Genomic DNA, 256,888 nt, shown 5'->3' with positions numbered 1-256,888 from the left:
AGATTACAATGTCTTACGAGGTAAGCTTAGCATACACACACATAGACACACACACACACAAAATGTCAGATCCCAGCAAAATAATGCATTTTTCAATCACACAAACGATGCACTTATGACTTTTAGAAGTTTTGACATCTAGAATTACATTTTAGGTTTTTGGCTGGTAAAACTTTATCTAATGGTTATTCTTATCGTATCTATAAGAAACTTTTCAAACATTTTTAACTTTATTTTGCATCATAATTAAAAAAATATTTTTTTTTAGTTCCACCCTGGTATGGAGAACAAGAAGCTTCTCTGAAAATTATAGATATAGACTATTAGACAATCAGACTTCATACACCCTTCCAACTTTTAACGTTTTGAGTTTGTTAAAGTGAGCATCCAAGACCATTTCCTTGCTAAGTGCCAACAGAAGGACAAACAGACAGACAGACACAAACACATAAGAATTAACTTCGCTGTAGAATATGTAGACTTATTTCTAAAAGAGAACCAACCCTTAAAATTAAAATCAAGATTTTTGAATTAACAATTTAGATGATCCTTAAATTTCTATCCTTTTTAAGAAATAGCATCAGAAATCTTTCAGTTATGTTTCCCATTATTTCTAAATTATGGGATCATTTAAAATAAATTGAAAGTTAAATATCTAATCATAAAATATGATAAAGATATTTTGAAACAGGTATTGTGGCGCTTAGGATGGAGGAATATTCTGAACAAAAAATTATTTCAAAAATTGTACAGACAGAAAAATTTACTGAAAAGACAACGGATGATCAATTCTTATTAAGTTCAAACCCTTCTGTTAATTATTGGTAGAAAAGATTGGACAGTCTTATCGAGATTAGATAAAATTCCCTAAAGTTTTATGGCCAAAAATGAGATCCTTAAATTTTTTAAGGATCTGCAAAATGGTAATCATTGCTGAAATATTTTTTATCTACTTTTTTTCTATTTTATTTCACAATGCGTCTGTCACTGCATGTTTCAGAAAGTTTTTAGCTTTGCCTGCACAACATATCATAAATTTAAACTTGAATCACAAAATGTCGAAAATATAATTGTACAATGTCTGGGGGCTGAAGGGTAGGGTTACAAAATATCTAAAACATGATTGTAGGATGTCTGGGTGCTGCAGGGTGGGGTTACAATATATCTAAAATATTAATTGTAGGATGTCTGGGTGCTGAAGGGTGGGGTTACAATATATCTAAAATAAGATTGTACAATGTCTAGCGGCTGCAAGGTGGGGTTACAAAATATATAAAATATGATTACATAATGTCAGGCGGCTGAAGGGTAGAGTTACAAATAGCTTAAATATGATTGTATTATGTCTTTGAGTTGCAGGGTCGGGTTACAAAATATCTATAAAAAAAGATTGTACAATGTCTGGCGGCTGCTGGGCAGGGTTAAAAAATATCTAAAATAAGATTTACAATGTCTGGAGGTTCCAGGGTAAGGTTAAAAAATATCTAATATAATATTGGAGAATATCTGGAGGCTGCAGGATAGGGTTACAAAATATCTAAAATATAATATAAAATGTTTTATTGCCTGAAAAAACGAGTGTTAAAATATCTTAAATAAATTCGTGTAATGAGAGCCTTACGAATTTAAAATTTCTGCTACTTATGGGTATTACCTATTTATTAAGATTTTTCTCATGTGTATGACTTTTTTCATTCTTACGTTTTACTCGTTTGACTTTTTATTACCCTTTTATCTTTGCAATTTTTGACTTTGAATCACCATGCATATTGGCTTATAGTGAACAGAAATATAGAATATAGATACTTTATCCAATAGGTTTTAAAAGAAATATATTCAATGATTAAATCCATGATATTAGAAACACTCGAGTCATCGTACTTTAAACAAGATTTGAATGGGTTAATATAATAATTTACAAGATGTTTCAAATGTTTACCAATTATTCTAATATCATCCTTAAAAAAACAATAAGCATAAATAAGAAAGTTTATTTTGTATTTTAACAGTTGTTAAGGATAAAGCCTGAAAATTAAAGCTGGAAAAAAATTCTTTAAAAAGGGACGATCTGTGAAAAACAGGTTTAGACATTTTTCTATTATACCAATTTCACTACGGCATACACGCGGCCGATACGCGGCTGCCGAGCCCAAATAAAAGTAAAATAATAAAATTTTAAAATAAAACTAAAGATACTGCTAAGTCACGTGCCTGACTTGGAACTGCTTATTTCTGATAAATGCAGCCTTTACATCTATCATTTAGGTATTACAACAGAAGGCTGCGAGCCATGCAAATAATATATTCTATTTAAAATTATACAAGTTGGTCACAGACTCAAAGTCACAAAAACGTTGAATTTTGTTGAAAAGTCTGGCTTTTGATAAATTTAGGTTTAGACTTGTTTGTTCTCTTTTTGTTGGTGGATTTATATTCATTTGTTTCAACATTTTCTTATTATTAATCTTTTATGTCATTACCATTTCTTATAAAAAAAATTATTTAAACCATTTTTTTTCTAAAATCATAGGATGCACGTCTATTTTTTAAACGCCATATTTATGGAGTACAGTGAAGTTTTTTAAGTAAAAATCTTTAGAGGTGAATCTTTGCTTTATTTAAGGTGTGTCAGTCTATCTGTTCGTCAATGAATGGTAGAAAACTTGCAATATGATTTCTGTAACAGTTTTGCAATTTTGAAATTATAGCAACTCAATATTCATTTCAACTTGGTGTCTTCATTAGTTATTTTACACAAACTATTTATTAAATAGAATTTAGAAAGTAGTATTCTAAAATTTTTTTTAACTGTAATTGAAAATCTATTTAATTTTTTTTCTTGAGTTGTTGTACTCCACTTCTATGGATGTTATTATACTTGCTGAATATATATCATCTTAAATTAAGTATTTTGCGTAGGTAACATCCAAGGGGGTTATAATACAGTTCTCACAGCCCCTATTTGTTACTTCTAGGAAGTGTTGACATCCCCCTTAATCCATCCCCTCACGCATTAATTTAGAAATATTTAAATATTGTATTACATGTGTTAAATACAACGTTGTAAAACATTTTCATTCATTAATGTGATAGAAATTTAAATTAAAGGCACTCAACCAAGTAATATTTCAAACAGAATTTAAATTAAATTAGAAAAAAATTTAGAAAATGTATTTAATTCATAGTTTGTAGAATAGTTCTCATTTTTGTTCAATAAGAGTAAAACAAATTCTTGAACCATAATTTGTTATATTGTATATCCGTTCATATCTAGCTAACAACTAAACCGATTTCACTAAAACATTATTCGTACATGCCTAATGATGATTTTAGATCATAAGTAAAATGATAAATATTTGTTTATGTATGCTTATAAACTAAAACTTTTAGTGAATATTCCCCAATTATAAAAAGAATATATAATATATAAATCAGATTTCTATAAAAAAAAACCGTTTTGTTTTGGTGAGATAGCTAGACTCCCAAAATTTTTTAGAAGATTTTCCTGACCTTAATCATTTTTAATTTCGGTTTTTTATTCAAGTCGTTCTCAAATTTCTTGTGAATATTCTCCATAGACAGACTAATAAACTTCTGATCTATGCCTTACTTTTTGTGTATGTCTAATTGACTGTGTTTCATAATGATATAGTTAAATTTTCTTTTACATCTGTGCCTCGCTTCTTGAATAGAAGTTAGCACGCCCACATAATGGGTTTTCTTTCGAAGCGGGTATTCCCCCCTAGCGTCTAAAAATACAAATTTATTATTCTATAGAATTTTTAGCATTTCTAGTGGGCACATAATTTTTTTTTTACCAAACCATTTGTTATATTCTCTCTGTTTATTTGTAGGTGTAGTTAATTGGTTAGTAATTTATGTATGTCCAATACAAATCAATACCCTATATCCCTAATAACTACTGCTCTATACAAAGATGGGGAAATGTAATCTTATAAAATATCCATGAATAAAAGGACTACCATTCTTTTAAAGGCGCATTTTTTAAAAATAGAAGTATAGAATTGGACAGACAAAGCACATTGATAACAGTATATCTTTAGTTGGAATCAAAAAGTGAAATTTTAATTTGTCATTCTTAAAATATAAAGTCCCAAGCATAATGCATACTTCTTGTCCACAAAAAAAGATCTATGATAATAATGATTCGAATGCACGTTCTTCTTCGTAGAGATCTCAATGGATTTTATCAATATTGAACCATGTCTTTAAGGATGCACATACATCATAAAGTATTTGCTGTTTACTCAACTGTGCGTCAGCATCACGGATTAAAGGATTGGGATCTCTTTTTAAACACAAATGTCCTAGAATTTATCAAAAATGCTAAACAACGTCACAAAAAAATATGTTATAATTTTTAAATTTCGATGTCAAACATGATTTTTTTTATCAAGAACGTCTTGAAGTTTTTGACGTTCTATCGTCTTCTATTAAAAAATCAAATCGTCTAAAAAGCCTTCAGCCCGGAGCCAGTATTTTTACACCTATGCTGTAGGTACTATTCTTATATTGTATAATAGGTCAACAAGACCTTATAATGAAAATTGTACTTTTCTAGCAGCTATAGTACACATTAATTCCAAAATGTTCGTATGTATGTCTGAAATGTCTAGTGAAGATTTCTATGACTATTATGATTGGTCAAAATGCAATAGAGTGGTTATGCTGCTATTATAGATACAGGGTGGGGCAAATAAGACCGGACAAATTCTAACTTCTAAACAAATGAACATAAATTCGTCAATTTTAAAGATTTTATTGAATTTTAAAAACTGTCAAGCAAAATGGGTATATGACTATTAGATTATTCAATAAAATCGCTGCTAGCCTTAATCACCGCCTCTACCCGCCTCCTCAACTGCCGGCATGTCCAGGTCAAAATGTACCTGTCTAAGCTGGCGTAGTTCTCCTTGGGGGAGGTCTTTGTGGTATGGGCACGCCTATTAGTGCATGCTTCAAAGTAGCCCCAGGCCCAAAAGTCCATTGAATTAAGATCGGGCTGCTAGGAGGCCACATTTCCTTAGGAACGTGAGTAACCGCAGGATCCAAATTCGCCCAACTTTCAAGCTACCCTTATACACGGAGGCTCTTATTTAGACCATAGTTGAGCTAGAACGACGTTCTTTACCTTTTTAGAAATGGCATGAAGTTTCAGCTAGGGTTGTCAGCGCAACCCATTGTGCTAAAAGGTCATTACCTAAGCTTTTTATAGTGTGGTCAAACGTCCTGATTGGTCAAGTAGTTTTGGCGCTATGGCCGTTTAAAGTTTGTCCAGTCTTATTTGCCCCACCCTGTATATATGAATGTAAAGATTTCAATAACCAATGCATGGGACTTAAAAAATCTACCTATGCAGGGGAATTGCGAGAGGAGGGGGTCAACACACCCCTAAAGATTGAAATCATGAAGGACCTACCTTACCATTTTTCACTGGAAAATTTCTGTGCCCGCCAATATCACTATGTATGTCCCTCCGCAATTTCATTTTTTTTTAGTTATAAATTTGTACTTAGGAGTATAAAAACATAAAAAATATTAACCAAAATTTTTACAGCGTCGTTTTTCTTTACAAAAATAACATACAATTGCTAGAACTAATGTTGAAGGTTCCATAATATTGTTTACATTACACTGTGTTGTGTATAGGTAAACAAATACCTTAAAAGAAAATAGGAAAAAAAACAATATTTATTGGGACAAAGCTTTATTATTATTAATGTTTGCATGAAAAGTAGTATTGTAAGATGTCTATCTATACATATTATAAACCCTTTATACTATACAAGAGGTAACGCCCCTAGAGGCCTCTAGGGGGGATGTAAAATGTTTTCTTTTCAATTAGCTGTTTTTTTTGCGATTTCTCTTGGTGGTAAATTCCCCCGAAATAGCTATAAACCTTCCCATGACCTTTCAGAAGCTACATAGTGGTTAGCGTGATCCGTTGGTACAGACAGATATACTATACATCCTGTTACTTTATTGAAAGGATGTGATAAAAATTATATTTTTTCACAAAATACCCCTTGTTTCTTAAAAATATTAATTATAGATAAACTAGCAACTGCGCTCTAGTGACTATATATTTGAAAGGGCTATGAGAAAATAGCCGATTTCCGTCACAAGACTTCAATCTTAAAATAAAATAGCCTAAAACCTTCCAGGAACCTATTCTAAGGTTCCATAAACGGAGAACTTAGTAGGTTTGGGAATCCGGAGTTTTTAAATCTGAACCATCAGACAAAAAAAGCTTTACTATAAATTACTTTTTTATATAAAAGTATATATAACAACTGCCAAAATATTTTTTTGATTTTATTGCTGCACTATAGTGCCAATTGAATACTGTTCTTAAGATTTTAATACAAAGTAATCTTATTCCTTTCAAGCAAAAGTGAAAAGGATTACCAGAATAAGTGAAAACTCTTTTCCTAAGGCTAATTCATATTCCTTCTTATGAAAAATCTGACATTTTATGAGATCATATACATGCTAAAAACATTCATATATTTCACAAGAATTATAAGCTTTTTGTTTTTGTATAACTAATACTTAAGTTTAACCAAATGCTCTATTAAGGCAATTCTTCAGTTTGCTCAGAAAAAAAAAATGGATAAAAATATAATTGAACTATTTTTATTGTGTTTTAAAGAACACAGTAAAAGTGTCGGACTGATTATGACGTAACAAAAAAAAATTAGCCAATAAGAGGCCATTATTGACCAATAGTAAAATTTATAGTAGCCTCTCATTGGCTATTTTTTTTGTTACGTCACAATCAGTCCGACACTTTTACTGTGTTCTGTTTTAAAATATTCAAATTTTCAGAAAGAAGACATCCTCAGATTTTGATTTATTTAAAGCATTTCAATTCATGTAAAAGTATACTTGTGACAAGCAATTTAGTTATGTTTGGTACATAGTATGTGATAATATCTGTCAACTATCTAGCCATGTTGACAAAGTGGGCATAATAAAAGTTTATGATGGTAAATCCTTTCTGTGATGGTTTACACCATGGGACACCCAGATTCATAGTTGCCATGTTCTACATCTACTATATTATTTAATGTCTCTTAGACTAATTGAGTTTTCCTTTACAGTTCTAGCTAAGTGCACCCATCTTTTCATTGCCACTAAGCTATTATTTGCTTAAGACAAATTCGTTATCATTTATTAACTCTATCAAGTATTGAGGGTTTCGCATAGGTAATATGTATAAATAATATGCAATTTTTGCTTTATTAAAGAATTGAACATCTAAAATAAACAGACTACACAAAAAAATGAAATTCATATTCTTTATGGCAGCTGCAAAACTAGCTTGGGCTTCAATGATAAATTAAAAGATAATTTTTGTTAAGTTTTACATTCTTTTAACCTACATGAAAAAATATTTTTTGTGCAATTAACCAAAATTTTTGACTTTGGAAACCCTGATATAATGTTATGACGACATGTCCCACTGATATTAGACCATAAAGAATGGGAGTCTAAATGTTTTCTTATGCTAAATGCATTTTATAGTAACTTTCACAAACAGTGTGGACATAAATCACTTTTAGCATTTCAGTCTTGGTATAGCAAAAAAGATTGATGTAAAATTTTAGTTATAAAAAAAACATTGTTTGAATGTAAGTTTTTATATTGTGGTGGTTGAAGAGTATCAACTTTTTATAGTTAAATTCAATAAAAAATTCCATGCTGACACATATTTAAGGTTGTGCTCTTGTTACCATTTTATTATGAAACTAGCGGCTTCGCCCTTAGCCTCTAGGGGTTTTGCCCCAATAGGTGATAAAAAAAAAATAAGGTGAAATTCGTAAAAGGATTAAGAAAATCTCATGCAAAAAAAATAAAGGACCAAGGAAATCTTCTGCAATAAAAAAAAAGGGGGGGGGGATTTTTTGGTTTTTTGGGGGATTGGGGGTGTCCCACCCCCCAAGAAAATAGCTTAAAACCATCACAGGACCAGTGTGTATAATCCCTGAAAAGTAGAGCCCAATCGGTTCAGCGGTTACTGAGATCTTAAGCTTCAGACGGACAGACAGACGGACGTACAGACATCGTTCTACTTTGTATTATAGATAATTAAATCTGAAAGACATTTGAAAATATAGAGGGCATACATATATATGTAACATAAATCTTATGTGGTAATGTGGTTAATTGAGTGGAAATAAAATTGTTACATAATTCTTCTAAATAATTATATACTAGTGCAGAGGTGAATTCTTAAAAAACTTTTCGTCTCTCTGCCTCACTAAATCTAGTGAGGCTCGCTAAAAATTTAGAGGGGATAATTTTGTCTCACTATTTTTTTGAGGCAGTGAGCCAAAAAAGTTTTTTAAGAATTCACCTCGGGTTTCTTTAAATGTTTAAGAATTTAATACATGGAGAGGATGTTAGGGGCAATAATGTATAAATTTTTTGTACCTGATTGAGATTCTTTTAATCAGAATTATATTCCACATTGATCAAGAGACAGAGTAGACATTTAAAAAGGTTCTGATATTGAATTTTAGACAACCTTTATTAAAAATTAACTGTTAATGGAAAACGTAGGTATAGTATACAATTGGAATGTCATTTTATAAAAAAATGTAAAAATCAATCCATTATAAACATAGGAATGTTTCTTTGCAATTAATGTGTCTGTCTGTCTGTCATTCTGTCCGTAATGCTGCTCTCTATTCAGTTCTCTACTCCCATAAATACACAGTAGAGTTATTTGATCTCATTGTTATACTACAAGTTGACTAGCAATCTTGTTGGAGCTACTCACTTTTGATTCTATTTGCTTCATGAGTACTAAGTAAGGTTCTAATTTCCCTTCTTACAACCTCCTTAGGGCATCTCAAGGAAGGTTACGTGATCATAATCTGGAAAACTTCTTTCTTTCTCCTTTCATTCTGGTGTTATATGTACATTACCTTTTCTTTCAAACCCTGAAGTTTATTTTGAGAAAGAAATATTACTGCACCAGTACATCATTTTTATAAAGAAAAGACACTCTCACTACTTTCACCGCCCTTTTCAAACTTTTCTACATATTATGTTTGTCTGTCCATAAGCCTCCTCATCTACTTTTATATTAGTATGTTGAGTTGTCCTAACAATGTTTAGATTCCTCTAACAATTAGGCGAAATATTATATAAATATATTTATAAAGTATTTCTTTTAACTTTCCCAAAAATGAATATCTCACTAGATTAGTGTTAACGAGATATTAACGACAAACAACTTTTTTTATATAATAGGATTACAACATGTCTTTGAACGAATCCTTATTTTAATTTCAGCTTTGCTCTAAAGAGATTTTTTTTTCTTGAATGTAGAGATTTCTTACAAACATTCACACATTATCTTAGACACGAATGGAAAACTTTAAATGATAGAGTGGCTTATGACTATTGAAATAAAGTAAAGTAAAGAACAGCCAATGAAAAAATACAGCCCACAAAGTTTACTGTGTGTACTGTGCAGTATGCGCAACTCATTACCATCAAGTTAGGACTTTTCAGACAAAGGTTCTGCAATCAAAGGGTTTGTTGTCTATCAGATGTTACTTAACCCAATATCCTTGGGTGGTAAAGTATCGCATCAAATTACAAACGGATGATGCTCTGGACTCTATGATAACTTAAGAATCGAAGGAGAATCTCACCCTTACGATGTAAGGTAATGGTACTGCGTACATGGTTTAAAGCATTTGGTATGCGCCTTGCTATTACTCTAGTATTAATTAGTTGACTCAATAAATCAATTGTTATACCTTAAATTTATTTTGGGCTGTATTTCTTTGCCTTGTTTTACCATACCTTGTTTATCTAATGTTTTGAAATTGAAATTTTGAGTGAGAAGATGTTTTGTTTAATGTTTATGTTGTTGATGGACGGTGAAAGGAAAAGAGATGACAAAAAATAGAGATTCTTAGAATGCCCTCACTTGTCTGAAAACAGACCTCTTGTTTGTATATTCTTAGGAAGTCCTAACAATGCCTTATAATTGTTTTGCACTTGCTTAAGGCTAAAGTAATAGTTGTAATTTGGCACAACTGATCTAGCAGCAGTAGATACAACTTTTAAGGCCTTTACACTTTCCCCCTCTATAAACATTCTATAGTTACTAAATCTATTAGTAAAGCAAGCAAAGAATTATAAATGTCCTCTATAAATTGACATGTTTAGATAAAATTCTACAATTGAACAAATAAACTTTACAATTTTAAAAGCCTTAGATATCATAAACTTTATTTCAAATAATATCTTAAACAATAATGTTAGAAAGTAATAATTTTCGAGAAACTTTTTTAGGTATGAATCAGGTATAAGGTATAACCAACAAGCAAAAAAAAATCTAAAATAATATTTGGAGGGCAAATGGAGAGGTCGTCAATTTTACGATGTGTTGCCCCCCCCCCCCCCCCCAACGACAGCTGAAAAACACTTATATGTTTCGTGATTTTTTTCCGAATTAATTTCGTTATTGGTAAAGCTGGGTATGAATAGCAATGTATGTATGTACTTTAGACGCAAAGAAAACAGGGATGAACACATCCAAAACAGCGAAGCTCTAAAATCAAATGGTAAATCAAGAGAACATTAAACCTTGTAGAGTGTCAGAACTTAATAAGCAGAATATCGATTAAAGAGTTTTGGACAATTCTAACATGTATAGAGTAACCATAGAGCTTTCCGTTACTAACGGACGGATTGATAGGAAAGCTTCGCTTTAAAAAAAATCTTCGATGACTCAACTATAGCCTCATTTCCAATTTTATTTTTTTTTAATCCACAAAATATGTAAAATATTTTGTGTTTATTGGCCTTCTATAATTTTATATCAATTTTTTGTTGAAAATCTAATATAAAAAAAAATTATTTTTGTTGAGCGTCTGCCCATAGCTGATCTTAAGAAAAGTTTTCGATATTATTTGATTACTTATACAACTATTCTAGGTTTTGGTGTGTATAATTATATTTTAGATATTGATTAGTGAACCATTGATATGGAGATACCTTGTTTTTTTTGTCTTTTGTATATTTGTAGCAAAGTTACTAAATACCTATTCATGATTCCTATCATTAAATTTTAGAATTACCAAATCCTTCTAGAAATAATAAAGTAGTTTAAAGTAGGTGATCTTTTAACAGTTGTTTGATCGTTCCACAAGTCTAGTTATGCTTCATGGAATTTTTAAGACTGTATAGACTCTAACCCCACTGAAAAGATTCTTTAGTTATGGCTATTATAACAAAGGGAAACAAAGATTTGTAGAACACAGAATGTTTGTGTTTAAATGAGAATAATCATTGAATAAGAAATGAAATGCAGATTAAATTTGAAACTAGCACCATCATTACTTTAATGAGAATAATGTTGAGAGTCATATAGATAAAGTTGATGCTCTATGGCCTCTCTGATTAAATTAAATGTATACAATAATCTTGAAGTCACCATTTCAAGTTTCAAAAGCAAAGCTTATTGACATACATTCTGCGTCTGTCATATTGCTCTTCTTATATAAACACATTTCCTCTCTAAAACTATCCAATGAAATATCTAAAATAAATAAGATTTATAATTTTTAGCAGCGTGGCTAATCCATATTTAGCTCATTTCTTAGGTTTTTCAGTAAAAATAACTAAGCAAACTTAGCATTTGAATATTCTGTCATTCTTTTTTTTGAGTTATGTTAGGCAGCTTCCATGTTAATTTGTCATGTTTTTGTTATTACTTTGTTATAATATTACGAAAGTCTTGAAAACATTTTACTTTTTTCCCCTAGATTCTTTTCTTATTGAATATGGCACCGTGTAATACTTTACCCGAAAACTATTCGCCAATACAAAATTGCAAGATTACTGCTGCTTTCTGTCTTTTTAGTAGTTTATGCTATGAATATAGTTTTTCATAGGATAGGAACCATCTCTGTTTCCCTGTTTCAAGTTGTTTATAGCAGGTATTGGCATTGAAATGTGTCTGCTTAATAAAATATTCACCAGGTATGGCCCGAGGGAATTCTTATCTTAAAGAATTATTTAACCAGAAAAACGAGTTGAGCTTAAATTTGACCAGAAACTATTGAGAGAACAAGGATGACGACTTTTTTGAAGGCAAAGCTCAACGAAACAGATAAAGAGAAAAATAAACAAAATTAATCTTTTAATTTTAAAGCCTCAATCAGAATATTCTTTACGTGTATTAAGAAAAATTTGCTTTAATTTGTTGATAAATATGTTATTGCATTTTAATCATGGTTACAGAGATTCCACAATCATGTTCTAAACATCTCAAATGAAAAAGGTGATTCAACTTTTAAAGTAGCTCACTAATCAATAAGTTTAAAATGGAAAACAGTCTTTTTCAATTGTTATTTTTTACGTTTTTTGTTTGTTGATTTTAAGTAGGCTAGATTTAAGTAAAGTGTTTAATTAAATTGGTAATATGATATTCTGCTTATTTTCAGAGAAAATATATATCTTTGAAAGTAAGGATTAAAATTAAGTGAAATTTTTATTTAAATTTATTTAGGACACCTAACTTTAGATTTAGTTTAGATTTTGGGGCTTTATCAACAATAGAATTAAATCCATTAAATCAATTTTTTATTAGCTCTGTATCTGTTTACATTTATTCAAATATAAAATGTTTTTGTTCATAAAAATTAGAAAAATAGAAATAGATAAATTGTGATAAAGCTTATAAAAACACGTATATTGTATACCCTACTGAACACTTGTATGAAGGCCACGTAATATTAATCAAAATTTTATCGAATGAAACAATCAGATTTTTATCTAATAACTGTTATAAATTTATATATTCCTTATTGTGTTTTAAATAATTTGATTTAAAAAACTTTAATTTATTTCTATTTTATATATTCTAAAAATGGCTTTGTCTCTAGTCTCTGGTCAAAAGATGAAGAAAAGGTGTATCCCCCTAAAATTGATATTTTTACAAGTTTTGGAGATGAAATAGCTTAAAGCCTATATTAGACCAACACTAAAATACAATGAAAGTTTGCTCTGATTAATGCAGCAGTTTGCAAGATCATACTGAACATATATTTATATCTATAAACATATATGAAGCAGCCAACAAAAATATGATTTTAAAATAAAACAGCGATATATGTAGTTAGATAAGCAACCGAAGGTTTTGGAGAGGATTAATTTATCAACCAATCTTTCCTCAAACTCTTAGGTGTAAAATTCTAAAAAAATAAAATAAAAAAAAAATTGAATAGTTCACCCATAAAATGCACATATAAACAGCATACATAATATATATTTATAACCCTTCTCTCTTAGTATAATATGAAATGTTTATTTCAAATTTTGTAGGAGGTATAATTTTGTGAAATTTACATGTTTATTTATGAGACTAAATACACAGGAATAGGCTATACACACAAGCACACACACTCAGAATATGTAGGCTTGTCAAGAAAAATTTAATTGTTACAATAATAAAGTTATAAAATAGAGAGGGCAAGAGTTAAATAGCTGATTTAAGACCCCATAATGCAACATTTTGATTTTTAGGCTTCAAACTTTTAAAAAGCCGAGTTTTTACTCTTTTTTTATGTTTGAAAACAATGCTAAAAAAGACAAAATTTTCTGCAATAGCTTGGGTCCTGGAAGAAAAAGGAAGTTAGTTGTAAGGTGTATACATCTATAATTATAAATTTATTGTTACAGGTTGAAATGTAACAACTTTTAAAACCAAAATGGATAAACTTATAAAAGTATGATTGTATATATGATTAATTATATCTTGGAAATGCTACTGGGAGGCAATCAAATGCCATCATTAAATCTAAAACAAATCAAATCTGACTTGACACTGTTTTTTAGTAAAATTATAACAAAATTATTTTGTTTTGTCTAGTGATGATTTAAAAAGGTGTTAGTTTTTAGTCCTAAAGCTAAAATTAATTTATTCTTTTTGATAAACTATCATTTCATCTTTTTTAAGATAACCCTTTGAGAGGACATTAACCCTAGCTAAAGATGTGTATGTATAATATATATATAATACCTGGCACATAAATATGGATAAACACCCAGGCATATAGCACAACTAAATTTTATATCCTTCAAATATGAAAGGAAAAATAAATTCTTTCTTTTACCTGTATCTCTCTTTCCTTCTGGACAAGGAAAATCCTGTATAGAATATTTAGGTAACATAATAATCAAAATGTCTCATAGATTGACTGCATTGCTATGTCCACAATTCTGAAACACTTTTTTTAAATACTATTGTTAGAAGCTGAGATCCTCAAATTTAAACCATTTTAAGCGAATATTTTCTGAATAAATCAAACACGCGTTTCCAGTTTATAAAACACCTTTTTATTCATACATCCTATTATATAAAGTAATACGCATTTTTTGTCTGTCCCGAAGGATCTCGCTAACCGCTAAACCGATATTGTTCTCCTTTACAGTGATGCTTCTTATAGGTCCTGGGAAGGTTTTAAACTATTTTTGGGAAGGGTGTCAACACCCCCCTTCCCCCCAAAATATAATTTTTACTCTTTTGAAACTCAAATTTAAATGGGATGAGGTCGACTTTTCCCCCTCCAACCTTAAGTGCACCTAGAGGCTTCTAGGGGGGGGGGGGTGTAGCCGCTAGTCTATAATACAAAGTAGAACGATGTCTGTCTGTCCGTCTGTCCGTCTGACCGTCTGTCCGTCTGTCTGTCTGTCCCTTAAGATCTCGGTAACCACTGAACCGATCGGATTCTACTCTTCAGGGTATCTACCTATTGGTCCTGTGGTGGTTTTAAGCTATTTTCTCGGGGGGTGGGACACCCCCAACCCCCCCAAAAACCAAAAAATCGCCCCCCATTTTTTTATTTTTATTTTTTTTTTTTTTTGAAGGAGATTTCCATGGTCCTTTACGATTTTCGCAATAATTTTTTTTATCACCTCTTGGGGCAAAGCCCCTAGAGGCTAGGGGCGAAGCCGCTAGTATAGTATACTGTATGACATTCTAAAGTTCCTTTTCTTGCTCACCTTGTTATACAGCCAACTAACGTCTGTCGATATTCCTGTCTGTACATGGTTATGATGCTAAAACTAATGCCACGCGTCTGATATAGCAGCAGAGAAAGTGTAATTTTAAACAATTTTAGTATGATACAGGGTGGTACAGACTCGAACCCGAAACCTCATCTACAGTAAGCCGATAGGTCGCAGGTTTATCATTAGATAAACTTATTATTATTGAAGTATTACTTTTGATTTACTTAAATATTCTTGTTGTTTTATAAAAAGTTTTTGTTACAAAATTTAACTATTCATATTTAAAACAAGGATGACAACATCCATAAAAGCGAAGCTCTGAAACGGTAGGACAAACGAACATTAACACTTGTTGAGTGTCGGAACTGAATAATCAGAATATAAATGTTTAACAGTCGAAACAAAATTGTAAGTAAATTTGTTGAAAAAATACTTATATACAGGTTAATGTTTAAGGACATACTTCATGTTTAGTACTTGCTTATAAGGATGCTTGTCCTAGAAATCAGTATTCAAAAAATCATGTCAATCGGATTGTTATATCACATAAAATTTGTTGTTAGAAAGTAAAAAAATCAGTATGTTTAAAATAGAAGTACGTAATTTCTGGTAGAGATTATAGAATTGCTACGGTTTCCAAAAGGTACCTAATTACTACAGGAATCACCATGCAAAGTATGAAATCGATAAAACAATTCTAACATGCCTAAATTAACCAAAAAAGCTTTCCGATCCAGACGGACGTAAAGACCGACCCTACTTATATAAAAGCTTCGCTTTAAAAAAAAGAATACCATGCAATTAATTTAAAATGCCATGAAGAGATGTTTAAGTTTTTAAAAGTTTAGAATAGAACACCATTAACATAATTGCTCCATAATCTTTCTCTTATTTACATTTTAAACTTTTACATTTCTATAGGAATTAGATAATTTATGTTAAACTCAAGATATTATTCCATTTCGTTGTATTGACAAAATTCAGATTTTTCAGGCTAGATAAATTGAATTGTTGACAAAAAGACATGGATGACAATATCCATAGGAAGCAAAGTTAAGTTTTTTTTAATAACAAAGACTGCCAAACTTTCAAAATTGAAATTTGAATCATTTATCTTTGATAACAGATGAAAAAATAGTTTACACCTTTCTCAATGAGAGAGTCATTAATGAAATTATAATATAGATATATATTAGATGCTTATGTGACATCCAACCCTTTCATTGCTCGACCTTTGTAGTGAAGTCCTTACAGTACATGGTAATGAGTTACATTTGTTTATAGGCCAAGGCATTTCTTCTGCTCTCAATATTAGTGCATGTTACGTGGCAGACAGTAGGTACTAGAAGGTATTAATTCTTATGTCTCTAGAATGACGCAGTGTGGTTCAGACTCGAACCCTACATCTCTCCGACAGCATACAGTCACGCTGTCATTTACAGTAATGCGGCAGGTGCACAGTAGCTTTGCTACTGAAACAAAGTTTGAAAAGAATGATATTATTTGTCATTGGACTCTTGTGAAGCTGACCTATCCTATACAAAACTTTTTCTTGCATGTTGATACAGATAGGCGTTTGACGGAATTTAATTCAAATTTTTCAGAAAAAAGAGCGCAAAATATAATATATGTAATTTTATATATATATAAATTGATTGAATGTGTGAACATTAAAAGTAAAATTGTTGTTTGTATGTTATTCCGTTTTCATCAATGATTTTTTGGTCATACGAATCTTCAAAATTTTAAAATTTATAAACACTACTTTAAAATCAATTGAATATTTTAAAACGTGGTATGACAAGAGAAGAATTCCGATATTATTTCTTCAGATTATATTCTTCCTTTGTATTTTCAGGGACAAGATATTCTTGAATCCAAAATATCCATCTCTTGCTCCCTGTCATGCATTCCTGAAGAGATAGTATGTCCTGAATCCAATATATCCATTGCCTACATCCTGATCCATTGCCTACATCCCTGAAGAGATACTTTGTCCTAAATCTAATATATACATCCCTTGATTCCTGGCGTGCATTCCTAATTAGATACTATGTCATGAATCCTTCCATCCATGACATGCATTCCTGAAGAAATACTGTGTCCTGAATCCAATAATCATCCCTTGATCCATGGCGTGCATCCCTGAAGAAATACTACGCCCTGAATCCAATATATTTATCCCTTGATCTTTGGCGTGCATCCCTGAAGAAATACTATGTCTTGAATCCAAAATATCCATCCCTTGATCCCTGGCGTGAATCAATGATCAGTGATACTTTGTACTAAATCCAACATACCCATCCCTTGATCCATGGTTTGCATCCCTGAAGAGATACTTTGTCTTGAATCCAATATCTATCTTTTCATTCTAAATATATTATTATCTGCTTCTTGGGAAGAAAAATCTGTCTTTGTGTTGAAATAGAAAACAATGACGTATTTGTCCAAAACATGCAAAGATAGGGAACAAAACTTTAGGTAACCAATAAAAGCATTATAAAAACTAGAGCGTGTGGAAAGTAGTGAAGGGGAGAGGGGGTTCAACACCCCTCGAAATTTTGAAATTGGTAACGGATACCTCCCCCTTTATTTCATCCCCTCAAAGTTTTCACGCCTCCGGCAAAAGCCTATGCACGCCATTGCACTAGAGTATATATTTGGAAGCTATTAACAGAAGCACATATAGAAAATATTTTAATCACCGTTTAAGTCTTACATTTATTGTATTAGGTTTACCGACTCAACCAATTCAAATTGCAAGACTTTTTCGAAAGCAACATTGATTCAGAGTTAACTTTATCTAATTAAATTACAAGTTTTACATTATAGCTAGATTATAGAAATTCTGAGCTTTTAAAAGTAAGCCACTGCCAAGTAAAAATGTTTGTGGGCATGGTAAGTAAATACAAACTTATAAAATAATCTTTTTATGCCTCAATCACTTTTGGCCAAGAAACTAACTTTTGAATATTTATGCGAACATAAAAATCATTTTATTGACTTTATTTAAATATAGGTAGAACATATACATAAATTGCAAAAATAAAGTCACAAAGATATGCTATTTGTACGGACTGGCAATCGAACTTAAAGAGGTATAGAAATACTTCGCTTTCGATAAGCAGTTTAATTTTAAGTTTGCATATAAATGAAGCTTAAATATGCATGTAAATATTACTTTTCCCCTACCTCCTCAAGCATAATAATAATCCCAAGAAAATGTAGATTGCCCAATTTGAGGCAGTAGTTCTCATTTTTATAATCCCTTAATAGGTACATGTACAACATAAAAGGATCAAAATATAACTAAGTTTAAGCTTGTAATATAAGTATGGAATGTGGGATGTTACAAGATACATGTATTATTAATCCAAGAAAATTTAAACGTAATGCATTTGAAGTCAAATTTTGTTAATACACAAAGAAGATATATAAATATTCAAACTTGCTTTTTCTTGGCATTGCAGAAACCCAATAATTAAGCATTGTCCATTCGTCAAGGCATTGTTTTAACAATGTTTGTTTACTGTATTATAATTTACTTTTCTTTATTGTCTTAAACGGAAATATTGTTTTTTAATACTGCATTATGTATAATCAAAATTGTCCTCGCAATTACATTATATTTTGTTTGAAATGATAAAAATATAAAAGTTGTGTCGAGTCCCCCAATTAAATTTGTTTGATGAGAAATGTGAAGATTCAACAGTTTTATCTAAAGCTCTACATCATGGGTAAAATGAAAAGTAATTGGTTTTTAAAAATATATATATCGAGCATATTACACTTTTCATAGGGTTTATTGGAGGCCGTGGATATTTTTTGGTATGCCACTTGGCGTAAAACTTGTTTTCTACTATAACTATAGGGAGAGGTTAAGATGGAGTGGAAAGAGGGAGGTGGGTTGTGGGAAAAATTTCACTTAGAATTGTTTGTCAGAAATACTATCCCTAGCCAGCTACAAAAAAAAAACTCTATAATTAAAATGGAAGACAATATTCATGAAAGCAAAGCTTATTATATCATTATAAGAAAATTAAGTATATAGAAAAGAATATATTTTGATATCCCCCCCAGAAATTTTTTTTTTTTTTGAAATCTAATAGATTTTGCCCCCATATCAATTTTTCCTTCTCAATTTTTTGTGGTATTACACCCTGTCCCACTATGGCTTCGTTTTTTGTCATTTTGTCAACTTTCAAGGGTTGTAAAAACTAAAGAACTAAGACCATTTTTTCCATTCTTTTATCTGTGAATTTATAGAACAAACAGAAGCGCATCTCAAATACAAAATATTTGCCTTTCTAATGGATATTTCTCTCTTGGTCAACAAAACACAAATACAGTTTTTCCTTTGTAGAATTTTAAATCTATTTATTTATAACGAGGAGAATCACTTTTCTATAAAAAATCTTCTAAAGAGGATTATTTGGTTGACAAGTAGCGCAGTATTGACAGAATGGTATGTTTAGATGGAATAAAAATTGTATATCTTTACTACTTTTAGAAAAGAGGTTGGAACCAGCTTTAAAGTAGATTACTTTTTTCTCTAAAAAAAATACTTAAACTTTAAGAGGTTTAATACTTAATAGAAATCGTATATGATAATTATATGGATATACATTATACAACTAGTTTCACTGCTTACTTTAAACTGAAAAGAGTATATCGTTGAAGTATTCGTAGGTATTATTTATAAATCAATTAAACAAATAGTAATAAGCATGTAAAATAGTTTTTTTTTTGTAATATCGACTATAATAATCGATTAATGGGGCAAATTGATTTTAAGAATCCACTTTAGGATGTGTCAACATCCATAAAATCGAAGCTCTGAAGCAGTAGGACAAACGATTATTAGCACTTGTTGATACGAGAGTCAGAACTTAATAAACAGAATATAAATGTAAATGTCATTAATAAAAAAGAGCTATTCATTGAAATTAATGACGGACTAATTACAGAAAAGTTTCGCTTTTAAATTATCAATGATAATAAAAAAGCTCTAAATAATATAATCAAGCACGGTGTACTCTTAAAGAAAATTATAGAGTTAGTTCGCTTGCAACATTGATAATACAAATAAAATCTTAATTAAAACCAATTGCAATTCTTGTTTACTTAAAGCAATCAATAAAAAAAAGAAGGAAAATATTATAGTAAAGTAAACAAATTCTATAAAAAAAAATGTTTTGTTCAAAAAACAAATAATTCTTTATGGTATTTACAAGCAAATTCATTTAAGTTTGTTTTGTTTTCTTGTTTGTAAAGTTAATAAACACTAAACAGTTAAACTAAATTATCTAAAAGATTAAAATTTTCCTGGAGGGGAAATTTAATCTACTTATGAAACATTGAATATTGAGAAATAACTATATTTGGAATCTATACTTATATCCGCATATATCCTCCAGATCATATTGGAAATCTATTCTTCCATATCCAATATTTTCTTTATATCTTATTTAAAAGACAAAATCCATAGGCTTTGATAGTTTATATTAGGTTATGGTCAATTTAGATATTAGATAGCCTACATCAAATAAAAAGTGTGGTAAAGGAAATGTTTCAATAAAAACATTTCAGGGTAAAAATTTGTATTTCATCTTTTCAAAACAAAATTCGGGAATAGTCCCTTTCGTGACAGATCGCACCTTAAGCGGCGATTTGTCGTATTTTTAAAATGGCTTTTTATAGGTTATTTTAGGTTAGTTTAGGTTATATTGGGTTAGGTGATTGCCCCACAGGGTTAAGTGATTGGCCCCGCAGGGTTAGAGCCCCCCGCAGTGGCTAGAAATAGGAGAAAACCTAATGTGAAAAATACGAAGAATCGCCCCTTAAGGTGCGATGTCATGAAAGGGACTATACCCCAAAATTCAAATCAATGAATAAATCTTCAATCTTATCCCCACTTCCCTACCTCTGGAGGCTTCGCCCCTTGATGCTATGAAATAAAAAAGGCCCAACCCCCAAAAGCCTAAACAGCTAAGATTTACGAAAGTGTGACATGCAGACACAAACATTTTGGAGACCAGAGCTGGATCTTTAAATCATTTTAGTGGTGAGCCAGATCGGGGTGAGCCAACTTTCCACCAATAAGAGCATAGCATTTTATATAATGCCGCGCTGTGATTGGCTGAAATTCGGCGCACCCCTATCTGGCTCACCACTAAAATGATTTAAAGATCCAGCTCAGTATATTAAAACTAGGTTCATATACATGTAGCAAAAGAAAATTTTTAAACGTAGGAAAAGTAAAAAAAATGCGCCTATTTCAGAAGACGTAATAACAACTTGCTGTTTTAAATAGACTATAACCCTTTCTCATAAAGTCTCACATACCCAATAATTTTGTATTTACTATTTAGTATTTGTAATAGTTATTGGAAAGTTGTCCCACCTTGTCATACCATTGTATTGTAATATTCTCTCTCAGCATGAAACATTGGAATAAAATAACAATTTTTCAATGGGAAAATACTTTTTTATGGTCATTTCTTGTCAAATATGGAAGCTTTCTGCTGACATACTATTTTGATAAAAATAAAACAGTTATTGACTGACATAATAACGATGCACCATTTTGGAGCTAATCAAAAAGTTCCTTGTAATCTAGTATATACCAACACTATATCCTGTTATACAAAGTAGTAAGTTTTTTTTTGTCTGAAGCTGAAGATTTTAATTACTACTGAACTGAATGTGTTCTCCTGTTCGGATGATTTTTACGTAGGTCCAATGATGGTTTTTTCCTAATTTGTTTTTAGATTTAAGAAAGAAATGGGAAAACAGTAAAAGTGTCTGACTATGCCGTCAGAAAAAATTAACAACTAACCAATGAGAAGCCAGTATTCACAATGTTAAAATATATAGCGGCCTCTCATTGGTTAATTGTTAATTTTTTCTGACGTCATAGTCAGACACTTTTACTGTTTTCAAGAAATGGTTTTATGCCCCTTTCTTACCCCTATGAATGCAGGGAACTATAGATGCTATGGGAACAGCCACTAAGAGAGTACTATGCTGTGCCTTGGGCTAATATTATCATTTATTTCAGACGGTCGAGTTAAAGGAAAGGTGCCTTGACCCATAGCTGCCTCTGTCGGACAAGCCTTACATTTCTTTTATTACATGTCGGTTTAGTATGTTTGTTCATTAGAAAAATACATTAAACAAATAAAGACTGTTCTTAACAAATCTTAAAGAGCGAAGCTACCTATAAAGAAACTGTTTATTAGTCGAATTTTGCTGTTTTATCGCCAGCTTCGATCGTCTCGTTCTCGTTAACTCTTAACTTATTTATGTATATCTATACATCATTATATAAATGAAGCAAGATATCTGTCTACCTATGGTGTCTTAATTGATTGGTAGACGTTATATTAGTCCCAGTCAGTCCATATAAATAATCATAGTTCCAGGGTGATGGAGTCTAATATTTATAGTATACATTTTGCGTGTTAATAAAGAAGCTTGATAATGTAATGCATATAGCTAAAATAATAGGTATATACATATGAGCGAAGAAGGTAAGAGTCATGCAGATATTAAAATTCATGTATTTAACCTGTGGTGTGCGGTAGGGCGGTTTAGAAAGGTATCTCATCCCCCCCCCTTTCTCTTAAATTTTGTATTAGGAAGTCTTACCTTTTCAAATGGTTTCTCTCATAGCTGGTGAATTACTGAAAACTTTATTAAACACAACACAAAAATTTGTGCACAAAATTATAATAATTAAAAGCGAAGCTTTTCTATAATTATGGTCGGTCCGTCCGTCCGTCCGTCCGTCCGAGATAGATAGCTTTTATTCGTTAATTTAGGCATGTTAGAATTGTCCTATCGATTTCAAACTTTGCATGGTGATTCCTGTAGTAGTTAGGTACGATTTAGAAAGCATAGCAACTCTATAATCATTACCAGAATGTCCGTACGTCCATTTTAAAGATGTTGATTTTTCTACTTTTTAAAAAACAAATTTTTATGTGATCTAATTATAGAGACAACAAAGAACAATATTTAAGCGAAGCAACTCTATAATCAAGTCCTAAAAATTTAAGTATGTCCATAAACATTATCCTGTATCAAGCAGTTTTTCAACAAATTTACTTACAATTTTGCTTCGACTCTTATACTTTCATATTGAACTGATTATTCAGTTCAGACACTATACAAGTGTCAATGTTCTTTTGTCCTACCGTTTCAGTGCTTCGCTTTTATGGATGTTGTCATCCTTGTAATTTTAAGGAATATAAAAGCATTTAAACTCAATAGAACATGTTTTTTTTTCATTCAACTTTTAAGAAAAATCCAGGGTTCTCTAGAAATAAGACGATAAATTTATGTTAGTCACTGTGATCATATAAATATAATTATTGATTAAAGAGTTTAGACACTGCTAGTTTGAACCAACTAAATAAGATTTTTTACGTTAAAAAGCATACAAATGAGAGAACTTTAAGCACCTTTATAATTTACAGTCCAATTTTCCCTCCTTTAATGACTGTTTCTCTTTATCCTTTTCATTATCCTAGTAAACACGGTTCGGTGCAACCCCTAAAATGCTTTAGGACCGAAATTTCAATAATTTTTAATAGCTTTAAATTTAAGTTTAGAAAACAGGTTGATATGATAATTACAAGGGATCTTTTCATCAATTTAATGTTGCTCAAGAAAAAGATTTACAGCCACTGCTCATGTAGATATTTTTTTGTAGTTTGAAATACAATCAAATATAATTTATTTTTGTATTTTTTAACCTGAGTCCATGACTATGCCTATATTATAGGTTAGCAATGGAAACCGCATTGCAGATATGGATAAAAGCTGAACAAGTCGTTATACAATCGTAAATTATCCAGAGATTATCGTTTTCACCATGCAGACCCACAACTTTTTACCTCCGCATTTACATATATAATTGTATATTGTTGTGAAATTGGAAAATTTTCACTGTTTCTTTTATTGTTCATCTATTATTTACAAAACTACAGCAATAAATAACAAACAGAGGTTTTACTCCCTTTATTATATGCAGAGTACTATACTGGGATATGACAATGGATGATAAATTTGTGAACACCCTTAATTAATTCTAAGTTATATAGCTTACATAACGACTATATTACCTGGCAGTCGAATATAAACGATCAATGAGTATCAGGGGGAGAGGGGACATTTTTATGAATAAATCAAAATGGTATCCACGTTTTTTAATAACACTATCTCATTTATTGGCTTGAAACCTTGGGTGGGTACTTTAATTATCTTTTTCTATTTTATTCAAGCTATCAGTGTCCAATATTAACTAAGTATCTGAAGTAGGGACAATTTTGTCCATCATCATTGGAGATGTGCATCAATTTATCGTCCGTTATCTTATAAGCATATCTTATGTGTGTCAGCAGCTGATTTATCAAGAAACGATGTCTATTATTATTATGAATTATTGATTTAGTTGTCGATATTATTAAATAAAAGTTTTCCTGACTGACATACTAACGATATGTTGTAAATTTGCTTGATATTTACAATTTACATCGACATATCTCTTTAAAGAAACAGAATATATCCATTTATAAATATACATTTCCTGTGCTATTTAAATCCCGAAAATATATATCTGGTATGGTTTCGAAACCGGTTAGTAATTGCTGGATTAGAACCAGTCCTCAGCTTTACTGATATATCATGTATAACATTGTGTTACAGATAATTTTCCACGAATATTAAAATGAATATCATAAAATTAATACCAGTTTGTTTAGCCCGGGCCTTCGGCCTCTCGAGGCTAACGAAAATGTCCATAATACGATGCGATAAATTACTAGTCTACCCTTTCAAACATCTAACTAATCCCCAAATAAGATTAAAACACCTTTGATATTTATAACAGCGCGAGTGCTCTATACCCAGGGTCTTTTGTGCGCCCGTAAGTCCGATGAGGTTAGAAAAATTTATTGTTAATTGACACATATTATGGAAATCTAAAACCAAAGATTGCCTAATCTTCATGAGTTATCTAACTAAAATGATTTACAACATCTTTTAGACATGATTTTAACTTTAAAAATATCATGAATGAAAAATATTTCAAAACGACAATAATTAGCAAAAGTTTCTTTTACAATTGTGTAACACAATATTACATTTTATCAAAGCTTGTTAATGTTACGTTACTTCTTGTTCTTGTTTTATTCTGATTATATTGATTTTAACATATATTATTGAATTTTCTACAGGTGAAATATTTAAATATAAAATTCTTTGAATGTAAGGGCGTGTAGAAGAGCTTAATCCTTGTATATTAGTAACAGGATGTCTATCTGTGTATTAAGATATATAAGTTTTCCGGAATTTTAATGTTAGGTGGAGATTTGAAATCTGCATCAAATTTTAAGGATTTTTTATAAAATTCGTTTTTTGTATAATTCTTTATCAAAAAGCGGAAATGCATTTAAGTTAATTAATTTTGACCAATAGGATAGGTGGATTTTAAACTACCTGCGCTCTAATAGGTTGAATGATGTACGCCATCCAATCAGAGCGCAGATTTTTTAAATCCACCAATCACAGATGCCAAAATTAATTAACTTAAATTGCATTTCCGCTTTTAGATAAAGAATTATAGAAAAAACGAATTTTTTTAAAAAATCCTCAAAATTTGATGCAGATTTCAAATCTCCCCCTAACTTTAAAATTCCGGAAAACTTATATATCTTACTGTGCATAGCGAAACATCTCACCAACCACTGAACCTATATGGATCTCCTTTACAATGAACTTCTTCTAGGTTCATAGAAGATTTATTTTAAGGAAGGTTACTTACAGAATTCAAATTTCATACTTTATTATAGCTTTAGATTTGGATTTAGAAACAGAGAAAAAAAAACACCCTTCTTGCAAATCACTATGCACGCCCCTATTTGAATGCAATATTTGCTATAAGGTAAAGAAATTATTATATTTAGTTTTGATTCTTTACTTATTGTTATAACTTGCATCAGTTTACAATCTTCAATTAAAATCAAAACAATCAATGAATATAATATATTTAAAAGTTGTATTAAGGTTATTTCAGTGACATTGTGTTTGCTATATTTGTTAATTCTATATTATTATAAATTTTTATTAAAATTAAAACAAAAGAAGAATTTAAATATCTAAAGTCAACAACTGCCCTTATTAATGGCATCATGGCTACAGCTGCAAACAATTCAAAACGGCAGCTTAGATGCTTAGTGGATTGATAAAAACTGTAGATAGATTCTGGATTGTTCAAAATTAGATGGATATTAAGGTTGTGGCAGCGGATTTTTGAAAAATTGCTATATCTATGTAGTTGTAAACCAAATTATTAAATCAATGAGTAGATTCTTTTGTCCTGCGTTTTAAGATAAAAAACCTCACAGTGCCTAGGCTTAACAAATCAGTATTCAGATCCCAATATAACCTAACCTAACCTGACCTAAAGAAATGAACAAACAGGCGGTAGGGAAAACTATCCCCCATTATATTAAGATTTATTTAAAATTTTACATTTTTAAAATCAATACTGGGTATTATCCTTCTAGAAATTTTTTTTTCAATTTTGAAAATTTGAGTATCCCCCCCCCCCCCCCCCCCCGACAGCGAACTATGAACTCTGGCCCCTAGCCTGCCTAGCCGCAGCGCTCGGCCCCCTTGCCTGCCTAGCCGCAGCGCTCGGCTCCCTAGCCTAAAACCTAACCTAACCTAAAATAGTTGTTCGTCGTTGTCGGGGGGGGGGGGGGGGGGGGGATACTCAAATTTTCAAAATTGAAAAAGAAATTTCTAAGAGGATAACGCCCAATACTGAATTAAAATCTAAAATAGCAGATGTTATCCTAAAATCAATTTAAACCAAAAACCAATAAGTTTATCGTAGTCTCTCTCTTAAGATATGTCTTTCTTGCGATTTGGAGCTTTTGGGTCAAGAACATCTTTAGTATCTTTAGTATCTGAACATTTGCAGAGGAATATTTATATATTATTATATTCTTTTTAAAAGCTAGTCATCTATCTCAGCTCAAGGATCTTTTTATCAAACTAACATCTTTGTACTGGACAAATATATATTTCAAAATCTAAAGTTTTCAATCTTAATCATACCATAAACTTTTTTTTGACATTTTAAACATATTTACACCCGCTTTATATATCTATTGTTTTAATCTTTCTATATGAAGAATAAGAAATATTTTAAACAAAATACACGTCAATATATTTCAATAAAAACACCTGTAAAATTTTATATCTCAAATTTAGTTGAAATTTGCACTTTATAATAGACAGATTTATTACAATCATATTATAGATTTATAATACTTGTGATATTAAATAGATCTATTGTCTAACCTACAAATCTAAAAGTATTAAAATAGCCTCCTACCCTTTTAAAATTCAAATTAAGTTATTTTCTAGTATTTTGTGTTGTTATCTATCAACCACTGGAACGTACATGATTTTACTATGGAGTGCGTAATTTTTTATACACCCCTTAAGATTTTTTAAACCTCCCTTTAACCAAAATCCAGGATGGTGTGATAATAGTTATTTCTCGTATCGTATTATAAACGGCTTTCCGCGGATATAGAATGTACAATTATAATGTAACTAGTTTTAATCTTATGATTGTACATTTCTATATTCGTAGAAAACTGGATATAATACGATGCTAGACATAGTTTTTTCGTATTCATGAGAACCGGTTCCTATCCACCGGATTCAAATGAATACGAGAAAAACGTTTAAATGGGCGTTTAATATGAACCTTAAAAAATCTGTATCAATAAATATGTTAAATCAGTCAAGAGAAGTAAGAATTCATTTATTTAGACCTAGACTTATAAAGGCCTATCCAAATAAAATTCAGAGCCGCTGTGGTAAGCCGAAGCGTTTCAGCTCACCGGTTGCGAGTTCGAATCCAACGAGCCCTAGCCTTGAAGTATTCTACCAAAACAAACTAGCAGGATTTAGTCATACAGAAATTATATATTTAACTGAATAATATTTACAATGGATGTTTACTATATATATACAACAGATTATAACAATAGGTTAGGTTTGAAGGGGGTGTGGGACACAAGGGCTTAGCCCACGGCGGTAGACAGTCTGTGGGGGTAGCTGTGGTAAAAGGGGAGGCAGCGCCTCCCGGTTGTATAATTGCGTGAGGGGCGCGTGATAGCTGCGTGTCCGTGCCCCTCCCCATATTTAGACAGGCCAGTTTGACCGCTGGACAGCGGGGTCACCGGCGGTCATGAGGTAAATGGTGATATAATGGGATTAGTGCAGAAGGCTTGTTATGATAAGTCACTGCGTAGCAATTCTGTAAACTGCCCGTCCGTCTGTTGCCGTATTACCACAACCTCCCCTTCAAGGGCTGCGGGGCTCCCGAGCCACCAGGCCTTGAACCTGGGGATACGGCAACCTCTGTCTGCGTAAGACAACATCTTCCTGGGGCACAGCTCGGTGGAGGACAGCTCTGGCTATACAGGCTCCGCGGGACACTCGCTGCTCTGTCTGGCTGTGGTTGGATATCAGCATTGTTAACTCCCGGTTAGCTTCCAGCCATGGGTTGGCGACGGCCAGGCCCCGTCGTTGGAAGTTTTGCCTTGTTTGCAGGACTAGTTCTGTCTCGGTGGGTAGCTGGACACGGAGGCCTAGGCTAACTCTGGAGGCTCCCAAGGGGGGAATAACGATGGAGGCAGGCGCGTAAAATTCCATGGGGGTGCCTGCCTGGTCCAGGTTACTTGGCCTCCTAGCTCCCACTCGGATGGGGACGGCTGTCATCAGCAGGGGGCACATCGCTTCAGCTTCATCCTCTGGGGCCGCCTCTTCCATCTCAGTGGCCGCCTCTCCTTCTGCAGGCTCGCTGCTGGCTGGCGGGTTCTCCATGTCAGTATCAGGGTTCCAGATGGCATCCCTAGGTGGCTCTGGAGCTGGCGGCGGCGGCGGTGGTTCGTTGGGTTGGTGCTGCAGGTTCTCTTCTACAGGGTCGCGATCCTGGCCGCTAGGCTGTGGGGCGGCGGCTGCTGGCTGGTACACTGGGAACTGTCCTGGGTCACTAGCTGGCGTCGCCGCAGCTCCGGCGGGCAGCTCGGTGGCGTCCTCGTCGCCGTCCAGGTCGCCTTGGATGTCTGTTGGAATCTGATGGGCAGTTACATCTCCAGTGTACTTGCGCAGTCGGCCTACATGCGCGGTGATCTCCGAGATCTTGGCTTTTGGAGAGGCAGGTTTGATGACATAATGGACGTCTGTGGCTTGTCGCACTATCTTCCAAGGGCCAGTCCATCTCTTGGTAATCTTGGCTGCCTTCCCTGGCACCAGGCGGGGGGCCAGATACCAGACAAGGTCTCCAACTTCGTACTTGGCCGTGCCTTCGTAGGCGGCTGCGCTCCTCCGGATGGCTCCCTCCTCTCGCTGCTGGATTGCGTCGTACACGGCATGGTAGCGTTGCAGGAGAGCTTGGACGTTGGCTGGGACCGAGGCATACTCAGTGTCTGGCAGCCGGAGCACCATGTCCACCGGAAGCTTGGCCTCTCTCCCAAAGTAGGCCAGGAACGGGGTCACGCCCGTGGATCTGCAGGCCTTGGTATTGTAGGCGAAGGCAATGGCAGGCAAGTGTGGCTCCCAGTTGTTGTCGTCTCTGTCTAGGAACAGCCGCATGCCTGTGTTGAGCGTCCGATGGAACCTCTCCACCCGGTTGGACTGCGGGTTGTAGGGCGGTGGATGTGTCAGGCCAATCTCGAGCTTGGAGGCCAGTTCCTTGAATACCTGGCCGGTAAACTCCATCCCATTGTCGGAGTGGATCTTCAGGGGACATCCGAACGTGGCCAGGTGGCGGTGCAGAAGGGCTTCAGCCACCGTGAGAGTGTGCTTGTTGGGGATGGCGTAGAGGCTGACAAACCGGCTGAACCCATCCTGACAGGTGAGGATGTAGCGGTTCCCGGCTGGGGTCTCTGGCAGAGGCCCCACCAGGTCAATAAACAGGACTTGCTGTGGATACCCCTGGCGGGAGGGCACGTGTATCCCTAACTTCAACCTTTCCTTGGGCAAGTCTGAACCATCAGGCGGACGTCACGGGACAGGTTGGGCCACCAGAAATGCATGGCGACGCGGGCAATAGTAGCGTCCATTTAAAGTGCCCGGCCATGGGGGTCCCATGGGCCAGAAAGAACGCGTCCTACTGGAGGGCCGAAGGCAGCAGGTATCTTGTTCTCTCTCCTGTCAGGGTCTGGTCAGTGGTGGTGAGGCAGCCATGCTCGTCGAGTCCCAGGGCTGCGAAGCGGCTGGCGTACTGCTGCTCGTCTCGATCCTTGCCGCGCAGCTCAGCCTTCGTTGGAGCTTTGCCATCGGCCACCCACTGGCGGACACGGAGCAAGAGGGGGTCCTGTGTCTGTGCCTCTAACACTCTAGCCGGGTCCAGCCGTGCGGCAGAGGGCCGGCCAGCTGCGGGCTCCCCTAGCTGGCAAAGGGTGTGAATGTACTCAGCTTGCTCTGCTAATTCTTCGGCGGTGGCTGTCGGCATATTATCGTCCTCCCGGCGGCTGAGGGCGTCGGCATTGGTGTTCTGGGTGCCAGGACGGTGGCAGACAGTGAAATCTAGGGCCGCTAGCTCCTCCTGCCAGCGAGCCACCATCCCTGTGGATGTGTTCAGCGACTTCATCTGTAGCAAGGCTGAGGAATCAGTGTTGATCTGGAAGCTACGGTAGGACAAGATGCCGTGGAATTTCCGAATTCCATACATGATGGCGGCCATCTCTCCCTTCCAGGACGGGTAGCGAGTCTCGGGGTCGGTTGTCTTGCGCCCCACGGCGGCAATCAGCCTCTCCTTGCCGTCCTGGCATTGGCTGAGGATGGCAGAGATGGCGCGGCTGCTGAAGTCTGTGGTGAGCTGGAACACAGCCGGCAAGTCAAACCTGGGCGGCGCTCGGATGGGGGCTTGGCGAAACTTGTCCTTGAGCTGTAGCAGCTGGGCTTCCATCTCAGCCGTCCAGGTCAGTGTCTTGGCCGTTTTCTGCCAATTCATCTCGTAGGTGAGGTCGGCATACTCTGGGATGAACAGGCGGTAGTATCCAAAGAACCCCAGGAGCGCCAGCAAGTCCTTGGGGGTGATGGGGGCCGGCCAGTCAAGGATGCGGTCAATATAATCCTCTTGCATGGCTATCCCCTCGCGGCTGAGGGTGTGGCCCAGATAGTCCACCTTGGCTCGAAACAGCTTGGTCTTGGCTGGCTTGAGGCGGATTCCTCCCCTGCGGTGGGCTTCCAAGACTTCCCGGAGCCTAGCCAGGTGGGCCCAGGTATCCTGGTGAAAGGTCAGGACGTCATCGAGATATGACTGAAGGTTGGCCGTGCCTAATGGGTTCAGGACTCCTGCAATAAATCTGGAGTAGACAGACGGTGCCGTAGCGAGGCCAAAGGGCATCCTTTTCCATTGGTACAAGCCCCTAGGGGTGGTGAAGGCGGTGCAGGGCCGGCTGTCCTCGGACACTCGGATGGTGTAGTACGCAGCCACCGCGTCTAAGGCACTGTAGACGCGGTGTCCTCCCGCTCGTTCTACCAGCTGCTGGATCCTGGGCAAGGGGTAGCTGTCCAGCTCAAGGCACTTGTTGAGGGCTCTGTAGTCGACTGCCCAGCGGGTGCTCCCGTCCTTCTTCTTGATGGGCACCAGGGGGCTGCTCCAGGCGGAGTCTGAAGGCTCTATGACTCCCTCTTGCAGCCAGGTGTCCAGTTGCTTCTCCAGCTCAGCCTCCTGCCGCGGGTTCAGATCCCTAAATCTCTGGCGGATCGGCTGGGTCCTGGGTTTGAGGTGCAGCTGTAACTCTACTACGTCAGTGCAGCCGGGGGTAGAGTTTGAGAAGACGTCCCTGTACTCTGATAACATGGTCCAGACCTCCTTCTTGAGCAGGGGGTCCTTGCGCAGAAATTCGTTCTCCTCCATCTCAAGGGCTGCCCACAGCTCCTGCATATCTGGGGGCTCAACAGGCTCTTGGAACGAATGAATACGAGGGGGAGGCTTGTCAGAAACCTCCAAAATGTCAGGCTTGACCAGCTCCCCAGCCACAGGGGAGGCCGGCGTCCAGCAGGAGAGGCATCTCCCCTTATTTACCACCAGCACTCGAAACACGCTGGCGGAGCCAGGCCTGTGGGCATACAGGCCTTCTGGGATGACAAGATCCTCCCCAAACCTCTGTTCTGGGGCAGATAGTTGGATGGCATCCTTAGTACGGTGCCCCACTAGTTCAACAGGGACAGCCATGACACCGCGGCCAGGCAAGACCACCCTCTTGGCCGTACGGAGGTGGGGTGGTTGGCCATCAGTTGGGGTGACAGCGCTTAGCCTGTACGTGGCTGGCACGGGGTCAGCTTCGGCTCCGGGGTCCACCGGCCGCGATTTGACGGGCTCGGCGTCAGGAGGGGCTGAGGTGTTGGAGCCAGGCGTGGCTCCGAGGGCGTCCGGCCACGATTTGACGGGCTCGGCGCTGGGAGAGGCCGGGGCGCTGGGACCAGCCTGGGCTCCGTGGGCGTTCGGCCGCGACTTGACGGGCTCGGCGCTAGGAGAGGCTGAGGCATCGGAGCCATGCGTGGCTCCGGAGGCGGCCGGCCACGACTTGACGGGCACGGCGCCGGGAGAGTCTGATTCCTGGGGGTTGAGCGTGGCTCCGGGTGCATCAGACCGCGACTTGACAGGCCTGGACTCGGACTTGGCCGGTTGGCTTGCTGGGGGCCCCAGGTAGAGGGGGCCAGGTGGACACAGCTGGCCGTTGATGAAGGTGTCGGCGGAGAAGATCGGCTCTGGAGGGCTGGAAATCTCGGGAAACGTCGTTGGCAGGTTCTCCAGAGGCACCTTGGGCACTGGGGGCAACCCCATAGCTAGCAGGTTGGTCCCCCTATGGGCGTTTAGCGCAGCATCCACCCAGTGCGTGCCTTTCTCAACTACACGCGGCTGCTCTGGCAGTGGGCCTGGCAGGGGCCCCTCGTAACTCAACTCTCTCTCGGCTGTCTCCCGGTCGATGGGGACGCCACGGAGTGGGATAAACTCCCCACGCACCCACAAGCAGGGGGGTTGCATGTCGAAACAGAGCCTAGTTCCGAACTCCTTGAGGAAATACCCTCCTAGGTTCAGAGGGTGTGAGAGATTCCATACCACAGTCATGTGGTACAGATGGAGTATAAGAGTGTGTAAAACTGCCATATATAATTCATATAATTTTCAAATTACCTGGAGGGGCTGCCCTTCCTCATTAGCAGTCAGGATTTGGGTGTTGTCTGGAACCAACATGCGCTGCACGCCCATTGCGTGCATGAGGTGTTCAGAAATGACGGCAGACCCTGGTACACGGTTGCCAGAATCTACCATGGCATCAACCTGTACGTGCTGGGCAGGGTCAGGAGTAGGAAACCTCACCCTGATGTGGCAGGGGAAGTGGAGTTCCTGCCCTTGAGACAGGGGGGCCTCCCGCTCGGCTGGGGTCGGCAGAAACTTCGGCGGTGGCCGAACCGCAGCTATGGTAGTATCGCTTACCATGGTGTGTGTGTGTGTAGACCGCTGGTGGTGGCTTAGACTGTAGCTTCGAATCACTAGAGCTTATCAATTATCACTGGGTCAACAATTTTATATTTCTTTTTATCACTTGGTTGACATTTATACACACTTATGTGTAGTTATCACTAGGAGCTCTAGGTGTGATTCTGGAAGCACCGGCAGCAGGGGAATGTCCGTCCTGCAAGGGTCAGATGGATGGCGGCGGCAGGGAATGTCCCGTCCTGCAGCGCTGCTGGTTCAAATCCCGAAAGATGGCGGCAGGGAATGGCCCTTCCTGCAGCGCCTCGGGTTCGAATCCTGGGAGGCAGAGGCAGGGAATGTCCCGTCCTGCCGTGCCTTTGGCTCAAATTCTGCTATCCGTCGCAGTGGTAGGCCTTACTTGTGTGCTGAAGCTTCGCAGCCACACATTGCCTTCTCAGGGAGACCAGCACTTAGCTGTCCGTCTCGTAGGTTTGGCCTGGGTGTCCTGGGGCTTGTCCCAGCTACACTTGCCAATTTAGACTCAGTTTTGTAGCCGTCTGAGCTAAATTATCCGATTACCGTGGCTGCGCACCTAGCGCTACTCCTACACGGTACGGAAAAAACGCCGTAAACTGGCGCTTTTAGCAGGCTAAATCTGCTTGCCGTAGGCCAGAGGCCTACATAATGCGTTCAAATGATGGAAAATCGACCTAAAAAGGCCGTCTCACGGGTCAGTTGGCTTCTCAGTTGGCAGCTGACTGTCCCCTTACTTGCAAAAGGGTCCAATCAGAGGTAGAATAGGCTAATTTCTGTAGGGCTCGATTGAAACACGCTGACACCAAGATGTGGTAAGCCCAAGCGTTTCAGCTCACCGGTTGCGAGTTCGAATCCAACGAGCCCTAGCCTTGAAGTATTCTACCAAAACAAACTAGCAGGATTTAGTCATACAGAAATTATATATTTAACTGAATAATATTTACAATGGATGTTTACTATATATATACAACAGATTATAACAATAGGTTAGGTTTGAAGGGGGTGTGGGACACAAGGGCTTAGCCCACGGCGGTAGACAGTCTGTGGGGGTAGCTGTGGTAAAAGGGGAGGCAGTGCCTCCCGGTTGTATAATTGCGTGAGGGGCGCGTGATAGCTACGTGTCCGTGCCCCTCCCCATATTTAGACAGGCCAGTTTGACCGCTGGACAGTGGGGTCACCGGCGGTCATGAGGTAAATGGTGATATAATGGGATTAGTGCAGAAGGCTTGTTATGATAAGTCACTGCGTAGCAATTCTGTAAACTGCCCGTCCGTCTGTTGCCGTATTACCACACCGCAATACGCAAAACTTGTACACTATAAAACACATATATTATAATTTATCGTCATTAGCGGCTACGCCCATTAAGGCAGCTAGGGGAACTAAAGGAGGGGGTGTGTTGGGCAGGAAGTTTAGTTTTAGTTTTAGAAAGAAATTTTTAAAGAATTTTTATCCAGGAGCGATTTCTCTTTGAAGGCTGGTGGTAAACCTTCTCAAAGTAGTTAAAAACTCTCCCAAGACCTTAGAGAAGATTCAATTTAAAGGAGAACCATATAGGTTCCGGGGTTAGCGAGATCTTTTAGTAAACACAGTCAGACACACTTACATACATCCTGTTACGCTTATACAATGATTTGTGAAGGATAATAACCGGTAATTGGTTAGTTTTAATTAATAAAAAATATCAATGAGCCAAATCCTATTAAAATTAGAGTTTCCTAAGTCTTAAATTTTTTTAAGTAATATATGTGTTCTAATATGGAATCAATTTTTAACAGTGTTACTTTTCTTCAGAGAAAGAATAATGGTAAAATATGCGCAAATACAAAATTTACTGATTTTTGTTTCTATAGTTGGCTGTTCTGCAGATTTATACAGTCATGTCTACAGGTAAAAACATACAATAAACTTTTCAGATTATAGTACTGATACTGATACTTAAAACAGTATATTTGTATACAAAGTCTCTTAAAGCAGTGCAAGAACTCAGGGATGGGACAACTAAGGGTAAATTTAAACTCATCTCTGCTGTTAACTTTTGGGGAAAGGGAGGGATGTAAATTGATAAAACCATCATCACCCTCCCTGATTTCTTAGAAATTACAGTGTTAGACTTCAAGTAAATTATTTCTTTATTTGCGGATTTTAAATGCGAAGCTTTTCTATAATTAGGGTCGGTCCGTTTGTCCGTAACATATAGCTCTTGTCATTAATTTAGGCATGTTAGAATTGTCCTTTCGATTTTAAACTTTGCATGGTGGTTACTGTAGTAGTTAAGTAAGATCTAGAAAGCGTAGCAACTCTATAGCAAAGTACAATGTTATAAGCGAAGCATATCTCTAATTAAGTCCTAAAAATGTATGTATGTCCTTAAACAGTATTCTGTATTTATGCAGTTATGCAACAAATTTACTTGCAATTTTGTTAAGACTTGTAAATTTATATTCTGCTTATTCAGTTCTGACACTCTACAAGTGTAAATGTTCCAACGTTTTATGGATGTTGTCATCCTTGTTTTATTTAGTTTGCAAGATCTGTTTTTAAAAGAAGAGGGCATAGCAGCTGTTTTGAAGAAGGCTATAACAATAAATAACAATAAAGAAATTGATGACTATCTAAAAAGGTAAAAACTGAAAATCATTAAAGTTTTATAAAACCAAGGGCAGTGATTCAACAAATCAATTCTATTAAAATATTTCTGAAAAATTGGATATTTTGGAGGATAATATTGGCATAAAACTTGTTACTTAATCTATTTTAGATTCAAAAGCAGAGAAAATGAAGTACCGATAGGGCATGATAAAGTTGATCAAAGGGTAAGAGCATCGCTTGATTTTTAATTTTATTTTGACAGAAATGAAAGCTGTGAATCTTAAACATATCAATAGTATCACAATGTCTGTCTACCTGTCTGAAGCTTAAGATCCAGTAACCGCTCAACCAAATAGGTCATGCTTCTTAGGCAATATACATACATGTCCTGTATTTTTCCACTAAAAAATCAAAATTAAGAGGAGGTAGCAACAAATCACCTTCTTAGGCAACGCCTCCAGAGGTTATGGGAGAAGCCAATAGTACATTTATTATTGATAGTATTAAACCAGTGATGTCCTGTACTAAAAACGTGTACTAAATTCTAAAATTTTCGGAATAAGGTTTTCAAAGACGATATTTATTTTCTATCCCTGTAATTATTCCCTATATTAGCAGAAGTTTAAGAGTTTCAATACAGAAGTGGACATTTATCAAAAGTAGCCAATCTTTACAAAAATACTAATGTATTTTTAGAATGAACATATAGAGGCAACGCTAGAGAAACTAGTTGGTAATCCTGTTCATGTTTATACACTCATGTACAGGTAAGCAACACTACAGGAACTAGTTGATAATCCTGTTCATGTTTATACAGAAACACTCATGTACAGGTAAGCAACGCTAGAGAAACTAGTTGGTAATCCTGTTCATGTTTATACACTCATGTACTGGTAAGCAACACTATAGGAACTAGTTGGTAATCCTGTTCATGTTTATACACTCATGTACAGGTAAGCAACACTATAGGAACTAGTTGGAAATCCTGTTCATGTTTATACACTCATGTACAGGTAAACAACAGAAACTAGTTGGTAATCCTGTTCATGTTTGTACACTCATGTACTGGTAAGCAACACTATAGGAACTAGTTGGTAATCCTGTTCATGTTTATACACTCATGTACAGATAAGCAACACTATAGGAACTAGTTGGTATAATCCTGTTCAGGTTTACACACTCATGTACAGGTAAGCAACACTATAGGAACTAGTTGGTAATCCTGTTCATGTTTATACACTCATGTACAGGTAAACAACAGAAACTAGTTGGTAATCCTGTTCATGTCACTAATTTAAAATATGGCTGAAAATGTGAAAATAAATATTTGTAAGCTATATCCACATTCCTATTGGTAAAATGTAATCTACTTGATTGCTAAAAGCGATAGATATCTTAAATTACTTTACAAGGTATACAATTTTGTCTAGGAATCCATTTTACTTAGCATTTTATAGATATAAAAGGAAGGGGTAACTTATAGGCTAGCCTAGGACATTTTACAGGATTTGGCACCATAGACGTCCAAGCTTTTTTATTTGGGGGGGGGGTAAAATATTTTTTAAGGGGGGGTAAAATGGCGCATGCAGCGCGCCGCAATTTTTTTTTACCTCCCCCCAAAATTTTTACCCTGGGGGTAAAATTTGCTTGGGGGGGTTAATTACCCTCCGTGAAATCTGTTGGCAGGGGTAAATTTTGTTTACCCCCCCCCCTCAAAATTTTTTCTTGTTAGGGATTTTTTATTTTGGGGGGGAATTTTCCCCCCTCTAAAATTGTTTGGGGGGGTAAATACCCCCTCCTAAATAGTTGGGGGTGCCTACGGCACCCCCAAGGTAGGGATAAATTTTAAATGGGAGGGGTAAAATGAAAAATATTTTGGGGGTGCCTATGGCACCTTCAAATTCGTTTGGGGGGGTATTCACCCCATAACCCCCCCCCCTTTGGACGTCTATGTTTGGCACAATAAATCCTGTTGTTCGTCAGACTGTTTATATATAACGATTTTCTATGCTGGCTGCTCTATGAGCTAGAATCCTGCAATTTCTTGTTTATTAACCACACAATGTTTGACTGTCATTAAAAAGTTATTTTTCATGAAATTTTATTTGTCTAAGTATCTATGTATAATGTATATACATTATATTCTATTGTGTATTTTAAAACATTTTTTTTCTTTTTTTTTTCAGATATTACAAGCTACTTCCCACGATAAGAGCGAAGATAGATCCGAAATTGGATGAATTCATAGACGATATAATTAATGGAGAGGCATAACATTTAATTATAAGATTTTCTTTGTTACATTTTCAAGCGAAGCTATACAATTATATAAATTAGTAAGGTTTTTTGTCTGAAGCACCTAGATGCTATGGGAGCAACGGTTTGTACATAAAGATCTACACATCTATCTGAACTATATGACTTTAAACATTTATTCCATCTCTCTCCATTCTCTATTTAACTCACCCTTACCCTCTCTTTCTCTCTAATCCTCAGTTTATCTCTAATTAATCATTTATACGGCTTTGCAACTAAAGGGCTTAATTGCCTTTGTTCATCAAAAGTTGTCGTTTTTTATCATCTGTAATAATTTTTTCATAAAATGTTGTTTAAAAGGCCCCTTCACTCGGAGATTTTGACGGAGCAGCTATGGCACTCGCAAGGCATTTAAATAAAATGTTATAAAAGGCGAAGATTTTCTAGAATAGGTTGTTCCCTTGATCGATTGCTCTATTCGCAACTTTAGACTTGTCATAATTGTCCTAATTTGAGGAAATAGTTATAATCTTTAAAGCAATGGTAAATCCTTCTTCATTATCATTATTCGGTGCCTATTTTGTTATAGAATTTATTATGAAATAATCTGATTTGTAAATTATGATTCTAAGGACGATTGAGCATGACGTTATAACATCATAAAATTGAGTTTCAAAAAGTAACGTGCAAGTATATTTCACGTCTATTAGAAAAATAGTAATTTATTTTTTGTAGTTTTAAAAATCCTCAAGAATAGATTCTGATAAAATCTAAATTCTGATTCACATGAACAAGTATTTCTTTAAATTTCAAAAATTTAAATCTGCAAAAAAACAATGACGATAGTTTCAAGTTTAGCTTAATTAACAATTTTAATTTTTAATAAGTAACGTTTAGAGAGGGGTTGTCCACAACCCCCTAAAACAAGATATTAATAAGTATTGCTTTTCCTTTTTTCAACCCCTCAATATTTCATTTCCATAGGTTTATCTGTGCAAGCAACAAATTTGGAAACCAACAAATTTTTTAAACAATCATTAATCAAATTATTTTAATTTAAACAAATCATATAAAATGCATAAATAGTTGTCAAAATATTAAAGCTGATTGAGAAAGAAATAAGAGGGTAAAATAATTAAATTTGATTGTTTATTAAAATTTTAAAGATTGGAATTTTGATATTAATACAAACTATTTGAATGACATAATTGAAGAATTCAGTTTACCTACAGAATTCCAGTTATTGACTTAGCAAAAGGTCTGTATTAATTTTGTTGTAAGGAATAAGAAAATATTGATGTATAAAAGAAGAGGATACATTTTTGATGCTGTGAGTATTGGTGCAAAAAATATGACGTAACAAAAAAAATTAGCCAATGAGAGGCCGTTATTGACCAATGGTAAAATTTATAGTGGCCTCTCATTGGCTAATTTTTTTTGTTACGTCATATTTTTTGCACCAATACATATAGCATCTACATTTAAAAAAAAAATCTATGTCCCATTTCTTTTATTCAACACCCCAGTATACAATTCTACATACATTTATACTTTCATGTTGGGCAGACCTTAAATTGTCCAAGGGAGTCAGGGTACATAGGGCTGATTATTACAATAGTTACCAAAGTTCTATAACATCATATTCTTATTCTTTGGCTCAAAAACTTTGGAACTGTTATTGAATTTTGTTTAGTAGATTCATTTAGTTGAGTGTCAAAACTTTTCAACCACTAATTGTGATCTAGAGAATGGGTATTTTTTTGTATATCATCATTTTGGATGTTCATAAATTTATCTGGAATTTTCTAAATCTTATTTGCTCTCAATTTTTGAACCATTTTCGCACCTCATTCTAAAAAGAAACTTTCTATTTAACATATCTAGTTTGATGCGGTTATCTTTCTTTTTCAAGGAATTATAAATGGAGTTCAAACAGAAGCAAGGTTGACAGCAGATGAACTTTTTGAAATAGCTGAACAGCGTGTATCAGGTAGAAACATTCTCCGCGCCAAAAAATGTTTTATAGGAACTACCAGCGGCTACTCCCCCAGCATCTAGGGGATCTGCATTTTCAATAGCAAGAAAAGGGTAAAATATCTCAACACTTATATCTTAAAGTAAAATAGCCTAAAATCAGCATAGGATCTATGTGAAGCTTTCCTTGAAAGGAGAACTTAATCAGGTCAGTAGGTATTGAAATCTTAAGATTCAGACCAAAAAATTTTACTATTTTATATTACACGATATTGTTTCCATTGCCCATGTTATTTCAAAAGATACTCTATAATTCGAAAAGTCAGTCTGTCCGTCCGTCTGTAGGCAAGTTTTGAGAGAGACTAATTTTAAGACAATAAAAGTGAAGCCTTTTAATGCAAGAGTGCGTTTGTTTCTTAAAGGGAAATATGATTTACTAGGCTGCTATTAAAGATACATAGCTAAGATTTTTTAAAAGCAACCTTACATAAACCACTTTGTTTGTCATTCTCAGTCTGTGGTGAAGATGATATAATTTCATTAGCTGCAGTATGAAATTCCATTCTGAAAATTCGTCTTTAAACTGTTTTTAACCTATTTTTAAAACGTATATAAAAAATTAAAAATATACTATGACATCAGTAAAATCAAACTGCAGAGCCTAAATTTGAATTAAGTCCCCAATAAACTTTTTTGGGGGGATTTAAATATTAATTTTTACTGTTGCCGTGGTCATTTTGACCAAAGCAAAAGGTCTTTTTTTTTATTTGGGTAAAATTCGTAGCTTTTAGAGTGTTTTGCTTCATAAATATTGTATTCTGGTATGGAGTAAAATTAGGCCTTATGATTTTACTATAAAAATTCACTAAAAAGTTAAATCTTTACAATATACCAATGAATTAACATTAACATGTTTGTGTTCGTTCACCTATTTTAAACACATAAAAATTGGCTGTAAAGGGTTAAATTTGATGACAAGATGACATGATGTCAACAAATGTTTATGCAATACAACAAAATTATTTTTGACACATATACAAATATGATATAAAATAAGATTATTCAAACTTATTTTTTAAAAATATTTTTAAAAAGTATGTATCTTTTACGTGTATAGTTTTCATTCTTTTCATTTTAATTAAATAAAAATTATTTAACTACATTGTAAATAAGTCACTTTGTGAAAACACTCTTTTGGAAATTATAAATAATTGAAATGAAACAAGAAATCTTATTGGTTTAACTTTAGCATTATGTGTTTTATTGTATTATGTTAAATTTTTTTCTGAAATTGATTATTTTAGAAAAAAAATTATTTCCATCGAACAGAGTAGAGTTTTTTTTATTATTTTATTGATATAAACTGAATCATATAAAATTGTTCTGTAAGAAACAATTTAACCACAAACTAAAAGTTGCTTTTGCTCCCGTCAAAATGATCACAGCAACATATAAAATTAATTTTTAAATCCCCCCCAAAAAGTTTATTGGGGACTTAATTCAAATTTGGGCTCTGCAGTCTGATTCTACTGGTGTCATAGTATATTTTTGATATATGATTAAAAAATAGGTTAAAAACAGTTTAATATTTTGTTGCCCTTTCATTTTTCTGACTTTTATTTATATTTAATAGATATTGATTCTTGTGTTAAGCTACTTTGAGGTTTTGTCTTCCTTGTTTTTATAGGTAGAGTTGTATCAAAACATGGTCATCCTAAAGATTATGCTATTGCATTTGAGTTTGCTGAAGCTGCTCTAGAAATATCCACAGATGGAATTCAGAAAGCTAAACTCCTTGTTTTCATGAATCAACTAAGGGTAAGATAATCCATTGCAATATACTTTGAAAAGTAAAATAATGAAGTTTTAAAGGAGCAAATGAAAGGTTGCAGCAAAAAGGGACGTAAAAAGTAAAAATATAAGGAAAGGAAAGATTTAAAAAGATAACATTTTGAATATTTACATTTTTTTCATTAAAAACATGTATATTCATTTATTCAACAGAGAAATTACCGCGCTACATATTTATACATTGACATGGTTAGTGGTTACATAGTTACAGAGAGTGAGAGAAAAATAGCATTGTAAAATACTATTGTTTGTTAATAAGAGATTATAGTCCAAGATAGTCAAACTAAAATTCCTATAATTCTTTCACTATGCCACAATTTTTTTGTATTTATAAGCAAATCTCTCAGATAATTATTTATCTGTTAATGAACATGTCAAAACTTTTATGTAGATTTTGAAAGGTTTCAGTCGAACAGTCTAAATGTTATTTTTTAGAATGAGCATGATCAATATTGGTTGGGCTACAGTGCTGGACCATTTGTTCTACCAAATGAAGCTTTTTTCATTGATAAAATTAGTAAGAAAAAAATTTTTGTATATTAGAATGCATTCTTTATGATTTAGCTTCCCTTTTATTATAAGCGCAGCTTTAATACAGATAGGGTAAGTCTACAATACAGAATTAAAATTGGTTGAAAAAACTACTCTAACTATTTTATTTATCAACAGGTTTTGAAAATAAATAAAACGAAATGACTTTAATTGAAAAAGCTAAAAGTTATTGTTTTTTTCTAGGAAATATTACAGAAGAGCCATTTCTTGGACGGAGGTTGCGTGAAGTTCAGGCTCAATATATCCCTCCAGATTCACTGTCGGATGTTCATGGAGCAACACATAATGTACACGTCTTCCAGGTAAACTTTATAAATGATTATTCTTGGATAGAAGCTTTACATTTTTAGTAATTTATGAGTTTAGACATTTTATCATAGTAGATTATACTTTATATAAATTTGAATTTGGATTTAAAGAAGCTGATTACTTAATTTTATTGATAAATTTGTTTAGATTTTCAAAATATATAATTTAACATTTGGAATCGTTCTTTCTGTGTTAATTTTTAGAATAGTTTAATGTTTTTTTTCTGAAAAGAATTTGTATAGGTCAACGAAGATTTTAATAACTGACTGAATGGCCCAAAGCAATGCTTGTATCGTAGCTGCACAATATTTACATTCGTTGTCATAATTTCAGGCATTGTGTAGAGGAGAACGAATAAGATACCGCGTGCAGGATGCCGCGCAAATTTGTTTTAACGCCATATTTAAATCAGCCGCCTTACCTATTCTAAAAGTAGAGATGCTCTCCATTGAACCTCCTCTATATGTGTTCCATGAGGTTCTGAGTAAGACTGAAATCAAGTAAGAATATTTTTGGTGGGAATTACTAAAGGGTGTTTAAAAAAAAACCAATCGCTTCACTTTTTTCAATATAAACCTTATAGTTTTGGTCCAAAACTAATAACAAATAACACAATTCATGCCCAAGCAATGACAACGAGAAAACAATATTGAATTTTGAATCAACTCACCCTTCCAGAGCACTAGAGCTCGAAACCTAGCCCTTGCAGAGAAATTTGCCCTACGCCGAAACTGCATATTTTATTACAAAATTGTTTTTTTTTAAACCAATCGTTCACAATTTGAACCACCATCAGTACTTGAAATCTTGTAGATAGACCCCATATTGTTTGGAGTTTTTGAAAGGGCATGTAAAGACCTTTCTTTAGACACATTAACAAGGTTTCTAACACAATCTTAGCCAATTTGGCATCAAAAAGAAAGACCTGGCAATCATCAAGAACTAGAAATAGACAGAGCTGTCATGCCTCAATGTTGGATGGGTCTGTATTTTTTATGCCAAATTGACATAGATTGAGTTATAAATCTGTTTAAGGTGTCTAAAGAAAGATTTTTACATGCCCCATCAAAAACGCTAAACATTATGGGGTCTATCTCCAAGATTTGAAGTACTTATGGTGGTTCAAATTGTGAGCGATTGGTTTTTTTTTAAACACCCTTTATAAGTTCCTTTATAAAAAGCTGAAGCAGCTTATTATGCCTATTAAAAAATGACGTCATACAATATAAATAACCAATTATAGGCAGTGTAAATATAAATTGACCAATGGTAGGCCAGTATTACGTCATTTTTAATGCATTATAAGCTGCTTCAAAAAGCTGAATATATCATCTATAATACAAAGTAGAACGATGTCTGTCCGTCTGAAGCTTAAGATCTCAGTAACCGCTGAACCGATTGGGCTCTTCTTTTCAGGGATTATACCTACTGGTCCTGTGATGGTTTTAAGCTATTTTCTTGGGGGGTGGGACACCCCCAACCCCCCCAAAAACAAAAAAATCCCCCCCTCCATTTTTTTTTATTGCAGAAGATTTCCTTGGTCCTTTTTTTGCAGGAGATTTCCTTGGTCCTTTTACGAATTTCACTTTAATTTTTTTTTATCACCTCTTGGGGAAAAAGCCCCTAGAGGATAGGGGCGAAGCCGCTAGTATTTCATATAGAGTTATTTTTGCACTGACAGACAAAAAGACGTTGTTTGGTATTAAACCTTAAAATTGAATTAGAGAATTCCCTCTCTCATAACAGATTAGTAATTAACATATCCCACATAAAGTTCCTTCACGACGGGATCACGGACAGAAATTGTGAATATCAGAAAAGTTTGGTTACCGAAGAATTAAACATAACAATTGACATGTGGTTTTCCTTTGTTTAGAAGTTTCAAAGAGTATGTTGCGACTCGATTAGAGACTGCATCAGTACAGGCTATAGAGGTACTCGGAATCTAAATATTGTTAAATTTTATCATTACATTCAATAAGTGCAGCAATAGCAATCTAAAACTATTAAATTAAAATTGAGCAGTTATATTTTGTTCAGTAGTATTAAATTTGCAGGTAATGCTCATAAATCACTATATATCAGATGTCTCATTGAATCTAATAATGAGATCCATTAATGAACAAAATTTAATATTTCTTTACATTTATGTTTTTTTTTATCAAAAAATGTATTCTTTCGATCATGTAATTAAAGTTTAAATGCTTTACTAAAGTCAAAGTTACATTTTGTTTGAAAACGTAATGTTCAATTCAAATTTACTATTTTGTGTCTGCTATGATGATATTCTTGTTTAACAGTAATAGGACGGTTGTCTGTGTGTCTATCTTTAGCTTAAGATCTCGCTAACTTCAGGATCGATATGGTTATTCTTTACAGTGAAGCTTCTTAAATCCTAGGGAAGGTTTTCCACCCTCCCAATAAAAATCACCCCTGGATAATAATTCCCCCAAATTAGGCTAAAGGACAACAAGGGCGTAACTGTTATGTATATTAAGTTATTAGAATTAGTAAGGAAAATATTTTAATAGGTATTTAAAATCATTGTTTGATGTAAATTTAGTTGATATTTTTCTTTATGAATTTAGTCTGGAAAAACAGGCAGGCAGATATCAGTTGACAGAGTTCAGGAACATACATACACTGAATTAATCATTTTTTTATTCGATATTTATTTATAGATTTAGCACTGTAATAGTTTTTAGAGCTGACATTCGCGCATAAGCCTAAAATTTAAACCCGCTTAAGTGCATGGTTTTTTTTGAAAAGATGGATTGCCTGTTTAGTAACAGGTTTAGACATTCAGCTAAATTTTGAAGTTAAAATTTGACGTTTTCACTGATTCTTAAATGAGGCTGACGTGCGGCTGCTGGGCCCTGGTTTTTACTTTCTTACTTGAGTTGTTGCAGTTGAATCACTTCATGGATTAGTGCCTAGCACCTAAAGAACCACATATTTTTCAATGATATTTGATAATTGTGAAGTAATATGAAGTTATTTGTTTATCAAGAAAATAATGCGTGTAACATAAAAGAACATATTATTTATTACTAGTGAAAAATAGCTTGTGCTGATTTATTGCAATGATAATGAACAAAAATGCAAATTTTTAAGTTATCTAGACATTTCTTTAATTATATAACTTATGTGTGTATAATAGGCAACAGGTTGGCTATGGGAACACGAGTATGATTTTCTTTACAATTTATCAAAGAAAATTGAAACATTTACTAATCTGAAGGATTGTTAAGAAATAACATTTTTTTGTAACACAAAACATTGGATGTTTGACTTTCTATTTGTACCTAAAGATCTCATTTACCTGGACAGATTTCAAGATCAGCTTTTTATATATTTGTGGAAGGCAGAAATTAGGTCAACCTTTTTAATAGAAATTAAATGAATGAAGGGTGGGGGGGGGGGGAAGGCAACATATAAAAATTATTAAAATTAGGTACATTTTTAAAAATTCTTTAAATATGTGTAAATTTAATATCTTATGTACATTTTGCCCCTGGGCTGTTGTAATTTTTGTTGTTGGGGGGGTGGGGGAGTAAACAAACTTTCGCGCTTTTAAATTAAAAAGCTTGGACGTCTTTGGGGGAATAGGGGGTCTTGGCACCCTTCACTCTTGGTGTAGCCAAACACTAAAAGAATAAAGGTTACATTTTAATTTACTTGTGACACGAGCGAGCAGTAAACAAACCATCACTTTGTTTTTTATCGAAAACAGAAATTTTAAATTTTAATAAGGATTTTCTAAACACTGATTAGTTGGCCCGTCCTGATAACAGCAGAATAGAAGCCTATGTTGAATCTGAAGCTTGGCAGGAAAACTTTATCTTAAAACTATTTTTTTAACATTCAAGCCCTGGCTTATACAATATGTATCAATTTCCATAGAAACTTGATTGCAAAGGGATAGTTGTTTCATGTTTGTCATTTGTAAGTTACAGGGATTGTGTTAATTTTTACCATAATTCAGGATTTATTAAAATTCAAAGCATATTCATTAAATAAGAAAAAAGTTTAGGTAGGTGTATATGGACCTGGAGGTCATTACCTGCCTCATTATGATGTCCTGCAAGGTCCTGGTGTGGAGTACAATGACAATGGACTTTATACAGGGATATTGAGCATTTTAACATATAAAGTTTAATTTAAGAGACTTATGATTTGCAAATTACCTTACCCAAAATCTAAAACCCCGAAGCAAAACACAATAATATTTTTTTTCTTCAAAATTTAGTGGTATAAAGTATTCGCCTGGTGTAACCCCCCCTCCCCCTCACACTTTTTCTCATAGACTGAAAAGATGTATCCTTCCCTTGGTTGCAAGGCTCTGGTTTTTTTGCTTTATTAGAAGAATTGTCACACTAATGCTCATGTTATTTTTACAGGAAACAGAATAGCAACAGCAATGTTCTATCTGTCTGAGCTAAATGGTGGAGGTACAGCTTTTCCAAAACTCGGAGTAGCTGCGAAGCCCAGAGCTGGCTCGTTGGTCTTCTGGTATAATCTGAAGCATACAGGTTGATATTTGTCTCACAATTCCTTCTTCCTATATACTAAACCTAGAGGAAGGGTAAGAGACACGACAACGTGTCCGACAAAATTGGCCGTGTGACTTCATAAAAGGGAGAGATGAGAGGAGAAGTGGAAAAAGAAACCCCTTAAACAGAGATGGATCTATTGACGTCACACGGCTCATTTTGTCGGAAACTTTGTGGAGTCTCGAGGGGTAAACCTGGCCCCCCTAAAAAAACACTCCCATAAGTTAGAGTGAAGCCAATAGTAATTATTAATTGAAGTAAAATGTCGTTTTGTCCCTTAATATCCTTATATAAAAGTAATCGGATGTCTAACTGTGTTTTTAGCATCTCGCTAACCACTGAACTTTTTAAAAATAAAGCTTCTTGTAGTTCTAGGGAAGGTTGGGGGATGGTACCTCCACCTTCACGAAGTAAATCGCCCTTAGAGAACCCCTCCCGCCCTCCCCCATCACCATTTATTTACTTTCAATAACAAAAATCAAAAGTAAAGGTTCGAATCCATTCACCCCCTCCCCCTTTCTAATCTATAACTGCCCATAGAGGCCCTTATTTGCACAGTCGCTATAAAAAAATTCGGCTTACTGTGAAGAGCAATTTTTATGGAGTTTGTTGGAAAAAGATATATTTTACATAAAAATTGAAAAAATTAAATTATCACAATAAAAAAAATCAATTTAGGTGAGCAAGATATATTATCCCTTCATGGAGCATGTCCTACAGCCCTGGGTGTAAAATGGGTGGCTAATAAATGGATCCTCTCAGCTGCTCAAACTTTTCAAAGAAAATGTCCAACCTCTTTGTGAATATAAAAATTAATGGAGCTGTAAAAGTCAAATTCTTGTGATATTTTTTGTGTTATTATCATTATTATTTATTAGAATTTATTTTTTTTGCTATTGTTTTTATTCATTAACAACTTACTAAATTTTCATTGTGTAAGTACATCATGATGTTTAGAATGTGTATCTAATTTTTTGTATATATTACACTATCAAAAATACATATTATTCAAATTTTTTATTCAAACACTTTAAGGTTCACACCCACACCCTCCTGCCCATAAAATTACAACCTCCTCGATTTTGGTTTAAGGTGGGTGTCAAAACTCTAGGGAGGTGTCAAACTTATCGAAAAATCCTCTGCACATCAAGGATTTCCAAAGAAATTTTCTTTTAAAAGAATCTAATAGTTATTTTCTTTGGATCGAATTTAAGACAGTTTTCTGTGGATATCAAAATACCATAGAGAAAAAAATAAAAGAGAGGAATCAAAGCAACTAGAAGACGAAAATAGGCAGTGGGTCTAGAGGCCTACTCAGCGCTGTTGCCGCGCTAAAATTTATTACTATTCCACTACTTTTCAAATGGGAGGATTAAAAATTATTAAAAAAAAATGTTTTTTTACTTTTTACTATTTCCATATTTAGGGCAAGAATATTAGATTAGATATTTTCGTTTTAATGTTTTAATTAAAAATTACATAGAATTTTATTTTTATTTAAAAAAATTTGTTCATGAAAGATGAATCCTTCTATTTCTAAAAAGGGGGAAATTTTTTTCATAATGAACATTCAGCTGATTCTGACCGCCCACGGCTGTTTGCTAAATATCGCTTTTCTTTTTATTCACATTATTATTCATGATTGACTTACAAAAAGCCCTGGGCGGCTTTTGATTTTCGTCTGCTTCTAAATTTAGGGATGGGGAAGTAGTATTTTACCATGAAAAGGGGGTGAGTATTCATCCTCTTATCCTTTTTCCTTATGCAAAATACAAAGTACTAAATAGTTTTTTTTTACCCAAATGACTAAGTCATATTTAATTTTAAATGGAAATTTTTCAAATAGTGCGCTCTAATCTTTTATAAGTAAACAAGAATGACAACATCCATAAAAGCGAATCTCTGAAACGGTAGACAAACGAACATTAACACCTGTAGAGTGCCAGAACTGAAAAGTAGAATACAAATAAAAGTCGAAACAAAATTGTAAGTTTATTTTTAAAAACTTCCTAAATTAAGGATATGTTTACATATTTATATTTACATTTTTAGGACTTGATTTAAGCTACACTTCGTTTATAACATTGTACTTTGTTGTCCTAGAAATCAGTATTCCAAAGTATTATCAATCGGATAATCATATCACATAAAATTTTGTTGTTACAAAAGTTAAAATAACATGTTTGACAAACGGACATTCTGGTATCGATTATAAAGTTGCTAAGCTTTCTGAATCGTACAGGAATCACAATGCAAAGTAGGAAATCGATAAGATAATATCTTATTTCGTTAATTTAGGCATGTTAGAATAAATCTAAAAAAAGCTATCCGTTCCGTTCACCTTTTTTAATAGAAAAGCTTAGCTTAAAAAAAAATATATAATCATTCTTTTCAAAAATGTGTACAACTATAACAGTAGGAGGGTTATTGTCATTATAAATTCGGCGGAAATAATAAGGCAAAGTTCAACTTTTGATTTGATCTTTATAATTTCATTTTATGGTATAACATCAAGCTACAATCTTTTCAACCTTATATAGTCAGCTTAAAAAATTTATTAAAATAAAATTACTTTGGAATTCTTGTTAAACAAAACACTAAAACCACGCTATTATATTCACAACGAAAATTCAATATTAGAGTCAGCTTCAATGCATTGAAAGCATTAAACGAAAAAACTCAGAGTTTAATACTTAAAATATTGATTATTAAAAAAGTAAATATTTATAACATCGAAAATCTTGATTATTTATATAGATTAAATTAAAATCTATGAAACAAAATTTGTTTTGACATATAAGAAACTTATTATGTTTACAAATTGAGTAGGAAAATATTTTAAGGATAAAGCGCGTTACATAGAAACTTTTGCGAGGCATTGCGCAACTTACGGAAAAGGTGTTTGTTAAATTGTCGTAGCTATGTTTTGGCCTGTTTATGTTTGTTATTTACGCTTTTAATTTATTATTTGATTTATTTAGCTTATTGTGATTATTATTGTTAATTTAAGATATTTTTAAAGTTGTATGACTCTAAAACTAAGAGATTAAGTGATATTTTGTGATAAAATAACAGAAAACTTAAGTAATTCATAACAAACTTTTAAGATATAAAAATGCGAATATTAATAATATTTTTACTAATATGTTGTTCCTTATGTAGGAAGTCTAATGATCAGGACAAACCTGATTGGGCAAAGAAAGATATTAGAGATTATAGGTACGTATATTAAAAAATTAAATTGTATCGGTTTGTTTGTTATAAATACCCAATCGTTTGAATTCATTTTATTTTAAATTATGTGTACCTATTGATTTTTTAAAGATACCTAAGTTTACCTAACCATTAATTTTATAAGATAAGCGAATAGGTTTATCATATTTCCCCTTTCTCTATAATGTTTATTTGTAATATTTGTTTAATTGCAATACAGCTGAATTTTAATAAACACGTACGTACCATCAAATGTCAATTTGTGTAGCTTTTAATAATATAGGAAATGAGGTATTAAAAGTAGGTAATGAGGAGTACGTCGATTATTTGTACTTGTGATGAAACCATTTTTTTCTTATAGTCGCTTAAAAGGGATTCGATAGCTAATTCAAATATAAATCTTTAGTTCTTATTAAAAAATTAATGTTTTGTACGTTTGTGTTATTTTCCATCCTTTTAGAATAGATCGAGAAACGTTTGGTTTATTTGAATGACAATTATTTCCATTTAGTGATGCTGATTTAGAAAGGTTATTAGAGCAATGGGATGAAGATGATGAACCTATACCTGCGGATGAACTGCCAGACGGTCATCCTAAGAAGCCAGCGCCAAGCCTTGACCTCACTAAAATTGACCTCTCTAGGTATGTAAATTTTTTATATTCATAGTATCGTGCAATTAGACGCTACCTTTATTTGAAAGCATGAGCTCGGTTTTTATTTTCTACCTGATTATTTATCATAATTTTGTTTAAATCATTATTCCTAAAATAAAAAAATATTACAGAAGTGTATATTCTGAAATTTTGACCCTGCTAAAGTGGAGAGAGGGGGATATAAAAATATGTGGTTGGGGGAAAAAATGTGAAAATTAAAAGAACGGAAAACATTTTTTTTCCATTTGTAACCCCTCCTTGGTGAAAAAAAAAAAGAATATGTGGAGGGGGGACAATATGAATAAAATAAAGAGTCCTGAAATTTTTTTTCCTTTTTTCCCTTTCTTTGCTGGAAAAGATATATTTTTTTTGGAGCAGGGGAAAAAAGAATCTGGTGCAGAATATACACCCCTAGAATATTACGTATATAACTTTCTATTTAGTCCCGATGAGTTAATGAAAGCAAGCAAACGTGGGAAAACGGTGATGATGTTTGTGCGTATGTACGGAGTGTCGGGTAAGGAGGAGGCTGACCAGCTGAGCAGTGTCTGGCAGGTTGGACTACAGAATAATCATATTCAGGTATAACAAAACAAATATTTGTTTTTGAATATTTGATTTGTTTTCAACTGTAAAACACTGCAGGCATATAGTTTAATCACGTTTGGTGCTATGGTTTATGAAACAATAAGCAAAATAAAATTAAAGATATTTATTTAAAGCTTTTTGCATGTTTCTCATTTCATTTTCAATGAAAATATTAATCCTAATATTTTAGGCTGAACGCTTTGCAATCGAAGAAGATCGAGTCCTATTTATGTTCCGAGAGGGAAGTCAGGCTTGGGAAGCTAAAGATTATGTTGTTGAACAGGAACAATGTGAAGATGTCATGTTGGAACAACAAACTTATTTAGGCAATTATATGGTTTCATACTTGAAATCGTAAATTTTTTAGCTAAAAGGTATGAAAACCATCTCGTAATTAATTCGCAAAGGGCACCAAGACTTCGTATTTCGTTATGAAACTTTCCAAGGATCCGGATCCACACAACTCCGTCACAAGCCCTATCTACACCTTTCTTTGCCGCTCCCAGACGTTTTCAATCGGTTCCAGCCGGTAGCCGCTTGTACTAGAAATTTAAAAAAATGGTTCTGGGTATAATTTCACATGAATTAAATAAAAAATATGTTTAAAAAGTTGATTCATACGTAATTAGTTATATATGCCCAAAAAATAGCCAAAAAAACAGCTAAATCGTTATATCACTTTTCAATTTTTTGTTCGATTTTTGGAAAATAGACCTACCAATGTCAAGTTTCATAACGAAATTCGGATTCTAAGTGCCATTTGCGCATTGATTACGAGATGGTTGCATTAAACGAAAACCTCTCATTAATCTTAATGACCATGTAATATACATTATACACAGGAAAATACTGTCAACAATGTTCTAAAGAGGATAAAGAAAAGGAGGCAAAAAAGAACAAAGAAAAGGATAAGAAGAAGAAAAAAGACAAAAAAGGCGATAAAGCTAAAAAGAAACCCAAAACTGAGCTTTGAAAACAACCCCAGTCGAGAAACAAGCGATGCCAATTAGTTTCAATGGAACTAGGACTTAAACAAAATTTTACCCTGATCTGTGATTTAGTGATTTCTTGTTATTATTGTTATTCATGGTTTGTCTTCCATATTATTGCACTCACACACACACACACACATTCAGATAAATATAAACCTAGTAGGTACTAATTTAATTCCAATGGCCATTATATTATCAAGGTCAGTAACTTAGTTTTGGTTTTTAATTCTAAATATTAAGTATTAACGGTTGTGAAATTTCGGCCTGTGTTGTTTTTTTCTTTATTAATATTTATACAAGCTATTTTATTTACAAAAACTACTTAAATCTAACACTAAGAAGCTTGATTTCTGTCCGTCTGAAGCTTAAGATCTCGGCAACCACTGAACCGATTGGATTCTACTCTCCTGGGAATATACCTACTGATCCTCCACTTTTTAATTATGTTTTAAAATTTTTTTTTTTTTAATTACCTCTTGGGGCAAAGCCCCTAGAGGCTAGGGCCGAAGCCGATAGTATTAATATTAAGCATTTAGAAGAAAGATTTAAGCAGCGATCTCGAGAGTACATACTACATATAGCCATGCATTTAACCTTGAAAAATATATAGATTTTATATTGATTTAGGAGACTTTCGAATTATTAGATCGCTTCATAAATCCATTTTCTTTTTGTATGATCAAATGTAAAGTTTTAAACACGAAATATTTATTATACATCCATGCACTTTTATATTATTGAAAGTTATTATGTGATCTCTTTTTATAAATCTCTTATTTCAGTACAATGTTGCAGTAATGTCTTTTTTATCAAGAAAGTTATTGAGTCTTCCACATATTAGGTAATACATAGAAAGCGTCACTAATGAATTAAACTTAATAGGGATCTCTAGGTTATGACAATGAGTGATATACTGGTTTACACCTCTATTTGTAGATTCAAAATTACTGCTTTGTAATTAAAAAGTATTTTTATTTAAGTTTGAACCAACCAATCAATATAAAATAAAAGTACCCAAAATAGTTAAGCCAAAGAACGAGAAAGTATGTTTATTATAATTGAACCAATCCCTGATATTAAAGATGATTTTATGTCATAAAGTCATTAAGCATCCTTCAAAGTTTCTTATTTTTATAGAATAGAAAACTGTAGAGCAATGGGTTGGGCCGCGGTTTGTCAGATGACTGTGACCAATAAAGTGAAGGTATCCAGTTGTTTTTTTAGTGTATAAACAGATATTTTTTATCAGGTACCTACCTGATAATGAAAATACTTTTTAAGAAAGTCTTATTATTGAGTTACCTTTAAAAAAATTTAAACTCTTAAAAATATTTTTTTTTCAGGAAAATTATGAACAAGCCAAAAAGTTGATAGAATCTGCTGCAGGAAAGGGAGCTGAAATGGTTTTCTTACCAGAGGCTTTTGATTTTATTGGCACAAACAGCCAGGAAACTAGACAACTGGCGGAGGATTTACAGGGAAATACAATCACGTAGGTATCATTTTAATATGTTACATAAAATAAAGCCACAATTTGATAAAGAGTTTGAAACTTTACTTATAGAAATGAAATGCATTTTCAAAGACATGACATGGCGTTTTCCGCATGAGATTTATTTTCGCTGGAATAAAACCTTAGCCATACTGAAATATATTTCTTAGTGTATCATATTGAAGACAAACAAACAGTTATTTCCTTTTCTGTTGTTCCCGGCCTATGGCCTCTTAGTGCCGACAAAACAAGAATCAATCCTAGAATTTTTCATTATCCTCTCCGCGGAATTTAATATTTTTTACATAACTTAAGTATTTTATATTTTAATTCATAACCACGATAATAGTTTATAAGTTCAAATTTATTTACACTTCATATATTTTAGAAACTTCCGTGAATTAGCTGTGAAAAATAAAGTTTGGCTTTCTCTAGGTGGCTTTCATTTAAAGGTGAATCTAATTTTATCAATATCAAATAGATTTTTACAAAAAAAAAAAAACAGGGGTGTATATTCTGCACAAGATTAATTTTAATCCCCTGTAGCAAAGTTTTTGAATTGTTTTCCAATCCTAGTTTTTTTCCAGTATGGTAGGCTAAAAATATCCCTCCTCCCACGTATTCTTTTGTTTTTTTCACCAAAGAGCGGAGAAAAATGGAAAAAATGTTTTTAGTTCCCTTACTTTTTATATTTATTTTCCCTCCATACTTTTTTTTATCCCCCCCCCCCCCTTTAGCAGGGTCAATTTTGCAGAATATACACCCCTGATAAAAATGTTTTATAGGTATAAGGTATGTAAATTTTTACTAAAAACCTTCCCTTACTTATATTTTGTTTAGAGTAACGAATCTGATGAAAAGTTGTCCAACTGTCACGTGATCATATCTAGTTCTGGTGATCTTGTGAGCACATATAATAAAGCTCATCTCTTTGATGTTGAAATACCTGGCAAGTTTAGATTAAAGGTAAATGGTCTATGTAGTTTAGGACAGTGATAGATCGATTAACGATTTTGTTTAGGACCAGTTACAGAATGAATTTTGTTAATTCAGAAGTGAATAGTGAATACAGTAGAACTTTTAAAATATATGCTAAAAACCTTTTAATACTTAGAAATTTTGTCGAAATCTGATAAATCTTTTTTTTACACGGATATAGTCCTCCCCTCCCCCCGTTCATCATTGTAATATAAATATTGTATACACTTGGAATCTATAAAATAATATTGTCTTTTAAAGGAAAGTGATTATGTTAATCGTGGAGAAAAGATATGCGACCCTATTGACACGCCTATTGGTAAACTTGGTCTTAGTATCTGCTATGATTTAAGGTAGGTACACCTAGAGACCTAAGGCTGTTTATATATGGGTTGTGTTCGCCACAACGTCAATTTCAGAGGGACTTTTCAGTATTTTGTATTTTTTTAAGGCATACCTACCATGTTTTGCAGATATTTTATAACCAGCATTTTTTCTGAACATTTACTAATTCAATTTCAAAGCTTTAGAAAGTTCAATTTAGTGGAATTTTTTTTCACTATTTTTGTTAGTATTTTGCTGCTCCTAGTTTTTGCTAAGTTAGGGATGTCAAAATTAATTAAGATAGAGTAGCTACCTACTTGATAACTTTATGCCACGGCCATGGATCACTTTTATGGTTTTTGGCATTCTAAAGTAATATAGAGAAGATAAATATTCGAATTTATAACAAAAGAATCATTAACAACTTTTTTTGACCGTATTTTATTTTTTATTATAGGTTTCCTGAATTAAGTCTGAGCCTGCGTAAGCGAGGAGCTCAGATTTTAACATTTCCCTCAGCATTTACAGTCCCAACTGGTATGGCTCATTGGAAACCTTTATTACAGGTCGCATTTAAAAATATTTTTTTTTTATAATTTTTATCATGTTTTTATTCGATGAATATTAAAGAAAATTTTGCCCTTAAAAAGGTTTCAATTGTTTTACCTTTTAGGCGCGTGCCATAGAAAGTCAATGTTATGTGATAGCCGCTGCCCAGACGGGCAAGCACAATGATAAGCGGTCAAGCTACGGTCACGCCATGATTGTTGACCCTTGGGGAGCTGTGGTCACGGAGTGCAGGCAATCTGGAACCAATATTTTACAATTATTAATTAACATATATTACACAATAAAGGTTTTTCTTTGAACCCTTTTCACAACTATGGTATTAAGTCAACATTAAATGCATTTTGATAATTTTTGTAAACAATACCACTATATTGTAAGATCTCAATTCATTCTTTTGTTAATAATGAAACTACTGAAAAAGTAAATAATTGTAAATGTATTAGAGAAGGGATAAATTTTGCACTTGCTGAAATAGATTTGGATTATCTTAACAAGATAAGGTAAGTTCAAAATTTTTGTTTTCCGAGCTATTCATTAGCTGGAGTATTTCCGTAAGTCCACCTGTCTCTTGTTATAAGTTACGGATGCTGACAGTTTGTTGTTTGTGGACGGATTTTAAGAATATGAAAATTAATAAGGAAAATACTAATACAGAAAAAGTGTGTGTGTGTGTGTGGGGGGGGGGGGGGGGTAATGCAACCTTCTCGTAATCAATGAGTAAATGGTACTAAGAATTCGAATTTCCATCTGAAATTTTGCATGAGTAATCCTTGGTAAGTCTATTTCCCTAAATCGAACAAAAAGTTGGAATAGAAACGGCTAACGGCTGGCGGCTCAGCCGTTTTGCCATTTTTTTGGCTATCTTTAGAGCAAATTAGTCACGAAACCTATCTCCACATAATACTCTTTTCCGCTCCAAAACGTTATCAAACGGTACTACCCGGTAGCTGTTGGACGTTGGTACTAGAAATTTTAAATATGGTTATTGCTATCATTTAACAATAATTAAACCAAAAATTAAAAAGTTGATTCCTACGTAATAAATGTTGAAATTACCCTGAAAATAGGCAATAAACGGCTAAACGCTTGAGCCGCTAGCCGTTACTTTTCCAACTTTTTGTTCGATTTACGGAAAATAAACCTACCAAGGATTACTCATGCAAAATTTCAGATCGAAATTCGAATTCTTAGTGCCATTTACTCTTTTATTACGAGATAGTTGCATTACCCCCCCCCCCTTTATATTTTTAAAAATTGCAATTTCTAGCAAGAATGTGCTTTGAAACCTCGTAAGCAGTAACACACGACAAACCAACCCTCACCCCTCGATCTTCTTATTTTCAATTTATTTCAAAATCAGGGGGTGGGGGTTTCTGTGCTCGACTAGGCACTTGGAGAGAAACATACAATTTTTTGCTGTGCTAGTTTTTTTGGACATTTGTTATATCAGGAGAGAAATGCCTGTAATGGAACAGAGAAGAGAAGATCTTTATGGAAATATTCAATCAGTAAATACAGAACAAATAGGTATTCATTATTTATACAAATAGGTATTGTATTTGTGATTTATACATCTTTTCTTATGGGGAAACATGATTGCTATTAATTTTATCAATACTAGCAGCTGATACGCCTCTTGAAGCCTTTATAAACAAATAAGGAGAGGTTTGGGGGAGATATAATTTTTAAAATATTTTTTTTCAATTTACTTTCGCCTAATATACATTTACTGTCGCCTAATATACATTTACTCTCGCCTAATATACATTTACTCTCGCCTAATATACATTTACTCTCGCCTAATATGAATAATAATTCTTCATTTCTTTGTAGAACCCATCCCTGCCGACGACTGGATTTTTAAGTTTGGTCCCGCCACTGTGTACGGTCACTCTGTCGTACATAGAACAAATTCATCCTTACTGTTTGTAAACAAGAAACCAGTTGTTCCTGGACATTCTCTTGTTGCTCCTTTAAGGTAAAAATATTAGTTATAGAAATTAAACCAGTCTTCAGTTTTTGTTCTTTAATAAGGAGACAAAATTAAAATAATTCGACTTTTTGGATCTGTGCTGTTGCTTCTGTTATAATGTAATATGTAATCCAAAGACTGGACATACAATACCTATGTTTGTATATCGTCTATACGCGAAATAAGAAGGCCATTAACTAACAACTAATAGCAAAACAGTGAACAAACTTGCAAAAAATAAAGTCCTGTGAAAATAGTTCTCAAGTTATGTTTCTTGTTCAGAGGTGTAATAAGGTTAACAGATTTAAGTACCGAGGAAACATCTGATTTATTCAACTTGGTCAAACAAACTGAAAAAATGCTGATGAAAAACTATAATACAAATAGTTGCACTATATCAATTCAAGGTAGTAACGTTAACATTATTATGTTTTTATATTATTTTCTATTTTTTGAAAGATGTTGTGAAGGCTTTCAATAAGAATTAATACACATAGCTGTGTTACTAAAATTAATCATATGAACTAATGATTATTTCTGAAATTAAACTAATATGATAAAATAAAACATTTATTTCTAGATGGTCCGCTTGCTGGTCAGTCTATCCCGCATTTACATGTTCATTTACTCCCTAGGTAAAAATTCGTTTAATTAAATATTAAGTTTGTTATTGATAAGACGATTTTAACAAACCTAATTTAACGCTCAGAGCTATCCGTTACGGATGTAAAGATAGAACGACCTTAATTAGAGAAAATTCTTTTAATGATTTAATTTTAGTATATTTTTTGTGATTTCTCTAAATATTTTTAACCCATTACCCACTCCCCTTCTTTTAAAGCATGTTTAAATCAACGTCCTTTTAGAGATAGAATACTAAAATTAGTAAATTAAAGAATATATCTAAATTTTATGGGCATTTATCTATTTATAGGAAAGAAAATGATTTTAATAGAAACGACGATATTTATAGGTAAACTTTTCAATTATTCATTTAATATAATATATATTTGTATTCTTGCTACTTGTTCCTAGTTACTTTGATTTATAATAATAGTTTAATGTGCTGATTAGATAATAATTTGACACTAGTTTTTAAGTAGTTAAATGTAATATACATTATTACAATACACAGTATATAAAATATCTTCAAAGAAGGTGCAATGTTTTTATGTGTGCCTTATTTATTTAGATTGTTTACAATAGTAACAATAGGAAATTGTTTAAATCAATTTATTATCATTTGATTTTGAAAAACCAAGCTAAGATTAATCAAAGAATTGGCCTTATTTCTAGTTTCTGTAGCGAAGCTACTCTCAAAACTCGTTAAACATTCCCTTTAATACAATTTTGTAGCCTAGATTCCTTCGCAACAATTCCACATACTCGTATTTGTTTTTAGTGAATTAGAGAAGCATGACAAAGTTGAAACAGGATGGAGAGATGAACAGACAATGGCACAAGAGGCCAAAGAATTCAGAAAATCTTGGAAACAAACTTTTGGATAAATTTTGTTAGAATGATGTGACTTAAGCAAAAATAGTACCTACTTACTTAGTAGAAATAGATTGATCGAAAATATTTGAGAGTCGAAATTATCTAAAAAGGATTGGGTTCATAGTTGTTTTTTCATAGTTACATACTGCATTAGTCTGCCTAGTAGGTAGGTAAACATACTGTAATCAACTGTGAAAAACTATTCTTAAACCCAAATCTAATATAATACGATAACTGTGATGAAAAATGCTGACATAAATTAATACGAAATACTAAAATTGACTTTAACACATGTGTATATGATATCCTAATTTTTTTTCAGAACTAGACAAAATGTCGAGTTACGGTAATTCGTATACACCAGCCTTGTCTACCGGAACTGGCTATGGTTATACTACAGGTAATACATACTTGCGGAGTAGCTACGCTAGTAGAAACTTTTGGTAAGTAATCTCTAAAGAAAATAGATAGCTGATTCTATTCAAGGAAAAATTCCAAATTATATCTAGGTGTATCATTAAAATATTCTTAGGCTAATTTAGCTTTATGAACCACTGTATTTAGATACTTTATCCCAAAATTCGAATGCTAGCATTTGTGCCTCTTTTTTTTTAATTTATAAAATCTTCTCCTAAAATAGAACAGCTTTCCACTATGAAGCTAATGATTCCAATCTTCCTAGCTGATAAAAATCTTTATGTTCAACACGCGACACAGATATTCTAGCTCTTCTATATCAGAGTAATTTTTAGTCTAATAAATTATCATTGTAGGTGGAACAGCCAAGAAACCAAGGACAGGCGGGTCATCTAGCTCCCAACAGCAGAGCTATGGCAGTGGGGCTCCATCTTATGCCACTAGTTATGACAGCAGGTCGGCAGTTTCTTCAATTCAATGCAATTCTTACCCTTACGTTATGTAAAAACACTTTAAATAAATATACGTAAATCTGGCACAAAACTATACTACCAAGGATATTTTAAATATAAAATTCACTTGTTTGTTTTATTTTCAAAGATCAAAAATACTTTTTTAGTGGAGCTACAGGGTCGTATGACGCATCAGGAGCCAGCACTGGCTACGGGTATGGCACTGGATATGAAAATTATGGCAGCTACGGAACTGATTATAGTAGCACTGATTACAGCAGCTACTATGATAATTCAGCCTACTATTCTACCCAGACTGCCCAGTCATCCTTGTCGAAGACAAAGCCGCCACTGCCCAAGGGACCCCCTCCAGTAACTCAAACACTTGGGGATGATCTTTGGGGTAAGCTTTATTATTTTTAAAAATATCAAATTGATATGTGATAGAATGAAGATAAGATTAATTTGTATCTGCCTCGTTATAAATGTTTTATTTCTTAGGTTTGGGGCAAACGCAGTCCCAAAACAGCGGATTTAGAGGACGCCGTGGTGGCGGTGGTCGTGGCCGCGGAGGTAATAGATCCAATGATCCTGCTATCGGCCCCAAGCGTCCATCCGTTCCAAAACCCAAAGCCCCTCAAATGACAAATGAACAAAAGCAGAGGATTGAGAACCATAACCTCAAACAATTGGTGTGCCCCAAGGCGCCCAACAAGATTCTCAGCGAAATGATGGGCGGAAAGGTGGCGTTTAATTATGCAGATAACCCTCCCCTACCTCCTGGCGCACAGGTTTTTGATGAAATGCACACACTAAATGTGACTATTGATGGGGAGACTTCCTCTGGAACTGGTCCCAGCCATGATATTGCTAAGAATATTTGCTCTGAGCATGCTATCATGGGTGTTGTTACTAGAAGGTAATATTTAGAATTAAAAAAAAACAAAAAAACACAGAAGTAAATCAAACTATAAATTATATTTTCTACCAAAATTTTGATAGGGCTATTTTCTATGTAGCATTAAACAAAACCCAGCAAACTAAATCGAAAAGAAAATTTCTTGGTAGTTAAGATTGACCTTTAATAACAACTGATATCAAAAAATATTTTTAAAATAATAATCTATATATAGGTAGTTGTTTGGCTGATTTTATATAAAATATTATCTTAAGGTATGATGCTATTAATGAAATGGTAAACAAGGGTTTGAAATCCAAGGACGAGCTTCTACTGGAGGACGAGACTCCATTTGAGTTGGCCAGCATGGCAGTATTCAAGATGTTGAACGAGTGGGAGGCCAAGGGATTCGAGCTGCCCTATGATCTTGAGGATATTTTGTATACTTCTCATTTGTATCTGCCTGTCAAGGAGAGGTTGGGATGGATTCGTGGCAGCAATCTGGGCTTCACTACTCCCTTGGAGGTAAACACTTTTTTCTGTGCTTAATAGTTGATAAAAAATCGGCCCATCGGGTACAACAAAACTGGAAATAATCTTTTTAATTTTACTATTGGAAAGCTGTCTATAATACGATGCGATAAATAACTATTACAACATAGCCGTTTTTTGCGGTACAAGAGCTGATAATATATATATAACATAAGCTCATAACTAAAGAAAACACAGATCGCAGTATATATCATATTTTTTATAAACAACAATTTATATTCAGGCACCTCCAGGTGTTCCCAAGAGAGTGCGTGGTAAGCGTACCAAGAATGGTGTTCTTCAAGGCCCTAGCGAGGAGGCTCTCGGGTCTAAGAACCCTGTGGCCTTCCTCAATGAAATCCGCGGCCAGGTTGAGTACCTGGAGCTGGGACACAAGGGCTTGGGCCCAAATATTATTTACAGCATTGGAGTCAACATTGATGGAGTGCCCTACAGCGGAGAGGGGCCCTCCAAGAAGGATGCTAAGAAGTCGTGCGCGGCTGATGTGCTCTTTAGGCTCTATGGAATTAATGTTCCCATGTGTTAAAAGAAAATCAGGATCTTGGACAAAGTAGCTTTGGACAAAGTAGCTTTGGACAAAGTAGCTTCGGACAAAGTAGCTTCAGGACAAAGTAGCTTCCGGACAAAGTAGCTTCCGGACATTTACTTAAGAAAAGTAGCTTCTAATAGTAATAAAGGTTATGGCCGCAGCGCTCGGCACCCTGGCCTGCCTAGCCGCGGGCGCTCGGCCCCCTTGCCTATAACCTAACCTAACCTATGTATGAATGTTTAATGTACATTAACTTCTAATTTTATTGAAAGCAAACAAAACTTTAACAATTTTAACAAAAAGTGGATCGTGGATTTTACTAAAAATGGTTCGGCGATTTTTTTTTTATAATTTTTAATTTGTTTTAACATTTTTTTAAATTTTTACAATTTCTGTCCGCCTTTCTGTCTGTCTGTCTGTCATTTTGTCTGTCTATTTGTCTGTCTTTATGTCTGTCTTTATGCCTTTTTCTATGTCTCTCTTTCTGTGTAGACATTTCTGAAGTAAAACGTCCTAAAATTTTTCAAAAGTTATTAAATAGCAAAATCTTCCAAATTTAAGGATAAAATCCACCACTGATGTCAAAAAAGTTGAACAATAAAATCCAATATGGCGATAAAACACACAGGGACGAAATTCAAAATCGAAATTTCTTTCTTGAATAACTTTGTCTACAGGGTGAAATTTAAAAATCCGTCCGACAGTTGTCCCAAAGTCTGTGTTGGCTACCCAACGGCATGGTTTCGAACCCGATATTACCTTGCATTAAAAATATCGACCCTTACCTCACACTTAATAAATGTGATATCACTTGAAAAGTTTTTAGGGGGTTTTACTTAAAAGATGTCGCATTAGGAGGTTTGTCGTTTAGGAGGTTTTTTCTATTTTTCTAAGGAAGCTACTTTTCTTAAGTAAATGTCCGGAAGCTACTTTGTCCGGAAGCTACTTTGTCCTGAAGCTACTTTGTCCGAAGCTACTTTGTCCGAAGCTACTTTGTCCAAGATCCGAAAATCATAAACCAAACCAATATACTAGGGTTTACTTTACATATAACGTATTCAAACATTTGCATTGAAATAAAAACCTCGTTTAAATAATTCAGGATTTAAATAAATAATTCAACTCACCTTACGCAAAGGTAAGTGGTTACAATTGAATTTTCATAGGAATATGAATGCCTATAATTAACTTTTTCCATAAAATCTGTAGCTTTTTTTGTATAAATGTACATGTCGAAATGATAGAAAAATGTCTTTGCCAGATTTTAAAGTAAATATTGATTTGCTTACCTACTGAATGAATGAGAAAAAAATGTTGCATTTCTTAAAAACAATTTTTCTTTTCCTATAAGTAATAACAGCAAAAATAAGTGGTTTTTAACCATATTTTCACAAAACCTATCCGTGTTTATCCTAAAGTTTTGTTAATTTTGTATTTTGGAATGTTTGTTCTATAAAACTTAGTTCTTGTCTTACTGTTCAAGGCATACCTACAATTTATTTTCTTTGTTATTTACATTGTATTTTTTTGTTGTTAGAAGTGGTCTGACTGTGAATGCTTCAAAATGAAATATTGAAAATTTTCTTAGTAATTAGGAACAATGATTTTTAAAAATAAATTCAGTAATTCAGGGCAGCTAACGTAAAGATTTAAATGCCTTGTTAAACCATTGATTTACTTTTAAGAATCTTTCTTCCAGTAACAAAGGATTTTATTCTATTCAAGTATAAAACAGAATAAAATCCAAATCTTTGTCGTTAATGTAATTGTTTGCCTTATTTGATTTTAGGCAAAACCAATATTTTGCCAGCGGAATATACTACCCTTCCATCTCAAACGAAAATATGTAGCATAGCTAGAGGATGGCAAGAAGTTCGTAATGCGTGAAGCCTGCACCGTTCGGTTTACTATAACTTAATACTCTAACCGTTATATTAAAGACGTTATATAGCACACTTACGGACAAATCTGACGTAAAATTTGAAATTTGTCAGTTTGAGGGTGGGATATAGTGTGGACCACTGGCTGAATACGGGATTTTGCCTGCAATATTTATTCATTTTTTTTCTCAAAATTAATTCCCGGACAGACCTTGTAAATATTCTCCACACTTTGTTGTCACCATTTTTCATTTCAGATATGTAGAAAATAACTTTTTATACAAATTGTGACTTATTAACAAAATGTCGTGACCTGCACTTAATAGTACTTAACAAGAAAAATTACACCAAGGCAGCATTTTATCATAAAAAGACGTTGGCGTTATGTCAAATACGAGCGGTGGACTACCGGGTAGCCCAGGAATGGTGGGTTACGCCTCGCCGCACGCCATACGGAATTCTCCGTTGCACAGTAGCCTACGCAGAAATTCGCCCCAGCTAGCACATGTCAGGTAAAATTATTTTTCCAGTATCGCTTCGAAACCGGTTTATATCCGCTGGATAAGAACTGGTTTTTTTAAGCCATACTGAAAAATCATGTATCGTATCATATTATATCCAATCATAATCTTAAAATTTTACATATTTAAATCCGCGAACACCTATTCTTATTATTCCTTTCTAAAGTTTTGTTTCTCATTGTGATATAGGTATTCGGCATATGGACAATGGTCACATTTTTATGCTTCTTATTTTAGATTTTAAAACTATCAGAGTTAAATGAAACGCACTTCTACTTGAAATTAGTGGTCTCGTGAAATTTTTTTTCTTGACACTAAGGGGGGGGGGGGGTTTAATGCAACCATCTCGTAATCAGTGAGCAAATGGCACTTAGAATTCGAATTTCCATCTATAATTTTGCATGAGTAATCCTTGGTAGGTCTATTTTCCCCAAATCGAACAAAAAGTTGGAAAAGTAACGGCTAACGGCTGGCGGCTCATCTGTTTTGCCATTTGTTTGATATCTATATTGCAAATTAGTCACGAAACCTCTCTCAACATAATACTCTTTTCTACTCCAAAACGCTATCAAACGGTTCTAGACGGTAGCTGTTGGTACTAGAAGTTTAAAATTGGTTATTGCTATCATTTAACATGAATTAAATCAAAAATATGTTTTAAAAAGTTGATTTCTACGTAATTGATGATGGATTTACCCTGAAAATAGGCAAAAAACGGCTGAACGGCTGAGCCGCTAGCCGTTACTTTTCCAACTTTTTGTTCGATTTAGGGAAAATAGACCTACCAAGGATTACTCCTGCAAAAGTTCAGATCGAAATTCGAATTCTAAGTGTCATTTGCTCACTGATTACGAGATGGTTGCATTAAAAAAACCCCCCTTAAACTAATTTTAAACTAGGATTGGCAATCCGTCTAATTTTTGGACCGGATTCCGATTCGGATTCTTACACGAATCCGTCCAAAAATAAATTAAGAGATTAAATTATACCGGGTATTGGAAAAAATCTAAAGCTGCGTTTTTTTATATTTCTGATCTCTCCACTTGGTGGTGTAGGTGGAGAGAGATGGGGGGGGGGGGGGGGGGTGTTGATCTTTGCCTTCAAAGAGGGGGGTTGAAAGAAAAAACTCAAGACGCTAATTTTAGCCTAACAATTAAGAATCCGAATCCGCTATAAAAAAAAAGGATTCCGGATTCGGATTCCAAAATTGGGCGGATTCCGTATTCGGATTGCCAACCCTATTTTAAACAGAATAACATTTAAATTATCCCTAGACGTAACTTCGTGGAAATATCCATTGGACCTTTTTGATCATTTATTTTAATTTAGAAACTCTCCTGTACCTGCGACCTCCTCCCCATACCACACTCCATCCCACCATCCTCCCCACTCACCAGTCCCCCATCATCAATACCCTCCCCATTCCCCAGCCTCCCATTCCATAACCTATTCGCCCAGCTTTCAACACACACACATGTCGTCTATGCACCATCCGCCTAACTCGCCTGGCCAGTTGTCGCATTCCTCGTTCCGAATACCAGCGGCGGGTCATCAAGGCTCACCTCCCCAGCCGCCACAAACTCTCGCCCTGGCGCACACAGCTAGTCCCAGTGTTTCCCTGCGCCAAAGGGCGTTGCAACAGACACAACCGCCGGCGTCGCCGCAGTTGAATGGCGCCTCAACATCGGGTGATTCACCGTTACGGAGGCTACAAGGCGGAGGCGCGGCGGCTAGACTGCAGGATTCACCGCGGTTAAAAGACAATTCGTCGCACAGTTCACCTTCTCTGAAAAGTGCTAATGGACAGGGTTCATCGTAAGTCTTATTTTGTTTGAATTTTGTAAAAAATAAATAGCAAGAGAGTTAATTTAGGACTATTTGATTTTTTCTTATTCTGATTTTAATATTTACAACAAAAGTATGTTCCTAATTATCTTGTTATTATATAAGTTATGACAAATTTCAATCATTCAATATTTTTATATAACTTTCATGCCTAATCAAAATATTAACAGGAAGAATAAAATTTTCAGGAACAGTAGTAACAAAATCAAATGTGTATTTATCGGTGACGGGGCTGTGGGTAAAACGTCGCTTATAATATCGTACACAACGAATGGGTACCCCAACGAGTACATCCCGACAGCCATGGACACCTACCACGCTGTTGTGCACGTGGATGATCAACCATTGACTTTGGAACTCTGTGATACACCTGGACAGGTAGTTATTTAATTTTCAATATTGACGCCACTCTATACACAGTCACGTAAACGTTGAAAATGAAGAAACAGAAGAGTGAGAAAATGGGTTTTTGGAAAAGAGATAGAAAATGATTTAGATAAAATTAAGAGTTAGTCACAATAAGCCGACTTTATTCTTACGTATTCTTTTTCCCTCTCTTTTGGTCGTAGAAGGACAGACGCAACGTGTAGTAAGTTGTAGAGACGCTACGCTACTAAAATTTATATTATTATTATGTTTAGGACGATTTTGATACACTACGACCACTGGTGTATCCGCAGGCGGATGTTTTCTTGCTTTGCTTCAGTGTTGTTCTTCCATCCTCTTTTCATAATGTCAGGTAGGATACCTTTTGCTTTAAGGATTGATAGTAATTTAATATTTTTTTGATAGGTTTATATTTATACAGGGGTGTATATTCTGCAGAAGATTTTTTTGTCCCCGGCTACAAAATTTTTTATTTCTACACCCCCCCCCCCCCCCTAGTTTTTTCTCACCAATTAGGGGGGGAAATGGAAAAATATTTAAAGAACTCTATATTTTTTTTATTTTATTCCTCCTACCACACATTGTTTTAGTTTTTTTCACCAAGGAGGGGGGGGGGGGGGGAATGGAAAAAATGTTTTCAGTTTTCTTAATTTTTACATTTTATTTCCCTCCAACCACTTATTTTTTATTCCCCCCCCCCCCTGAGCAGGGGATACCATGTAGAATATACACCCCTGTATTTATATGAGAGCAGGCATTTAATTTTGTATGTGAAAACTGAAAACTATTACGTTTCACTTTTCGTTTATTTCAGTATGCTGTATTGGGCACAATTTAACAAAGCCTTGGCATACAAAAGAAAAGAAAATTGAGCATATTTTTCTTAATTTAAATTTTCCCAGAATATAATTTTCGCAATTATTCAGAGAAAAATGGATTCCAGAGCTGCGGTCCCACTGCGGCAAGGTTCCAGTTGTCCTGGTAGGTACACAGTCTGACCTCAGGGAGGATGGAAAGACCATACTTCAACTCAGACAAAATAAGGAACAGCCAATACAAGAACACGAAGCAAAAAAGCTTGCTCAGTCTTTAGGTAATGGCTTTGTTTTATCACGTTTACAATACAGATTTGCCTAATTTTATTAATTCTTCCATGAATATTGGCTTATATATTTATGTCTTTTTTTAGGTTGTGAACTTTACATTGAGTGCAGCTCTTTGACACAAAAGAATCTAAAAGAAGTTTTTGATAATGCTATAGTTTCTGGTCTTACTCAGAGGAGAAACAGGGAGAGAAAAATGAACAAAAAGAAGAAAAAGTTGTGTATTTTATTATAGATTTTAGGTGCACACTTCCAAACAGTAATTCAATAGTTGATGTTAACCTTTTAAAGAGGGGGGACGGATGTGCCACTTTTTGAAACCAAAAATAAAACGCGCATATTCTCATCCCATAAAAGAGTTACAGCTCTAAAATTCGGCACAGCAGTTGCTTTTGTGGAGAACAATATGGAACTGTGAAGAACCGGCGGCGGAACCTCCACTCCCGCCGAAAGCCGCCGTTCCCCGCCAAAATTTTTATGCCTTTTTTTCGCCAAATTAGATATTTCTCAATCATCTGAGATAAACTTTTTTTCCCATAAAAATTTCTCTTATATTTTCACGTGACACTTGTGATATTTTAAACATGTTTTTATGAAAAAAAGTTTATCTCAAATGGTTAAAAATTGTATGGCGAGAAAAGGTAAAAAAAAATTCGGCGGTTTTTGGCGGGAGCGGCGGTTCCACCGCCGTTTCTTCACAGTTCCATATTGTTCTCCACAAAAGCAACTGCTGTGCCGAATTTTAGAGCTGTAACTCTTTTATGGGCTGAGATCATGCGCGCTTTTCTTTTGGTTTCAAAAAGTGGCACATCCGCCTCCCCCCTTTAAATTTTCTTGAAATTAAATTTATAATCTTTGATTTAAAAACTTTTATTAACAGTCAGTGATTTGTATATTAAACATCAAAAATACATGGGTTTTTATCATAAAAGCAAATTTAGTAATTTTATTTATTTTAAGTTCTTCAAATAGGCTTAGATTTAATTTATATCGATCATGAAAATAAGATACCCTGCCATTAAATGAGAGAGAGATAAAAACTCTCTTCAAATTTTGATGTTTCTGAACCCTCCCATTATTTATAAATGGTGTGATGAAATGGTTTTCAAGTTGTAATCTATCTACTTCCTTATCAGTCTCATAATACAATTATCTTGTATTATAAAGATTGGAAAATTGCCTCAACAAATTTTGACTATGTAAATTAAGATTAAAATTATGCTAAAAGTGAAATATACTGTTAAAATTAAATTTCCTAATACTCTAAAAAACAATATTTCTTGAAACTAAAGGAGAATTATATAAAATAAAATTTGTATGTACATATGTAACTGAATATTTTATTCCTATACTTCTTTAAAAATTTGCATACTGTATAAATGTTATTAATGTTCTGTTATAAATTGCTATCAACTTTTACTTTTTAAAATGCATATTTTTGTAGGTATCTTTATATTTAAATTTTTATTGGAAAATGTATCGCCAAAACTTTCATATTTTAAGTATTTTTTTTTATTAATATTAATCAATTTAAATGTTTTAGATTTGAATTTATCGCTTTGTAGGTTAATTAAGCCTTGCTTATTGTGATTGAATAGTTCAGCGGTAGTTTAGTTTTTCTTTGGAATCTTAATTTTATTTTTTTTTAATTGTAAAGACTTATTATAATTGATTTTATTTTTGTATTACATTTTATTTTGTACCTAGATTTTAGAATTTATTTATTTTGAACATATCTATCATTTTTGAGTATAGACTTTTTTTTTAACAGTTCTAGTTTATTTTGTTAGTATTATATGGTAATTTAAAAGGCCTACAATTATTTACCCATATTTTAATCATATCAATACATTTAAGGGCAACATTATTAAAAAATAAAACATTCCATTTTTATAAACTTTCATCTATTTTACAAAAACTTAACAATGACCAGTTTTTAAAACATAAATGAATTCTTAATAAAACATAAAAGTACTTAAAATAATACCTAACCATTAAAGAAACCTAATAGGCAAGTACAAATATATTGAAATAGAAGGCCATATAATCTTTATAAATATTATTATCTTTTTATTCATAGACAATAGAAGAATTATATTTTTGTATAGCTTACCAAAGATATATTTGGCATTTTTATATTAATCATATCAAATAATTCTAATTGTTGCTAGTTAATAACTGGAAAATATTTTCTTATATTCATGTAATTATTACTTAACACCTTTCTATAATAAATCACCCAGTGTTTTTAAAATCTTAAAATTCGACCAAATGTAAGCTCATGGGCCCAATATCAGAGGTGAATTCTTAAATAAACTTTTGCCTCAATAAAATCAGTTTGCCTCACTAAAATTTTAGTGAAGCAAAATTATCCCCTCTAAATTTTTGACGAGCCTCACTGATTTTAGTGAGGCAAAAGTTTTTTAAGAATTCACCTCAGTTTAGCTCCTTCATAGAATTTTTTTTTATAAATTAATGACTATCGTGGAGTTCATAGGCTATGCGTTAAGGTCACTGTTTATTGTGCTCAAAAAAAAAACTATCAATTTACTAGGTATCACCTATAAGTATTTTTTATCTTTTCACAGAGACATAAATTGTGAAAAATTTTGTGTAAGCTATCTTTTAACTTTTATTAAGAAGGAGCAGTTAGGATTTTAAAATGATTTTATGAATTACAGCCTATCTGCATGTTGGTCGTTTTTTTGAAGATTTTAAAAAATGTGTCATTTGTTAAAGAGAAGTGTGATTAATATTACTTGTTATGAAAAGTTGCGTTACTAAAATGAAAATTTCAGATGTAAATGAAAATAAATTATTGAATGAAACTGAAGTATGGCCTTGTCATTGATTGCTGGATATTCTTCGGACAATTCAGATTCCTCAGATTCAGGAATGTATATTTGGATATATAACATTTCTTTATACCACCTTCTACGATTACTTGGACTGATAAGCATTATTTTCTGATGGTTCAAACTTAAGGTTTTATGATTTCAACGAGGAACTCTTTATTTCTAGTTTGGCCAGCTCAAGGTTTAATATGTTATTGTTTAAGCACATTAATTGGCCACCAATTGTTTCACGTAAGCTCTTCTTTACGGACTCTATGTTTTGGGTGTCCACAATTAAGTTATCATGACGTTGAAGATCTGAACTCCGTTTTTACAAAATTTATACCTATTCTGTTAATTTTCATCATTTAAAACTGCTTACCTACTGTAGCTCCTGATAAAGCCCCCTTCAAAAAAAAAAAAAAAAATATCATTAAAATTCTCACAAAAAATTGGCTATTGTTCACTGTCTAGGTATTGATTTGCATTAATTTTAAGTGTTTAAAAGAGAAAAACTGCGGAAAATAAAGTTTGTTGAAAAGTAAGGCGAAATATTTAGAAGAAAAGCATTCTTTACTTATCCCTTTATAAAATGTTAATATACATATTTAAAACAGATGATGGAATAAGCGTCGTTATCCATAAAAATCCGCAACACGCCACCTCACTAAAAAAACAAACCTCCAACAGTGCCAAGAATGATCCTAAATCCAGGAAGCGGCCAGCAAGCCTGGCAAATGGAGGACCACTTGCTGCACAGGCACGTACAAAGTTTAAGATGATGAAAACTGAATCAGTGTTGGATAATGTGCACAGGCCGGAGATGGAAGAGAAGGTGGAAAGTATTCCCCTGCCATCAACTGTTCTCACTATGTTTGATAAAACTAAGGAGCAAGAGGTAGGCCTACAAAATTCAATTTATCTTGGAGCGAATTCAATTCCCTTATAAAAAGAGAGGGTATCTGCCCATAATAACAGAGTTAAATGTATATGAGACACACCATAGAAAGCTAGATATTTCTATAAAGCTTCTTTTTAAGTGTATTCTGAAGATAATTGAAATCAACTAAAAAGCTCATATTTTTCATCTTTTGTCATAAAGTGCCAATATTTTTTACTTTTCAATACAAAAATCAACCCTGAGATATGGTAAAATATAAGATTTCTTTTTTTGCTTCCTTACTTATGAGTTATAGGCAATTTAACACCCAATACATTGTAGGTACCTAGTCAATCTTTTAAATATTTTAATTTTACAAATATCTTCTAAGAAAGATTTTCCAAAAAATAAACAGTTTTTTTTAAATTCAACATCTTATTTTGATCTTTAGGAGTTGGACCAAGCCCAGCATCAGGGAAGAATTAGATCTTTCCCACACGAAAAGAATAACTGGGCATCCTTCATCTACGTGGACGTGTCTGACCTTGACCTGGACGAGATCAGGAACTTCCTGTTGACGGAGCTGGAAGTGGAGCCAACTGAGGATGCCCATGTTTCCCTTAGCAGGACAGTTAGTCTCAGGTAACATTTATTCTTTTTCATAATTTCCCAGGGGTGTATGTATATTCTGCGCAAGATTCATATTTTCCCCTGCTGCAAAAAGAATTTTGTTGGGTACCTTTTCAATGCACTGACATATATCCTTAGTGAAATACTCGAACTGCGCAAAACTACTTATGTAAGCCAATAGTTCAAAAATGTATTTGATAAGTGGTCATTATTATACCTTTTCGTTGTAAATGGACGTACTGAAAGCAACCACAACTCCTATATGTTAATGAGCCAAGAAAATAAGCGTAAAGTTGGGGAAGCTAGAAATAAATTTGAAAGCACATAAAAGAACATTACATCAAATATTAAAAAATGTATAATCTGATCAATTGTTTCAGGCACCATTGGATAGATCCTGTAATCCAAGGTATTACAAATGGTGTAAAAGACATCGACAGATTCACAATTAAACTTGATAAACTTCAGGTAATTTTAAGTTAAACAAGATGAATTTGACCATTAGAAATGATTAGCAATAACCTTTTTTTCAAATGATAGTTAAGATTTGGGCTATACTCAAAAAACGCCTATCTCAGAAAACGCCTATCTCAAAAAACGCCTATCTCAAAAAACGCCCATCTCAAAAAACGCCTATCTCAAAAAACGCCTTTTTCATAAAATGCCTACTACATTTTTAAAAAAATAAAGCCTAATTCATAATTAGTTTTGAATTTATTCAAAAGTACATAATTTTTAATCTGATAAAAATAAAGAGGAATATAGGGATAAGACATTAAAATAACCTGACCCAATTTTTCCCCCAAAATATTTTATCTATGGAAAGTAAAATTTAACAAAATGTTAAAATTCTTTATAACTTAAAATAATTATTCTAAACTATTTTTTTTTTGAGGAACAGCTATATAATTCTAATAATTTTAAAGCATATTATACACAATAAATATTTTTTATATTGTTTGTGTATGTTAATAAGGGGGGGGGGAAGTTTTGCCACTTTCGCTTACTCCGTGATTATTGGGCTAGGTATTAAAGTTAGACTATAGGTTATTTGGGATAAAAGTTTACTTTTGGGTAGTAGCTCACGTATTTTTAATCATTTTTTGGATAACCCCACCCCCTAGCCCCCCGGGGCTCAAAAACCCCCTAAAAATGAACCTAACCTTAATTTTCTCAGGAACAATTTGACCAATTGAGATGCTTTTTTAAACTTAAGCTTTTATGCTTATAAACTAACTTCTAGTTTAGAAGTCACCCCCCTGCCGCCAACCCCTAGCCCTCCGGGGCTCCAAAAAACCCTAAAAAAGAACCTAACCTTAATTTTCTCAGGAACCATTTGACCAATAGAGATGATTTTTAAAACTTAAGCTTTTATGCTTTAACTTCTAGTTTAGAAGTCACCCCCCTGCCGCCAACCCCTAGCCCTCCGGGGCTCCAAAAAACCCTAAAAATGAACCTAACCTTAATTTTCTCAGGAACCATTTGACCAATAGAGATGATTTTTTAAACTTAAGCTTTTATGCTTATAAACTAACTTCCAGTTTAGAAGTCACCCCCCTGCCGCCAACCCCTAGCCCTCCGGGGCTCCAAAAAACCCTAAAAATGAACCTAACCTTAATTTTCTCAGGAACCATTTGACCAATAGAGATGATTTTTAAAACTTAAGCTTTTATGCTTATAAACTAACTTCTAGTTTAGAAGTCACCCCCCTGCCGCCAACCCCTAGCCCTCCGGGGCTCCAAAAAACCCTAAAAATGAACCTAACCTTAATTTTCTCAGGAACCATTTGACCAATAGACATGATTTTTTAAACTTAAGCTTTTATGCTTATAAACTAACTTCTAGTTAAGAAGTCACCCCCCCTGCCACCAACCCTTCGTCCTCCGGGGCTCCAAAAAACCTAAATATGAACCTAACCTTAATTTTCTCAGGAACCATTTGACCAATAGAGATGATTTTTAAAACTTAAGCTTTTATGCTTATAAACTAACTTCTAGTTTAGAAGTCATCCCTTGCCGCCAACCCCTAGCCCTCCAGGGCTCCAAAAAAAAACCTAAGAATGAACCTAACCTTAATTTTCTCAGGAACCACTTGACTAATAGAGATGATTTCTTAAACTTAAGCTTTTATGGTTATAAACTAACTTTAAGGTTAGAAGACGCCCCCTGCCACCAACCTCTAGCCCCCCGGGGCTCAAAAAAACCTAAAATTGAACCTAACCTTAATTAAAATTTCTTATTTGAAGAGTTAGAGGTACATTTATTAAACCAAATATGCTTATTTTTGGATGTTATTGACATATTTGCTGAAAAAATTAGAATCGGCTTCCAGGTTCAGGTGCTGCAGGCCTCCAGGTCCACTCTGGAGACAGGTAAAATTAAAATTTCTTATTTGAAGAGTTAGAGGTACACTTATTAAACCAAATATGCATCTTTTTGGATGTTATTGACATATCTGCTGAAAAAATTAGAATCGGCCTCCAGGTTCAGGTGCTGCAGGCCTCCAGGTCCCCTCTGGAGACAGGTACGTAAAAATTAAAATTTCTTATTTGAAGAGTTAGAGGTACACTTATTTAACCAAATATTCTTCTTTTTGGATGTTATTGACATATCTGCTGAAAAAATTAAAATCGGCCTCCAGGTTCGGGTCCTACAGGCTTACAGGTGGACACTGGATAGGTAAAAATAAATTTTCTTAGTTGGAGAGTTAGAGGTTAACTTATAAAACAAACTATGCATTGTTTTTGATGTTAATAACATACTTGAAGATAAAATTTAAATCGGCCTCCAAGTTCAGGTGCTGCAGGCCTCCAGTTCAACTCTAGACATGAAAAAATTTAGATTCTTAATTTAAGAGTTAGAGGTCAATTCACAAGAAAATAAGCATCTTGTTGGATAATATTACAATATTTAAATAAAAAATAAAATCGGCCTCCAGGTACTGCAGGCTTCCAGATGGCTTTTTGGGGGTATTTTCAGATATTTTCGCTGTTTTTTTCTCAGTTTTTAATAACATGTTAGGTATCATATTCATTGATACTTTTTGATATGGACACTTTTACCTGCGTCTTGGTGACCGCTGGTTGCAGCTGGCCAGGTGAATATCTGAACTTGGAGCCAAAAGATCCATATTCTGTTTTATAAGTTGCCCTCTAACTCTTCAAATAAGAAATTTTAATTTTTACTTGTCTCAGGAGTGGACCTGGAGACCTGCAGCACCCGATTTAAATTTTATCTTCAAGTACTAGCAGATATGTCAATAACACCAAAAGAAGCATGTTTGGTTAAATAAGTGTACCTCTAACTCTTCAAATAAGAAATTTTAATTTTCACCTGTCGAGAATGGACCTGGAGGCCTGCAGCACCTGAACCTGAAGCCAATTCTAAATTTTTCATCAGATATGTCAATAAAATCCAAAAAGTAGCATATTTGTTTTAATAAGTGTACCTCTAACTCTTCAAATATGAAATTTTAATTTTTACCTGTCTCCAGAGTGGACCTGGAGGCCTGCAGCATCTGAACCTGGAGGCCGATTCTCATTTTTTCAGCAGATATGTAAATAACATCCAAAAAGATGCATATTTGTTTTAATAAGTGTACCTCTAACTCTTCAAATAAGAAATTTTAATTTTACCTGTCTCCAGAGTGGACCTGGAGGCCTGCAGCACCTGAACCTGGAGGCCGATTCTAATTTTTTCAGCAAATATGTCAATAACATCCAAAAATAAGCATATTTGGTTTAATAAATGTAGCTCTAACTCTTCAAATAAGAAATTTTAATTAAGGTTAGGTTCATTTTTAGGTTTTTTTGAGCCCCGGGGAGCTAGAGGTTGGCGGCGACATCTAACTTAAAGTTAGTTTATAACCATAAAAGCTTAAGTTTAAGAAATAATCTCTATTAGTCAAGTGGTTCCTGAGAAAATTAAGGTTAGGTTCATTTTTAGGGTTTTTTGGAGCCCCGGAGGGCTAGGGGTTGGCGGCAGGGGAATGACTTCTAAACTAGAAGTTAGTTTATAAGCATAAAAGCTTAAGTTTTAAAAATCATCTCTATTGGTCAAATGGTTCCTGAGAAAATTAAGGTTAGGTTCATTTTTAGGGTTTTTTGGAGCCCCGGAGGGCTAGGAGTTGGCGGCAGGGGGGTGACTTCTAAACTAGAAGTTAGTTTTTAAGCATAAAAGCTTAAGTTTAAAAAATCATCTCTATTGGTCAATGGTTCCTGAGAAAATTAAGGTTAGGTTCATTTTTAGGTTTTTTTGGAGCCCCGGAGGGCTAGGGGTTGGCGGCAGGGGGGTGACTTCTAAACTGGAAGTTAGTTTATAAGCATAAAAGCTTAAGTTTTAAAAATCATCTCAATTGGTCAAATTGTTCCTGAGAAAATTAAGGTTAGGTTCATTTTTAGGGGGTTTTTGAGCCCCGGGGGGCTAGGGGGTGGGGTTATCCAAAAAATGATTAAAAATACGTGAGCTACTACCCAAAAGTAAACTTTTATCCCAAATAACCTATAGTCTAACTTTAATACCTAGCCCAATAATCACGGAGTAAGCGAAAGTGGCAAAACTTCCCCCCCCCTTATATAACATGAATATAAAATTTCTTTTAAGCATAATAAAAACTAGAACAAAATTTTGTGTTTTCTAAACTATTTATACCTTCCTTACATCCTACCCAAATTTCACAAACCTATTTTGTACTTCACCCAACCCAAATTCCACAACATCTTTATGAATATCTCTTAACAGGTTTAGTCATATTTACAACATTTTAACCTGATATTCTGTTAATTCAAGATATTAGGTCAAATAATAAAGAAAATTATTTTAATGGAGCTCATAGTTGTTCATCTTATTGTAATAACTGAAAAGTAATCTGGGTTGTTTGCAGTAGATATCTATAATACAAAGTAGAATGATGTCTGTCTGTCCGTTCATCTGTCCGTCCGTCCATCTGAGGCGTAAGATCTTGGTAACCACTGAACCGATTGGATTCTACTCTTCAGGGTATATACCTATTGGTCCTGTGGTGGTTTTCTTGGGGGATGAGACACCCCAACCCCCCAAAAAATTAAAATTTCCCTTCCCCCCCCCAAAAAAAAAATTTCATATTTTTTTTTAATTTTAATGTTTTTATGTTTTATATAGTTTTATATATTTTTAGAAATTTTCATAAATTTTGAAATTTTTTTTATACTTTTATAGGGTAAGGCGGGGAAGTTTCGGTAAGGGGCTATTTTCGGTAATTTCGACCTACCTTCATTAAATGACCTTTTTCTCCATGTTCCTTTCAAATGACAGAATAAAACATAAAGGCAAATTAATTTTATTTTTTGAAGCAAATTTTTGTGAGGAAAAAATCAAAATTTCTGGTCCTTTGAAAAAAAATATTTTTGACATAGGAGGAATAGTCTGATCCTTATGAATTTTTGTGTGGTTAATCCCAATAACCTATACTAATTATGATTTTTTACGCTTGTTTGGTCGTTTGGCCTTTTTTCATCGATTTTTTTAAGGTTAAAATGTAGTCTAGATTTTTTGCAAAGATGACACTTTTGCTTCAAATTCTATTATTGAGGTCAATTTTTAATCAATTTTCATGTTTTTTGGTCTAAATCTATAGTTTAATGTGAGCTTTTTTAGGGTCAGGCCTAAAAAGTAATAAAATACGTTTTTTCTTATATTAATTTTAAGTTTTTAAAAAAAAAATTTCGAAAAAAAAAAATCGGAAATTTGCGTCTTTCTAAAAAATTTATTTTTAACATAGAAGGAATAGTCCGATCATTATGAATATTTTTGTGGATAATCCCTATAACCTATATTAATTATGATTATTTATGTTCGACTGGCCGTTTGGCCTTTTTTTATCGATTTTTTTTAGGTTGAAAAAAATTATTGAAAATTCCCCTGCGGGTGGGAAATTTTCGGTAACTTTTTTGCGGTCAATTTCGGCAAACTTCTAAAAGTCCTAGGATAACGTCCTTTTAGGACCTGATAGTCCTTTCCATAAGCTTTCTACCGGTCTTGGTTTCATTTGAAAATATTAATATTTACCTCATTTTTTTTCAATTATTTTTCTTCTTTTAAACTTTGTTTTATCAAATTCAAAAAGATTGTGAAACTTTCCTTCTCCTGTAGGGGTGAAGCCCCAAAAAGGCTAATGACAAAGAAATTTTAAAAAACAATAAAAAAAAGAAAACAATTTGAAGGTTTTAAATAATATAAATCACTATAAATAAATATAAAAAGTTATAGGTAATGAGTTATAAAATAAAGAAAATATTTTTTTTTTTAAATGTAAACAAAATTTTCAAAATTCTACCCTGAAACTTCAGAAAAAAAGCCCCTAGAGGCTAGGGGCAAAGCCACTAGTATGAAATAAAGAAACTTAAAACATGAATTCACTAGGTGAAAATTTTTGGTATTCAATTGTGATCAATTTTTAAAAAGCAAACCTTCAGGTAGTATATTATTGCTCAAAATGATTTAAAGAATAAAAAGTGCCTAAGGAATGTACAAGAGTGACATTATACTTCAGAGATAGATATTTCAATAAGAAGATTTATAATGTACATATTGTGCAATATTCACAATACCTTCTTAAACTTACATGTTTCACTAAAAGATAATTTTTTGAGATAGGCGTTTTCTGAGATGGGCGTTTTTTGAGATAGGCGTTTTCTGAGATGGGCGTTTTTTGAGATAGGCGTTTTCTGAGATGGGCGTTTTTTGAGATAGGCGTTTTCTGAGATAGGCGTTTTTTGAGATGACCCAAGATTTGTTGTATCGACTGTATTTCACATTAAAAGTCATATACGACTGAATGGTGAAAAGAAAAAAAAGGTTGCTTATTGTTTAACTCAAACAACCTCTTTTTTCAAAATTTCCACTCCTTCCTTCTTTAAAACATTTATAATGAAATGGACTAGGTTTTTACAGAATGTACGCACTTAAAAATATTCTGCACCTTAAGTTCAAAGTATAAAGGTACACTTCGTGATATGGATTGAAGTATCTGCCAAAAAACTTTCAATTTTTTCCTGAGCTGCATGTCAGGTGCTTCTAATACCATGCATAAAAAGTTAACCCTTCGAGTCTCCCAATTATAGGTATAAATAGAACCTAAATTACAAAATTACTATTTTATAATTTTTCAGGTTTATTGCAACGATGAGAGGACTCGAACCTTTGTAGGTCTCCAAGCAACCACTGGTATAAGACCACTGACAAAATTGACACAGGTATCAAGACATTTATATTTTAGAATTTTTGTTTAATAAAAGGATGGAAGCATCTTATAAGTAGCAAAGGCAAAACACAAAAAAAAATTGCCTGACGGAGAACGAAAGTTGCAGAGAAGAAATTCGATGTTGGGAGAATCTTCACGAGAAATTTCATATGTCTATTGTTAATTTTTATTCTTTAGTTATAACAATGATTTCAACGTTGTCACGAAACGTTTCTACAATTTTATATGATCGTCCTTATTATTTGTTTAAGGTGGTAAACACAGTGTTTCAAGAATTCTCGCTGCCAAAATTCTACAACCCTCCGAAATTCCACGTTTCTCTGGCTTGGTGCCTGGGGGACAGAACCAAGGAGTTAAATGCTATACTGCCAGCTTTAGGTTTATATTTCAATATTTACAACAGAGAATAACGCACCTGTGCGTTATATGTTTGAAACATGGAAAAATAGGAAATAAACTCAATTTTAAGCAATGTTTCTAAATATCTATTGGTGGATTATGAAAGTTTCAATTAATATTAATTTTACGTCCCGGACTACTTTAATTTTTGTATAAAAAAAGAACTAGGGAGGGACTTTTCCTTATTTAAAAACAGGGGTGTATATTCTGCACAAGATTTATTTTTTTTCCCCTGCTACAAATTTTTTTTATTTTTTCTCCCCCCTAGTTTTTTCTCACCAAGTAGGGGGGAAAATGGAAAAATATCTATGAACTCTATATTTTATCCCTCCTACCACACATTTTTTTAGTTTTTTTTTACCAAGGAGGGGGGGTAAATGGAAAAAATGTTTTCAGTTTTCTTAATTTTTACATTTTTTTTCCCTCCAACCACTTAATTTTTATTCCCCCCCCCCCCCCTGAGCATGGGATCCCATGTAGAATATACACCCCTAAAAAATTAATGAAATAAAAAAATTGTACAGAAATGAAGATGTTGGATTTAATCGACGATGTGGATGACTTCGGTAAAGTGTTCATCAAAATGGCTCATTGCAAATCTGGCAACAGATTCTTCGATTTCAAACTCAAATAAAGTGTTCAGCGTTTTTAGCGCCTCCAAAATATTTGCATTCAGAAAAGAAACCATTACTACAGTCGTTTGTTTAAAGAAAAAAATCCTTGAAAATTTATTGAATTCAAAAATGAATATTATAATCTACTCATGTTTAAAGTAGGTATGTTAATGTTATCAAGATATATTTTGTATTTTGAAACAAATCCCTTTTTTTAAATGCGTGTGTGCATTTTATTTTGTTAAATCATTTTCTAAAAATATTAAATACGGGTTAAAAGATCTTTTAAATTTTACATTTTTAATGAAAATTAATTGCCATGAATTGTTAACCGGTCATTTAAAGGAATTAACCTGTGCATTACAAATAAATATTAATCATTACACTGTAAATTACAAAATTTTGTTATAACTTCTAATGTTTTATATCATTATACGCTTCGAATACCTAATGAAAATTTTTTGTTTCTCAGTCATTATTTTTTTTCAATAAAAAATGAAAAATACATAAATTGTTGTTTAGTTGAATGTTTTGCAAGCAGGGATATTAGATATTAAGGGAACCTAGTAATAGTGTCGGACTGATTATGACGTAAAAAAATTAGCCAATGAGAGGCCATTATTGACCAATGGTAAAATATATAGAGGCCTCTCATTGGCTAATTTTTTTACGTCATATTCAGTCCGACACTTTTATTAGGTTCATATTAAGGATTTTGATTTTTATGTAAGTATTATTGAATTCTAAACAAGGATGACAACATCCATAAAAGCGAATCTCTGAAATAAAAGGAAAAACGAACGTAGAGTGTCAGATCTGAATAAACAGAATATGTATGCATGGTATGTCTATACAACATTGTAAGTAAATTTGTTGCAAAACTGATAAAATACATGTTACTGTTAAAGGACTGACGTTTTTAGGACTTGATTATAGAGATGCTTCGCTTATAACATTATACCTTGTTGTAATAGGAATCAGTATTAAAAAAATCAGATAAATAGGATAATCTTAACATTAAAAAATTTGTCAAAAAATTAAAAAATTTGCTTGTTTTAAATGGACGTACGGACTTCCTGGTAACGATTATAGAGTTTCTGCGCTTTTAAGGCGTACCTAACTGTTATAGGAATCAGCATGCTATGTTTGAAATTCATAGGACAATTCTAACTTGTTTAAATTAACGAAATGATTTAACTGTAACGGACGGACGGAGGGACCAACACTAATTATAGAAAAGCTTCGCGTTTAAAAATGAGAAAAGACGGGATAGAAAACAAATTAATACACATTACTATCATACAAGACTATCATATGATATCTCCGAATAATAGTTCAGTTTGGAGTGTTAGTATTCATGAAAAGTATAATAACACACGTACACGTTACTTAATTGGATAATCGATTTTGTTATGTTTTACAGCACACACACTCGCTGAATTGTTACACTAAATTTATTTTAATAGCGAGGCTTTTCCACTACTAATTCTGTAAGCAGATAAATAATGTCATTTCAACTCAGTACAAGTTTCCTGCTCTTAAATTATTCCTTTTATGCATGCATTATTGGTTTCGCCCCTAGCCTCTAAAAAAGTTTCACTCACAAATTTCCAAAAATTAAGATTTAGGAGGACAGATAGATTTCGTTGAACTTAATCCAAATTTGTATTAAAGATAGTGTACATACAGGGTGCGTCACATAAATCGGGACATTTTTTTTAAACGGCCATAGCGCGAAAACTACTTGACCAATCAGGACGTTTGACCCCACTATAGAAAGCTTAGGTAATGACCTTTTAGCACAAAAAAATCTTTGGACGAAGATGGACGTGTACACCGAGCTGGACGCGTATATATTCAACAAGGCAGATTCCAAATGCGCCGGTGGTTAGGTGCGCAAAATCACAAAACGTAGGGTCCGACAGGGAAGGAGTTGGAATCTTGACCCCAAATTTTGTGGGTGTCTTAGGCTCATTGAGACACACATTTTGAATCCATTTTAGCTCAATCCTAGCCGAAATGAGGTCGATTTTTCAAGATTTTGAGCCTTAAGAAATCACAAACAGTAGGGCCCGACAGGGAAGGAGTTGGAAATTTGACCCAAAATTTTTTGTGTGTCTTAAGCTTATCGAGACACGCATTTTGAGTACTTAAAGTCTACTGTAGCTAAATCCTAGCCCAAATGAGAGCAAAAACATGGATTTTGTCAATTTGGCGGGTACTCATGATCCTAAGGAAATGTGGCCTCCCAGTAGCCCGATCTTAATTCAATGGACTTTTGGGCCTAGGGCTACTTTGAAGCATGCACCAATAGACGTGCCCATACCAAAAAGACCTCCCTCATTGCCACTATCAAGGAGAACTACGCCAGCTTGGACAGGTACATTTTAACCTGGACCTGCCGGCGGTTGAGGAGGCGGGTAGAGACGGTGATTGAGGCTGGCGGCGATTTTATTGAATAATCTACTAGTCATATACCTATTTTGCTTCCCAGTTTTTAAAATTCAATAAAATCTTTAAAATTGACGGTTTTATGTTCATTTCTTTAAAAATTACAAAATGTCCCGATTTATGTGACGCACCCTGTATATTACACCGACTCAGAATTACCACTTTTTTTTTTTTTAAATTCAATGGGCGCGCTATTTCAACCCATTTCTTTTATGATATAAAGACTAATGATACCAAAAATAGTGTTCTGGTAGCTTTTTTTCAGCAATATGTCAAATTCGATTTTCATAAAAAAGGGGAAGGTTCCCCCCTGGGGGTGAATTTTTTTTTTCTTTCAAACCATGGCTTTATACACCTTCCTGAATTCGTCTTGAAGAGTACATTAAGGATCAAAAAACGATTTTAAAATATTTTGATCATAGCAAGAGCTATTCTCAAAAAACTAACAATTTTGGCCATTTTAGCAAAATCAGGTGATTTTGACGGTTATTTGAGGATAACTTTTTCTGGGATTAATATTTTTAAAAAACGTTTGTTGATTCTTAATGTACTCTTCAAGACGAATTCAGGAAGGTGTATAAAGCCATGGTTTGAAAGAAAAAAAAATTTCACCCCTAGGGGGGAACCTTCCCCTTTTTTATGAAATTCGAATTTGACATATTGCTGAAAAAATAGTCTGAGAACACTTTTAAAGGTATCAATAGTCTTATATTTATGAATAGAATGGGTTAAAATAGCGCGCCAAAAAATTTTGCATCTTGAGTCGGCCTACGTATATAATACGTGGCCCAGTGGGTCTAATGTGAGAGATTCTCGCATAACCCATTTAAATTGTTTCTTTAAGCAGCTGGCTAACATAACGATACCCTCCCCTGACCATGGATGAATGTATTGACCCATACGTACCATTGGACTTTATTTTTACTGGCTAAATTTTTTGTGGACCATAAAAAAATTTGGTGCATTTTCAGGTCTTGTAATCTAATCTTTGAAGTCCTCATTTCTACCGCTCGTTTTAATACCTTATAAATTAAGCAACCAACACAAAAAGAAAAAAAATATTCCAAATTATGAGCATATTTGAAGAGTACCATTAATAACAGCAAGTCCTGCTGCCCTTGAAGTGATGGAAAATCAATATCTTACATTTTATGTAAAGGCTTTTTTCGTAATTAAATGTGAAAGCAATGTTAAGGAAAGCTTCTCAACAAGTCGATGTCTGTCCGTCAACTAGTTTATGTTGTGTTCTTCCAACAAAAGAAATCACGTTAGAGTTTAGAATGCATTGTTTTAGTTTGTCCTAAATTTAACCCTTAAATAGCTGTATATCTGCCTTAGTAAAATCGTCCTTCTAGTAAAAAAGTTTAATGTTTGAAATCTATACAATATTGTTAAATTTTCTCGCTACCATGGGAAATGTCAAACATGAAAGCATCATATACCAACCTTACAGCAATTTATAATTGATGAAAAAACAAGTCATTTTTCCAGAATTTTCTCTTAATCTATTCATCCCTTACCAATCTTCCCCCACAATCAGAAAAATAAAATCAGGGTGCAGGGATACATCATATGACTACTTAAATAATATTCTTCATCCAATTCCAAGGTTAAAAATTGTAATATACCACGCAAACATTGCATAAAAGAAAGGGGTGTGGATTAATATATATAGCAGTCTTTTTTTTTCTATCCCTGGTGGGTAACACATTCCAATCTTTACAGGGAGGGTGCAATGTATTGATTTATGCACAAGAGGGGAACTTAAGCTCAGTTCTGTAAACCTATTTGTCACACCTTCGACAGCTTAATCACAGGTGGCGTAGGTGTGACGATCACACGTGTCGTTCTTTAGTCAACTCACACCATACGCAATCACACCTTCAAGTCACACCTATGACGTCAATCACCCCTATTTTGGATTCACACGTTTTCGTGTGAGAAGATTTTCATCACACTATGCTGTCGCAGCTGAAAACAGCTTAATCACAGGTCCAGCATGGAAATTTTCAATAAAAATGCGGCATTGCGCATAAGAAGGGCTTTCCTCTCATATCTAGCAGACAATTACAAAAAAAATAAACAGAAGAAACGTAAATAAACAAACAGACGAGACGAAGCGAAGCGAAGCGAACATATACACAAAGGACGAATATTTGATTTATCATTTTTTTCTATGTTTATTTAAATGTTTAACCTAATTATGATTTTATGAATAATTTCAGATAATTTGCAGTAAGAAGGTGAATAATGAAGAAGACAACATTGTGGATTATAAATGGAGATTTACAAACTCTAATTATCAAGTGAAAAAAAGCTAAAATCGAGATTAGATACATCCTAAAAATATATAGTGGATAATGCTTTACAAATTATAATTGCAAATGATGGTGAAAGCTATTGCAGTAAAACCTGCCAAAAATAGAACATTTTTTATTACAACCCATAACAGTTTTATCAAAGAAAAAATCGGTTTCGGATATATTAAAGAACTTTTAATATTTTATATGAAGTCATATTTGGTTCCTTTAAGTATTTATAATATCTTATGTATGTATAAAAAATATAAAAAAAATAATCTGCCAAAATATCTGCATTTCTTTTATTTTATGTATTATATTTGTATCAAACTGCATCATACCTACAGACGGCATAGCAAGACGTGCAATGCAGGGATCTCAAGGGATAAGACAATAGTTAATAAATTTATGTATATCCCCTATGATTATGCATAAAATTACCCCTTATGTATATTGAAATTAGTGGTTGAAACGTTTGAACACTCAATTTAATAAAAAAAAACTATTAAAAATTTAACAAGAGTCCCATTAGTGTAAAGCCAACGAATAAGAAAACATTATTATAAAACTTTGGGGACTGGTATAATAAACAGACCATTGTCCCCATCTCTCTCAGCATACAATGTCGTTACAATTGAAGGGAAAATTAACAGGCAAATCTTACAACTTATTTGCATGGTTTTAGGCCATACCATATAAATGCTTTGTGTGCAGCCGCTCAGGGATCTAAATGGATAAGAAAATGGTAATTAAATTTATGTAAATCCCCATTCATGATACACAAAATTACCCCTTCTGTAGATTAAAATTATTGGGTGAAACGTTTAGACACACATCTTCATAATTCAACCAATTAAAATCAATTGAAGTCCCCAAAGTTGTTAAGCAGACGAATAGAAAACGTTATAAATACTTTGTGTGCAGACGCTCAGGGATCTAAACAGATAAGGCAATGGCCAAAAAATTGATGTAAATCCCGATGGATAATGCACAAAATTACCCATTCTGTAGATCTAATTAGTGGTTGAAACGTTTGGACACACAACTTTATGATACAACCAATTAAAGTCCCCAAAGTTGTTGAGCCAACGAATAAGAAAACGTTATAAATGCTTTGTGTGCGGCTGCTGAGGGATCTAAAGGGATAAGGCAATGGCCAATAAATTGATGTAAATCCACATTGATGATACACAAAATTACCACTTCTGTAGATTACAATTAGTGGTTGAAACGTTAGGACACACAACTTTATAATACAACCAATTAAAATCAAAAAGTCCCCAAATTTGTTTAGCCAACGAATAAAAAAACGTTATTGTAAGACCTTGGGGACTAGTGTGATTAACAGCCCATAGTCCCCTCTCTCCCTGGCGGCCGCTAGTACTTTATATCTGGAGAAAAAAACGTAATATGACAGATGTCCAACCTTAACAGACGAAATTTAAAATAAAAATTGGTCCTGTAGCTTTTTTATTCTTCTTATCATTTACAGGCAACTAACCAATTGATTGCAGCAGTAGATAAACCTATTGATATCTTATAACGCGGTTTAGGTAAAGAATCAAATCCGTCAACACGCTTTAGCACAATAGTACCTTGAATTCTTTAAATTTATTAATTTTATGTTTGTCAGTCCGTACGGTTATCTTTCTAATAATGAATTTAGGCATGTACTTTCATACACTATAGGTAATTGGTACAGAAACTAAGCTTCTAAAAACAAGAATTGATGTTGAAATATTATTAAGATTTACCAATAATAAAAGTAATGAAAAATTCAGACTTAATTTTATTAATTTAAGCACAACAATTAAAACATTTATGAAAATAATATAGAATGTAAGTGAACAAATATGGTATTATTTTTGTTTCTAAGTGTAGCCACTACTTTTAAGGTTGTCAAGGTGGCTTATTATCAGAATAATTCTTGGAAATCTCGTTAACTGGGGATGGGAATTAACAATCCTGTCCTCCTCCTCTGACATCCAAAGTCCTTAACAAAAAGATTAACTTTAAAATTAAAATATTGTCAAGTAGATCAGGTGTTTACATAGGTACTTAAAATACATAATACCTATTGAAAAAAAAGAGATTGTAACAATTTAAATAACATTATTATCGTATTATATAAGGAAATTTTTTTATTAAGATTGTGATATCCATGGAAGGTTTTGGGCCAGTTATAATAAATTATTTTTATAATGGCATAAGTACATTATAATTTTCCTAATTTACAATGAAGGGCGAAAGCCCTACATTCTGAGGTCAGAGTAACACTGGAAGGTTAAATTAAGAACTGAAATATTTTACTTAATATTTAAATAAAAAAATGACATCTAAAAATGAAAGTATAGGGTTTAGATTTTAGAAAAATGTGATAAAATACCTGAATAAATATATTGCAATTTGTATGATTTGATGTTTGCTTCCCAACCATATAAACATTAGCTTTCATAGTTCTGTCCCCAAATTCCACGAGAGAAACAATCTGTCAACAAATGAACTTCATTCAGTCTGAAATAAAAATATTGTTTAAACCTCCAAATTATACCTAAAATTTATTTTTCACAAATAATATTAAAAATAAAAACAGTAGGTATTTAATTATAATTAAACATTAGAGTTAATCTGTTAATTAAAAAACAATCAACAACCCGCTTTACAATTTTAAAACTTAAGAAAATGACGAGCTTCAAATGCGTGTTGTTTCCGTGCTAGTCAGCTAACGATTGAAAATTTTTTTGTTTTTGGAAGACGACATTCGTAAATAAAAAATTTTACGCGGATTTATAAAATGAATTCTATGGCTTATTGTAAGTTTGACTTCTAAAGTTGAGCAGAAGTTGATACAAAAGTGTTGTTGTTACCGGTGTACACATTGTTGTTGACAGCTAAAATCTTGTCACCCGTATGTTGTTGTTTCACACCTAGCAGTCACACCACACGTATGTTTATAGAACGGCTACGTGTGAGCAATTTCCATCACACCTACGAAATCGAAATCAGGGGTGAGATAGGGGTGACTAAATTCATGCGTGATCACAGCTTACTCACACGGTGTTTTAAGAACCGACCTTTAGTTTAGGCCTTCCTTTCATTTTTACACAAGACAACTCATCATTTGCTATACACACACACACACACTTGTCCTGTATATTTGTTTGTTTATTTTTGTGTGTTTGTCTGCTATTAGCCGGTGTGTTATACAAAAATTTGGACCAATGGCAAGCCTCCGTTTGTCTGCTAGTGGCATGGAATTTTAAAAATTGTCATACATTTAAAGTCCGTCGTTTTGAAAATTTAAAATAAAACCATAAAGTGTAATTTGTTTCAGTTAAAAAATTTTTTTCTTGCAGAAAAAAAGATTTTTAAAAATTAGTTCACAAGAGAGATAATTTTATAAAATCTTTAAAAAACTGTGCGTTGTTAATATTTGGACCAATGAGAATTGAGTGGTAGTCTGCTATCTGTTGTGTGTGCTGGACCAATAGGAATCCTCCGTGTGTAATGACTTGGACCAATGAGAATGCTACACTTGCCTGCCTTTCCCGTATTATAGATTAGGGTTCCGCAAGTATTACAACAAATAGAGCTGGTTAACATTCTTTAATATATCTTTGACTGCGGAAGTTATAATCAGTTTAAATTATATTTCAAGTATATAAGCAGTTATTTCAAGCTATATTAATTTTATATTAATAAACTTTAGTTAGAAACGTATAATTTTACTTAAATTTTATATCTTAGCCGGTAAATCTGATAAGTGAAACTTTACAGTTAACCTGTATTTTAGAAAGTTTTGTTAATTCCACAAAGTTTTCTATTAATTTTTAGTTTCTTAGCTACTATTTAATTCAGCCACGTTTAGAAAATAATTATTTTTTATCATTTGATGAGATTTTAATTCTTTTCTCTAGGTATAAAGTCTTCTTTTACTGATCTTGTTCTTATAACTACTTGATAACTGTTCTATAGCTCACTTTTTCTCTTTAGAATATCTTTAAATTCGTTTGTGCTTTACTACTCAAGGTTTGTATCTTAAAGATAATTGCTGAATAATCTAATTTTTATAAATTTCTAATTGCATTTCAGACTTGCTTGGACTAAACAAAATGAAGGTGGTGTTACTGCTCGCCTTGTTGGGCGCCGCTGCGGCGGAAATTTTCTTTGAGGAAACTTTCAGCGATGGTGATGCCTGGGAATCAAGGTATACATATTGTAATAATAATGTGCCAGAGATAGATAAGCATCTTAATTTTTAAGAGTACTTTAGCAGTATATAGTGTTGACTTAAGCAATAATTGGCAATATAAAAATAAAAACTAATAAATTTATATGATTTCAATTTTTTAATAATTTTAGATGGGTGCAGTCCGAGCACAAGGACGACCTTGGTCAGTTCATCGTGAGCTCTGGCAAGTTCTACGGAGACAAGGAGAAGGACAAGGGTCTCCAGACCTCTCAGGACGCCAAGTTCTATGCCATCTCTGCCAAGCACACCCCTGTCTCCAACAAGGACAAGCCTCTGGTCATCCAGTTCTCTGTGAAGCACGAGCAGAACATCGACTGCGGAGGTGGATATGTCAAGCTCTTCGATTGTGGTATGGACCAGAAGGACATGCATGGAGAGTCTCCCTACAATATTATGTTTGGTCCTGATATCTGTGGACCTGGAACTAAGAAGGTTCATGTGATCTTCAGCCACAAGGGAAAGAATCATTTGGTCAAGAAGGTAAGATCCATTCTAATTTTGTTATATGTCAAATAAAAACTTTTTAATATTCTTTTTTTTGATTTTGTAAAAATAATAGTGTCGCTTGAAAATGTTACAAGTGACTTACAAATCTTTAGACCTTTAAATAGAAACCTTATTTTTAGGACATCAGATGCAAGGATGACGTATTCTCCCACTTGTACACCCTGGTTGTTCAACCCGACGGCACATACGAGGTTCTGATTGACAATGAGAAGGTCGAATCCGGCAGCCTCGAGGATGACTGGGACTTCCTTCCACCTAAGAAGATCAAGGATCCTGAGGCCAAGAAGCCCGAGGATTGGGATGATAGGTGAAGATTTTTGTTAATGTTTTAGAAAGCAATATATCTAGTTTAATAAAGTGTAGTTTTTTTTAACTAACATTACTGTATTTTAAGCATTTTTAAAGTTTTTGTTTGTATAGTCCTAGTAAAATTGTAAAATTATTTTTTTAAATTTGAAGAAAAACCTTGACAAGCGTAATTTTACTTAGACATCAAGAAATGATATACAAATACAGGTTTAATTGAAACTTTCTTTAAATTTTGTATATAATTTCAGAGCCAAGATTGACGATCCTGAGGATTCCAAGCCCGAGGACTGGGACAAAGCTGAGCATATCCCCGACCCTGACGCCACCAAGCCCGAGGATTGGGACGATGACATGGACGGAGAGTGGGAGCCTCCCATGATTGACAACCCTGAGTACAAGGGCGAGTGGAAGCCCCGTCAGATCGACAACCCTGCCTACAAGGGCGCCTGGGTCCATCCCGAGATTGACAACCCTGAGTACAACGCTGATGAGGCTAAGGATCTTGGTAAATATGATGAATTCTGCAAGGTTGGTCTTGACTTGTGGCAGGTGAAATCCGGAACTATCTTCGATAACTTTATCATTACTGATGACGTTGCTGAGGCCAAGAAGCACGCCGAGGACCACTGGGGCGCCACCAAGGATGCTGAGAAGGCCATGAAGGATGCTCAGGATGAGGAGGAGAGGAAGAAGGCCGAGGAGGAGGCTAAGAGCGCCTCTGCCAACGAGGTTGATGAGGATGACGAAGACGCCGATGATCTTGATGACGAGGAGGTTGACATTCCAGACGAGACTGGAGACAATGAGATTGATCACGATGAGTTGTAAACTGCAGTATTTTGATAACAGCTGATCAGTCATCTGTCAGACAATGACAACTTTTTGATCTCGAGCTGCTCAGTTTTATTTCAAATGTTTGCTTTAAAAAATATCCAAACATCATTCCATTATAAAATACATTTGAAATATAACTAGGCGTGAGACCTAGGAAATTAAAGGTGCAACTATAAAAAGGGATTTCCTTAGGATATCCTTGATATTGACAATAATAATTGTGATAACATTATCACAATCTCAAAAAAGCCAGGACTCACATGAATTTCATCCAGTGATTTTTAACACAAATAAACAACGGCAGATAAATTTTTATTACTTTTTCAAAATAGCAGGAACTAGTTTTATGCTGCGTTGTTTTGCAATTTAATATTCATTTTTGTTTTTCATTTCTGAATCCGAATGAGTTGCAAGAAAAATAACTAATTCTGTATTTAATATCATACAACAACAATAATATATTAAACGGCATTTCCAGTACAATTATACAATATTCATAATGGTTAAGTTTACAAAGCATTCTTTTTACAGTTTCAAATAAACAAAAATGACACTTATAATAATGAATTTTGTAACTATAAACCTTATGAAAATGGTAAAATCTGTGATTCCTCTCTCTGAATGTAGCATTATGTATTTAGTTCCCCTATCCAGAGTGGTTTCCAAGCTGATTATTATTTTGTACTGCAATGTAATACAAAATATTATCCGCTCATCTATGCACTGAACTTTTTTATTGGGGTCAAAATATTTATTTGTTTTTTTAACTGGGGGATTTTAACTAAAGTCCTGATAAAGCTTTTTAATTATTATCAAAACTTTTAAGGGACTTTCTTAATAATCTGCACTCATTCTCACTTTTTAAATTTATATTTGTGATTCTTATTGGTTAATTATTATTATTATTACTATTACATTAGTGCTGTGTAATTTTATTCTGCCTTGTCAAAGAAGTGGAATAAATTCTTGTTATGTAAATATGATGTTTCTTTTTTACTTTGTTAGGATAGAATTATGGAGTTTAAGGATTGAGATTAAATCGACGCGACGCTACTCTTCCGTACGTATTCCATATCTTCAAAAAAAAAAAACTGAAGATGCAACATCGCAGTTTAACGGAAGAACATTACTTTCTGTTTCAATAATTATGTCTCAATTATACAGTTTCCTAACTGCTGTAGTTCTTTGTTTTAAAGGAAAGCTTTACATTCATATTTTAGTTTTTAGCGGCGGCGGTTTAATTAGCGTTTAAATTCTTCGGTTTACACGTTGGACCTTAAACAATCTACAAAAAGTATGTCACAGTTTCTTCAATTTTGCATATCTTCATATTTTTTCGGTTAAAAGCATACGAAATTAATTCCTCGTATTCATTCGAATCCGGTGGATAGGAACCGGTTCTCATCCATACGAAAAAACTATGTCAAACATCATATTATATCCAGCTTTCTAAGAATTTAAAAATGTACAATCATAAGATTAAAACCAGTTTTTTAGCCCGTGCCTTCGGCACCTCGGGGCTAAAAAAAAATTCTTTTAATCTTAAAATTGTACATTCTATATCCGCGGAAAGCCGTTTATAATACGATGAAAGAAATAACTATTCTAGTTTTTCTATTGGTTATGTTAGTTTGTGGTGCAACTCGGGACAAAAATAGTTTTATTTCGAAATCGTGAAGACTTCCATTTTCTTGGAACAAATTTTGTTCAATATTATATTTTGAGGTGTAAGGTTTCGTGAATAATTTTGACTTTCTGTAAACTTTAAATCGAGACATGTCGGAATTGTCCTATCGGTTTCAAATTTTAGATTATGATTCCTGTAACATTTAGGTAGATTTAGAAAGCGTATCAACTCTGTAATTAATACATGCAAGTCCGTACGTCTATTTAAATTATTTTTGAAATTTTTATACCAATTTTTTCGTGATCTTATGATCCTTTCATCTGATTTTGTAACAATATTTCATTGGACAACACGGTGCAATAGTTTAAGCAAAGCATCTCTACATTCATTTCTTCAAAATTATTTTGCACTATAGTGTTTATGTTCGTTAGTTCTACCTTCTGATGTCAGAGCTAGTGCACGTTGGCATCCTTTTTTTTCATATCAAAAGTCTTAGTAGAAGTCTTGGTTATAAGTTTTTTTACCAAGATTAAACTAAATAATTTTTGATCAAGATTTATTTAATTTCTACAATATATTCAGATTTACAATTTGAATTAAGATATGATAGTTGATATTTCCTAAATTTGCTAAACTTTTATGTTTTAAATCTAGAGAATCTTTGAGGCACTTTTTAAATATTTTAAATGCTACATTATACAAAACATTATTGGTTAGGCAGTAGGCTATAAAAGTTTTCCGGAATTTTAATAAATATAATAGATTTGAAATCTGAATAAAATTTTAAGGATTTTTTTTATAAAATTCGTTTTTTATATAATTCATTATTTAAAAGCGCAAATCCAATTTTAGTTAATAAATTTTGACCAATAGGATAGGTGGATTGGAAACTACCTGCGCTCTAATTGGTTGAATGATGTACGTCACTTAAGCTTCTCCAATCAGAGCGCAGATAGTTTTCAATCCACCAATCACAGATGTCAAAATTATTTAACTTAATTTGTATTTGCGCTTATAGATAAAGAATTATACAAAAAACGAATTTTATAAAAATTCCTTAAAATCTTATGCAGATTTCAAATCTATTATATTTATTAAAATTCCGGAAAACTTTTATAGCCTATTAGGCAGTGTATTAAGCTACTCTTCAAATCATTAAGGATTTTCAATAAAAGAAAGTTTGCTCAGAACGAAAATCTCGTACTTTTAAGAAAACATAACATTTGTTGTAGAATAGGAATTTAATCTAAAATCATCCGTTTTGGATTTGAATTATGTAAAAACGACTTAAAGTTCGGTTTTTGTCACTACTGTTCAGAATTTCATATTTGCTATAGATAAAACCGAAAGATAGGTCAACAATTTTTTTATTTTGTGTTGCAAGCTAACAACTTCATTTTATCTTCATATTACCTTTCTGGCAAGCACAACATAAGTTTACAAATAATATTACAATTAATAAGAAATCTGACATAAGAAATAATAAATGTATTAATATAGTATAACATAGGCAGGAAGTGAGCTGAATGCATCCGTCCATAGTGCAGCAAACATAATCTTCAATTCTAAAAAAGTAAAATCTTTATAGTAATTTACTTCCTTTGTAACACAGCTACTCTATAATTCATCTGTACTGCACGTTTGTACGCTTTTGGAGTAAATTTGATATTCTTGGCTGCTATTTAAGAGAGACTGCTGAGTTATTCTTGTGAAAAGACCCTTTACCAAAGAGAATAAACAATTTGCAAAAGATAATTATTTTAGGTTTTAGATAGATTTTGTGATTTTGTGCATTGAATGAACATATATTCTTTTTTTACTATCTGCTCAATAATTCACTTTGTTCGGTTGTCCCTTCATGATGTTTTTGTGCTTTGCTACTTTTTGAAATTGTTGTCATCCTTGTTAATATTTTATTTACTAGGTATATTTGACAGAATATTTATTTGCAAGCTTAGAGCAAAAAAAGTATAAATTCACACGATTTGTAAAAATATTCGAAGTTTTTACAAACTTAAATGTTAATAAAAATGACCTCGAATCTAACTCTATTTTTGAGATATGTACCATATTCTTCTACTGGCTCTCTGAAAAAATCTTAAATTAACAACTTGACTTTACCATAACATTTAGTCTTTAAAAGGAATATGTCAAGTTTATATTAAATTTTATTCTTAGGAGCCATAGATAATGTTTTTATATGTTGAAATCTATTAAGTTATGAATTCTTAACCCTATTTGGAATGTATTATTGCTTGTCGTTCTTTTTATCTACTATCGAAGTTGTCTTTCTTATTTTCATGTATGGCAATCCAAATCCGTTTCGGATTAATCCGCCAAATTTTGAACTAAAACTCACAATCTGAAATCCATTAAAATCTGAATATTTAGCTCCGATGAATCCGCCAATATTATAATAATCCGGTCCAATTTTGTGATATATAAGTGCCTCAGATTGCAATTCCTTCTTATTTTTTCCTTTAATAAAGGCAAATAATGGAAATATTATTACTTGGATCTTACACCAGATTTTTATGTTCACTAAAAAAGTGAAATACATAACGGGCTAAACTAACGATTAACCCCTTTACCTCAACCCCTCCTAATGGATGAACGAACTGAACAATAAAATAGTTGTTAAAAACCTAAATTGACGACAATTATCTAACTTTTATAATATCCACGTATATTCTACATCCATTAGCATAATTTACTGAGGTTGACGATATAGTTTAGTACATTTAAAGTAATTATTAAAATTATTTACACCTGTACTATTATTAATCCATCAAAAATTTATTTAAGTAACTATGTCAGCCGTTAAATTACGCCTTAATATATTATTTTCTTTGCATAAAAAAGAAGAATTATAATATCATTCCATTGGCATCTTTGTTATTTTTTTTGGAAAATCAAGGCACTTTCATTGCCAAAGTCAGCGGATTTCATTGTTTGAATTAAGGAATTTTTCCATGATAAATGGAGACTTTAAAAAATATATCTCAAAATGGTGAGGTTTTGTGGTTTTATAAAATTATGAATGTAGATTTGTTTGCACACTGTGAAATATCTAAATGTTATTAGAATATTTTTATTGTTTAAAAAATATGATTCTACTTTGAATTTTTGTTATTCTTTGGGGATTCGAACCCAAAACTATTCTATAATACTACAATTTGTAGGTCTGAACCTCAAGCAACCGCAATTTAGATCTAGTTATTTATGTAAAGAAACATTACAATTTACTTTTAACCTTAGTCGTGCAACTTTTACTAACCAAAATACACATATGTGAAAATTTAAATGAAGGGATGCAAAAACTACTTACTTGTCAGCGACAAAACCATTTCTTGTTGGAAGATTTTTAACAGTTATTCCTCTCCATGGAATTGTACCAGCGCAATACTAAATTAAAACTACAGTTAATATTTTAATGTGTGGAAAAAAAACATTTAAAAAATCAGTGATTTTACAATGGGCAATGAAATGCGATAATTGATCTATCTCTTTAATGTGTTAAATACTGCTTTTAATAGATGTTAAATATTTAAGGAAATTTAACATACAATGTTTCCAACCACTCAAGAAATTACAAATTTGCTGCATATACCAATAACGAAATTAATTCGAAAAAAATGACAAAACATATACTTGGTTTTCAGCTGTCTTTGGGGGGCAACATATATAGTAAAATTGACAACCTCTCCGTTTGCCCCCCAAATAATATCTAAGAATTATTTCATTTGTTGGTTTCAAGTAAAAAAAAACACGAAACCTATCAGATTAATTATGAGAGTTATAATATATACAATAGTTTAAAAATAATAACAATACCTGTTGATGTGGAATTAAATCTCCAATTCTAACTTTAAGCAATGTGTGCTGGCATGCTGTGTAAGATCTCTTGTACTCCTATACAAAACATAAATAAATGCTTATGTAGTTAGATAAGTTATTTTCTCGTATTCATTCGAATCCGGTGGATAGGAACCGGTTCTCATCCATACGAAATAACTATGTCTAGCATCGTATTATATCCAGTTTTCTACGAATATAGAAATGTACAATCACAAGATTAAAACTAGTTTTTTTAGCCGGTGCCTTCGGCACCACGGGGCTAAAAAAAATAGTTTTAATCTTATAATTGTACATTCTATATCCCCGGAAAGCCGTTTATAATACGATACGAGAAATAACTATTAATAACCTTATGTTTGATTAAAGACGACTAAAAGTTATGCTTGAAATATTAGATATATCATAAAATATCCTCAACCTAATATATTTTTAGGAAAGATAAATATTTTAAATATACTTTTAAAGTCCTTCTCGTCATTATTAGGTTCTTCTTGGTCTACCTTTAGTCTAGAGTGCCATAGAATCGAATCTTGTTCTAGTACAAAAAGCTGACCATAAACAATTTAGAAAAAAGCTCTTATTTGACAAGTAAAAAACGTACCTGAACTAACTCGAAGAGAGATGTAAATGTGATTGGTTTGTCCATAAGATTACTCTTTCTTGACAAACCAATGGCACCAAATTTTCCCTTATACAGGATTCCAAGAACTACATGGTAGTAGTACTTCCTGAAAAATATCAATATTGTAAATTGAACCATATAAAATTCTAAAAATGTATGTTTATCTGTCTGTCTGGATAAAGTTTTAGGACTTCTTAACAGGGCTGGTTTGAATATTCTTACCTAAATATAGTTTCCTTGAAATAAATTGAAAAATAGAAAAGGACTTATTTTTATGTTTTATGTAAAAATATTGGCAGATTTTCAAAACAAATAAGTTTTACTAAAGGTTTTATAATTATTTTACATAATTGGTTATTAAGTTGTTACCTGCCGGGTTTAAAGGTTTTATCATGAATTTCGGACTTGAAATTTATTGTAAATCGTCCAACACCTAAAAAAAATCAATAATTTGAATATGAATTTGCTATTTATATGTAAATAGATTGGTTAAAATACAATAGAATAATAATTTTAGATACAATTTTTAAAAGCGAAGATTTTCTATAAATAAGGTCGGTCAGTTCGTATACAACTTTAGCTCTTTCCGTTAATTTAGATATGTTAAAATTGTCCTATCGATTTAAAACGTTGAAGGTTGATTCCTATAACAGTTAGATACAATTAAGAAAGAGTAGCAACTCTATAATCTGTACCAGAAAGTCTGTACGTCCATTTTATACATTCTAATGTTTACATTTTTGACAATTTTTTTATGTGATATAGTTATCCTATTCATCTTATTTTTGAAATACTGATCCTAGGACAACATAGCAATGTGTTATAAGCGAAGCTTCTCTATAATCAAGTATTAAAATGTAAGTGTGTTTTTAAATAGTATCCTGTATTTAAGCAGTTTTGTAACACATTTACTTAAAATTTTATTTAAACTTATATATTTATATTATCTTTATTCAGTTAAGTACTCTTCAAGTTTTAATGTTAGTTTGTCCTACCATTTGAGAGCTTCGCTTTTATGGATGTTATCATCCTTGTTTCTTTTTGTGAAATATAAATATACGTTTTTGTACCTGGAATATTGTTGGTAAGATAGATGCCTAGGATAGTTGCCTCCATGCACTTGATAGGCAGGCACTCACGGATCATGTCCTTGGCTGTGTTGTTGTGGGTTATCAGGGTACCCTGGGTCCGTATCTTGAAATTTTCAGGACCTAAAAAATTATTATGAATCATAAAAATGTGACCAATTTTGAAGTTAAAAACGCCCAGTTTATTCATAGAAAAGATACTCTGAAGTAAAAAAGATAAGAAACATCGTGTTAATGCCCTATATATTCTGAAGCCATAAAATGTATGCTTAAACAAAGTGAAAATGCAATATCTTGTTATCCAATCATTTAAAGTAGTAAGGTTTTTTAGGTGGTCTGTTAAGATATTGATAACCATACAACAAATTGAGTTATCCATTTAGGGTCTTGAGATGATTTTAGGCTATTTTTAAAAATCTAAAGCATTAGATAATTTTATGCTCATGTTTTCCCTACCTTCCCATAAAATTAGATGAATCGATAAAAATGTATACTAACCATCATGATTATAAGAAAGTTCACTCATGTACTCTTGTACTTCAGTTATGTACTCCAGGATTTGTTTACTGTCTGGGCAGGTTATTCGTGGCAAGCTGGGAGGAGTTATGCTGGGCCGACGCCGCCTTTGTCTTGGCCTCCGGCTGCCTCGCTTGGCCTTTGACCTCCTAGACATATATTTGATCAAATTTTTAATTGCTTAAAATGTTTTTCAATACTTAATTTCCAATCTATATAAAGTTAATGCAAACATCAGACAATACCAATTGTGGTGAACTATCTGTCGTTTAAACTATACTTAGATATAGCGTACCTGATTGCGCCTCTGGAGAAATGTAGAGAAGGACGACCTCCACTCGATGCAGAAGACCCAAGACTGGAATTACCACTGTCAGGACTGAAACCATGTAAAATTAGGACCATTGGCATGACAGCTCAATTATTACAATAACAAAACTATTGAAAATTTTATAGACTCAAGTCAGATATAAATGTACCAACCTCGAGTTATCTGATGAGGTAGATGGTGAGCTAGAGGCACTTGAGGACAGAGAAGTTGAAGATGGAGAGGGTGATCCTGGTAATAAGATCACTTATATTTATTTAATGTATTTATACATTTACAGATTAAACATATTTATAATTTGAAGTAAACTTTTGAATTGTTCGAGATTCCAAAAAAAATTGAAACTTTAATGCATACATTATTTTGAGAAAGATTTAAAAGTACAAATATAAGTTGTCCACTGTACAGTAATTTTAAATAAATGTTGATCATTCCTGTTAAGTAACTTGAGCTTGAAGAGCTTGATCGTCTTCCATTGAATTCAGATTCGGAGCCTTCTAAAAATAATATCTTTGTAATCATTGATAGACATCTTTAAATACTTATAACAATAAATTTCAACCGGTGTTAGTATTAGCTGCCATCTGCAGCCGATAGCTATTGGATACTATACTGCCGCTGATGGCCATTAAATTGATAGACTGGCGAGTCCTGCTTTCTGGGTAAAAAAATAATTTACCTTTTGTACTATCATCAGTTTGTCTGCCATCAGACCCCTCAAAATATTTGACAACAGTTGCACTATCCGTTCTTTTCTTACGTCTCTTCTTCAGCACTTTCTTTTTAGTTTTCTTGTCAGCTTTAGTATCATCTTTACAATCATTCTTTACACTATCCTGTTCTTCTTTCTTCTGGCTTTCTTCAAGTTGTGGGAAGTAGATGACAGTTTCAGTTTTGTTGTCAATTTCAACACAATCTTCATTCTCATCCTCAGAGTTCACGTTGGCAGCAATTGCTGGAAGCTTGGCTCTTCCTGCTTTGGCTTCCTTCATTCTTGTTTTACTGCTGCCAGGACGAGATTTGCTGGCGGATTTGGGCTTTTTTGGCACTTCTCGAGTATTTATTACTTTCTCTTCAACCTGTTCGTTCAAGATATTTATGAATTTAACTTTTGTTTCATGAATTGTTCCATAGTTTCGGATTTTTAAATTATTATGACTTGTTTAAGGAAAAGTTTACATTTTTATTAGAATATTTACTACTGTATTTGAAAACTTTACATATTTGTATAAAAAATGAAATATACATAAGATATCTTTCCTGGTTGGCTTTAAATATAGAGTAGGTATTCTTGTAGTGAAATGATGAGGATGTCGTTGTTTGATAATGTGAAGTAGGATTCAGAAGGTCCCCTTTCTTCATAAAGGAAACTATTTTTGATTTGATAGATGCTGCAACCTTTAGTAGTAGATTGTGTGGGTTCAGTATGATTTCAACTAAATTTATGGAAAGCTAATGTCTTTACTCCTATTTTAAGGACCCCCCCCCCTCTTTTTTAATATTTTTTTGTCGCGGTTTTTCTCAAAGTAGTCATTTCCCTTGGAAGAGTTAACCTCCTTTACACATATCAGTTAGAGAATAAAACAACGTGTTTCTTTAAAACTTTAAAACTAGATCATCATAGTTTGCAAGCCAACATGGACGCCATCGCCGCAATGGACCGCCTGGTCACAGTCCAGCAGGACATCCTTGAGGAGCTGCTCAACCAGGAACCCGACGGCGCCTACGGCGACTCCAGCGACTACGACTCATAGATGGCTATGCCCTCTGTACAAGAGCTTAACCAGTCTGCGATAGTCATTTTAATAAATTTCGATATCAAAATTTGAATAAATAAATAAATTTTCGGCCAAAATTCAAAAAAAAACTTTGTTATTTTTATTAGATAGATAGAGGTTGCGTGATTCGTTAGCTGCTGGATAAAATAATATAAAAGAAATAAAATATGGTTGAAATATGGGTAAAGAACCGATAAAAAATCGAAAAAAAACCGATATAAAAACGATAAAAATGGATAAAAAACAAACTATGCCAAGCTACTCTATACTTGGGTATGTGTGTCGGTTCCTACGGAACCTATTAACCTAATACTTAAAAAAAACCCGGCACACAACCTACCCTTGTATGTGCAGATATGGGAGTTCTGCTGGCGCTAATCACTTTGGTGGATGGCATTCTCACACCGTCGATTTTTAGCCTCTCCGGCTCCTAAATAAAATATGAACAATGTTTATCATACAAAATTATTGTTTTATTTAAAAATGAGGCTTGAAAATATTTGTCATTATACCTCATAAAGCTTAGGAGTTGGTCTTGATTTTCTCATACTCAACGTCATTTTAATTTCTAGAAAATATTTTAGTAAAATACTAATCCCAAAAAGACCTATCATCAGGATCAAATAGACTGAAAAATTCGATGTAATATCATGTTGACTTTTTTTTAGCGACAATTAGTTTTTTACCAAGCTTTGTCTTGATTCTTTGATTTGTCTAAATACATTTATACATATATTTATTTTCCAACAAATAATAAACTTTTATAAAATTAGAAAAATAATTAAACAAAATTGTATTAGAAATATTTGTAAAAAGAATATTTCAAAATAAGCTCTAAGAAATCGCTATAACATTTTAGATAATTTCAAATGAACAATTGGTCAAAATAAGTTTAATACAAAGTGACAAATATTCATATATTCATTCCTTGTGTTCAATTTTAAACTGACATGACAATTCTATAAGACCTTTTTATAACTTCAAAAATAACCAATTGTTACTAAGAAAAGTTTTTAAAATACATTAAAATAATTAAAGAAGGGTTGCTTGATTGTTTTTAACCATTTTCCCCTATGCTTTTTACATTAGCAAATAAAATCTTATAAAGAAAGAAAAAAACATGTTGATTCTATTCAGCTCTACATTTAAATCATTCCCTTTCTTGTAAAACTTATATCAATCAGAAAAATTATATGTATTCTCAAAAAAGAAGAAAATTAGGTTTTTGTAGCATTCACACCAAATTAACGTTATTATGTTGACAAGAAACAAATTTAAACTTTCAATATTAATTGCCATTCCATTAAGAAAGTTAATTGTCATTATTATGCCTTAAATATTCAGATCTGCCGATTGTCTTTTAGAATGTGTATCCATATCATTGTCATAAATGTGAATGCTTATAAATACTAGAGTTATAATTTAGTAAGGGGAGGGATACTATAGCTGTTATTATTATTATGCTATACTAGGTCAAGGTGGACAAACCTATCATATTAATGGCCAGAACCGCACTTTTTTAACAGCAAAAAAGGCTTAAGCTTAAGAAGTTAGGTTTTTTTTGTATGTTTGTTGACCGATTAAGTTCTCCATTGAAGGGAAACTTCAAAACTGACTCTTGGGAGGTTTCAGGTTAATCTTATTACAAATTTATAGCCTGGGATGATTTCAACGATTCAAAAAAAGTTTGGGTTGGTTTAGCAATTTATTTGCCTACCCCTTCAAACACAATGTCCCTAGCCATAATAAGTATGTGTATAAAGCAAAATGGATTATTTAATTAAAGGTATTTATAGTATTTCAGATTTGCTAAGTTTTACTTCGTTCTTATAACAGAAAATAATGCCATAGAGTGGAATATAATTGTTGATTCTTCACCCCTCATCGTACAACAAAAATATTTTCTCCAATTTGACATTTCATCAATTACGTCTGACTTAAATAATTAATGAGAGTCTTTAAAACATGTTCCATCAAGGACTAATGACGAAAATTTTAAAGAATATTACCTTACGTATTTGAAAATTTAGTTTGACTGCCTGATATCACATATTGGTTAATTTAATCCTTTTTGGTTTCTGACTTAACAAAGGCTAATGAAAAACATTGAATTTTAAATATTTAAGAGTGCAAAAATACAATAATAGAATAATTTTATTTATGAAATAATTTGTTATATTTTTATAGTGTACTTTTTTTTCGAAAAGTTTTTGCAATGAAATCTTTTCCCGTATTTTTTTTATTTTGCACTTTGATTCACTTAGAAATGATACAAAATTATTTGATTGTTTGTACCTTTCAACTTTTACACTTTATTATCTTTTTTAAAATTAATAATCTGCAACTTTGATGGTATATAGTAAAAAGAAATTTAATTAAAATGAAACTTTAAAGCTTTATTAATTGATTAACAAAAAGTGTTCAACTTAAGCACGTCTTTTCAATCGCAAATTTTAACACGGTATCGCAGTTCGTCTCCAAAATTTTAAAATTAAGATTAAGGGGCGAAAAAAAATTATTCTAATTGAACAAATGGTAATGAATATCCACAGTTGCTTAGATATTAAGTGGCTAACAATTACTGCGGCTGCTACTCCCTAAATTATAGTAAGAAATTCAAAAAGATTACGAAATTAGCATGAGTTTAAAACTGGTAACAAGAATTTTTTGTGAGGCACATGATAAATTGCTAAATTTTTATATCCTTTAAACTTTGCATTTTTATACATAGTTTTTACTTTGTCTTTAATTACTAGTGCCTTCACCACAAGAACGGAGGATAATCCTTAACTTTTATTATAACATTTAGGATAATAGGGGGCAAAGTGTTTTCATACGGCCATATCTCTGAGAGGTGGGGGGGAGGTTGTCCTCAAAAACCTCAATCTGTATATGATCAATCCAAGCTTTCCGGAAAACTGTAGTTCTGTGTGTACACCGGTTTCTGAGATCTTATTTGACACAATGACACACACAAACACACATATCAAGCTACTTTATGGTTATTTTAAAATACAAACCGAAAAAAAAACTAAAACAGTTTTTATAGATATCATCCTACCTTCAAGTTTAAATAATTTTTAAATAAAAAGTATAATTTAAGGATATTTTTATAAGTAATTCCTATTATAAAATATTAGACCATGTGATAAAAAGAAAAACATAAATAATTAATCATATGAATTTTACATTTTGTACACTTTAAACACTTAAATTAATTTGCTTTTTGTCTGATTAGATATAGAAATTAGGAACAAGTTTTGGGATTGTGGAATTGTTTAAATCTAACATGGAGGGCAACATCTAAGAGTAAAAATATAACAAAAAATTCATAAACAACAAAGATTGACAAGTATTTTATACTCTTATTGACAAAAGAAAAAGTAGCACATTTACTGACTATCTTTTCAAATTATACATAGAAAAAACTTAAACAAGAAATTCTAAATGTTTTAATAAAAAAATCATATCAAATAAGAATTGTAGTTTTTCAGAATAAACATATTTTCACTTATTTGATAAAAAAAATAGTGAAACAACAGACTCGAATTACAAACAAAAACTAAATCAACAATAAGACCGTTGATTTTATATACCAAGGGTAAATTTGATGCATAAACACTCTTGTTGCACCCTCCCTTAACCTCCCAGAATCCACAATACACCCTCTGTTCAACCTCCGTTAAACCGTTGTTGGTCAACCCTCGTGTATCTTCCCATAACCTAAGTACTGGTACATGGAATATTATCAAGTCTAAAGTAATTATGTCACTTTAACATCACAGCTTGGTTTATACGATAAATGTCAGTTATTTATTGTGATATTTTAGCATGAAAAATCCTCGAAACTTCAAAGTGTACCCTCCTAGCTCCGATGGTTTTTATTATCTGCAAAGGTATTCTCCCAGCTCAGAGCACAAGGTGTTAAATCAATGCTACAAATGCATAGGAAGCGCTGGAAAGTGTCATGTGTGACGTCATAAAAATACATCTTAAAAGGAGGGATAAGACGAGAAGTGGAAAAGGAAAACCCTAAAAAAGAGATGGATAATAGACTTTTTTATGACGTCACACATGACACTGCAATTAAGAGTAATTTATTTTTGACAAATACAACCATAACTATAGGATAACGCGCTAGGACAAAGACATAAAGCAAAACTTGGATTCCTAAAATTGAATTGGTAAATAATTCGTTATACTAAAGACATTAGAAACTGCTCTGGTTTTATTAAGATGAATGCCCTGGCCACTCATATTATTTACTTTGCTGATTGAAAGCATTTTACTTCCTCTTTGTCTTTCTTAATAAAACATTTCTTTTCTATCAATAGAATGTATAGGAATGTCTTTTTGTCAGTCTGTCAAAATTAAAACAAATTTGCATCTGCTGAACCTAATAGGTTTTGATTTTTAAAAAACTTATCATTGTCCAATAGTGATTTTGTGCTACTTGTAGGGGTGTAGGACACTTTCTTCGCATATTTCAACCACTCACCGATTAACAACAATTTTCTTTTATATTATATACATATAACAAGGTTCAAAAAACGCATTTAGCTTTCTAGATATTATATTTGTTACAGAGTATAGACACCATACCTGTGAGCTACACAAGGGAAAATCCTAGTTGTAAGAAATACATCATACACTATATTTACCCCCTCTACCTACTCTCCAGCCATTTACCCTTAATTCGTGGAAGCTACTTTAATAAGAAATACATTGATGTTCATATAAACTTACTAATTCATTCTTTACCAGCGGCTTCGCTCCTAGAGGACTCTAGAGAGCCATTTGGGAGAAACGAACATCCACTTTAAATCTATAAAATAAAGAAGCAAAATTACTACATATCTAAAAATCTATTAACTTTGAATACTGCTGTGGCTATAATTTTTATGAATCAATTTTTTAAAAGTTTTCTTTTTTATAATTAATATGTTATATTTGAATTATTCGAACATTCAAATTAGGTTCTTTACGCCTATTAAAGTCATTTACACTCAAAGATTTTTTAGCAGTATTTTAGTTAGAATGTATGATACAACAAATACTTTATAGTAAAGTTACATTGGTGTAGGTACAATACAAATTTTTGCAATGAATACAATAAAAAGTATAAATAAAATTGTAAAGTACAAAAGTGTAAGAAAGTATTATACAAAGTTGTCTGTTATGCATTATACTTTAGTTTTCAATCTTCATTCTTTGTTCTTTAATTGTACTTGCACAGAATTGTACTCACTTTCATTTGATAACTTACAAATTAAATGGATTTGATATGCTTTTAAAAGGGCAATAAGGTATTGGAATAGTTATTTAGTGACGTGCAGAAGAGGGGGGCGGATGTCAACCACCCTGACATTAAAATTACACTCTTTTTGTGGTCTATATTACACCCCTATCGATTTTGGTTAAAGGACCCCCCTTTAAAAATCGTAGGGGAGGTGTCAAAATTTTTTTGGTGCGGTTCGCGCACCATCCCCTTAATACCTTCTGCACGCAACTGGTTGGTTTAGTTGAATTCAGACTAACTTTTATAATTCCTGTTATTATAATTTTACTTGCTAATAGCATGAAATTTAGAACATAAAACTCCTTTAAGATGTTTAAAACTAAATCTTAATAAAATATTGATGAAAAATTTTAAAGCTAATTTTGCTCACATATTTTGTTTCCATCCGTTTGTGTTTTATGATTTTAGTAAAATAACATAGGTCATAGTAATAAACACACAAAATACACATTCCCAAGATTTTGTGTTTACCTACGAGGAAATAGCATAAATAAATGGAAAAGTAAATAACCTAAAATACGAGTTTTTATATGTTTCAGTGTCCTCAGCCTCACTGAGCCTAAGTCATCCTCAGCCACAACTACCCTAAGCCACCCCCACCCGCAGCCCTCCTTAGCTACAACCAATTTTATTCAGAAACTATTGTACATACCTAAGTTTTAGAGAGCTGTGCTATTAAATTTCTATTCTATCCTTATACTAAAGTAACAGGATGTTTGTCTGTTTGTGTGTCTGTGTGTACCGAAGGATCTCGCTAACCGCTGAACCGATCTAGTTCTCCTTATCAGGGTAGCTTCTCATAGGTCCCGGGAAGGTTTATAACTATTTACTTAGGGGGTGGGACACCCCATACCCCCCCAAAAATAAAAAATACCCCCCCCCAAAAAAATTTATTTTTACTTTTTCTTTTAAAATCTAAAATAAGAAATTGTGTTATCAAATTCGACTCCCCCCTCCTCAAGTGCCCCTAGAGGTCTCTAGGGGCGTAGCCGCTAGTCTATTCTATAAAGTAGGACTAGTATATGTAGATGTGTATGTGTGAATTGTTCTGTTATATCTCAAAAGATCTCGAAAACAGCTAAAAAAATCATCTCTTTATCTACTGAGAAAAAAGTATGTTGTTTGATAATAGAAAAAAACTCCCTTAATGAATTAAGACATGGGGAATTTTTCTGACATGAAAGCAAATTCAACAAAAAAATTAATCTAAAAAAAGTATTACTTCAAAAATATCAGAATACAATAAAATTTTTCTTACATTAGTAAAAAATATTTGAAATTAATTTGTTTTTAAAAATTAAAAAAAGCTTTAAGCAAACTCTAATCCTAATTCTTACTCGCGTGTAAAAGCAACAGAAAATCTAAATAAATAAAGAAAGAAAGAACATAAAAATAAATCTGAAAAGTATGACAACGCTAATTAATATTCAAGCAGAAAAGAAAACAAGTAAGAATACATGGATAAATGGAAAGAGGATTTTTTTAAATAATGACAAGAATTTCGTGGAACACACAAAAAATATCTTTCACTTGCCAATGCTAAAGAATAAATCTGACAAGCGGCTGCACCCTTTCTATCTAGGTGCTCTTTTTAAAAGGAGGAGGAGGACATAAGAATATTCTAAAAATAATCCAACGACTTAAATTTAGAAATAAAATAAAGAAACATCACAAGACTCCAATAAGCATTCCCTGAAAAGTACAACCTATAAGGACCATTAATTTCGGATATCTTTAGCTTCAGAAGTATAAAATTACTATATACAGCATGACCCTCGAAAAAGTATTTTTAAGCATCTGCAGCCCTTATTTCTCAATGAATTATTAAAAAATGCATATGTCCTTGTTCTCCATAGTATTCCACGTAAGTAGATATAAAAATATTTTTTTTACCTCCATTAACACCGGAGATTTTTAGAGCTAAAGTTTTGAAAAAGTGACTGAGAAAAAGAATTTTTTTTTGTTTCTCTTATTTTTTGGATGGTTATATTATGTTTTTCTGGCAACTGAATAATGAGACACAAAGAAAAACAAGTTAACTAAATATTTCTTTTTTATTCCACAAAAAAATATAAATTTTTAATGGCAAAAAATACTACTGAATGAATTGATTATTTGCAAATTTTAGGTTATTTATTAACCCTTATTTATAGAAAAGGATTAATTATGACAGTTGCTCCGCCTACTTTTCTGACATCTCAATTATTTGATAGGGGGTAAATTAAGCTTTTTAGACTAAAAAATCATTATGTTTATTTTTATTTTCTTTATAACTTTTTTGTTATTAAAGTTAGGATTGTGAAACAAAAACAATTTTCCTGCTATATTCATAGAGATTTATTTGGTTTTTTAATCTTAAACAATTTTGCCTAATAAGTAAGTTTTTCAAAATATCATTAAACTAAAAAGACTCAAAAAATATGTGTAAAAAAATGCTTTTTACTCAAAAACTAAATTTTTTATTTCATTTTTGTATAAAGTTTCTGCTAGTAACAAAAATAAAAGGATTTCTAGCTTAATTTTGCTAAAAAAGTCGTTTCATGTTAAAAGTTACTTTTTCCTCAGTCACTTTTTCAAAACTTTAGCACTAAAAATCTCCGGTGTTAATGGAGGTAAAAAAAATATTTTTATATCTACTTACGTGGAAATCTATAGAGAACAAGGACATATGCATTTTTTAATAATTCATTGAGAAATAAGAGCTGCAGATGCTTAAAAATACTTTTTCGAGGGTCATGCTGTATAAATAGACTAGCGGCTTCGCCTCTAGGAGCTTTGTCCTACGTGGTAAAAAAAATTAAGTACCTCTGGTGCTGCAACCACTACAATAAAAAAATTGATTGGGGGGGGATCTTTTTATTTTTTGGGGGGTTGGGGGTGTCCCACGCCCCAAGAAAATAGACTAAAACCACCACAGGTTTAGTAGGTATATTCCCTGAAGAGTAGAATCAAATCAGTTCAGTAGTTACCGAGATCTTATGGGACAGACAGACAGACGGACGGACAAATAGACAGACAAAGGGACAGACAGACGGACGGACAGACATCATTATACTTTGTATTATAGATAGGATTGATTCAGTAAGTTTAATAAAATACTAAAAAAAAATTTTTCATAACTTTTGTGACAATAACGTTTTTTCATCAATTGAACTCTGAAAACAGCAAGAAAGCTAAGATAGAAAAATGTAAACATCCACTCACAACCAATTCGAACCTGATAAATCGAGAAATTTAGGAATTTCTTTTCAGAGAAGGAAAATTTTTAGCATGTTTAAATCAAGTATTTAAAACAAAATGAAATATCAATAATTTTACCATTCCCATTATAAATTTCACACACAACCAAAAACAATAATTAATTTTTTAAAAATTTTACATTAAAAACTGTATGCCCTTTTTTTAGATGGGACTATCTATATATTGAGAAAATAGCCTAAAATCATGGCAGAAAGACGGGCAGATACTGTTCCTCTTTGTTACTATTCTGAAATCAAAATCCGAAGGAAAAACAAAAAAGGAAAGACTGTAAGATGTTATTGACCAACTACTTCTAAAGCTAGATGGCTTTTGTGAAGACTCTTATGGCTGTCTAGCATTTACTCTATAACTTACTTTGTCCGTTTGTGTGTCAATGCTACTCAAAAATTAGATTTATGTGGGGAGGGGGGGGGGGGATTACGGATTTCTTTGATTAATGTACATCTGATATATAACCTCTAGATATTTTGCTAAATGTTAGGTTTATATCTGTGCTTTGCTTCTAATTTATGTTGTCATTCTTGTTCTCAATATTTTTGTCATCCCTGAAAATTATTATGTACAATACATTATGATTTCTTTTGATACCTTATCAGTATATACTTTTTAACTAAGGTTTAAATCCAGAAGGCCACGAAGATGTTAATATAAATAACTTCATATAGGAGCGTAGCTACTCTATAACTAACTATATTCATCTGTCCGTCTGTCTGTAAATTTCTCGGCTTTTATTGAAGATATCAAGTTAAAAATTTTGTCGCACACACTGGTAAATTCCTGAACAGTACAAGTGTCAGTTTATAAAATTACTGTACAAACCTCACAAATAACTGTGGATTATCTCTCATCTATTACCCAATAAATCTTATCATCAAAGGCTTGAATGATATACAGACACACCGATGCACAAATAAAACAAGATAGATACATTCGAGAAAGCGAATTTTAAAATATTCCAGATTTTAAGAAAACAAAGATATTTTCATTAGTTTTCATTCATAGGTGGGGGGGGGGGGGGGGGATTGAAATCCCAAATACGCATCTGTTTAAAAAAACAGAACACTTTTTATCAACTATAAGTCAAAACAATATATATATTGTTTTAAGACAAAAGGGATTATAATTGTATTTTATTATAAAAATCCTTATATCATAAAAAAAGTATTGTGATGTAAAAATTAAGTTTTGAACAGGCAACGTATGGACAGACATACCTAATTTATACAAAGGATTGGCTATCAGTTAACAAATGTTTAGAGTTAAAAGGGGCCAAGGCCAGTGCAGTATACAATTCTTAGACAACTTTTAATTAATTGTATTTACTTCTAAATCATAATTATAGATAATGGATTGAGGAGGGAAATTAGCCGGCATAAAAATTATATCAAAATCGTAATTTTTAAAAAAGAAGCGTGCAGGGGAGTGGGGTAGGATAAACCCCTGGGTATCTACCCCTACACCTCCCTTGACAAGGGTCTACACCCCCAAAATAACAAAGCCAAGGTGGGAGTTAGGGTAAATAAGTCATAACCTGTTTACATTTAAGGCGGATGTTTACAAAAAAAAATTGCACGCTTTGTCAAATTACCAAATCGGGAACTCCTTTTCCAATTTTACAGTAGATTGATGATAGACACCCCCTGATACTATTAATACATAACTTTTCCCTCTCAATTTTAAATTAAGTGGGGTGTCAAAATTTTACATTTAATGTTCTTTATTCATTGTAAAGCTATATGGAGTTGCCTTCTTTGTTGCACGTCCAAGATCTGGCTCCAGGGAAAATTATGTCCACTTCGACTCCGGCTCCATTACAAATATGTCAATTTAATATCAATTCTTTTTTTTGGCGCAGCCTTATATCCATCTCTTGTTTAAAAAAACGACTCGGGCTATACAATTGTCACTGATATGGACACAATTGAGTGTCTTAACCATAACACTTTGGTTAAGTGTGACTTCCGAATTTGCGGGAAGTTCTAGAGATCTTAGTCTTTCAAGGCAAAACCCCCAATACCAGGACCATCAAGTTCAACAGCAGGTTTGAGTATAGATTTATTGACACAAACTATTTCAAAGTCCTGAAATTACAAGATCAATTAATAAACAGAATAAAATATTACTCGTTAACTTAAAACTTTGAGCACTAAAAAAATCTTTTTTTTCTTATGGTTAAAGAATCTTTGGGTACTTTGGCTTTAAAGGAAAATTATTTGGTTTATAGACCATTGTTAAATGCATAAATATAAGCACATAAAAATTACTAAAACATAATATTTGAATCATAATAAAGTTTCTTGTGTAGCTGGCTAAAGCCTTAAAACTTAATAAATCGGTCCTATATGCCATACAATTATATCTGAAAACGAAGAAAAAACTACCTGAAGTTCTTATGGTTTAAGCACCTGGCATACTAGGGTTATTCGTGCACTCTGAGACCAATGTTAGGCCCGACTCAATTCTCTGAATGTCTTTATCCACACACATGTAAATCAGAAGTGCGTGGCGTTACCAAAACATAAACAATCTTACAATGCCGCAACTCTTTAGGAAAATTAAGCAAAGACGACATTTTTTCTGGACTGGAATTGTGGAATAAGGAAATTAATTTCGATCTTGATAAACACAAAGCTTCCTCGAAAAGAGGTTAAGACATTGAGTTTGTTTTATATAAAACTTGTATTACATTAATTTACTTGTTTATGTAAATTTTCCATTGCAATCGTTTTAAAGTTACTTTTAATTAGTTACTTAGCTCTAAAAGACGTGAACGAATATTAAATGCAGCCGGCAGCCGAGAATTGTTATTGTTCCCGTGGCTTGTTTAAGGACGAAAGAAATTCTCTAAGTATATGTATTACATGACCATTGTCTACGTTTTATTGAAAGACGTTTTTTCCTCAAAGTGCTTAGTGAGCACTGAACCCCACTCCCCTTATGGTTAAAATATAAAAAGGGGGTTGAGGTATTTTTTTATGCCTAACCACTGCAGAGGACCTCATCCATGCGGTGATTTAACCTTGCAGGGTTATGTAACCTAGTCTAAATTATACCAGCCACTCCTTATTTAGAATTTATGTTAAAATAAAAAGGAGAGTTTACGTGCTCGATTAAAAACTTTGAGTGAAACCGCTAAATAAAAATTTGATCGTTGGCTGCAGCTTGTTTTTAGTAGCGAAGCTACTCTATAATTCACAATGTCCGTCCGTCTGTCCGTCCGTCTGTCCGTCCGTCTGTCCGTCCGTCTGTCCGTCCGTAATTAATGAATTGGGGGAAACGTGATTTTCTCGGTTCCTATAAAAGATAGAGAGCTGAAATTTTTTGACAACATTCCCATCATTAAGGAGCACAATTAACTATAAAACATCAATGGCGGTCGGACTGCTTTTTAGCAGGTTTTAGGCTATTTTTTATATTTTCCAAATTTTCCCCTTATCTTTGGTGTTTATGGTCCGATTTTCAAAATTTTTTCAGTTAAAGATATCAAAATTAAATTTCCCGTCATTTGAAGAAAACAACAATGACGGTCAGACTGCCTTTTCGCAGGTTTTTGGCTATTTTTATATTTTTCACATTTTTCCCTATATCTTTGGTGTTTATGGTCCGATTTTCGAAATTTTTTCAGTTAAAGATATCAAAATTAAATTTCCTGTCATTTGAAGAAAACAACAATGACTGTCAGACTGCCTTTTTGCAGATTTTGGCTATTTTTGTATTTATCACATTTTTACCCACATCTTTGGTGTTTATAGTCCAATTTTCAAAAAAATTTCAGTTAAAGATATTAACATTAAATTTCTGGTGTTTTAAGAAAAGAAACAATGGCGGCCAAACTGCCTTTTAGCAGGTTTTTGGCTATTTTTATATGTTTGACATATTTCCCCATATCTTTGGTATTTTTGGTCCAATTTTAAAACTTTTTTGCATTAACAGTTTCAAATTTTTTCCCCCCCATTGTTATGTGCATCTAGTATGTAATTTACTTTAACCGTCTTCATCATACAAAATAAAACAAGGTTTCGTGTTTATTTTCTCCAATAAATCTATTCTTGATTTTAATAAATACACTTTAAATCTACTTCTACGTATTCCCATCCACAATTTTTTGTGCTTCGCTACTTATGGATGTTGTCATCCTTGTTTATTTGTGGATCTATTAATAATGGATATTTATACATAGGTGTTGTATCCTGGTTGTTTTGTATAGCTACAACTCTATTCTATGGATTTAATAATATAGTGGATATTTATACATAGGTGTTGTATCCTGGTTGTTTTGTATAGCTACAACTCTATACTATGGATTTAATAATAGTGGATATTTATACATAGGTGTTGTATCCTGGTTGTTTTGTATAGCTACAACTCTATACTATGGATTTAATAATAGTGGATATTTATACATAGGTGTTGTATCCTGGTTGTTTTGTATAGCTACAACTCTATTCTATGGATTTAATAATAATGGATATTTATACATAGGTGTTGTATCCTGGTTGTTTTGTATTGCTACAACTCTATTCTATGGATTTAATAATTATGGATATTTATACATAGGTGTTATATCCTGGTTGTTTTGTATAGCTACAACTCTATTCTATGGATTTAATAATGATGGATATTTGGAAAACAAGAGCTATCCCCTGTATGATATGGGTAAGATTTAATTTTTATTGGTGTTTTCACTCAAAGCCACTGCGGGGGGGCCTTCCAAACTTTACTTAACCTAACCTAACCTCTTAAAATGTTGTATCAATAAAAGATATTTGATTGCATTCAGCCCTGAGGAAGTCCTTGCCTAATGACAAAGATCAATATTTTACCCATCTTTCCAGTACGGCTTCTAAACCGATTAATATCCACTGGATTAAAACCAGTTCACAGCCATACTGAAAAATCATGTGTAGCATCGTATTGCATACAATTTTCCACTTATATTAACATATAAATCATAAAAATCGATATCAGTTTTAATCTTATAAATTTTCATTTTAATATCTGTGGAAAGCTGTCTATAAAACGATGCGATGAAAAAAAACTATTAATTTTTAGTTGTCTCTGTGATGCTGTGCTTTTTCTTCTTGGCATCTGCATCTGCTTGGGCACATGGTCTTAGGTGAGAATCATTTTTAAAAGCGAAGCTTTTCTATAATAAGGGTTGGTCCGTCCGTCCGTCCGTCCGAGATAGTTAGCTTTTATTCGTTAATTTAAGCATGTTAGAATTGTCCTATTGATTTCAAACTTTGCATGGTGATTCCTGTAGTAGTTAGGTACGATTTACAAAGCGTAGCAACTCTATAATCGTTACAGGAATATCCGTATGTCCATTTTAAACATGTTGATTATTTTACTTTTTAATAACAATTTTTTATGTGATAAAATCATCCGATAGATCTGATTTTTTGAATACTGATTCCTATTACACTAAGGTACAATATTATGAGCGAAGCATCTCTATAATCAAGTATTAAAAATGTCAGTATGTCCTTAAACAGAATTTTTTATTTAAGAAGTTTTGCAACAAATTTACGTATAATCTTGTCAAACCTTATATTTTCATATTTTGTATATTCATTTCTGACACTCAACAAAAGTTAATGTTCATCAGTCATATCGTTTCAGAGCTTCGCTTTTATGGATGTTGTCATCCTTGTTTTTATTCTAAAAATGATACGATTGCCAAAACTAGGACGGCTACTTATTTCTTTTTCCGGCTAGTTCGGTAGATTGATAAAAATTGTTCGGATATGCTGTTGATTCAAGATTGTATCAAAAGGGCGATCGACTACATTTGCCGAGCCCTTAAGATTTGGCTCGACCTCTCTTTCTTTTTTTTGAACTTTAGCATTTTGAAACTTTACACTTTTTACTACGGATTAAAAGATTTATCTTTTTAACTGACGACACATGACATGTGCGATAAAAAAGATTTTAAAACATAATAAGAATTGCAAATGTAACAATTAGCTCTTATTTTTTAAAATTTTTATTTTGTTTTAGTTTTGCTCTGTTTTCTAGTATGGCTTCAAAACCGATTAATATTCGCTGGATCAGCACTGGTTCTCGGCTATACTGAAAAATGATGTATAGCATTGTATTGCAGACACTTTTGTATACCTTTTTTGATAGCCCTGTTCTTCAGTCTCTTTATTCAATATCCGTGGAAAGTGTCTTTAAAACCAGGGAGTAAGGGAGGGGACAATGGATCGAATATTCAATTTTTAGGATTCTCAGACTTTAGGTACTGGCTTAAAGGGAATGTGCAAGAATTTAGCAGTTTATGACTGACTTTGGGTACTAGCGCACAAAATGGCGCTAATTCGTTTGTCGATAGTTTTATATATTGCAGACAAGTATCAATAAACTTAATTTGTTATGATGTGGCTGGTTTTAACATTTTTTTTTCTCTCCAGAAAATATCATTTCATAGATAAAAACTTTATTGTGATATTTGTTTAATAAACAATCTAAGAATCCAACTAAATTTTGGATTATGGGGCTATGGGTTGAATGGGTTTCAGGGAGATTTTTCTAGTTATTAATTACAGAATGGTTACGTCAGTCTGATGTGCTGGTAATATAATTTTCAAATGAATACTTTTTTCTTGGAACTTTCTTCTTATTTTATAGTTTTCTACTCTTAAATTGAATTAATTGCCCCCTCCCTTACTCCCTGCTTTAATGCGATGCTATTAATAAATATTATAAGCTTTTATTTTTACCCTCTTAAATTTCGCCAGAAATGAATGTCCCGTCAACAGAATGACATACCAACAGAGTAGATTTGCATTATTGGTTGGTTTAATTATGTGCTTCAATATTAAACATTTTAATGAAATAATTCATAAATGTTTATATTATTTTTGTGTAATGATGTTTTTTTTTCATACTAAGGCAATGTATAAATATTTACGTATTAACAAAAAGCATTGTCAAAATTAATGGAATTTTGTCATGGCACGCTTGGTTTTTTATTAAATGAATAAGTTAGGGTACAATGTTTGGCACTTTCGATATAAGTATATGATAATAAAAAACCCATAGAATGCGATAATAACTTCAGAAAAATCGAAGAAAATAGTTTTAATACTTAATTAACGTTTTTAAGTTTTTCTTCAAAAAGTTTAGATAAGATGCCTTTAAAAGTCGTCTATGATTTTGTCAGGGATAAAAATGTAACTTTAAAATAAGAATTACAACATATTTTTTCAATTAGTACAAAGTAAAATTTTGAACATTTTATTGATCAGTATATTTTTTAAAATGTGAAGTAGAAACCTGAATATTTTATCATGAAAATAGTGTTATGATTTGATTGTCTGCTAGATTACAAGAAAAAAGATACTGACAGTACTTGTTGGTTCTTTAAAAATAATTAGGTAGATTACTTTCAGAACCCCTCTTTTTGCAACGTTATTTCAATAGAACAGAGCCGTAGTCTTAGTGTACTCAATATCTAGACAGCCAACCATTGTTTTAGAATTGTTCAATTTTTTTAACTTCTGATAAAAACAGAATTAATGGTATTTCTGTAAATATTATACCTCCAAGAAATGGCTATACTTCCCAATCATATGTTGTGTGATATTTAAGAGGAATTATTTTGATATAATGTCATTAAAATATTCGTTAAAAAAAGTGCTATTCTAGCTTATACATTACATTTTAATGTGTATGATAATTCAAATAAAAGATAATGAAGATTTATATTATATTTAATTGTTATAATTATAAAGAAAAACCTGGAAACAGTAAAAAACTGACTTTATTTTATTGACGTAGGGAAAATTTTGTCAAATATTTGAATAAAAAAACACTATAAAACAAAATAAATTATTTTTAATATAGTCACAAAAAGGCTTAATGAGTTTAGGAAATATTTCATTTACTATTCATGTCATTTAAACTCTATTACACAGAATACATTGTAAAAAGATGTTCTCGTTTTAATTTTAAGTAATTTGAAATGCATTTTAATACCTTTTAATGATTTATTTTTTGAAACATCTTTTTATAAAATGTTATTGATTTTTGAAGTTATATGTTAAAATGTTTTTAAATTTTGTTAACATTTTGTTTTAAATGTAGAAAATTGGTAATTCTAAACATTCAAAAAATGATTTTATTAAATTTTCATCACTTAAATTGCATGTTTGATGAAATTTTCAACTGATAATTCAAGAAAAATCGTTTAAGTTTTATTATATTTTACTTTAAAATGTTAAAAAAATATAATTATTGTCAAAAATGTGGAAGTTATACTTTCCTCAAAAAAAAGACCTAAAACATGCAAATTAACACGTGTAATGAGATTTTTTTTCTTTCAGGTTTAATTTTAAGTAATTATTGATATTTTTTGTAAAAAGGATTTTATATAAAAAGTTTTAAAACTCGAGTTATGTAGTGGTTCTAAAAAAGGTTGCGAATTTATGCAATTTTCTTGCAAAAAAAATTTTCTAGGATTTTAAAAATAGCAAAGGGTGTTATTAGACGTACTTACAGATACAATTGCAAAGTCGTTTTGGCCAAACACTAAAATAAAGTTTTGACATCTGAGGGTCCAACCGTGATGGGCCTGGTGCGAATGCGGATATTGGGAAAATAAAAAAAATATTTAAATTAAAATTTGTTGAAATTATATGTTGTGTTTCACAGTTTAGGCGTCGGCTGCAGTTGGGGATTGATAATATACTGGCGGCTAAAAGCAGTTTCTGAGTTGGATGCAGCTGCTTTTTTCAAGAAATAATGTGGTTGTCTTGCTGATGTTTGGCCACACATTTTCCACAGCCAAATTTTTTTCCTCATATTTTGTGGAAAAAATGTAATCTTTTCTTTCCGTTTACCCTTGAATAAAAGGATATTTAGGAGGGCCTCAAAACACATATTATTATTTCATGTGAGACTCCTCACTCATGACGTAAGGAAACCCACTGGGCACACATTTATTTTAAGTAGCGAATCTTCTCCAAAATTAGCTTTTAAATTTCATTTAAGTCAGGGGTAGTTTTATCGCAAGGTCATGTCAATAAAGAATCTGTCGTAATTCCCCCCCCCCCCCCACTTCCTAAAATATGTTATGTACCAATAGTGAACTTGCCTGTAAATCGGTTTAGCTGTTTTTGCAATCTTACCTAACTAAACATCCATACACTCATACATTCATACAAAATTTCTATTACTTTAGTAATATCCTTATATTAGGTAACATGATGTCTGTCTTACATTTAGATTTGTAGAGTAGGTTTTCTTTTTACACTTACCGAAGGCTCTTTGAATATTTTTGTATTGTAGTTGTAGTATAAAAGGTCACATGATTAACATATCATTCAAATTATCTATTTATCTTTAAATTTGGATAGATAACGATTTCTGATGATAAAAGAAATAAGATTGGGAAGGGAAGGAGGGGAAAGGAAAATAGAAAAAGAAAGGAAACTGGGGGATAGATAAAGTTTCATAAATAGAAAGGAAAATATTATTTTAGGAATAAGAATGATTGATTTGTGAAAGGAGAGAAAAAACAAGCAAAAATTTATTCAATAATTTATAATTTTTATGAAATTTAAGAGTTACTAAAAAATGAAAATCAAATTGTAAAAAAAATTTATACGATTTTGATTTGAAGATTATAGAAATCCTTTTTAACACCACGTGATAATATGTCTGCCCTTTACCTTGATTAACAACACCAGTCAAATGCCTTCTTTAAGTCAACAAAAAAATCTTTTTGTTAAATAAAAACTCCTACTCTTAAAATTTTGAAGAAAAGATTTATTTTTCACCGATAAATTGTTTTATTGAGTAGCTCTTAACATCAAAAAGGGAGCAAGAAAAGAGATAGAGAATAGAAAAAAAGACAGATAGAAAAGAGATGAAGACAAAAATAGAGAGATAGAAAGAGAGAGTATAGGAAAGGTCAAAATATACGAATTCTGTGACCCCCCCTTTCCCCTCCCATCACAATATCTCTTCTTTCAATCAAACTTTTCCTCCCCTTCTGTCTTTTATGATAAACTAGTATTCTAATCTAAAGGAGTAAAGAGAGTGAAAGAAAGAGAGTGACAGAGAGAGACATTATAGAGAAAAAAATCACCTCTCTGTAAGTTCAACTCCTTCTCTAAAGTTAGCCACCCAAGGGAGGTTGCGAGAAACAATATTGAAAAGCACAAACTTACACACTAAGTTTGCAGTCACTCAGCCAGGCAGTGCTATGTGAGTGCCTGACTGTCTGTTTCTGTCTGTGTCTTGGATTCAAGGCACATGGACCAAACTTATGCGGTCTAGTAAAGCAATATATATATATTAATGAAACAAGAATTTCTGATAACATCTTTTTTTTCGTTTTTGTGTTTAGTGAGCCAGACTATTAAGTATTGCTAGTGAGAAACACCGGTTAGAAATATCAACATCTTTTCATTACATTATACATACAACTATTATACTTATAGTGTGTGTGTATGTATTAACTTTTATACTTAAGTATAAGCTTATAATACAGTTAATAGAGTGAATATGTGTGCAAAAAAATCACAATGCTTGCAAATTTTCTTCACTTCTTACAGTTTTTCTCAGGTATGACAACTTCATTTTTAGATATTATGTGTAAAGAATGCTTATATGATGTAATTTTAATTCTTGACATGTCAAAGTGGCTTTCGTTTGAATAAATGTGGATCCATTTTGTACAGTTTACCGGTAAACTTGACTTTCCACAGCCACAGATCTGTCAAAAAAAAAGATGTTTTTTTGTGTGCAAATATCTTGAAGGTCAATTAAATTTTAAATTAATTTTGAAGCATGTTTTATAAAATGTTTATCATATAATTGTTTTATCTAATTATAGTTGATTACGCAACTTTCTGTATTTCATAAATTTGGCTTTCTAAGCATTTTTACACAATGATTGAAAAGGACGACATAATTCCATTGCTGCGAAACTAAGACGAAATTTTGCTTTTGAGTTATGATTTACACTGCGGTTAGGCTTCATTAGTAGCTTATGTAAGCCGCGCTGCTGACGTTGGGGCTTTTTCATAAGTCCTATTATATATATTAGTCCTAGTAAGTAGCTTATTATGTATCTAGGGTAGGGTTGGGGCTATTTAGTGGCAGAGGTGGGACAGGGAAGATAACCCCCCCCCCCCTGACATAAAAGAGAAAAAAATTACTTTTCACCATTATTTCCAGGGAGTAAGGGAAGGGACAATGGATCGAATATTTAATTTTTAGGAGTCTTAGACTTTGGGTACTGGCTTAAAGGGAATTTAGCAGGTTCTGACTGATTTTGGGTACTAGCGCATCATGCCGCTAACTGGCTGAGTTAGTTTTTAATATAGCAGACAGAAAAATTTGTTATGAGATGGCTGGTTTTTCATTTTATAGATAAAAACTTTAATGTGATATTTGTGTAATTAACAATCTAGGAACCCTTATCAAATTTAATTCTTGCATTTAGTGGCATTTTAAAATATAGGAATATGGGGTGAACGAGTTCCAAAACGATTTTTCTAGTAATTAATTACAGAATGGTTACGCCAGTCTGATATACTGGTACTCTAATTTTCAAATGAATGCTTTTTTCTTATAACTTTTTTCTAATTTTATAGTTTTCTAGATTTGATTAACACACCCTTTACAATTTTCTTTAAATATTCTGGATAAATTTGGATTTCATTGCCTTTCAGCGAAAACTCTTAAATTGAATTAATTGCCCATTGCCCCCTCCCTTACTCCCTGATTATTTCTTTTATTAATAGCAATTTAGTTTTTGAGAAAACATTAATACTTTTTTATCCACAAAATTTCGAGATGCTACACTCATTTAACATGAACTATGTAAAAGTACAACATTCTTTATATCAATCATTTTAATTCATTTGTTATCTCTCTATTTGAAAAATCCAACTTACTTGTGCAGTATATTATTAGTCTTTACACAATTATGACTAATATTTGGACTGTTCAAAAATTTGTTACGTCAGGTGAATTTTGCTTTAGAAAGTTTGTGATACTTTTAGAATTAAGAAAAGCTTGTGTTATCTGTAAATAATGCAAAGAATAGTGTAGTATATTTCACGGCTCGGCAGCCTCGTTTAATCCTCAGTGAAATCGTTACACAATAACCTTAAAATTTAGGTGGATGTCTAAACCTGTTCCCGAACAGACAATCCTTTTTGGAATTTTTTTTTTGCACAAAAGCGGGTTAAAATTTTATGCTTATGTGCGGCTGAGGCGCGATGGGAAGTTCTGGTTATTCTATCAAAATTTAGCCAATAATACTGTACATTATGTTTAAAATAACCTATACTGATCAAATATTTGTCAAGTGCGATAAGAAAATCTCAGAAAGTTTTCTTTTGTGGTTTCACTATAAAACTAGGTTTTTTTTTAAATTAACATTTTGACTTTAACCCAAATCTCTAGTGGTTTACCTTTAAAGAAGAAAAAGGTTGGTTAGGTACTTTTTAAGAGGGTTTTAAACTTTTTAAAAGCGAAGCTTTTCTACAATTAGGGTCGGTCCGTCCGTCCGTACCGGATAGCTTTTTTCGTTAATTTAGGTATGTTAGAATTGTCCTATCGATTTCAAACTTTTCATGGTGATTCCTGTAGTAGTTAGGTACGATTTAGAAAGCGTAGCAACTCTATAATCGTTATCAGAATGTCCGTACGTCCATTTTAAACATGTCGATTTTTTTACTTTTTTAACAACAAATTTTCATGTAATCTAATCATCCGATTGATCTGATTTTTGGTAATTTATTCCTGGGACAACAAAGTATAATGTTATAAGCGAAGCAACTCTATAATCAAGTCCTTAAAATGTAAGTATGTCCATAAACATTATCCTGTATCAAGCAGTTTTTCAATAAATTTACTTACAATTTTGGTTCGACTCTTTATATTTATATTTTGATTATTCAGTTCTGACACTATACAAGTGTTAATGTCCGTTTGTCCTACTGTTTCAGTGCTTCACTTTTATGGATGTTGTCATCCTTGTTTATTGTATAAAATACATAAAAAGTATCCATTATACAATCCACACAACAGCGTAATTTGAACAAAAAGCAAAAGTATTATTTGTAAAATGTTTGTTTAACTTTAAAGTTATTACACATTGAATGAATATCTAAGTAAGTAATTTATTTGAAAAAAATCACGTAATTTTGAACTTAACATGCAAATTTTAATGTGATATAATTTGGCTTAATTTAAGTAAATCCCCTTTGTTTAAATAACAAGGATGACAACATCCATAAAAGCGAAGCACTGAAACGGTATGACAAACGGACTTTAACTTGTACATATAGTGTCTGAACTGAATAATCAGAATATAAAAGTATAAGAGTCGAAGCAAAATTGTAAGTAAATTTGTTGAAAAACTGCTTGATACAGGATAATGTTTATGGACATACTTACATTTTTAGGACTTGATTATAGAGTTGCTTCGCTTATAATATTGTTCTTTGTTGTCCCAGGAATCAATATATCAAAAATCAGATCATACGGATAATTAGATCACATAAAAATTTGTTGTTAAAAAAGTAAAAAAATCAATATGTTTAAAATGGACGTACGGACATTCTGGTAATGATTATAGAGTTGCTACGCTTTCTAAATCGTACCTAACTACTACAGGAATCATCATGCAAATTTTGAAATCGATAGGACAATTTTAACATGCCTAAATTAACGAATAAAAGCCATCTATCTCGGACGTACGGACGGACCGATCCTAATTATAGAAAAGCCTCGCTTTTAAAAAGTAACAAGACCACTTTCTAAAACCTTAGCTGCTATGCCAAAAAGACCTACTAAGACTACCTTGAAATTTGTATACTTTTAGGGGCGCAGCTACTCTTTAGTTGCTCTTCATTAATTTGTTCGACAGTGTAAAAGCAATTATTTTCTAAAAAATCATCTTCTAAATAATGAGAGAGTTAAGAGCTTTCACAATTTTTAACAAATTTTGGAGCTTGAACATTTAAAAATATTTTATATGTAAATGAAAATAAAACCTATTGAAAAATCACTGTGATTAAATAAAAGAATATATGAGATTTAATACTGGCTTGGACATGATTACTAAATTAATAAGACAGACATAATTACTAAGACAGAATCCTACAGGATTTCTTTATAGTATAGGAGTTAGTTTTTCTTAAGCTATACAATATACATAGATATAAAGAACTTTGGGGTATAGTCCCTTTAGTGACGTTAAGTCGTATTTTCAGAGTAGCTTTTCACCTATTTCTAGCCCCTGCAGGGGGCCAATTATTCATAGTGTTTGATATCACTATTTTAAAATCCATGTTTATCATACATATGTAAAAAACATGGCTATACACCAAAAGAGTCTTCCTGTTCAAAGAAGCTTTACATTTGTCATGGGCATAGCAGGTTCTTTCAATTCCTACCCAAGTAAAATAATCTTCCTTCGGGGATCCTAAAGATTTCCGTAGGGCTAGGCACCAGCCTTACGTAAATATGTAATTAGATACATTATCAATTTATAGCACTTTTCTGTGTTTTCCAAGAAAGCTTTGAATGAGTCCTAGGCAAGTTTTGGTGGTTTAGTAGATTTTAGCTTACATAAGATACATAAAACTATTTTATAAGTAGTTTTTTTTTATGAAGTCTGTTACTAAGTTTGCTATTTGCGCATTTAAAAAACATGGTGAAATTATATTTATCTAAAGCGTGGATATTTTCTAAACAGATTATGAAAAGAAGAAATTAAATGATAGATTAATATTTGATGTATTGGCAAATTGGTGGGGTTGGGGGGGGGGGGGGGTGGTTGTGTGTGTGTAATGTTGAGGTTTCCCCGATAAAAAAAAATTTAGATTTTTTTCAGTGATTCCCCCCCCGCACCTTCAAAAAGCCTAAAACCTGCGCAGGACTTATATCAAACATCCCTTAAAATTGTGGCTCTCAATTATTTGTAATTTTAGATATAAAATTTCTTCTCAAGTCCGAAGATATCCAAAAAAGATATAGATTAAGTAAATTTAATTTGTATTTCTTTGTTTAGGTTCCTGGTTGCTGCAGTGGGCACTGACAGTTGTTGTGTGACCATCAAGGTGGTAACATCTACAAGCCATCACTAAATTAGATAGTCGCCTTGTGGCCTTTGAGGTGAAAACATCTTAGGTGTCGAGGTGTGGCCATTTAGGTGAAAATATTGAACATTCAGAACTACAAAACATTGGCCGTGCCCCTTCTTCAAGCTGCATAGAACGCTGAATTTTTGTCAAGAAGGCAACAGTTTTTCTCCATCACAATGCCAACCCTAATGTGTACATCCCACAGACAATGCAGAGTTCATGAGCAGACAATTGCCGCGGCAGCTGCCAATGCTGCCGCTAGAAGTGCTACTGATGCAACAGACAAATTGGAAACAAGTGTAAGTTTGTCAGTAAATAGACGACAAGTTGGCAAGGAGGGATATGAAAGCTGTTGTATTCCTGTCAAAGAAGAAATCCTAGATTTTGTTGTCATAGGTTAGTAAATTTGTTTATCACATACCAATCAGTCCCATTTCAGAACAAAACCTTTAACTTTTAATTTATTTCTGTATTTTAGACTAAAATAAAGATTAAGTCTAGACCAAAATCTTATCTTTTTAATACAATCCTTATACTAAAGTAACAGGATGTCTGTGTGTTTGTACCGAAGGATCTCGCTAACCGCTGAACCGATCGGGTTCTCCTTAACAGGGTAGCTTCTCATAAGTCCCGGGAAGGTTTATAACTATTTTGGGGGAGGGTACCACCACCCTCTCAAGAGAAATGACAAAAAATCGAAATTTTTAAAAACTTATGGGAGACTTCAACGTCAAATAAAGAGGTATCGTACATAAAAAATTAACTTTAACAAACAAAAACATTTAAAGTGCCACTAGAGGCCTCTAGGGGCGTAGCCGCTAGTTATTGATAAAATAATAAAATTTGTTAAATTATCATTTGGAAAATTTCCCTATTAATAATTTCCTTACCAACAAAATTATAATAAATAATTCATATTTTTGTCATGCAAACACATTAAGGAAATGGATTATATTATCCAAAAGAAGTGATAAATTAACACAAAAGTTATATAGTATTTATTGTCCAAAAAATTAATACATTAGGAAAACATCGAGATTATGACACTTTGAAAAAATTAAAAAAAAAATATCACAATAGAGGGACCGTCGCACGGACGGACAAAAAACAGCCTCCTTTATTTAATAAAATCACAATTAGTACTTTATATTGAATCTTACAGTAAGACAGACGAATAGGTTGACGGACATTTCAAATCATAGAGAAGCTTCGCTACTTAGAAAGAAAGTTGAAATAGTACGTATTTTTTTGTAAATATTAAACACCAAGGAAATGACGTAAATGTTGTGGAAACATAAAGAAAGTATTAGGAATAAATTACTCTTTAAGTAATTTGTCAAACATCCAGCTACAAAAATGAATTTAATCGACTTTGTTTGATGTATATAAAACATATTTTGTTCTTCATATTCTATCTTATTATGTAAAGTGGTAAGATTATTTTGTTTAAAGCTCAAGATTTTCTCCTTCTAATGTAATGTCCTGGGATGGTTTTAGGCTATTTATTTTAGATTTCATATTTTTTTAAAAAAAAATCTTTGAACCTTTCAATACTAGGGGCCTAGATTTATTTATTTAGTACTCTTATATTAAATTTTTAAAGTAAATTAAATTGATTTCTCTCATGAATCAAGTTGGCTAGAATTTTACTTTTTTTAAGGAAATGGCCCCAGTGGTATCTGCCTGTCGTACATGTTGTCTGGTAACTGGCCCTATTATACCTGGAACAGTGATGAGGAGATGCTCCACGCCAGGCTCATGGAGGAACCCGATGCATCACTGGTACAACAAGATCTGGAGTTTCTCTCTGATGTAAGTTTTAGTTTTCAATCCATTATCCATGACTTGACACCTGCTACTGTGGCGTAAAATTAGGCTGTATGGCTGCAACTGTAGGGCTACCGCTTAAACTGCCTCATGGCAGCTAGGCTGCTTGGCTGCAACTGTAGGGCCACCTAAACTGCCTCATGCATTTTCATAAGGCGTATGTTTTTATGTAAATTAATCTTGCAAAAGATATTTCAATCAGGGCATGGAAGGAAGATCTAACAACCCTGTCTCCATTCTGTTGGACACCCTCCAGCGGCCCAAGGCTGACCTTGGCCTGGACCTGGAATCCAACCTTACCTGGAGGCTGAACGAGGACAAGGCTTTGAAGCATGTTGTCCTTGGTCAGGGGGGACCTGGCGGGGTTTGGCAGGTAAACAATTTATGGATTATGTTGATACAGCAGAGAAAGAATATCAAATAGAGTAGTATACGAATCAGAAATATTTATCTTTTTTAAATTTTAATAATGTTCTTGTTAATTATGTTAACATGTACATGTTGAACAATAAGAATCAAAATAGATTAATATTTTGTAGACGCTTGACGGAAACCTAAAAACGGTAAGCCTTGGTGCGTGGATGCAGCTGCCGAGCCTCAGCATGCCAGAGTGGGAACAACACAGCACTGACCTCGCTGAAAAGTAAGTTATTATTACAACTTCTAATATTTCGACATTTTTAGAGATTAAATCCCTGTAATATAAAAAGCTTTACAAATCAGTTTATATTTAAATAGATTGTCTGATGTGCATATCTAAGGATCCTTTTTGCAAAATAAATTATTTTGCCAACATTTTCATTAACACAATTTTTAATCACAAACATGAAAACTCTTTTTAGATAATCTTTAGGCAGAAAAACAAAATAATTATGATTGATTATTGGACTAGAGGAGAGATTTTGTCCTCTCTATTTTCAATTAAAAAGATTATGGACATGTTTGTTCTTGTAAATAGATTAATTGATGTAAAAAGGTCATGTAAACAAAATTGTATTTTTTTATTAATTTGATTATTTTCTTAAATAGCCTTTTTTTTAATGTGTTAGGGCTTTTTGTAAAATAAAATGTAATGATAAATTTGCCATTAAACCTGTATTTCCTTTGTGTGTCTAGTGTTGATCAGGCTATCTACGGCTATGACTCTACCCTGATCAGGTTAAACACATTATACAAAGTACAATATCAATACTATTCACTTAATGGGCTGATCTCACATGTAGAGTTAACAACCTTGTTTAAGGACTAGGATTGGTTTTTCATCTGTAGAAATATGGTTTTTTAATAATAAGGGGAATTAACCTACATTGTAAGAAAGACAGAAACATATCTTTCTAACAAATGTTACTATTTAATAAAATTTAAAGGTTGTTATTTTACATTACAATATTGATTTTTTTTATATGCTTGTTTTTATTATTATTGCTTCTTATTTTGCATGCAGTCATAGCGCCATCATCAACTATTCATGCACATTTTTGTATGCAAATTTTTCATATTCATTTCAGCATAGATTTTTATTCAATCTTATAAATTCATTTTTATACCCAGGTGCTTTTTAGATGATCCCTAAAGATTCTGATTTATTTAATCTCCTATCCCATAAAATCATTTAAAATAATCTTTTTTTTTTCTTTCCACAAACTCGATAATTTTTTTTATACCAAAGCCACTATTCAAACAGTTTTAAAACAAATTAATGCCTATGCAAAAAATGTTAAAAACTCGTTGTTACATGATAAAATTAATATTTTTCTTGGTCACTTATAAATCAAACTGTTTTGCACTGTTGTGTTTTAAGCATTTTATTTTTTAATGATTGTAACAAGAAAATAAATAGAAAAAAGGAGGAAGAAAATTTTGTTTCCTCCCTTTTTGTCACAACCATTAAAACAATTTATTTCTAAATAACACAATTGTGATAGGATAATCACTGACAGTCTGACAGACATACCAGTTATCACTACAAATTATAATGTAGCTTCGCTACTAAAAGGAATGATTGTATAAGAAAGTGCATGATACAATATTGAATATCAAACATGAAATGGGATTATAATAGTAGACATTTATACAATTAATTATTAATACTTAGTATTTTTAAAATGTGAAAGTACTTTTGGTACATTCTTTAATTATGAATTAATTTTAATCATAAAAAGTTCAAAAATTACTTAAATTTAAATATAAAATAAGGCTTAGGTACTTTTTATTACACTTAAAATTTCAATTAAAAATAATTAAATTTTTTAGGAGAACTCGAGTTTCAAGTGTGGCTGAATATTACACTGATTATGTTAAAATCAAAGGCCTGGAGAAAAATTTCAGGTAAAAAATTGATACTAAAACTATAATACTTATAACTAGGTTCAGCGCTCTTTGAAATTGTAATTTTAGCTTGGACCAAGCAGCCTCTACCAAGTCCACTTTTCTTTCCAATTAAAATGAGCATGTGGATATATTGAGTTTATACTATATTAAAAAAATAGATATAGGAAGATTAAAGATTGTTTTATGACATAATGCGAATAAAATGCACTTAGAAACCAAACTTGTTTATGCGAAATAATTTATGATTAGCGTACAAAATGTTCTTATTCACATAATTATCTTATAAAAAGTTGCATGTACTATAGGATTTATATTTAATCTAAACTATTATATAATACACATCATACAAATTTTAAGAGCTATAATGGAAAGTATAAATGAGATAGTTGTCAAAACAACACTTCATAAACAACTTATTTTATGATTTAATCAATTAAAAGCGCTGGACGATTGCTATTTTGGATTTTGTATAAAATTACTACAAATACAAAACTTTTTTTAGAAACTACACTGTGGTGACAAAAGTTCGGCGGTTAAACCCCTCAGAGATGTGCAAATTAACCCTTAAAAACTGTGATAAAAACAAAACTTCTCCTGGTGATATTATGGGTAACTCAAACACAACTAAAGACAATGATTATTCTACAACGAATAATGATCTTGCTGGTTCTATAAATGAAGAAACAGCTGAAAGCAGAGTGAATATTATTGCTAAAGCATCAAAACTTTCTGATATTCCTGAAGATATTTATAATGATGAAAGAATTTCAGGTAAATTAGTTAGTTAATTATTTACTCTCGGTAAATCCCCAATATAATTTATTAATAATTCAATTTATTAGAATATAAACACTTGAAAAGATTTTAAAAGAATTTGGACAGGTGGATAAAATGTCTAAAATTTAATTGATTTGTTAAAACGAAGAGCTTTATACAGTGTAGCGTTAGGACCTTTCTAAGATCTCACCCCAAGTTTGCGTAGATTAAGATTTATGTAAACTTATAAATCAAATTGATTTCTAGGTGACTCAAGAACTATGACTGATTACAAAGTAAACGATGAATTGGAGTCATCTTACGAGGATGATGTAAACAAGATATCAAGGCGTGACAGTGGTGATAAAGAAGAGGAAGAGGGTAATAAAATTATAATCTGTTGTGAATGCGATGATTGCACATCTTTAGAACCAGGAAAATACTTAATTCTTTTATGATAGTAAGAGAGAATAATCAACTATTTAAGAATCTTCTTCCAAAACAAAAAATAATAAAATAGACTTATGTCAATAGGAAATATGTACATTTTTCCCTAACTCAAATGTACCTTGAAACATTGACCATAGTTTTTCTGTGATTTATATGAAGTAGTAAGCTTTTTTTGCCTGTAACGCAGGATATCGCTCAACCGATATGTTTTTTCTTTACAGTGAAGCTTCTTACAAGTCTTTCAAATAGAAAAATTGGGTTTATTCCCTTTCGTAACATCGCACCTTATGGGGCGATTCTTCGTATTTTTCACAGTAGTTTTTCTCCTATCTGTAGCCCCTGCGGAGGAGGGGGGGGGGGGCTCTAACCCTGCGGGGCCAATTACCTAACCCTGTGGGGCAATCACCTAACCCAATATAACCTAACCTAACCTAAAGTAACCTATAAAAAGCCATTTTAAAATACGACGAATCGCGCCTTATGGGGCGATGTTACGAAAGGGACTATTCCCGAAAAATTCAATCACAAAAAAAAAATTTTTAGTTTTTCTTTTTAAAACTTATACTGAAAATAGGTATGGGGTCGTCTTCCTCTCCTCCAACCTTGATTGCCTCTAAAGGCTTTTAAGTGTGTAGCCGCTAGGGACTACATTAATCACCACCCCAATGATAATATAGAAAAGTCTAAGCTTGTTAGCACTAAACTTATCTAAGTATTGACTCCTAGGAGCCTGTCCACTGGATAATACCTGGGAACACGAGGAGCTCTTCACCATGGAGGATGATGATCTGTCCAGTGTCTGCAGCTCTCTTACACAACACTCTTTCAGTCCTGTTAGAGAAACTAGGTAACTTTGAATTTTTACTTCGAAACGCATTTCCAATATGATTCTTATTCAAATTGATAATGATAACGTTCAGTAGCGCAGTATAAAAAGATAGTGGAGAAAACAACAAACATAGTAAATTATAGTAAAACAAAGGAAATGGGATTAGATAAGCTGAAGTAATAATTGAAAAGGAAGTTGTATTAAAATATATTCTAATGTTGGATTTAAAGGGATTGAAGAAACTAAATCAAAGTTAACCTCTTATAACTCTGTATATGAAAAATGCTGTAACATATTAAGATAATTATTTTTGAAACTAATAAGTATATTTGTAGAGAGTCAGGCACAGGATGTCAACGGTCAGCTTCCTGCTCCAGCTGTGCTTGCATGGTTCAAGACTCTGGCTATGACACATCAACTACGAGCAGAGAACAGAATATTGTCCCCGCTGGCTACGCCTCTATGAATATACCCATACCTGTAAGTTATATATTTTAATGGATTTTTTTCTTATGGAGTGAAAAAAGATTTTTAAAAAACTGGACCAATTTAAGATCTGGAATTTTTATAATTAGAGAATTATAAAAAGAAATAACAAAATGTTTAAATTAAAAATTTTCATTAATTTTGTTTTAGACGAATGAAGAGATGGTTTGTCCCTCCTGGGACCCAATCATCAACCCCTACCTTTTCAGCTTTCCAACAGAGAGCTCCATGGCTGCCAGCGCCAGCCTTGGTGGCCGCTCATTCCAGCGCAGGTCCTCTCTGCAGGCATCTGGCAGGTCATACGCACACAGATCCTCTTATCAGCAACCTGCCAATTCATATTCTGATAATTTAAGGTAGATTTATAGGTTTTAAGCTGGCGTTTTTGGTATAGCTACTTTTACTCGTTTACACGGCTAAAATAATGAAACTGCAAGATTATCAAAATAAAAATAAATATTAAATTATCTCTCTGTTTGTGTGTCTGTACCAAAGAAACTTGCTAACCGCTGGACCGATATGGTTCTCATATTCAATGTAGCTTCTCAATCTTCTTCTAGGTCCTGGATAGGTTTATAACTATTTGGGGGGAGGGCATCACCACCCTCTTAACAGAAATAGCCCGTAGAAAAAATAACCCCGTGCCCACAAAATTTCTTATGTATATTTTTCGTTTTAAAAACTAAATTGCATATTAGGGGGAGGGGTCTTTAGGTGTGTATTTATAAAATGAAGAATAACTGACCATATTTTTTGTAATTTTACAAATATCTCTTGATTTGAAGATGTGAGAGTGTATCTCCGTTGCCCACCCTGTTTGAAGTGACCGGGTACGAGATGTCCCCTTGTGATAAAACTCAGACTACGCCCTTTAAGTACCTGACTCAAAATGTCGTCCTCGCCACAGGTAACGGATTTAAGTCTTTTAAGGACTGGGCTCCATTAAATGGGCCTTAGTTCTTAACTAATATATATAAACTAAAAGAAAACTAAAAAGTTTATTAATTATTACGGGGCCGGGCACTTATTTTGGCATTTCATAACATATCCATAAAAAATTAACAGGATGTGTGAATGTATCAAAATATCTTGCTAATCGCCGAACCGAAATGGTGCTTCTATACAGTAAAGCTTCTTATAGGTATAGGGAAGGTTTACAACTATTCTGGGAGATAAATTGCCTCTGGATCCCCCACCCCTCCCTTCATTTGTAATAGTACTTTGAAGATGTGAAACATGTTCAGAATGGATTGCACACCGAAAAATTTTACATCCAAAATTTATTTTAATAATTTTTTTGTTTAGGATTAAATAAGCCCAATAAGCTTGAAGTTCAAGGTGAAGATCTAAACTTCGTCTTTCATAAATTAAGGTAAGGAAAAAATAATAACACAATCACTGATTATTTTCAAAATATCTTTTGTAGTATTTGCTGATTTCTTACACCTTTAATGCCACTTTACAAATTTTCTTCATTTGCTCTTATTTTTGCAAATATTTTGTCTACTTTTGAGTTAAACAGGGAGTTATATCCTACCACTGCATTGCAAAATTTCCTTTCTTTTCTAAGTAATTCTGCATCGAAACTTATAAATGCGCTTTCCTTATTTTCATTTATGTGTAAATGTTGAGCAGGTAAAAAATATTTGAAGGAGGATAAAACAAATATTTTTAAAGATTTTACTTAAATATTATGCACTGCTGATTTATATACAATAGGGCGGGTTCATATCGGAATTAGACAAAGAGGAGATATGCAACAGATAAAATTAACCTTTAAAACATTTCTGACTGAAAAAGAATTTTTAAAAATTGAGTTTTAGAACGCGACCACTAAAAAATATATTTGATTACTTATTAATATGCAAAGACGACATTCAAAATTTTTTTTGAATCAGAACTATGGCTTCATGGTGCTCCCTGGAAAGGCCTTGAGGAGCTGAATCAGGAACTTTTGTCCGTTTCAAAATATCTCGTTCCTAGCCTTAGAAATCACTAAAAAACAACATTTTTTAAAGGTTTATTGAGAATTGTCCAATTTGTAGAGGTTTTCTTAGATTTTCGCAGGCTAGGAACGAGATTTTTTGAAACGGTCAAAAGTTCCTGATTCTACTCCTCAATGCCTTTCCTGGGAGCACCATGAAGCCATAGTTCTGATTCAATAAATTTTTTACTCCCATTTACAAATAGCTATACAATTGAATGTCTGGTCGTCAGCGGTTTTAAGACTTAGGATAAATTTTAAATCATCCAGAGGTGTATTATACTCATACAAATCATTTGCAGATCCCCGCTTTGGCCTCAGAAAAAATGTCCAAAATCGACCCACCCTAATATACAAGGATATAAAAAATGACAACACGATCAAATAGCATGGTTTTCAACACTTGTTTTTCAAGTTTTAATGAGACATTAGAAAGAGAAAGTCTATAGTTTCTTTTATTTATCAATCTGATTAATACCTTTTCTATAAGGCTACACAAAAAAAATATTTTTATTTTCCAAGAAAGATAAAGGGGCCTGCTATAGTAGAGATCTCGCAATAAAGGAATAAGGACATATTTTAGAAAGCCAATAATTAAACAACAACAAAATAATTCCTCCTTCAAACAGGCAATTAAAGTATTTTTGGTATACAATTACCATTTGATGGTATTTTTAAATCCCTTGAAAAAAAACCGCACAATTATTTTATTTTCTAATAAAAAAAAATGATTTTCCATCAAAAAATGATAAAAGATGGCATTAAATCGACTTTTGGTAGATACTAAATAAATTCCAACCATGATACATTATTTATTTATTCAATACTAAATTTAATTCTTATTTTTCTACAAAATTGCATGCTGTGAAGTTTCTATTTATTTTGTATCCAAGCACATTGTATATGTATAACTACCAATAACTATTGCATTTTTAAATCCAGATTTTGTAAACCACGCAACAATCAGATCCTTACAATTTTTTTTAACAGTGAAGTTTTCTGAACATGGAAAGTATGTTTGTCAATTTTCAAAATTAATTTTAAAAAAGTATCTTTTAGGGGCGTTTCTCTTGGGAGATTGGAGATACCCTCCCTCATATAGTTATAAACGTTCAATTGACCGATAAAAAGCTTTACTGTGGAGGAGAATCAGCGGTTAGCGGGATACTTCGCTGTAAACAAACGTACTGTTGATTTTTTGCTTCCTCGAAATGATAGCCAAATAATGGACTAAAAAATGTTATGATGTTCATTACATTTGCCAAGACTGATGTTAAATAATGTTCAGCGCGTATATTAAGGATTTGAAAATGTGCACGCGCGATTTTCTCTCTTATCAACAGACTTAGTAATATTATTAAATAGTGTTTTCCATATTCCAACAAATTTTATATCTTTAAAAATAGCTGATTAATGTTAATATGTTGTTAGTAGCACATCTACTATGTAACTCACGTTTTCTTACTTAGCTGTCAGTCCCTAAAGCTAGAGGGTTGAAGTAATACTCAGTATATAAGAAACAATATGAGATTATCTTGACAACAAATAATATTCGTTCAATCGCTTGGACACTGATATTACGATCTAATATAGATAAAATTAGGGATTGAAAGGGATAAGACAATGGCCGATAAATTGATGTACATACCCAATGATTTACACACAATTACCTTCTGTAGATTAATATTAGTGATTGAAACTGTTTGAACACTCAACTTAATGAAAGAACCAATAAAATTTTTACTGAAGTCCCCAAAGTTGTTAGGCTAACGAATAAGAAAACGTTATTATAAAACTTTGGGAACTAGTGTAATAAACAGCCCATTGTCCCCTCTCTCTCTCTGAGATAAAATGTACCAAAGGCAGGGACACACAGGTATATGCAGAATAGTTATTTCTCGTATCGTATTATACACGGCTTTCCGCGGATATAGAATGTACAATTATAAGATTAAAACTAGTTTTTTTTAGCCCCGAGGTGCCGAAGAAAACTGGATATAATACGATGCTAAACATAGTTTTTTCGTATGGATGAGAACCGGTTCCTATCCACCGGATTCGAATGAATACGAGAAAGATAATTTATCTTATTACATCCTTTCAAAGAGACTGTAAAGCTAAAAAAGGATATAAATAAAAAATTTAAAGTCTAAATTTAACTTTCTTTAACCTCTCCCCGTATCCAACAAAAACATTTGTCTGTTTCAAAGTCTAACTTTTTTTAACCCAATAAACAGCTTGAACTAGTTTCGATTGAATAACAAAAGCTTTTTTTAGGCATTACAAATTTGTAATATTTCCTCCTACGTTATTTCAGCTATTATATATAAAATCATGATCAATCTATATACAAAAAAAGTAATTAATTTATTTCAATACTAAAACTTATTTGATTTTTTTGTTAATGCCGCTTTACTTTAAACATTGAGTTAAATATGTAATACATTGAGAACATAATCGGTTCTGTGGTTATTGAGATCTTGACGGACGTACAAAAACCTTAACAATTTGTGTAATGCTAGAAGCTTAGTCCTAGCATTCATGGATTAAAACCCAGCTTCTACCAATAGCGAAATTAATACGGAAATAAATCACGAAACCTATACGTGTTTTTCAGCTGTCGTTGGCACAGTGGTCCTCAAGGCAAAAGAAGTTTGACAAAACCTACCATAAAAACGGACTATATGGCCATCAAATATACACATTGGAGGGCCAGGAACTGATTTTCTTAAAATCATAGCTGTTCCTTCTTGGGGTTTATTCCATTTTAAAGTTAACAGACCAAATTCCCTAAAAAATCAAGGTTGTTTGTCGCGATTTTGTTGCTTTGGATTCAAACCTTTATAACTTTGGCTGTATGAAAGACTCATGAAAGCTAAACCTACCATTGGAAAGCCTATTGAATGACAATTTCAGACATAGCTTTAAATTTTTTGTAGCTTTCTTACTTTTTGCTCTACAAGGAAAATTGTAACCAAAGGGAGAAAATTTATTGATAAATCTATTCTCAGAAAGGCTTTCACTAGGGTATTTTGATATAAATTTTTCAGGATTTTTCTTATGTTCAGTGATTCTTTTGATGACAAATGCAAAAATACACTTTCATACATTTACATTGGTATATTTGCATTTTTTCTACCTTGAGCCAAAATTTTTTTATAAAAATTATAAGTTGGTGTATATTTTTTTGTCCAAAATTGCACATAAATTTCAGGAATAAATATTAAGAACCATCAATTGCTACATTTTACATGTGTAGTTTTAAATTTCCTATATTTATGGTTGTGTAGGAGCCTCAAAAATGCTAAACCTACCATTGTAAAGCTTGTTGAACACTATCCAAATAAATCTACGACTTAAAAAAAAAATTGACTTAAAAGGCTTGCACAGGATTTATGTTAGGTGTAATAAATTTCACCAAAAATGTTTTCTTTCCTACAAAATTTGGAGTAGAAGGGAGGTTACAAAGCAGTAATAGTTATCACATGTCCTGTTTCAACACCAATCTATGGAGGGGGTGTGCCCCCCCCCCACAAAAAAAATGGTGCAGTGCTTAGGTGCCCCCCCCTTTCCCCCCCTAAAAAGGGAGGAGGGTAACATTTTGATAGTTGAAAATAATGCAAAATTTAAAAATTTAAAAAAATATTTTTTTCAAAACTCAACAAGATATAATATACCCCCCCTCTGGACCCCCTCCCCTATCCCATATCTATGAGGAATAATTCACAGTTGGGGGAGAGGGGGGGGGGGTGTAAAAAGTGCATGAAGAGTCATCATCATTGCCTCTTAGTTCTCGGCAGAACTTAGGCCATGCACAATGGTTCTCCAATCTTCCTTTGTTTGGGCACGTTTTGAGGCAATGCTGAAAGATGGAATTTTTAAATCTTTTAGTTCACTTAAAGGGACTGTAAACGTAAATTTTTCTCATCTTAATATCAAATCTTAACATTATCTCATTCATAATATCTCACAGATAGAGCAAAATGTGCTTTTGTTTGGTTAAGAAACGGCTTTTTCCGACGATTATTATAAGGTACAGGGAAAGGAAGAAATTTTACGTATTATATAAAATGTGCATTAAATTCTTTTTTTTCTCCCATTATAGCTAAAATTAAACTTTTTCACATAGTTCTTGATTTTTCCTAACGGTTAAGCTAACTTTTAACATAATCCTTGCTTTAAACCAATGTATAGTTACTTAGAAATTGATAAAATAAGCAATATTTTTTATTGAAAACCAAATACAATAACAAAGCTAGAATCTGGTTTTTTTTAGTATCCAATTAACTTTAGATGGCCCATCTCTCGTCCACCTTTAATTACAAAATTTGTAAATAATAAAGATGCAATATTTCTTTATAAACAGTCTGATAAAAGTGTAAACTAATTCTCCAAAGTGGGTTGTTTATAGTCCAACACAATAAAAAAGGATATTATCACTTCAAATAATCTCTGAGATTCAACCCTCTGTAAACAGTAAGGTATTTTTTTGTCAATAATACGAACTTAAAATAAATCTTTATTACTTAATTTCTACGTTATTACAACATGAATTACCAATTTTATGTCATAAAATAAATGCTTAACAGTAAGTAAATAGTTTAAAATATATGTGTTAAATATCCCTACAAACATTTTAATAAAGAAAAAAGTTCAGATTTTCCCTGTTTTTCCAGTTTTCCCTCCCAAAATACCAAAAAATCAAGGCTTAAATCCTTGATATTTTTGTTAATACGACGTTTTTAGTTGATCAGTTTATTAAAAGGTGCTTAGAAAATGTTAAGATTTGATAATATGATGAGAAATTTTTACCTTTACACTCCCTTTAAGTGTTCCCTCCTCCAGGTTGTTTTTGGTCTACCTGGTTTCCTCTTTCCTATTTGGGGGTTCCAAGTCAAGGCCTGGATTTATCATCATGCCCTTTCCTTAGTGTGTGCCCCAACCATCACCATTTCCTCTGTTTTATTGTCAGTTTAATGTCTGACATGTCACTGCGCTCTAGAAGCTCAGCATTAGTGATCTTATTTGGCCAAAAGATCTAGTGGATTCTCCTGAGACGTTTATTGATATATGTCTGTAGCTTGGAGACCACTGCTGTGTTTAGGAACCAAGTTTCAGCCCCATACAGCAAAACAGAGAGAACATCTTAACTTGGTCTTTATGGAGATGTTGTTGGAATTCCAAATTTTGTTCAGGCTGGCAAAGGCTGTCCTAGATTTGTTAATTCTAGCTTTAACATCTGTTAAAGTGCCTCCAGCTTCATCAATTTTACTTCCAAGATACTCAAAACAATCTACATCCTCAAGAATTTGGTCTCCAATAGTAATTGGTTCTTGGGAATTTGCATTTAATTTGATTTTGGTTTTAGGAACATAAATTTCTAGTCCAATTTTCTTGGAAGTTTCAGCTATCATGTTAGTCCTTCTTTGCATTTGACTTCTATTGCTTGTTAACAAAGCAATATCATCAGCAAAGTCCAAAACTCCTAAATATTTTGGATTGCCAAATAGCTCCCAGCAAATGCCATCATTACTTTCACAGTTCTTCATGATCCAGTCAATGGCAAGGAGGAAAAGGAAGGGAGAAAGAAGGCATCCTTGTCTGACGCCTGTTACAATCTCAAAAAAGGTTGATAGTTTACCTTTATACATTACATTTCCACCTCCTTTATGAAAGATAACTTTAATGATATTGATTATCTTTTCTGGAATGCCATAGTGTCGGCAGATTTTCCAGAGAGATCTTCTGTCTAAAGAATCAAATGCTTTTTTGTAGTCAATGAAGTTTACAAAGAGCTCAGAGTTCCATTCCTTGGATTGCTCTATGATGATTCTGAGAGAGGTTACCTGATCAATATTGGAACGGTTTAGTCTAAATCCAGCCTGATTAGGTCTTAGCTTTTCATTAACCTTTTTCTTTATTCTATTAAGAAGAATCTTACTAAGGATACGGCTAGGTACTGAAAGAAGCATTATCCCTCTGTAGTTTCCACATTGGGTCAAGTGTCCTATTTTGGCTAATAATGAGATATGTCCATTCTTACAGTCCTCTGGGCATAACTCATCATTCCATATCTTTGTGATCAAAGGTAGGAATGCCTCAGCTGATGTATCTAGGTCTGCTTTTATGACCTCAGCTGGTATGTTATCAGGTCCAGTGGCCTTGTTATTTTTCAAATTTTTAATGGCCTCTTTGATTTCCAATAGATTTAGCACTTGACAGTCAATGTCAAGTGCATCTGAGGGTGGAATCTCAGTTTCTTCCTCTGGAACTGGAAGATTTAGCAGTTCAGTGAAGTGCTCTGCCCATCTATTTGTAATATCTTCATCAGTTTTAAGGAGTGAACCATCCTTGTCCCTGATGTGTGATCCTGATTTGTGTACTTTACCTGCAATGCTCTTAGTAATCTCATAGACATCTTTCATTCTATTTTGATTAACAGCATTTTCTGCTCACATAGCAAGGTTTTCCAAGTGTTCTTTTTTGTCAATTCTGACACTTCTTTGGATTTTTCCTGCTGAGCATCTTATACAGGTCTTTATCTTCTGGAAATTTCTAGAAAGTGTCTTTTGTCTTACATCTCTTCTTTGATCCATGAGATCAATGGATCTTTTAGTGATCCACGGCTTTTGGTTAGCCTTTTTGAAACCTAATTATTCTTGGCTAGTATCATTATAAACTTTTTTGATACTTTGCCCAATATCTTCAACTCCATCTTCCTCTTGAAGAGTATACAACTCAAATCTGTTCTTTTGAGTGAGCTTAAACTCTTGTAGCTTTTCAGAGTTTTGAAGGGTTGTTAAATTATATTTCTTCCTGGGGTTAGGGTTTAAGTCCTGCTTTTTAAATCTAAGCCGAACTTCAGAAGATAGAAAATAATAGTCTGAATGGTCCTCTTTCAACCCTGACATCAAGGAGAGAACCTTTTATACATCTAGATATACATATGTGGTCTATCTGGTTAAAGGTTCTTTGATCTGGTGATCTCCAGGTGGCAGTATGAATCTTTTTGTGTTTAAAGATGGTTCCACCAATGACAAGTCTATCACCATTGTCATTTTCCTTGCCATTACTTAAGCCTAGGCCATATCTGCCCATGACTTCTTCTAAATTCTCATTATTACTCCCCACTTGAGCATTGAAATCTCCTAGGAGCATGGTCAGATCCTTTTCTTTATGACAATTCTTAAATACAGAGTCAAGCTGGTCATAAAATTCGTTTTTGACCTCTGTATCTGCTTGTTCTGTAAGAGCATATGCTACTAAAATTCTCAGATTGATGTTTATATCTGAGGATTTGAAGTAAGGCTCCATGATTCTTTGACCATGGGGTTGGTAACTGATCATGGCCTGCTCTGCTTGCTTGGTCAGCATAAGAGCCACCCCTTGCTTATGTCCTAGATTTTCATTCATATGGCCTGAGTAAAGTATTTTCAAGCCAGAATGATGTTTAAACTCTCCATTATTTGTCCACCTTGATTCGGTAGCCAGGATATCAACCCTGGCTTTAAGCATTTCTCAGCAAATGTTTTCTTTCTGGCCTGACTGAAACATTGTCCAAACATTCCAGGTGCAAATTTTTGCTGGTCTGTGGGAATTCAGAATCATCTGCCTGACTAGTCCTTTAGCGGTTTCCCAGCCAAACATCATATTGTTGTTTCCAACCTCTACTTCGTTCCCGAGCCCAAAGTTAAATTGGTCTTTACTTTATGCAGATTGAACGTGAGCAGGTTTTTTTCTATGGAAGGATTGTTAGTCCCACCCAAACCCCCTGAACTGGGGGAAGTTACCAGAATTTAGAAGGGGAAGAGTTAAAAAAGATGAAAAAAATTCCCAGAGATGTCTAAGGAGGTGGGGGGAGGGGTTGAAATCACCCCCCCCTATTTTTTAAAAAAAGATATATAGCAGATAATACCCCCCACCCCATAAAAGTGTTACCCCTGGGGTAAATATATTTTAGGAAAATAAAATAAATTTCAGCACTTTTCATGCACTTTTTACACCCCCCCCCCCACTCTCCCCCAACTGTGAATTATTCTCCATAGATATGGGGTAGGGGAGGGTGGCCGGGGGGGGGGGAATGTTATATCTTGTTGATTTTTGAAAAAAATTATTTTTTAAAATTTTGCATTATTTTCAACTATCAAAATGTTACCCCCCGCCCTTTGTAGGGGGGGAAAGGGGGGGGGCCCCTAAGCCCTGTACCATTTTTTTTTGTGGGGGGGGGGGGCACATCCCCTCCATAGATTGGTGTTGAAACAGGACATGTGATAACTATTACTGCTTTGTAACCTCCCTTCTAATCCAAATTTTGTAGGAAAGAAAACATTTTTGGTGAAATTTATTACACCTAACATAAATCCTGTGCAAGCCTTTTAAGTCAATTTTTTTTTTTAAGTCGTAGATTTATTTGGATAGAGTGTTCAACATGCTTTACAATGGTAGGTTTAGCATTTTTGAGGCTCCTACACAACCATAAATATAGGAAATTTAAAACTACACATGTAAAATGTAGCAATTGATGGTTCTTAATATTTATTCCTGAAATTTATGTACAATTTTAGACAAAAAAATATAAACCAACTTATAATTTTTATAAAAAATTTTTGGCTCAAGGTAGAAAAAATGCAAATATACCAATGTAAATGTATGAAAGTGTATTTTTTGCATTTGTCATCAAAAGAATCACTGAACATAAGAAAAATCCTGAAAAATTTACATCAAAATACCCTAGTGAAAGCCTTTCTGAGAATAGATTTATCATTAAATTTTCTCCCTTTGGTTACAATTTTCCTTGTAGAGCAAAAAGTAAGAAAGCTACAAAAAATTTAAAGCTATGTCTGAAATTGTCATTCAATAGGCTTTCCAATGGTAGGTTTAGCTTTCATGAGTCTTTCATACAGCCAAAGTTATAAAGGTTTGAATCCAAAGCAACAAAATTGCGACAAACAACCTTGATCTTTTAGGGAATTTGGTCTGTTAACTTTTAAATGGAATAAACCCCAAGAAGGAACAGCTATGATTTTAAGAAAATCAGTTCCTGGCCCTCCAATGTGTATATTTGATGGCCATATAGTCCGTTTTTATGGTAGGTTTTGTCAAACTTCTTTTGCCTTGAGGACCACTGTGTTGGGGGGCAACACATCGTAAAATTGACGACCTCTCCATTTGCCCCCCAAATATTATTTTAGATTTATTTTCCTTGTTGGTTATACCTTATTCCTGATTAAAACCGACCGCAAAACTGCAACTAACCAATCTAAACCATCTCTGGAGCTATAAGAAGCTGCTCTCATATAAAAAATTAGTTCAATTGTAATTATAAGATCTACTATGTATAATATGTAGTATGTTAGAATTGTAACCTATATGATTTTTCAGTGATTTGGAAGCAGCAGTTGGAAACGGTGGAATCACCCCCAACTCAGATCCCATAATGATCATCGGAGCGGGTCTAACAGCCGCCGACGCGATCATCTCCGCTCAGGTATGACCACTTACCAGAATTGGAACAGATATAAGACAAAACAATTTAATTAAAATTCAATTTATTTTAATCATTTTTACCCAAATTATGATTTGATTTATCCTTATATAAAAGTAAAAGGACTTATGTCCATCTGTCTGTAGCCGCTAGTATCCTCATATAAAAGAAATATCATCTTTGTCTGTTTGTTTGTACCAAAGGATTTCGCCAACCGATGAACCTATATGGTTCTCCTTCTCATAGGGAAGGTTTATGACTTTTTTGGCGAGGCTACCACCATTATTGTAATTTTATTTTAAAACTAAAATTGAAAACTGGGTGTTGTCGGCTCCCCCCCCCCCCAAAAAAAAAATATTTTTAATACTTTTTCGTTTTAAATATAAAAAAATGGGTTGTCGAATTCAACCTACATCCCACCCTCCCCCCATCAAGTCCCTTAAATGGCTCTTGGGGCGTAGCCGCTAGGTGTAGACTAAATTCATTTTACCAAATTGTAAATGTAATTCAAATTCAAATTTTGGACAAACAATAGGCATCCTAAAATAGGGAAAACTAGTCTGAAATGATAAAAATGATTATTTGTATAAACTCAAACATAAATAAATATTTGAAAAGTGAATGACATCAAAATGAAGAATTAAAGTATAAAGATAACAAATCTAGAATTTTCTAGATTCTTCAAAAATGTTTCAAGTTTTTTTTAATATATGTAAAGTAAATGTGCTGTTTCAAATTAACAAATTTATGTTCAACAGTACACGCAACATTTGTTCTTTGAAACTTAGTACCATTCGTTTTAAAGCTCTCAAGTTAAAACTTTTTGAAATTAAAAAAAAAAATGAGAAAAAGTTAGAAAAACAAAAAGACTTTTTCCTTTTTTAATAAGTGGTAAGGTGGTCTTTTAGCAATTTTTTTGTACAATTTATATATTATATATGGACAAGGTGCATGTTCATCTAAAGAAAGACTATTATACCCCAACCTTTTTTGGCCAGTCGAATATTTCAGTTTCTTTTTCAATGTGCCTCATTATAGTTATTTTAAGACAACATATTGACACAAAATAAATTTTGTTATGGTTAATAATTTTTGAATGGCGAAAAACTAGCCTTAAGTTGTGGTTAAAGAGGTTTGTAATTGACCATCACTTTTCCCTTTATCTACTCTTCTAATAAAAATAGTTATTCTTGTGTTATTTAGGCCTACAACATCCCAGTAGTTCATGTATTTCGAAGATCTGTCAAGGACCCGCAGCTTATTCTGAACAAGTTACCCATGAATCTTTATCCAGAATATGAAAATGTAAGTTTAGTAATTTTTTCTTTCTTTAAGGATACAGCAGTGCCAGATAATTTTCATTGGTAGTTATAAAATAAATAAAGCACATGCACATACACAAACTCGAAGTTTTTAATTATAATATATCATTGCAGGTTCGGAACATGATGGCTGGCGGTCAAATAGGGTCAACACGTCAAGTTCGGGGCGGAGAACATGTTGAACTGGAGCACCCCAAGTATAGAGCATTTACAGAGACCAGTGTGAAGATAATTTCCAAGGATAGAGAAGTTACGCTCACTGGTCCTGCTGACGAACAAACTATTAAGGTATAATAATTTTGATAATTGTAAATTACAAGAATAGTTTTTTATCGCATCGTATTATAGACAACTTTCCGCGAATATTAGACCAGTCTTGTTAGCTCCAAAAAATGATTTTTGATTTTAAAACTCGTGGAAAATTGTCTGTAATACAATGTTATACATGAGTTTTCAGTATAGCTAAGAACCGATTCTAATCCCCCGGATATTTATCGGTTTCGAAGCCGTACTGGAAAAATAGATCACACTGTCACATCATTTTGAAAATCAGTTAAAAATAAGTATGGTGTATCCTATGTGAATTAAATCTGACTGTAAAAATATTGTTACATTCAATTGAGATTTTGAAATATTAGTATGCAATTAAATCAAAACAGTTGTAATCTGTATTTTTTCCAGGTCTCCTGTGTTCTCGTCCTGATCGGAGCCTCTCTGCAGCTAGACTTTCTGGAGCCCGAGGCACAAAACCTGGGCAGGATCCCCACGGAGCCCGTGAATAAGAGCAACCCGGTGGATATTGATGTGTTTACTCACCAGTCTGTCAATGTGCCGGGACTCTTTGCTCTTGGTCCCCTTGTTGGAGATAATTTTGTCAGGTAATATTTGTTTAGCTTTAAGATACAATTTTTCCTTTAATAATATTTGTTTAACCCTATTTCTTCCACAAAAAAAAGAAAACATCAAATTGAAATAATAGTGTAATAGTCCCTTTATTACATACAGTCGTTAGAATTAGCCAAAATAATTTGGTTCAATATGAGTTTTTTTTTCAGCTTGAAATGATGTTGTTTATTTTCAATGAGTATGTTCTGCTAGAATTGTAACAAATTTATTGGCATTTTTTGCTCTGGTCCCGAGAGTCTTTAATATCAGCGAAATTTAGCAAAAATACAGTAGTTCTAGTACACAAAGTCCTAAGCTGTCAAGAAAATAATAAGTACAACTTTATTCACTACTAAAAATATTTGATAATTTATAATTTTAGGTTTCTGCAAGGGGGAGCTCTAGCCATCACATCCTTTGCACACAAACAAAAATTACAACAAACTCAAAATAAACAAATCATGTAATAATTCTCAAATAGTTTTATAATTACTTAATTTTATTGTTATTAATTTTATAAATATTATAGCCTTATATTGCCTCTTAAACAAGATACAGATAAATTTATAAAAACATAAAATCTAATCTGCCTATCAATGTAATACAAGTTTCGTCTTTTAAACTATTTTTAAAATAAATACTTAAGATTTTTAAATTGCGAAGAATTGATAAGAAAATTGTTTATTATTATCAAAGTTTCAGTGTGAAAATATTGTATATTTATTTACTGAAGGATATTTTAGTATCTTTTTAAGAACGAAGAATATTTTTAACTGCCTAATATTTTCTAAAACGGCTCAAAATAAGATTAATTTCAGCTAGCTACAAACTTGGGGAAAGTATCATGTCTAGAATGGTGTTATAAAAACTGCCTGGGTTAACAAAAATAAAAGTAATTTTCTAACTTTTTAAAAGTTCCGACAAATAACTCTATAATCTAGTAACCCGTATCAACTATCTAAAACACCACATTAAAAAAATTTAGATTTCCCTTATCTTGCTAATCAAAGATTATATATCACAACTATGAAATTAACGAACTTAAAAAAACGATTTAAAAAGACAAATAAAATCACAAAGCATAAAAAACACATTATTTTTATATATTTACAGAATCAAATATATGTATTGAAATATTTTTGTTACACAGTTGCATTTAATATCTAATACTAATATCTATATTGGAAGTAGATTTTATTTAAAATAAAATTTTAGAACTATTATTGTGTTTATCTATAATACAAAGTAGCTTGATGTCTGTCTGTCCGTCTGTCTGTCCGTCCCTTAAAATCTCTGTAATCACTGAACCGATCGGATTCTACTTTTCAGGGAATATACCTACTGGTCCTGTGGTGGTTTTAGGCTATTTTCTTGTGCATAAATTGCAAAACCTGACTTCCCATAACTATATAGGGCGAAGCCCCTAGAGGCTAGGGGCGAATTCGCTAGTGAATTTACAAAGCGTTTGAAATATTAAAGAAATGTTTAAGTCTTTACAAAGGACTTTAAATTAGTCTGGTCCCCAACATTTGATTTGAAAACTTTGGGGACTAACATAATCTGAATTGAGTGGTACAAACTGAAAGTGCTTAAACTTTCCACTCATAATTTTTGTAAAAAAGGATAATTTGGTTTCTCATAATTGGGAGTGTATGTTTCAATTAAATGTCCATTGGCTTATAGTCATTGAAGATCTCATTCTCAAAGTCTTTAAAAAGTATAATTTTCTCTCACAAATACAGCAATACTGTCCAATCAAAATATCATTCTCATTAAGTGGCTTCGCAACTTAATTAATAAACGAGGAAAATAAATAAAATAGAAAAATGTCCATACATAATTTCCATTTACTGACATTTTAATAATTTAAATAATAAATTTTGCAATTTCATTGGCAAATGATGAAATTTAACCCTGTAATCTCTAAAACAAATCTGTACTACGTTTCTGCTATCAAATGTAGAATAATTACAAAGCAAAAAATTTTTATAGATCATTTTATAATTATTTCCTTTCATCTAAAAAATAGCAAAATAAACCTTGTTCAGTTCAGTCTATTATATAAAATGTTGCATCTTTAGTTATATTTTGGATGAAAATACTGGAACGATTTAAGTTTGAATAATATAAAAGCTCCCTATTCTCGTGTTGTATGAAACATGCATCAATATATTCATATACATATATTCATATTTATTTAAGGGACTAAATAATTTTGCTTAAAACATAAAAAATTTCAAGCATCAGCTTATACCTATAACGAAATTAATTCAAACAAAAATCACGAAACCTATACGTGGTTTTCAGCTGTTGTTGGGGGGGGGGGGGGCAACATATCGTAAAATTAACGACCTCTCCGAGTCTCCATTTGCCCCCCAAATATTATTTAAGATTTATTTTACTAGTTGGTTGAACCTTATACCTGACTAAGCATATACTAAAAGAAAAAAAACCTGTAAAGTTCTCTTTATTCTAAAAGTTATTTTTACCAAATTTAATGGTTGTAATCCAACGAATAACATAATTTACCAAGCTTTTACAAATTCTTTATGGAGGTAATTTCCCATTAAGGGATGGGGGTGAGGTAAAATCTATTCATTTTAAAAGAAATTAGTTATTTTTTGGAAACACAACCTTTACAACCCCCTCCCCCTCAACTTGAAGACCATTTACCAGAGCAATGATTATAAGGGAATCTTTGCTTTACAAATCCTACAAAAATTAAGAGTGGCTAACCAAAATATTATAGAACACATTTTTGTATGCTAATAAATGTATTAACAAGTGTTTTTGGTATGAGTCAAGGCCTACAGGGTTCAAGTTCAGTTCCACCACAACATCAGACAAGGTGCAATTCAAATTTAGTACATTTTTTGTGTTATTTTTATGAAGTTATTCAGTTTGCTGTTTATGGATCCATTTCAAAGATATTTGAACAGTTTAACATTATAATAGAACGTTACAGAGGTTTTTTTTTATCCTATATAAAGATAAAAATTCAAGACTTCAAAACTCATTACGATTTATTTTCTTTATTGAGTTAATTAAGGTTAAGAAAAGCCATAAAGATAGATAGATATATAGATCAATTCTTATAAAAATGAAAACTAAGTGATATACAAATTTTAAGTGAATCAAGAAAAGGTTAGACACAGAAAGGTTTTAAAATCCTGTTTCAATCTATTCGGGAATTACATATAAACCTATTAGAGAAAACTACATCTTGGCAATAAATATAGTTTTTAATCGAATCAATTGATACGGACTCAAACAAGAATTTTTCTTTAATTTACTTTGTCGGTTGTGTTATGATCAGAGAATGGAGAAAAATATGAAGATAAAAAATTCTGAATTATTAAAAAAATTAAAATGGTGCGTTAACACCTTTCTAGTGTTTTTTTTCTTCATATTTTTTTTTTTATAAAATTACAGGAATTTATTGATTTACATAATAATTTCAGTCAAATTCTTGCTTTTTTTCTTCAGAAATCAATTTTTTTGTGAATAATGATTTATGATGTCAGAAAGAGAGAAACAGATTCAAGGTAAAATTAATTAATTCTTATGCTGATGATTTTTTTATACAAGTGTATGTGAAGTTCATATGGCGGTTTCCATCAAAGTGGCTACATGATCAAAGAAATCCCCCCCCCCCCTATTTTTGAATGAATTTAAATGTTGGGGGAATGGATTCAAGTGTTAGTTTTGACATTATTCTGGTTATGTTAGGTTGAATTTGGTACAGGGTACCCTTGAGGGGTTATGGTCCCCTGCAGGAGTTAGGTACAGAAAATTACTAAAATTATTTTTTTCTTCAAAACAAGAGTTGGGGTAGGGGGTTTCTGTGCTTGCTGGAACTTTTAGAGTAAGCACCGGTCAGATTGCATTGAATCAAAGGATGAAAACCCTTGTTAAAATCATTATATGAAGTGTTATTTATTCATCTCATTTAAATTTACATGTAGATAAATAGAGTTATTTAATAAATAAAATTGTTAAAATAAAACAAAGACTAGATTCCAAGTAAGAATGAAAAAATAAGCATCTAAGTAGAAAATTATAAATGGTCTAAATAAACCTTTCTTAGGTGGGTGTTCTAGCCTACCAGGTTCAGCTTCAAGTTCCCAGACATCTTCTCCGTCTACAAACAGAGGAGGACGACCTTCAGGCGAGCATTCATTTCATTTAGATTATTTCATTCTTCCCATGAATTCAAATAATTGGAATGGAAGTACACTAAGCAAAAAAGACTTTTGGAATTTAGCAAAAAAAAACGAGGTGGAGATAAGAATTTTCAATTATCAACTAAATTTTTTTTATTGTCTTTGTTAAATTTTCGGAGATGGTAGGTGACATTTAGCCTAGAAAAAAAAACATTTTATCAATAAATGCAAAACTAACGGATATATTTTTTTTACTTGATATCATGAAACGTATCAATTAATTAATTAACACTTGTGTTAATTTTACTTATTAGATACCCCGCAAATTGGAAGAGCTTTTCGTCCCAGACTTAGTATCAAAGCACCTATAGGTAAATACTAAATATATTTTCATATTAAAACTTTTTAATAACGTTCTATTGATGCTCTATTGTTAATTATTTTTTATATCATTAAACAAGAGCATCTAAAAGTCTGCTTTAAGTAATTTAGCCATCCTAAACATTGAACACTTAGAATATTACTTTACTTCTTTTGTCTCAATCTTTGTTTATCATCAGATTTTAAGATAATATTAAGAATCTAATCTTTATTTACATAGTGTTTAGGTTTTATGGTTTCATCTCTTTAAACACCGTTACTCTGTATAATACTCATCTGTTCTTTTAATCTTAAATGCTTCATTTTGTTGTAATATTTATTAGCATCTTTTTTCTTGTTAATAAAAACCTTGTCTGTATACTATATTCGTAGAGGAGCTAAGCTTTAGCACTACTTTGAATAATAAGCGTGCAGAAAGAGGGTGAGGAGTAATTTCAACATCACCTCAAAATTCAAATTAGGAAGGATTGCCTCCCCCTTTTCTCACCCCCTCATAGCTTTACAACACCCCACTGTTGAATCTCTATATACGCCACATCTTTAAATATTAGTTTTACATAAAATAAAAAGAGAACAACATTTATTTGTTTTATTGATTTATACATCTATTATAAAGGCTTCCCATAAATATACAACTTACATTATACAGATTAAATAAGTACACAGATTTAGATAAAAATCAATTCAACATTGTTAGAAATTAAATATAAAATCAATAATGAAAATATTGGCAGTAGCGGGGCTAGCTTAATATATAACTTATTTAAATCAAGTAGGCAAAGAACCAATTCTATTGAGAAAAAAAGTTTATTTTCATTTTTAGAATAAACCAACTTTAAATCCTATTACTGGCTTTTTGAAGCGGGGTATTTGAATGCTACCCCAATTGAATTAGAAAAAGCATGAACAAATTAAGAGACATTAAATAAGTTCAACAGAATGATTAACACACATGCAGTTTCTTTCAAAATTTTTATTATTAAATAACTTATTTATAGACATTTGTGTAAAATTTATGTATAAAAATACCGATTGTGCTGACGGTGGACATTCCTCTTCCCAAATAGCTAAAATATTTACTTTTCCGGGACCTATAAGAAGCTTCACAGCTTTATAATCCATTGTGATCCTTCGTTATGGATAGCCAGATAATCTTTGTGTGTTATGGAGAGGGGGGTATTCAGCAAATAAAGGATTAAGAACAAGCAAAAATAATGAAAAAATCCTAAAAATATATTGGTTAATAAATCAAAATCAACAAAGATAATAAATGTGAAATGGATTAAATTCACAATACTTTTAACAACAGCTGAAATGTTTTTAATAAGCTGACTATTAAGCCCTGAACTAGAAAAAATAGTTTAATGTTGATATGATCTAGATATGTCTGTTTTATTGATTACTTAATAAACCCTGGTTTATATAGAACTTATATTATACCAATCTAAATTATTTTTTCTCTCCTCCAGCATTATCATCAAAAAAATGTTCTGTGGCTACTATATATAACTTATTGTGTCCGTATGTCAAATATCGAGGAAATGGATTTTAAATACCCGCCATAATAGTTAAAGCTTTAAAAATTTTTGAGATAATTTCATAAAAGCTACATTTCTCAGCATCTAACTATTAGATAAATAACTTTTTTAAAAACTTTTATCTTGTCTTGTCTTGTCTTAAGCTCTCTTGTTTATTTATTTTTTTGCATTACGAAATATGTTTTCTTCATCTTTGCTACTTGTGGTTTCTGTCATCCTTAAAATTTCTCAAAGAAAACATTTAAAAATGAAGTTTAAGGACTACTCTATCGAGATAGTTTTATTGAATATTTTTTTACATTTTATTGAACATAATATGTTACTTTCTATTTTAGACAGATCAGATTGGAGTAGAGTATCAATAGGTAAATTTAAAGAAATTTAAGTCAATATTAAAAATAAACAATATATTGACAACATGTCGATATAAGCTGCAAGATCTTTTCCTAGTAGTGAAAAAATAGTTCTATAAAAATACAGTTAGGTTACAACTTTGTGCTTATAAACATTGATATTTAAAAAAAAACATAACATCTCTATATATTTAGTCTGTGTCCATCCGTTTGAAACCTTGAATATAGTGTCCTGTAGCTTAGCTTTCATATTTTTTTCTAACTGATTTTGAACTATTAATAATTTTTAATTGAAGGAAGAAGCAAGAGACCAGTTTCGTATAGGTAATTTTATTATAACCCCCCAACCCCCAATTTGTAATTACCTACCCCTCTTGAAAATTTTACCTCCTCCAAATAAAAAGCTTGGACGTCCTTGATTCCAACTCCCTAGCTGTCTGTTAAAAAAAACTTTATTTTCTTGGCTGCTATGAGTAAAAGATGTCTATAAAATTAGCTTAAAGTTTTTTAAAACAAAAAATCCGTCTTTTAGTATTAGATTTTATGAATACTCCCATGACAAATTAAAATTCAACATTTTAATCACGTGTCCATCCATTGTTTAAATGCTTCGCTACTATCAAATTTCGACATCTTCGCTCCTATAATAGTTATTTCTCGTATCGTATTATAAACGGCATTCCGCGGATATAGAATGTACAATTATAAGATTAAAACTAGTTTTTTTAGCCTCGAGGTGCCGGAGGCACCGGCTAAAAAAACTGGTTTTAATCTTATGAATGTACATTCTATATTCGTAGAAAACTGGATATAATACGATGCTAGATATAGTTTTTTCGTAGGGATGAGAACCGGTTCCTATCCACCGGATTCGAATGAATACGAGAAAATAAATTACATATTTGTGTCTGTTTGATTTAGGCAAAGCATTTGATACGCACATACATATATTTATTATTATTTCATTTTCTAGAGAATCAAGTAGTAGCCGAGCATCACGTAGTCCTAGTTCAGGTCTATCCAGACCCAAATCTTCGTCTGCTCTGTCTAGCAATTCTAGTATTCCAGAAAATTTACAGCTAGGTATATAAATTTTGCTGTGCAAGCACTTTAAAATTGACATATTACTTTAGTAATATCTAGTAAATACAGTATATGACGTCACACGTGACACTAATATCTACATTCTTTCAAAATTTTTGGAATCTCATTTCTGTTCATTACCCTGTTAAATTTGAAATAGTTATCACAACATGATTAATCAGTCACAATGTCATAAAAATATCAGGCTCCGAATATCGTTATGTCGATAATGTACCAGTCACTTATACAACGATAGATACATATATTCTAGATCCTGTAAACAGGGGACTCGAACCCTCACCTACTCCAAGTTCCTATTCCCGTGGATCCTCTTCCCGGGCTTCCCCGTTATCATCTTCTCCTTCTCCCTCTGGTGCTGCTGGTGCTCCTAGAGGAATGAGATTACTTTCTTAATGATTTCACATATTCAAGTTAATAGACCATTTTCTAAGTAATTTATAAGTAATTTTAATTAAAAGGAAAATTTTAGTTTTGATTTACTATTTATCATTAATATCAAAACTAATATCATCGTTATGTTTGATCCCTAAATCTTTAAAACTTTGAAATTTATACAATAGGTATTTAATCAGACTGTCATTTCATACCTTTTGTCAATTTTACTTGTTGCAAGTTACCATTATTTGTCTTTTAAAGAGGTAATATATCTGAGTTTAAATTATTATATTACTATTAAAAAGAGAACTTCCTTTAGGTTTTATTTTTGATAAGTGGCGTTCAACCCTTTTTAATGAAATAGCCAAAGGAAAAATATTACCAAACTTTTGTTTTAGTTAATTCTTTTGGACGAATTGTACTTGCATAAAAGAATTATGATGTAAAAATATTACACAGCCTTAAAAAAACTACCCCCCCCCCCACCTCTATAAAGAAAGATACTTCATACTATAGTATTAGTTAGTAATCTCTAATGCTAAATTAGGACACCCGTTAAATCCAGGACCACAATTGCCTGCACCCGCATTTACTCCCTTATCTCCTCTATCTTCCGGTGGGTGCACACCTTTATCACCACGCCCAAGAGGACGGGCTACACCTCCCGGGGGCTCACCAGGAAACATTTTATTGATTAATAACTTAAATACAATCTACAATACAAAGTATAAAGAAATTTATTTGTCCCTTAATATCTCGCTAACCGCTCGAACGATTTAAATGTGCTTTTCAGGCGAAACACCCCCTCCCCTGCAGAAAAATGGCAACTATTTTGAAAAAATATGAATCACTTTTCCTGCCAATTAATAATTATACTTTGCACAAATATTTCAACAGTGCAGTGTGTGTATTAGTGAACAAGATATGTAGAACAAATTCTGCGCATTGAAAAAAATAAATTGTTTAAACTAGGACAGCCATATCCAGGTTGGAAACGTGCACAGGCCCCAGATATTTGTATGCAACGACCACAAACTCCAAACCAAATGCAATCCATCAGACAGCAAACTATGATTAGGGGCGCGGTCAACAATAATAATAGGGTGAGTTTATTTGTTTTTCTCTGAACTGGTTGTTGCTAACAAAATATAAACAACTAGCTGCTACGCCCCTAGAGGTATCTGATGAGGGAAAGGTGGGAGATGAGTCGACCCATTTACTTTCCCCAACCTCCCAAAATAGTTATAAGACTTTTCTATTCATGTGAAGATTTTCACTGTAAAGGAGAACCATATAGATTCTGCGGTTTGCGTGATTCTTCGCTACATACATTAACAGATAGGTAATTTTTATTACTGATTTTAAAAGACAGAAAACAACCTTATATTATGCATATAAAATTCATATTTTGTTGCTATTTTATATTATGTATCTACATATAAGTTGCTATTAGCAACAGCTATCTACCAAGTATTTTGATTTTTTTATCTCTGAAAATGTACTTTGAGTGTCTACATCGTGTCTAAGAGAAATTAAATATGTTAGAATTGTATAAAAATAAGTAATGTGATCTAAGTAAGTAAGGACACTAATGTCCATTAGTAGCACAGCTGTAAACAATAAATGTGTAAAATTAAATTAAACGTGTTAGCAATACTAAACAAGAAATCATTGCAGAAATGTTTTTAGGCTTAAGTAAATCCTTAACTCAAAGATATATGTATGTAAGGCTACCTAAAAGTTAATTTATGTTGGGTTTTATTTGTCATTGACGTATAGACAAACGTATAGTTTAATTTGTATAGAGATAATTAATGAGAAAAAAATTAAGTACCTGGTGAGAAGCCCCCACTCCACCACTAATTTTAAATAATAGAAAGAAAAAAAATAGTTAGGGGAAATTTTTTTCATTTTTACGGGGGTTGGGGGGAACCCAGTAAAAGTGTCGGACTGATTATGACGTAAAAAAATAATAAGCCAATGAGAGGCCACTATAAATTTTACCATTGGTCAATAAAAGCCTCTCATTGGCTAATTTTGTTTTTACGTCATAATCAGTCCGACACTATTACTGGGTTCGAGTTGGGGGGTGTCCCACCCCCCCAAAAAAAATAGCTTAAAAACCACCCCAGGACAACCGGTATATACCCTGAAGAATAGTATCCGATCGGTTCAGTGGTTAACGAGATCTTAAGGGACAGACGGACGGACAGACAGACATCGTTCTACTTTGTATTATAGATAAATATGAATATATAATTGTATGATAGCTGCGCATAGATATTATTACATTATACACACAAGATTACCCTAACATAATTGTTCTGATATGTTATTCTAAGTGATTCTCTCATATCTACACATACACACACTCACACAAACACACACAGAATATATTGGAGGCTTTATAAAGTTTGTGTTGTGTAGAAAGCAACCTGTGGATTGTAGAAAGGAAAGGTACCACTTCAACAACTCTCACTCACAGGAACAAACAAATTGGTCAACATTTTGTGGAGTTTTTAATACATTAATATCTATATACATACATACATCATTTATAGATTTAAATAATGTCATTTAGTCATGCTTATTTAAAAGCAACAGTGGGTGTCTGTCTGTAGCTTAAGATCTCGGTACGCGCTGAACCGATATGGTTCTCCTTTGAAGTGAAAGATCTTCTTGGTCTTAGAAAGGTTTATAAATTTTTAGATGCATGGTAACTCCACTCATCTGAGAGATGACGACCCTTGAAAAAAAACCAACCCTAACTCTAGGGGAGTAACCGCTTCATAATAAGAAGGTGAATTAATAAATTTATCTTTAGTTATCATTTATAAACGGATTTTTCAATTTAAAAAAAGAGAAAAATACAAAATTAATTTGTGTCTCTGTCCTTTCTTGCCTGGCTTTAACCTTCTCTCTTTTCTTTCTCTCCCTTTCTCCTTTTTTTCTATTCCTTCCTTCCTCTCTCTTTCTTTTTTTGTTGAAGTTTATAATTTGAGGTTACAAGCCTTCCCTTTCCTTCCATTATTCCCCGTCTCCATTATTTCTCCTCCCCCCGCATCCCCTTGCATTCATTCTCTCCTGGTCGGAGGTTATTTCCTTCCCCTTTCCTATTTGACAGAGATTGTTCCCCTTGTATTTCCCCCCCCCCTCTATTGTATTCCCAATGAGTTTGGAATTGGAATGGAAGTGTTGTAGTAATAATTGCAGAAACAGATCAGTTTTTCACAAATCTTACTAAGTGAAACTTATTCTATTGTGGATTTTTCATAAAAATGACTTCTATATGCTATTAATAACAGCAACAACATTTAGTTAAAATTTATAACTGTCCTAGTTTTATCTAGGGTTTTGTAGTTAGAAAATAAATACATAGAAAAATCAGGTAAAAATAGTTTTATTTGAAGAAAAATAAAGTAAAACAACTGTGTGTGCATGTATGTTTAGAATGTTTAAATAATATGTTAGTTTATAATACTCTGCTATATGTATGTATATAAAGTTCATAATACAAATGCTACGTTTATATTTACAGCTTTGGACTTGATTCCATCACTTGTACATAGCCAATGGATTATTTAATTATATGTATTTGATACATATTTGTTATATTTGTATGACAGGTAGCTAGACTTTAGTAGCATATTACAAATATAATCAATAAATATACTTATAGATAAGCCTAATATTAATTATAACATATATTTTATAATAATCAACTAGGCACTTCAGAACATCTGTTTTAAATCTTATTAAATCAGATCTAAAGTTTATTACTGATCTACTTATAGGAATTAGTGTTGAATCAAAAAAAAGAAAAAATGTAATTTGTCTTCATATAAATAAATTTAACAAAAACCCCTAATAATTATATAATTGTTTTAATTAATTTAAGTATATAGAACTTGAAATGAAAATTATATATCGTAACTTAAACCTTATTTAATATGGTTTAGAATTACTTCAACAATTACACCATTCATTTAATCTCAGCTTTATAAACAGATTTAGAGTGACGTAAATATCTTTATACCACATTATTTGTATATTCATTAAGTTGCAACGATTGTAAAATTATAGAAAGCATATTTATTTATCGCCTCGTAATATAGACAGGTTTTCGCGGATATAAATAAATTTACCATGCTAAGCTAACCTAGGAAAGACCTTGTAATCATCATTAGAGTTTTAATGTATTAGAACAACTATTATAAATATTTAGAAATCAACAGAAAGATATTTATCTTTTTATAGGGAAATTCAAGGAGGTATTAATAAGGAAAGCAAACTTTTAAAAATATCAAGACAAAATATAATATTTGTCAAATGGCAAACATGATTCTAAGCAATATGTGTTTTAAAGTTTCTGAATTCTACCAATAGAAAAGAGTTTAGGTAACTCCCTATAGATAAAGGAACATAAAATTTTAGTTGATACCAAAATTAATTAATGCAAATTACCGAAATACAGAATTCTGTTTAAAAACATACTTACATTTTTATGACTTGATTATAGAGATGCTTATAAAGATAAAAGTGTACCTTGTTGTCCTATAAAAAAATCTGATGAATTAGATTCTTATATCATAAAAAATGTATGTAAAAAAGTAAAAAACAGATTGTTTTAAATCGATATACGGATTTTCTGAGAACAGTTAGAGAATTGCTACGCTTTCTAACTGGTAACAAACTGTTACATGAATCATCATATTACGTTTGAAATCAATAGGACAAATCAACAGGCCTAAATTCAAACGACAAGAGCTTCGCTTTCAAAAATAAAATTACGGGGAGAAGGTTGGGCTTGGTGTTTGTGATAAAAGGGGTAGTTTCACAAAATGCATTTGAACTTAATTTAGTGAACCGCATATTTTTTCCTGGTTAATTGGTTAAACTACATTTATATGGCATATATTTGAAAGAATTTAAATTTTCTTCCACGTTGTTTTTAAAATATCAAGACTGCGTGGTAGAAAATTGAAATTCTTTCAAATATATGCCATATAAATATAGTTTAACCCATTAACTAGCAAAAAATATGCGGTTCACTAAATTAACTTAAATTTCGTGAAACTACCCCTTTAAAATATATTAATTTCTGTGAAGGGTAAGTTGAATAAATAAATTAGAAAGGGTTTTATAAACAACTATACATTTTTGCAGACCCCTACAGTATATTTTAGATGCCAGTTACTCTAATACTGACAACTAGACACAATATAAAATATGTGTAACATATAAATTCTAATAAACTGTCAAATATCTAGGTTAATCACTGAACACTCTCATTTATCCAGGGATGAAGGAAAGGGCCAATAAAAAATGGATAATTTTTACCTTCTCATTTCAAATGTCCATAGAGGGGCAATATTAGGTTATTGCTTTTAAGTTTTACAGTACCATTATTTTAACTTTTTTTTTTAAATTGGAAAGACTAACTTTTAATAACCTAACTATCTCATTATCCAAGCACTTACAATTACAGATGATTAGTTAATTTAGTTAATAAATGTATATTGTAAATATATTGAAAAGGGTAATTTCCGAAGAGATGGAGAACATTGAACTGATAATAATACTGGCTTTTAAAGTTTTATTAACATTTTCTCTCATTCGTTGACTTAATACTTTAGGGATTTTTATTGAATCTTGTATTTAATCTATCTATAGAAGAATTTTTTTTCCTTCAATGTGCCTACGCTTCGTTTTTAAAATTGTAATAAACACAAATATTTAATAGTTGATAATAAGCCTATTTTCCTCAAACTCTACTCGGATGTCCTTAATTGTTTTAAACCTAATTATTTTATTTGTAGAACCATATGTAGAGCTTTTGAATAGTTCTCAATTACATTTACTTCTATTTCAGAAATTTTTCTATACTTTTAATAAAGAAAATTCAATGCAGAAATACTGTAAGACAGACAGTCAGACTGGATTTCTTGTAGAATAGCTTTTTTACAACCAACTTAATTTATATTGGTAAACCTCTAAAGCCAAAGTAAATCTTCTTTAATTCCTAAGTCGTGATTAATTAAGAGGAAAGCAAAATTGTAAATACAAAACTTTTATTTTCAAATATTCTCTGATATAATATTGTAAACATGGCAACATGTTTTTTTATTCACTTATAAACATACAAATACTATGGTTTATTATTTGTTTTAAAACGCAATTTAACAAGGATGACAACATCCAAAAAAGCGAAGCCCTAAAACGGTAGGACAAACATACATTAACACTTGTATAGTGTCAGAACTGAATAATCATAATATAAATGTATAAGAGTCAAAGCAAAATTGTAAGTAAATTTGTTGAAAAACTGCTTGATTCAGGATAATGTTTATGGACATACTTACATTTTTAGGACTTGATTATAGAGTTGCATCGCTTATTACATTATACTTTGTTGTCCCAGTAATCAATATACCAAAAATCAGATCAATCGGATGATTAAATCAAATAAAAATTTGTTGCTAAAAAAAGTAAAAAAATCAACATGTTTAAAATGGACGTACGGACATTTTGGTGATGATTATATAGTTGCTACGCTTTCTAAATCGTACCTAACTATTGAAGGAATCACCATGCAAAATTTGAAATCGATAGGACAATTTTAACATGCCTAAATTAACGATAAAAGCTATCCGTTACGGACGGACGTACGGACGTACGGACGGACCGACCCTAATTATAGAAAAGCTTCGCTTTTAAAAATAAGATAGGTATTCTATATGTAATTATTTTTGATTTATGTATACAAGCGTCTAGGAGCTTTGCCCAAGAAGGGGGATTAAGGACGGTTACAACCCCACAATGTTAAAAAAAAAATGGTATAATAGATATATTTTCAGTATTTTTCGATATAGCATAGAACCTGCCCTTGAATAATACTACACTTTCTTTAAAATTGTGGACAATCGGTTTAGCCATTTCGATACTTTACTGGTAATTCAAACAAAAAGAAATCCTTATAGGTTTGCGATTATGTTTAATACCAAAGGTGTTTTTTTTTGTTTTTATATAAATAATTTCGAGTTAAACATGAAACAAACTATGAATTTATGTATTTTTAAATGTTTATAATAGATACATTACGAATAAAGGAAAATAAAGAAAATTTTTATCTTTTTAATGTTTGGTACCCTATTTTGCTAAAAATGAAATATTTTTTCAACTATTACTGCTAATTCTAATTGCCAAAGATCGCTCATTAAAAATCAGTAAAGATGAATGTTTATCAAGATGGACCATTTTAAACTGTTTCTCTCAATCATTGTTTGTTGTAAAATCTGCTCTAACAATTTTAAATAATATGGGTCAAAATTCCGATTTTCTAAATGATTTTCTTGAGTTTGTATTAAAACAAAAAAATAATATCTCATAATACCAAAGGTATGACAATTTTTTGAATAGGGCAAAGGAATATAAACTATGTGGTGTGAAATTTTTCCACCTGTTTTAAAAAAGTCTTTTTGTCAAACACATTTTCTCCTCTTTATATACCTTCGTTGTACATTTAGAAAGACGAACAGACTAACACTATACACTTTTAGAGAAGCTTTGCTACAAATAAATTAGATAATTACACTCTGTAACAGAAATAATTGTTTATTTTCATGTCAAAATATGATTTGTAATTACTTTTTAGTTCATCACAGGAAGTAGAAAAAGTGATTAAATAAATTATTGCAAAAATGGCTGAATCAAACTACAATATTAATTTGTATGTTTTTAAATCATTAAAATTCTATATATAGGTATCTATAATACTAAGTTATTTTATTAAAGATTAAAGTATTAAGATTTTGTGTTAATGGGTTAATCTATCTAATTTTTAGATTTAAGTCTTTGGATGGTTTTAGGCTATTTTTCTGCATTTCCTAATCTGTTCCAAAACAAGGCTCCTACATGATGGGGGTGCAGTAAAGTAAAACTTCCGTTCTTAATTCCACATGCCCGTAATCATGGCTTTAAATATAGAAATATGATGGTATGTTAGAATAGTCCTTTTAATTTCAAACCTTGCATAAAGATGAACTAGATGTTGTTGTTTAATTTATTTTATCCAATACATATGCTATATTTATTTTTAACTGCACTTACTAAATTTTTAATTAAATTATAATTACAATTTTATAAATACTGAAAGCGCACACTCAAAGGACAAGAGAAACAAGTTTTATTGAATTCAAACGGGGCCATAAATAAATCGCATCGTATTATAGACAGCTTTTCGCAGATATTAAAATGAAAGATTGTAAGATTAAAAACATTAGATGTAAGTCCCGGGCTAACAAAACGATTTTAATATCTGTGGAAAAGTATATGTAATATGATGCTATGCATGATTTTTCAGTATGGCTTAGAACTGGTTCTAATCCTGCATATGTTAATCTATTTTGAAACCATACTGGAAAAGTGTTTACAATCGCCATAGCAAATTAAAAAGCTTTTGATATCAATTTTTTGCTGCTGTAAAAAATACTGTATAAAACACCTTTTCTACCTTAAATTTATACCTTTCTTTTTTTGGGTGGCAAAATTTCTTTCATAATTATGTACCTGACTAATAATTGTTCCCTAGTTTATTACTGGTTAACTACCGAAAAATGATAATAGAGTAGCCGTACTCTCTAAAAAAAGAATTACAACATAAATGTGTTGAAAATTACATTACATTAAGGAACAAATGGGGTAACGTGAAACTTACATTTTCATTTTTAAATTCGCACATTTTACTTTGCATATTAAGATAAGATAGAAATGTAAAATTTGATTTAAATCATTCTTTACCTTCTTTACTTTTTGTATATCATCTCTAGTGTAAATTTTAGAAGGAAAGTTGAAATTTTCATTAGAAAATTAGTTTAAAATGATTCTCAAAGTTTTGATGAGTTTAAAGACTTTCTTTATAATTAAGTTACATAGATATGATTATAAAGAAAATATGCATGATATCAAACAAAAACAAAGTTAATTCAATTATAAAATAAAACTTTTTACTTTATAATTTTATGAATTTGAAAAAAACGCAAAAAACTTCTTAAACTTAGAGTCAACTTTAAGAAGCCTTTAAAGAGATCTCACACTGTCAATAGCTCTGCGGGGTTCTCTTAATCCCTACCTAACCTAACCTATTTGAACCTTTTAACTTTACTAAAATTTTGACTGTTAGCCACAAATAAAGTGTGATGATAATTTTCAGTTAGAAATTGGTTTGATTAGATTCACTCCTGTTGGACATAGCTATCCTTGGCATTGGTAACATAAAGAATATAATTTGATATGTTTATGATTGAATGCTGTAAAAAGTGCAAGATTTCTGAGGAAGGTTCAGTGTTCTTTTAGTAGAGTCGTGAAACAGTAAATTTCAAGCCTGAATTAGCATACTTCTTTAATGTGACTATAATTTTACAGACTGACTCGAGAACCATCCAAGTAGTTTGGTTGTGTGCTATCATGGCAACAATGGAACACAGTAAAAGTGTCGGACTAATTATGACGTAAGAAAAAAAATTAGCCAATGAGAGGCCACTATAAATTTTATCATTGGTCAATAATGGCCTCTCATTGGCAAATTTTTTTTCTTACGTCTTAATCAGTCCGACACTTTTACTGTGTTCCAACAATGTTTTTTAAAGTCAAACTAGTTGAGAATAAAATATTCTAAATAAAATATCTAATTTAAAAAATATAAATTATTTTCAATACTTTATAGCAGGAATTTTTAAAAAATCCAGTTCATCTTGCACCATATCCAATATTACACCCACTTATATCATTTAAATATTATTTGATCGACTAAATTTGACTTTTAGAGTATAAAAAAGTTCACAATTCTGCTATTCTGTGGTATGATTATTTAGTCTAAATAAAAAAAAAAGGTGGAAATGAAGGTCCATCAAAATGGTAGGGTCAGAGCTGAGTATATAATATCATCTTCATTCATTCAAACATTGCAGTATCACAGGGATTAAGGAATATTCATTCAAACATTGTAGTATCACAGGGAATAAGGAATATTTATTCAAACATTGCAGTATCACAGGGAATAAGGAATATTTATTCAAACATTGCAGTATCACAGGGATTAAGGAATATTCATTCAAACATTGCAGTATCACAGGGATTAAGGAATATTCATTCAAATATTGCAGTATCACAGGGATTAAGGAATATTCATTCAAATATTGCAGTATCACAGGGATTAAGGAATATTCATTCAAACATTGCAGTATCACAGGGATTAAGGAATATTCATTCAAACAATGCAATATCACAGGGAATAAAGAATATTCATTCAAATATTGCAGTATCACAGGGATTAAGGAATATTCATTCAAACATTGCAGTATCACAGGGATTAAGGAATATTCATTCAAACATTGTAGTATCACAGGGATTAAGGAATATTCTTTCAAACATTGCAGTATCACAGGGATTAAGGAATATTCATTCAAACATTGCAGTATCACAGGGATTGAGGAAATAATACAGCCACCAAAATATAAACTTTTGTAGATACACATATTAAAGATTTTGTTTGATCAGAAGTAAGCTTTAGGATTAAGCTTTATAAAAAAGTAATATGAAAGAGATTTTTAGATTTTCTAAGAATGTATTATACGTTACAATATGTTATTAGCAGGGGGTGCTATTCAGCCAATTAATTCTATTTGAAATTACCAAAAATTAAATTTCTTGTTGGCGTAGAGTTGGAGTAAAACATGTTTTTTTGCTTTAACTGAAGGGAAGAGGGTTAGAAGGGGAGGAAATAATGAAGGGGGTTGTGTGGAATTTTTTATTTAGAATTGTTTGTCAGTGTCAAATTTCATTTTCCTGATTATTAGCAGTAAAATATTTCAACAAATTATATTTTTAATGGGTTTGGCTTTAATAAGACCTTTGTGACTTTTGCTTTTACAGTTGAAGACCCTTGATGCTAGGAAGCCGGTAGTGTATAAAAATGTATTTGTTACCTTTTATAATTTTCAATTATTCTGTTGTTTTAAGAGGTCAGTTTAAAACTGTATTATAAGTTCAAAGTTGATATTAAATTTGATGACCAGTTACCAGTTCCTTTACCCAAAAATAAAACTTTTTCCCGCACCGGTGTTGTTGACAAGTAGAAATATATGAATATTGTGTTGCAAATAACACTCTTTACTCTCAAATAAAAATTGAGATAAAAATATCAAATTTACTAAAAATAGGATACTATCCAAAAAACTCATGCTTTCAGTAAAACTTACCTGGTAACCAATTTAAACATTATATTTTTTTCCGCACTAATTTTAATGTTTTAATTTAGATGATTAAGTCAGAAAAGAAATATATGAGAATAATTAAATGTAAAAATCAATTTGAAAATAAATGCTTTTGAAAATTTATTGCTTTTCATTTATGAGACACACCCCTCTTTTAATGTCAAAGTCATTTTCTTAAATATTAATTCTAGATTGTTTTCTTTTTTTTCTTACTCGATTAGACTTTCAAATATGTCTTTTGAATTCATTAAATTTATTACAGCATATTAGTTTAACACAATCCAATGTTGAACGATTCAGTCAATAAAGATAGAATCCCAAATGTAAAACTATTTGAAAACCTATATTATTGGAGTTTTCCTTTTATTGATTTTCATTTCGAGTGTTTCCTTTCAAACTATTTCTATTACTATTATGTCAACATATAATGTATAATAGAGCTTTTCAAAATTGTTTATTGATTTTTTAAAAATTACACGAACAAGATAACAATTTTCCATTCAGAGCAAGCACAATTTATACAACTTGTTGTAAAACCAAGTAGTTGCTAGATATGTTAGAAAATAAAGCAAATAAGACCTAGATTAAAAGATATTATACAGATGCTTCGCATTTTATTGTTATTTTCGGCTACGCCCCTAGAGGCCTCTAGGGGCCCGTAAAATGTTTTCTTTTCAATGTATGTTAAGATCAGCTGTTTGCCAAAAAATATCCCCTAGGCGGTACTTTATTTTATTACTAGCGGCTACGCCCCTAGAGGCATCTAGGGGCACTTGAGAAGAGAGTCGAATATAATAATTAAATTTCTTATTTTAAATTTAAAAAGAAAAAGTAAAAAAAATTATTGGGGGTGGCGAATTTTTTTTTTTTTTTTTGGGGGGGGGGTGCCGGTGCCCCTCCCCTCATTTTTAATTTTAGTTTAAAAAATTCGAATTTTTTTTTGGGGGGGGGGATTTTTCATTTTTGTCCCACCCCCCAAGAAAATAGTTATAAACCTTCCCGGGACCTATGAGAAGCTACCCTGTTAAGGAGAACCCGATCGGTTCAGCGGTTAGCGAGATCCTTCGGTACACACACACAGACAGACACACAGAAAGATACACAGACAGACACACAGACAAACATCCTGTTACTTTAGTATAAGGATAGGGATATTAAACAACATTTTTTTGTGTGTATTAGTAATTGATAGCTAGATATAGAAATGGTTTGCATCTAAAAATATCGTCAGTATTGACATTTAAGAAGAATGTGTCTAAGAATTTATAAAGACATAATATCAATATATAAATATATTTCCACCTAAAATGAAATGTTTATCCTAATCTATAAAGTAGTAAAGTTTTGAAATCTGAATCTTAAGATTTCATTTACTTTTGAACCGTTCGAGTTCTCCATTTTTAAGGAAGCTTTACTTAGATCACTAGATTGTTTTACGCTATTTTATTTTTAAATTTAGCTCTTGTGTGGTTTTATGCTATTTTCTGTTATTTATGTTTTACAGTCATAGAGTTGGTACGCCTTTAAGAAGTTACATGAGAAGCAACATTGGTGTATTAGTAATCAATATCTAATTAAACATAAAAGGATGTGCAGTAACGTTAAAAGCTGGTTTTCTAACTCGTTTTTTCCCCGCATTTACAGTAAAATATAACCTGAACAACCCCGTTTTTTCCCTGATTCAGTGTAAATTTGTGCACACTTGAACCAAATGTTAGTTAGTATTTATGTATTCATGAATATGTAAGAAATAAGCCTACATATGTATATTTAAATTTATTGGTTTAGACATGATATTGACCATAAGACAAGTAGCTTTATTATCCGGCCAAAGGATGTCCAAACTTTTCATTTTTTGGGGGGGGGGGGAGGGGGGTAGATAAACTCCCCTTTACCTCCCCCATCTTAATCTTTAGATTTAAGTATTAGTTGATAAATTTATACACTGATAGTTTAATACAACCAATAAGGATTTGTGAAAGGTACCCATAGTTTTAAAGCTAACAAATGAGATTTGTGCATCTATTAACTTTGGACACTTATCCACTATCCTTTTATACTGTGCAAAAAAATGACCATAAAATACACATTTGAGTTATAGAGTAGTAACGCTTGTAAGAACTACGCATATTTACTTGATTCACAATCAAATATGCAAATTAAATTTACATACTCCTCAGCTTTCTGATTCCTCTCTTGCAAATGATGAAAAAATAAAATCTTCAAATTTTAAAGAAATGCACTTTTTAAGTATTTTCATTTGATATACAAAATTTGATCCGAATTGTATTTTGTATCTTTAAAAGCTAATGTTACATGTCAGGTCTTTGTGATAGAAGCTAGAATAATTGTTTGTTGTGAAATTTTCGTCAAATTATGTTGCAATGCACATTATAGTTGTATAAATGGTAGGTTAGTTATGTATACGAAAATGTGTGTTTACAGTTGATTTTAAAATACCTAATACTCTTTTATTCAAAATATGTCACAAAGATAATTTGTCATCCTATTATTTAAATTAGTAAGAGTTCTTTTTGTCTAAAGCTTAAGATCTCAATAACTACTAAAGTGACTGGGTTTTTTATTTTATGTAAACTTAACATAGGTCCTGTGATGGTTTTCGACTATTTCATTTAAGTCCTGGGGTGGTATGAAGCTATTATGTCCTCGCCCTCTGCCCCGTACAAAGCTGACCCCAAGACGCTAGAGGCATAGGCTGGGATGTCCAAAAGGTGATTATCCCCCCAAATGAACTTAGAGATGCCCCAATTTTTTTTATTTTTCCGGATAAAAAAAGGGATATAAAGATTAACCCCCAAATAAAGCCGTTAGTCCAGTTACACAGAATACAAGATTTTCTTAATTATGGAACAATATAAATGAATAGAGGAAAATGATAAAAGAAAGAATGTATAAGTGGCCTGCACTTAATCAAAGAATATCTAATCATCCATAAAAACAAGAGGAGAGAGTAATTTCTTCATTTAATATTATATGTTGATAATATGTTAGCCATTGCCATTTTATTTTATTCTACAGTAAAGTCAAGATTATTAATGTATTTACAACACTATTATTGTTTATTGTCAGGCAGTAATTAATGCCCTATCCTATAATTTGAAATATTATTTTTTAGTTTCATGCAAATAATTAACCTAATTATCTTAACGAAGCTCCACATACCGTTTACTTCCCTTAAACAAATTCCCCCATACATATTTTCCCTAGAGACTAAGGACCTAGCCAATGGTTTATGATATAAAGTATTTAGGGTTTTGTCTTAAAAGTAAAATGCTTGTGCTGTGCTACTTAGAAGCTTTTTATGTGTCTACGGGTAGTTTTATGCTATGTCACTAAAATCCTGAAGCATTTTGTCTACACAAACCATTGAAATAAATATTTGAATGTTGACTGTTTGTTTAGATGGCTGTGGCTGGACAGACCTGGCAGAAAGATGCTGCCGACCAAAATTTTGATTATATGTTCAAACTTCTCATCATTGGAAACAGCTCAGTCGGAAAAACTTCATTTCTTTTTAGGTGAATATTATTTGGAATTTGATTCTTTTAGTCAGTTTTAACCAAGGAGGTATTTTTTAAATTTCGAAAGGACAGCAAAAAAGTTTATTATTACCTCTCTTAAAGTTTAAGCATTTAATTTATTAATGTTGACAATATTAAACTTTTATTTGACAGGTCGAAAAGTTCGAGGAATAAAAGTTTAATCGAATAACACTCTTAACCAGTGGCGTGCAAAGTTTTTTTTCATGGTAGTGTAAACTTTGATAGGCTGAAAAAAGAGGAAATCTTAGTTTTAAGAGACGTTGACATCCTCTTCGCCTTCCTTTTACTAACGCATGTAATCTTCGTTTCATTTAAACCACCAAAACTCGATCATTGAATATATTTCGAAGAAAAAAATGATCGTTTTAAAAAGTAAACCAATTCTTTAAAACATACCAATAGACTATAAAAGTTTTAAAGATTTTTAATCAATATAATAGATTTGAAATCTGCATAAAATTTTAAGGATTTTTTATAAAATTAGTTTTTTATATAATTCTTTATTTAAAGGCGCAAATACAAATTAAGTTAAATAATTTTGAGATCTGTGATTGGTGGATTGAAAACTATCTGCGCTCTGATAGGAGAAGCTTAAGTGACGTACATCATTCAACCAATTAGAGCGTAGGTAGTTTCCAATCCAGCTATCCTATTGGTCAAAATTTATTAACTTAAATCGTATTTGCGCCTTTAAATAAAGAATTATATAAAAAACGAATTTTATAAAAAATCCTTAAAATTTTATGCAGATTTCAAATCTATTATATTGATTAAAAATCTTTAAAACTTTTATAGTCTACATACCAAGGCATAATGTGATTTAGAGGAATATTATGTGGAAAAACTTCAGTGACCAAAATTTTAGTTTGTTTTTCAACAGCCTTGCTTTGTATTTTTTTCTTATTCGATGAAAACTTTCTTATTTTCAAGTTTGTTTTGTTTTTCTTCTTTCCCTAATATATGATAGCATATCTACTGTATAACTAGGTTATGTTTATTTGTCCATACGTCTGTCCTTCATCGTAATTTATGTTAAATGTTGTGTGATTTTACTGGAGTGCTAAATGAAATATCTAGTCAAGAAATGCACATGTCTTATAATCTCAAATTATGTTGGTTTGTTTTTATTTTTACCATATCATGCAAATAATTGTCCTTGTTTTTATATACAACGTACATAATATTTTTCTAGTTGACTTTTATATTAAAAATTCACCAAAATTTCAGATATGCGGACGACAGTTTTACGTCAGCATTCGTGGCTACAGTGGGGATAGATTTTAAAGTTAAAACTGTGTTCAGACAAGATAAACGAGTCAAACTTCAAATATGGGTAAGAATTTAACTTATGAATATACCTATGCAAAACAATGTTTTTAGCAAAGCTCTTTCGTAATAAAACCAGTTGCAGTATTCAGCCGCCCATTTAAAAACTGCCAAACCTAACATTTTTTTTCTTTTTTAAAACCCTGTTCCTGCAATAAATGTATGAGCATTGATGTATAACCCAATATTATCTGCTCTTTTGTAGCGACTCGGCTGCGTTTATATTTCCGCCGCTATTGGCTGATATTCTGAAAGACCCAATTGAATGTCGGCACAGAGTCCCCATTCCGTGGGTAGAGTTTCATATAGATCATTCATGAATAAAGTAATTAAAAAAATATATTCATTTCATTATAAAACTTGGATTAAGTCAAGCTGAGTGTGCCAATAGCCTGTTTTGGCACACGCTACTTGACTTGGGGGAATATTGGCATACTCTACTTGACTAGGGGGAATATTGGCACACTCTGCTTTACTTGGCGTAATATTGGCATACTCTGCTTTACTTGTCAAGATATGCTTTTTCTAAAATTTTGAAATAATTTATGTAAATATACTAGCGGCTCCACCCCTCGCCCCCTCCCTCAATGTCTCTAGAGGCATTTGAGGGAAGAAGAGAGCTGAAAATATCCTTTACTTACATTTAAGTTTTAAAAAGAAAAACTATTGTAACAAAATCATGGTATTTTAAAGGACCAATAAGAAGCTTTAATGAAAGAAGAACCATAACAGTCCATTGATTAGTGAGATCTTTTATTTTGAAATTTTAATGGTTTTAGGCTAATTTTCGTAACTTTACTACTACTTGGAATAGAGAGCTCCTAGATGCTAGGGACGCAACTGCTAGTTTATATATTTTACGTACATAAAGAGTAAATTTGTAGGTTAAATTATCATAACATAGATCGGAATATATGTTAAATTCATCTTTTTTTTTTGTCATGCTGCTTTGTTTGCTAAACTATTGGCATACTATGCTTTACTTGATGAAATATTGGCATACTATGTTTTACTTAGGGGAATATTGGCATACTCTACTTGACTAGGGGGAATATTGGCACGCACTGTTTTACTTGTTGCCATTGGCACACTCAGCTTGACTTGATCCTAAAACTTTAATTTGAAAAGTACATGAAAAGGAATTGAATTTTTGAGAATTGTTATTTCAACCTAAATGAGTGGGTTGTAGAGTGTTAAACTAATTATATTTTTATGAAGGCTAAATTTAGACGATTATAATAGTTATTTCTCGCATCGTATTATAAACGGCTTTCCGCGGATATAGAATGTACAATTATAAGATTAAAACCAGTCTTTTTAGCCCCGAGGTGCCGAAGGCTGGATATAATATGATGCTAGACATAGTGTTTTCGTATGGATGAGAACCGGTTCCTATCCACCGGATTTGAATGAATACGAGAAAAATATTTCAAGTCGTTGTGGTTAATCTGAAGGGTTATTCAACTTATCAGTAAAGGGATAGATATGTCAAATGAAGATTATGAATATGAATATTATCAAACCTGTAATTATAGGACACAGCTGGTCAAGAGAGATACCGAACTATAACCACAGCGTATTACAGAGGAGCTATGGGTTTCATCCTTATGTATGACGTCACAAACGAAGAATCTTTTAGTAGTGTTCATGATTGGTAAGTTTTTAATGATAGAGCAGTCATTTTTAGATAAAACCTGACTTGCTATTACTTCATAAAAATAAAAATGTATGTATATATTAGCATTTTAAAAAATCTTTCAACATTTAAGTTAATACAATTTACAGAAATTTAAGTTATTCTTAAAGGTAAATATATTTTCTGGGAAAGGTTTAACTTTTAGAGTAATTGTTAAGTATTCTAGGAATATATGTATTTACATTACCTAAATGTATTTTTAAACCAGGGTTAAGTTGAAATAAATTTGATCCTTAAAATAAGCAGTTTTAAAATTTCAAGATGATTTAAATCAATTATATAACAAAATATATATTTTAAAATTTATGTCCTTAAAAGTTAAAGACTAGGTATGAATTAAATTTCGTAGGTATACATTTGTCAACTTGGATTCGTTACCTTTCCTCCTTACTTTTGAAATGATTTGAAAATTATTAATTTTTCTATGCCTAATCCTGTGGTGCCCTAACACTGCGGGAATACCCAATATAACCTACCTAACCTGACCTTAAAAACAAACAAACGAAAAACCATTCCGCTGTATTCTAAATTTTATCAAAACAAGAGGGGGGGGGGGGATTATCATTGGTCAACAGGGTACCAAGGATAGCGCCTTGGATTCTAATATTGAAATTATGAAAAAATTGATTAAATGCCTTAAATCAATTAAAATTTTTGTAATTTAGTCAAAGTCAGGGACAAGGGAATAATATTCTGACAAACAATTTTAAAGGAAAATTTCCCCACAACCCCCTTCCTCTTTTTCTCCCCTTATTACCCACCCCAATTCAGTTACATGATAACACAAAATATACCCCCACCATACTTTAAAAGGTTTCGTTATTTCTTGTAAAATTGATTGCTAGCTACCCCTGAGTCAAAGTAAAGTATTGAAAAATCCTTTAAAAATTCTCTTATTCCATGTTGACGTGAAAATGAATAGTAAATAAAGCCAGTAAGGATATGGTAATCTAAAATTTATGGTAAAACACAAATTTGTATTTACTTTAACTTTTTGTTTTACACTTTTGTACAATATTTATTAAATTAAATAACAAAAATAATAAAAAGGAACCTTTATAAGTTATAAAATTTTTTAGTCAAAGGTTTTATTTAAGAAGTTATTATTCTAAAACAAATATTTTCATAAACGCGCGATTACTTCCCCCCCCCCCAAAAAAAAAAAAAAAAAACAACACAACTTTTCTAAAAGAATGACTTACTGTAAAATTGTACTATTGAGGAAAAATGACGAGTTAGCTTCCCAAACTTTATAACACTTAATCCTATATGTGTAATATATGGTTGATAAAATAAATTTGAGTCTGATAGCTACCTCTGGAAATTTGATTCAACAAGTTTACCAGGAAATCCAGTGATAATTGATCTTTATTTAAAACTTAAATTGTAAAAATGTAGGTATGATAATAAAGCTAAACATAAAACTAAAAGAGACAAAAGAAAAAATTCAATCTAAACTACGCATCACTCTTTTTTAATGTTGATTTGGTACTGTAAATGTAAGTTACATTTTTAACCCTTTTGATTCTCTAAGATTAATCTCATAAATTCTTATCTTGAAACAATTTTTGTTTAAAGCAAAATTGAGAAATTTGGTTTGGCTTAACAGTACAGGCTAGTCGTGGCAGAATTATCGTAATTTATTATTTTCTTAATTCCTGAGATTTATCCGATCATTTAATCAGATTTTATCACCAATAAAAGGTATCAACATATATTTGACTAGGTTCACGGAGATAAAAATAGATTTTACATTGGAATTTCATTGGAAATTCATTGGTTTATATTGGATAATTAAATGAAGTCTACTATTTAACAAATATTATGATAGTTATCCAAAATTTATAGAAGGATAAAAGAAAAAAAGAAAGGGAAAAAGAGTGACTAAGAAAAAGAAATAAACAAATATTAGAAATAACAAAAAGGGGAAAAAAATGAAAAATAAATTTTAATTTTTATGATTGAGTTTTCATGAGCAGATAGATAAACAAATTTGAATTTAGTTTAACAAAGTAATAATATTGAGTAATAATTCTGTCTTATAGGTGTACCCAGATCAAGACATACAGCTGGGACAACGCGCAGGTTATCCTGGTGGGCAACAAGTGTGACATGGAGGACGAGAGGGTCATCAGCTACGAGAGAGGCAAGCACCTGGCCGACAGTATAGGACTTGAGTTCTTCGAAACTAGTGCCAAGGAAAATATTAATGTTAGAGTAAGTATCATAATATTCTTTGTTGTAAAATAATTTATTCGCAGGTTCTCATTTAGTTGCTGGGTCTATCTCGTTCCCGCTGCATGATATTGAATTAATTTAAGTAAGCAATCTAAATTTTGCTCTAAATTATTAATATGATGATAAAACTTATTGTGAATGCTTACTTAGGTTAGGTTAAGTTTGATTATGCGAACAATATATATTAAATGTTAAACTAGAGGCCAAAAAGTTTTTATTTAGGTGCATTTTCAATCATCATGTAATAGTGTCCTATGACCATTATAATTCAAGTATATTCACTTATATTTTCTTGCTAAAAAAAACATTTTTTCTCTGGACTAAATCAGAATATACATGAATGCAAATAGTTGTTTAGATATTATGGAAAGCATATCTTATTCCATATATTATACAAAAAAGCATAAACAATTGGATCAGTTCTGACATTATAAAATAACGGTTAGTTCGCTCTCTATAAAATTTAGGAATTCTATATTCTTATAAGGGAGAGAGCGGACATTGAGCTGTTTAATACACTAGCCCCCAAAGTTTTATAATAACGTTTTATTATTCGTTGGCTAAAAAACGTTGAGGACTTTTATTGAGATTAGATTTGTTGGTTAATTAATGGCCCAAAATTTCAATCACTAATTGCAATCTACTTAATGGGTAAATGTATCATCATTGGGGAAGTACATCAATATCTTAGTTATTATCTAATCCAATTGATCCATGACTTTTCAGGTTTTAATGTTCTTTAAAAAAAGGTTAAGAAATGGATAGACAATATCTTGATGAAAAATAATATTAAATCTTCCCTGATTCTCAAGCAATATATTCTGACGTGCTTCGCCTTTTATGTATTTTATTGTTCTTGTTTATGAAACAAACATTGGTGTACAAATAAAAAGGGCTATGAAATAAAAGTGTCTGGGTTTAGAACAAATTCTTGGTTTGATGTCCTCTTATGAATATACAATTTAATATTATATTTTGTTTTCATACATGCTCTCTGTGTACAAACAAATATTTAAATTGAGTTTCGACCGAAGATACATGGATAGAAAAATTTTCTCTGAATTTGCCAAAAAAAATCAGATCAAACCTTTCATATAATAAGGGTCAGTCACTCCTTTACGGATAAGTCTGATTGTTAATTTAGATATATCAAAATAATCCAACGATTAAAAACTTTACATGATGATTCCTGAAACAGTTAGAAGGCTTAGAAACTCTATAATCAATACCAAAAAGTGTATATGTCCAGTTATTATGATATTTAAATTATTACAGAATTTTTTTGCGTATAGTTTTGCTTTAAAGTGAAGCTTATTTAGGTCTGTTAATAACTATATTAGAGAAGAGTACATCCACCCTTAAAATAAAATAACCCCTAGAAAAAAATCCCACCCCCTCCAATTTTTGTATATTTTACTTAAAACTTTTTGTATGAATTAATCAATTGTATATATAATATGCCACTATCAAACGCCTTGCTAAAGTCTAACTGTCTATAATTTTCAGGCTGTATTCGAGCGATTGGTTGACATGATCTGCGACAAAATGTCTGAAAGTTTGGACGCTGACCCCGGCCTAGGAAATAGGGGCACCCGTCTTACCGACACAGCACAACCTTCAAACCTGAATTGCAACTGCTAACACGTGTATACTGTGCGAATGTATACAAACAAACATAGTTTTATACAAACTTTTAGGTAGCATTATTGAATGTAATGTACCTTTAAATGTACAAGACATTCACTGTGACAGTGCAAACAATCATAAAAACTTATTATTTCATTTATTTATATAAATGTCTTACTATAGCGCAAAGGGTTGAAATCATTTAAGCACAATTGTTTTTCTTCTTGACAAAAGGGTTAAATATAAAATAAATTCTTTTTAATAACTTTCTAAGATTTCTAAAGGATATAAAATGATGTATTTTTAGCAAAACGTCAATTTTGTGAAAGTGCGCACAACACACCGCCATTGTTCAGATTCCCATCACATTCCTGTCTATTGTTAACAATAATACCAAATTTATTTTCACTTTTCAACATAAATTATTTTACAACGTTTTTCCTTTTTTTATTATGAAGTTGAAAATATTTTGCCGTTCTTTAAAAGGTAATATAATAGGTAAGCATACAAAGGACAAGTTTTACTCTCTTTACAGATCAAATTATTAAGTAATATTTGATAGTCAATGATATGCTTTGGTTTTATCTTAATTGGAAATTGTATTACATGCAAATTTTGTATTTATTTAAAAAAAAATAAAAAGAAGGAATATTAAATTGGTATTGACTTTTTAAGAACTAGACAAAATATTTTCAACCTTTATTTTTAATATTTTGTGATAGAGATATGTTTAACTTTTAAATTTACGTCATTTTTAAGGTAAGGTTTGTATTATGATATATTTTGTATCTTCAAAGAAAGATTAAAGGAAAATGATATTTTCCTGTGTACATTTTTGAATTTATTTTTCATCATTTTCTAAAAATATCCAACTTTCTTTGTTAACTATATAGAAAAGAAAAACATTAATGAATGAAGGTTTTTTTCTATAAAAAAATCAATTCAATCTTTTGTCTTTAGTAAATTCCGTATGTAGGATAATCTTTGATTAGAAATTCAGAAAGCCACTTTTACAATTTTAGTTTGGGATTTTTCAAAACTATTTGATTAAAAATGTGAAATATTAATGTGATCAAAATCGATTTTGTAAATGTTATTTTTTCGATTTGTTGTTATTGTTTAGCCTTAAATAGCTGACTTTTAATAAAGTCCTAAATGTATGTTTGTAATTTTTTAAACATCATAAGGATAATTTACTGGATTTTTAAAATTATTTTCTTTCTGATTAATAGGCGAAAAAACAATTTGCCTTTCAGTGAGATTGAAATTATTTTTGTTTGTTTCAGCCTTCACTATATTTTTAGAAATTTATTTGATTTAAAAGTTTATTTGCAAAAACTTGCAATGGTGAATTCTAGTTGTGAATGTCGTAATTATTAAATGTTAAATTATTCTCTCCATGTTATTAGTTTTAACTTGAAAAATATTAGAATGTTTAGCACAAGTGTTTTTATAATGATTACAAGTAACTCATTAAATTTAGGATTATATTTTTTCCATGATTAATAAACTATACTAAAGAATAATACAATTAAATTCAGTTTAAAATGTCAAGCTAGATGGGTCATATAGTTACGCGTTTAGTTCTTTGATGATATAAAAAAAAAACGGTTGTCCAGTTGTACCTAAAGTCTATAATTTTTTTCTAGAAAAAATAAAGATTCTTTCTTTTAAAATTAAAAGCTCAAATATCCTAAATGCCATTTTTTTTTATGTCTTAATTAAATCTTTTCCCCTATTAAATACTAAAAGAGTTGCTTTAAAAAAATGTCCAAAATATTAGAACTTTGTTTATTATGTGTGTAAAACAATGTATAAATTATTATTATCATGTGTTGATGTTATTTTGGTAAATGTTGCAATCTTGTATTTTGCTTTTATACATAAATATTTTATTGAATGTTATTATTACATATCGAGAATTAATAATAAATGTTAATAATTCTGAACTTGGATCGTTGTCTATTATATCCTATTATATAAAGTAGCAAGGTTTTTGCCTGAAGCTTAAGATTTCAGCAACTATAGTACTGAGTGAGTACTTCCTTTTTGGAGAGCTTTACATTGTTCCCGAGATGTTTTTAGATTTAAGCCTTAGAAGATTTTAAGCAATTTTTTGGTCCATCTTTTCATTTAAGTGCAAAGTCCCTAAATGCTGTGCTCCCACTATTAAATTCTAGTTTATTTATGCGTCTTACATTCATCATTGCGTCCAATATAAGCGAGCTCTTTGAATATTTTATATATCGTCAAGATAGTTATTGAACGATATTTTAGCCAGCATCTGAATTAATTAAATATATATAAATTTTAGCTGATTTGGAGGGTGGGGGCAGCTGAAATCACGGTATAATTTTTTTCGAATTAAACCTGTATCTAAACCCCGTTTTATTATCCTCTTAAACAATTGATTACTTAAGGCTACTTCCACTTAAGTGCTATAAAGAAAATAATTTTGAGGTAAAACTTACGCCAAATTAATTGCAATGTCGGACAGATAATTGCGTTTAGATTGTTAGACTGTTGTCAAAAAAGCAAATGAAATTTATCAAAATTTCAAACCTAATTTTTTCTTTCATTTTATGACAATAACTTTTTATCCGGGCTCGACCACAAGATTTACACAAGCATCAATGTAAGCGGCTTAATGAAACAAGCAAATCTAGGCCTCAGCCTATGCAACCCTGGCTGCAGATAAGCTTTATCGCCCAGAAAGAATGAGCCACACAAAGCAGCAGGCACCAGAAGTATTTTTCTATGACAGATCCACCCACAACCGAAACCATTCTCATCCGCTCTATGCTGTAGTTGCAGAGTTTGAATTCAACCGAGACCAGGCTTCTAGACAATTACCCATCATTTTTTACAATTGATTTTCACCTCCCTAATTAATATCTATAAAAAAACTTTTAGCAATTGAAGCTTTAAGTTAAAAAGAAGTTAATATAAAAACTTGACATTATTGCTTTTCATTTTATTAAAAAACTTTTCCCTTCATACATTTATTATATATATTTTCGGTTGAAAATATTCGAATATGATCTATTTTTTTAATAGCAAAGCTAAAATATACACTTTGTCTGTCTTACCGTCCGTAAGTCGGTAATAAGATAAGGAAAATGAGATTTATATAGCTGCTATAAAAGCTAGATTTATGATATTCATTGTACTCATTCTCATCGTTATAGAGCAAATATAAGTAGACTGCATCCATGGCTGTCCGAATGCTTTTAGAATTAATTTCTCGCAGTTCTTTTTGTGTTAATAGCTAAAAGTCAAGTGCCTTTATATTTTATTTTTCATATATTTTTTTTTTCTTTGCTACTATTTAAGATAGATTGCTGATTTTTGTGAAAATCATCCAGTATACAACTTACCTAGTCAGTAGGTAAGTTTTTTAAGGTTTCGTGATATTCATTATTTTTATTTTTTTTATAACTGTGCCCTTTTTTCCTCTTTTTTTTGATCATCGAACATTTGGTTGATAGTTTATTTTGTCTGTTTATCAATCCAAGCTTATTTGTTCTTCGCTTTTAGCTTATGGATGTTGCAATCCTCGTTTTTCTTTATAAAGATGTGGTCGTTAATTCGTTGATTGTTTTAAATTGTAGCTGAATACGGCTGATGCTAAGAGACATAAACATACACTTGGTACTTATACTAATAAAATATTTACAATAAATAATTAGGTACACCTGCTATACTACATAGGATTAGCTATGTAAAAATTATTGAGTATTTCTAATATCTTAGAACAAGGACAAAAAATAAGGCAAAGCAAAGATTGCAAATTTTTATTTAGAATTATTTATCATATTTCAGTTTGAGGTCGACGAATTTTGTTTATTATGCAAAGAACAAGATAAATAAAAGCTTTACTTACACCCTTTTAAAAAATAGGTTTAAACACGTATTCCCTTTTAAAAGCAGTAATTTTTTTTATTATCAATAAAAATCTATGATTCACATCTAATACACAATTTTATAATACACAAAATAAATAAAAAAATAATTATTGTTTCTTAAGATTTTCTTGTAGCATCTTATTGTACTCCCATTGTAGCTTCATAACCTAAAAAAGAAATTTCATGGAAAAAAAATTATGTTAATTTATGTTAATTTTGTTCATAGTAGAGCAGAATTATCAATATAATAATAACAATAAATGGTAATAAGGTAAGAAACATTTGTCAATTTTCTAAAAAATGCCTTATTAAGTACAAAAATCCCCTCCCCTATTTTTGAAATAAATTGAAAATAATGGGGATTAGTTATTTGTTTGTTGGTTTAATACCAAGATCAGGTTATGGTGGGTACAAGGCAAAGTCGTCCATTTTTCTTTTATTTTGGAGGGGGAAAAAATTTTTAATGGGGGGGTAATTTGGTTTAGGGGGGGGGGGAAATGTCGCGCGAAGCGCGAGGCAAATTTCCCCCCCCCAAAAAATTTTTACCCCAGGGCTAAAATTTGCTTGGGAGGGGGGGGGGTAATTAACCCCCCCTGAAATCTGTTGGCAGGGGTAATTTTTTTACCCCCCCAAAATTTACCCCCGAGGAAATGTTTTTTTTTTTAGGGGGGGGGGGAATATAATAATGTAAAAAGGTACCTACCTAATTATGAAATATTTAGTAGTGAAAATGGTCGCGAAGCGCGGCAAAATTTTTTTTGTTAGGGATAATTTATTTTGGGGGGGAGGGTAATTTCTCCCGCATAGCATAGGCAGTGCAAAAGAACAATACCCTTTTTATTTTCAATTTATCTAAAAATTGAGGGAGGGGGGGGGGGGTGTTAGTGATCGACTGGCATTTTGTGGGAAAACTGAGTCTTTTATATATTAGATAAATTTAATGTTAAATACGATTTTTTTGATCAAACTTCACCTCTTTATTTCTTTATTAATTGGCTATCTGCACTCTAAAATATAGCTTACCCTTGTTTTGATTCCTTCATAGTTAGATTCAGCTTTCTTGTTTTGGATAAATTCGTTCACCGCAAAATTATTCTGTTCTTGAACCTAAATAAACTTCAAATTTGATATATAATAAAATATATTTTCTTTTACAAAACTGAGAGTAGCTAATTACAAAGAAAATATAGGCTTGGCTGAAGCTGCAGAATGTTTACGATGGTTTTTGGCATGGGTACGTTTTTAGCCCCTGCCCTCGGCATCTCGGGGCTAAAAAAACCGGTTGTAATCATATAATTGTACAGTTATATCCGCGGAAAGCTGTTTATAATACGATGTGTGAATAACTATTATCTGATGTAATAGAATCTTTATTTATATAAAGCCTTTTCTTATTAATACTGCAGCTTAACAAATCCTATTTATTACGTCATTAATATAAACTAAAATCATTCTTTATTATTTTTATTTGTCTTTCTCATTGGGGAAATATGGTATCGTGATTATCAACAATTTCTATTGAAAACTATGTTCATCAGCAAATCATTTATCAATTGGTTAGGTAGGAATTATATATCGAGTTATTTTTCCACATAGTACAACATTTTTTTAAAACCGAAGCTTTTCTATAATTAGGGTCGGTCCGTCCGTACGTCCGTCCGTAACGGATAGCTTTTTTCGTTAATTTAGACATGTTAGAATTGTCCTATCGATTTCAAATTTTGCATGGTGATTCCTTTAGTAGTTAGGTACGATTTAGAAAGCGTAGCAACTCTATAATCATTACCAAAACGTCCGTACGTCCCTTTTAAACATGTTGATTTTTTTACTTTTTTAAATAGTTTTTTTTCGTTAATTTAGGCATGTTAGAATTGTCCTATCGATTTCAAATTTTGCATGGTGATTCCTTTAGTAGTTAGGTACGATTTACAAAGCGTAGCAACTCTATAATCATTACCAAAATGTCCGTACGTCCATTTTAAACATGTTGATTTTTTTACTTTTTTAAATAGTTTTTTTCGTTAATTTAGGAATGTTAGAATTGTCCTATCGATTTCAAATTTTGCATGGTGATTCCTGTAATAGTTAGGTACGAGTTAGAAAGCGTAGCAACTCTATAATCATTACCAGAATGTCTGTACGTCCATTTTAAACATGTTGATTTTTTTTACATTTTTAACAACAAATTTGTATGTGACCTAATTATTTGATTGGTCTGATTTTTGGTATACTGATTCCTGGGACAACAAAGTACAATATTATAAGCGAAGCAACTCTATAATCAAGTCCTAAAAATGTAAGTATGTCCATAATCATTATCCTGTATCAAGCAGTTTTTCAACAAATCTACTTACAATTTTGCTTTGACTCTTATACATTCGCATTCTGATTATTCAGTTCTGACATTACACAAGTGTTTATGTCTGTTTGTCCTACCGTTTCAGAGCTTCTCTTTATGGATGTTGTCATCCTTGTTTTATAGCAGTTTTCAATTCAAATATAATTATGTATTTATCATATCGTAAGTCAGCCTTCCAGTTTTATAAAAACTAATTTTATTTTTCTTTACAAATTAATATGGCTTATTACATATTCTTTCCAAAGAAATATAGCTTAGTAAATATTCTGTCCAAAAAGTTGTAATGAATACAGATCTGAGATTAAGGAAAAATTAATATACTATTTTATTTTCAGTAAGGTTTCCAATCCGATACCTATTCTGCTGTATCAAAACCAGTTATTAGTTTTACTGAAAAAAATTATCATATTCTATTTTAGACATTTTTCTATGAAAAAGAAAATACAAATTATAAATCAAACTAGGTATGCACAGTGATTCCCCAGGGGATTTGAATCCTTAGAAAGGGGTGGAAGGCAGGCCTTCAAAATTTCAATATTAAGGGAGTGTTGAAACCAGCCTACAATTCATGATATCAAACCCTGTTTTTAAAAATCCTAGGCTAACAAAAAAGGAATATGTATTATATACTACATGTTACATGTTTCATTAAATTCACTCCATTACAAGTCCATTAATTTCTGATAAAGGTGGATAAAAATATACCTAAATGAGTAAGCATGGCATTCATTTAATGGAAACTACGCAGACAGGAAAATTATATAAAGGATGTATTTATTTATATTTATTTTTATCCTCACACAGCAATTAGTTGTAGACTTGTATATTATGAACATGACTTTTGTACATAAAATAACATAATTATTTTATACAATTTTCTCTTTCTAGATGTTTAGGTTTTGAGATGCTTTTTGAGAATATTTGAAATTCTATTTTTACAAACTTCCTTTGCTATTTTTTAAATTTGAAACGTATAAATCGATATATTATAACTTGGATGTTGTACCCTATATTCATGTACTCTGATAAAGTAATGCTCGCAGCTGGATAAATAACGATTCAAATCATCCAACTTTTTTACCCCATCCCCTTCTCTCCTACCAATAATTGAGGTCTATATTAGCAACAAGAAAATTAAATTGATCATACCTGGATTTTTCTCTCCAAATTTGTCAGCTGGATATAGGTTTCGTTGTCTTTCAAAGCTTTCTATAAATAAAATAAAGCATTAGTCCATGGAATCATAGTTTTTTTTTAATAAAAGTCTTTTTTTAATTTTTGTATACTATTAATTCCTTTTCTTTGTACGTCACAACTGTTAAGTATTAAGCAAAAATAATTGAGATTTAAAGACGTGATTTTAAAGAATTCAATAATTCTAATTGTATTAATTTGCAGAAACTATCTAAAATAGGTAGGAATACCAAGAAGTTGTATAAACGTGTACAAAGCCAGGATCTAAGGGACAAGTAACATATTTTGTTATACACTTTAAAAAAAGCTTGTGAATGTTTAGCTAATTATATCTCACAAGAGGAATATTGAGCACTGATAGCGATTGATAAAGTTAGTTTTCCCCCCGCCAATACCTAGTACCCAATACAACCCAGCATAACCCAACCAAAGTGAAAACATAACACATTATTTACTTGAAAGAATTAAATTATAAATAGTAAAAAATGACGCTATTACTTATGTCCCTGGAGTTAAGAAAGAAATATTGAAAAGTTTTTGACAGAAGAAAAACTTGTACATAACTTTTTTGTAGCTATAGGACTGCATGAATATCAGAGATACAGAGATATGTTAATGGTTAATAGTTTTGTAGTTATAGGGCTGCATGGATATCAGAGATACAGGGATATGTTAATAGTTAATAGTTTTGTAGCTTTAGGACTGCATGGATATCAGAGATACAGGGATATGTTAATGGTTAATAGTTTTTTAGCTATAGGACTGCATGGATATCAGAGATACAGGGATATGTTAATGGTTAATAGTTTTGTAGCTATAGGACTACATGGATATCAGAGATACAGGGATATGTTAATGGTTAATAGTTTTGTAGCTATAGGACTGCATGGATATCAGAGATACAGGGATATGTTAATGGTTAATAGTTTTGTAGCTATAGGACTGCATGGATATCAGAGATACAGGGATATGTTAATAGTTAATAGTTTTGTAGCTATAGGACTGCATGGATATCAGAGATACAGGGATATGTTAATGGTTAATAGTTTTATAGATATAGGACTGCATGGATATCAGAGATACAGGGATCAGGGATAAGGGATAGGAAACCTGGCCATTAATTAGGTCCCAGTCTAGATTCTAAAGGGATATTGCAACTTTACCAATTTCTAATTAAATGTTGTCACTGGCGGACGCTCGAAAGTAGCTATCGCTCTAAACCAATAAGGATTGGCCTGTTTTGTATCAACCAATAACCAATTGGCAGATGAAACGCGGCAATGAAAAAAATTATCTTGTCTGCTTCTAAATAAAAATAAGAATTAATAAGAAAAGGTGTTTGATCACATCAACTTAATTATCAAATCTGCCCAGAGTTTTACATTAAAAAATACCATATATAAAAAAACAAAAATAGAGTGATTATATTTTGGAAAGTAGGTAGCTGCGAATTATTCATTTGGTAGTTTATAAATGAAATGTTGTATTTTAAATTTTAAAACTTTATACGGAATAAACACCTCAGTACTATTACATGTTAAAAAGTACAAAAATATTATTATGGAAAAGAAAAATTGATAGAATGTTACCCAAGTGCTAATTTACTTGTACTAAATTTATTTATTTATTTAGAATTTTAATAAGCAATGATAAAATAATATTTTCAAATAAAATTTTTACTCTTTAATAAAAATACAAACAAAATCTGTCCAAGGCAAACCCAATCATAGGCGTCCAAGGGGGGGGGTAATGGGCCATTTGGCACCCCCAAAGGATTTTGGGGGTGCCGTAGGCACCCCCAAAATTTTGTGAACAATACCCCCCCCCAAAAAAAATTACCCCTACCTTGGGGGGGGTATTTACCCCCCCAAACCATTTTGGGGGGGGTAATTACCCCCCCAAAATAAATGTTCTTTAAAAAAATTTTTTTGGGGGGGGTATTTACCCCCCCTAAATTGAATGTTCTTTAAAAAAAATTTTACTGATAGTTTATTTTAGGATAGGTTATATTGGTTTAGGTGATTGCCCCACATGGTTAAGCAATTGGCCCCCCGCAGGGGCTAGAAATAGGAGAGAAGCTTGTGTGAAAAAAACGAAGAAACGCCCCTTAAAGAGCGTTGCCACAAAAGGGACTATACCCCAATATAGTCCAACCAGTTAAAACAGTTCTTAACCATGATAACAAAAAATTTAATAGTTTGATCATGTTTTATTTGCTTGGGCCTTTATAAGGGCTAAAACCATCCCGGGGATCTATGATGTAATTGTAAAGCACTGAAGATTCCATAAAATAGATACCTAACTAAATTAAATATTTCATTAAATAATGAAAAAGAATTTCTATAGGCGATTTCTTTTGGGAGGATGTCAGGGTGTCTCAAAACTAGTTATAAAACTTACCAGGACCTATAAGACGCTTCACTTTAAAGTATAATCATATTGGTTCATTGGTTAGTGAGTTAATTATTGTATTTTTATGTTCTAAAGAATGAGATACTACTATATATTTGAATAGTAGTGGCGCCCTTAGCATCTAAGAACTCGTGTTTTCTAAAGGGTAAAAAGGGAGGAGAAAAATAGCCTAAAACCACTCAAAGGATTGACCTATAATAGTGTGGAACCATCATGTGATCTATGTGAAGCTTTCCTAAAAAGGAGAACTCAGTATTAAAAGTAATGAAATCTGAAGCTATAGTCAAATAAACCTTACTTACTACTTTATGTTATACTAGTGGCTTCGCCCCTAGCCTCTAGGGGCTTTATTTCTGAAGGTTCAGGGGAGAATTTTAAAAATTTAGTTTGCATATTTTTAGATATTTTTTGTATTTTATAACATTTTATTACTCTTTATATCATTTTATTACTCTTTATATCATTTTATAACTCTTTATAACATTTTATAACTCTTTATAACTTTTTATATTGATTTATATTATTTAAAACCTTTGAAATTTTTCTTTTTTTATTGTTTTTTAAAATTTCTTTGCCATTAGTCTATTTGGGGCTTCGCCCCCACAGGAGAAGGAAGTTTTCACAATCTTTTTGAATTTGATAAAACAAAGTTTAAAAGAAGAAAAGAAATTTAAAAAAAATAATTGAAAATTTAAAGAAAATATAAAAAAGTATAAAAAAGTATAAAAAAGTATAAAAAAATATAAAAATTAATAAAAATATATAAAAATATATAAAAACATAAAAAACATTAAAATTAGAAAAAAATATGAAAATTTTTTTTAGGGGGGGAAATTTTCATTTTTGGGGGGGTTGGGGGTGTCCCACCCCCCAAGAAAATAGCTTAAAACCACCACAGGACCAATAGGTATATACCCTGAAGAGTAGAATCCAATCGGTTCAGTGGTTACCGAGATCTTAAGCTTCAGACGGACGGACAGACAGACGGACGGACGGACGGACGGACGGACAGACATCAAGCTACTTTGTATTATAGAAGATAGTACTTATTAACTTAATAGATTAGGTAGGTGCTTTTTTTACATAATTAAATTACCCCCCCCCAAAAATTTTACCCCCGGGGTAAATTAGTTTGGGGGGGGTAATTACCCCCCCCAACAGATTTGGGGGGAGTATTTACCCCCCCCAACAGACTTTAGGGGGGGTAATTACCCCCCCCAATCAAATTTTACCCCCGGGATAAAAATTTGGGGGGGGGGGGGTAAAAAAAATTTTCGGCGCGCTTCGCGCGCAATTTTACCCCCCCAAACACGAATTACCCCCCCCCCCCTAAAATTTTTTACCCCCCCCCCAAAAAAAAGCTTGGACGCCCCTGAACCCAATGATAGCTTTTGGAAAAATAAAGTAGAGTAAAAGATAAAAAAATTTTGGGAGACAAAAAAACATCATAACGTGATTTTTAAAAAAGCCATTAATATATTGGTTTATAAAAAGTTCTAATTTTACATTTGACTAGCTACCTGAATTTTATTCTATTCTTTATCTACACACACACACGCAGCTATTTCATTAGCGTTAATAACGAACTAATGCACCTTCCAATAACTGGTTTTTTAGGCCTAGGCTTGAAATAGGCCTGAAATAATATTTTCCTACGTTTCCCATCCCTTATCCCTGACAGGGATATGTTAATGGTTTATAGTTTTGTAGCTATAGGACTGCATGGCATAGATACAGAAATAGGTAAATATTTTTATATTCTTAAATATCTTATGAAATAAGAACATATGAATATTCTTACTATTCATACGTACGGTTGAAGTTTTCTCATCCAAAATATTTACAAACTTTTCCTAACCTTATAGGCTTTACTAATAAAGAAAAGCTATATAGATTCAGCGGTTAGCCAAATCTTTTAGTGCAGACAAACAGACGCACATCCTGTTTCTTTTTTAAAGCAATAGAAAAATATATAGCGTGTAAAAATGGTTCAATCGTCAAATGTGCAACATAAACTAATTACAGTCTTGATAAAATTGAATTTGAAAAGAACATAACTTCAAAATATTATCATAAATATTGCCAAACCAACCTTTATAGTATCGTGTTTAGCTTGCATATCTTGAAGAAGATCAATAACCCCAGATTTTCTACCGAGTAGCTCTTCTCTCTCTGCCTCCAAATTACGACGCTTCTGCTCTGCTTCTTCTCGTAGCCTAAAATTTATGGTGTTTATAGCTACGCACATATGCAAGATTTATTCCGTGTCATCAAATTCAAACAGATTTTAATGGCAAAACTACTTTTTCAGGCTAGAATTTGGCTAGAAAAAAGGTTGTAATTCAATTAAACCAATGGATTACATAAACAACATATAAACATAAAAGACATTGCTCAAGAAATTTCGACTTCATAAACACACAATAATCCTTAAAAAATATCATTCAAGTGAATTCTGGTTCTCCTTTACAATGTAACTTCTTATGTAAAGTATGAGATAGTTTATTACAATTTTGGGAAAAGATGCCACTACCCCCCCAAGAGAAATCCCCCCTCCCCACCACCAAAAGTACCTTAAGAGGCCTCTAGAGAGGCTATGTCGCTAATATAAATAAAAGTAATATTGAATTTTTAGGCAAAGAAATTATCTATTCAACGAATTATCTTGACGTCAATTGCTCTATTTTAAAGTACGTAAACTATTATAACATCGTATTTTGCTGACGATGCCCTTTGTGTTAATAAGTAATTGTAAACGATTTACTTAAATTGAATACTAGCGGCAGCACCCCTAGAGGCATCTGACGGCAAATGTTTTCTATGCCAGTAAAGGCCTCAAGTGGCACTTTATATTTTTTTGTGTTTTTCTTTTCTATGGGCGATTTCTCTTTGGGTGGCGGTTGTGGTACCTACACCCAAAATGGTTATGAATCTTCCCAAGACATATGATAACCTATATTTTAAAGAACCATTTCCGTACAGACACACACAGATCCTGTTACTTTTATAAAAGGATTAATTTAATCTTACTCTATAGAGGCCTGTTAGTAAAATCCTTATTACCTTCTAAAACCAACACAGACCTATAGTTTTTTCTAAAATTTTAAACTGCTTTGTATAGTTTTATGAGATCTTATGCACACATCCATTCATCCAGATACTTTAGAAAAAAAGATTTAACCTGTCAATATCACTGAATATTTTCATATCCTCATTCATCTTTCCCATCTTCTCTTTGAGTGTAACCATCTCGGTCTTTATCTTCTCCTCAAGAGCTTCAATCTTTTCTGAATTTAGAATGAGAAAATATAAGAGAAGTCCAGTAAGTCGTGCAGTGGCGCCGCCTAGCGAGTCTTTCTCTTCCAGTTGCGATTTATCTTGGAAAGTTGGTGGTACCCTTCCCCCAAATAGTTGTACACATTCCCTCCCAGGACCTATGAGAAGCTAAAATGTAAAGGAGAACCAAATCGGTTCAGCGGTTAGCGAGAACCTTCGGTACAGACACAGATCCTGTTACTTATACCAAGGAAACATGGGTTAAATATTATCAAATTTAAAAACACTCCTATTTAGAAGAGTAAGTGCTCTAATTTCAAGAAGCGAAACTGTCTGTTTGCATTTTTTCCTTTCTTTCTGGAACACTGGGACATTAGACTGTGATTTACGCTGGTGCCAAAAATAAAACATTTTATCTTATTCGTCGACTTTAGGTATTTTTCATTGTATACAAACTTTTTAAAAAGATATTGTAATCTACAAAAAGTGTATTTTTGTTTTTAAGTCATTGGGATGTACATCAATTTATCGTTTACCCCCTTAAGATCCTTTAGATTCTCATTTTAATAGCGTCGCTATACTATGAAATAAATCGTCCTTGTTTTATAAATAAAGTTACACTTTCAAGTATGAAGTTTTTGTAAAGTACAAATTATATAAAAGCAAAAAGAAAAACTTATAATTGAATAAAACAAATAATAAGCTGAAAGAACAATTAGAGCAAAGTAGACGTACAAAAACAAGAATGATAACTTTCATAATAGGAACAAACTTATAATGCTCAATATATATATTAAACCCAGGGATCTAAGGGGATTAGACAATATCCGTTGATGTACATCTTCAATATTAATACACAAAATTAACCCTTTACAATTAGTTGTTGAAACGTATGGACAATCAATTTAAGAAACTAACCAATCAAAATTAATTAAAAGTCCCCAAAGTTGTTGAGCCAACGAATAAGAAATAGTTATTTCTCGTATCGTATTATAAACGGCTTTCCGCGGATATAGAATGTACAATTATAAGATTAAAACTAGTTTTTTGAGCCTCGTGGTGCCGAAGGCACCGGCTAAAAAAACTAGTTTTAATCTTATGATTGTACATTTCTATATTCGTAGAAAACTGGATATAATACGATGCTAGACATAGTTTTTTCGTATTCATGAGAACCGGTTCCTATCCACCGGATTCAAATGAATACGAGAAACGTTATTACAAAACTTTGGAGACTTGTGTAATAAACAGCCTATTGTCTCCTCTCACTCTGATCAAAACCAGTAATATTTACCTAAATTAAGATTCAATTGTTGATGCTCCCTCTGCAAACCCTCCAGAGTATTCTTAGACTTTTCTATTTCTCCCTCTTTAAAGGCGAGGTCCTCCTTGAGGCTGGCATATGCGTTGGTGGATGGCAGGTTTCCAGAGTGCTGCAGGTTCCTAAAAATAGCAGAACAAATTTTAGTTTAATTTCATAGATTCAAAAATTTTGATCATGTAGTAATTAGTAGTGGGTTTCACAGTATTTTCACAGTAGCTTTTTATAGATTATTTTATGTTAGGTTAGGTAAATATTTCATGATTAACCCGATGGGTTAGAGCCTCTGCAGTGGCTAGAAAGGAGAAAAGCTACTGTAAAAATACGACAAAACCATTTCCTTGATTATATTTACTATGGCTTGTCGGTTTGTTTGCCTTACTGCTATTTATGCAGTTATTGTGCGTCTGTATTGACCTTCAAGACAACAAATCCTGATTTTTTCATGCTTCAAAATGTTTTAAATGCAGGGATCTCAAAGGGATGAGACGATATATAAAGAATTAATTGATGTATAACTCCAATAATAAATACCCTTACAGTATAATTATTACTTGAAATTTTTTGACACTATTAGGTAAAACAAAGCAAGAATTTATAAAACTACCCAAATTTTTAAAGCTAAAAATGCGATGGGAGATCGAGTTTATTAAATTTGATTACCCAATTTACCTAATTTGTAAGCCCGGGTCTTCGACCCTCTGGGCAGACATAACTGGTTTCAATCTGGCTTCGGAAAGCTGTCTATAACACGATGCGATAAAAAACTGTTAAAGTTATCAATTATCTGTGAAGGATCTGTTCTTTTGATATTCCTTTTGATAATTCAGTCTTTTAGATTTTGATAAAAAGTTTCGAGCAAAAATATTCTATTATATAAAGTAAATAAATTATGCTTTGCAAGGATCTGATTCATGAAAAATTAGTACAAGATAAGTTTCTAAATATAGAAAATAAATGATCCAATATTTTTCTATATTTTCTGAGGATATGATAAAGTGTATCTTCTATGTAATAAACTAGCATTAGTGGCCCTAGCATTTAGGGGTTCTGAAGGGGTAGGAAATTAAATTTTTAAAAAGCTTAAAACTATCATGGGACCTACTTGAAGATTTCATAAAATTGAGAATTTAATCGGATCAGTAGTTATCGAAATCTTAAGCTATAGCCAAAATAGATTAAATAAGGATTTTTTTTATTAAATTTTTTTTGGGGGGGGGGATTTTCTTGGGTTGGTTGTGGTACTCTCCTCCTAAATAGTTATAAACCTTTCCAGGACCTTTTAGCATGTCAGTTCAGCGGTTAGCAAGAACCTTCGGCAAAACAGACAAACAGACAGATTCGCACCTATCCTGTTACTTTTATTATCACAGTATTTATAGATAATCTTGCAAAAACCTACCTCGACATACTCTCTAAAGAGTTTGCAATATTATTTTCAAGCTCTTGAAGTCTGCTTATTTCAAGGTCCCTGATTTTGAACACAACATTAATTCAACTTAGAAATTAAACATCATCTAATTATTAGACAGTTTTATAATTAATATTTTATTTTAAAAATATTTTCACTAACGCTTTTCTGAAAAAAGAAGATTGTGATGGAAAAGAAAAATGTGTTTGATAGTTTGTCAATGTCATGTAATAAAAAACATCAATATTCATCAAAAAAATTTCCATCAAAGAGTTCAAGAATTTACGCAATTCTTTTAATTCATTTTTATATTAAAATACACCAAAAATAGAAAATGGTTGTCGGTATAAATTGATCTGAAAAATGTGATTTGTTTGTTACTTTACTTTACTTTACTCGGTTGTTTTGGTCTTTTTATTCGTTTTGTTTTTTATTGTTTGTTTCAGTTTGTGTGTCTTTTACCTAATTGATACCTCTTAGAACGGTTGATAACAACTTAGGGCCAGATCTTTATTAGTAGGTCCCAAGGTACTAAACACCTAATTATTACAGCCATTTAACCCTTTTATTGCACAATCTTTAACTAGAAGTACCAACTGTGCATGGTAACGAGTTACGCCTGATTGGGCCCAAGGCATTACCAATCTTACTATTAATGTCGCGCATATGACACAGTTGATAACGTCTTTAATTATGACAAAGTTTGTCTTACACTACGTTCTATTAAATTCTTTCTTTTTTCTTTTTGTTGTTGTTGAATGAAATACTATCTTTTTCCAAATTAAATTACATTTGAGTTACTTTACCTTACATTCATTTTCCTCCTTTAATTTAATTTGTATTACTCTGTTCATTTTGGTTATAATAAATCTTTTAAAAATTCATATTACTTGAATATAATCGTCCTTGTTTAAATTTAAATAATGATGTGTTCCTAGTTTCTTGGAACGCTGCTAGAAATTGGTCCATCTGTTCCTCTCTCTTCTTTAACTCCCGGTACTTTTGGTTCTTCTCAGACTAAAATAATTTATACAGATTAATAATTTACAAATATATGTGAAGGAAATGTTTTCATTCTTAAAAACAATACTAACGAATATGCCCCTAAACTCCTCTATGAATCTTTGAATTTTTAATTTTAAAAAGAAATAAGGAATATTTTATTTCTTGGGATGATTTTTCTTTGGAGGGTGGTGTTACCCTTTCTCTAAATTTTCATAAACTTTCCAGGATTTATGGGAAGCTTCACTCTAAAGTAGAACCATATCGGTTCAGCTATTGGCGATATCCTTCGGTACACAGACAGATACACATCCTGTTACTTTTTAAAACGATATAGAGAGTGCAGCTGCTCTTCAACCTCAACTATCTGTCTATCTATCTATGTATGCACCTGATTATCCTCCATATCTTGTTCTAGTTGGTCTCTCTCATCCTGTAGAGAGCGCAGCTGCTCTTCAACATCAACTATCTGTCTATCTATCTATGTATGCACCTGATTATCCTCCATATCTTGTTCTAGTTGGTCTCTCTCATCCTGTAGAGAGCGTAGCTGCTCTTCAACCTCAACTATCTGTCTATCTATCTATGTATGCACCTGATTATCCTCCATATCTTGTTCTAGCTGGTCTCTCTCATCCTGTAGAGAGCGCAGCTGCTCTTCAACCTCCACTATCTGTCTCTCCATCATACTGATCTCGGTATTATCATGCTTCACCTTAAATAATAATTGTATTAACGACTTTGTTTGATATTTAAGATGTTTGAATTATTAACCACAGAGTTTTTATGATGCTTCATCTACTAGTGCTGAAAATTGTATATTAATTGTAGCAAAGCATTTTACCCATCTCTGACCAATTACAATTGTCAGGAATATCAGGGGATAGGATAAATAAAATTAAATTACAAAAAATCCGCAAGTATAATAAAAAAAATATTAATTCTATAGACTACAATTATTGAATTAAAAGTTTTGTCACTCCATTAGTTTAATCATCAAGATTTGATAAAACTATTAATGAGACAACTTTAATTAAACTTTGGGTACTGAAATAATGTTTTTACATTACAATATGACGTGACTAGGCAATTACTGAGAAGCATACTATTATACCTACCTATTTTGGAATAGCATCGCTACTGCAAAGAAAACAAGATGTTTTTTTAGTTAAGGAACATTAATTAATTTTCTTCACGTAGCATTTGGATCTATTTATCACTTTACTTGAAGAGTACATGGTTAATAGGGTAGGTCTATGGAATATAAATTGATATCTAGTAGCCAAAAATTTGATAAGGAGGATTATGATCATATCTAGAAAAGCATATTTGTGTAACCTTAAAAAAAGCAACATATTCCAACGAATGAAAGAGAGAGTGGTAGCAAATGTTACCTAGAGCCTAGAGTGTTTGTTTGACGTATGTATATAAGTGTGGTTCTCTCCTAATCTATGAAAAATATCGATCTATCTAAGAATGACGGACAAACGAACATACCCTGCTTTGTCACTCTAAAAGACCTATATGTGAAAAAAACAGAAAAAAATAAGTTCTATATCAAAGTTTAAACCTTTAACCCTTACAGATCGGGGGGGGGGGGGTCATATTGACCCCCCCCCTCTATTTTTTCAATGTCATTTTTTTTGTAGGTAAGATAGAGAGTTGTGACTTCATGACTTTTTAAGTTTAGTAATTACACGTCGGCAAGAGTTGATTTTATTAGGATATCTGGTCTGTGTCGGTCGTGGTGTCCGGTCAAAGTCGGTTGGGTAGCACCAAAATTAAAAAAAATTCCAAATAAATCTTAATTTCTACATTATGACTTTGTATATACGGTAGAAAACTAAAATTTTTTTGGTGAATATCAATGACCTTATGAGAAAAGTGGTGTTATGACCGTTTGACCGCACCCTGACCGACATTATGACCGATTTTTGTCCGGCTTTTACTACAGACATATATCATGAATATCGTGGCTTCTATTACAGCTAGAGACCTATAAATTTTTTTGGTAAATCCTTGAGCAATAATAAACAGATAAAAATATTAATTGGCGCCGCCAACCGCCGTTTTACCGCCGTAACCGCCGAAAATGGCGGTTTCCGTTATTTTCCGTTTTTTGGCGATGATCAGAAAAAGTAATTTTTTTGTTATGAAAAATAAAAGTTCGTCCTAAAATTTGGTCATCCTAGCTGCAAAATTGGCCGCTCTACAGCTGTTTTAAAATTTAGCGGCTGGCCGCTAAAAAGCGGCTAAGGAGCGGCCTTACCGCTATGACTAGAAAAAGTAATTTTCTCTAAAAATACACATGAACCACCAGAAAAAAATTTACGTCTTTATCTGTAACAGAAGCCGAGATAGAGGGGGGGGTCAATATGACCCCCCCCCCCTATCTATTAAGGTGGGAATAGGGGCCCGATCTGTAAGGGTTAATCTTGATATAATTTTTTCTCCCATTTACATATTCCAATTTGTGATCTCTAGTTTAAACTAAATTCTAGGTAAACCGATATTTTTATATAAATTAATCACCCGCGTCAAAATTTAATCTTTTTTTTTATTAATTTGATAGTTTTCTTATTGATTAAATCTATAAATATCATTACTTTCATTTCATATAAAAATTTCCATAATCAGAGTTTAATTAAGAAATATAAATTACATACAAAAAACTCAGAGTTATTGATTAGGAGAAATTTTCAAAAATTAATTGGACATTAAAAATCAAAGGGTAAAAAGTAGGGTTGGGCCGGATATCCGGTGTGGCCGGATATCCGGCCGGATACCGGATATTGAAACTATCCGGCCGAATATCCGGCCACACCGGATATACGGATACCGGATATTGAAACTATCCGGCAGGATATCCGGCCACACCGGATATCCGGATACCGGATATTGAAACTATCCGGCCGGATATCCGGCCACACCGGATATCCGGCCCAACCCTAGTAAAAAGCCTAGGTTAGAAAAAAATTGCATAAACAAGATATCTAAAGCAAATATACAGATGACAATCAAATTAAATGTCCGATTTTGTACAGTATATACTTTGTAAATACGTTTTTTTCTTCTTCGATTTTACATCATTTTAAATCAGTTTTGTTTTCTACAGTGCAGTGTACAAAATAAATAGGTTTTATACCGAAAATTAATTCAACTTCTAGAAGCAGTATTTTGGTGGATATTTGCTCTTACTATTTTTACTTTCGTATATTCTCGGATTACTGGATATTTGTCATCGTCATATTACTATTTAGATGCAAAAGGTTAAGTTTTTTGCTTGCTTCATGACTATGCACATATGCACAAAAAGTGATGTTGTAAGTCTAACCTGCTGAAGCAAATGTTCTCGTTCTTGTTGTGGAGTACCACGCTGTCTTTCCTCAGCCTGCAATTCATCCCTCTTGGCTGTTGCCTCAGCCAGCTGTTCATAGATACGGACAGCCTCTCTCTTCATGGCAGATACAGACAGCTCATCCTCTAGAAAAAACAAGGGTGAGAACTTTCATGAGTAGCTATGCACAAAAGATCTTCGGTTGATAAACAGACAAAGTAATTCATAATTAATTAAATGTTCAGTGGTCATAAAATAGAGGCAAAAATGACATAAAAAGATATCAAGAGTGATAGAAAATCACAGAACCTTCATAATAATATTTTTTTCTTGCATTACCGAAGGAAGAAATGACAGGCAAAGTAAGTTGTATACTGGATGATTTTTAAAACGGGGTATGTTCACAAACAAATCAGCGTTCTATTTTAAATTGCAGCAATGAAGATAAACATGTGTGAAAAATAAAAACTAAGTTACTTCAACACAAAAACTCCTTAAAACAACGAGAATTCTAATTTCGATGCCTTTAGCCTCAAACATTTTGACCGAAAACTAAAAGGACTTTTTGGAAAATAAAATTTTCTTGAAGAAATCTTTACCTAAAGCTGCTCTACGGCTATTGAGTTGGTCAATTTCTTGATTTATATGCTCAGCTGCCTCACTGTATCTTTGATTTGCTTCCTGTTTTTTTTATCAAAATTTTAATAAAGACATTTAATTTTTTTGTTTAATTGTTACAAACGACTTTGTTAGATTGTTGGTTAGATTGTAGGTAAATTATACCACTATCGCACTAAATTTTTCTCAATTCCAGAACAAAAATAAATTTTGAAGGATTTTATGTAGTTAGTAAATTGTTTACCCATCGATTCTTTAGTTTTCGAAATCGTACTGGACATATAGACGATAGACATATACATAAATATTGATTTTACAGTAAAGGATTCTTAGTTAAACTAAAACCTAATATAGTAGAACCTTTTAAAAAGTATAAGTTTGTCTTATTAATTATAAAATTCCTTAAGTTGTAGGTATTGTTGTCTAAACTCTGGTTGCATAGCTGAGACAAGATTCTCTGTCATATTTCTTTCCTAAACAAGAATAATAAGAATAATTAGAATTTAGCAATTCTATTTTGAAAGAGTTTGGTTATTTTCGGACAACTGTTAGCAAAATGGGACAAAATTTTAGGCACAGATAATAAATATAGTAGACCTCGATAACCAAACTTAGCTCACTTATTTTATTAATCTTGTTTAACAGTATATGAGGTAAGAAATTTGGTTTTACACAATATAATTTACCCAAGAAATTCGACTATTTATAGCTGACTCTCATGCGCACAAATTGAAAAAAAAACTAGCAAAATCGACATTTGAATAATTTGGAATGAATAACACACAAATATTTAAAATTTGTATTTTCGTCGGACAGAAATATTTGCAAATTAGCAAACTTGCAAAAAAACATAAATTTTGATTAATTTGATGGTTAAATTTTTCTAAATTAAAAACAAATATTTTTGAATTCTAGTATTTTGATAAATATGTAACTTTACAGTGTCTCAAAATCTGCCATGTAACCTCATAAAAATGAGGGATTTTCCAATTTTTTTAGGGGTTTCCTTCCCACTTCTTCTCTCGCCTCCCTCTTTTTTATGACGTCACATGGCTGATTTTTGAATACTTTGTTACGATAAATATGTTCAATTATAAAAATTTTAAAATTTATTATGTGTAAATTTTAGAATTTATTCTGTGAGCTCTACTAGGGCTACCTAGATTTTAACCTCTTAAGAAAATCGTGTAGGAGGAAGTGACTTCTTATTTGAAAAAAAAAACAGCATAAGTTAAGAGCAAGTTAACAAAGAGATAGATTTATTAAATAGTTTTCAACCTACATGTAAAATTAGTGACTTGTTTTAATATTATTTTCCATTTTTAGATTAAGGCCATTAACGTTTTTGTATAATCTATTGGGTTTAGGTTTTTTAGGTTTGATGGTGTGGCTTATCCTAAGTATCCTATGTATGAAGACTAAGAGGTATACCTTTATAAAAAGAGAAGTATACTGAAAATGTAATTTCATTAAATAATAAATAGTAATACAATTTTCCAAAAAAAAGTATTAATAGCTTTTGTAAAAAGCCAAAACACTACGGGGCCTCAATCCTATTTAAGTGATATAGACATTTTCATACCTGATCAAGTTCTAATTCAAGTTGATGAATTTGTGCTTCTCTTTCTCTCTTCTCTGCCCATAGCTGCTCTACTTCCTAAATGATTGTATATTTTTATTTTTATTTTCGTGGAAAATTGTCTGTATTAGGATGCTATACATGATTTTTCAGTATGGAACCAATTCTAAACCAACGGATAACAATCGGTTTCGAAGCCATACTGGAATAATAAGGATTACATTATAATTATTTCTATAAAAAAGATATTTTAATATGAATATCTTCTTTTCCTTATCAGACAGAGAAAAAGTTGTGTACAAGTTGTCTTAAATTATAACCTTAGCAATTTATTTAAAGAACAATTTTATAAAGAAAAGGGACGTTAACTTCCAAAGACAGCATAAATGTTAGGCTATATCAATTTGATAAAAAGAATAACAAAATTGTTTATTTTAGTTTTATCATAACTTTTCAAGTAAGTTATTCAAAGGGGACAAGATATTGGACGGTGGATACCAAATGATGATTAACATTTTACCCCTTTTGTACCTTTTTATGAAAAGTTTAGAGTACTCTTGGTACCACAGTTTGATTAGGAGTCCAAATTACCGTTATATCATAAAACTATTTGAAGTTCAAATTTAGGCAGATTTTGGTAAAATTTTTTATATTACCTGAGATGTTTGTTCATTCTGAAGTTTCAATTCAGCACATTCAGCTTGGACTTCCACTCTGTCTGTATCCGTGTTTAGCTTGTCCACCAACATATTATAATCAGCTAGTACACCCTAGTACAAATATATATATTAATATCTCTGTATCTGTACTGAGTATGTCCTCCAACATATTATAATCAGCTAGTACACCCTAGTGCAAATATATATATTAATATGTCTGTATCTGTACTTAGTATGTCCACCAACATATTATAATCAGCTAGTACACCCTAGTACAAATATATATATTAATATGTCTGTATCTGTACTTAGTATGTCCACTAACATATTATAATCAGCTAGTACACCTTAGTACAAATATATATATATTAAGATGTCTGTATCTGTACTTAGTGTGTCCACCAACATATTATAATCAGTTAGTACACCCTAGTACAAATATATATATTAATATGTCTGTATCTGTACTTAGTATGTCCACTAACATATTATAATCAGCTAGTACACCTTAGTACAAATATATATATATTAAGATGTCTGTATCTGTACTTAGTGTGTCCACCAACATATTATAATCAGTTAGTACACCCTAGTACAAATATATATACTATTATGTCTGTATCTGTACTTAGTATGTCTTATCAACTTTTTAATATCTAGTCACGGTAAAATAAAGATAGCTTACTTGACTTTCGGTTAATTCTTGTGCTAGCTGCTTTACCCTAAAATTTATATCTTAATTAGGCTCAAAGATAGTTGAACTATACAAATCTTGTTTGTTTGTAACCCATGTTTGGTTTATTAAGCAATATTGTTAATTAATCTTTGATAGAATAATAAAAAGATTTAATGATAAAATTTAGTGATGTTTTAGATTTATTTCTGCAACAACATTAAACAATTTTCGTACAAATATTGTCCATGAAAAAATTATAAAAAAAGTTTATTTTTAAAATATAAAATAATAACCTGTTATCATAAGCAAGATAAGTTGACTGTTCTTCTTTTTGAGACTCTACCTCTCTTTCCAGCTTTCCTGAAAAGGATAAAAAAAACATGCCAAATACTGTTATTCATGTATTGTGTATATTTTGTGCATAAACTTGGTTTACGTCACAGACATACAAACTGGAAAAAGAGAGGGAAAAAATCACATTAAACTAAATTGATATTCATATTGAAATGTAAGAAAATTGGTTGAATAGAATCATATGTTCCATTTGTAATGAAAGAGAAAATTCTAGTGTACCCTATGAACCCCTTAGAATAGGCCTAAAAAATTTATTACCCCCCCCCCCCCTCCCGTCCCATCCATTTAAGAAACACTACATACAAGTTGTTTTCCAGACAATCCACTAATCATACACTAAATAAGTCAAAAGAATGATTTTAAAATACCTAGTTCTATCTCTATACATAGAACTAGTTTTATAGACTTAACTATGCATTTAGAAAGATTATAAATTTTCTATTTCTCTATATATTTATATAACTAGTTTTATAAATATTTTTAAAACCCAATTAAAGCCTTTGTATATCAATACAACAAGTGTCATAAGCTACAAGCCTACACTACACATGTATAAAGATTTTAAATTACCTTTCCTTCTATATTTTAATACTTTCATTAGCTATACTGTTGTGAATGTCTGTAGAAAGATCATAAATTTTCGGTCAGCTTAATTTGAGTTGCCGAATGTGTACACAGTTTCCTTGGTGTTTCCTCATCCTATCTCAATATTTACTAATAGCTAAAAAAGCTTAAAACTTTCAAAAAAAAATCTAAATTTGAAAAATCAAAAGTTTGAATGTATACTCTATAAATAGTTTATACATTCAAATTTGGATTTTTTTTGGACATTTGAAGTTTTTTAGCAAGTAGTAAATATTGAGATAGGATCAGGAAACACTGAGGAAACTGTGTACGCATTCGGCAACTCATTTTCAACTGACCAAATTTTCTTTATCTATAAATAGATCTAAATAGTATCATTAAGATTTCTAAAACCTAATTAAAATCTCTCTTTAATCACATAACTAGTATCATAAGCTACACTACACACATATATAAAGATTATAAATTACCTATTTCCGTGGTAAGTTCCGACATCTTTGTTCGTAGAAGCCCCAGGAAATAAGATTTATCCTAACATAAAAACATAATATTTCAATGTGTTTTATGATTCAAATTAAATTTTGTTTCCCAAATTAAACTAATTAAATGAATCTTTTAAGGTTACCAAAAAACAATTCAGATTTGATCCTTTTTTTAAGTTTAAGTTTTATTTAAATTTCAAGGGTATATAAAAAAAATAATATATTTTTCTTAATTATTTTCTTAATAATTTTCTAATTGTTACCAGGGAAAATTTTTGGATTGTAAGCCATTATCACAGGTCTTTTTCCTGCAGGGCCTTAATCTTGCGGGGCTGCCCTCTACCTAATATAACGTTACCTAACCTAATCTAACAGAAAAGAAAAGAAACTTACAGGGAAACCAACAAAAAATATGCTTACACTTTTTTCGACGTCCGTAAATTTTATCAATCTAAATTATATACAAACTGCAGGGTATACATCTGATTTACCTGAAATTGTCTTTGAGGACCTCTACCACCTCCAGTTTTCAGTCCTGCCAATCCTTGCTGGGTAATGGGTCTAAAAATGAAGTAATTACTTAATCATTTGAAAAGCTTTCTAACAAATATGTGATCTTTGTAGAATAAAAAATTCTGAAAAAAAACGTAATTAAAAAAGAGATTAAGCTTAAGACGAATTTTAATAATATTTACAAAAATAAACTCGTTTAATACCACTACATATTCTTTTTTGCTGAATTTCATTTCTATAAAATTTATTTATTGCAAATGAAAGAAAAATTGTACAAAGAAAATTAAATTTGGAAACAGATTATCTGAAATTTAGATTGATAGAAAAGAAAACATTTTCAATTATACTGAAAGAATTTTCCGTAAAATGAATTAAACTATTAATTGTTTTTGCATTAAACATATTTTTCGTTTTCAAAAGTTTTATATATTTTAATAGGAAGACTTTTCTATAAATAGGGTAGGTATATTTTTAAATCTATAAAGATAAGCTCCGATGATTGATTTAGGAAAATTGGTGGCGTCCTATCAATAGGCAGGCATCTCTATCATTTGAAATGAAATTCATCAAAATAAAAAGTGCTGTCACTCTATATTTGTTTATTTATTGAAATTCGCTTTTGTAGGTGTTGTTATTCTTGTTCTATTTAAAGTGAATATTCCAAATACAAAAAATAAGCAAAATATTAAATGAAAAAGAAATCCTTCATCTTCAAATTTTCATATGTCAGAGATTTTTTATATCGCTAGATTCATTAGCTAGATTAAATTGTTTTCCATTAATGTGGTCATTTAGATTTAGGTTCTTCTACAAAGCACTTAAAATCACTAAACCTCGATAATTAAAATATGAATGAACCGGCATAGAAAGATTTAGCTTAAATTAAAGTTTACCTGTCCGCTACACTAACAGCCGTCTGTAGGCCAACCCCCGACCTGCTGGCGGGTCTGTTTCTCATGGCAGTCTCGGTAAGCCTGGATGCTGTACCGGGAACCAGCCGGTTGGTCAAAGAGCTGCCAGGACGGCCCATGGCACTACCAGTTCTACTCGTCATTGGTCGGCCTACCAAAAAATCAAATAAACCAAATGTTCAAAATATAATTATATTCTTTTTATGACTTATCAAACATTTGCGGCTTTTGATTTCTAAAATAAATGAAGAGCATTTAAAAATATTAGTCTAATTATATACTGTTTACCTAGTCTTGTTTTTAAAAGTACAGATTATTAATATATATGACATTTATAGAAAATAATCGAAATTTGTATTTCTAGAGTGTTAAAGGAGTGTTGAGAGGTGTGGAAGGTTTCGATCTCCTCCTGCACACCACTGAACCTTGTATAAAGAGAGAAACTACCTATACAAAAACTTGTATAAATAATATATTATGAAAAAGTTGTTGATAAACTCTGATTTATTTATCCTTTTTTTATTTGTGTGGATATTGTGTCCTAAATACAGGGATAGATCAATGGAATATAAAATATATATCAAAGTTCCCATTTGAATACACAAACGTGACAATTTGTATTTCGCTGCAAAATTAACCATCAGAGTTGTTTAACTTTGGTCATATACGGTTTAATTAAGTTTGGACTCACCACAAGGGTTAGGCTTAAAGTAAATCTTTTGAAGAAAAGTTGGTAAGGGCCCGGGGGATGGGTTTTTGAGTGGTCAACACCTAATTTAAGGAAACACTAAAAGTAAGAAGAATAACATATGAAAAAGATGGGCTTAAGTATTAATTTAGATATAAAAACAAGCAAATATGTAAGTAAGTACTAAGATAGTAAGGGGTACGTACAGGGACGTCTAAGCTTTTTTATTTGGGGGGGAGATTATTTGAAGGGGTTGCTGTTATTTCTTCTATTGGGAGGGGGGGGCGGGGGAAACAGAAGTGCATTGTTTTCTTTAATTTTGTGGGGGGGGGGGGGGCGGGTACCTAATGTAGGGGTAATTTTTATATGAGGGGTCTCTGGGTGTGTATGTATGTATGTTTGTCACATAAGACCTTGTAAACGGCATGACTACACAAAAGTCAGAAAGGTTGTAATGTTTATGAGCAAAATTGATGCTGCTTGGAGGGAGGATTTGGTTCCTCCCTGTATTATCACTGGTTCTTATTCCTGTATCCTTGGAATTAAATACAATTCTGCTGACGTAAATGAAGAGTTTTTCACAAAACTTTTAGCAAAGGTGAAAATAATAAATTCGTGGAAATAAAAATTACAAAATAATCTTTCTAACAAAATATAATTTCAACTCGTTAGCTGATTTTAAAAGTATTTTTGTATTTGTTTTTATTAAAACTAAGTTCATATTTTAATAAAATAAAGATAATTATATTTTCGTATGTGGTGCATTAACCCTGCGGTGCTATCCAATATAGCTACCGTACCTAACCTTGGTAACAAGGCACATTGATGAAATCGAAGGTTATTTTTTACATTTCACAAAAAATGCTCTTGACGAAGAGACTTTCATGATCCTAATATTTTACCTTGAAAAGAAGTAACAGGTCTATCTCTAACAACTGCTGAACCTTGTCGACTGAATGGCCTCTGAAATTGTTTTTTATTACTTGATTAATGATTAGGTCTTACACAACAAGCTGAGTAACTTAACCAAAATCAAAATTTTCAACATTTGTCAGTACAATGTATGGTTATTTGAATATTGTAAAGTTTTTATGTTATGGATGGTTATATAATTCAAGTAAATCCGTTGAAATGGTAATAAGTCTTACAATTAGGTTCAAGTTATAGGTGGAAGTGGGGAATATTTAAAGAAAGAAAAATTTGTCCATATTCAGGTAATAATGAGTAAACTTCTTTTAAAAAAAACAGGTCGAACATCTCTATCAAATAATAAATTATCCATCTGATTTCAGGATTTTAAAAGCAAAGTAACAATATCATTTGTAATTAGTTACCAAACAACGTTACAGTATATGTAATTTTATATATAAAACATTGAAGCTTTAAGAATATAAGATTCAAATAATAGGCCTGTAACAATATAAGAGAATTCTCATAAATCGTCGAGTAGATGTTGAATGTTAGTTTGTATAATATGACCCAAAAATACATAATCATAGATTATTATTTTGATATGATTTCTTTTTCATAATATAAAAAAAAATCACATAACTATGAAAGAAAAATGTGATAAAATATTAATCTATGATTGTCAGCTAATGTATAGGCAATAGAAAGGCAGAAGAGGTTTATTTTTAAGGTGAATTAAACTGAAATAAGTTTAAATCATTGGAAAGTTATTATAAAGGGACTTCTACTTTACATTTAAGTAATAAAATCCTAAAAAAAAATTTAAGTAATACATACACTGTAAAAAATATATTTGATATTTAAAAATAGTTTGAAAATTAATTATCTTTTTAATTTATATCCTGGACAAAAAATCTTAAAAATTGCAATTCTTATTTTTTTTTATTTCAGACGTTTTAGTCTATAAAAAAACTGTAATAAAAAGTGTAAATATCAAACAAATAATTGACAGTGTATTAAAAGATGTTTGTTTAAAATGCAGCTATCCATGCAATTTATATCATGCCACAATATTTATGTTAATATATATATCTACATATTCTCAGAGCAGGGATAAATATTCTGAATAAAAAGTGGTAGAAGAGAGATTCTAAACACAAAGTTGAGAGGAATTGTCAAGCCTCAACAGCTGCATCTACAGATGCACGGCTGCAGCTCAGAAAAAAATCACTGATGAGGACGGTAGAGTCCTAAGAATTTAAAATGAAAAAAATCGGAAAGAAATTATTTTCAACTTCTTACTACAGAGGTTTAAATCAATATTTCTACAATCTGTAATAAATCTTTGGTTTCTCTGTTGTAAAACTTTTTAACCAGAATATTTCTCCAATGCTCTGCAATGTCCCTAACAATGAACCCATTGTTGAGTCTACACGAAACTTACCATACAACCATCAAACATGGAACCTTATTTATCTTAGAATGAAGATTTTATTTACAAGTTTCTTGTCAAAATACACAAATAACAGTGATAAAAAAAATTTGCTTTTTGGGAAAAAGTTATAGAATTTTTTTATTCTTTAGATAATGTTTAACAAGTGCGATTTTCGTTCTTATTCAATGAAAAATTTTTTTTTCTGCATTTGATGATTCTACGGTAAAATATATCTATGTATATGAAACAATATAAATTGCATTATAAATATGCAAATTCTATACAGTCTAAAAGATCAAAATTTGACCTCCACCACATCTGATGCAGCATAATATTATTCTTCATTATTTATAGAACAAAAATTAAACGGCTGAGAAATGATTTTATTTGCAAGTTCAAAATATTTTTTCTATTTTTAACTAAAGCAACCTGAAATACTTGAGATAATATTAATTATATTAAAATTGTTATTTAATAATTATTGTTTGAACAATTCTATGTAAATATCCAATTTACTAAATTTAAGTGCCTTATTTTATAATTAACTTATCATATTTTTTTGGTGAATATGATAGAGTTGTTCAAACAATTAAAAACCTTTATACAGTACCTCTGCAGAGACGCTGGTCCTTGAAGTTCCAGGCCGATATCCTGTTTTCGGCCGATTACTAACCAATCCTGCCTGCTCACTGCCACCATTGCCTTCATCAAACATCCACTGCGGAATTGCCGCCGTTGTTGGCCTGCTGGTGTAGCTCGTCACCGGCCTATTTTGTACATCATCCGCCGACGCTGGAATAAATCCTCGGTTGGATGAATCCGGCCGTGCACCTGACATTGTTGTTGATGGCCGGGAAGGCGGTGGCGGCATTGCTACTTGTCCTCGCTGCGGCGGATTTTCACCGCCATTGGTTGCTGGAGCCGCAAAACTGGCACGGCGAGAGCCAGCGCTCGTAAACGGCCGCAAGTCTGTTTCATCAAATTCTGCCATACTTTAGTTTGCCATGCTCTATAGATTTTAAAAGCTTTTAAATATCCTCAAACAAAATATTAAACTTAAAAAGCATAACTTTCTGACAGGAAAAATGTTTTAAAACTAAGGAAGGGAATTTTATTGTGAATTGATAGAAGGGATTTTTTTTTATATGTTTACAAATATTTTAAAAAGTAAACGTTTAAAGGTGGGGAAAAATAGAACATACATTGATAAAACAGTTAGTTATAATTTATTTAAAACAAAATAATACCCCAACTAAAATGCCTTAATTTCAGTATTAAAATTTAAACAACTGAATAAAAACCCTTGTATATGCATATAAAATGACTATTGACCTTGTATCATGTAAAAAAAAAATCAACAAGTTCGAGCATCTCCAAAAGTGATAAGGCTTTTTGAACAAGTTTGTAATTCTTGCACTTGTATAACTCCCCTCTAGCTTTTTTTGTGTTTGTTTTATGAAAACCTTTTAAACGAAGATACAAACTGAAAACGTACTCAGGTCTATAGCGTAGTTTTGCTATTAAAAAACATGTGCAAATCTAATTCAAGTTTAACTCAATTTACTCTTGGACACAAAAAGTTTAATTTCAGGGCTCTGAAAATGCTGAGATAAAGAAAATGTTTAAAATTTTGGGCTAACACAGGAAGTATTTGTAAAAATATTTATTTAATTTAAATTGATAAATTATCATTTCTTTTTATTTTGAAACCAACTTATTCCTAACACTTTAATTCAAACCTCTTTATCAGGAAATAAAAATGCAAGTCAAATTTATTTGTTAGTTAGTTAGTTAGATAGATATATTTTTATATATTTATATTTAAAGTGGTTATATTGCTTTAAATTTTTTAAAATAATAAATCCATTCCAAAATTTAGCTTCACGAAGAAGGCCTCTTTGTTTTAATTTGCATTATATTGAACCAAAATAGTTTTTTAAAAAAACTTTTAATACTAGGAAATGTTAAATATAAAAAAGATAACAAGGATGACAAAACACCATCAGCGGGACATAAAAAAAATTATGCAATGGACAAAAAGCCAAATTGAGTTAAAGAGCAGTATTCAGTTGTTATAACAAAGAAAGAAAGAGAGAGTAGGTAAAAACTTAAAGCAAACCACGAAACCATTAAAAATGATATATATGTTTTAAAGCATGACCGACCGAAAGACGGACAAAACAGTTTTTAGACTAGATGCTCACTTGTTATAGGAAAAGTCACTGAAAATATCTGCTATATATTTTCAATTGCAGCGGAGGAAATAACATTTTCCCATACCATTACGGACATACATAAGTGAATTATAGAGTAGCTACTAAAAAAGAGACAGACAAACTTGTATAAAGAAGAATAAGAACTAAAGGACTGTATTACATTTTGTATAATTTTCTTTTTTGAATTTAAAATTACAAGGGTTGAAACAAATTATGTCTATATTTTAAGGTCTACATACAATTTACAGTTGGATTAAGTTGTTAGGAATAAATTAGTTAAATAAAAGGCCGACACATTTAGTTTGACAGATAAATTAACATGTTTCCTATGAATTTATAGTAGTAACGATTAATAAATATTCTTATACTTTGCTAAATTACCAAAATAACAGATTGATGTCAAAAGAATTGATTTTTCCCCTTAATATGATTTAAGAAATGGAAAAATATTGACATAAAATACAAAAATCCTTTCATAAATATTTTTTCATCAGTAAAAAAATAAACCCTGTGTTAGGTGTTGAAAAATGACCTGTTTTTCATGACCTTTATTGAAACAAAATAAAAATGGATGGTGCTACAATATAAAGTGGATCTTTGTGAAGAACATTGAATCATCAGGCCTAGCTATTGTGTTTTCATAGTGTCTGATTCCTATAATATGTCGAAAACGAACACAGTAATAGTGTCTGACTGATTATGACGTAACAAAAAAAAATTAGCCAATGAGAGGCCGTTATTGACCAATGGTAAAATTTATAATGGCCTCTCATTGGCTAATTTTTTTTGTTACGTCATAATCAGTCAGACACTATTACTGTGTTCGTCGAAAACTCTAAATAATTTACAATGCCTGTCCGTCAGCTAATTAGTTGGTCTTTCAGTCAGTCCGGGAGATTTTGTCGGCTGCTATTAATGATAGACAGCTAAAATAGTATGCGAATTTAGTCTATATATACATTATTTTGTCCACCTGTCTATTGGTAATGCTTCAAAAGACATAAACCGCGTTTCTCGAATGTTTTGTGGTTGTAATTTTAAGATTTTTCATATGCTTTCTCTTTTTTATAACAATTGAACATCTGCTATATAACTGACTTTGTCTGTTTTTCTATTCCAATTATGCTTCGCTAATTATGGAAGTTGATATCCTTGGTGGCTAATATTTGGGGCATAATTAAACACTTCATTTCCCAGTTAAAAGAAAATCATCTTTAATTTACATTTTTTGTACCACCTTGAATTATAAAAGTTTGAGAATATGCGCACATGCATTTTAATTCGCGTTGCAAAACCATTATAGTCTTTTAAAGTAGGTACCAATTTTCAGGGATTTATGAGATATAACATAAATAGTAAAAATGCACAAAAATAAGACTTTGATTAGTATTACGATATATTATCAAAAATGATAGTTTAAAGATATATTTTTTTTCGTAAAATGTCAAGTCCCTTATTTCCCTGAACAATTTTTAAAAATTTATCTAATTTACAAGCATTTAGAGCAATTTTAGGGGGTTTAATAAAAGCATGTCAGCGTTACTACAATAATATAAAGTATTTCTATTTAATTCCTAAATTAGCTAATTCTAATAGTTAATATTTTTTCATTTTTTTGGTCGAACTTTAAGCTAAGCAAGCGAAATTTAATTAATTTATCATAATAATCATTTTACAAAACGATAGGCTTACGAATACGATACTTATAAAAAACATTGCTCCTTTTAAAACTATACATAATATATTCTTATACTTTTGTGTACTCGAGGATTTATTTTAAAAGGTTTTTAATGTGTGGAGTCTATAAAAAGAGCAATGTTGTTTTTATTTACACTAAACTTCTCCACTATTTACGATTTTACGACAGATTTAAGTAAGAATAACGTGGTAAATCTTTAAATACAAGAACAAAAATATAATTATTGTCAACGAAAAACATATCTTATCTTTAAAATTGCCTTGGGCTGATAAAATAAAAATTTAAGCTTTATTTTATTTCGTTAGGTAAACATCATTTGATAAAATAAAGACACTTATTGACCAATTATTATCGAATTCATTAATGTGCTTGTATTTTAAGAATTTGCCTGAAATATTATAAATTATATAAATAGTATAATTACTTACCTTTCCAAATTATCTAAATGGAAAATAAAACCACTCTAGAACCTTGATATAGCTACTGTGGAATGCTTCATATTTAAAAGAGAAAGCAGGTCAATTCTTTGTATTTTTGGATGGTATGTTGCTTTCCTTTGTTTTTACCATTAATAATAATCATAATGATTATTTAAAAATATCATGAAAGAAGAGTCTTCTTATTATATAAGTTATTTTAGGTTTGTCATTAAGACCTCACTAACCACTTCTGGAAGCTTCATATAGGTCCAAGAATAACTTTGATTTTTTTTCTAGCATAGCTTAACCGATTTCTATCCGCTGGATTATAATCGGTTCTCAGTCATACTAAAAAATTATCTATAGCATTGTATTACAGACAGATTTACACAAATAATAAGATAGAAAAAAACTTGTTTTAATTTTATGATTTTTTATTTTATAACCGCGGAAATCTGTCTATAATACAATGCATTATATGACAATCTACACTTGTCGGTTAATTTGAATAATCTACACAAAATGTGAGGAATGTTTAGGCTGAGAAAAATATAAAAAAAATCTTTTTTTTTGGCCTTATCTTATACCATATCAATACAACTATTTTTTAAAAATAGTCAACAACAAATATGAAATATATCGATATAAATGCCATATTAAATGATACAATCATAAAAGCGTTTAAATATGCTTTTAAAAGAAATGGTCTGGTTCAGACAAAATTTGTTATCCTGACACTTATTTGGTTAGAACCACTTGAGAATTAACTCAGATAGCCAATTATGACAAATATAGTGAGTACCCCCAGACTGGATGGTCACACGTTGACTTCAATCATATGTACACCCGAACTTGGTGCTCAATGCTTTAAATTTTGTTGTGTAGTAAGGTCGAAAATGGCTATTCAAATACATTGAGTTGTAAATTACTCTAACTAACCCTACACTTTAGTATAAAATCTTATTCGTTGACTTAAAAGATCTGATAATCTAGACTGACTTGTAATTGGTCTTTACAAAGTAACATAGTCCACACTTTTCAACCAATAATACTAAACACATAACATACATAAGGAATAGTTTTCTAGGAAGGTTTTGGGTAAATCACCCTATAACTTTCATGAAAAGGATGGACTTATCAGTGCATAAAGGCAAACTTTAAAAACAAAAAGATTTTTAATCCGTAAAGATAAATAATAGTAAATATTAGGAATGTTCTTTCTTAGTCACAACTCACAATTGGCAAGACTTTTTAATAGTCATTAATTGAACCACTTTAAGTACTTTGATATTTTGTATTTACAAGGGAATTGGGATGCTTCTATTTACACTTTAGAAAAGGCTTTTAATAACAGAATATTTTGTGTTGTTAATAAATTAGTAATATAGGAGGGATTTTTAGATGTCGTCTTTAAGAGACTACAATTTTATTGTTTCCAGAAAAATACCCAATTTTTAAATTCACAACGTGACAACACACTTGAAAGATATTTAAGATAACTTTTTCGGTTCTCATTACATGTTAAGATAATTATTTAATCTTGGTAAGTCATTTCATGAAATAAAAATACACAGTTTCAAAGATTTTTACATTTTATTATAAAATCTAAAATATTATTAAATTAAACAGTTCTGTAAGAGGGGTTTCAGAAAAAATATGAATTCTAAGTAAAAATTGACAGTCATGCACAGAAAACAATTTGCCTCTGGCTTTAAATACCGATGTTATAGTGTAATTTCATAAAAATAGCATACCCACATATATGTACAAAATTATATACAGTCAATTTTGGAAATTTTTAAAAAATATCTCACTATTTGGCAAGGTTTAAAGTTTTAGTGCAACCTATAGGTATTTATAACCTATAGATTGTAATAAATTTCAAACTTTGGTTTTATTCCATTTATATTAATTTTGGAGGGACAGGCCAACAGTTTTAAGTCATTTGTCAAATAAGTGTTGAAATTTTAAATCATCATGTATAACTTAAACAAGAATGGAAAACATTCGGAAGTAAATAAAAAAAAAATATTCATCTGATTTTTTAATAATGCTTTTTAGGTATACAGTATTATAAGCTATGCATATCTATAAACAAATCCTAAAATTGAAAGTATGTCCTTTTACTGTATCTTACATTTACGCAATTTTGCAACAAATTTAAGTATAATTTCGTTTAGACTAAAAAATTAATGTTTTTGTCAATTAAATTATGACACTCTACAAGAGTTATTGTTCGTTTGTCCTTCCTTCTGATTTTATAGCTTCGCTTTTATGGATGTTGTCATTCTTGTATATATGTACATAATTTTCAAACTGTTACTGATTTATATGGCAAAAGAAAGAAAGAACGAAAAGAAACGAAAACGGACAAAATAAAATGGAGAACTCAATAGGTTCAGTAGTTATCGAAATCGTAAGCTACAGACAAAAAAAAACTTACTATTTATATGTATAAACACAGTTTATTTCTTTAACTTTTTATTGATGGAATACATATGTTTCTCTATAAAAATAGATCATCAGTTCCAATTAAGATGTATAAAATAAGAGTTAAAAAAATATGTGTCCCTGCATTTTGAATCCTTTTAAAAGACTAAATAAGAAAGAAGTGTTAGAAAATTATACCCCCTGCGGTGTTTTTTTACTGCTTATATCCTCTTGGGGTTGGGGGGGAATTAGCATATAAAAAGAATCTTTAAAGGGAAAAATAGGTCATATTTTATCATTTGCAGTTTTACAAATTAATACATATTATATAAAAAAAATACTGCTCTGAATATGTTTCACGTCATATATTATAGGATACAAAGCAAACATTTAGTAGATTATGTAAAACATGGTTGGTTACTTGTCTGACAAAGCCTCCAGCCAATTGAAAACATTTTGTCTGGACAGTCTCGGATGCCGACTTTTAATTCACATTCATCAGTTGGTTAACAGAATGACAAAGCTGCAAATCAATTTGATAGCAAAGCTTCTCTGTGCATGTATGTAGCCCTTTTTATCTGAAGTTAGGATTCAGATGCACATATGGATTATAAGTTAGAATCCTTTGGCCAAACTTAGATTAATACGCTTCGTGCACAGTTCAGCGTATTCTATGTTACATTTGGAGCTGACCTGTATTTCTTGAATCTAAGCTACTCTAGTTTATGCTCTTGAGGGATGGCCTGTTTGATAGAGTCCTATAACTTCATATTTACTATTTTGACTGTATTTTTATACATTCTTGATATTTTTACACCTTTCATTATTCGACACAAAATTTTATCTAATTGTCTAAATTAAGTACTTAATAAATATTAGACTTACTAATTATAGGCAAATATATTTTGTGATTGCTAGAGACTGGCCATTTGCTTAGTTGAAGTCACACTAAATTTTGCATATCTATGCCCCTAAGTAAACCACATGATTTTATTACTGCCACAAATTTTACTCTAGTTACTCAAGGAATAAAGGGTCAGGGTATCTGAATTGAAATTATATGGCTGAATTGAAATTTTTGCTGCGGCTGAGATTAGCTGATACTTTCTCCAATTGCCCCAAATCTTTTATCGAATCCGCTCGCGGCTATGTTTACTTGGGCCGCTAGTGTTTTGTATAAGCTGCTTAAATGAGTATTACAGTTGCTTCATTTGGTAAAAGACGCTTAGTGAAGGTGGTTGTTACTGGTGGTGCCCGAGGATGAGTGAGGCTTTGGTTGGCTGAGACTGAATAAGCTGAGAGGCTGAAAGTAAAGCTGATTCGGTGACTTAAAAAGCCGCTCGGCTGTCGGGGAGGCTTCTGTAAAACTTGATTATTCTTTAAACCGCAAATATCAGATGATATGATTACTGATTAGATAAAATATTTGCATTGAGAATTTTTATTTCTACATTTTACCACTTGAAGCTCTTAAAGGTTTTTAGAGATTTTTCCTTAGAGATATTCTTAACATTCAATTTATTTTTAGTTATGAATAAGATAATACTTGTACAAAATGATCCAAACACAAAATACTGTAAAATTGTTTATATATAAAAACAGTTTAACAACAAGAAATCTTTTTTAAAAAGATATATACTAGAGTTGGGCCGGAAATCCGGCCATTTTTAATATCCGGCCGGATACCGGATATTGAAACTATCCGGCCGGATATCCGGCAACATAATATTTATATATTTTACAACATAAATCTCTGTTTTTTTTAATCTTCAATGGCTTCAATTTTCTTGTTATTGAAGCTAGAAGAACAATTTTTTCTGAATATGTTTATGGTTATGTAAATTTTATATTAGAAATCTCAAAACATAAATTTTGGCGGTGGCAGCAGTACTTGGCAGCTGCCAGCCGCAAACCGACGGTTGGCAGGTAAACGGCAACAGATTTTATGAAATTGTAATATGTCATGAAGATATATAAAAAAAGCCTAAGTTTAAAATTTGAAATCTTCAAGTAAAAATTTGCGGTCACAGGAACCGTTTAAAGATATCTGGAGACCTGGAGGTTCAGGACTTGCAGGATTATACCTGGAACCTGAAATCGACTTGAACACCTATATTACATATGTGGATGTACGACTATAGGATATTTTAGTATTAGATAACATGAAATGCTTTGTTTAAGTAAAAAAATATTTTTACTTTTTACCTAAATGACCTTACCAGATTTGCTGGTATCCTGTGCCCGCCAGGAAGGAGGTATTAAAAAAATTTCAACTCTCAGTTATGTGTCATACCCATATTTCGAAAGTCACTCAGTTATAGCCCTCTACCTTTTATACACAGAAAATGGGATAGAAAAAAATCAGAGGGGGGGGGGGGAGGCATTCAACGCCACCTCCCCGCCAATCCTCCAACCGTTAGAAATTGATATTACAGATTGAGAGTAGTAATAGTTAATTAGATTTATTTACTAAGCTTTTTTTGTCTGTAGCAAAGGATCTTGCTAACTGCTGAACTGATATGGTTCTCCTTTAGAGTGAAGCTTCTTATAAGTCCCAGGGTGGTTTTAGGCTGTTTAATTTTTATAAAAAAAGTCGTTGTAAGGTTTTAAGTTATTTTTCTGCACTTTCATGTCCCTTCTAATATATATCCCTAGATACTAGGGACGCAGACGCTAGTATAATATAAAACACCAGTTTATGAAAAATTTTTTTTGGCGGGAATAGTCCCTTTCGTGGCAACGCCCCTTAAGGAGCAATTATTCGTATTTTCACAGCGTATCTCCTATTTCTAGCCCCTCGTGGGGGACTCTAACCTTGCGGGGCCAATTGCCTTATCCTGCGGGGAAATCACCTTACCAAATATAACCTAACCTAACCTAAAATAACCTATTAAAAGCAATTTAAAAAATAAAACGAATCGCCCCTTAAGGTGCGTTGCCACGAAAGGGACTATATTTATTTTTGATACTTTAATATGTAGTAATTTGGCCGGTTATCCGGCCGGATATCCGGTAATTTGGCCGGATATCCGGTTGGATACCGGATATCCGGTATCCGGCCAAAAAATATCCGGCCCAACCCTAATATATACTAGTTAGACAAATAAATTATACACTAGTACATGGGTTATTTTTAGTAGCGAAGCTACTCTATAATTCACAATGTCCGTCCGTCCGTCCGTCTGTCCGTCCGTCTGTCCGTCCGTCTGTCCGTCCGTAATTAATGAATTGGGGGAATATCAGCTCCTATAAAAGATAGAGAGCTGAAATTTTTTGACAACATTCCCATCATTAAGGAGCACAATTAACTATAAAACATCAATGGCGGTCGGACTGCTTTTTAGCAGGTTTTAGGCTATTTTTTATATTTTCCAAATTTTCCCCATATCTTTGGTGTTTCTGGTCCGATTTTCAAAATTTTTTCAGTTAAAGATATCAAAATTAAATTTCCCGTCATTTGAAGAAACAACAATGACGGTCAGACTGCCTTTTTGCAGGTTTTTGGCTATTTTTATATTTTTTACATTTTTCCCCATATCTTTGGTGTTTATGGTCCGATTTTTGAAATTTTTTAAGTTTTAGATATCAAAACTAAATTTCCTGTCGTTTGAAGAAAACAACAATGACAGTCAGACTGCCTTTATGCAGGTTTTTGGCTATTTTTATATTTTTTACATTTTTCCCCATATCTTTGGTGTTTATGGCCCGATTTTCAAAATTTTTTCAGTTAAAGATATCAAAATTAAATTTCCTGTAGTTTGAAGAAAACAACAATGACAGTCAGACTGCCTTTTTGCAGGTTTTTGGCTACTTTTATATTTTTCACATTTTTACACATATCTTTGGTGTTTATGGTCAAATTTTCAAAACATTTTCAGTTAAAGATATTAAAATTAAATTTCTGGCGTTTTAAGAAAAGAAACAATGGCGGCCAAACTGCCTTTTAGCAGGTTTTGGGCTATTTTTAAATGTTTGACATATTTCCCCATATCTTTGGTATTTTTGGTCTTATTTTAAAACTTTTTGCATTAACAGTTTCAAAATATGTTTTCCCATTGTTATGTGCATCTAGTATGTAATTTACTTTAACCGTCTTCATCATACAAAATAAAACAAGGTTTTGTTTTTATTTTCTCCAATAAATCTATTCTTGATTTAAATAAATACACTTTAAATCTACTTCTACGTATTACCATCCACAATTTTTTGTGCTTCGCTACTTATGGATGTTGTCATCCTTGTTTAAGAGTATAAATTGAATATTTGTGGCAGGGGATAAATAAAAATAATTTTTAATTTTACTTTTTCACTTTAGTTTGTAAAGATTTTAGGATTAATACGTATTTTTTTACTTCTGGACTCCGTTTTAAAATATATGACTGCTGTCTTTATTCTTTTAGAATACTAACCCCTGTCTTTAATCAGAATATGAAAAGAAATATATTTAAGATATAAATAATGAGTTTCTATTGTAGAGCTGTATCTCTCATTTATCTTTTCTTTACAATTTATAATGCGCAAACTTTAATCATTAGAAATCACAAGTTCAATGCTTTTTGTATTCTAGATTCAAAATTAAGATATAAAGTACATCTCTAAACCATAGTATTTAGATATATGTTCGTTCGTCTAGAATACAAGTTTTGTATATTAATCTTTTCAGCAAAGCTTACTGGTGGTAATGTTTTGATTAGGTTTAAATAATCCCATATAAAAAAAACCTTCGGCGGTTTCTTATAAATGCCTAGTCGAGCACAGTAACCAACTACTTATAAATTTTTAACTAATTGGAAATAGGAGGGAAAGTGGGTAGTATTTTGTGTTTGAGGTTATATTAGGTATAGGGTATCCCCGCATGGTTAGGGCACCACAAGAAAGTATATGTACAGTGGTATAACATCAAACTTCCTTTGATTGATAAGTTACCTACTCTTCACGAAGAAAAATAATGAATAACTTTTAATCAATTTTATTTGTTAAATTTAAAATAGATAATTTAAACCTATATACTTCTATTAAAGTAAAAGGATGTCTTACAATCCTAATTTAGAATACACATTGTAAACATTTGAAAATGTTTGACCAGTGTACTCTATATATTTAAGAATTGTTATTTAATATCTAATTAGTTGGTTGTGAGGCGGGCAACAGGCTGGCTGGAGCCTACAGATCCTCCCATACATCCAGGGATATAGGCATATGTAATTGAATATTTTTTATCTTAATATTTTTTTGATTATTCTATAACAATTTTTGGAAAGAAAAAAACATGTGATAATCGTTATTGATGCATTGTATTAAAGACAGCTTTTCGAGGATATTAAAATGAAACACTTTAACATTATTACCAGTTTTGTTGTGTCAGGAGGACTAGGCCTACAAAACTAGTATTTATTTTAGGATTTGTATTTATCATTCGTTGAAAATTGTCTATTATATATGTTACATTACAGTATAACCAAAAACCGGTCATAATCCAGCGGATACTAATCGGTTTCAGAGTCATACTAGAAATGATATTACATTATACAATTTTGAATTTAACACTAGATTTATGACGTTACCGCATATAGGCAAGGATGCTGTCCATAAAACTCTAACGTCAGCTCCAACAACCCAGGATAACTAAGGTGAGCCAAATTTCTCCTTTTCTGTAAAAAATAGCTTTGCCTGGAAGTGTGCATGGTAATGAGCTGTGCCTGTTTTGGGTCAACGCATTTCCCCTTTTCTAACTAATAATGTAGCGCACCTGACATAGAAGCAGTAGAAAATATTTCTAACGTATTCAGTTATGAATAAAGGAGATTCGAACATGTCTCCTCCCCGACGACGATTGGATGCGCTACATGTTTAGCCACGATCGCGAGTTTAACACTAGATTTACCCATCAATATTACCCTGATGATAAGATCCCATATGAATAAAGATGAATAAAGTGATAAGGATAAAAAAGAAAAGTGTCCACCCATCTGATATGGAGATATAAGGATGTTTATATCAAAATGTAGAATATGAAATATAAGAAAGCATGCCTGTAATTGTTTATTTTATTTATTAAAAGCTTAGAGGAAAAAAACTGAAATGTCAGCCACAACTAACCGCGCGGATTCGAAAACTGGAAGACGAATCAGTCACCCCCAGCCAAAGACATAAAATATTAATTAAGTAACCATGCCACACTAAGTCTCACTAACCAAAGCCCCCTCAACAAGAGACAGCCTAAGTCACGCTTAGCCGTAGCTGCAACAGCCACAGTCTCGCTGCTGAAGAGGGGAAGGGGGGGGCGGATGGAGGATACACGTCACTTACGCATGCCCCTGGTTTAAAAATACCTAATACATTTTCGCTAATTTTAATTATATTTTCAACAGTTTTGAATGAAAATCAGATATGAATTCTAATGCCAACAAAAAAGTGTTGCACTTTTTAACCACTCAATTTTTAAGTTTTAGTGTAAATCAAATAAAGATAATGGGGTAAATTTACTCTGTTACTAAACTTAAAATGTAAAGCATGTAAACAAAGAGTCCAAAGTTAAAGTTCGCTACATAACATAAACCATTTTACACCAACAGATGTATTTCAATGAATAACGTTAAAGCTTAAAAATTTAAAAGTTGACCATTAATTTTTTGAGGCAGTAAAAAAGTTTCAATTAACCTTTTAAATACTTTTTGTGGAATTTAATTGATAATAAATGCAAAGACCTTTTAATTATTTTCATGCTTTCATGTCACTTAGCAGAATTTTATCAGCAAAACCTTTATAAAATTTGGTTATCTTTATACATAAGTCCATACCGTATAGCTTTTTAAAAACAAAATTAGCGTAATAAATAAAGAAATGACTTAAAAGATCCACATGACTGTTTTTTTAAATGCCAGAAATAAAGTACAAGAAGTTTAAAATTCATTTTGATAGTTTTGAAAACAAGAATTATGCCACTTCAATTTTCTTTCTCTATTCCTGGATGTCATACTTGTTTTAGTTGCATCTCATTATCTCAAACACATTTTATCAACCCACAAAGATATCACAAAAAATATTAGAAAGGATTTGTATTCACAAAACAAATAACAAATTTTAAACATTAAGTTACATGCATAAAGATGTAAAAAAACCCGCAAAGTACAAAATCATCTCCAATACGGTAAGAAAGTGCTGTATTGATTATGAAACCTATCCTTAATTTATTGTTGTCCTAATCCAACGGGATAAACCAAGCGAGGATATAAGAAAAATAAACATAACCTAACATAGGTGAAATAATAGGTAACACTAAAGTTTTACTAACCTAAAATTAACCAAAAAAGCTAGACATTTAAAAAGAAATTTTTTACAACTTTTTTCATTATAATATGTATTCATTTTCTTAAATAATAGGAATGATAGATAAAATCACATAAAATAATTAATTAAAATGCATTAGCTGAAATCCATATGATAAGAAATACATTAATATATTTTTTATCTAAAAAAGTAAAACAAAAAACAAGTACCTCCAACTGCGGTACCATGGCCAATCAGGTCCTAAATATAACCTGACATTAAGCAATAAGAAAAACAAAAACTACACCTCTCTTATTTTCAATTTTTTTTCTCAATATAAGTGGGTGGGATTAGTGCTGGACTATTAACATTCGGGAAAACCGCCAAAGGATTTCTTGCAACAAGTCCAAAAACATAATAAATTTGACATCAAATTTGGCAAACTAACAACATATACATGCTATGAATTGTAGAGAAGTTGCGCTACTAACAATTTTTGAAATTATTAAATTTTTATCTTGTTCTATTGATAATCTTATGATCCTCCTTAATGAATTTGACGCCAGAAGCCCCATCAAAAATTTTATTTTTAAGAATAACAAAAAGGCGATAAGTAAATTATCTTATACTAAAGTAACAGGATTTTTGTTTGTCTGTGTGTCTGTACCGAAGGATCTCGCTAACCGCTGAACCGATCGGGTTCTCCTTAACAGGGTAGATTCTCATAGGTCCTGGGAAGGTTTATAACTATTTTGGGGGAGGGTACCACCACCCTCAAGAGAAATCACAATAAAATCGAAAAAAGTTAAAATATTCCTGCTGCATAGTGTCGCTAGCGTATGAATGTCTCTACGTAGCGTAGTGGCGCTGCGTAGAGACATGAATTTAACAGCTGATTGACCATAGACAAATTATTTCTCAAATTAGATATTTAAAATCAAATTTAGAGGCCTCTAGGGGCGTAGCCGCTAATGATTAATATAATTTATTATGAATAATAATATATCCTTGTATCCCTGGTATAAATATAATGGTTAATATAAGTTAATATGAATAATAATCTATCCTTGTATCTCTGGTATGATTATAATGATTAATATAAGTTACTATAAATAATAATCTATCCTTGTATCCCTGGTATGAGTATAATGATTAATATAAGATATTATGAATAATAATCTATCCTTGTATCCCTGGTATGATTATAATGATTAATATAAGTTATTATGAATAACAATCTATCCTTGTATTCCTGGTATGATTATAATGATTAATATAAGTTATTAAGAATGATAATCTATCCTTGTATTCCTGGTATTATTATAATGATTAATATAAGTAACTATAAATAATAATCTATCCTTGTATCCCTTGTATGATTATAATGATTGATATAAGTTACCATCAATAATAATCCATCCGCCCTTCTTATCACATCAACTTAGTTTTATTGGTATTAATTCAACTCAGCAAAAATTAGTTTTCAGGAATTAGCTAGGTATTATAGTTCTTTGTATAAAACATATTTTGAAAGCTAGAATATGCAATAGGTTTATTCCATCCATCCAACAGTCAAACCTTTATATGTTATATATAAAAAGATAAACATAAGAATTTAATATGATAACATGTCAGCCATTACCACTTTTCAAAATTGTCAGTTAGTCTATAACACAAGAGTAAAAACAAGTTGACAAAGTGCTACCAGAATTTAGGCAAATATTTCTCAGTGCAGTTGCTGTTTATTTCAAAATAAGATTCTCGATTTGAAAACAATTAAACCAAATAATTAGAATTGTTAACTTTTTAGGGCATGAAACTATTTTTGCAAATAAAAACAAAATGCAGCCTATCTAGAAAAGCCAAAATTTTCTAAAGAAGTAGCAATAAGAAAACTTAAAATCTAAAAATGTTTTTAGCATCTTTCTCGTGCCGCTGACAGAGAAAGTACCACCTGTCAAGTACATCTCAAATTTTTGGACATGGTAAAAAATACTAAAAACAAAAAGTTTTTTATATAGAAATGGTTTTCTATTAGGAAAGATGTGCAGAAAGGGTTTTAGGTGGTTCTAACACCCCCCTAAGAAAATTTAGCAATTAGGAAAGCCTTCCAAATCTATTAGCAAAAATTACAATTAATTTTAAATTATATGTCAGTTTTGAGACGGGATAATTTTTTTGTTAGCTCCTTTTTAATTACCTTTTATGAGCTAGTGTTTGCTTATTGATCGTATGCTTTTCAATAACTAGGTTATTTTATTAGTACACATTTCAGGAAATAATTTAATTTTCAGTATCTTGTTTCCTTTTATAGAAAAGTAACCACAGGCTAAATCCGCGAAATTTTGCACTATTTTTGTTGTGCAGAATAATAATTTGTAGACAAATACATACTTTTACAATCAATTTTTTAGGCTAGGTATCCTTGGGTGGCGGGAGCACTCAACCTGCAACAGTTTAATCACTCCTTTGCACTATTATAATTTTTTTATTTAGTAAATTTCCAAATATATAACAGTATTGCAAATATTTCAAAGAATAGAATAGAAATCTGCAATAAGAGTCTCTGCCTCTAAAAGATCATTGGCAATTACATTTCCTAACAATGTTTATTTTCATGCACGTTATAAATCAAACAATAAAAAAGTGTAATGAACATTCAATAATTTAAAATTAAATGTCTATGTGCAATAAAAGTATATTTGCTTCATGTCAAAGAGTTGCTTCGCTTTTGGATTATGAAAATGATAAATTTAAACTTGTAAACCTTGTTATCAGATATCAAACATAGAAAAACATAAAAATAGAAAAATCTTCTTACAAATAAAGTTTATGTTTGTCTTCATTGTTTACTAATTAATTATTGTTTTAGTGGAAGAATACTGAAGGTGTAACTGTATCGATACCTAGTTATTAGGTTATTTCTAACGTGATTTAAATGCAAAGTAGAAAATAAAATATTTAACAGATCATCAAAATAAAGTATAGGAACGTAGATGCCAGCTTATGGATAAGAAATCTATCTTCTCCCATTTTTTCTTGACATAAAAATAGTAACTTTATGTTTGTTATTAATTATTATAAATTAGTTTTAAAACTTTCTGTTTGTTAATTAATTAAAAATTCAAATCTATAAGACATAGTCACTGAAAGCTAAGGAACTTAACATTTCAGAGTTTTCATGATAAGCAACCCGTATTCCTCTATTCTAGTCTCTGATTGCAAATATGAGAGTTATTAATGCAATTTCTTTAATTGATTATTGATAACATCTCAACAATCTAGATTTTTTACAAGTTCAGCATTTTTATTTTTGGATCTTAGAGCAATTTCAACAAGATGGAAAGTGAAAAATCGACATTGTTTCTTACAAAATTTATAGTACAGAAATAAAGTAAAAATTTAAAATATGTGAAAAATTTTCTAAAGTCAAGAATAAGAAAGATCATTTTTATGAAATATCATGCATTTAAAAGATACGGGAAGAGCTATTTACCAAACTAAAGATTTCAATAGAACAGCTACAATTTTCATTAAAAAAATTTGCATAAAAGAATGAAACGCAGTTTAAATGCAAGTAGAACAGTTTCTTTATTTGTACTTTGTAATGACTCTTGTTTTAAATCTTATACGTGACTATTAAATCTGGTGTTTATACAATCTCCCAATAAAAATAGCTGAACAAAATAACAAAGTGAGTTGTATACTAGATAATCATTGGTTATAGGATTCTGCACAAAAATTTTCTAACCCCTATCTTTAAATTCCATAGCAACAAATCAAATTTTCCTCAACCTTTAAGCAGAAAAAAAGAAGTTATTTTGTAGATAAACCTTCAAAAACCAAGAATCTAAAACAGTAACTGAAAAAAATCATATTTCCCTATTAACATAGTGTACTGACGAACATTTTGTTTTATTTAATAGCGTAGCGAATAAAGCTTAGGGTTTAATTAAGATAGTTTTTTTTTGGAATTAGATTAAAGTCTTTTTTAGATCAAAGGCTGCGTCCCTAGAGGAACCATGAAAAGGAGATAAATTAAACCCCCAACCAAGCCATGATTTCTTTTAACTGTACCTATTTCTCTTGAGAGGTTGGGTTCCCCCCCCCCCCCCAGATGATTAGATGAGAAGCTGCATATGAGAATGATACTTGTTTAGCCATATAAGCACACACGCAGACACACAAACACACATCCTATTATTTATAACAGAGTGCAAATATGTTGTTTTGTAATGACAAAGGGATATCATTCAGTTGCATCTTTAAAATTTCTTCTCTAACCAGAAATCAACAATGGAGGAGGTGCGCGTAAGATAGAGAGAAAATTAGGGAAGTGGGTGGGCTACTTAATAAAACAGCACTGTGGAAAAATTAAGGAATTTTTAGATTTATTATATACATTCTCAAAAAGCATTAAAACATAAAGAAATAAGAATTAAATATAAGGTAGCTGGTTCCTAATTGTATTTGGGTTTCTGGTATCAATATGCTAAACAAAATAGTGATCAGCATGATTTCTCCAACTTAGGGAAGTTTCACACAGGTCCGGGGATGCGTTCGGCTGTTCGGCTATCAATAATATGACAGCCTAGATGCTAGAAGCATATTACTTAAAATAACGATTTTTTTATACTGTGAAAGGAGAAGTAACTAACTAAAAACAATTAATAGGAGCATTGGTTAAGAAAAGAGGAGAACCATTGTAGATGATTTCCAAAGTGATTCTTGCTCTAGTAACACACTGCATATTGCACTTTTTTCTTGATCCATATTCTACTGTGATAATGAAATATTAATGAGTATAAAATCCGCGAATAAAATGTTTTCTGGCGCCGGGATGGCGCTAAACCAGAAGGATATAATGATAATCAGAAGCAGAATAAAAATTTTATGGCTTAAGGATAGATAACTTGATAGATAAAGAAAAATATAAATTTTAATTATTATATAAAAGTTTCAGGATGTCTATCTGTTTGTGTCTTTGCCTTAAGATCTCGCTAACCACAGAACCTTCATGGTTCTCCCTTGCAGGAAAGCTTCTTGGTCCAGGGAATTATTTTGGGCGTTGATAACTCTGCCATCCAAAAAGAAATAGAAAAATATTCTTCCTCTAATTTTATTTTACATTTTTCTTTTTTAAAAATTTATAGAAAATACTTTTTTTATTAGAGTTGTATGAGAAAAAAAATCATTATTACAAATATTTTGAATAAACTTAGTTATCCATTAATTTCTGGATACTAAGGATAAATATAATGATAAGAATGCAATTTAAAACAATTATCAACATAACTTACAATAAGCCATAGACCCCACACAAACCTCTACAACAACTTATATCAGATATATATAGCATCGTAACATAGACAGCTTTCCGCGAACATTAAAAAAAATGTAAGATTAAAACCAGTTTTGTCAGCCCCGAGTGGCCGGAAGGCCCGGTCTAACAAAACTGGTATTAATATCATGATTTTTATTTCAATATTCGTAGAAACTTGGCTAAAATACGATACATAAATTTTTAGTATGGCTTAGAACCAGTTCCAATCCAGCGAATATGTATCGGTTTCGAAGCCATACTTGAATACAAAAAATCTGATTTGATGAAACCGGGTGTTCTTAATATCAGTTAATTAAAGTATGCAATTAAATCTAAATGACCTTAACATGTACTTAAAGATATTTTAAATGCACATACAAAAAACCTGCATTAAAGAGTCATCAAGAATGTTCATGTTCGTTTATAATACTGTTTGATTTTAAACTTCAAAGCTTCGCTTATTCGGATGCGGTCTTTCTCGTTTATTTTTCTTTCAATTTTTACTTTTTTAGTAAATCTACTCTGTAAATTATATGTTTCTTAAACTATAAACATTTTTGTGTTATTACGTTTACGGGCTTCTATATTTGTGTATGTTGTTAAGAATTAGTTAACTAGTAGCTAACTAGAAAAACTGCAAATCACTGGAGTAAGAAACAACTTATAATTAATCAAGTATTGTTTGAGAACTGTATCTTGGTGATTTCAACGTCGGCATACACAAACAGTGTAGAGAACATTCTCTAAACTTATTATGATTGGAGATCTGGTCATAAACCTTATTTTAAACAAACCAAGTAAAAGGTGCTTTTGCACAACGTGCTGCTTAAGCACTGATTTTCAGGGAGGGAGAGTTTTTTCCTATCTCTAACCACTGCCGGGCTCTGCAGGACCTACACCTCCAGTGCAGTGCCTTAACTCAGCGAAGCTAACCAATACCCTATATAACCTAGCCTAGCCTGACTAATGTAATAAAAAAGGGGGAGGGGTATCATTGCCCACCAAGGAGTTCAGATTACTTATATAATTAGTCATAATCAGTGTACATTGATTTCAAATACTTTTAAAGCTTAACTTATCAAAGAATTAAAACAATGAACCTTTTAAAAATGGACAATAACTAAATGATAGAACAGTTTTTTTTGTTTCATTTGAGACGAAAGTGCCTAGAAACAAAAGCCACAACCAAAAAAACATCAATATTAATTGGCTTCATATTAGAATAACAGATTACAAACATTATAATTTTTTTTATAATAAGGAATAATTTCCAAAATGATTGCTAAAAATTCTACAGCGTCAAAAAAGCTAATACAAAACGCGCTAATTTTTATTCGATAGGACTAGCCTAAATCAGCTATACGGTTCGGATAAATACAGAAAATTAGAAAAAGATAGAGGTCATAAATAAAGAAATGCTTTGCTTCTATTTTTACTTCTAGCAGCTACGCCTCTCGAGGACTCTAGTGGCACTTTAAATGTCTAGGGGTTATATACTCAAAGGTATAAAGAAGGTCAGAAAAATAGCTTAAAACCATACCAAGACTTATTTGTAAAAATAAAATAGCCTAAAACTATCTCAGGGCCTATATGAATCTTCCCTCTAAAGGAGAACCATATCGGTTCAGTGGTTAGCCAGATCCTTCGCTACAAACAAAAAAGTTTAGTACTTTATATTATAGGATTTCTATTTTTTTCACTATAAAAGAACAAATATGTTTTTCGAAGTTTTGGTAATCTAATCAATACAATAAATGAATTACATGTTAGGAAGACAACAATTTTTCCCCTGTTTTCATATTATCCATTTATGAAATATCTTTTAGTGTACTTTAAGGATTATTAGTCAGGCCTTTATGGGATATGGTAACTTAAGAAAAGAAAATTTTACCAATGGTTTTAAATAGAAGCAAGATTTTCTAAAGAAAATAACTAATCAGCAAACAATCTAAAGTCGAATTTTACTTTAATCTTTAACTTATCTGGGGAATTTTAAGATATCTCCGAGTATAACTTTGTAAATGTATGTAAATATTAAAGAAACTAAATTTTTGAGCTAAAACTAGCCCTTATATTACTATACTTATCATTACAATGATATTGCAATTTTAGAGGTGCTAGCAAATTTTGGATAATCACCAACTAGTATTTCAACTTATCACCTTAAAGTTTGTTTGGTTAAAATTGACATTTAAAAATAAACAAATCAAAACAATGAATTTAAAACCACAAAAATATTTTTAAATTTGTAATGGGGTGGTTGGCTTTCCCTCAACATTTATTTTGTTAAAAAAAAATAAATTTTAGATGGAGGGGGGGGGATGATACTTCTTTTTTTCGTACTGGGGTTACCCCTCCCCCCTTCTGTAACAAAGAGCATTAGAGGACACCATGGAAACTGTCCCAATTTTGTTTAACTTTTGCGGAACATGTTCCAGTTACGTCATATTTTTCTTTCCCGAAAAATGGAAGGGGGGAAGAAAATCTCTTCAAAAGAGATGGGGAAAACCCCCTATTTCTCCCATCTCTTTTTTCTTCCCCCCTTCCCTTTTTTTTCTTTCCCACTTCCCTTTTTCGGGAAAGAAAAATATGACGTAAATGGAACATGTTCCGCAAAAGTTATACAAAATTGGGACAATTTCCATGGTGTCCATTAGAGCTACCCAATACATCACTAAAACGATTTTTAGCATTTAAAATTTGGAATTTAACAAAATATTTATGATTTTTTTCAAGTAATAAATTTGATGAGAAAACAGTGAAGTGTAGATATATTTACCATTGCATTGGTTTCGATTTACATTAAAAGTAGGATGCAAGTAATTATTTAGGGGTTTGTAAAGTTTGTAAAAAGAGTATACTTTTAAGATCAAATATGAAACAGTTAAAGACAAAAAATACACAGTCTTCAATAAATATGAAATTCGAAGCAGTTTTTCCATCATTTAATTTTAGTGATTTATGTCCACTAAACTACAATGTTTTAAGTGGTCATGAGTGACAAATTTTCGATATACTTTCATACTATGCTCATATACTTGAAAAGAATTAATCAAAATAGCTTGCAGTTGGTTGTGGCATATTGTAAATAGGCGTATCACTAAAAAAACAACAAAAAACTTGAAAAGGGGCCGCCGTTTTTTAAAAGCTTCGATTGGTCTGTAACGAAATACAAGACAAAATTGAAAAGGCGGCTCTAAATAGCTGTCAGTGACGTCATATGCGAAAAAACAATACAAAATAATAAAAATACACAATATATTATATGCAAATCTTTAACATAATTGTTGTTTTTTTCGAAACTATGTTGCTAGCTGTTAAATAGCAAAATAGTTGTTATAGTGCTAATTGGTAGAACACGATTATGTTGCAACCAAAACAAGGACATATTTTTGCATTATAATATGCTAAATATTTAAAACAAAGATTTTTGATTATGTTATTAAAATTTACCAACAAAACTTGATAACAAAAATATATTATTTTATCTTATTTATTGAGTAATAAATGATACTAAGAAGCCTAGGACAGCATAGACAATATATGGGATAAAAAGTTACCGAAGAGCTTCTTATAAATTAGAGTACATGATTACGATGCAACTATTAATAGTGTTCAGGAATAAAGCGTACATCAGTTGATTAAAATACAAAACGGAAATTTATTTTGAATTAGTGTATCTGGTAAACCAGTCAACCATTTTGGAACAACTCGGCCTCTTTTCTAAAAACTAATGACTTGTATGCGCCTGTGAATTGCTAAAAAATTCCGTTCAAATTATTTTTAAAATGTATCCAATGATTGGTTCTTAAAAGCACTACTAAATCTTTTTTGCCAAAATCGCTATCGTTAAAAGCACTTAGATTTAAACAAATAATCAATATTTTAAAGCTAAAACTGGAATCTCACCCCTTCCCACAAATTTTTTATGTTGTGGGAGAGGGGGGGAGGGGTTGTGATTTCTGTAATTATCTTATCCCTGGGGGTGTAATTTTTCAGATAAAAATTTTTAATTGACATTTTCTTCTCTTCACCCCCCAAAATTTTTATTTAAAATTTTTATGTCATTATCGCTGAAATTTAAATGCAATCAAAATTGTTGCAGTAATTTGCCATGATGTAATGATATAAACTACCCCGTAGGCCTAAATTAAATACACTGTAGACTCGTAGAGTATTTAACAAACATTACAAAATATACAAAATTACAAGTATGGAAATATTATGTTTAAAAAGATCTCAAAAACGAGAGAACCTATTTTTTGAGAAAATTTAAGTAATCTTCTTTGCATATAGTAAAATTACATTTGTAAAAGTTTAATATTAAAAATATATGAAATTGAATTATCATATAACATTAAAAGATTTTTGGATCCTCTAAACTAAAACATGAATTGTTATTAAATTATCCTTGATTTTGGACACGCTTTTATTGCTTTACCATCAGTTCAAGAATTTAAATCAAACTAATTAAGTATGAAGCAAAAAGCATATTTATGCTTAGAATATTTTCTAATTAGGCTAGATGTCTGACATTTGAAAGGAAACTCTTTTCCTTAATTCGTTTGTGGGGATGAAACCATCGTTTGTAATATAATAGTTCTCAGGCAAACTAATCTGACGTATATGCCCAAATATGATGAACCAACTTGCCCCTTAAAACTATTGGAGTTTGGGACTATAATTGCTATTTTTTACAATCCAATAAAAATTAAGAAAAGTCTCCAAAGTTTCAATTATGAGAACGTGTTTATAAAACTATGGGGACCAGCTTAATGGCCCCTTTCCCCCGGGTCAAATATTGAAAAGAAAGTGGTCTAGATATTTAAGAAATTAGGTAGAGGTGTTGATTATGCATTTTCCATGTATTTTTTATCCCTCTAAATGTGCATTTTTAATACAGTGATAATTCTACAAAATTGAAAAATAAAACAGTGTGTCCCTTTAACTCCAAACATCTGATAGAAAAAAAACTAATAAATCCTGCAATAAAGAATTTTAATCAAATATGAAAAATGAGTAAAAAAAGGCGGAGCCTCTTCTCTGCAGTGTGAAAGATCGACAACGCCCGTTTTTCCAAGTTAAGATCATTGATTGGGTGGCAGGATATTTAACACAGGTTTATAAAATAAAAAGTCACATTTAATAATTTTTTCCTTGGATATAGATTTTGAGTTTAATATGAAATTGTAGATTTCCCTGTAAATCTTTTGAGCTGCTATTATACTAACATAAACCTGTTAAAATAATGTTACTAGGAATATACATATAATTGATTTTGGCAGAAGGTAATATTATCGACGTAAATAACAGATAAACTATCTTTCACAGCAGCATGACAATAATATACAATTGATTGATTTGATTGTTTGTAAGAATCCTGAGGTGAGTTCTTAAAAAACTTTTACCACACTAAAATCAGTTTGCCCTATTAAAATTTTAGTGAGGCAAAATCATCCCCTCTAAATTTTTAGTTTGCCTCACTGAATTTAGTGGGGCAAAAGTTTTTTAAGAATTTACCTCTGAATAAAAGTTAACATTTAAAATCAATTAAGTCTATTTTCCTAACCTTTATAATATAATACTTGATTGATTATGATGATTATCTTAGAAACAAATCCATTGCATGTTGACCCCTCCCTGCATCACAACTTTTTAGGTCTGACCAATACAAAAGCTGAAAAGGGAACATAATTGAAATAAATAAATAATAATATCGAGTAGAACACAAAAGCATTCTTAAATTTGAAATTTCTAATTGTTTGTATGGTTCTAAATACTTTGCAAATATGATCTATTTTTTAATTAGCTGCTTGTATTTTTGTATTTATCAGGGAGGGGGGAGACATTGGGTTGTTTATTAAACCAGTCCCAAAGTTTCATAATAACGTTTTCTTATTCGTTGGCTCAACAACTTCGGGAAATTTTTATCAAATTTTGTTTGGTTGAACCACTAAATGTATTCTTTTGTGTATCATTATCGGGGATATACATCAATTCGTCGGCTATTGTCTTATCCCTATAGATCCCTGGTATTTAATGGTTTCGCCAATATCATAAAACCAAATTGAATATAAAAGACGACGGTTTCTCAAGTTTTAAACACAACTCTCAACTCCGTAACAGCCTGTAACTGTAACACGATAATATTTGGACAACAAAAACGCCACTAGAACCATTCCCCACTACCTGTAGGTTGACATCTGACTAACCCAGACTGATTGATTGCATCAGGTGCCAAATAATTAAGAAATTTGGAAAATCACTGCACCCACATTGTTTATAGATACTGTTTACAGCAGGGAGAAAGGATAAGACAATTGAATTTAAATTGATCTACACAACAATTATTAGTAACAAATAAACCCTTTGTTTGTTACTAATATCTGTTTATATTTCTCGAATAAAGAAAAGAGCATCATTCCATAATTTATAAACCTAACTTTTTATAATATTCAATGACCTTAATTTGGCCCGACCCTAAAAGGGTAAAAACGTTGATTGCTGCCTTTGCCTGCGCGTATACACACAAACACGCTCATACAAAACAGGGATCAAGGGAAAGGACAAGCAATCACCATATATAAACGTAAGTAATAGTTATTTCTCGCATCGTATTATAAACGACTTTCCGCGGATAAAGAATGTACAATTATAAGATTAAAATCAGTATTTTTAGCCCCGAGGTGCCGAAGGCAACGGCTAAAAAAAACTGGTTTTAATCTTATGATTGTACATTTTTATATTCGTAGAAAGCTGGATGTAATACGATGCTAGACATAGTTTTTTCGTATGGATGAGAACCGGTTCCTATCCACCGGATTCGAATGAATGCGAGAAATAGAACATATCGTTAATATGTCAGTTATGATTTTTAATTAATTAATGCAATGTATTCAAATTTCTACATATATAAATATTCCTTTATTTCTGAACAAACACACACACACACACTAATAGATAAACCATATAAATCTTCTTTGGACTAATGTATTTTCAAAGAAATAACTATAAATTTATATTTGTTTCTATTTTGGGTACTTTTTGTTTCCTTTTACAAATATTCTTGAAACAAGACTCTTCTTAATGCATAAAATGTCCAAGTGTATAAGTTTTAAAGCTGATTAAAGTAAAAGTTTAAATAATTGTTCATTATGGAAATAGGAAGAAATCACAGGCTAAGCTACTATTCTCAGAACACTAAAACATATAAATATGTAAATCTGAGGGAAAAGAGATGTTCATCTAAAAGAGAGCTATTTTACACCTTTTTTTACCAGTCAAATAAATGCACAAAAATGGGATTTATATACTAACTCCCAACAAATATCACTTTTAAGTAGCAACTATTCAAAATATAAGGCATCATTTTGTATTTTTTATGGAAAACATAAATGTGAAAAGATTGTTATCTTCTAATCTAGTTGCTAAACTAAAAACCTTTTAGTTTTAAGGACTTGAAGCCGCCATTTGATTGATCTGAACATAGTTTTCAAAATATTCATTTCTTAGTTAAATAATTTCAGCATTAATCATTCTATTGTTAAAAGCGAAGCTTTTTGATATTTTGATACGTACGTCCGCAACTGAGGAGAGTTAAATCCTTTTTAACCATTTCATTATAAGAGATTATCATTGTTATTGAAATAGTTAATCCTAGGACGATTTGGTAAGATATACAATACTTGCGCCTGTTTAGATTGAATTTAAGATTTCTATATTTTATCAATACGCTCGGGATTGATTAGTATTAGCTTTTATATCAATGACAATACTGAAATTGAATGGTTCGAACCCGATTAATATCCGGTGGATAAAAACTGATTCTCGAATCTCAGCCATACTGAAAAATCATGTATAGCATCGTATTACAGACATTTTTCTCGAATAAAAAAATAATAATCATAAATACCAGTTTTGTAATCTTATAATTTTTTATTTTAAAATCCGCAGAAGGCTGTCTATAATAAGATTATAACTATTATAAGTGCATACAAATGTAGTTGGAAAATACAAAAATTGTAAAAGTCTAAAAAATATTTGTAGAAATTTAGTTTTTGGGCATACAAAAATAGGATATGTGAATAGTTATTTATTACCAGAAAATATAAACCAATATGGAATGTATATAGCTTTCAAATATAATCAAAGGGACTATCTATATTGTATAACCCCTCTTTTTGTACCTTCTTATAAAGTTCCGTTATAAGTTAATTTTACAAATTACAATTGTTTGTTTGAGTTTAAATAAAATCGCAAACATATCTATCCCAATTCCTAATTGTAAAATTTTCCAATCACAAGTTCCTATTGGCCATCTCACGATAGTTTCACCTTTTCCAGGATGAATAAAAACAAGGATAGTTAGGTTCCATAATAGCGAAGCCTTTTTACCTATGTACATAAAATATATGGTATAAAAGTCATCTAAGCCATAGCTACTTGGCATGATTATCAATCTAAAATACTTTCTCGTATTCATTCGAATCCGGTGGATAGGAACCGGTTCTCATCCATACGAAAAAACTAGTTTTTTCGGCAACTCGGGGCTACAAAAAACTAGTTTTAATCTTATAGTTATACATTCTATATCCGCGGAAAGCGGTTTATAATACGATGAAAGAAATAACTATTCTTCTTTTTCATCATCATTTTCTTTGAGTTCATATTAAAACGTAGGCCACGCACAATGGTTCTCCAATCTTCCTTGAATTGGGCACGTTTAGGTTTATATCTAATATTCAGCTCATACCACTAATGTACTATTGACGTACAGACAAACATATATACAGCGAAGCTATGCTATTAAAAATCTTGGTCTTTTATAACTAAAGGCTATCTGTGATCTAAATTGTTGTGTAAAAACAAGTTACACCTTTCATCGTAAATGATCCCAAACTTACCAAACCAAGCATACCACAATAAGGGGGGGGGGGGATACAAAATTATAGTAAATAATCACAACCAACCAAACCAAGCATACTATAATAAGTGGAGGGGATTCAAAATAATTGTAAATAATTACAACATAATATACTTGTCATTCCAAAATGAAGGGAATAAAAAAAAGATAACAACAACTTAATTAAAAAATTCTTTATATATTATTTTTGTATCACTATCTTAATAATGGTAAGCAATAGATATATACAAAGGTTAGATTAGAAAATCTTTATTTGACATCAATGCTTTTTATCCCTTTGCAACAACAAAAACAAGTAGAATTTTGGAGTTAAGAAGATTAGGTAAATAATAGCCTTTCTAAATTTTAAGCACTTTCTATTGTTCACGAACAATAGGACTAAACTTTATTTTGTAGTTATTACCAATTACAATGATAATAATAACAAAATTATTTTTAGAATTAAAGTAATGATATCGATGAAGGGGAGGAAGTCAGGCCTCAAGTTTAAATCTAAGTTAAAAAAATTTTTTGAGGGACTCTCCCCAAAATATTCATAAACCTTCCCTGGAAATGTTAGAAGTTTCGTTGTTATTTCAACGGCTAGCGAGATCCTTCGCGTTACACTGAGACATCCTGTTATTTTTACGTAACAATTGCTAGTTTTTTTATACAATTTTAAATTTTAATACTTCTTCTTTTACTTTCTTCATTTTCAAAGATTTTGTTGAAACCAAACCTGACACAACACCCTGACATACATGGACAGACAAAGATTTAGAATACCTATAAAACAAATTTAATAGAATTAACACTCTAAATTGGGATTTCAGGACCCAAAGGGATAAAGGTAAAGGTAATTAAGAAAAAAAATATTAATTTTCCAGATTTTTTAACAGGGATATTTATGTTCTAAATAATTGCAGCATAAATTAACTGCATAAAACTAAACAAAAAATTAAAATACAGAAATCATTAGCATATAACATTATAAACGTATGTGTGTTTGTTTTTAATGGTCAGAAGTGCAAAGTAAAATATTTGTGAATTCATTTTTGTTATTAAATAAGACAATAATCAAGAAAGTAAATACAGATTAGCTTCTTTTAAACAGCCCATCAGACGTACAGACAAACGAAAGTATATTTATTTAAAAAATCACAACCAACTTTATATTTTGTACATAATTACTGAAAGAACTTCAAAAATATTATGATTAATTTACCTATCACTGAATCCTATTTAGGACACCTAAGATTAATGACATTATTCGTGTGTTTGTAAGCTTTTTCGAGGTTTTTTTTTATTGAATTGGTCCACCTACCCTTTTTGACAATGTCTGTCTTTATAGACATGGTCGTTATTCACGAAACAAGTGGATTTCAACAACAAAATACAAAAAAAAAATTCTTTTGAGCAAAGTAACATAACTATATATAAGCGACGGACGAACGAACATTATTATTAAATATGATTTTGTTTGAAGTAAAAAAATGATTGTGACAAATCTAACATACCTAAATTAAAGATCAGAGCTATCCGTTAAAAAAGAATATATTCACCCTAATATAGAAAAGCACTGCATTACAAAGGCATCTAAAGAATATTTTGTTTTTACTTAATAGTTAATTTATATATGTTTTCTCCCTATTTCAATATACAGGGTGCGCCACATAAATCCGGACTTTTTTCAAACGGCCATAGCACCAAAACTACTTGACCAATCATGACGTTTGACCACACTATAAGAAGCTTGGGTAGTTATCTTTTTGCCCATAAAAATTTTTAGACGATGGAGGACGTGTTCTCCAAGCTGGCAGCGCTTATGTTCAACATGGCAGAATCGAAACGCGCTGATAGTTTACCCTGGATTCTTGACTAGGGACCACTAAATCTGACCTTAGCCCATCTGTAGGTGAGGTAGAGTTATACAACTTGCTGGGGATACTGTTAGATACATAAGCAAGACACTAAAAAAGACTAGAGCTCTCTATCTGAAATGGCTTGGCCGTAGTACTCCATCAAAGTGAAACGTGGTAGATTTTGAAAGGTCAAAAACGTCAAAAATCGTGAAAATTCGTGAAAATTTCTCGGTTCTCGACTACATGGGCCCATTTGTAACCTTAAAACTCGTTTTAGACTATGTGTTGCGATGATAACCCTAGCTTAATCTTCATGCCATTTCCAAAAAGGTATTGCACGTTGTTCTAGCTTAATTGTGGCCCAAATGAGAGCCGCCGTGTCGAAGGGTAGCTTGAAAGATGGGTGAATTTGGATCCTGCAGTTACTCACGTCCCTAAGGAGATATGGCCTCCCAGCAGCCCCGATCTTCATCCAATTGACTTTTGGGCCTGGAGCGCCATTAAAGCATAAACCAATAGACGCGCCCATACCACAAAGACCTCCCTCATTGCCACTATGAAGGAGAACTTCGCCAGCTTGGACAGGGACATGGTGACCAGGGTCTGGGGGCGGTTCAGGGGGCGGGTAGAGGCGGTGATTGAGGCTGGCGGCGATTTTATTGAATAATCTAATAGTCATATAGCTAGTTTGCTTCCCAGTTTTTAAAATTCAATAAAATCTTTGAAATTGACGATTTTATGTTCATTTTTTTAAAAATAAGAAAAAGTCCGGATTTATGTGGCGCACCCTGTACTTTAACATCATGAATAGAAGAAGAAGCCTTAAGGAATAGAACTTGATTTATACATAACAATAAAATACAATTCCTTTTAAGGATTGAGCTACTCTTGAACTTTATATACGTTTTTTTCAAGCAAAATTATAAAATTCAGGTTTCTATTTTTTTAAAGGTAAATAAAAATATTTTTTAACTATCATTTACTTACAACTAGCGGTTACGCCACTCTAGAGACCTTATCTTGAGGAGGGGGGTTAAATTAAAAAAAATATCTATAAAAATTTCCCAGGACCTATAGAGAAGCTACACTAGAGAACCGTATCGTTTCAGCGGATAGCGAAATCCTTCAGTACAGACAGACAAATATCCTGTTACTTTTATATGAGGATAAATTAGTTGAAACCACAGAAAAGTTTTAGGTATATTCATATAATGTATTTTACTTTTCTTTATTGATAACGATGACAACATATTCTAAACCTATACATAGTGACGAACAGAAAACTTCAATTCAGTAAGATTAATTTTGACTGGTAGAAAAAAGACCTAAAAAGATTTCTATTGTGATGAAACAAATTTTCTGGCCATCTGGTTCCAAATAACCCTTTACTTGTTGTCTGGGATTTTTTTTGTGGTATCAATTTCATTTGTTACGAAATGGTCCCATTGACCGCCTACGATACAATTTCATTTGGTAACTTTTACCCCGCCTTCCTTTTCCTTCTTTGCATTTAATTTTTTGTCTCTATCTCTCTATTCCATTCTCTTTCTCTTCTTCTATCTATCTATCTACATATCTGCATATATTTGCCTTTTTTCACCTTTTTTAACAATCTCACTAACCACTGGAAATATTCTACTCTAATTTAGGTCCAGGTAAGGTTAATATATCTCTTGGGAGGATGGGAGAAACCTTGGAAGAATTGTAAATCTCCTGTTTCCTCGGAAAAAAACATGTTTTTCTTATTTTAGAAAGGGGGGGGGGATTAAGAAGCTTGGTGCGAAGCCGATTGTAAATCTATGAATATCTATCCTTACCTAGCAACGATAACATTTTTTTACTCTTTTTTTCCCATTCTTTAATGTTTTTCTGTCCTTATAAGATGTGTTATCGATGTTGATCTTTGCTTTGACTATCTCTCTTTCAAAATCTTCTTTCTTTTGTATATCCATGCATTTTTTAAAGGATAGCTTCTCTACAAGACTACATTGACGCAGACAAGACTGTCTAAATTGTAGTTCAGAATCAAACTAACAACTTTTCAAAACTAAACTTAAAAAACTTTAGGACATAAGCAATGAAGCATTCCTTAGTTTTAAGACAAATATATAATATTCAGATGTTTTAAGGATTTTATTCTCTATTATTAGCTTCTATGGATGTTATTGTCCTTAGACTATTCTCCAAACCATTTCCCCTCCCCTTTAGATGTCTAAATGTTTGCCTTTTTAGGTCAAAATTAATTCTTTTTACGAAGAAGACTCATTCAAGTTTTTATTCAAAGTGTAAAACGAAAAACGTCTATAATTCTTTTTCAATAGAAGGGATAACACAATAGATGACAAATTATTGTAAACACAATTATGATAAACATAAGTACCCTAACTGTAGACGAAAGTAATTGGTGGAAAATTTTATAAACAACAGTATGTATGGATTTTCTTTGGGATTTAAAGATTTATTAGTTTTCTTTCTCTCTATTTTGTTTCACTTTAAGTTTAATAACTTTTAGGTTTGAATTTGTTTGTTTTAAATTATTTTATATTAATTGCAAAATAGAATAAAATATACAAAAAATACTTTTTCATACAATACCGGGATTTCAATTAGAATTGTATAACTTTTTTCCCTCGTCAAATCAATTTTCACGCTCCTAACTTTACTCTGCAAAATTTATGGCATCGAAGCGCCTTTTTAATTCTCAAAAGTAGCGAAGCTTCTCTATAATTTCTGGCCGGGTGATTTAATGAGTCTTTTACATATATCAAAGCCATTAAAAACAAGGATTTATTTGCTCCGAATTGACGCTGTATATCTTCTGGGGGGAGGGGGGGAATATATATTCTTGAGGCGATTTATCTTACTCTTTTTTAATTACCAAGAAGCTTCACAATAAAGGAGAACCATATCAGTTTAGCGGAGGAAAGATTCTGGATCATGGAAAGAAAACGAAAGAAGTTTCCGGTTTCGTCTTTTTTTTCACAGTAGCCTTTCTCCTATTTCTAGCCCCTGCGGGGGGCTCTAGACCTGTGGGGCATATTTTCTAACCATGCAGGGTAAAAATTAACTTTTACTTAACCTAACCTAACCTAAAATAACCCTTCAAAAGCTACTGTGAAAATACGATGAAACCGGCAACTTCGTTTTCTTTCCATCTTTACTACAATACTTTATACAGTCATACAGATATATACACATCCTGTTACTTTTACATAAGGATTAGGGTTGGTCCGGATACTTTTTTGGCCGGATACCGGATACCGGATATCCGGCTGATTTCAAATGCCGGATATCCGGTATCCGGCCGGATATCCGGCCAACGCCGGATATCCGGCAAATATCCGGTTATCCGGCCAAATTACCGGATATCCGGCTGGATAACCGGCTAAATTACCAGATATTAAAGTAGCAAAAAAAAATTATTAATAAACTTTTGAGATTTCATATATAAAATTTACATAAAGATAAACATATTCAAAAAATGTTCTTCTAGCTTCAATAATAAGAAAATTAGAGCCATTTAAAATTTTAAAAAGCAGAGATTTTTGGTGTAAAATATAAAAAAAGTTATAGCCGGATATCCGGCCGGATAGTTTTAATATCCGGTATCCGGCCGGATATTGAAAATGGCCGGATATCCGGCCCAACCCTAATAAGGATAGCAACAAAAATGCCATACCAAATCAAGAGTTTTGTGCCAACAAGTAATTTTTCCAAATCCTTTGCATGTAATCATCCTTGATAGATTTCGTGAGCGCCGTAAATTAAAATTCTGAGCAATATTAAAAAAAAGATTTCGTTATTTTTGTAAGAAACAAACTTGTATCTCTTGATTCTTAGAATTCCTTAAAAACTTTTATAAATGTGTAAAGAAGAGCGCAAAAAATATTAAGACAATTATAGTGAACAAAAATAGGGCTTGGGATTTTTATATCCATTTAGGCGCCATCATACTTTTTGAAATTTATTGATTTTTATTTGTATTTGAAATGATAATTGTAGCTCATTATTGTCAAAGACAACAAGGAGTTATCCTAATACAAATAGCTTTCCGTGGATAGTAAAATTTAAAAAATATATTTTATTATTCGTAGAAATTTGTCTATAATACAATACGATACATGATTTTTTGGTGTGAATGAGAACCGGTTCTAATCCAGCGGATATTTATCGGTTTCGAAGCCATACTGGAAAAAGATATACCAAATTGTCCTAGGAATCAGTATTTCAAAAATCGGATCAATCGTATAGTTTATCCAATAAATTTTTTTTGTTATCAAAGTTAAAAATCAAACAGTTTAAAACGGACATTCTGGTAACGATTATAGAGTTGCTACACTTTCTAAACGGACCGACCTTAATTATAGAAAAGCTTCGCTTTTACAAAGACCTACTTGCTTACAACTGTCATTTAGATCCTAATTGCAGAAATATTTCGCTTTTAATGAACTTTACTGATTTTAACCCTATCCCTAAAATTGAATCAAATTATTCTATCTATTACACTTTAAGTATATTTGGGCCAAATTATTTATGTTTTTGGCGAATGACTGTTAAAATTTTTCTTTTGAATATAAAATTTTATCCAAAAATTGCTAAAAAGAGTATAAAATAACCTCTAATAGCCGATGAATCTTTATTTCTTTAATGGCATCGTTTTCCCTTGACGGGTTATATCTAAGATAAAGGATACATTATATTAGGTATCGGAAACGGTGTTTAAAAGTTTGTGGTTAGAATTCAGAGAAAATAAGTAACAGCAGTCCCTTTTACTAAAACTAGCGACTGCGCTCCTAGCATCTAGGGGCTTTATACTCAAAGGGATATGAAAGGGCAGAACAATTGCCTAAAACCATACCAAACTTAATCTTAAAAAATAAAATAGCCTAAAACTATCTAAAGTTATATAAGAAGCCTCACTGTAAAGGAGAAAAATATCGGTTCAGCGCTTAGAGAGATCCTTCGCTTAAGACAAAAAAGCTTACTACTTTATATAATAGGATTACACTCGTATTGCAATCATAACATGTTGTCTCAAATTCTCAAATGTGGATTCACGCAACCTCCCTCAGTTGCGTTATAAGGGAGATTGTTAGGTAGTTTGGATGCCTAATAATCAAGTATACAATACCAACACATCCCTTGATTCTAGGCTCCTCTGAGGAGACTGTCATTCATTACAGTGACTTTATCTTGGACACCTGCCAGACTCAAAATCGGCGAGGATGAGGTAATAACGAGGAGCTCTCATGAGACAGCATGTCAAGTCATACTTGAACGTGAAGCTTAATCTGCCCCTTACGGCTACACAAAAGTGTCTCATCATACTCCAGGAGTCTGAGGTCCAGACCCTGAGAAACTATGGCTAATCAAAGAAAAACTAGATTTACAAACAGGCAACATTACACACTTCTGGAGTAGCTTCGCTACCAAAAATGATTCAGATTATATAAAAGATATGTTTTAATCAGCATGAAATGATGCATAACTAGACTCTATAAAATTGAATAAACAGTGGATTTCTTTATAGATAGAGATGTTTTAAACATGAAAATTTTGCTTACATGCTTATTCCTATTTCCTAAATTTAGACTTGGTTCGTAGGCGGAAAGGTTGCAAAAATATGCAGAAAAGAAAGAAATTTCGTGTAAAGATGTTGTTAAGTTATTATCTGGACCCGGGCTAGATTGCAGGGATCTAAAGGGATAAGGCAATGGCCGATAAATTTATGTTCTTCCCCAATAAAGAGATTACTATCTGTAGATTACAATTAGTGGTTAAAAAATTTGAACACTCAAAATAATGAACCAAACAATCAGAATTTAAGAAAGTCCCCAAAGATGTCAAGCCAACGAATAAGAAAACGCTACTTTTAAACTTTTGGGACTTGTGTAATAAACAGCCCATAGTCACCTCACTCACTGTCTGGGAAAGATTGTATAAAACAAGAATATTTATGCCAAATACAGTAGATACAGAGGATTCAATGATTTTATATAAATTAAAGCTTTTCATTTCAGTTAAACTAACAAGGACAACTAAGTAAATGATATGATAATTTCGTGGTTATATGCCCTATAATTATGAAGCTCTTTATAGTGCCTATAATAAGGGAGAAATTTTAAAACATTTGGCAAAAAAATTCCGAATAACGTCATATTATATCAATGGACTTTTCTAATATGACATAATTTGGGATACAGTGGCCAAAAGATTTTAAATTTATCCCCTTTTTATAGGCACTACACATCGAGCTTCAATTTTGAGTTGGAACATTTGACGCACAAACGTACTCTATGAATGGCAGGGAACTTAAAGGATAAGACAATGTACGATAAATTTATGTATACCATAATGATTAAACACAAAATTACCCCAATTTAATCATTTTTTTTGGTTGAAAAGTTTAAACACTGAGAGTTTAAACTTATAGATTCTGGGCACCAGTGTAATTTACAGTCCAATGTGTCTTCCCTCCGTAATTATAGAGTAGATAGTAATGTTTTATTTTGCTAAATTTTTGATAATTATAATAACTTACAAAAACTCTTTGTTTAGAAGCTTATATAATATATATATTTCAATTTCCTTGTCAAAAGAAAGAAAAATAGTACAGCGGCAATTTTTAGTGAAATTTATCAATGTAAATTGTTATTTTTAAGTGTTAAGCCAATTTGTATGATATTTTTTGAAAAATCATCTCTTGAAAGTTTCTTTCAGAGGATTAAAAGATTAAAGATAAATTTCTCTGGCACCAAAACACAATGATACAAAACAGAACAAAAAAATTGAAATTTATGTTTGTAATTATCAATATTCTATATAGTATTGAAAAAATAACCTTAAATGTATTGTACCTCAAATGTAACACTAAGCATTATTTTCTAATTATTTCAAAATAAGGCGGAGACAGTATGTGTGCTCGGCTATGCACTTTGAGGGAAACCGCCCGAATCTGTACTATTTCGTTTTGTCATGTTTTGTCCAACTGCAACTTTTTATAACACCACTAATAAAAAGTTAAAGTTGGCTGTTAGTTGGCTCTTAATTAAGATATTAAGAAATTAAAACCACATTTTATAATCAAGATTATTGCACCATCAGACGCACAGGGACTTACATTCTACAAAATAATATTTTACATTCAAATTAAAAGGGAAGGACCCATGCCGATCAAATAAATCTTCAATATTTTCTTCCCCATCAAATCCCTTACACCCCTGCTATGGACGTCAAAGTTTTTATTTTTAGGGAGTTAACATTATGGGTTTTTAAAGTTTAAAATGAGGGGGAATATTTGTAAAATTGCCCGTTCACTTCTTGACAAAAAAATATTGGAAGATTAATTTAAAAACCATTTGCCTATCCTTTGGAATTACTTGAGGATCCAGTATAATCTTCACGGGATTGTTTTGGAATTGTTCTATAGCATATTTATATGAATCTCTGCCAACCTGTTATTTATGTTTTGTTCCTTTGTCTGTCTTATTTTAACGATCAAATCAGAAGTAGTAGGGATGTGCCAACTAAATTATAGAATAACTGAAACATTGATTATTGGAAATTAAAGAAAAAAACAAAGTTCATTTCTTCTAAATAAGCTTTACTACTATGAACCAAAAAAATAAGCCAGGAAAAAAATATCTTTTTACAACTTTACGTTTTACCATATTAGTGGTTAAACCACAATAGTTTCCGAGATCTTAATGATCATGGAATACAAATACCATTAAAATTTTAATCAAAGGGTTGCTTTACTTCTTCATTTCAATTTGATTTAATCTAATAGGGCAATAAAACTTATTTATGGATTTTAGAGTCGTTTTGTCATCATTTCATCACATGTTTTAAGCACCCTTTCGAAGACATAAATTTAACTGTAATATCAAGAAATGAAACAACACTAGAACCCAAAAATCCAATCTAATCATGTTTTATTGGCAATTAAGATTGAAATATTGTGTTGCTATCAACTAGAAATCAAGGCCGGTATAATTGAAATTATGGTATATACCTAGTTTTTTTTTTATATTTTAATACAGAAAGCTAATGTATAAAATAATAAACAAGTTTTGGTAAAACATTTCAAAAAAAAAATACACTAACACTTCTTATTTAACCTAATTCTTTAATTCAGAACTCTTTAATCAGAAAATATAAAAGCAAGAGAGTCACTAATTTTTTCTTAGCGGGTCAGGGCCTCAGCTAAATCTTATGGAAAAAGTGTGTCTAAATTAGGTGGCCGAATAACAAAAAAAAGAAATTAGAAAATTTAAAACTTTCCCTAATACAGAAATATGCCCAACTTCTATAAGCATATTAATATTTATTGGCTAATGACTGGAGCATTAGAACCCTAACAAGTGTTGTTTAAGGCGGCTGCTGCAGCAAAACCAAGAAAAAAACACATAGGATATAGATCACATGCAATAACTATTGTATGCAATTTATAGACATAAGGCTGGGTGCAGCATGGGTTTTTATTGGTGTTCCTGAAAATTTAATATTTATAGAAAAAACTTTTGAAAAGGTACAATGTTATGGGTGCGCTCCTACCATCTATGAGAGTAGTAAAATAGCCCAAAACCACCAAAAGGCTTAAATCTAAAAATGCGATTCTTTCTTAACAAAAGAACCTATAACTTTTAAGAAGAGTAAATCAGAAGAAAACTTACCTTTAATTTCTATTTTCGAAAACTATTTTAAATTTATCAAGAGAAAACAATACTATATTAAGAAGTTTATAAATTTTGCTTTTTAGGCTTGTGGACCACTCTATTAAACGCAACTGAATAGTACTTGTTCTGCCCACACTTCTAGTTTAAAAAATGGCATGCAATATACCCATAGTAGACTGGTTTCAAATTCAACTATGACAAAATCATGCAATAAATGAAATCACATTAAAAGAAATTACAGAATATCTATACGGGGGTAGATGTCTGCGGCTATTATTGGCTATAAATAATTACTCGTCAATTTTTCAACTACCCTGTTAGAAATCTTTTTATGAATGTTTTTTGTGTTCTTTAAACAAACATAATTATTTAAATAACTAGTTTTTTGAAGGAAAATAGTATTCAATTTCAGGGACTTTTACAAAAAGAAACAAACCTTGCATGCATTTTTTAAACAAACGCCTTTTATGCAATCTTTTTAATGGAACTTAAATGGGCAATTAGTGCGCCATGGCGAAAATAATCTTCAAAATTAACATTTTAAGATAAGCTTTTCCTTATTTTTTATTAGATTAATTAAACAAAGCTCTTTTTACATATATGCGCATTTATGCTTATTTTTTGGTGTTAAAAAATATAATTGAATAATTAATTTGAAGAAAAAAAGTACCCTGATATCCATTACTTTAATTAAGGACTGCATTTTTATATTAATTACCCGAATTTTAAAAGCTAATTATGATAATCTTGATATATGTAAATGAGGTTAGATCATTGTTTTTTTTTAGAATCGAAGGTAGTGTGCAAGAAGGGCTTGACAGTCGTGCTTCAGCTTATTTAAGCTGTTGCCGAGCTTTGTGTAAAAGCTAATTAGTCACACATAGGCCAGCTGGCCAATATTTAATCTGAAATTTTTTGGTCAAACGTAGGTCTTTATAAAAATTATTGTTAATATTGGTTAGGTAAATGTTAATGATTACCCCGCAGGGTTAAAGCCCCTCTGCAGTTGCTAGAAATAGAAAAAAAGCTACTGTGAAAATTAGAATTAAATTTTCTTTTATAAAATATACTCGCCTCTGGATACTCAAATGCTGATAGTAACTTTAAATAACGACCCAATTCTAGCTACCATAAGCGCCTTAAAAAGGCATTTTAAATTATAAAAATAAATAACAACCAAAAGTTGACCAAGCAAGCAATGCGATGTGCTGAAAATGGATTGCCTATTTCTTCCATAATTTCCAAAGTTGTACAGCAGATAACCCAATTATTGCAAACGCTATTTTCAGCTACTCCGGTCAAAGGGAAAAACAATATAATGTATAAACGATTTATACATTCAAATTTTTTTTCTTCAAATTTTTATTTTTTTTGGAAGTTTGAAGTTTTTAGCTAGTAGTAAATATTGAGATAGGACGCAGAAGCTAGGTGCACTTTCGGAAACTAAAATTCAGTACATCAGCAATGGACTAGTCAGCAAGGATTAAGTGAAATATAAATAGACATCTAGTCTTAGATTAGACTTAATATTATAAAGATATTATTTTATATGATGCCTTAAACTACCCTAAAACTCAAATCAGCCTAATATTAAGAAAAATCAATCTCACCCTATTAATAACTAAGTTAAATAAATTTTTGGAATCAATCATAAAAATAGTTTTGTCTTCTTGACTTGCCCCTTTGATCCCTGATTAGTTGCTAAGCTAACAATATTGACAGCTTCAGTGAGAAAGGAGGTACAATCTTAACTTTTACCAGAAAACGGAGTTTCAACCAAAAGGGTGATGTTATAAAATATCTTTTTTGTAAAGTTTTTTTTCTTCTGAAATTTATTAAGATTAAATGTGGTACATCCCTTCTCCATGCAATGGCTAAATATCGCTAAATGCATACGAGTATCTTGAGGGTTCTGCAGGAAAAGAGGGAACGGTCAAATGAGGATAATAAAGCTAATCTTCCAACTAGAAAGTATATAGCTATTAAATCGTGTATCATTACCATATGGGGCAATGAATGGAAGTTTAAAAAGATATATTTACATGCCATTTATTTATCCCTGTATCCTTGATGTTCAGTAACTAATTACCTTGATGTCCCCGATGGCTACAGGAGACCTCATATAAAACAAATCTACCCTAGACACCAAAGAATAAGTTTTTAAAAATTTCTGTTTTTATATTAAAAAAACAACAGCGATGCGGCTGAAAACACAGCTTTAGTCCCGTCTAGTTTTTTATTTGGTACCCTTGAAAATTTTTGTAAATTTTTCTCATAAACATTGGCCAGTGTACTCAAGTGCATTCAAAGACTGAACAATCTATATAAACTAGGAAGTTGCCTGGCTTAAAAGAAATTATCTATTCCACGAATGAAGCCTCAGACTTAGTTGCAGCCGCGCAATAAGAAGCAACACACTGAAAGTAACAGCCATTCGAAGCATCAGTCACTCGAAGCTTCAGCCACCCAAAGCATCAGTCACTCAAAGCCTCACTTTTCTCAGACGCCAGAAGCCTCATTTAGCCTCAGCCGCAGCAACCCCCAGTTACTATTAGGCTCAGCTATCAAATTTTAATTCAGCTGACCTCAGCCGTAGCCAACAATAGTCGATCACCCTTAGCCTCAGTGACCTACAAATTTTCAATAAAAAAAATTAAAAACTGAGACTTAGTATTTAAAAATATAAATGATGATAATTGTATATCTTGTGATAAAATAGTATCAAATGTCATTTTTTCTATCAAATTTAATCATGATATTTATTATACTTATCTTAAACGGCTTAAAAGATAATTAATAATTTTTATGAAAATTAAGTTATTGTCCAGGGTAGGTTTTTTTTTACATTAAGCGAAATTCCGACGAAAAAAATCTTTCGTACTCCCAAAAAAAAATATGGAAAATTAAATATGTATGGGGACAACCACCCACCTCTTGGGGGTGAAGCTCCTAGGTGCTAGTGGCGAAATAGCTGGTTATTGTCAAAAGTATTGACGATCGACTTTACCAACAACATATAGCTTATAGAGTAATTTGCTACCAATAAAAACAAAATAAAAAGAAAAACCAGTCTGGCCATTTTTGGTCATTAAGCCTGCTAATCCATCAATTGTAAAATATGTTTCTTAGGCTATTTAAGTATATGTATAAATTTGGTGTAAATAAATACAGGTTTCTGCGTTTGATACTTTCTCTCAGATTGTCTTACGAAGAAAATGGCCAATTATTTCTTATATTTGTACAGCAAGAATTACATTAACCAACACTTTGATTTCACAACCTTTGTCTAAACTGTCCAATAGTAAATGTAACAATTGGTTTAGGCTGCTATTCAAACCCATCAACTAGATAATATGTTGTTTTTAGGGTACTATTAAAAATTACAAAATATAAACAAATATTTGAAATGAATTTTGGTGATCTATAACTGGCGTGCAATGTGCACCATTTGACATGTAATTAGTACCACGGCAAAACCTTTGGTGTCCCTGCAACAAAACAAAACAGATAAATTCACAATGGTTGAATATTGCTTCAAGAAAGGAAAACAAATATAAGCGTCTTAACACTTGTAGCATAAAAATTAAGCATTAATCATTAAAATTTTGTGCTATAATTGGTTTAAAATGCATTTATCTTGATTGTAGTAATCGTCTTTTTAAGATTTTATCAATTTAAAATTAATCTAATGATTATAACAATTCAAATTATTATTACCCCAAAAACTAAATGTGGCTTTAAAATGATTTTACACTCTTTATTCCTTTGCTAATCGTGGATATAACCTATCTCTTGTCTTCCTAGGGTGTCCCATAGAGTAGTGGTTAGCGCACTACGCTGTGGTTGGAAAAATCCGAGTTCAAGTCCCCTCATAGATATTGCACTTGGATGACAAATGCTGTTACAATTTGTCAGAATATTATCAAGCAACCTTCCCTGTGATGCCCTTGGGTTGTAAGGAGTGTGATTTGTAGGAAGTCAGGATCCTACCTTTCAAGTAACTGTAATCGTGCTTTCCCTCGTCCATGCTCCTAATTCATATGAAAGTGCCATTAATTAGGGTGGCTTAATATGGAACACCTGCAAAAACTCTAGGCCAGGGTGATGTAATAATTGAGTAGCTTCCACGAGAATTGCGGGTCAGCTTGTAATGTAACAGAATACACTCAGCTGTGCGCGAAGCTTACCAATCTAGGATTGGCCAAAGTATTCTCACCTCCAATCTCCTCGTGCAACTTCAGAGAATCAAGGCTACATACATACATACCTCTTGTCTTTTTTTTTTTTAAATTTGTACTAAAACATTAGTACATTATTAAAATAATTTTAATGAATGTAGCATTCACTGGTATTCTAATTTAATATGATGCTGAATATGCTCTAAAGTTGCTTTGTAATAACACCATCCTAATATCTTTTAAGTGGGAGAGAACAAATTTTGAAATAAATCAGTTAGCTAAAAATACTTAAAATTACACCAGTTTTATAGATGGTAAAATCTACAGACAACTATAAATATGTAAATGTGTACTTAACATTTATTAGGGCTTTAAGTCCTCCTTTAAAATAAAAACTAACAAATCAATAAAACGTAGGAGCGAAGCTATTCTATACAGGTTTAATCATTAAGTTGTTAGTATATGAATCACCAAAAATTGTCAATTTATAAATAATTAGGAAAATGAACAGTAAATAAAGTGTCTAACAATTTTGCAAAAAATGCTCTTTTTTTGCATATTGATATGTTTATTTTAACCCACTTGTATTTGAATAAAAACTTGTAGACAACAATCATTTACATATTTATATTAATGCATGAAGTCAGGAAGTTAAGATATTCCTCTTTTCTTGAAATTTTCTATATTATGACTTGTAAGGTACAAATTTTTTTTCTTAAAAGAAGTAAGGATGCATTCGTATCTTTCGCAGGTAGGATTATAACTTGACCTCATTCCAAATAATTAATTTTTCAGGGTTGGTTTCTTTTATATAACGATTATGAGAATTATTTTGGTCATTTCAATTAATTTTTTATCATGAAAAGCAATAAAAATAATCTTTTTAAGACAACCTTTCACAACTGTAAATACACATTCAAGAATAATTTTTTTTTGTAACCAGACAAAAATCTATTTGGGCTACTTGCTGGCTGCAAAAGAATAATGTAAATAGATTTTTTAGTTGCGGAGCTATACTATATTAATACTTAATTCTGTATATCTGTCCGTTATGATAGGGTTTTAAACCTAACCCTTCAACATATATGTAAATATGTATATTATTGAAAAAAAAGAAAATCACGCGGACACCCTAAGAGTATATACTCAGTGTTAAAAGTAGCAGAAGCTTGATAATGTAAATTAATAAGATTATTTTGGACGAGGTGGGTAATTTAGGACATGTACAACTCCCAATTGTCTGCCGTATGAAAGATTTTGTTGGGGGTGAAACAGGGTAGATTAAACATCAAAGAGAAAGGGGACAATGGGCTGAATATCACTCTTGTTCTCTTAAGTTTTTAAATAACGTTCTCTTTGGGGACTTTAGTGAATTTTTATTGATTGACATTTTAAGTTGAGTTTTCAAACGTTTCAACCACTAATTTTAATCTACAGAAGGGGTAGTTTTGTGTGTCATCTCTAGGGATTTACATAAATTTATGAGCCATTGTCTAATCCATCCCCATGGGTAACACTTAACACACCCCTTGGAAGTACTTATGTAACAATTCAGATCATTACCTTAAAGTCATGTATGTAATTTTAACCTTTTTGTCCTTTCTTTATATGTTTTTATTCTTGTTTTATTTGCTTAGGAATTGGTTTATTTCATCCTGCCCCAGACTTCTGCAACATTTTCAAAACTGGATGCAAATTTTTTGCCCTCGTTTTACAAATTTATAAAATATAACACTACCATAAAATGACTATCTAAACCTTGTTTAAAGCGAAGTTTACCTACTGTTTTGTCTCTTCGTATGGTTGTAACGTATAGCTTTGTTGGCAAATAACAAATAGTATGTTAATATTGTTTTAGTATGTAGTATTAAACAGTGCATCAGGATTCCTATAACAACTTGGCGTAATCATCACAGTGAGGTCCTATCTTAATTTCAAGCATGACAACATTTAGTTATTTTTACGCCTAATTTATTCTTAATAACTTTTTTGAGATTATGATGTGTAGGAAGATTAGGCACACTGCAATATGTCTTTTAGCTTTAAATTTACGCCATAGAATTAAAGTGTCTCCATATTATAAACTTTCAAAAAACGATTGACCAACAACTATTCCATAAAATATAACTTTGTATTGGGAAGTAATGATATGTATTTAACAAAATTAAACGTATTGCATTTTTGATAAGTGACATACATTCTACATATTTAACATTAAATAAATGATGAAACAGCAAAAAAGTTTTTGGTCCAATTTTATGCAATTTTGTAATATATGTATACTGTATAGTAGTTTTTATGCCATTCAAATCTAACAATTTATATTTTATGGTTCAAAAAATGTGCAGTGCTTCTACTATACGTATGTTGATTTTTCGATAGCTATGTCTAAAGTATAATCATGGAATATCTTGAGTAATGGAATTAATTATCTTTTTTTTTGACTGCGAGTCTTCTAGAAGAACTTATCTGCCTGGGGTTGTATATTGCTAAAAAGGGCAACTGACTACAGCTAAGGATGCTTAAACCTTGAATTTAAAAAAAACTTTACTGCACAGTTACTGTATTAATAGTGCGTGTTTGTAAGTACGTCTATTCGTATGTAACTTTGTGTATTGTTAAAATGGCCGCATTGTTATTGTAATGATTTACCAAAACTATGCCTTTATGGGTTTACAAGCCAAGTTTAGCCAAGTTTTTTTTATATATTTAACTAAAATTTTCCTCATATAAGAATTAGATACAATTTTTTCAGTTACAACATTATTCCTTTTCGTCCTGAGAATCATTATTCTAAAAAAAGACCCTGATATTGATAAGCTTCGATTTAGAAAAAGACTTCTATTTTAGATTTTGACCATTAAAATAACATAACACCCATAAATCTCTATTACATGTTTTACATCATATTTTTTATGTGCATTATTATATTTTTTCTGATTTACGAGAAAGCAAAAACAGTAATATTTCTTCTGAAAAAAAGTTAGAAAAATTTACTATTTTAGAATATGGTATTTATCTTTTTTTAGTAGTTTTCCTACATTTTGTGTGTCCTTTAATTACATGCTTTTAAAATAACTTATCTTAATATTATATAGTTTATTATTCCCATTTTGAAAGTTTTATACAGACAATTTATCCTTACTTCTGTGTGTGTGTGTGTGTGTGTGTGTGCATGCTTGTGCACAGACTAAATGTATCAATTATCCTGTCTTGATCATATAAAATTAGTTTATGGCATGGTCCTCATTTCGGAGAATGAAAATGAATTTTGTTGTAATACAAATGGAAATTTTCATACCATAGAAGTGCCAATATGTTCCTTTCAATTTTATTTTGCATCTGTTGGCGTTAATAAACAATCGAGTTGGCTATTGAAATATCATGGCATAGCTAAACCTTTACAAATACCATAGTATGCCTTTTACTATCAGGGAGAAAACATGCCCCTCCCCCGCCATCGGCATGTATGGTTTTTGAAGAAGCCACAAAGAGAATTTTTTAAAACATAAAAAAATTTTGTACTCTGTCTGAAATAACCCAATTTTAGAAATAATGCATAAATGAAACCAGAACCAAATTTTGCTTTTTTAAATCAATTTTTTTCGCCCAGAAATTTTGGACAATTATATTTTTTGTTCAAACGCATAAAAATTCATCATACTTCACATTTACATAAAAAGCTAAAAGAGGAAAATTGATTATTTTACAAAGAATTTTGACTAATAAGGCACAATAAAACAAAAATAATAGGTTTTCACATTATCTTTTTTTCACCATTTAACAACCATTATTGGCAATACCTGGTAAATATTTAATATTTAGATATAAATATTCTTTTGACTCTAATCCACAACTACAACACTATAATTTGATTCTAAATTATTAAAATCCTTTTCCAAAAAGATTATAAAATTATCACATATCTTTCTCGAACCTTCTTGAAATAAAAAAGAATTATTATATTGTTTAAAAGGCGTATTGTTTTTAAAAAATGCGCAGCTCGAATGTATTTTTGGATTGGTCGACCAATTGGCGGCTGAAGTAGTAGGAAAATTATCTAAAAGTCAGGCAAAATGTACATAAAAATCATCAACTACAATTCTTTCAGAAATTTAAAATCAATTTATGCATTTTAAATCAGGTTTTACATTATTATAATTGTGTTTTCAATGTTAATTAATTGTTGTATAGTTTATGAAAGGATTGCATGTTAGCCAGCATCGTTAAGGCTCTGCAATTAGATGATAATTACCAGCCTCAAATAACTGATATTATCTAGACAATTAATTTTAGGGATGACTGAATTCCATAATAGGTAAGTTTTTAAAGTTTCTTTCATTCCAATTAGATTAATATTATTCTTAATAGTTGCAGTAAATCTTTTCTTTAAAAAAACATTATTCTAAGGTCTGCAAATAGTTCAAATGTTAACGGGATGATATGATTGGAGTTTGGAAAAGCTTTGACAGCAGTAACAATGTAGTTGTTAAAAATACTATTGTCAAAAATTACAACTAGTTTTGAAAAGAAAAGAAAAAAATAGCGCCCTTTCTATTGGGAGGATGTTGTACCCTCCCATAAAATAATTATAAACCTTCCCATGAGAAGCTACATTTTAAAAGAGAACCATAACTGTTCAGCGTTTAGCGAGATCCTTTGTACAGACAGAAAGACAGATACACTCATTTATGAACATCCTATTTCTTTTATAAGGATTAATTTTTATTCATTAAAAAAAGAACATAGTTAGTAAAATTTATAACCATCAGAACCCTAAGAAATATTATAAAAATGTTGGCTGGCTCGAAAAAAAACTGAATTAGTTTGTATAAAAGTGAAGGGTCAGGGGGGTTAAGTCATAAACATCTCAATTTTTACTGCAACAAGGCGATCAGGAGAAGATAGGGGCAGAAATTGGATCTTGTTTTTGATAATAGTTTATTATAAGTATAGATACAATTAAGATACACTCTATTTCAGGCAATTGAAAAACCTTGAAGGAATAATCTGGTTATATTATTGGGTAGAAAGTGTACACATTTTAAAGTTAGCTTTTGGTAAATTACATTGTCGAAAAATTTCGTTGTTTTTGTTAATGGAATGAATCGAATATAATAAAAAAAATTACAAAGTTGTTTGTCTAGTAGAATTTCCTTTTTGAATTTGACGAATTATGGGGTCTGTTTATCATCTAGATCTACTATATCTATTAATATAAGAAGAACAGCTTCTCTAGAATTAAAAAATAAAGTTAGTACCTGTTTTAATAATATGTTAACATTTCAATAATGTATTATAAAGTTTAATTCATTAGTAAGGGACTCTTTAAACTAAAAAAGTCAATCTTGTAAATATGTGTTTATTTAGACGTTATTTTCCTTGTTTTATTTTTTTTATACCAAGTAGTTGCTTGTATTTGGAGCAATAAATGTTTTTTTTATAATTTTTTTAATTTAGATAAGTGTTTTCAAGGCTTATAAAAATTCAATACAGCTTCAATGAGACTAGAGAAACTCTGAACTACCTACCTAAACAAACCCTACTTATGTACCATCTAAATTAATGATTATTCACCTATCGTATTATCTAAAAAATGATCATATATTTATCTAATCCTTATCTGTGATTGTATACAATAGGTATGTACTTTAGTAAATTACAATAATTGAATTCTACAGTTTAATCAGACAATCAGGAAAGTAGTGAAAAGTAATTTGCACAAATAGTTTAAATTTAAAACAAATGTAATATTGAAAAGTTTGGTTTTTCACCCCCACTCAATTTATAAAAAAAAAACTGTTTTCCTCTTTTTTATTTCCTCTAGTTTTATATCCCCGTGACATAACCCTGTGCACGCAACTGGTTTATCTACTGAACTGATTGAGTTCTCTATTTTCGGTAATCTTCACATAAGTCATAGAGCCCCTAAATGCTAGAGGCGCAGCCGATAGTATTAAGATTATATTTGTTTGTCTAAAGATAAACTATTCTTGATTAGAAACAATTTAAGAACATGAAATATGATTTCAAAAGTTTATCTTTTTCTTATTATCCTTGCAAAAAAGGTAATACTAATCGTAACCCTTACATTCAAAGGTTAAAAAAGACATTGCTTATATTTACATTCAGATGTTATTCTAAGATAAAAAAGGATAATCACATAAAATAGCAGCTAAAACTTTTTCTAAAGTATAAAATTTTTTATAACTGGAAGCTTCATTGTCAAACAAGGATGACAACATCCATAAGTAGCGAAGCTCAAAAATTATGAATGGATATCGGAAAAAAATTACTAAAAAGCAGTTTCATACAATAAACATTAATTTTGATAAAATAGGGAAATAAGGAAACCTTAAAAATCACGAAAATCTAGGAAGCGATCTAGCATCGCAATTTATCGACAAATCTTAATGAAACATGATAAAAATATGTAGAATATGAGCATATTCAATTCCTGATAATTTCAGCCGCAAATCATGAATAGGAATCGAGAAAACCATAGAAAACCTAAAGACCTAGGAATCAATCTAGCACCCCAACTAATAGATAAACCGTAATAAAACTTAAGGAAAATATGTAGAATGTAACTTAAGGCAATCCCTGAAAATTTCAGCCCATTATCTTAAAAAAGGAGTTGAGAAAATTACGAAAACATGAAAATCTAGAAATCGATCTAGCACCCCAAACAACAGACAGATGGACAAAATAATGTATAGATTAGATGGGCATATGTTATGAGAATCTTCACTAAAAATTTCAGCTGTCTATCTTTTCTAGGAGCCGAGAAAATCACGTTTCCCCCTATTTGTCTCAGACGGACAGACGGACGGACATTTCGAATTATAGAGTAGCTTCGCTACTAAAAAGGGACATAGAATACACGTGGATATTATGACAGGGAAGCAATTGTCGTCAATTAAAGTTGCTAACATGGGCATCATCACTTGTTGGTCAGTTTAAAGGGTTAAAGGGGATTGTGTGGAAGTCATTATTTTAGCCAGCAACAAGTTTCACTTTATTAGATTTCATGAAAATTTGGTGTTAGATCCAAGTAACAATAAATTCATTCATCTAATAGAAACAGAGAAGAAATATGGCCAATCAAAACTTGCAGCATATACGGTATTACAGATGATCACAAACAAAAAAGTAGGGGACGGTAATGGAGAAATAAAAGATATACCTACTCGCTTACTTAAATATACATATGAGATGTCTATAATAAGCATCATACCGACAGGAGATGACATTCAATGTAGAGTAACATTGCATTTGTAAATCATTCCTAGAGATTCATAGAGTGCTAAAAGGGCCTAAACTTTATAGTACGTTAAGAAATGGATATTTACATATTATGATCATATATGCAGTTTTTTTACACATTCAATTCATTGCAGTAACGTAAGGGAAATTGTGAAAAATAAATTGGTTATAAAATGGTAACCATAAAGAATATGGTCACCCAAAAGTGTATAAAGTAATAGTTATTTATCAAATTCACGATGGGCATGATTTAACTTTTCTTTACCGTTTTTATATCAAGATATTAATAAAGATTTTATAATACCTATTCGGTAATTCCATAAATGCAGTTGTGGTATCCGCCGAGGATCAATGGCAGACACCGGAGTTCAATTAGATTACGGCAGTGTGACAGACGTGGACACCTTACTATAGAGAAGCTACGCTTCTCTAGCTTTCACTAGATAATGATCAACATCTACTTTCAGTTGTCACTTTATTGAAGGGTTAAGAGATACTGGAGTTATATACAACAAACAATAATTACATGGATAGGAATAAATAATCATAACATAAAAGCATAAATAATACATATACAATGGTCAGTTTGGGCAATAATGATTCCCCCATCCCTGGAAAGGGTGGGGGAGAATTAAGAATACAGTTAACCATAATAAACATGACAGATTCAAATCATTAATTCTAAGCGTAGGGAGGGGGTCACTAGACCCCTTCCCCAGGACTCGGGGGAGGGCCATTGACCCTCCACCGAACCCCAGATCAGGGGTGCCATAGACATGGCTCACGGTTGCCGAATACCACAACTCTCCCCTCGGAAGGCTGGGAGATGGTTTCCCTGCCAGACTTCCGACAGTGGTTGAGGCCTTCGGCCCGCTCCTTAGGGCTAAAATATATACAAACGATAATGATTCAATGGAATCCTAGTGGTGAGTATCTTCTTAGGGTTGATGGGCTCCCAATGTGGGATAGAAGGCAGAGGCTGACTTGGGTTGGATACGTTGGTCAGCACCGGCAGGTATCAGGTTTGGTGGTGGCACATTTGTTGCTGGAACGGTCAGCAGTGGGACCTGCGGGTTGTTGTTGGCAGCGGCTGGGGCACTGGCTGCCAGGTTGATTGTCTGAGCAGCGGCCTGTCCTCCTGAGGGGCCGCGGGGTCTGCCAGAGGGCGGTCCTGGCCTACCTGGGCGGTCATGCCCGCTGTCCGTTGATTTCATAGACACCATTTCCTCGGCTGCTTCCCTGCCGATGGGAATGGCATCCCAGTCCACTGAAAAGTCCCGGGACTTGGCATGGTTGAGCCTGGCTCTAGCCATCGCCTTCTTATACAAGGCTGGGTGGTACAGGAACACTTGTGATATCGCATTCAGGGCTGCCCGGACTCCTCCTTGTGCTGCTGCCAGAGAAATGATGGTTAGGTCCCCCAGCAGTTTGAGGATCAGCAGCAGCAAGCACAGGATGGCGGCGCCATCTCCCCACTCGTGGATGGCTTGTCTAAATCCTGCCCAGACATCCAGGGCTGCCTCTCCTTCCTCCGCCAGTCGGTCAATGTTGTAGGACACTATCCCATGGTCTCCTGTGGCCGAACAGCTGCCTTGCTGAACGCAGGAGCCATAGGATAGGCCGGTCAGCATGGCACTCTTGTATGCTGGGAACGCCAGCAGTTGTTGCCAGTCGTTCAACTCAGCCTGTGAATACAAACCACCTGAACTGAAGTCAT

The 256,888-nt window shown here is 32.0% G+C and overlaps 11 protein-coding genes and 1 long non-coding RNA gene across 41 annotated transcripts; 9 read left to right on the top strand and 3 right to left on the bottom strand.

Annotated features, from left to right (window-relative positions):
- The first annotated feature begins 35,394 nt into the window (after window positions 1-35,394).
- Window positions 35,395-48,723, top strand: LOC145316243 (prolyl 4-hydroxylase subunit alpha-2-like). The gene is made up of 19 exons (XM_080156659.1): window positions 35,395-35,515; window positions 36,150-36,248; window positions 36,387-36,441; window positions 36,914-36,984; window positions 38,404-38,485; window positions 38,834-38,880; window positions 39,688-39,731; window positions 40,386-40,463; window positions 42,135-42,265; window positions 42,734-42,815; window positions 43,034-43,152; window positions 43,493-43,659; window positions 45,036-45,093; window positions 45,748-45,790; window positions 46,321-46,400; window positions 46,934-46,991; window positions 47,194-47,287; window positions 47,561-47,691; window positions 48,391-48,723. Exons 1-19 carry the CDS (start codon window positions 35,430-35,432, stop codon window positions 48,513-48,515), a joined length of 1,650 nt encoding a protein of 549 aa, XP_080012785.1. The 5' UTR covers window positions 35,395-35,429; the 3' UTR covers window positions 48,516-48,723.
- Window positions 48,724-50,591: 1,868 nt separating this feature from the next.
- LOC145316374 (LDLR chaperone boca-like) lies at window positions 50,592-53,947 on the top strand. 18 transcript variants are annotated; one of them, XR_013878466.1, is made up of 7 exons: window positions 50,592-50,931; window positions 51,437-51,568; window positions 52,024-52,162; window positions 52,359-52,494; window positions 53,011-53,323; window positions 53,690-53,724; window positions 53,852-53,947. XR_013878466.1 is itself a non-coding variant. In XM_080156829.1 (5 exons), exons 1-5 carry the CDS (start codon window positions 50,828-50,830, stop codon window positions 53,139-53,141), a joined length of 642 nt encoding a protein of 213 aa, XP_080012955.1. In that variant the 5' UTR covers window positions 50,592-50,827; the 3' UTR covers window positions 53,142-53,577. The 18 variants fall into 18 exon arrangements, 1 of the variants encoding a protein (XP_080012955.1); XR_013878463.1 differs by having other exon boundaries at window positions 53,648-53,724; XR_013878491.1 differs by lacking the exon at window positions 53,690-53,724 and having other exon boundaries at window positions 53,011-53,257.
- NitFhit (ntrilase and fragile histidine triad fusion protein NitFhit) lies at window positions 53,870-60,317 on the top strand. Its single transcript, XM_080156745.1, has 15 exons — window positions 53,870-54,001; window positions 54,298-54,364; window positions 54,504-54,652; window positions 55,041-55,104; window positions 55,493-55,618; window positions 55,892-55,983; window positions 56,412-56,520; window positions 56,628-56,755; window positions 56,968-57,024; window positions 57,975-58,051; window positions 58,358-58,502; window positions 58,779-58,903; window positions 59,077-59,131; window positions 59,431-59,469; window positions 59,899-60,317. Exons 1-15 carry the CDS (start codon window positions 53,958-53,960, stop codon window positions 60,002-60,004), a joined length of 1,383 nt encoding a protein of 460 aa, XP_080012871.1. The 5' UTR covers window positions 53,870-53,957; the 3' UTR covers window positions 60,005-60,317.
- LOC145316320 (uncharacterized) lies at window positions 60,266-64,139 on the top strand. 2 transcript variants are annotated; one of them, XM_080156756.1, is made up of 7 exons: window positions 60,266-60,393; window positions 60,767-60,866; window positions 61,030-61,265; window positions 61,364-61,781; window positions 62,036-62,285; window positions 62,536-62,862; window positions 63,844-64,139. In XM_080156756.1, the coding sequence occupies exons 1-6, from the start codon at window positions 60,327-60,329 to the stop codon at window positions 62,836-62,838; spliced, it is 1,374 nt and encodes a 457-aa protein (XP_080012882.1). In that variant the 5' UTR covers window positions 60,266-60,326; the 3' UTR covers window positions 62,839-62,862; window positions 63,844-64,139. The 2 variants fall into 2 exon arrangements, with proteins under 2 accessions (XP_080012882.1, XP_080012890.1); XM_080156764.1 differs by having other exon boundaries at window positions 62,536-62,877.
- LOC145316339 (uncharacterized) lies at window positions 63,879-71,376 on the top strand. Of its 5 annotated transcripts, none has more exons than XR_013878440.1 (8): window positions 63,879-63,979; window positions 64,379-65,233; window positions 66,572-67,057; window positions 67,276-67,465; window positions 67,729-67,826; window positions 68,401-68,567; window positions 68,664-69,456; window positions 69,787-71,376. XR_013878440.1 is itself a non-coding variant. In XM_080156786.1 (7 exons), exons 2-7 carry the CDS (start codon window positions 65,106-65,108, stop codon window positions 68,810-68,812), a joined length of 1,218 nt encoding a protein of 405 aa, XP_080012912.1. In that variant the 5' UTR covers window positions 63,879-63,979; window positions 64,379-65,105; the 3' UTR covers window positions 68,813-71,376. The 5 variants fall into 5 exon arrangements, 1 of the variants encoding a protein (XP_080012912.1); XR_013878436.1 differs by having other exon boundaries at window positions 68,664-70,326; window positions 70,511-71,376; XR_013878444.1 differs by having other exon boundaries at window positions 68,664-70,850; window positions 71,289-71,376.
- Window positions 71,374-81,684, top strand: LOC145316361 (U6 snRNA phosphodiesterase 1). Of its 2 annotated transcripts, none has more exons than XM_080156809.1 (7): window positions 71,374-71,470; window positions 72,029-72,309; window positions 72,743-72,933; window positions 73,302-73,389; window positions 80,069-80,152; window positions 80,412-80,538; window positions 81,084-81,684. In XM_080156809.1, exons 1-7 carry the CDS (start codon window positions 71,413-71,415, stop codon window positions 81,191-81,193), a joined length of 939 nt encoding a protein of 312 aa, XP_080012935.1. In that variant the 5' UTR covers window positions 71,374-71,412; the 3' UTR covers window positions 81,194-81,684. The 2 variants fall into 2 exon arrangements, with proteins under 2 accessions (XP_080012935.1, XP_080012942.1); XM_080156816.1 differs by lacking the exon at window positions 71,374-71,470 and adding an exon at window positions 71,553-71,613.
- Window positions 81,685-87,700: 6,016 nt separating this feature from the next.
- LOC145316419 (uncharacterized) lies at window positions 87,701-89,000 on the bottom strand. The gene is made up of 3 exons (XR_013878495.1): window positions 88,792-89,000; window positions 88,311-88,438; window positions 87,701-87,917 (listed from the first exon to the last, which is right to left on the bottom strand). It is a non-coding gene; the product is annotated as an uncharacterized LOC145316419 (long non-coding RNA).
- Window positions 89,001-89,501: 501 nt separating this feature from the next.
- Window positions 89,502-92,804, top strand: Calr (calreticulin). Its single transcript, XM_080156776.1, has 4 exons — window positions 89,502-90,131; window positions 90,287-90,656; window positions 90,803-90,990; window positions 91,241-92,804. The coding sequence occupies exons 1-4, from the start codon at window positions 90,037-90,039 to the stop codon at window positions 91,818-91,820; spliced, it is 1,233 nt and encodes a 410-aa protein (XP_080012902.1). The 5' UTR covers window positions 89,502-90,036; the 3' UTR covers window positions 91,821-92,804.
- Window positions 92,805-94,582: 1,778 nt separating this feature from the next.
- Window positions 94,583-102,207, bottom strand: LOC145327006 (uncharacterized). Its single transcript, XM_080170487.1, has 15 exons — window positions 102,156-102,207; window positions 101,984-102,073; window positions 101,112-101,263; window positions 100,545-101,023; window positions 100,267-100,362; window positions 100,021-100,111; window positions 99,833-99,916; window positions 99,520-99,686; window positions 99,004-99,144; window positions 98,303-98,366; window positions 97,913-98,039; window positions 97,288-97,365; window positions 96,782-96,858; window positions 95,489-95,540; window positions 94,583-95,018 (listed from the first exon to the last, which is right to left on the bottom strand). Exons 1-15 carry the CDS (start codon window positions 102,201-102,203, stop codon window positions 95,013-95,015), a joined length of 1,752 nt encoding a protein of 583 aa, XP_080026613.1. The 5' UTR covers window positions 102,204-102,207; the 3' UTR covers window positions 94,583-95,012.
- An 18,176-nt stretch (window positions 102,208-120,383) lies between these two features.
- LOC145316285 (oxidative stress-induced growth inhibitor 1-like) lies at window positions 120,384-146,885 on the top strand. 4 transcript variants are annotated; one of them, XM_080156715.1, is made up of 19 exons: window positions 120,384-120,775; window positions 125,241-125,709; window positions 126,974-127,125; window positions 127,343-127,513; window positions 127,680-127,783; window positions 128,257-128,298; window positions 129,394-129,468; window positions 129,974-130,242; window positions 130,495-130,664; window positions 131,406-131,524; window positions 131,842-131,986; window positions 132,143-132,348; window positions 132,778-132,899; window positions 133,298-133,364; window positions 143,358-143,463; window positions 144,664-144,765; window positions 144,897-145,070; window positions 145,464-145,660; window positions 146,050-146,885. In XM_080156715.1, exons 2-19 carry the CDS (start codon window positions 125,490-125,492, stop codon window positions 146,132-146,134), a joined length of 2,526 nt encoding a protein of 841 aa, XP_080012841.1. In that variant the 5' UTR covers window positions 120,384-120,775; window positions 125,241-125,489; the 3' UTR covers window positions 146,135-146,885. The 4 variants fall into 4 exon arrangements, with proteins under 4 accessions (XP_080012841.1, XP_080012855.1, XP_080012849.1 ...); XM_080156723.1 differs by lacking the exon at window positions 120,384-120,775 and adding an exon at window positions 122,119-122,184; XM_080156729.1 differs by lacking the exon at window positions 128,257-128,298.
- Window positions 146,886-150,143: 3,258 nt separating this feature from the next.
- Rab3 (RAS oncogene family member Rab3) lies at window positions 150,144-177,258 on the top strand. 2 transcript variants are annotated; one of them, XM_080156698.1, is made up of 12 exons: window positions 150,144-150,201; window positions 152,085-152,114; window positions 152,399-152,426; window positions 153,076-153,185; window positions 153,457-153,581; window positions 154,131-154,262; window positions 154,556-154,684; window positions 168,278-168,393; window positions 169,645-169,750; window positions 171,279-171,397; window positions 173,485-173,656; window positions 175,184-177,252. In XM_080156698.1, exons 7-12 carry the CDS (start codon window positions 154,601-154,603, stop codon window positions 175,316-175,318), a joined length of 732 nt encoding a protein of 243 aa, XP_080012824.1. In that variant the 5' UTR covers window positions 150,144-150,201; window positions 152,085-152,114; window positions 152,399-152,426; window positions 153,076-153,185; window positions 153,457-153,581; window positions 154,131-154,262; window positions 154,556-154,600; the 3' UTR covers window positions 175,319-177,252. The 2 variants fall into 2 exon arrangements, with proteins under 2 accessions (XP_080012824.1, XP_080012831.1); XM_080156705.1 differs by lacking the exons at window positions 150,144-150,201; window positions 152,085-152,114; window positions 152,399-152,426; ... (2 more) ...; window positions 154,131-154,262; window positions 154,556-154,684 and adding an exon at window positions 156,760-156,969 and having other exon boundaries at window positions 175,184-177,258.
- A 1,825-nt stretch (window positions 177,259-179,083) lies between these two features.
- LOC145316234 (intraflagellar transport protein 74 homolog) lies at window positions 179,084-209,331 on the bottom strand. Of its 3 annotated transcripts, XM_080156631.1 has the most exons (23): window positions 209,273-209,330; window positions 205,540-205,938; window positions 203,488-203,548; window positions 201,880-202,048; window positions 200,965-201,034; window positions 200,462-200,522; window positions 199,346-199,412; window positions 199,062-199,098; window positions 198,374-198,487; window positions 197,721-197,795; window positions 196,542-196,611; window positions 196,120-196,203; window positions 195,518-195,666; window positions 192,848-192,898; window positions 192,677-192,745; window positions 192,118-192,198; window positions 191,173-191,243; window positions 189,744-189,892; window positions 188,355-188,460; window positions 187,266-187,389; window positions 182,717-182,776; window positions 180,232-180,315; window positions 179,084-179,375 (listed from the first exon to the last, which is right to left on the bottom strand). In XM_080156631.1, exons 2-23 carry the CDS (start codon window positions 205,918-205,920, stop codon window positions 179,316-179,318), a joined length of 2,193 nt encoding a protein of 730 aa, XP_080012757.1. In that variant the 5' UTR covers window positions 205,921-205,938; window positions 209,273-209,330; the 3' UTR covers window positions 179,084-179,315. The 3 variants fall into 3 exon arrangements, with proteins under 3 accessions (XP_080012757.1, XP_080012749.1, XP_080012768.1); XM_080156623.1 differs by lacking the exon at window positions 192,677-192,745 and having other exon boundaries at window positions 192,779-192,898; XM_080156642.1 differs by lacking the exons at window positions 192,677-192,745; window positions 205,540-205,938 and having other exon boundaries at window positions 192,779-192,898; window positions 209,273-209,331.
- Window positions 209,332-256,888: the final 47,557 nt, after the last annotated feature.

The sequence above is a fragment of the Acartia tonsa genome, chromosome 1 (genome assembly GCF_053477335.1).
Source record: "Acartia tonsa isolate MP-2025a chromosome 1, ASM5347733v1, whole genome shotgun sequence".
NCBI classification, from domain to species: Eukaryota; Metazoa; Arthropoda; class Copepoda; order Calanoida; family Acartiidae; genus Acartia; species Acartia tonsa.
The sequence above is the reverse complement of the archived record's forward strand: the minus strand, read 5'-3'. Positions and strand labels throughout refer to the sequence as shown.

What these genes read in the sequence shown, in the direction of transcription:
- LOC145327006 (XM_080170487.1), bottom strand. Translation starts at nt 102,203, where the DNA reads ATGACGTTGAGTATGAGAAAATCAAGACCAACTCCTAAGCTTTATGAG. An exon ending in ACCTCATCAGATAACTCGAG is followed by an intron (nt 99,917 to 100,020) that starts GTTGGTACATTT and finishes ACATGGTTTCAG; the next exon opens with TCCTGACAGTGGTAATTCCA. An exon ending in TCTTACCAACAATATTCCAG is followed by an intron (nt 98,367 to 99,003) that starts GTACAAAAACGT and finishes GATTTTTTTTAG; the next exon opens with GTGTTGGACGATTTACAATA.
- NitFhit (XM_080156745.1), top strand. Translation starts at nt 53,958, where the DNA reads ATGTCTTTTTTATCAAGAAAGTTATTGAGTCTTCCACATATTAG. An exon ending in TTGAGTCTTCCACATATTAG is followed by an intron (nt 54,002 to 54,297) that starts GTAATACATAGA and finishes TTATTTTTATAG; the next exon opens with AATAGAAAACTGTAGAGCAA. An exon ending in TTGCACTATATCAATTCAAG is followed by an intron (nt 58,904 to 59,076) that starts GTAGTAACGTTA and finishes ATTTATTTCTAG; the next exon opens with ATGGTCCGCTTGCTGGTCAG.
- Calr (XM_080156776.1), top strand. Translation starts at nt 90,037, where the DNA reads ATGAAGGTGGTGTTACTGCTCGCCTTGTTGGGCGCCGCTGCGGCGGAA. An exon ending in AGAATCATTTGGTCAAGAAG is followed by an intron (nt 90,657 to 90,802) that starts GTAAGATCCATT and finishes CCTTATTTTTAG; the next exon opens with GACATCAGATGCAAGGATGA. An exon ending in CCCGAGGATTGGGATGATAG is followed by an intron (nt 90,991 to 91,240) that starts GTGAAGATTTTT and finishes ATATAATTTCAG; the next exon opens with AGCCAAGATTGACGATCCTG.
- LOC145316234 (XM_080156623.1), bottom strand. Translation starts at nt 205,920, where the DNA reads ATGGCAGAATTTGATGAAACAGACTTGCGGCCGTTTACGAGCGCTGGC. An exon ending in TTGAATTAGAACTTGATCAG is followed by an intron (nt 196,612 to 197,720) that starts GTATGAAAATGT and finishes ATTCTTGTTTAG; the next exon opens with GAAAGAAATATGACAGAGAA. An exon ending in TAGCAGCGTTCCAAGAAACT is followed by an intron (nt 191,244 to 192,117) that starts AGGAACACATCA and finishes GTGTTCAAAATC; the next exon opens with AGGGACCTTGAAATAAGCAG.
- LOC145316361 (XM_080156809.1), top strand. Translation starts at nt 71,413, where the DNA reads ATGGCCTTGTCATTGATTGCTGGATATTCTTCGGACAATTCAGATTCC. An exon ending in TTCAGATTCCTCAGATTCAG is followed by an intron (nt 71,471 to 72,028) that starts GAATGTATATTT and finishes TATTTAAAACAG; the next exon opens with ATGATGGAATAAGCGTCGTT. An exon ending in TTAAACTTGATAAACTTCAG is followed by an intron (nt 73,390 to 80,068) that starts GTAATTTTAAGT and finishes ATAATTTTTCAG; the next exon opens with GTTTATTGCAACGATGAGAG.
- LOC145316374 (XM_080156829.1), top strand. Translation starts at nt 50,828, where the DNA reads ATGCGAATATTAATAATATTTTTACTAATATGTTGTTCCTTATGTAGG. An exon ending in ACTAAAATTGACCTCTCTAG is followed by an intron (nt 51,569 to 52,023) that starts GTATGTAAATTT and finishes CTTTCTATTTAG; the next exon opens with TCCCGATGAGTTAATGAAAG. An exon ending in GGAACAACAAACTTATTTAG is followed by an intron (nt 52,495 to 53,010) that starts GCAATTATATGG and finishes CATTATACACAG; the next exon opens with GAAAATACTGTCAACAATGT.
- LOC145316320 (XM_080156756.1), top strand. Translation starts at nt 60,327, where the DNA reads ATGTCGAGTTACGGTAATTCGTATACACCAGCCTTGTCTACCGGAACT. An exon ending in TGGCTATGGTTATACTACAG is followed by an intron (nt 60,394 to 60,766) that starts GTAATACATACT and finishes TTATCATTGTAG; the next exon opens with GTGGAACAGCCAAGAAACCA. An exon ending in GCCACTAGTTATGACAGCAG is followed by an intron (nt 60,867 to 61,029) that starts GTCGGCAGTTTC and finishes ATACTTTTTTAG; the next exon opens with TGGAGCTACAGGGTCGTATG.
- LOC145316285 (XM_080156715.1), top strand. Translation starts at nt 125,490, where the DNA reads ATGCCAACCCTAATGTGTACATCCCACAGACAATGCAGAGTTCATGAG. An exon ending in AGCACTGACCTCGCTGAAAA is followed by an intron (nt 127,784 to 128,256) that starts GTAAGTTATTAT and finishes TTGTGTGTCTAG; the next exon opens with TGTTGATCAGGCTATCTACG. An exon ending in TTTATCCAGAATATGAAAAT is followed by an intron (nt 144,766 to 144,896) that starts GTAAGTTTAGTA and finishes ATATCATTGCAG; the next exon opens with GTTCGGAACATGATGGCTGG.
- Rab3 (XM_080156698.1), top strand. Translation starts at nt 154,601, where the DNA reads ATGCAACGACCACAAACTCCAAACCAAATGCAATCCATCAGACAGCAA. An exon ending in CGGTCAACAATAATAATAGG is followed by an intron (nt 154,685 to 168,277) that starts GTGAGTTTATTT and finishes CTGTTTGTTTAG; the next exon opens with ATGGCTGTGGCTGGACAGAC. An exon ending in GAGTCAAACTTCAAATATGG is followed by an intron (nt 169,751 to 171,278) that starts GTAAGAATTTAA and finishes CTGTAATTATAG; the next exon opens with GACACAGCTGGTCAAGAGAG.
- LOC145316339 (XM_080156786.1), top strand. Translation starts at nt 65,106, where the DNA reads ATGTCAAATACGAGCGGTGGACTACCGGGTAGCCCAGGAATGGTGGGT. An exon ending in GCTAATGGACAGGGTTCATC is followed by an intron (nt 67,058 to 67,275) that starts GTAAGTCTTATT and finishes TAAAATTTTCAG; the next exon opens with GAACAGTAGTAACAAAATCA. An exon ending in TCTGTGATACACCTGGACAG is followed by an intron (nt 67,466 to 67,728) that starts GTAGTTATTTAA and finishes TATTATGTTTAG; the next exon opens with GACGATTTTGATACACTACG.
- LOC145316243 (XM_080156659.1), top strand. Translation starts at nt 35,430, where the DNA reads ATGGTAAAATATGCGCAAATACAAAATTTACTGATTTTTGTTTCTATA. An exon ending in ACGATATAATTAATGGAGAG is followed by an intron (nt 38,486 to 38,833) that starts GCATAACATTTA and finishes GTTGTTTAAAAG; the next exon opens with GCCCCTTCACTCGGAGATTT. An exon ending in ATCAGTTGACAGAGTTCAGG is followed by an intron (nt 45,791 to 46,320) that starts AACATACATACA and finishes GTGTATAATAGG; the next exon opens with CAACAGGTTGGCTATGGGAA.